This window comes from Monodelphis domestica, chromosome X, assembly GCF_027887165.1.
Source record: "Monodelphis domestica isolate mMonDom1 chromosome X, mMonDom1.pri, whole genome shotgun sequence".
Classification (NCBI taxonomy): Eukaryota; Metazoa; Chordata; class Mammalia; order Didelphimorphia; family Didelphidae; genus Monodelphis; species Monodelphis domestica.
In genome coordinates, this window is record NC_077235.1 from 74,106,264 (window position 1) to 74,357,314 (window position 251,051).

General features: G+C 45.7%; 2 protein-coding genes and 14 long non-coding RNA genes across 54 annotated transcripts; 2 read left to right on the forward strand and 14 right to left on the reverse strand.

The window, feature by feature from the left end:
• Nucleotides 1–627: 627 nt before the first annotated feature.
• LOC103106179 (uncharacterized) lies at nucleotides 628–2,987 on the reverse strand. The gene is made up of 3 exons (XR_474586.3): nucleotides 2,926–2,987; nucleotides 2,397–2,574; nucleotides 628–1,264 (listed from the first exon to the last, which is right to left on the reverse strand). It is a non-coding gene; the product is annotated as an uncharacterized LOC103106179 (long non-coding RNA).
• Nucleotides 2,988–8,342: 5,355 nt separating this feature from the next.
• LOC103106660 (uncharacterized) lies at nucleotides 8,343–29,284 on the reverse strand. The gene is made up of 8 exons (XM_007507064.2): nucleotides 29,266–29,284; nucleotides 28,213–28,327; nucleotides 24,811–24,987; nucleotides 21,407–21,586; nucleotides 18,026–18,205; nucleotides 14,660–14,839; nucleotides 10,217–10,374; nucleotides 8,343–8,562 (listed from the first exon to the last, which is right to left on the reverse strand). Exons 1-8 carry the CDS (start codon nucleotides 29,282–29,284, stop codon nucleotides 8,558–8,560), a joined length of 1,014 nt encoding a protein of 337 aa, XP_007507126.1. The 3' UTR covers nucleotides 8,343–8,557.
• A 21,519-nt stretch (nucleotides 29,285–50,803) lies between these two features.
• On the reverse strand, nucleotides 50,804–69,440 carry LOC103099513 (uncharacterized). The gene is made up of 8 exons (XM_056809857.1): nucleotides 69,424–69,440; nucleotides 69,108–69,209; nucleotides 65,686–65,865; nucleotides 62,266–62,445; nucleotides 58,823–59,002; nucleotides 55,412–55,589; nucleotides 52,006–52,183; nucleotides 50,804–50,889 (listed from the first exon to the last, which is right to left on the reverse strand). The coding sequence occupies exons 1-7, from the start codon at nucleotides 69,438–69,440 to the stop codon at nucleotides 52,175–52,177; spliced, it is 846 nt and encodes a 281-aa protein (XP_056665835.1). The 3' UTR covers nucleotides 50,804–50,889; nucleotides 52,006–52,174.
• Nucleotides 69,441–69,876: 436 nt separating this feature from the next.
• LOC103099388 (uncharacterized) lies at nucleotides 69,877–74,589 on the forward strand. The gene is made up of 2 exons (XR_474125.3): nucleotides 69,877–70,536; nucleotides 73,927–74,589. It is a non-coding gene; the product is annotated as an uncharacterized LOC103099388 (long non-coding RNA).
• Nucleotides 74,590–79,507: 4,918 nt separating this feature from the next.
• Nucleotides 79,508–90,358, reverse strand: LOC103098960 (uncharacterized). 6 transcript variants are annotated; one of them, XR_008914700.1, is made up of 7 exons: nucleotides 90,321–90,358; nucleotides 89,863–89,935; nucleotides 86,357–86,547; nucleotides 84,727–84,863; nucleotides 83,044–83,221; nucleotides 81,403–81,939; nucleotides 79,508–79,726 (listed from the first exon to the last, which is right to left on the reverse strand). It is a non-coding gene; the product is annotated as an uncharacterized LOC103098960 (long non-coding RNA). The 6 variants fall into 6 exon arrangements; XR_008914699.1 differs by lacking the exon at nucleotides 90,321–90,358 and adding an exon at nucleotides 90,109–90,314; XR_008914701.1 differs by lacking the exon at nucleotides 90,321–90,358 and adding an exon at nucleotides 90,028–90,042.
• A 1,638-nt stretch (nucleotides 90,359–91,996) lies between these two features.
• Nucleotides 91,997–123,862, reverse strand: LOC130453588 (uncharacterized). 9 transcript variants are annotated; one of them, XR_008914697.1, is made up of 11 exons: nucleotides 123,740–123,862; nucleotides 123,255–123,428; nucleotides 120,819–120,955; nucleotides 117,854–118,031; nucleotides 116,223–116,358; nucleotides 114,424–114,601; nucleotides 112,661–112,904; nucleotides 111,173–111,350; nucleotides 107,918–108,036; nucleotides 93,897–94,434; nucleotides 91,997–92,215 (listed from the first exon to the last, which is right to left on the reverse strand). It is a non-coding gene; the product is annotated as an uncharacterized LOC130453588 (long non-coding RNA). The 9 variants fall into 9 exon arrangements; XR_008914692.1 differs by having other exon boundaries at nucleotides 107,858–108,036; XR_008914695.1 differs by lacking the exons at nucleotides 91,997–92,215; nucleotides 93,897–94,434 and adding exons at nucleotides 104,333–104,547; nucleotides 106,226–106,621.
• On the reverse strand, nucleotides 94,526–102,983 carry LOC130456161 (uncharacterized). The gene is made up of 6 exons (XR_008914704.1): nucleotides 102,845–102,983; nucleotides 102,332–102,505; nucleotides 98,949–99,126; nucleotides 97,231–97,367; nucleotides 95,542–95,719; nucleotides 94,526–94,542 (listed from the first exon to the last, which is right to left on the reverse strand). It is a non-coding gene; the product is annotated as an uncharacterized LOC130456161 (long non-coding RNA).
• A 1,800-nt stretch (nucleotides 123,863–125,662) lies between the features above and the next one.
• Nucleotides 125,663–133,235, reverse strand: LOC103104402 (uncharacterized). Of its 4 annotated transcripts, XR_008914708.1 has the most exons (7): nucleotides 133,116–133,235; nucleotides 132,589–132,766; nucleotides 131,927–131,996; nucleotides 131,010–131,097; nucleotides 129,185–129,361; nucleotides 127,573–128,107; nucleotides 125,663–125,879 (listed from the first exon to the last, which is right to left on the reverse strand). It is a non-coding gene; the product is annotated as an uncharacterized LOC103104402 (long non-coding RNA). The 4 variants fall into 4 exon arrangements; XR_008914707.1 differs by lacking the exon at nucleotides 131,927–131,996 and having other exon boundaries at nucleotides 127,573–127,727; XR_008914705.1 differs by lacking the exon at nucleotides 131,927–131,996.
• Nucleotides 133,236–138,045: 4,810 nt separating this feature from the next.
• Nucleotides 138,046–140,651, reverse strand: LOC103097306 (uncharacterized). Its single transcript, XR_008914709.1, has 2 exons — nucleotides 139,937–140,651; nucleotides 138,046–138,264 (listed from the first exon to the last, which is right to left on the reverse strand). It is a non-coding gene; the product is annotated as an uncharacterized LOC103097306 (long non-coding RNA).
• Nucleotides 140,652–156,206: 15,555 nt separating this feature from the next.
• LOC103097186 (uncharacterized) lies at nucleotides 156,207–169,705 on the forward strand. The gene is made up of 4 exons (XR_474109.3): nucleotides 156,207–156,324; nucleotides 156,673–156,851; nucleotides 158,363–159,663; nucleotides 169,073–169,705. It is a non-coding gene; the product is annotated as an uncharacterized LOC103097186 (long non-coding RNA).
• Nucleotides 163,261–168,402, reverse strand: LOC103096670 (uncharacterized). Of its 3 annotated transcripts, none has more exons than XR_008914773.1 (5): nucleotides 167,782–168,402; nucleotides 167,243–167,491; nucleotides 166,604–166,740; nucleotides 164,977–165,212; nucleotides 163,261–163,898 (listed from the first exon to the last, which is right to left on the reverse strand). It is a non-coding gene; the product is annotated as an uncharacterized LOC103096670 (long non-coding RNA). The 3 variants fall into 3 exon arrangements; XR_008914771.1 differs by having other exon boundaries at nucleotides 164,977–165,152; nucleotides 167,782–168,395; XR_008914772.1 differs by lacking the exon at nucleotides 167,243–167,491 and having other exon boundaries at nucleotides 164,977–165,152; nucleotides 167,782–168,389.
• On the reverse strand, nucleotides 169,452–171,741 carry LOC130456181 (uncharacterized). The gene is made up of 3 exons (XR_008914774.1): nucleotides 171,637–171,741; nucleotides 171,120–171,297; nucleotides 169,452–169,621 (listed from the first exon to the last, which is right to left on the reverse strand). It is a non-coding gene; the product is annotated as an uncharacterized LOC130456181 (long non-coding RNA).
• A 1,408-nt stretch (nucleotides 171,742–173,149) lies between these two features.
• On the reverse strand, nucleotides 173,150–184,161 carry LOC107648966 (uncharacterized). 7 transcript variants are annotated; one of them, XR_008914533.1, is made up of 7 exons: nucleotides 184,018–184,161; nucleotides 183,505–183,678; nucleotides 180,137–180,309; nucleotides 178,371–178,507; nucleotides 176,685–176,861; nucleotides 175,047–175,204; nucleotides 173,150–173,369 (listed from the first exon to the last, which is right to left on the reverse strand). It is a non-coding gene; the product is annotated as an uncharacterized LOC107648966 (long non-coding RNA). The 7 variants fall into 7 exon arrangements; XR_008914532.1 differs by having other exon boundaries at nucleotides 175,047–175,584; XR_008914536.1 differs by having other exon boundaries at nucleotides 175,047–175,584; nucleotides 184,064–184,081.
• A 1,355-nt stretch (nucleotides 184,162–185,516) lies between these two features.
• On the reverse strand, nucleotides 185,517–208,443 carry LOC103106017 (uncharacterized). 14 transcript variants are annotated; one of them, XR_008914464.1, is made up of 15 exons: nucleotides 208,298–208,443; nucleotides 207,792–207,954; nucleotides 204,288–204,461; nucleotides 203,608–203,692; nucleotides 202,667–202,803; nucleotides 200,988–201,124; nucleotides 200,470–200,569; nucleotides 199,311–199,492; nucleotides 197,674–198,211; nucleotides 193,076–195,988; nucleotides 192,147–192,228; nucleotides 190,360–190,537; nucleotides 189,034–189,209; nucleotides 187,430–187,967; nucleotides 185,517–185,735 (listed from the first exon to the last, which is right to left on the reverse strand). It is a non-coding gene; the product is annotated as an uncharacterized LOC103106017 (long non-coding RNA). The 14 variants fall into 14 exon arrangements; XR_008914457.1 differs by lacking the exon at nucleotides 200,470–200,569 and adding an exon at nucleotides 189,391–189,482 and having other exon boundaries at nucleotides 208,298–208,442; XR_008914456.1 differs by lacking the exon at nucleotides 200,470–200,569 and adding an exon at nucleotides 189,315–189,482 and having other exon boundaries at nucleotides 208,298–208,442.
• Nucleotides 208,444–211,804: 3,361 nt separating this feature from the next.
• LOC103095434 (uncharacterized) lies at nucleotides 211,805–249,855 on the reverse strand. Of its 2 annotated transcripts, none has more exons than XR_474082.3 (7): nucleotides 249,740–249,855; nucleotides 249,226–249,399; nucleotides 245,812–245,989; nucleotides 244,054–244,190; nucleotides 242,363–242,539; nucleotides 213,718–214,255; nucleotides 211,805–212,023 (listed from the first exon to the last, which is right to left on the reverse strand). It is a non-coding gene; the product is annotated as an uncharacterized LOC103095434 (long non-coding RNA). The 2 variants fall into 2 exon arrangements; XR_008914465.1 differs by lacking the exons at nucleotides 211,805–212,023; nucleotides 213,718–214,255 and adding exons at nucleotides 239,120–239,339; nucleotides 240,720–240,877 and having other exon boundaries at nucleotides 249,740–249,853.
• Nucleotides 218,962–227,679, reverse strand: LOC130456110 (uncharacterized). Its single transcript, XR_008914546.1, has 5 exons — nucleotides 227,514–227,679; nucleotides 227,057–227,234; nucleotides 223,644–223,821; nucleotides 220,230–220,407; nucleotides 218,962–219,112 (listed from the first exon to the last, which is right to left on the reverse strand). It is a non-coding gene; the product is annotated as an uncharacterized LOC130456110 (long non-coding RNA).
• Nucleotides 249,856–251,051: the final 1,196 nt, after the last annotated feature.

Consider the following 251,051-nt stretch of genomic DNA (forward strand, 5'->3'; position numbering starts at 1 on the left):
CTGTGCAGTAGCCATTCTCAGCCAGAGGGGGAGCCGTAGCCTAGCGGAGCCGAGCCCTGGCTAGGCGCCCCTCCCCCGCTCAGAGCTGATGGCCAGTGACGTCAGCGCCTGGACATTCTGCAGGGCTCCTGTGTCAACTCCCCCCCCCCCCCTCCATCGGCCCCCAACCGGCATCACCCGCCCACCCGCCTGGCCTCAGCTCCTCTCGCGCCACCCCCACCCCCGTCCGGCTCCGCCGCGTGGGCTTCCAGGAGGCTCCCCACGCACCCACTGCGGCTCATCTCCTCGCTCCCACCTTTGCTGCTGCAAGTGGCCTGGTGCGGGGCTGTTACACACTGTGGCCATCCCGGGAGCCCGGCATGGACGGAGGGAGGCACAGGCACCGTTATTGCTGCCCGGGGCCCCTCTGCTGTGTGTCCACACGTCCCTGCGTCAGCCCTTCAAAAGCCCACCCCATTGGGCCGGCTGGGTTCTGGTGCACGAGGCCTCCAACATGGCCGCTGCCCAATCTAGGGGCTTCTGGGGGGCTGTAAGGGGGCCCGATAAGGAATCAGCAATCCCTAGAGAGCACGCGGGAGTGCTCAGATCTCAATAGCATGGGAATGCCGCAGAGAATTCAGAATACCATTCTTCAGGAGACCCTCCTCTCATATTCCAGTCTAGGGCTGGGCAGGGCCAATGGGGGAGCACTCATTCAGGCTCAATAAGCAAAGAAGGGAAGCTCACCGAGGAGGAGAGATGTCTGACTCTTCCACCATCGCATTCCATAGGAATGAATATTGCCAGCCTGTGTTGCCTTGGGTTGCCATGACTCTTCTGCCTCAGTCAGGCATGTGTATCTGAAAGTGCCTCTGTGGGCCGCCTTTGGGCTTCTGCCACCGTAACTGCCAATGGATGGGGATGACAACATTTTATGAAGTGATTTGGGGGAACAAGAATTTGCATGTGAGCATGGCAGTGTCTTCTCTGGGTGTGTGGCTGGCTGAGGGGCTGGGTGGGGTTTATGTGGGAGTATCCCATGCTGCACTGCAACATTTGTTGGATCCATGGTAGCAGGTTGGAAGATGTCAGGTTGGAGTGGAGACACCTTCTGCTTTGTGCTTTCTTTTAGATTCCTGTTAACTAGAGTATTCGTAGGAATAAGGGTGGGCCTATTAAGAAGGGCCTTTAGCCTTCCTGGGAGGATGCTCTCTCATATCCCTGGCCCCACGTTTACAAATAACTGCACTGGACTCCTGCTTCAGGCCTCATCTTTGTCTTCAGGCTGTTGGCAACAGAGAGACAATGTTAAAGAGAGACTGGCCATAAGGATGACCTCTGCAGGTTGTAGTAGAAGCTTTCTGCCCTGCTTGGAAGAACTTCCCTGATTAGACTGTGTGGGAAATGTAGGGGTGATGAGGTCTAGAGCAGGGATTGTGATTCAGCAGGCTTCCATCCCTACCCTGATTTCCCCTAGAACCCTTCTGCAGCCCAAGCAGGTTTCTTTAAACAGCTTGCAATTCCCACCTTTGTTCAGTCTGTGATCTCCACTTTCCCTGTGATTATTGAAAGCCCAGAATCCACTCAGCCCATGTCTAACAAGTCTTTGCACATCCCTGTCACTCCACGGTACCCCTCTTTGCCCATCTACCCCATTTTCTTAATGCATAAGAACTCCTTCAGCAGCTCATAATCTAGAAGAGGAATTCTCTGAGACCAGAAAAATGGGCCTTGCCTATGCTTCTACCTCTACATCCCAGGAAAATGTTCAAGGAGGGTCCAGAAAGTATGAGGGGGATGGATAATTTCCTGTTTTCCTAAATGAAAGATATTCAGGGAAGGTCACATCCACCCTAGGCTGATCCAAAGAGCGTCATTTGATCTCTTCTCTATGACTGAAGACCCCCAGAAGTCCTGGCTCTATTGGGGATTTCTCCACCTGATTCTGAGGGAACCTGAGTCCATGAAGCTTGGATTTCAGAAGAGGTAGCTGCCAAGATGTAAGACAGGTAGCTTGGCAGAAAAGAGAATCCTGGACCCAAGACCTGCTTGTCCCTTCTGGGTGTACTGTAACCCTGGCCAAACCCCTCCCCTCTTCTTGATTTCACTTTGTCTTTTCTGTCGAATGAGGAGGCTGGACCAGATGACCTCTGAGATCTCTTCCAGCCTCCAGGCCACCCAAACCTCCAAGCCCCTTCAGACTCCTCTCCTACATCCTTCCCCACCTCCAGCCACCCAGTCAAACAGTCTCCTCCCTCTATGACAAAAACACTACCAGTCTAATGCCTTTTGGTGGGCCATTCCACATCCAGCTAGTTTAGCCCATGTTCTATGCCTAAAGTCTCCCATAGCCCATGGTTCTCCCTGGACCTTCCCCTTGATTCACAGGTGCCCCCCATCCTACAGGAACTTCTTACCGCATAATGGAAAGTTATGGTTCTGGAGTCACCAGCCAAGGCTACTTCTTTCCCTTGAGAGGAGCTTCAGCAGTCTGTGTCCTGTGTTTCCTGATGACTTTTCTGCCAACTGATCCTCAGAATGGCCTTTGGGTAAATTTCTGGACCTCTCTCCCCTCTCAGACATCCATTAGCAGCCCTAGGGGGACAAACAGACAAGAGGATATGAGTCAAAGTTTAGGCAGACCATCCCCTTCTTAACATTTCCGAGCAGAGACCTGGTGGGCAGTGGAGTCAGTGTCCACCTTGGTGAGGCAGAAGCCCTTCTCCCAACAACCCTACCCCAATGTCCATGGTCTAGCAATGGGAATCCCAGTAAGTTCTCTGACAGAAGTCAGTGCCCCTCTCACTCCAACTCTCTCAGGCTCCATTTTTCACTCCATCATTCCCCCTTACCACCTCCTTTTCCCCTCCCTCACCATCAGTGCTACAAGGGGCCCCAAGGGGTTGAGCTAGTTCAGGTGGGTGAAGGGAGATGGAGACTCCTTACTTCTGATCTCTCCAGGGAGTCTGTCAACGAGGGCGATGACTACAGTGACTGTGATGGATGGCCAGAGCCCCAGGGCTGTCTCTATCCCTACACCTCTGCTGCCTCTTATGACCCTGCCCCCTCCAGTCAGCATATTATGATGTAATGGGGTCTTTGTGTCATCAGACTATTCTCATCAGGGGGATCTCTTCATCTTCCCCTTCCCTTCCTGCTTGGGAGACCTCAATGTGTGTGTATAACCCTATATACAGAAAGACCAGGCCCATTTCATTGATATATATCTACTCTCCACATTCCTATGACTCTGGAGTCTCTCACATATTGCATAAAGGAACATTTGTGTGTATGAAAATGCAGAGAATGTATGACAGCTCCTGTATATGAGAACAGAGAATATATTCACATTTCTAAGTCCTCAGGCTGCCCCCTCCTCAATCCTCTCCAGCTTTACTTATGCTGGTTCTATCAATTTATTTCCAGGACATACACATCCTGGGTCCTCAAAAACCTTAGCAATCATTCCTTCTCCTCCTACTTATCTAGGCACTCATAGATTTGCTCTATCTTTCTATATATTTACTTATATTCTCTGCTCATAGATAAATTGATAGATGGTTTTATCTTCCTCTCTGTGCTTTATATATGGGTTCTCCTCTCTCTGTATACCTGAAAGGATTCTGCTTCTCTCCCTGGGCTGGGCTTTGAAAGACTCCCATTGGTGTCCACAGACAGTGTCTCATCCCTCACATATGGTAGTAAAGAGGGAATATGTGGACCACAGGAAGAGGAATCTAGATGGAATCAGCTCTCACCAGTGCAGGACTCATATATAGATAGAAGTTACCCGAGGACTATGTCAACAAGTACTACTCAAAATGACATTTCCCAAGGGAGAATGCAGTGAATCTTTGCACCCCAAATACAGGAGTTTTCATACCAATTGGCTCCATAGATCACACATGCCTATAAATTACTGGTCAGGGCTGAATTCTGGACACCAAGGTGGTATAGGTATTGGGGAGAATTCCTAAATTGAATTGATAAAGAGAACACAGCAATACCTGAATATATGGGGGAAGAGAGAATGGCTGAGTGCTCTTCCACGTCTAAATAACCAGAAATGACAGGGATCCTGCTCTAGGAGATTATATATCAGTCTTCCACCACCTTCTTCCTTGGGATTTTCTGCAGGAATCAACATGCTCAACTCCTTTCTGCTTTGACTTTCTTGTCTCTCCTCCTTATTCAGGCAGATTATTGAAGGCCCTTTTGTCACTCCCCTTTAGTCTTCTAAGATTCCTGAAGGATATCAATGAAACTTTTTTGAGATGATTGAATTTAGGGGTTCAGCAGTATGTGTATGAATCTGGTGTGAAAACTGTATCTATGTGTCAGTGTGAATACTTGTGTGTGTGTCTGTGTCACCTGTGTTCTCCCATCCCTTGTTGGATGGATCCTTGGTCAGACAGTAATGGGGATTTATGTAGACCCTACAACCATTTTTTTGTGTTGGGTTTTCCCTTAAAATTTCTATTCACTACAGTAATTGCTGTCAAAATTTTGGTCTTGTGGATAAAATTCTTATAGGCCTCCTGGGGTATTTGCCCTCATACATTCCTGGTCCCATTTGTACTTATAAATTGGACTGGGCTACTGGTTTTGGCTTCGTCTTTCCCTCTTCAACCTTTCTGGAATCAGGGAGATAATGTTAGTGAGAGATGTCCTTGAGTTCATCTCTTCAAATGGGACAAATCCCCTCTTCCTGGTTGGGATAGCTCCACAGACCTGCTCAATGACGCAGTGGAAGTGGCATTTGTGCCTCGATCTAGTGGTTGTTAATTCAGCCTTCCTTTCCCACCATGTTTTTTCCTAGAACCCTTCTGCAGCCCAAGGAAGTCCCTTTAAACAACTCACAATTCCCACCTTTATTTAGTCCATGAACTTCACTTTCCATGTGATTATTGAAAGCCCAAATGGCACTCAGCCCATGTCTACCAAATCTTTGTTGATCCCTCTCACTCTATGGTATCCCTCTTTGCCCATCTCTTCCACAATCTTTTTTTTTTGGGGGGGTTAACATTATTTTTTTATTTTGTCAATTTCAAACATCACTCCTTGGTTACAAAAATTATTTTCTATTCCTCCCTCCCTTCCCCTCACTCCTCCCATAGCCGACACGCAATTCCACTAGGTATTATGTATGTTCTTGATCAGAAGTTTCCATGTTGTTGGTGTTTGCACTAGGATGTTCAGAGTCTACATCCCCAGACATATCCCCCTCGACCCATGTAGTCAAGCAGTTGTTTTTCTTCTGTTTCTACTCCCACAGTTTTCCCTCTGAAAGTGTATAGTGTTTTTTCTAATACTCAATACTGTGTATTGGCTCCAAGGCAGAAGAGTGGTAAGGGCTAGGCAATGGGGGTCAAGTGACTTGCCCAGGGTCACACAGCTGGGAAGTGTCTGAGGCCAGATTTGAACCTAGGATCTCCCATCTCTAGGCCTGACTCTCAATCCACTGAGCAAGCCAGCTGCCCCCTCTACCACATTCTTAATGTTCAAGAACTCCTTCAGCAGCTGAGACTCCAGAGGAGGAATTCTTTGAGATCAGAAAGATGGACCTTACCTAGGCTTCTACCTCTAAATCCCATGAAAATGTTCAAGGAGGGTTCAGAATGAATGAATAGGTTGGACAATTCACTGCTTTTATAAATGGTAGAATTTCAGGGAAAGGCACTTCCACTAAGTGTCCACCCCAAGCTGATCCAATGCCCCTCAGAGGCTCCACTGGCCCCTCACTTGATCTCTTCTCCATGACTGAAGACTTCCAGAATTCCTAGCTCTATGGGGAATTTCTCCACCTGTTTTTGTGGTTGCCTTTCCAGGGAACTTGAATCCATGAACCTTGGCTCTCAGAAGAGGTAGCTTGGCAGACAAGGGAGTTCTGGACTCAGAACCTGCTTTTGCCCCTTCCTGGCTGTACTGTAACCCTGGCCAAACCCCTCCTCTCTTCTTGACTTCATTTAGCCCTTTCTGTCAAATGAGGAGGTTGGACCAGGTGACCGCTGAGATTTCTTACGGCTTCCAGGCTACTCAAACCTACAAGCCCCTTCAGATTCCTCTTCTATATCCCTTCCCAGCTCCCTTCACCCAGTCAAACAGACTCCTCCCTCTATGACAAAAACACTGACAATTGGATTTAGCCTTTTGGTGGGGCAGCCCCCATCCAAGTAGTTCAGCCCATGTTCTATGCCTAAAGCCTCCCATAGCCCATTGGTCTCCCTGGACCTTCCTCTCCTGAGCCACAGGTGCCTCCCATTCTAGAGGGACTGTCTCACCTCAGAATGGAAAGGCATGGTTCTGGAGGGAACAGCAGGTATCATTTCTTTCCCTTGGGAGGGATTCAGCAATCTGTGGCTTGTGTTTCCTGATCACATTTCTGTCAACTGGTCATGATTTTATTAGGCAAGTCCTAGCTTCTCTGGCCTCTCTGACAGCCATTCCCATCCCTATGGGGACAAGCAGAGAAGTGGAGATGAGTTCAGGTTAGACAGACCTGTTCTCAGCTCTGAGACCACAGGTGGGCAGTGATGTTATCCCCCACCTTAGTTAAGGGAGTGGTCCTTTTCTGAACAACCCTTTCCCTGTGTCCATGATATCCCACTGGGCATCCTACTCACCCCTCTGCTAGGAGTCAGTGCTCCTCTCACACCCACAGTCCCATTTGCCATTTAACCTCTACACTTCACCCTCTCCAACTCTTTTTCCCCCTCTCAAACCATTGATGCTACAAGAGGTTCCTAGGTGCCTAGAGGAGGGGGTGACTTAGGAGGGAAAGAGGATATGGGGGTCCCTCACTTCTGCTCTCCAGGGAGCCTGGCAAGGAGGTAGATGACCACAGGACCACGATGGATTGCCAGAGCCACTGGGCTGTCTGACCCTAACTCTTCTGCCCCAGTATCCTACCTTTATAATCCTGCCCAGTCAGCATATTATGATGTAATGTCCTCATGTATGTGAACAGAGAATACTTGAATGGGGTCTTTGTGTCCTTACACTATTCATATCATGGGGTTCTCTGCATTTCCCCCTCCCCTTCCTGCTTAGTTGGCCTCAGTCATTGGCTGTATATCCCTATATACAGAAAGATTGGGAACATTTAATTTATATACCAACATATTCTCTTCATTCCTGTCTCTAGATTCTGATCAAGAGGACACTTTTGCAGACACAGAATATTTCACAGATAATAAACACACCACAAGATAACTCCTGCCCTCCTTTCCCTTCATTCCACTGCAGTTGTTCTCAGATATTCTATACCTTCATTTATTCTTTCCTCTTTCTGTTGCCCCATCAACTTCATCCATCATTCTCTCTGTTCCTATGGGTATGAATACTCCCACATTCTCCCTCTAGTCTTATGTATGTTTGTGAGGGCATCCATATTCCCTCTCCACCCCCCCCCCCACCTCTCTCATTTCTATTCTCAGCTTCCAAAATGCTTAAAACAATCGTCCTGCTCCTCTGCCTCAGATAGGCTATATGAAGGCTCCCATAGCTGTATGCTGAAAGTGTGGGTCATTCCTCCTCCATGGGAATACAGAGAGTCTGAATATACTCAGAGGAAGAGGAAGCTAGATTGAATGAGTCCCCATTAATATATTTCTTATAAAGAAGTGCTTGTGTCCTCATGTATGTGAACAGAGAATACTTGAATCATCATACATATGACACACAAGGGAGGATACTACATGTCGAGACACTGAACACGTCATTGTTCAGGGTATATGGACATATTGAAGGAATATCTGTCAAGTCAGATAGATTCATCCATTCATTGACAGGAAATCTGCATGCTCACATATGAAGAGCAAAGAAGTAGAGAAGAGAATTAAAAATAGGAATATGTGTAAGGGCAATGTATCAATATCAATGTATAGACGGGGACAGAAAATAGGGGAGGGAGGAGTCTTAGATTAAATAAGCAGAGAAGGCAGTGATCCTCATCTGTGAGATGTGTTTTAAACTTCCACCATATTTTTTCCATGAGATTTTACGTAAGAATGAATAAACTTAACGTGTTTTTCCTTTGGCTACCCTAAAAACTTTCCCTTTCTAAGTCAGACAACTGTTTCTCAAGGGTCTTCTGGAACCCCTACTATTGCCTACTCATTACAAATGGATATGTATGAAAAATTCTTTAGTAAATGATTGTATTTATGGGTACAGGAGTTGTGTGGGAGTGTCTTACTATGAGTGTCTGTGTATATGGCCCATTTTCCAACCCATCCCTTGGGCATCACTGCTTATTAACTAGAAGAGAACAGACCAGTTTGAGGGAGGGGACACTGTGCCGACTTCTTTTTGTGTGTGCATTCTCTTAGATATCTATTAACAGAATTGTTTGCTGGAATCACTTTGGGCAGGTGATGAAGTGTTTATTGCCTTCCTGGGAAAGCTGTTCCCTATACTCTGAGCCCCAATGCTACATTGAATTGGGCTCCTGCTTCTTAATTCTTGCTCTTCTTCAGTCTTTGTGGAAGCAGAGAGAGACAAGTTGAGTGAGAGGTATCCATGATCTTTGCATGTTGGGGGAGAAGCGCTCTCCCTCTGGTTGGTAGGACATCACAGACTAGTCTAAGGTGGGACAGGAAAGGGCACAATGAGCTGTGGTCAAGAGCTTGTTATTGGGAGGGCTTCCTCCTATCCCACCCTGCATCCCCCCCCACCATTCTGCCACCCAAGAAGTACCTTTTGTACAGCTGACAATCTCCCACCTCTATTCTCTGTCCCTCATCTCCAGCTTGCTTCCCACCAATGAAGTCCTGTCAATCTGCCCCCACCCTCCTCCCACTCCAAGGCTCTCTGATCCTTTGGCCAACTCTTGACCACCTCTGCCCCATTTGGACTGTGAAAGGCCCTCCTTCACACACATAGCAGTCCCCCTCCCAGAGAGAGAATTGTCTGAGGGCAGGAGAAAAGGACTTTGCCCAGCCTGCTACCTACAAGGTTCAGGAAACGTTGAAGGAGAGCCCAAATGGAGTCAGTTCTGAGTCATCCCAATTTCACAAGTGGAGAAGCCAAGGGATTGTGCTCAGGCTCATCTTGGGGCTGTCCATCCCCTTTTGACCCAAAGGCCAGGGGAGTGATTGGTCCCTCTCTTAGGCCAGGTTCCAGTCTGAAGCCTGCCAGCATCCCTAGCTCTGAGGGAAATTTCTTCAGCAGCTGTGCTGGAGTAGCTTGCAGGGAATTTGGGCCACTGGCAGGCTCCCAGGCCGTCTTTGGCCCTTTGCTGTCTGTGTGAGCCTTGGCCAAGCCCCTGCCGTACTTCTTGACTTCACAGTGTCCCTGAGGCCCCCCCAAACCCCCCGCCAGAGCCACATGTGCCCCACTCCCGCGGGGCTGTCACAGCCCCGGTGCAAGGCCAGGTCTGGAGGAACCAGTCTGGGACCTTTTCCCTGCCCTGGGAGCTGTCCCAGGTCCTCAGCTTGTGCTCCCTGCCCACAGATCTCCCAGCTCAGGCAGCTGAGGCTGGGCTGGGCTTAGGGCAGTTCCCTGCATCTGTCTCCTGTGCAGTAGCCATTCTCAGCCAGAGGGGGAGCCGTAGCCTAGCGGAGCCGAGCCCTGGCTAGGCGCCCCTCCCCCGCTCAGAGCTGATGGCCAGTGACGTCAGGGCTTGGACATTCTGCAGGGCTCCTGCGTCAACTCCCTCCCCCCTCCATCGGCCCCCAACGGGCATCACCCTCCCACCCGCGTGGCCTCAGCTCCTCTCGCGCCACCCCCACCCACGTCCGGCTCTGCCGCGTGCGCTTCCAGGCGGCTCCCCACGCACCCACTGCGGCTCATCTCCTCGCTCCCACCTTTGCTGCTGCAAGTGGCCTGGTGCGGGGCTGTTACACACTGTGGCCATCCCGGGAGCCCGGCATGGACGGAGGGAGGCACAGGCACCGTTATTGCTGCCCGGGGCCCCTCTGCTGTGTGTCCACACGTCCCTGCGTCAGCCCTTCAAAAGCCCACCCCATTGGGCCCGCTGGGTTCTGGTGCACGAGGCCTCCAACATGGCTGCTGCCCAATCTAGGGGCTTCTGGGGGGCTGTAAGGGGACCCGATAAGGAATCAGCAATCCCTAGAGAGCACGCGGGAGTGCTCAGATCTCAATAGCATGGGAATGCCGCAGAGAATTCAGAATACCATTCTTCAGGAGACCCTCCTCTCATATTCCAGTCTAGGGCTGGGCAGGGCCAATGGGGGAGCACTCATTCAGGCTCAATAAGCAAAGAAGGGAAGCTCACCGAGGAGGAGAGATGTCTGACTCTTCCACCATCGCATTCCATAGGAATGAATATTGCCAGCCTGTGTTGCCTTGGGTTGCCATGACTCTTCTGCCTCAGTCAGGCATGTGTATCTGAAAGTGCCTCTGTGGGCCGCCTTTGGGCTTCTGCCACCGTAACTGCCAATGGATGGGGATGACAACATTTTATGGAGTGATTTGGGGGAACAAGAATTTGCATGTGAGCATGGAAGGGTCTTCTCTGGGTGTGTGGCTGGCTGAGGGGCTGGGTGGGGTTTATGTGGGAGTATCCCATGCGGCACTGCAACATTTGTTGGATCCATGGTAGCAGGTTGGAAGATGTCAGGTTGGAGTGGAGACACCTTCTGCTTTGTGCTTTCTTTTAGATTCCTGTTAACTAGAGTATTTGTAGGAATAAGGGTGGGATAACTAAGAAGGGCCTTTAGCCTTCCTGGGAGGATGCTCTCTCATATCCCTGGCCCCACGTTTACAAATAACTGCACTGGACTCCTGCTTCAGGCCTCATCTTTGTCTTCAGGCTGTTGGCAACAGAGAGACAATGTTAAAGAGAGACTGGCCATGAGGATGACCTCTGCAGGTTGTAGTAGAAGCCTTCTGCCCTGCTTGGAAGAACTTCCCAGATTAGACTGTGTGGGAAATGTAGGGGTGATGAGGTCTAGAGCAGGGATTGTGATTCAACAGGCTTCCATCCCTACCCTGATTTCCCCTAGAACCCTTCTGCAGCCCAAGCAGGTTTCTTTAAACAGCTTGCAATTCCCACCTTTGTTCAGTCTGTGATCTCCACTTTCCCTGTGATTATTGAAAGCCCAGAAGCCACTCAGTCCATGTCTACCAAGTGTTTGTACGTCCCTGTCACTCTATGGTACCCCTCTTTGCCCATCTACCCCATTTTCTTAATGCCCAAGATAACTCCGTCAGCAGCTCATACTCTAGAAGAACAATTTTCTGAGACCAGAAAAATGGACCTTGTCTAGGATTCTACCTCTACATCCCAGGAAAATGTTCAGTGGGGTTCCAGAAAGTATGAGGGAGATGAGAAAATCCCTGATTTCCTAAATGAAAGAAATTCAGGGAAGGTCACATCTACCCCAGTCTGATCCAAAACCCCTTCATCAGTTGATCTCTTTTCTTCATCTGAAGACTCCCAGAAGTTCTGGCTCTATGGGGAATTTCTCCACAAAATTCTGAAGCAACCTGAGTATAAGAAGCTTGGCTTACGAGATCATTGACTAAGAACTGGGATTTTCCCCTTTCTGGTTGTACTGTAACCCAGAACAGAGCCCTGTCCTCGTCTTGGATTCACTTAGCCCTTTCTTTCAAATGAGGATTGAACCTGATTTACTCTGAGATCTCTTCCCGGCTCCAGGTCACCCAAACCTGTAAGCCCCTTCAGAGTCCTCCCATATATCACTTCCCAGTTTCTTTCAACCACGCAATCAGCCTCTACCCTTTATGACAACAACATTGCTAATAATGCTTTATGATGGTCCATCCAGGTAGTGCAGTTCATGATCTATGCCTAAAACCTCCCATAGCCCATGGGACTCCCTGGATCTTCCCTCCTGAGCCACAGGTGCCCCCCACCATGCTGCAAGGACTGTTTTACCTCATAACGGAAAGCCACAGTTTCTGGGGGGACCAGCATGGATCATTTATTTCCCATGGAGTGGATTCAGCAATCTGTCACTTGTGTTTCCAAATGACTTTTCTGACAAGTGATGCTCAGGGTAGCCTTTTGGCAAATTTCTGAACCTCTCTCCCCCTTTAGACATCCATTAGTAGCCCTGTGGACAATTAGACAAGAGGAAATGAGTCCAGATGAGTCTGACCCTTGTTTTTTAACCCTTCCTGGAAGAAATCTGTTGAGTAGTGATGCCATCGCCCACCTTGGTCAGGCAGTGGTTATACTTCCAACAACCCTACTGCAGTTTCCATGGTCTCTTAATTAGGTATCCAACTAACCTCTCTGACAGCAGTCATTACCCATCTAACTCCAATACTTCGCAGGATACATTTTCGATTCCTGCCTCCTTTCTACAAAGGGGCACTTAGGGGTTTTGCTTTTTTTAGGAGGGTGGGGGGAGATGGGGATTTCTTACTTCTGCTGCCTCAAGGAGCTTGGCAAAGAGGGAGACTGTGATGTATGGACAGATCCCCAGGGCTGTCTCTATCCCTATGCCTCTGCTGCCTCTTATAACCCGTCCTCTCTTCTGTACAGCATATTATGATATAATGGGGTCTCTGTGTCATCAGACTATTCTCATCAGGGGAATCTCTTCATCTCCACCTTCCCATTCCTGCTCTGGAGACCTCAGTGTTTGGCCGTATAATCATATATACAGAAAGATCAGGCCCATTTCATTAATATATTTATTCTCTACATTCCTGTGCCTCTGGAGTCTCTAACATATTTTATAAAGGACTATTGTGTGTATAAAAATGTAGAGAATGTATGACATTTCCTGTGTTATGAGGACAGAGAATATATTCAGATTTCCAAGTCCTCTGGCAACCCTGTCCTTAAATCAATTGATTTCCAGCACATACCTATCCTGGGTCCTTAAAAACCTCAGAAATCATCCCTTCTCCTCCTCCATATCTAGGCACTCATGAATTCTTTTTCTATGCCTATATTCTCTCTTCATTGATAGAGATTTGTCTTCCTCTGATTCTTATATGGGCTCTCTTCTCTCCTCTCTGTATACCTGAAAGGATTCTGCTTCCTCTCTCTGTGGGATGGGTTTTAGAAGACTCCTATTGGTGTCCACAGACAGTGTCTTATTCCTCATATATAGATAAAGGAGGGAATATGTGGACCACAGGAAGAGGAATCTGGATGGAATCAGCTCTCACCAAAGCGGAATTCATAGAGATAGAAGCTCCCCAAGGACTGATGTATGTGAACAAGGAGAAGAACACTTGAATAATCATATGACACTTCCCAAGGGAGAATACATTGAATTTGTGCACCACGAATACAGTAGTTTTCACAATAATTGACTCCATAGATCACACCGGGAGTCATTAATACCTAGAAAGAGCTGGTCAGTGCTGAATTCTGGACAACAAAGAATAGAGAATCCCCAATATGAATTCATAGAGAACACAGCAACACCAGAATATATGGGGGAAGAGAGAATGGCTGAGTGCTCTTTGATGTCTAAATATCCAGATAAACAGGGATCCTGCTAAGGGGATGATGTATCTTAGCCTTCTACTGACCTCTTCTTTGGGATTTTTCCAAAGGAATCAAGCTGCTCGATTCCTTTACATTTGGCCTCTTAATCTCTTCTCATAATTCAGGCAGATGTTTCTCAAAGTCCTTTTGACACTCCCCTTTAGCCTTCTCTACAAGATTCCTGAAGGATTTCAATGAAAATGCTTTTGAAATGTTAGAATTTAGGGGTACAGGAGTGAGTATATCTGGTGTGAAAACCTGCATCTATCTATGTGTCAGTGTGAATAGTTGTGTGTGTGACTCCTTCCTTTTCTCCTATCCCTTTTTGGATGGATCCTTGGTCAAACAGTAGCGGGATTTATGGAGACCCCACACACATTATTTGGGCTGGCTGAGTTTTCTGTTACGAATTTTATTCACTACAGTAATTGCTGGAGTGAGTTTTGGGCTTATTGATAAAATACTTAAAGCCCTCCTGGGGAAGTTGTCTTCATATATATTTGGTCCCATTTGTCCTTACAAATTGTTTCCCTTTCCAAACTTTTTGGAATCAGGGAGACAATGTTAGTGAAAGATGTTCTTGAGTGGATCTCTTCAAGATTGTTCAAATCCCCTCTTCCTGATTGGGATAGCCCCACAGATCTGCTCAGTGAGGATATGCAAATGGCACATTTGCCCTGATCTAGGGGCTGTTAATCCAGGCTTCATTCCACACCCGGCTTTTGTTGATCCCTATATTCCCTCTCTATAAGGTACTCATCAATGCGATCTCTAACCCATTCCTAATGTCCAAGTACTCCTTCAACAAGCTGAGAGAGCCTAGAGGAGGAATTTTCTGATATCAGCAAGATGGACCTTGCCTAAGCTTTAATTTCTAAATCCCAGGGATATGTACAAGGAGGTTCGAGAAAATAGGAGTGAGATGTGCAAATGCCTGTTTTCCTAACTGAAAGAAATTCATGAAAGGTAACTTCTCTGGAGGCTGACCCAAACCCCTTACTTGATATCTCTACTCCCCCATGACTGAAGACTCACAGAAGTCCTGGCTCTATGGGGAATTTCTCTACCTCATTCTGAGGCAACCTGTGTGCAAGACCCTTGGCTCTCAGAAGAGGTAGCTGCCAAAATGTAAGTCAGCTAGCTTGGCAGACAAAAGGATCCTGGACTGAGGACCTGCTTTTGCCCCTTTCCTTCCAGGCTGTGTAACAGCCACAGGTGTCCCCCATCCTACAGGGTCTGTCTCACCTCAGAATGGAAAAAGCTGTTGTTCCGGAGGGATGAGCAGGGATCCTTTCTTTCTTATGGGACTGGATGCAGCAGTCTGTGGCTTGTGTGTTGTGACCACTTTTCTGCCAACCAATCGTCAGAATGGCCTTTGGGCAAATTTCTGGACCCCTCTCCCCTCTCAGACATCCATTAGCAGCCCTAGGGGCACAAGCAGACAGGAGAAGATGAGTTCTGGCTTGCCGCACCCTCCCCTTTGTTAATCCCTCCAATCAGAGATGTGGTGGGCAGTGATGTCAGTGCCCACCTTAGTGAGGCAGAAGCCCTTCTCCCAACAACCCTACCCCAATCTCCATGGTCTAGCAATGGGAATCCCAGTAAGTTCTCTGACAGAAGTCAGTGCCCCTCTCACTGCAATACTCTCAGGCTCCATTTTCATTCCATCATCCCCCCTTCCTGCCTCCTTTTCCCCTCCCTCACCATCAGTGCCACAAGGGGCCCCAAAGGGACTTGTCTAGTTCAGGTGGGTGAGAGGAGATAGAAATTCCTTACTTCAGTTCTCTCCAGGGAGTCTGTCAAGGAGGGAGATGACTACAGTGAATGTGATGGATGGCCAGAGCCCCAGGGCTGTCTCTATCCCTACACCTCTGCTGCCTCTTATGACCCTGCCCCCGCCAGTCAGCATATTATGATGTAATGGGGTCTTTGTGTCATCAGACTATTCTCATCAGGGGGATCTCTGCATCTCCCCCTTCCCTGCCTGCTTGGGAGACCTCAGTGTGTGAGTGTATAACCCTATATACAGAAAGACCAGGCCCATTTCATTGATATATCTACTCTCCACATTCCTATGAGTCTGGAGTCTCTCACACAGTGTATAAAAGAACATTTGTGTGTATCGAAATGCAGAGAATGTATGACATTACCTGTGTTATGAGGACAGAGAATATATTCAGCTTTCTAAGACCTCAGGCTATCCTCTCCTTTTTCCTCTACAGCATTAATTATACTGGTTCTCTCTATTCATTTCCAGGACTTACACATCCTCTGTCCTCAGAATCCTCAGCAATCACCCTTTTCTTCCTCCTCCATGTCTCGGTACTCATAAATTCTCTCTCTCTTTCCACATATCTACATATATTCTCTCTTGATAGATAGATGGATAGACAGACAGACAGATAGATGGATGGATAGACAGACGGACAGATAGAAAGATAGAGAGATAGGCTAGTATAGCTTTATTTTCCCCTATCTGATTCATATATGGGCTCTCCTGTCTCCTCTCTGTATATCTCAACGGATTTTGCTTTTACTATCCTCCCTGGGCTGGGCTTTGGAAGACTCCTATTGGTGTCCACAGACAGTGTCTTATTCCTCATATATAGAGTAAGGAGGGAATATGTGGACCACAGGAAGAGGAATCTGGATGGAATCAGCTCTCACCAAAGCAGGATTCATATAGAGATAGAAGCTCCCCAAGGACTGATGTATGTGAACAAGGAGAAGCACACTGGAATAATCATGTGACACTTCCATACAGTGAATCTCTGCACCCCAAATACAAGAGATTTCAAAGCAATTGGCTCCATGTTTCCCACAGGGAGTCACATTAATGCCTAGAAAGGACTGGTCAGTGCTGAATTCTGCCCAACAGAGGGGTATAGAGGAGAATGACTAATATTAATCCATAAAGACAACACAGCAATTCTAGGATATATGGGGCAAGAGAGAAAGAATGAGTGCTCCTCCATGTCTCAATAACCAGATAATCAGGGATCCTGCTCAGGGGATGATGTATCTTAGCCTTCTACTGACCTCCTCTTTGGAATTTTTCCAAAGGAATCAACATGCTGAACTCCTTTGCCTTGGGCCTCTAAATCTCTCCTCCTATTCCTGAAGGATATCAATGAAAATTTTATTTAAATGATTGAATCTAGGACTATAGGAGTGTGTGTGAAGGTGATGTGAAAGCCTGTATGTACCTATCTCTCTGTCAGTGTGAATATTTGTGTGTATGTCTTCTGCCTTCTCCCCCCATCCCTTTTTGGAGGGATCCTTAGGCAGACAGTAGAGGGATATATATATATAGACCCCACAACCATTTTTTGGGTTGGGTTCTCCTTTAAAATTTTTATTTAATTGCGGGAGTTTGGGGATTTTTGATGAAATACTTAAAATTAAAAAGCTCTCCTGGGCACATATTCCTGGTCCCATTTGCCCTTACAGATTGGACTGGGTACTGCTTCTGCCCTCATCTTTCCCTCTTCAACCTTTTTGGTATCAGGGGGACAATGTTAGTGAGAGATGTGCTTGAGCTGATCTCTTCCAGATGGAGCAAATCCCCTCTTTCTGTTTGAGATAGTCCATAAGACCAGCTCAATGAGGCCTTAGAAGAGGCCCCATTTGCCCTGATCTAGGGGCTCTTAATTCAGACTTCCTTCCCCACCCTGTTTTCCCCAAGAATCCTTCTATAGCACAAGGAGGTCCTTCCCTTTAAACAACTCACAATTCCCACCTTTATTGAGTTCATGTTCTTAGCTATCCATGTGATTATTGAAAGCCCAAATGGCACTCAACCCATGTCTACACCAATCCTTTCTTAACTCCCATTTGCTCCATGGTACCCATTCTTACCCATCTCTATGCTATTCCTATTGCCCAAGTACTCCTTCAACAAGGTGAGACTCCAGAGGAGGAATTCTCTGAGATAAGCAAGGTGGACCTTGCCTAAGCTTTAACCTCTAAATCCCAGGGAAATGTTCAAGGAGGTTCCAGAAAAGAGGAGTGGGATGTGCAAATCCCTGTTTTCCTAACTGATAGAAATTCAGGGAAGTTCACTTCTCCAGAGGCTGATCCGAACCCTCTTCTTCTCCTCATTGACTGTAGACTCACAGGAGTCCTGGCTCTATGGCAAATTCCTCCACCTCATGCTGAGGCAACCTGAGTGCAAGACGCTTGGCTCTCAGAAGAGGTAGCTGCCAAAATGTAAGTCAGCTAGCTTGGCAGACAAAAGGATCCTGGACTAAGGACCTGCTTTTGCCCCTTCCCTTCCTGGCTGTGTAACCTAGACCAAAATCCTCCCCCCTCTTGTTCACTTCATTTAGCCCTTCCTGTCAAAAGACTAGGTTGGAGAAGATGACCTCTGAGATCTCTTTCATTCTCCATCATACAAGCCCCTTCAGACTCGTCTGCTACATCTTCCTGCAACTCACTTCACCAAGTCAAAGAGCCTCCTATGTCAGTGACAAAAGCACTACCACTCTAATGCTTTTTGATGGTCCAGCTGCCATTCAGCTAATTCTGACTAAAGCCTCCCATAGGCCAAGGTTCTCCCTGGACCTTCCTCCAGAGCCACAGGTGTCCCCCATTCTACAGGATCTGTCTCACCTCAGAATGGAAAAAGCTGTTGTTCTGTAGGGATGAGCCGGGATCCTTTCTTTCTTTTGGGACTGGATGCAGCAGTCTGTGGCTTGTGTGTTGTGACCACTTTTCTGCCAACCGATCCTCAGAATGGCCTTTGGGCAAATTTCTGGACCCCTCTTCCCTCTCAGACATCCATTAGCAGCCCTAGGGGCACAAGCAGACAGGAGAAGATGAGTTCTGGCTTGCCAGACCCTCCCCTTTGTTAATCCCTCCAATCAGAGATGTGGTGGGCAGTGATGTCAGTGCCCACATTGGTGAGGCAGAAGCCCTTCTCCCAACAACCCCACCCCAATCTCCATGGTCTAGCAATGGGAATCCCAGTAAGTTCTCTGACAGAAGTCAGTGCCCCTCTCACTCCAATACTCTCAGGCTCCATTTTTATTCCATCATCCCCACTTCCTGCCTCCTCCTTTTCCCCTCCCTCACCATCAGTGCCACAAGGGGCCCCAAAGGGACTGGTCTAGTTCAGGCGGGTGAGAGGAGATAGAAATTCCTTACTTCAGTTCTCTCCAGGGAGTCTGTCAAGGAGGGAGATGACTACAGTGACTGTGATGGATGGCCAGAGCCCCAGGGCTGTCTCTATCCCTACACCTCTGCTGCCTCTTATGACCCTGCCCCCTCCAGTCAGCATATTATGATGTAATGGGGTCTTTGTGTCATCAGACTATTCTCATCAGGGGGATCTATTCATCTTTCCCTTCCCTGCCTGCTTGGGAGACCTCAGTGTGTGAGTGTATAACCCTATATACAGAACGAGCAGGCCCATTTCATTGATATATCTACTCTCCACATTCCTATGAGTCTGGAGTCTCTCACACAGTGTATAAAAGAACATTTGTGTGTATCAAAATGCAGAGAATGTATGACATTACCTGTGTTATGAGGACAGAGAATATATTCAGCTTTCTAAGACCTCAGGCTATCCTCTCCTTTTTCCTCTACAGCATTAATTATACTGGTTCTCTCTATTCATTTCCAGGACTTACACATCCTCTGTCCTCAGAATCCTCAGCAATCACCCTTTTCTTCCTCCTCCATGTCTCGGTACTCATAAATTCTCTCTCTCTTCCCATATATCTACATATATTCTCTCTTGATAGATAGATGGATAGACAGACAGACAGACAGATAGATGGATGAATAGACAGACGGACAGATAGAAAGATAGAGAGATAGGCTAGTATAGCTTTATTTTCCCCTATCTGATTCATATATGGGCTCTCCTGTCTCCTCTCTGTATATCTCAACGGATTTTGCTTTTACTATCCTCCCTGGGCTGGGCTTTGGAAGACTCCTATTGGTGTCCACAGACAGTGTCTTATTCCTCATATATAGAGTAAGGAGGGAATATGTGGACCACAGGAAGAGGAATCTGGATGGAATCAGCTCTCACCAAAGCAGGATTCATATAGAGATAGAAGCTCCCCAAGGACTGATGTATGTGAACAAGGAGAAGCACACTGGAATAATCATGTGACTCTTCCATACAGTGAATCTCTGCACCCCAAATACAGGAGATTTCAAAGCAGTTGGCTCCATATTTCCCACAGGGAGTCACATTAATGCCTAGAAAGGACTGGTCAGTGCTGCATTCTGCCCAACAGAGGGGTATAGAGGAGAATGACTAATATTAATCCATAAAAACAACACAGCAATACTAGAATATATGGGGCAAGAGAGAAAGAATGAGTGCTCCTCCATGTCTAAATAACCAGATAATCAGGGATCCTGCTCAGGGGATGATGTATCTGTATCTTAGCCTTCTACTGACCTCCTCTTTGGAATTTTTCCAAAGGAATCAACATGCTCAACTCCTTTGCCTTGGGCCTCTAAATCTCTCCTCCTATTCCTGAAGGATATCAATGAATATTTTATTTAAATGATTGAATCTAGGACTATAGGAGTGTGTGGGAACGTGATGTAAAAGCCTGTATGTACCTATCTCTCTGTCAGTGTGAATATTTGTGTGTATGTCTTCTGCCTACTCTCCCATCCCTTTTTGGAGGGATCCTTAGGCAGACAGTAGAGGGATATATATATATATAGAACCCACAACCATTTTTTGGGTTGGGTTCTCCTTTAAAATTTTTATTTAATTGTGGGAGTTTGGGGATTTTTGATGAAATACTTAAAATTAAAAAGCTCTCCCGGGCACATATTCCTGGTCCCATTTGCCCTTACAGATTGGACTGGGTACTGCTTCTGCCCTCATCTTTCCCTCTTCAATCTTTTTGGTATCAGGGAGACAATGTTTGTGAGAGATGTGCTTGAGCTGATCTGTTCCAGATGGAGCAAATCCCCTCTTTCTGTTTGAGATAGTCCATAAGACCAGCTCAATGAGGCCTTAGAAGTGGCCCCATTTGTCCTGATCTAGGGGCTGTTAATTCAGAGTTCCTTCCCCACCCTGTTTTCCCCAAGAATCCTTCTATAGCACAAGGAGGTCCTTCCCTTTAAACAACTCACAATTCCCACCTTCACTGAGTTCATGTTCTTCGCTATCCATGTGATTATTGAAAGCCCAAGTGGCACTCAACCCATGTCTACACCAAGCCTTTCTTAACTCACATTTGCTCCATGGTGCCCATTCTTACCCATCTCTATGCTATTCCTATTGCCCAAGTACTCCCTTCAACAAGCTGAGACTCCAGAGGAGGAATTCTCTGAGATCAGCAAGGTGGACCTTGCCTAAGCTTTAACCTCTAAATCCCAGGGAAATGTTCAAGGAGGTTCCAGAAAATAGGAGTGGGATGTGCAAATCCCTGTTTTCCTAACTGAAAGAAATTCAGGGAAGGTCACTTCTCCAGAGGCTGATCCAAACCCTCTTCTTCTCCTCATTGACTGTAGATTCACAGGAGTCCTGGCTCTATGGGGAATGTCTCCACCTCATGCTGAGGCAACCTGAGTGCAAGACGCTTGGCTCTCAGAAGAGGTAGCTGCCAAAATGTAAGTCAGCTAGCTTGGCAGACAAAAGGATCCTGGACTCAGGACCTGCTTTTGCCCCTTCACTTCCTGGCTGTGTAACCTAGACCAAACTCCTCCCCCCTCTTGTTCACTTCACTTAGCCCTTCCTGTCAAAAGACTAGGTTGGAGAAGATGACCTCTGAGATCTCTTCCATTCTCCATCATAGATGCCCCTTCAGACTCCTCTCCTACATCCCCCTGCAACTCACTTTACCAAGTCAAACAGCCTCCTATCTTAGTGACAAAAGCACCACCACTCTAATGCTTTTTGATGGTCCAGCTGCCATTCAGCTAATTCTGACTAAAGCCTCCCATAGGCCAAGGGTCTCCCTGGACCTTCCTCCAGAGCCACAGGTGTCCCCCATCCTACAGGATCTGTCTCACCTCAGAATGGAAAAAGCTGTTGTTCCGGAGGGATGAGCAGGGATCCTTTCTTTCTTTTGGGACTGGATGCAGCAGTCTGTGGCTTGTGTGTTGTGACCACTTTTCTGCCAACCGATCCTCAGAATGGGCTTTGGGCAAATTTCTGGACCCCTCTTCCCTCTCAGACATCCATTAGCAGCCCTAGGGGCACAAGCAGACAGGAGAAGATGAGTTCTGGCTTGCCAGACCCTCCCCTTTGTTAATCCCTCCAATCAGAGATGTGGTGGGCAGTGATGTCAGTGCCCACCTTGGTGAGGCAGAAGCCCTTCTCCCAACAACCCTACCCCAATCTCCATGGTCTAGCAATGGGAATCCCAGTAAGTTCTCTGACAGAAGTCAGTGCCCCTCTCACTCCAATACTCTCAGGCTCCATTTTCATTCCATCATCCCCCCTTCCTGCCTCCTCCTTTTCCCCTCCCTCACCATCAGTGCCACAAGGGGCCCCAAAGGGACTGGTCTAGTTCAGGTGGGTGAGAGGAGATAGAAATTCCTTACTGCAGTTCTCTCTAGGGAGTATGTCAAGGAGGGAGATGACTACAGTGACTGTGATGGATGGCCAGAGCCCCAGGGCTGTCTCTATCCCTACACCTCTGCTGCCTCTTATGACCCTGCCCCCTCCAGTCAGCATATTATGATGTAATGGGGTCTTTGTGTCATCAGACTATTCTCATCAGGGGGATCTCTGCATCTCCCCCTTCCCTGCCTGCTTGGGAGACCTCAATGTGTGAGTGCATAACCGTATATACAGAAAGACCAGGCCCATTTCATTGATATATCTACTCTCCACATTCCTATGAGTCTGGAGTCTCTCACACAGTGTATAAAAGAACATTTGTGTGTATCAAAATGCAGAGAATGTATGACATTACCTGAGTTATGAGGACAGAGAATATATTCAGCTTTCTAAGACCTCAGGCTATCCCCTCCTTTTTCCTCTACAGCATTAATTATACTGGTTCTCTCTATTCATTTTCAGGACTTACACATCCTCTGTCCTCAGAATCCTCAGCAATCACCCTTTTCTTCCTCCTCCATGTCTCGGTACTCATAAATTCTCTCTCTCTTCCCATATATCTACATATATTCTCACTTAATAGATAGATGGATAGACAGACAGACAGATAGGTAGATGGATGGATAGACAGACAGACAGATAGAAAGATAAGATGGACAGACAGACAGACAGATAGAAAGATAGAGAGATAGGCTAGTATAGCTTTATTTTCCCCTATCTGATTCATATATGGGCTCTCCTGTCTCCTGTCTCCTCTCTGTACATCTCAACGGATTTTGCTTTTACTCTCCTCCCTGGGATGGACTTTGGAAGACTCCTATTGGTGTCCACAGACAGTGTCTGATTCCTCATATATAGAGTAAGGAGGGAATATGTGGACCACAGGAAGAGGAATCTGGATGGAATCAGCTCTCACCAAAGCAGGATTCATACAGAGATAGAAGCTCCCCAAGGACTGATGTATGTGAACAAGGAGAAGCACAGTGGAATAATCATGTGACTCTTCCATACAGTGAATCTCTGCTCCCCAAATACAAGAGATTTCAACGCAATTGGCTCCATGTTTCCCACAGGGAGTCACATTAATGCCTAGAAAGGACTGGTCAGTGCTGAATTCTGCCCAACAGAGGGGTATAGAGGAGAATGACTAATATTATTCCATATAGACAACACAGCAATACTAGAATATATGGGGCAAGAGAGAAAGAATGAGTGCTCCTCCATGTCTCAATAACCAGATAATCAGGGATCCTGCTCAGGGGATGATGTATCTTAGCCTTCTACTGACCTCCTCTTTGGAATTTTTCCAAAGGAATCAACATGCTCAACTTCCTTTGCCTTGGGCCTCTAAATCTCTCCTCCTATTGCTGAAGGATATCAATGAAAATTTTATGTAAATGATTGAATCTAGGACTATAGGAGTGTGTGTGAAGGTGATGTGAAAGCCTGTATGTACCTATCTCTCTGTCAGTGTGAATATTTGTGTGTATGTCTTCTGCCTTCTCTCCCATCCCTTTTTGGAGGGATCCTTAGGCAGACAGTAGAGGGATATATATAGACCCCACAACCATTTTTTGGGTTGGGTTCTCCTTTAAAATTTTTATTTAATTGCGGGAGTTTGGGGTGTTTATGAAATACTTAAAATTAAGAAGCTCTCCTGGGCACATATTCCTGGTCCCATTTGCCCTTACAGATTGGACTGGGTACTGCTTCTGCCCTCATCTTTCCCCCTTCAACCTTTTTGTTATCAGGGAGACAATGTTAGTGAGAGATGTGCTTGAGCTGATCTCTTTCAGATGGAGCAAATCCCCTCTTTCTGTTTGAGATAGTCCATAAGACCAGCTCAATGAGTCCTTAGAAGTGGCCCCATTTGCCCTGATCTAGGGGCTGTTAATTCAGACTTCCTTCCCCACCCTGTTTTCCCCAAGGATCCTTCTATAGCACAAGGAGGTCCATCCCTTTAAACAACTCACAATTCCCAACTTAATTGAGTTCATGTTTTTCCCTATCCATGTGATTATTGAAAGCCCAAATGGCACTCAACCCATGTCTACACCAAGCATTTCTTAACTCCCATTTGCTCCATGGTACCCATTCTTACCCATCTCTATGCTATTCCTATTGCCCAAGTACTCCTTCAACAAGCTGAGACTCCAGAGGAGGAATTCTCTGAGATCAGCAAGGTGGACCTTGCCTAAGCTTTAACCTCTAAATCCCAGGGAAATGTTCATGGAGGTTCCAGAAAAGAGGAGTGGGATGTGCAAATCCCTGTTTTCCTAACTGATAGAAATTCAGGGAAGGTCACTTCTCCAGAGGCTGATCACCCTCTTCTTCTCCTCATTGACTGTAGACTCACAAGAGTCCTGGCTCTGTGGGGATTGTCTCCATCTCATTCTGAGGCAACCTCTGTGCAAGACGCTTGGCTCTCAGAAGAGGTAGCTGCCAAAATGTAAGTCAGCTAGCTTGGCAGACAAAAGGATTCTGGACTCAGGATCTGCTTTTGCCCCTTCCCTTCCTGGCTGTGTAACCTAGACCAAACTCCTCCCCCCTCTTGTTCACTTGACTTAGCCCTTCCGGTCAAAAGATTAGGTTGGAGAAGATGACCTCGGAGATCTCTTCCATTCTCCATCATACAAGCCCCTTCAGACTCCTCTCCTACACCCCCCTGCAGCTCACTTTACCAAGTCAAACAGCCTCCTACCTCAGTGACAAAAGAACTACCACTCCAATGCTTTTTGATGGTCCAGCTGCCATCCAGCTAATTCTGACTAAAGCCTCCCATAGGCCAAGGGTCTCCCTGGACCTTCCTCCAGAGCCACAGTTGTCCCCCATCCGACAGGGTCTGTCTCACCTCAAATGGAAAGCTGTTGTTCTGTAGGGATGAGCAGGGATCCTTTCTTTCTTTTGGGACTGGATGCAGCAGTCTGTGGCTTGTGTGTTGTGACCACTTTTCTGCCAACCGATCCTCAGAATGGGCTTTGGGCAAATTTCTGGACCCCTCTCCCCTCTCAGACATCCATTAGCAGCCCTAAGGTGATAATCAGATGAGAGAAGATGAGTTCTGGCTTGCCACACCCTCCCCTTTGTTAATCCCTCCAATCAGAGATGTGGTGGGCAGTGATGTCAGTGCCCACCTTGGTGAGGCAGAAGCCCTTCTCCCAACAACCCTACCCAAATCTCCATGGTCTAGCAATGGGAATCCCAGTAAGTTCTCTGACAGAAGTCAGTGCGCCTCTCACTCCAATACTCTCAGGCTCCATTTTCATTCCATCATCCCCCCTTCCTGACTCCTCCTTTTCCCCTCCCTCACCATCAGTGCCACAAGGGGCCCCAAAGGGACTGGTCTAGTTCAGGTGGGTGAGAGGAGATAGAAATTCCTTACTTCAGTTCTCTCCAGGGAGTCTGTCAAGGAGGGAGATGACTACAGTGACTGTGATGGATGGCCAGAGCCCCAGGGCTGTCTCTATCCCTACACCTCTATTGCCTCTTATGACCCTGCCCCCTCCAGTCAGCATATTATGATGTAATGGGGTCTTTGTGTCATCAGACTATTCTCATCAGGGGGATCTCCTCATCTCCCCCTTCCCTGCCTGCTTGGGAGACCTCAATGTGTGAGTGCATAACCCTATATACAGAGAGACCAGGCCCATTTCATTGATATATCTACTCTCCACATTCCTCTGAGTCTGGAGTCTCTCACACAGTGTATAAAAGAACATTTGTGTGTATCGAAATGCAGAGAATGTATGACATAACCTGTGTTATGAGGACAGAGAATATATTCAGCTTTCTAAGACCTCAGGCTATCCCCTCCTTTTTCCTCTACAGCATTAATTATACTGGTTCTCTCTATTCATTTCCAGGACTTACACATCCTCTGTCCTCAGAATCCTCAGCAATCACCCTTTTCCTCCTCCTCCATGTCTCCGTACTCATCAATTCTCTCTCTCTTCCCATATATCTACATATATTCTCTCTTGATAGATAGATGGATAGACAGACAGATAGGTAGATGGATGGATAGACCGACAGACAGATAGAAAGATAAAATGGACAGACAGACTGACAGATAGAAAGATAGAGAGATAGGCTAGTATAGCTTTACTTTCCTCTATCTGATTTATATATGGGCTCTCCTCTCTCCTGTCTCCTCTCTGAATATATGAAAGTATTTTCCTTTTACTATCCTCCCTGGGATGGACTTTGGAAGACTCCTATTGGTGTCCACAGACAGTGTCTTATTCCTCATATATAGAGTAAGGAGGGAATAGGTGGACCACAGCAAGAGGAATCTGGATGGAATCAGCTCTCACCAAAGCAGGATTCATATAGAGATAGAAGCTCCCCAAGGACTGATGTATGTGACCAAGGAGAAGCACACTGGAATAATCATGTGACACTTCCCTACAGTGAATCTCTGCACCCCAAATACAAGAGATTTCAACGCAATTGGCTCCATGTTTCCCACAGGGAGTTACATTAATGCCTAGATAGGACTGGTCAGTGCTGAATTCTGCCTAGCAGAGGGGTATAGAGGAGAATGACTGATATTAATCCATAAAGACAACACAGTAATACTAGAATATATGGTGCAAGAGAGAAAGAATGAGTGCTCCTCCATGTCTAAATAACCAGATCAGGGATCCTGCTCAGGGGATGATGTATCTTAGCCTTCTACTGACCTCCTCTTTGGAATTTTTCCAAAGGAATCAACATGCTCAACTCCTTTGCCTTGGGCCTCTAAATCTCTCCTCCTATTGCTGAAGGATATCAATGAAAATTTTATGTAAATGATTGAATCTAGGACTATAGGAGTGTGTGTGAAGGTGATGTGAAAGCCTGTATGTACCTATCTCTCTGTCAGTGTGAATATTTGTGTGTATGTCTTCTGCCTTCTCTCCCAACCCTTTTTGGAGGGATCCTTAGGCAGACAGTAGAGGGATATATATATATAGACCCCACAACCATTTTTTGGGTTGGGTTCTCCTTTAAAATTTTTATTTAATTGCGGGAGTTTGGGGATTTTTGATGAAATACTTAAAATTAAGAAGCTCTCCTGGGCACATATTCCTGGTCCCATTTGCCCTTACAGATTGGACTGGGTACTGCTTCTGCCCTCATCTTTCCCCCTTCAACCTTTTTGTTATCAGGGAGACAATGTTAGTGAGAGATGTGCTTGAGCTGATCTCTTTCAGATGGAGCAAATCCCCCCTTTCTGTTTGAGATAGTCCATAAGACAAGCTCAATGAGGCCTTAGAAGTGGCCCCATTTGCCCTGATCTAGGGGCTGTTAATTCAGACTTCCTTCCCCACCCTGTTTTCCCCAAGGATCCTTCTATAGCACAAGGAGGTCCATCCCTTTAAACAACTCACAATTCCCAACTTCATTGAGTTTATGTTTTTCCCTATCCATCTGATTATTGAAAGCCCAAGTGGCACTCAACCCATGTCTACACCAAGCCTTTCTTAACTCCCATTTCCTCAGTGGTACCCATTCTTACCCATCTCTATGCTATTCCTATTGCCCAAGTACTCCTTCAACAAGCTGAGACTCCAGGGGAGGAATTCTCTGAGATCAGCAAGGTGGATGTTGCCTAAGCTTTAGCCTCTAAATCCCAGGGAAATGTTCATGGAGGTTCCAGAAAAGAGGAGTGGGATGTGCAAATCCCTGTTTTCCTAACTGATAGAAATTCAGGGAAGGTCACTTCTCCAGAGGCTGATCCAAACCCTCTTCTTCTCCTCATTGACTGTAGACTCACAGAAGTCCTGGCTCTATGGGGATTGTCTCCATCTCATTCTGAGGCAACCTGTGTGCAAGACGCTTGGCTCTCAGAAGAGGTAGCTGCCAAAATGTAAGTCAGCTAGCTTGGCAGACAAAAGGATCCTGGACTCAGGATCTGCTTTTGCCCCTTCCCTTCCTGGCTGTGTAACCTAGACCAAAGTCCTCCCCCCTCTTGTTCACTTGACTTAGCCCTTCCGGTCAAAAGATTAGGTTGGAGAAGATGACCTCGGAGATCTCTTCCATTCTCCATCATACAAGCCCCTTCAGACTCCTCTCCTACACCACCCTGCAGCTCACTTTACCAAGTCAAACAGCCTCCTACCTCAGTGACAAAAGAACTACCACTCCAATGCTTTTTGATGGTCCAGCTGCCATCCTGGTTATTCTGACTAAAGCCTCCCATAGGCCAAGGGTCTCCCTGGACCTTCCTCCAGAGCCACAGGTGTCCCCCATCCTACAGGGTCTGTCTCACCTCAGAAAGGAAAGCCGTTGTTCTGTAGGGATGAGCAGGGATCTTTTCTTTCTTTTGGGACTGGATGCAGCAGTCTGTGGCTTGTGTGTTGTGACCACTTTTCTGCCAACCGATCCTCAGAATGGCCTTTGGGCAAATTTCTGGACCCCTCTCCCCTCTCAGACATCCATTAGCAGCCCTAGGGGCACAAGCAGACAGGAGAAGATGAGTTCTGGCCTGCCAGACCCTCCCCTTTGTTAATCCCTCCAATCAGAGATGTGGTGGGCAGTGATATCAGTGCCCAACTTGGTGAGGCAGAAGCCCTTCTCCCTACAACCCTACCCCAATCTCCATGGTCTAGCAATGGGAATCCCAGTAAGTTCTCTGACAGAAGTCAGTGCGCCTCTCACTCCAATACTCTCAGGCTCCATTTTCATTCCATCATCCCCCCTTCCTGCCTCCTCCTTTTCCCCTCCCTCACCATCAGTGCCACAAGGGGCCCCAAAGGGACTGGTCTAGTTCAGGTGGGTGAGAGGAGATAGAAATTCCTTACTTCAGTTCTCTCCAGGGAGTCTGTCAAGGAGGGAGATGACTACAGTGACTGTGATGGATGGCCAGAGCCCCAGGGCTGTCTCTATCCCTACACCTCTGCTTCCTCTTATGACCCTGCCCCCTCCAGTCAGCATATTATGATGTAATGGGGTCTTTGTGTCATCAGACTATTCTCATCAGGGGGATCTCTGCATCTCCCCCTTCCCTGCCTGCTTGGGAGACATCAATGTGTGAGTGTATAACCCTATATACAGAGAGACCAGGCCCATTTCATTGATATATCTACTCTCCACATTCCTATGACTCTGGAGTCTCTCACACAGTGTATAAAAGAACATTTGTGTGTATCGAAATGCAGAGAATGTATGACATTACCTGTGTTATGAGGACAGAGAATATATTCAGCTTTCTAAGACCTCAGGCTATCCCCTCCTTTTTCCTCTACAGCATTAATCATACTGGTTCTCTCTATTCATTTCCAGGACTTACACATCCTCTGTCCTCAGAACCCTCAGCAATCACCCTTTTCCTCCTCCTCCATGTCTCGGTACTCATAAATTCTCTCTCTCTTCCCATATATCTACATATATTCTCTCTTGATAGATAGATGGATAGACAGACAGACAGATAGGTAGATGGATGGATAGACAGACAGACAGATAGAAAGATAAAATGGACAGACAGACTGACAGATAGAAAGATAGAGAGATAGGCTAGTATAGCTTTACTTTCCTCTATCTTATTTATATATGGGCTCTCCTGTGTCCTGTCTCCTCTCTGTATATCTGAAAGGATTTTGCTTTTACTCTCCTGCCTGGGATGGACTTTGGAAGACTCCTATTGGTGTCCACAGACAGTGTCTTATTCCTCATATATAGAGTAAGGAGGGAATAGGTGGACCACAGCAAGAGGAATCTGGATGGAATCAGCTCTCACCAAAGCAGGATTCATATAGAGATAGAAGCTCCCCAAGGACTGATGTATGTGAACAAGGAGAAGCACACTGGAATAATCATGTGACACTTCCCTACAGTGAATCTCTGCACCCCAAATACAAGAGATTTCAACGCAATTGGCTCCATATTTCCCACAGGGAGTTACATTAATGCCTAGAAAGGACTGGTCAGTGCTGAATTCTGCCCAACAGAGGGGTATAGAGGAGAATGACTAATATTAATCCATAAAGACAACACAGCAATACTAGAATATATGGGGCAAGAGAGAAAGAATGAGTGCTCCTCCATGTCTCAATAACCAGATAATCAGGGATCCTGCTCAGGGGATGATGTATCTTAGCCTTCTACTGACCTCCTCTTTGGAATTTTCCCAAAGGAATCAACATGCTCAACTCCCTTGCCTTGGGCCTCTAAATCTCTCCTCCTATTCCTGAAGGATATCAATGAAAATTTTATGTAAATGATTGAATCTAGGACTATAGGAGTGTGTGTGAACGTGATGTGAAAGCATGTATGTACCTATCTCTCTGTCAGTGTGATTATTTTTGTGTATGTCTTCTGCCTTGTCTCCCATCCCTTTTTGGAGGGATCCTTAGGCAGACAGTAGAGGGATATATATAGACCCCACAACCATTTTTTGGGTTGGGTTCTCCTTTAAAATTTTTATTTAATTGCGGGAGTTTGGGGATTTTTGATGAAATACTTAAAATTAAGAAGCTCTCCTGGGCACATATTCCTGGTCCCATTTGCCCTAACAGATTGGACTGGGTACTGCTTCTGCCCTCATGTTTCCCCCTTCAACCTTTTTGTTATCAGGGAGACAATGTTAGTGAGAGATGTGCTTGAGCTGATCTCTTCCAGATGGAGCAAATCCCCTCTTTCTGTTTGAGATAGTCCATAAGACCAGCTCAATGAGTCCTTAGAAGTGGCCCCATTTGCCCTGATCTAGGGGCTGTTAATTCAGACTTCCTTCCCCACCCTGTTTTCCCCAAGGATCCTTCTATAGCACAAGGAGGTCCTTCCCTTTAAACAACTCACGATTCCCACCTCCATTGAGTTCATGTTCTTTGCTATCCATGTGATTATTGAAAGCCCAACTGGCACTCAACCCATGTCTACACCAAGCCTTTCTTAACTCCCATTTGCTCCATTCTTACCCATCTTACCCATCTCTATGCTATTCCTATTGCCCAAGTACTCTTTCAACAAGCTGAGACTCCAGAGGAGGAATTCTCTGAGATCAGCAAGGTGGACCTTGCCTAAGCTTTAACCTCTAAATCCCAGGGAAATGTTCATGGAGGTTCCAGAAAAGAGGAGTGGGATGTGCAAATCCCTGTTTTCCTAAGTGAAAGAAATTCAGGGAAGTACACTTCTCCAGAGGCTGATCCAAACCCTCTTCTTCTCCTCATTGACTGTAGACTCACAGAAGTCCTGGCTCTATGGCAAATTCCTCCACCTCATGCTGAGGCAACCTGAGTGCAAGACGCTTGGCTCTCAGAAGAGGTAGCTGCCAAAATGTAAGTCAGCTAGCTTGGCAGACAAAAGGATCCTGGACTCAGGACCTGCTTTTGCCCCTTCCCTTCATGGCTGTGTAACCTAGACCAAACTCCTCCCCCCTCTTCTTCACTTCACTTAGCCCTTCCTGTCAAAAGATTAGGTTGGAGAAGATGACCTCTGAGATCTCTTCCATTCTCCATCATAGAAGCCCCTTCAGACTCCTCTCCTACACCCCCCTGCAACTCACTTCACCAAGTCAAACAGCCTCCTATCTTAGTGACAAAAGCACTACCACTCCAATGCTTTTTGATGGTCCAGCTGCCATCCAGCTAATTCTGACTAAAGCCTCCCATAGGCCAAGGGTCTCCCTGGACCTTCCTCCAGAGCCACCGGTGTCCCCCATCCAACAGGGTCTGTCTCACCTCAGAATGGAAAGCTGTTGTTCTGTAGGGATGAGCAGGGATCTTTTCTTTTTTTTGGGACTGGATGCAGCAGTCTGTGGCTTGTGTGTTGTGACCACTTTTCTGCCAACCGATCCTCAGAATGGCCTTTGGGCAAATTTCTGGACCCCTCTCCCCTCTCAGACATCCATTAGCAGCCCTAGGGGCACAAGCAGACAGGAGAAGATGAGTTCTGGCTTGCCACACCCTCCCCTTTGTTAATCCCTCCAATCAGAGATGTGGTGGGCAGTGATGTCAGTGCCCACCTTGGTGAAACAGAAGCCCTTCTCCCAACAACCCTACCCCAATCTCCATGGTCTAGCAATGGGAATCCCAGTAAGTTCTCTGACAGAAGTCAGTGCCCCTCTCACTCCAATACTCTCAGGCTCCATTTTCATTCCATCATCCCCCCTTCCTGCCTCCTTTTCCCCTCCCTCACCATCAGTGCCACAAGGGGCCCCAAAAGGACTGGTCTAGTTCAGGTGGGTGAGAGGAGATAGAAATTCCAGTTCTTTCCAGGGAGTCTGTCAAGGAGGGAGATGACTACAGTGACTGTGATGGATGGCAAGAGCCCCAGGGCTGTCTCTATCCCTACACCTCTGCTGGCTCTTATGACCCTGCCCTCTCCAGTCAGCATATTATGATGTAATGGGGTCTTTGTGTCATCAGACTATTCTCATCAGGGGGATCTCTGCATCTCCCCCTTCCCTTCCTGCTTGGGAGACCTCAGTGTGTGAGTGCATAACCCTATATACAGAACGAGCAGGCCCATTTCATTGATATATCTACTCTCCACATTCCGATGACTCTGGAGTCTCTCACACAGTGTATAAAAGAAAATTTGTGTGTATAGAAATGTAGAGAATGTATGACATTACCTGTGTTATGAGGAGAGAGAATATATTCAGCTTTCTAAGACCTCAGGCTATCCCCTCCTTTTTCCTCTACAGCATTAATCATACTGGTTCTCTCTATTCATTTCCAGGACTTACACATCCTCTGTCCTCAGAATCCTCAGCAATCACCCTTTTCTTCCTCCTCCATGTCTCGGTACTCATAAATTCTCTCTCTCTTCCCATATATCTACATATATTCTCTCTTGATAGATAGATGGATAGACAGACAGACAGACAGATAGATGGATGGATAGACAGACAGATAGAAAGATAGAGAGATATGCTAGTATAGCTTTATTTTCCTCTATCTGCTTGATATATGAGCTCTCCTCTCTCCTGTCTTCTCTCTGTATATCTGAATGGATTTTGCTTTTACTCTCCTGCCTGGGATGGACTTTGGAAGACTCCTATTGGTGTCCACAGACAGTGTCTTATTCCTCATATATAGAGTAAGGAGGGAATAGGTGGACCACAGCAAGAGGAATCTGGATGGAATCAGCTCTCACCAAAGCAGGATTCATATAGAGATAGAAGCTCCCCAAGGACTGATGTATGTGACCAAGGAGAAGCACACTGGAATAATCATGTGACACTTCCCTACAGTGAATCTCTGCACCCCAAATACAAGAGATTTCAACGCAATTGGCTCCATATTTCCCACAGGGAGTTACATTAATGCCTAGAAAGGACTGGTCAGTGCTGAATTCTGCCCAACAGAGGGGTATAGAGGAGAATGACTAATATTAATCCATAAAGACAACACAGCAATACTAGAATATATGGGGCAAGAGAGAAAGAATGAGTGCTCCTCCATGTCTCAATAACCAGATAATCAGGGATCCTGCTCAGGGGATGATGTATCTTAGCCTTCTACTGACCTCCTCTTTGGAATTTTCCCAAAGGAATCAACATGCTCAACTCCCTTGCCTTGGGCCTCTAAATCTCTCCTCCTATTCCTGAAGGATATCAATGAAAATTTTATGTAAATGATTGAATCTAGGACTATAGGAGTGTGTGTGAACGTGATGTGAAAGCATGTATGTACCTATCTCTCTGTCAGTGTGATTATTTTTGTGTATGTCTTCTGCCTTGTCTCCCATCCCTTTTTGGAGGGATCCTTAGGCAGACAGTAGAGGGATATATATAGACCCCACAACCATTTTTTGGGTTGGGTTCTCCTTTAAAATTTTTATTTAATTGCGGGAGTTTGGGGATTTTTGATGAAATACTTAAAATTAAGAAGCTCTCCTGGGCACATATTCCTGGTCCCATTTGCCCTAACAGATTGGACTGGGTACTGCTTCTGCCCTCATGTTTCCCCCTTCAACCTTTTTGTTATCAGGGAGACAATGTTAGTGAGAGATGTGCTTGAGCTGATCTCTTCCAGATGGAGCAAATCCCCTCTTTCTGTTTGAGATAGTCCATAAGACCAGCTCAATGAGTCCTTAGAAGTGGCCCCATTTGCCCTGATCTAGGGGCTGTTAATTCAGACTTCCTTCCCCACCCTGTTTTCCCCAAGGATCCTTCTATAGCACAAGGAGGTCCTTCCCTTTAAACAACTCACGATTCCCACCTCCATTGAGTTCATGTTCTTTGCTATCCATGTGATTATTGAAAGCCCAACTGGCACTCAACCCATGTCTACACCAAGCCTTTCTTAACTCCCATTTGCTCCATTCTTACCCATCTTACCCATCTCTATGCTATTCCTATTGCCCAAGTACTCTTTCAACAAGCTGAGACTCCAGAGGAGGAATTCTCTGAGATCAGCAAGGTGGACCTTGCCTAAGCTTTAACCTCTAAATCCCAGGGAAATGTTCATGGAGGTTCCAGAAAAGAGGAGTGGGATGTGCAAATCCCTGTTTTCCTAAGTGAAAGAAATTCAGGGAAGTACACTTCTCCAGAGGCTGATCCAAACCCTCTTCTTCTCCTCATTGACTGTAGACTCACAGAAGTCCTGGCTCTATGGCAAATTCCTCCACCTCATGCTGAGGCAACCTGAGTGCAAGACGCTTGGCTCTCAGAAGAGGTAGCTGCCAAAATGTAAGTCAGCTAGCTTGGCAGACAAAAGGATCCTGGACTCAGGACCTGCTTTTGCCCCTTCCCTTCATGGCTGTGTAACCTAGACCAAACTCCTCCCCCCTCTTCTTCACTTCACTTAGCCCTTCCTGTCAAAAGATTAGGTTGGAGAAGATGACCTCTGAGATCTCTTCCATTCTCCATCATAGAAGCCCCTTCAGACTCCTCTCCTACACCCCCCTGCAACTCACTTCACCAAGTCAAACAGCCTCCTATCTTAGTGACAAAAGCACTACCACTCCAATGCTTTTTGATGGTCCAGCTGCCATCCAGCTAATTCTGACTAAAGCCTCCCATAGGCCAAGGGTCTCCCTGGACCTTCCTCCAGAGCCACCGGTGTCCCCCATCCAACAGGGTCTGTCTCACCTCAGAATGGAAAGCTGTTGTTCTGTAGGGATGAGCAGGGATCTTTTCTTTTTTTTGGGACTGGATGCAGCAGTCTGTGGCTTGTGTGTTGTGACCACTTTTCTGCCAACCGATCCTCAGAATGGCCTTTGGGCAAATTTCTGGACCCCTCTCCCCTCTCAGACATCCATTAGCAGCCCTAGGGGCACAAGCAGACAGGAGAAGATGAGTTCTGGCTTGCCACACCCTCCCCTTTGTTAATCCCTCCAATCAGAGATGTGGTGGGCAGTGATGTCAGTGCCCACCTTGGTGAAACAGAAGCCCTTCTCCCAACAACCCTACCCCAATCTCCATGGTCTAGCAATGGGAATCCCAGTAAGTTCTCTGACAGAAGTCAGTGCCCCTCTCACTCCAATACTCTCAGGCTCCATTTTCATTCCATCATCCCCCCTTCCTGCCTCCTTTTCCCCTCCCTCACCATCAGTGCCACAAGGGGCCCCAAAAGGACTGGTCTAGTTCAGGTGGGTGAGAGGAGATAGAAATTCCAGTTCTTTCCAGGGAGTCTGTCAAGGAGGGAGATGACTACAGTGACTGTGATGGATGGCAAGAGCCCCAGGGCTGTCTCTATCCCTACACCTCTGCTGGCTCTTATGACCCTGCCCTCTCCAGTCAGCATATTATGATGTAATGGGGTCTTTGTGTCATCAGACTATTCTCATCAGGGGGATCTCTGCATCTCCCCCTTCCCTTCCTGCTTGGGAGACCTCAGTGTGTGAGTGCATAACCCTATATACAGAACGAGCAGGCCCATTTCATTGATATATCTACTCTCCACATTCCGATGACTCTGGAGTCTCTCACACAGTGTATAAAAGAAAATTTGTGTGTATAGAAATGTAGAGAATGTATGACATTACCTGTGTTATGAGGAGAGAGAATATATTCAGCTTTCTAAGACCTCAGGCTATCCCCTCCTTTTTCCTCTACAGCATTAATCATACTGGTTCTCTCTATTCATTTCCAGGACTTACACATCCTCTGTCCTCAGAATCCTCAGCAATCACCCTTTTCTTCCTCCTCCATGTCTCGGTACTCATAAATTCTCTCTCTCTTCCCATATATCTACATATATTCTCTCTTGATAGATAGATGGATAGACAGACAGACAGACAGATAGATGGATGGATAGACAGACAGATAGAAAGATAGAGAGATATGCTAGTATAGCTTTATTTTCCTCTATCTGCTTGATATATGAGCTCTCCTCTCTCCTGTCTTCTCTCTGTATATCTGAATGGATTTTGCTTTTACTCTCCTGCCTGGGATGGACTTTGGAAGACTCCTATTGGTGTCCACAGACAGTGTCTTATTCCTCATATATAGAGTAAGGAGGGAATATGTGGACCACAGGAAGAGGAATCTGGTTGGAATCAGCTCTCACCAAAGCAGGATTCATATAGAGATAGAAGCTCCCCAAGGACTGATGTATGTGAACAAGGAGAAGCACACTGGAATAATCATGTGACACTTCCCTACAGTGAATCTCTGCACCCCAAATACAAGAGAATTCAAAGCAATTGGCTCCATATTTCTCACAGGGAGTCACATTAATGCCTAGAAAGGACTTGTCAGTGCTGAATTCTGCCCAACAGAGGGGTATAGAGGAGAATGACTAATATTAATCCATAAATACAACACAGCAATACTAGAATATATGGGGCAAGAGAGAAAGAATGAGTGCTCCTCCATGTCCCAATAACCAGATAATCAGGGATCCTGCTCAGGGGATGATGTATCTTAGCCTTCTACTGACCTCCTCTTTGGAATTTTTCCAAAGGAATCAACATGCTCAACTCCTTTGCCTTGGGCCTCTAAATCTATAAATCTCACAAATATTCCTGTAGGATATCAAGGAAAATTTTATGTAAATGATTGAATCTAGGACTATAGGAGTGTGTGTGAACGTGATGTGAAAGCCTGTATGTACCTATCTCTCCGTCAGTGTGAATATTGGTGTGTATGTCTTCTGCCTTCTCTCCCATCCCTTTTTGGAGGGATCCTTAGGCAGACAGTAGAGGGATATATATATATAGACCCCACAACCATTTTTTGGGTTGGGTTCTCCTTTAAAATTTTTATTTAATTGCGGGAGTTTGGGGATTTTTGATGAAATACTTAAAATTAAAAAGCTCTCCTGGGCACATATTCCTGGTCCCATTTCCCCTTACAGATTGGACTGGGTACTGCTTCTGCCTTCATCTTTCCCTCTTCAACCTTTTTGGTATCAGGGAGACAATGTTAGTGAGAGATGTGCTTGAGCTGATCTCTTCCAGATGGAGCAAATCCCCTCTTTCTGTTTGAGATAGTCCATAAGACCAGCTCAATGAGGCCTTAGAAGTGGCCCCATTTGCCCTGATCTAGGGGCTGTTAATTCAGACTTCTTTCCCCACCCTGTTTTCCCCAAGGATACTTCTATAGCACAAGGAGGTTCTTCCCTTTAAACAACTCACAATTCCCACCTTCATTGAGTTCATGTTCTTTGCTATCCATGTGATTATTGAAAGCCCAAGTGGCACTCAACCCATGTCTACACCAACCCTTCTTAACTCCCATTTGCTCCATGGTGCCCATTCTTACCCATCTCTATGCTATTCCTATTGCCCAAGTACTCCTTCAACAAGCTGAGACTCCAGAGGAGGAATTCTCTGAGATCAGCAAGGTGGACCTTGCCTAAGCTTTATCCTCTAAATCCCAGGGAAATGTTGATGGAGGTTGCAGAAAATAGGAGTTGGATGTGAAAATCCCTGTTTTCCTAACAGATAGAAATTCAGGGAAGTTCACTTCTCCAGAGGCTGATCCAAACCCTCTTCTTCTCCTCATTGACTGTAGACTCACAGGAGTCCTGGCTCTGTGGGGAATGTCTCCACCTCATTCTGAGGCAACCTGTGTGCAAGACGTTTGGCTCTCAGAAGAGGTAGCTGCCAAAATGTAAGTCAGCTAGCTTGGCAGACAAAAGGATCCTGGACTCAGGACCTGCTTTTGCCCCTTCCCTTCCTGGCTGTGTAACCTAGACCAAACTCCTCCCCCCACTCTTGTTCACTTCACTTAGCCCTTCCTGTCAAAAGATTAGGTTGTAGAAGATGACCTCTGAGATCTCTTTCATTCTCCATCATAGAAGCCCCTTCAGAATCCTCTCCTACATCCCCGTGCAACTCACTTCACCAAGTCAAACAGCCTTCTACCTCAGTGACAAAAGCACCACCACTCTAATGCTTTTTGATGGTCCAGCTGCCATCCTGCTTATTCTGACTAAAGCCTCCCATAGGCCAAGGGTCTCCCTGGACCTTCCTCCAGAGCCACAGGTGTCCCCCATCCTACAGGGTCTGTCTCACCTCAGAAAGGAAAGCCGTTGTTCTGTAGGGATGAGCAGGGATCCTTTCTTTCTTTTGGGACTGGATGCAGCAGTCTGTGGCTTGTGTGTTGTGACCACTTTTCTGCCAACCGATCCTCAGAATGGCCTTTGGGCAAATTTCTGGACCCCTCTCCCCTCTCAGACATCCATTAGCAGCCCTAGGGGCACAAGCAGACAGGAGAAGATGAGTTCTGGCTTGCCACACCCTCCCCTTTGTTAATCCCTCCAATCAGAGATGTGGTGGGCAGTGATGTCAGTGCCCACCTTGGTGAGGCAGAAGCCCTTCTCCCAACAACCCTACCCCAATCTCCATGGTCTAGCAATGGGAATCCCTGTAAGTTCTCTGACAGAAGTCAGTGCCCCTCTCACTCCAATACTCTCAGGCTCCATTTTCATTCCATCATCCCCCCTTCCTGCCGCCTCCTTTTCCCCTCCCTCACCATCAGTGCCACAAGGGGCCCCAAAGGGACTGGTCTAGTTCAGGTGGGTGAGAGGAGATAGAAATTCCTTACTTCAGTTCTCTCCAGGGAGTCTGTCAAGGAGGGAGATGACTACAGTGACTGTGATGGATGGCCAGAGCCCCAGGGCTGTCTCTATCCCTACACCTCTGCTTCCTCTTATGACCCTGCCCCCTCCAGTCAGCATATTATGATGTAATGGGGTCTTTGTGTCATCAGACTATTCTCATCAGGGGGATCTCTTCATCTCCCCCTTCCCTTCCTGCTTGGGAGACCTCAATGTGTAAGTGCATAACCCTATATACAGAAAGACCAGGCCCATTTCATTGATATATCTACTCTCCACATTCCTATGAGTCTGGAGTCTCTCACAGAGTGTATAAAAGAACATTTGTGTGTATCGAAATGCAGAGAATGTATGACATTACCTGTGTTATGAGGACAGAGAATATATTCAGCTTTCTAAGACCTCAGGCTATCCCCTCCTTTTTCCTCTACAGCATTAATTATACTGGTTCTCTCTATTCATTTCCAGGACTTACACATCCTCTGTCCTCAGAACCCTCAGCAATCACCCTTTTCTTCCTCCTCCATGTCTTGGTACCCATAAATTCTCTCTGTCTTCCCATATATCTATATATATTCTCTCTTGATAGATAGATGGATAGACTGACAGACAGATAGGTAGATGGATGGATAGACAGACAGACAGATAGAAAGATAAGATAGTCAGACAGACAGACAGACAGATAGAAAGATAGAGAGATAGGCTAGTATAGCTTTATTTTCCTCTATCTGATTTATATATGGGCTCTCCTCTCTTCTGTCTCCTCTCTGTATATCTGAAAGGATTTTGTTTTTACCCTCCTGCCTGGGCTGGGCTTTGGAAGACTCCTATTGGTGTCCACAGACAGTGTCTTATTCCTCATATATAGAGTAAAGAGGGAATATGTGGACCACAGGAAGAGGAATCTGGATGGAATCAGCTCTCACCAAAGCAGGATTCATATAGAGATAGAAGCTCCCCAAGGACTGATGTATGTGAACAAGGAGAAGCACACTGGAATAGTCATGTGACACTTCCATACAGTGAATCTCTGCACCCCAAATACAAGAGATTTCAAAGCAAATGGCTCCATATTTCCCACAGGGAGTTACATTAATGCCTAGATAGGACTGGTCAGTGCTGAATTCTGCCCAACAGAGGGGAATAGAGGAGAATGACTAATATTAATCCATATAGACAACACAGCAATAGTAGAATATATGGGGCAAGAGAGAAAGAATGAGTGCTCCTCCATGTCTCAATAACCAGATAATCAGGGATCCTGCTCAGGGGATGATGTATCTTAGCCTGTTACTGACCTCCTTTTGGAATTTTTCCAAAGGAATCAACATGCTCAACTCCTTTCCCTTGGGCCTCTAAATCTCTCCTCCTATTCCTGAGGTATATCAATGAAATTTTTATGTAAATGATTGAATCTAGGACTATAGGAGTGTGTGTGAAGGTGATGTGAAAGCCTGTATGTACCTATCTCTCTGTCAGTGTGAATATTTGTGTGTATGTCTTCTGCCTTCCCTCCCATCCCTTTTTGGAGGGATCCTTAGGCAGACAGTAGAGGGATATATATATATATATATATATAGACCCCACAACCATTTTTTGGTTTGGGTTCTCCTTTAAAATTTTTATTTAATTGCGGGAGTTTGGGGATTTTTGATGAAATACTTAAAATTAAAAGCTCTCCCGGGCACATATTCCTGGTCCCATTTGCCCTTACAGATTGGACTGGGTACTGCTTCTGCCTTCATCTTTCCCTCTTCAACCTTTTTGGTATCAGGGAGACAATGTTAGTGAGAGATGTGCTTGAGCTGATCTCTTCCAGATGGACAAATCCCCTCTTTCTGTTTGAGATAGTCCATAAGACCAGCTCAATGAGGCCTTAGAAGTGGCCCCATTTGCCCTGATCTAGAGGCTGTTAATTCAGACTTCCTTCCCCACCCTGTTTTCCCCAAGGATCCTTCTATAGCAAAAGGAGGTCCATCCCTTTAAACAACTCACAATTCCCACCTTCATTGAGTTCATGGTCTTTGCTATCCATGTGATTATTGAAAGCCCAAGTGGCACTCAACCCATGTCTACACCAAGCCTTTCTTAACTCCCATTTCCTCAGTGGTACCCATTCTTACCCATCTCTATGCTATTCCTATTGCCCAAGTACTCCTTCAACAAGCTGAGACTCCAGGGGAGGAATTCTCTGAGATCAGGAAGGTGGACCTTGTCTAAGCTTTACCCTCTAAATCCCAGGGAAATGTTCATGGAGGTTCCAGAAAATAGGAGTGGGATGTGCAAATGCCTGTTTTCCTAACAGATAGAAATTCAGGGAAGGTCACTTCTCCAGAGGCTGATCCAAACCCTCTTCTTCTCCTCATTGACTGTAGACTCACAGGAGTCCTGGCTCTATGGGGATTGTCTCCATCTCATTCTGAGGCAACCTGAGTGCAAGAAGCTTGGCTCTCAGAAGAGGTAGGTGCCAAAATTTAAGTCAGCTAGCTTGGCAGACAAAAGGATCCTGGACTCAGGAACTGCTTTTGCCCCTTCCCTTCCTGGCTGTGTAACCTAGACCAAATTCCTCCCCCTGTCTTGTTCACTTCACTTAGCCCTTCCTGTCAAAAGATTAGGATGGAGAAGATGACCTCTGAGATCTCTTTCATTCTCCATCATAGAAGCCCCTTCAGAATCCTCTCCTACACCCCCCTGCAACTCACTTTACCAAGTCAAACAGCCTCCTATCTTAGTGACAAAAGCATTACCACTCCAATGCTTTTTGATGGTCCAGATGCCATCCAGCTAATTCTGACTAAAGCCTCCCATAGGCCAAGGGTCTCCCTGGACCTTCCTCCAGAGCCACAGGTGTCCCCCATCCTACAGGGTCTGTCTCACCTCAGAAAGGAAAGCCGTTGTTCTGTAGGGATGAGCAGGGATCCTTTCTTTCTTTTGGGACTGGATGCCACAGTCTGTGGCTTGTGTGTTGTGACCACTTTTCTGCCAACTGATCCTCAGAATGGCCTTTGGGCAAATTTCTGGACCCCTCTCCCCTCTCAGACATCCATTAGCAGCCCTAGGGGCACAAGCAGACAGGAGAAGATGAGTTCTGGCTTGCCGCACCCTCCCCTTTGTTAATCCCTCCAATCAGAGATGTGGTGGGCAGTGATGTCAGTGCCCACCTTGGTGAGGCAGAAGCCCTTCTCCCAACAACCCTACCCCAATCTCCATGGTCTAGCAATGGGAATCCCAGTAAGTTCTCTGACAGAAGTCAGTGCCCCTCTCACTCCAATACTCTCAGGCTCCATTTTCATTCCATCATCCCCCCTTTCTGCCTCCTCCTTTTCCCCTCCCTCACCATCAGTGCCACAAGGGGCCCCAAAGGGACTGGTCTAGTTCAGGTGGGTGAGAGGAGATAGAAATTCCTTACTGCAGTTCTCTCTAGGGAGTCTGTCAAGGAGGGAGATGACTACAGTGACTGTGATGGGTGGCCAGAACCCCAGGGCTGTCTCTATCCCTACACCTCTGCTGCCTCTTATGACCCTGCCCCCTCCAGTCAGCATATTATGATGTAATGAGGTCTTTGTGTCATCAGACTATTCTCATCAGGGGGATCTCTGCATCTCCCCCTTCCCTGCCTGCTTGGGAGACCTCAATGTGTGAGTATATAACCCTATATACAGAGAGACCAGGCCCATTTCATTGATATATCTACTCTCCACATTCCTATGACTCTGGAGTCTCTCACACAGTGTATAAAAGAACATTTGTGTGTATCGAAATGCAGAGAATGTATGACATTACCTGTGTTATGAGGACAGAGAATATATTCAGCTTTCTATGACCTCAGGCTATCCCCTCCTTTTTCCTCTACAGCATTAATCATACTGGTTCTCTCTATTCATTTGCAGGACTTACACATCCTCTGTCCACAGAACCCTCAGCAATCACCCTTTTCTTCCTCCTCCATGTCTCGGTACTCATAAATTCTCTCTCTCTTCCCATATATCTACATATATTCTCTCTTGATAGATAGATGGATAGACAGACAGACAGACAGATAGATGGATGGATAGACAGACGGACAGATAGAAAGATAAGATGGACAGACAGACAGACAGATCGAAAGATAGAGAGATAGGCTAGTATAGCTTTATTTTCCTCTATCTGATTTATATATGGGCTCTCCTGTCTCTTGTCTCCTCTCTGTATATCTGAAAGGATTTTGCTTTTACTCTCCTGCCTGGGCTGGGCTTTGGAAGACTCCTATTGGTGTCCACAGACAGTGTCTTATTCCTCATATATAGAGTAAGGAGGGAATATGTGGACCACAGGAAGAGGAATCTGGATGGAATCAGCTCTCACCAAAGCAGGATTCATATAGAGATAGAAGCTCCCCAAGGACTGATGTATGTGAACAAGGAGAAGCACACTGGAATAATCATGTGACACTTCCATACAGTGAATCTCTGCACCCCAAATACAAGAGATTTCAAAGCAATTGGCTCCATGTTTCCCACAGGGAGTCACATTAATGCCTAGAAAGGACTGGTCAGTGCTGCATTCTGCCCAACAGAGGGGTATAGAGGAGAATGACTAATATTAATCCATATAGACAACACAGCAATACTAGAATATATGGGGCAAGAGAGAAAGAATGAGTGCTCCTCCATGTCTCAATAACCAGATAATCAGGGATCCTGCTCAGGGGATGATGTATCTTAGCCTTCTACTGACCTCCTCTTTGGAATTTTTCCAAAGGAATCAACATGCTCAACTCCTTTGCCTTGGGCCTCTAAATCTCTCCTCCTATTCCTGAAGGATATCAATGAAAATTTTATGTAAATGATTGAATCTAGGACTATAGGAGTGTGTGTGAAGGTGATGTGAAAGCCTGTATGTACCTATCTCTCTGTCAGTGTGAATATTTGTGTGTATGTCTTCTGCCTTCTCTCCCATCCCTTTTTGGAGGGATCCTTAGGCAGACAGTAGAGGGATATATATATATATATAGACCCCACAGCCATTTTTTGGGTTGGGTTCTCCTTTAAAATTTTTATTTAATTGCGGTAGTTTGGGGATTTTTGATGAAATACTTAAAATTAAAAGCTCTCCCGGGCACATATTCCTGGTCCCATTTGCCCTTACAGATTGGACTGGGTACTGCTTCTGCCCTCATCTTTCCCTCTTCAACCTTTTTGGTATCAGGGAGACAATGTTAGTGAGAGATGTGCTTGAGCTGATCTCTTCCAGATGGACAAATCCCCTCTTTCTGTTTGAGATAGTCCATAAGACCAGCTCAATGAGGCCTTAGAAGTGGCCCCATTTGCCCTGATCTAGGGGCTGTTTATTCAGACTTCTTTCCCCACCCTGTTTTCCCCATGGATCCTTCTATAGCAAAAGGAGGTCCGTCCCTTTAAACAACTCACAATTCCCACCTTCATTGAGTTCATGTTCTTTGCTATCCATGTGATTATTGAAAGCCCAAATGGCACTCAACCCATGTCTACACCAACCCTTCTTAACTCCCATTTGCTCCATGGTGCCCATTCTTACCCATCTCTATGCTATTCCTATTGCCCAAGTACTCCTTCAACAAGCTGAGACTCCAGAGGAGGAATTCTCTGAGATCAGCATGGTGGAACTTGCCTAAGCTTTAACCTCTAAATCCCAGGGAAATGTTCATGGAGGTTCCAGAAAATAGGAGTGGGGTGTGCAAATGCCTGTTTTCCTAACTGAAAGAAATTCAGGGAAGGTCACTTCTCCAGAAGCTGATCCAAACCCTCTTCTTCTCCCCCATGACTGAAGACTCACAGAAGTCCTGGCTCTATGGCAAATTCCTCCACCTCATTCTGAGGCAACCTGTGTGCAAGACGCTTGGCTCTCAGAAGAGGTAGCTGCCAAAATGTAAGTCAGCTACCTTGGCAGACAAAAGGATTCTGGACTCAGGACATGCTTTTGCCCCTTCCCTTCCTGGCTGTGTAACCTAGACCAAACTCCACCCCCCTCTTGTTCACTTCACTTAGCCCTTCCTGTCAAAAAATTAGGATGGAGAAGATGACCTCTGAGATCTCTTCCATTCTCCATCATAGAAGCCCCTTCAGACTCCGCTCCTACACCCCTCTGCAGCTCACTTTACCAAGTCAAACAGCCTCCTATGTCAGTGACAAAAGCACTACCACTCTAATGCTTTTTGATGGTCCAGCTGCCATTCAGCTAATTCTGACTAAAGCCTCCCATAGGCCAAGGGTCTCCCTGGACCTTCCTCCAGAGCCACAGGTGTCCCCCATCCTACAGGGTCTGTCTCACCTCAGAAAGGAAAGCCGTTGTTCTGTAGGGATGAGCAGGGATCCTTTCTTTCTTTTGGGACTGGATGCAGCAGTCTGTGGCTTGTGTGTTGTGACCACTTTTCTGCCAACCGATTCTCAGAATGGGCTTTGGGCAAATTTCTGGACCCCTCTCCCCTCTCAGACATCCATTAGCAGCTCTAGGGGCACAAGCAGACAGGAGAAGATGAGTTCTGGCTTGCCACACCCTCCCCTTTGTTAATCCCTCCAATCAGAGATGTGGTGGGCAGTGATGTCAGTGCCCACCTTGGTGAGGCAGAAGCCCTTCTCCCAACAACCCTACCCCAATCTCCATGGTCTAGCAATGGGAATCCCAGTAAGTTCTCTGACAGAAGTCAGTGCCCCTCTCACTCCAATACTCTCAGGCTCCATTTTTATTCCATCATCCCCCCTTCCTGCCTCCTCCTTTTCCCCTCCCTCACCATCAGTGCCACAAGGGGCCCCAAAGGGACTGGTCTAGTTCAGGTGGGTGAGAGGAGATAGAAATTCCTTACTTCAGTTCTCTCCAGGGAGTCTGTCAAGGAGGGAGATGACTACAGTGACTGTGATGGATGGCCAGAGCCCCAGGGCTGTCTCTATCCCTACACCTCTGCTGCCTCTTATGACCCTGCCCCCTCCAGTCAGCATATTATGATGTAATGGGGTCTTTGTGGCATCAGACTATTCTCATCAGGGGGATCTCTTCATCTCCCCCTTCACTGCCTGCTTGGGAGACCTCAATGTGTGAGTCCATAACTGTATATACAGAAAGACCAGGCCCATTTCATTGATATATCTACTCTCCACATTCCTATGAGTCTGGAGTCTCTCACACAGTGTATAAAAGAACATTTGTGTGTATCAAAATGCAGAGAATGTATGACATTACCTGTGTTATGAGGACAGAGAATATATTCAGCTTTCTAAGACCTCAGGCTATCCCCTCCTTTTTCCTCTACAGCATTAATCATACTGGTTCTCTCTATTCATTTCCAGGACTTACACATCCTCTGTCCTCAGAATCCTCAGCAATCACCCTTTTCTTCCTCCTCCATGACTCGGTACTCATAAATTCTCTCTCTCTTCCCATATATCTACATATATTCTCACTTAATAGATAGATGGATAGACTGACAGACAGATAGGTAGATGGATGGATACACAGACAGACAGATAGAAAGATAAGATGGACAGACAGACAGACAGATCGAAAGATAGAGAGATAGGCTAGTATAGCTTTATTTTCCTCTATCTGATTTATATATGGGCTCTCCTGTCTCTTGTCTCCTCTCTGTATATTTGAAGGTATTTTGCTTTTACTCTCCTGCCTGGGATGGACTTTGGAAGACTCCTATTGGTGTCCACAGACAGTGTCTTATTCCTCATATATAGAGTAAGGAGGGAATATGTGGACCACAGGAAGAGGAATCTGGATGGAATCAGCTCTCACCAAAGCAGGATTCATATAGAGATAGAAGCTCCCCAAGGACTGATGTATGTGAACATGGAGAATCACACTGGAATAATCACGTGATACTTCCATACAGTGAATCTCTGCACCCCAAATACAAGAGATTTCAAAGCAAATGGCTCCATGTTTCCCACAGGGAGTCACATTAATGCCTAGAAAGGACTGGTCAGTGCTGAATTCTGCCCAACAGAGGGGTATAGAGGAGAATGACTAATATTAATCCATAAAGACAACACAGCAATACTAGAATATATGGGGCAAGAGAGAAAGAATGAGTGCTCCTCCATGTCTCAATAACCAGATAATCAGGGATCCTGCTCAGGGGATGATGTATCTTAGCCTGTTACTGACCTCCTTTTGGAATTTTTCCAAAGGAATCAACATGCTCAACTCCTTTGCCTTGGGCCTCTAAATCTCTCCTCCTATTGCTGAAGGATATCAATGAAAATTTTATGTAAATGATTGAATCTAGGACTATAGGAGTGTGTGTGAAGGTGATGTGAAAGCCTGTATGTACCTATCTCTCTGTCAGTGTGAATATTTGTGTGTATGTCTTCTGCCTTCTCTCCCATCCCTTTTTGGAGGGATCCTTAGGCAGACAGTAGAGGGATATATATATATATAGACCCCACAACTATTTTGGGTTGGGTTCTCCTTTAAAATTTTTATTTAATTGCGGGAGTTTGGGGATTTTTGATGAAATACTTAAAATTAAAAAGCTCTCCTGGGCACATATTCCTGGTCCCATTTGCCCTTACAGATTGGACTGGGTACTACTTCTGCCTTCATCTTTCCCTCTTCAACCTTTTTGGTATCAGGGAGACAATGTTAGTGAGAGATGTGCTTGAGCTGATCTCTTCCAGATGGAGCAAATCCCCTCTTTCTGTTTGAGATAGTCCATAAGACCAGCTCAATGAGGCCTTAGAAGTGGCCCCATTTGCCCTAATCTAGGGGCTGTTAATTCAGACTTCTTTCCCCACCCTGTTTTCCGCAAGGATACTTCTATAGCACAAGGAGGTTCTTCCCTTTAAACAACTCACAATTCCCACCTTCATTGAGTTCATGTTCTTTGTTATCCATGTGATTATTGACAGCCCAAATGGCACTCAACCCATGTCTACACCAACCCTTCTTAACTCCCATTTCCTCAGTGGTACCCATTCTTACCCATCTCTATGCTATTCCTATTGCCCAAGTACTCTTTCAACAAGCTGAGACTCCAGGGGAGGAATTCTCTGAGATCAGCAAGGTGGACCTTGCCTAAGCTTTAACCTCTAAATCCCAGGGAAATGTTCATGGAAGTTCCAGAAAATAGGAGTGGGATGTGCAAATGCCTGTTTTCCTAACTGAAAGAAATTCATGGAAGTTCACTTCTCCAGAGGCTGATCCAAACCCTCTTCTTCTCCTCATTGACTGAAGACTCACAAGAGTCCTGGCTCTGTGGGGAATGTCTCCACCTCATTCTGAGGCAACCTGTGTGCAAGACGCTTGGCTCTCAGAAGAGGTAGCTGCCAAAATGTAAGTCAGCTAGCTTGGCAGACAAAAGGATCCTGGACTCAGGACCTGCTTTTGCCCCTTCCCTTCCTGGCTGTGTAACCTAGACCAAACTCCTCCCACCTCTTCTTCACTTCACTTAGACCTTCCTGTCAAAAGACTAGGTTGGAGAAGATGACCTCTGAGATCTCTTCCATTTTCCATCATAGAAGCCCCTTCAGACTCCGCTCCTACACCCCCCTGCAACTCACTTTACCAAGTCAAACAGCCTTCTACCTCAGTGACAAAAGCACTACCACTCCAATGCTTTTTGATGGTCCAGCTGCCATCCAGCTAATTCTGACTAAAGCCTCCCATAGGCCAAGGGTCTCCCTGGACCTTCCTCCAGAGCCACAGGTGTCCCCCATCCTACAGGGTCTGTCTCACCTCAGAAAGGAAAGCCGTTGTTCTGTAGGGATGAGCCGGGATCCTTTCTTTCTTATGGGACTGGATGCAGCAGTCTGTGGCTTGTGTGTTGTGACCACTTTTCTGCCAACCGATCCTCAGAATGGCCTTTGGGCAAATTTCTGGACCCCTCTCCCCTCTCAGACATCCATTAGCAGCCCTAGGGGCACAAGCAGACAGGAGAAGATGAGTTCTGGCTTGCCAGACCCTCCCCTTTGTTAATCCCTCCAATCAGAGATGTGGTGGGCAGTGATGTCAGTGCCCACCTTGGTGAGGCAGAAGCCCTTCTCCCAACAACCCTACCCCAATCTCCATGGTCTAGCAATGGGAATCCCAGTAAGTTCTCTGACAGAAGTCAGTGCCCCTCTCACTCCAATACTCTCAGGCTCCATTTTCATTCCATCATCCCCCCTTCCTGCCTCCTCCTTTTCCCCTCCCTCACCATCAGTGCCACAAGGGGCCCCAAAGGGACTGGTCTAGTTCAGGTGGGTGAGAGGAGATAGAAATTCCTTACTTCAGTTCTCTCCAGGGAGTCTGTCAAGGAGGGAGATGACTACAGTGACTGTGATGGATGGCCAGAGCCCCAGGGCTGTCTCTATCCCTACACCTCTGCTGCCTCTTATGACCCTGCCCCCTCCAGTCAGCATATTATGATGTAATGGGGTCTTTGTGTCATCAGACTATTCTCATCAGGGGGATCTCTTCATCTCCCCCTTCCCTGCCTGCTTGGGAGACCTCAATGTGTGAGTCCATAACCGTATATACAGAAAGACCAGGCCCATTTCATTGATATATCTACTCTCCACATTCCTATGAGTCTGGAGTCTCTCACACAGTGTATAAAAGAACATTTGTGTGTATCGAAATGCAGAGAATGTATGACATTACCTGTGTTATGAGGACAGAGAATATATTCAGCTTTCTAAGACCTCAGGTTATCCCTTCCTTTTTCCTCTACAGCATTAATTATACTGGTTCTCTCTATTCATTTCCAGGACTTACACATCCTCTGTCCTCAGAACCCTCAGCAATCACCCTTTTCTTCCTCCTTCATGACTCGGTACTCATAAATTCTCTCTCTCTTCCCATATATCTACATATATTCTCTCTTGATTGATAGATGGATAGACTGACAGACAGATAGGTAGATGGATGGATAGACAGACAGATAGAAAGATAAAATAGTCAGACAGAGAGACAGACAGATAGAAAGATAGAGAGATAGGCTAGTATAGCTTTATTTTCCTCTATCTCATTTATATATGGGCTCTTCCGTCTCCTGTCTCCTCTCTGTATATCTGAAAGGATTTTGTTTTTACTCTCCTGCCTGGGATGGGCTTTGGAAGACTCCTATTGGTGTCCACAGACAGTGTCTTATTCCTCATATATAGAGTAAAGAGGGAATATGTGGACCACAGGAAGAGGAATCTGGATGGAATCAGCTCTCACCAAAGCAGGATTCATATAGAGATAGAAGCTCCCCAAGGACTGATGTATGTGAACAAGGAGAAGCACACTGGAATAATCATGTGACACTTCCATAAAGTGAATCTCTGCTCCCCAAATACAAGAGATTTCAACCCAATTGGCTCCATATTTTTCACAGAGAGTTATATTAATGCCTAGAAAGGACTGGTCAGTGCTGAATTCTGCCCAACAGAGGGGTACAGAGGAGAATGACTAATATTAATCCATAAAGACAACACAGCAATTCTAGGATATATGGGGCAAGAGAGAAAGAATGAGTGCTCCTCCATGTCTCAATAACCAGATAATCAGGGATCCTGCTCAGGGGATGATGTATCTTAGCCTTCTACTGACCTCCTCTTTGGAATTTTTCCAAAGGAATCAACATGCTCAACTCCTTTCCCTTGGGCCTCTAAATCTCTCCTCCTATTCCTGAAGGATATCAATGAAATTTTTAATTAAATGATTGAATTTAGGACTATAGGAGTGTGTGTGAACGTGATGTGAAAGCCTGTATGTACCCATCTCTCTGTCAGTGTGAATATTTGTGTGTATGTCTTCTGCCTTCTCTCCCATCCCTTTTTGGAGGGATCCTTAGGCAGACAGTAGAGGGATATATATATATATATATATAGACCCCACAACCATTTTTTGGGTTGGGTTCTCCTTTAAAATTTTTATTTAATTGTGGTAGTTTGGGGATTTTTGATGAAATACTTAAAATTAAAAGCTCTCCCGGGCACATATTCCTGGTCCCATTTGCCCTTACAGATTGGACTGGGTACTGCTTCTGCCTTCATCTTTCCCTCTTCAACCTTTTTGGTATCAGGGAGACAATGTTAGTGAGAGATGTGCTTGAGCTGATCTCTTCCAGATGGACAAATCCCCTCTTTCTGTTTGAGATAGTCCATAAGACCAGCTCAATGAGGCCTTAGAAGTGGCCCCATTTGCCCTGATCTAGGGGCTGTTTATTCAGACTTCTTTCCCCACCCTGTTTTCCCCAAGGATACTTCTATAGCACAAGGAGGTTCTTCCCTTTAAACAACTCACAATTCCCACCTTCATTGAGTTCATGTTCTTTGTTATCCATGTGATTATTGACAGCCCAAATGGCACTCAACCCATGCCTACACCAAGCCTTTCTTAACTCCCATTTGCTCCATGGTACCCATTCTTACCCATCTCTAAGCCATTACTCTTGCCCAAGTACTCTTTCAACAAGCTGAGACTCCAGGGGAGGAATTCTCTGAGATCAGCAAGGTGGACCTTGCCTAAGCTTTAACCTCTAAATCCCAGGGAAATGTTCAAGGAGGTTCCAGAAAATAGGAGTGGGATGTGCAAATGCCTGTTTTCCTAACTGAAAGAAATTCAGGGAAGGTCACTTCTCCAGAAGCTGATCCAAACCCTCTTCTTCTCCCCCATGACTGAAGACTCACAGAAGTCCTGGCTCTATGGCAAATTCCTCCACCTCATGCTGAGGCAACCTGTGTGCAAGACGCTTGGCTCTCAGAAGAGGTAGCTGCCAAAATGTAAGTCAGCTAGCTTGGCAGACAAAAGGATTCTGGACTCAGGACATGCTTTTGCCCCTTCCCTTCCTGGCTGTGTAACCTAGACCAAACTCCACCCCCCTCTTGTTCACTTCACTTAGCCCTTCCTGTCAAAAAATTAGGATGGAGAAGATGACCTCTGAGATCTCTTTCATTCTCCATCATAGAAGCCCCTTCAGAATCCTCTCCTACACCCCCCTGCAGCTCACTTTACCAAGTCAAACAGCCTCCTATCTTAGTGACAAAAGCACTACCACTCCAATGCTTTTTGATGGTCCAGCTGCCATCCAGCTAATTCTGACTAAAGCCTCCCATAGGCCAAGGGTCTCCCTGGACCTTCCTCCAGAGCCACAGGTGTCCCCCATCCTACAGGATCTGTCTCACCTCAGAAAGGAAAGCCGTTGTTCTGTAGGGATGAGCAGGGATCCTTTCTTTCTTATTGGACTGGATGCAGCAGTCTGTGGCTTGTGTGTTGTGACCACTTTTCTGCCAACCGATCCTCAGAATGGCCTTTGGGCAAATTTCTGGACCCCTCTCCCCTCTCAGACATCCATTAGCAGCCCTAAGATGATAATCAGATGAGAGAAGATGAGTTCTGGCTTGCCACACCCTCCCCTTTGTTAATTCCTCCAATCAGAGATGTGGTGGGCAGTGATGTCAGTGCCCACCTTGGTGAGGCAGAAGCCCTTCTCCCAACAACCCTACCCCAATCTCCATGGTCTAGCAATGGGAATCCCAGTAAGTTCTCTGACAGAAGTCAGTGCCCCTCTCACTCCAATACTCTCAGGCTCCATTTTCATTCCATCATCCCCCCTTCCTGCCTCCTTTTCCCCTCCCTCACCATCAGTGCCACAAGGGGCCCCAAAGGGACTGGTCTAGTTCAGGTGGGTGAGAGGAGATAGAAATTCCTTACTTCAGTTCTCTCCAGGGAGTCTGTCAAGGAGGGAGATGACTACAGTGACTGTGATGGATGGCCAGAGCCCCAGGGCTGTCTCTATCCCTACACCTCTGCTTCCTCTTATGACCCTGCCCCCTCCAGTCAGCATATTATGATGTAATGGGGTCTTTGTGTCATCAGACTATTCTCATCAGGGGGATCTCTTCATCTCCCCCTTCCCTGCCTGCTTGGGAGACCTCAATGTGTGAGTCCATAACCGTATATACAGAAAGACCAGGCCCATTTCATTGATATATCTACTCTCCACATTCCTATGAGTCTGGAGTCTCTCACACAGTGTATAAAAGAACATTTGTGTGTATCAAAATGCAGAGAATGTATGACATTACCTGTGTTATGAGGACAGAGAATATATTCAGCTTTCTAAGACCTCATGCTATCCCCTCTTTTTCCTCTACAGCATTAATCATACTGGTTCTCTCTATTCATTTCCAGGACTTACACATCCTCTGTCCTCAGAATCCTCAGCAATCACCCTTTTCTTCCTCCTCCATGACTCGGTACTCATAAATTCTCTCTCTCTTCCCATATATCTACATATATTCTCACTTAATAGATAGATGGATAGACTGACAGACAGATAGGTAGATGGATGGATACACAGACAGACAGATAGAAAGATAAGATGGACAGACAGACAGACAGATCGAAAGATAGAGAGATAGGGTAGTATAGCTTTATTTTCCTCTATCTGATTTATATATGGGCTCTCCTGTCTCTTGTCTCCTCTCTGTATATTTGAAGGTATTTTGCTTTTACTCTCCTGCCTGGGATGGACTTTGGAAGACTCCTATTGGTGTCCACAGACAGTGTCTTATTCCTCATATATAGAGTAAGGAGGGAATATGTGGACCACAGGAAGAGGAATCTGGATGGAATCAGCTCTCACCAAAGCAGGATTCATACAGAGATAGAAGCTCCCCAAGGACTGATGTATGTGAACAAGGAGAAGCACACTGGAATAATCAAGTGATACTTCCATACAGTGAATCTCTGCTCCCCAAATACAAGAGATTTCAAAGCAAATGGCTCCATGTTTCCCACAGGGAGTCACATTAATGCCTAGAAAGGACTGGTCAGTGCTGAATTCTGCCCAACAGAGGGGTATAGAGGAGAATGACTAATATTAATCCATAAAGACAACACAGCAATACTAGAATATATGGGGCAAGAGAGAAAGAATGAGTGCTCCTCCATGTCTCAATAACCAGATAATCAGGGATCCTGCTCAGGGGATGATGTATCTTAGCCTGTTACTGACCTCCTTTTGGAATTTTTCCAAAGGAATCAACATGCTCAACTCCTTTGCCTTGGGCCTCTAAATCTCTCCTCCTATTGCTGAAGGATATCAATGAAAATTTTATGTAAATGATTGAATCTAGGACTATAGGAGTGTGTGTGAAGGTGATGTGAAAGCCTGTATGTACCTATCTCTCTGTCAGTGTGAATATTTGTGTGTATGTCTTCTGCCTTCTCTCCCATCCCTTTTTGGAGGGATCCTTAGGCAGACAGTAGAGGGATATATATATATATATAGACCCCACAGCCATTTTTTGGGTTGGGTTCTCCTTTAAAATTTTTATTTAATTGCGGGAGTTTGGGGATTTTTGATGAAATACTTAAAATTAAAAGCTCTCCTGGGCACATATTCCTGGTCCCATTTGCCCTTACAGATTGGACTGGGTACTGCTTCTGCCCTCATCTTTCCCTCTTCAACCTTTTTGGTATCAGGGAGACAATGTTAGTGAGAGATGTGCTTGAGCTGATCTCTTCCAGATGGACAAATCCCCTCTTTCTGTTTGAGATAGTCCATAAGACCAGCTCAATGAGGCCTTAGAAGTGGCCCCATTTGCCCTGATCTAGGGGCTGTTTATTCAGACTTCTTTCCCCACCCTGTTTTCCCCATGGATCCTTCTATAGCAAAAGGAGGTCCGTCCCTTTAAACAACTCACAATTCCCACCTTCATTGAGTTCATGTTCTTTGCTATCCATGTGATTATTGAAAGCCCAAATGGCACTCAACCCATGTCTACACCAACCCTTCTTAACTCCCATTTGCTCCATGGTGCCCATTCTTACCCATCTCTATGCTATTCCTATTGCCCAAGTACTCCTTCAACAAGCTGAGACTCCAGAGGAGGAATTCTCTGAGATCAGCATGGTGGAACTTGCCTAAGCTTTAACCTCTAAATCCCAGGGAAATGTTCATGGAGGTTCCAGAAAATAGGAGTGGGATGTACAAATCCCTGTTTTCCTAACTGAAAGAAATTCAGGGAAGTTCACTTCTCCAGAGGCTGATCCAAACCCTCTTCTTCTCCTCATTGACTGAAGACTCACAGGAGTCCTGGCTCTGTGGGGAATGTCTCCATCTCATTCTGAGGCAACCTGAGTGCAAGACGCTTGGCTCTCAGAAGAGGTAGCTGCCAAAATGTAAGTCAGCTAGCTTGGCAGACAAAAGGATCCTGGACTCAGGACCTGCTTTTGCCCCTTCCCTTCCTGGCTGCGTAACCTAGACCAAACTCCTCCCACCTCTTCTTCACTTCACTTAGCCCTTCCTGTCAAAAGATTAGGTTGGAGAAGATGACCTCTGAGATCTCTTCCATTTTCCATCATAGAAGCCCCTTCAGACTCCTCTCCTACACCCCCCTGCAACTCACTTTACCAAGTCAAACAGCCTCCTATCTTAGTGACAAAAGCACTACCACTCCAATGCTTTTTGATGGTCCAGCTGCCATCCAGCTAATTCTGACTAAAGCCTCCCATAGGCCAAGGGTCTCCCTGGACCTTCCTCCAGAGCCACAGGTGTCCCCCATCCTACAGGATCTGTCTCACCTCAGAAAGGAAAGCCGTTGTTCTGTAGGGATGAGCAGGGATCCTTTCTTTCTTATTGGACTGGATGCAGCAGTCTGTGGCTTGTGTGTTGTGACCACTTTTCTGCCAACCGATCCTCAGAATGGGCTTTGGGCAAATTTCTGGACCCCTCTTCCCTCTCAGACATCCATTAGCAGCCCTAGGGGCACAAGCAGACAGGAGAAGATGAGTTCTGGCTTGCCACACCCTCCCCTTTGTTAATCCCTCCAATCAGAGATGTGGTGGGCAGTGATGTCAGTGCCCACCTTGGTGAGGCAGAAGCCCTTCTCCCAACAACCCTACCCCAATCTCCATGGTCTAGCAATGGGAATCCCAGTAAGTTCTCTGAGAGAAGTCAGTGCCCCTCTCACTCCAATACTCTCAGGCTCCATTTTCATTCCATCATCCCCCCTTCCTGCCTCCTCCTTTTCCCCTCCCTCACCATCAGTGCCACAAGGGGCCCCAAAGGGACTGGTCTAGTTCAGGTGGGTGAGAGGAGATAGAAATTCCTTACTTCAGTTCTCTCCAGGGAGTCTGTCAAGGAGGGAGATGACTACAGTGACTGTGATGGATGGCCAGAGCCCCAGGGCTGTCTCTATCCCTACACCTCTGCTGCCTCTTATGACCCTGCCCCCTCCAGTCAGCATATTATGATGTAATGGGGTCTTTGTGTTATCAGACTATTTTCATCAGGGGGATCTCTTCATCTCCCCCTTCCCTTCCTGCTTGGGAGACCTCAATGTGTAAGTGCATAACCCTATATACAGAAAGACCAGGCCCATTTCATTGATATATCTACTCTCCACATTCCTATGACTCTGGAGTCTCTCACACAGTGTATAAAAGAACATTTGTGTGTATCGAAATGCAGAGAATGTATGACATTACCTGTGTTATGAGGACAGAGAATATATTCAGCTTTCTAAGACCTCAGGCTATCCTCTCCTTTTTCCTCTACAGCATTAATCATACAGGTTCTCTCTATTCATTTCCGGGACTTACACATCCTCTGTCCTCAGAATCCTCAGCAATCACCCTTTTCTTCCTCCTCCATGTCTCGGTACCCATAAATTCTCTCTGTCTTCCCATATATCTATATATATTCTCTCTTGATAGATAGATGGATAGACTGACAGACAGATAGGTAGATGGATGGATAGACAGAAAGACAGATAGAAAGATAAGATAGTCAGACAGACAGACAGACAGATAGAAAGATAGAGAGATAGGCTAGTATAGCTTTATTTTCCTCTATCTGATTTATATATGGGCTCTCCTCTCTTCTGTGTCCTCTCTGAATATCTGAAAGGATTTTGTTTTTACTCTCCTGCCTGGGCTGGGCTTTGGAAGACTCCTATTGGTGTCCACAGACAGTGTCTTATTCCTCATATATAGAGTAAAGAGGGAATATGTGGACCACAAGAAGAGGAATCTGGATGGAATCAGCTCTCACCAAAGCAGGATTCATATAGAGATAGAAGCTCCCCAAGGACTGATGTATGTGAACAAGGAGAAGCACACTGGAATAATCACGTGATACTTCCCTACAGTGAATCTCTGCACCCCAAATACAAGAGATTTCAAAGCAAATGGCTCCATATTTCCCACAGGGAGTTACATTAATGCCTAGAAAGGACTGGTCAGTGCTGAATTCTGCCCAACAGAGGGGTATAGAGGAGAATGACTAATATTAATCCCTAAAGACAACACAGCAATACTAGAATATATGGGGCAAGAGAGAAAGAATGAGTGCTCCTCCATGTCTCAATAACCAGATAATCAGGGATCCTGCTCAGGGGATGATGTATCTTAGCCTTCTACTGACCTCCTCTTTGGAATTTTTCCAAAGGAATCAACATGCTCAACTCCCTTGCCTTGGGCCTCTAAATCTCTCCTCCTATTCCTGAAGGATATCAATGAAATTTTTATTTAAATGATTGAATCTAGGACTATAGGAGTGTGTGTGTACATGATGTGACAGCCTGTATGTACCTATGTCTCTGTCAGTGTGAATATTTGTGTGTATGTCTTCTGCCTTCTCTCCCATCCCTTTTTGAAGGGATCCTTAGGCAGACAGTAGAGGGATATATATAGACCCCACAACCATTTTTTGGTTTGGGTTCTCCTTTAAAATTTTTATTTAATTGCGGGAGTTTGGGGATTTTTGATGAAATACTTAAAATTAAAAAGCTCTCCTGGGCACATATTCCTGGTCCCATTTGCCCTTACAGATTGGACTGGGTACTGCTTCTGCCCTCATCTTTCCCTCTTCAACCTTTTTGTTATCAGGGAGACAATGTTAGTGAGAGATGTGCTTGAGCTGATCTCTTCCAGATGGACAAATCCCCTCTTTCTGTTTGAGATAGTCCATAAGAACAGCTCAATGAGGCCTTAGAAGTGGCCCCATTTGCCCTGATCCAGGGGCTGTTAATTCAGACTTCCTTCCCCACCCTGTTTTCCCCAAGGATCCTTCTATAGCACAAGGAGGTCCATCCCTTTAAACAACTCACAATTCCCACCTTCATTGAGTTCATGTTCTTTGCTATCCATGTGATTATTGAAAGCCCAAGTGGCACTCAACCCATGTCTACACCAAGCATTTCTTAACTCCCATTTCCTCAGTGGTACCCATTCTTACCCATCTCTATGCTATTCCTATTGCCCAAGTACTCCTTCAACAAGTTGAGACTCCAGAGGAGGAATTCTCTGAGATCAGCAAGGTGGACCTTGCTTAAGCTTTAACCTCTAAATCTCAGGGAAATGTTCATGGAGGTTGTAGGAAATAGGAGTTGGATGTGAAAATCCCTGTTTTCCTAACAGATAGAAATTCAGGGAAGGTCACTTCTCCAGAGGCTGATCCAAACCCTCTTCTTCTCTCCCATGACTGAAGACTCACAGAAGTCCTGGCTCTGTGGGGAATGTCTCCACCTCATTCTGAGGCAACCTGAGTGCAAGACGCTTGGCTCTCAGAAGAGGTAGCTGCCAAAATGTAAGTCAGCTAGCTTGGCAGACAAAAGGATCCTGGACTCAGGACCTGCTTTTGCCCCTTCCCTTCCTGGCTGTGTAACCTAGACTAAACTCCTCCCCCCCCTCTTGTTCACTTCACTTAGCCCTTCCTGTCAAAAGATTAGGTTGGAGAAGATGACCTCTGAGATCTCTTCCATTCTCCATCATAGAAGCCCCTTCAGACTCCTCTCCTACATCCCCCTGCAACTCCCTTCACAAAGTCAAAGAGCCTCCTACCTCAGTGAGAAAAGCACCAGCACTCTAATGCTTTTTGATGGTCCAGCTGCCATCCAGCTTATTCTGACTAAAGCCTCCCAAAGGCCAAGGGTCTCCCTGGACCTTCCTCCAGAGCCACAGGTGTCCCCCATCCTACAGGGTCTGTCTCACCTCAGAATGGAAAAAGCTGTTGTTCTGTAGGGATGAGCAGGGGTCCTTTCTTTCTTTTGGGACTGGATGCAGCAGTCTGTGGCTTGTGTGTTGTGACCACTTTTCTGCCAACCGATCCTCAGAGTGGCCTTTGGGCAAATTTCTGGACCCCTCTCCCCTCTCAGACATCCATTAGCAGCCCTAGGGGCACAAGCAGACAGGAGAAGATGAGTTCTGGCTTGCCAGACCCTCACCTTTGTTAATCCCTCCAATCAGAGATGTGGTGGGCAGTGATGTCAGTGCCCACCTTGGTGAGGCAGAAGCCCTTCTCCCAACAACCCTACCCCAATCTCCATGGTCTAGCAATGGGAATCCCAGTAAGTTCTCTGACAGAAGTCAGTGCCCCTCTCACTCCAATACTCTCAGGCTCCATTTTTATTCCATCATCCCCCCTTCCTGCCTCCTCCTTTTCCCCTCCCTCACCATCAGTGCCACAAGGGGCCCCAAAGGGACTGGTCTTGTTCAGGCGGGTGAGAGGAGATAGAAATTCCTTACTTCAGTTCTCTCCAGGGAGTCTGTCAAGGAGGGAGATGACTACAGTGACTGTGATGGATGGCCAGAGCCCCAGGGCTGTCTCTATCCCTACACCTCTGCTTCCTCTTATGACCCTGCCCCCTCCAGTCAGCATATTATGATGTAATGGGGTCTTTGTGTCATCAGACTATTCTCATCAGGGGGATTTCTTCATCTCCCTCTTCCCTGCCTGCTTGGGAGATCTCAATGTGTGAGTGTATAACCCTATATACAGAGAGACCAGGCCCATTTCATTGATATATCTACTCTCCACATTCCTATGAGTCTGGAGTCTCTCACACAGTGTATAAAAGAACATTTGTGTGTATCGAAATGCAGAGAATGTATGACATTACCTGTGTTATGAGGACAGAGAATATATTCAGCTTTCTAAGACCTCAGGTTATCTCTTCCTTTTTCCTCTACAGCATTAATCATACTGGTTCTCTCTATTCATTTCCAGGACTTACACATTCTCTGTCCTCAGAACCCTCAGCAATCACCCATTTCCTCCTCCTCCATGTCTCGGTACTCATCAATTCTCTCTCTCTTCCCGTATATCTACATATATTCTCTCTTGATAGATAGATGGATAGACAGACAGACAGACAGATAGATGGATAGACAGACAGACAGATAGGTAGATGGATGGATAGACAGACAGACAGATAGAAAGATAAGATGGACAGACAGACAGACAGACAGACAGATCGAAAGATAGAGAGATAGGCTAGTATAGCTTTATTTTCCTCTATCTGATTTATATATGGGCTCTCCTGTCTCTTGTCTCCTCTCTGTATATTTGATAGTATTTTGCTTTTACTCTCCTGCCTGGGATGGACTTTGGAAGACTCCTATTGGTGTCCACAGACAGTGTCTTATTCCTCATATAAAGAGTAAGGAGGGAATATGTGGACCACAGGAAGAGGAATCTGGATGGAATCAGCTCTCAGCAAAGCAGGATTCATACAGAGATAGAAGCTCCCCAAGGACTGATGTATGTGAACAAGGAGAAGCACACTGGAATAATCATGTGATACTTCCATACAGTGAATCTCTGCACCCCAAATACAAGAGATTTCAAAGCAATTGGCTCCATGTTTCCCACAGGGAGTTACATTAATGCCTAGAAAGGACTGGTCAGTGCTGAATTCTGCCCAACAGAGGGGTATAGAGGAGAATGACTAATATTAATCCCTAAAGACAACACAGCAATACTAGAATATATGGGGCAAGAGAGAAAGAATGAGTGCTCCTCCATGTCTCAATAACCAGATAATCAGGGATCCTGCTCAGGGGATGATGTATCTGTATCTTAGCCTTCTACTGACCTCCTCTTTGGAATTTTTCCAAAGGAATCAACATGCTCAACTCCTTTGCCTTGGGCCTCTAAATCTCTCCTCCTATTCCTGAAGGATATCAGTGAATATTTTATTTAAATGATTGAATCTAGGACTATAGGAGTGTGTGTGAACGTGATGTGAAAGCATGTATGTACCTATCTCTCTGTCAGTGTGAATATTTGTGTGTATGTCTTCTGCCTTCTCTCCCATCCCTTTTTGGAGGGATCCTTAGGCAGACAGTAGAGGGATATATATAGACCCCACAACTATTTTGGGTTGGGTTCTCCTTTAAAATTTTTATTTAATTGCGGGAGTTTGGGGTTTTTATGAAATACTTAAAATTAAAAAGCTCTCCCGGGCACATATTCCTGGTCCCATTTGCCCTTACAGATTGGACTGGGTACTGCTTCTGCCCTCATCTTTCCCTCTTCAACCTTTTTGGTATCAGGGGGACAATGTTAGTGAGAGATGTGTTTGATATGATCTCTTTCAGATTGAGCAAATCTCCTCTTTCTGTTTGAGATAGTCCATAAGACCAGCTCAATGAGGCCTTAGAAGTGGCCCCATTTGCCCTGAACTAGGGGCTGTTAATTCAGACTTCCTTCTCCACCCTGTTTTCCCCAAGGATCCTTCTATAGCACAAGGAGGTCCATCCCTTTAAACAACTCACAATTCCCACCTTCATTGAGTTCATGTTCTTCGCTATCCATGTGATTATTGAAAGCCCAAGTGGCACTCAACCCATGTCTACACCAAGTCTTTCTTAACTCCCATTTGCTCCATGGTACCCATTCTTACCCATCTCTATGCTATTCCTATTGCCCAAGTACTCCTTCAACAAGATGAGACTCCAGAGCAGGAATTCTCTGAGATCAGCAAGGTGGACCTTGCCTAAGCTTTAACCTCTAAATCCCAGGGAAATGTTCAAGGAGGTTCCAGAAAATAGGAGTGGGATGTGCAAATCCCTGTTTTCCTAACTGAAAGAAATTCAGGGAAGGTCACTTCTCCAGAAGCTGATCCAAACCCTCTTCTTCTCTCCCATGACTGAAGACTCACAGAAGTCCTGGCTCTATGGCAAATTCCTCCACCTCATGCTGAGGCAACCTGAGTGCAAGACGCTTGGCTCTCAGAAGAGGTAGCTGCCAAAATGTAAGTCAGCTAGCTTGGCAGACCGGATCCTGGACTGAGGACCTCCTTTTGCCCCTTCCCTTCCTGGCTGTGTAACCTAGACCAAACTCCTCCCACCTCTTCTTCACTTCACTTAGCCCTTTCTGTCAAAAGATTAGGTTGGAGAAGATGACCTCTGAGATCTCTTCCATTTTCCATCATAGAAGCCCCTTCAGACTCCTCTCCTACATCCCCCTGCAACTCACTTCACCAAGTCAAACAGCCTTCTACCTCAGTGACAAAAGCACTACCACTCCAATGCTTTTTGATGGTCCAGCTGCCATCCAGCTAATTCTGACTAAAGCCTCCCATAGGCCAAGGGTCTCCCTGGACCTTCCTCCAGAGCCACAGGTGTCCCCCATCCTACAGGGTCTGTCTCACCTCAGAATGGAAAAAGCTGTTGTTCCGTAGGGATGAGCAGGGATCCTTTCTTTCTTATGGGACAGGATGCAGCAGTCTGTGGCTTGTGTGTTTTGACCACTTTTCTGCCAACCGATCCTCAGAATGGCCTTTGGGCAAATTTCTGGACCCCTCTCCCCTCTCAGACATCCATTAGCAGCCCTAGGGGCACAAGCAGACAGGAGAAGATGAGTTCTGGCTTGCCAGACCCTCCCCTTTGTTAATCCCTCCAATCAGAGATGTGGTGGGCAGTGATGTCAGTGCCCACCTTGGTGAGGCAGAAGCCCTTCTCCCAACAACCCTACCCCAATCTCCATGGTCTAGCAATGGGAATCCCAGTAAGTTCTCTGACAGAAGTCAGTGCCCCTCTCACTCCAATACTCTCAGGCTCCATTTTCATTCCATCATCCCCCCTTCCTGCCTCCTCCTTTTCCCCTCCCTCACCATCAGTGCCACAAGGGGCCCCAAAGGGACTGGTCTAGTTCAGGTGGGTGAGAGGAGATAGAAATTCCTTACTTCAGTTCTCTCCAGGGAGTCTGTCAAGGAGGGAGATGACTACAGTGACTGTGATGGATGGCCAGAGCCCCAGGGCTGTCTCTATCCCTACACCTCTGCTGCCTCTTATGACCCTGCCCCCTCCAGTCAGCATATTATGATGTAATGGGGTCTTTGTGTCATCAGACTATTCTCATCAGGGGGATCTCTGCATCTCCCCCTTCCCTGCCTGCTTGGGAGACCTCAATGTGTGAGTGCATAACCCTATATACAGAGAGACCAGGCCCATTTCATTGATATATCTACTCTCCACATTCCTATGACTCTGGAGTCTGTCACACAGTGTATAAAAGAACATTTGTGTGTATCGAAATGCAGAGAATGTATGACATTACCTGTGTTATGAGGACAGAGAATATATTCAGCTTTCTATGACCTCAGGCTATCCCCTCCTTTTTCCTCTACAGCATTAATCATACTGGTTCTCTCTATTCATTTCCAGGACTTACACATCCTCTGTCCTCAGAACCCTCAGCAATCACCCTTTTCTTCCTCCTCCATGTCTCGCTACTCATAAATTCTCTCTCTCTTCCCATATATCTACATATATTCTCTCTTGATAGATAGATGGATAGACAGACAGACAGATAAGTAGATGGATGTATAGACAGATAGAAAGATAGAAATATAAGATGGACAGACAGACAGACAGATCGAAAGATAGAGAGATAGGCTAGTATAGCTTTATTTTCCTCTATATGATTTATATATGGGCTCTCCTGTCTCCTGTCTCCTCTCTGTATATCTGATAGTATTTTGCTTTTACTCTCCTGCCTGGGATGGACTTTGGAAGACTCCTATTGGTGTCCACAGACAGTGTCTTATTCCTCATATAAAGAGTAAGGAGGGAATATGTGGACCACAGGAAGAGGAATCTGGATGGAATCAGCTCTCACCAAAGCAGGATTCATATAGAGATAGAAGCTCCCCAAGGACTGATGTATGTGAACATGGAGAAGCACACTGGAATAATCATGTGACACTTCCATACAGTGAATCTCTGCACCCCAAATACAAGAGATTTCAAAGCAATTGGCTCCATGTTTCCCACAGGGAGTTACATTAATGCCTAGAAAGGACTGGTCAGTGCTGAATTCTGCCCAACAGAGGGGTATAGAGGAGAATGACTAATATTAATCCATAAAGACAACACAGCAATTCTAGGATATATGGGGCAAGAGAGAAAGAATGAGTGTTCCTCCATGTCTCAATAACCATATAATCAGGGATCCTGCTCAGGGGATGATGTATCTTAGCCTTCTACTGACCTCCTCTTTGGAATTTTTCCAAAGGAATCAACATGCTCAACTCCTTTGCCTTGGGCCTCTAAATCTATAAATCTCACAAATATTCCTGAAGGATATCAAGGAAAATTTTATGTAAATGATTGAATCTAGGACTATAGGAGTGTGTGTGAACGTGATGTGAAAGCCTGTATGTACCCATCTCTCTGTCAGTGTGAATATTTGTGTGTATGTCTTCTGCCTTCTCTCCCATCCCTTTTTGGAGGGATCCATAGGCAGACAGTAGAGGGATATATATATATATATATAGACCCCACAACCATTTTTTGGGTTGGGTTCTCCTTTAAAATTTTTATTTAATTGCGGGAGTTTGGGGATTTTTGATGAAATACTTAAAATTAAAAGCTCTCCCGGGCACATATTCCTGGTCCCATTTGCCCTTACAGATTGGACTGGGTACTGCTTCTGCCCTCATCTTTCCCTCTTCAACCTTTTTGGTATCAGGGAGACAATGTTAGTGAGAGATGTGCTTGAGCTGATCTCTTCCAGATGGACAAATCCCCTCTTTCTGTTTGAGATAGTCCATAAGACCAGCTCAATGAGGCCTTAGAAGTGGCCCCATTTGCCCTGATCCAGGGGCTGTTAATTCAGACTTCCTTCCCCACCCTGTTTTCCCCAAGGATCCTTCTATAGCAAAAGGAGGTCCGTCCCTTTAAACAACTCACAATTCCCACCTTCATTGAGTTCATGGTCTTTGCTATCCATGTGATTATTGAAAGCCCAAGTGGCACTCAACCCATGTCTACACCAAGCCTTTCTTAACTCCCATTTCCTCAGTGGTACCCATTCTTACCCATCTCTATGCTATTCCTATTGCCCAAGTACTCCTTCAACAAGCTGAGACTCCAGGGGAGGAATTCTCTGAGATCAGCAAGGTGGACCTTGCCTAAGCTTTAACCTCTAAATCCCAGGGAAATGTTGATGGAGGTTGCAGAAAATAGGAGTGGGATGTGCAAATCTCTGTTTTCCTAACAGATAGAAATTGAGGGAAGTTCACTTCTCCAGAGGCTGATCACCCTCTTCTTCTCCTCATTGACTGTAGACTCACAGGAGTCCTGGCTCTGTGGGGAATGTCTCCACCTCATTCTGAGGCAACCTGTGTGCAAGACGCTTGGCTCTCAGAAGATGTAGCTGCCAAAATGTAAGTCAGCTAGCTTGGCAGACAAAAGGATCCTGGACTCGGGACCTGCTTTTGCCCCTTCCCTTCCTGGCTGTGTAACCTAGACCAAATTCCTCCTCCCTCTTGTTCACTTCACTTAGACCTTCCTGTCAAAAGATTAGGTTGGAGAAGATGACCTCTGAGATCTCTTCCATTCTCCATCATAGAAGCCCCTTCAGACTCCTCTCCTACATCCCCGTGCAACTCACTTCACCAAGTCAAAGAGCCTCCTACCTCAGTGAGAAAAGCACCAGCACTCTAATGCTTTTTGATGGTCCAGCTGCCATCCAGCTTATTCTGACTAAAGCCTCCCATAGGCCAAGGGTCTCCCTGGACCTTCCTCCAGAGCCACAGGTGTCCCCCATCCTACAGGGTCTGTCTCACCTCAGAATGGAAAAAGCTGTTGTTCCGTAGGGATGAGCAGGGATCCTTTCTTTCTTATGGGACAGGATGCAGCAGTCTGTGGCTTGTGTGTTTTGACCACTTTTCTGCCAACCGATCCTCAGAATGGCCTTTGGGCAAATTTCTGGACCCCTCTCCCCTCTCAGACATCCATTAGCAGCCCTAGGGGCACAAGCAGACAGGAGAAGATGAGTTCTGGCTTGCCAGACCCTCCCCTTTGTTAATCCCTCCAATCAGAGATGTGGTGGGCAGTGATGTCAGTGCCCACCTTGGTGAGGCAGAAGCCCTTCTCCCAACAACCCTACCCCAATCTCCATGGTCTAGCAATGGGAATCCCAGTAAGTTCTCTGACAGAAGTCAGTGCCCCTCTCACTCCAATACTCTCAGGCTCCATTTTCATTCCATCATCCCCCCTTCCTGCCTCCTCCTTTTCCCCTCCCTCACCATCAGTGCCACAAGGGGCCCCAAAGGGACTGGTCTAGTTCAGGTGGGTGAGAGGAGATAGAAATTCCTTACTTCAGTTCTCTCCAGGGAGTCTGTCAAGGAGGGAGATGACTACAGTGACTGTGATGGATGGCCAGAGCCCCAGGGCTGTCTCTATCCCTACACCTCTGCTTCCTCTTATGACCCTGCCCCCTCCAGTCAGCATATTATGATGTAATGGGGTCTTTGTGTCATCAGACTATTCTCATCAGGGGGATCTCCTCATCTCCCCCTTCCCTGCCTGCTTGGGAGACCTCAATGTGTGAGTGTATAACCCTATATACAGAAAGACCAGGCCCATTTCATTGATATATCTACTCTCCACATTCCTATGAGTCTGGAGTCTCTCACAGAGTGTATAAAAGAACATTTGTGTGTATCGAAATGCAGAGAATGTATGACATTACCTGTGTTATGAGGACAGAGAATATATTCAGCTTTCTAAGACCTCATGCTATCCCCTCCTTTTTCCTCTACAGCATTAATCATACTGGTTCTCTCTATTCATTTCCAGGACTTACACACCCTCTGTCCTCAGAACCCTCAGCAATCACCCTTTTCTTCCTCCTCCATGTCTCGGTACTCATCAATTCTCTCTCTCTTCCCGTATATCTACATATATTCTCTCTTGATAGATAGATGGATAGACAGACAGACAGAAAGGTACATAGACGGATAGACAGACAGACAGATAGAAAGATAAGATGGTCGGACAGACACACAGACAGACAGATCGAAAGATAGAGAGATAGGCTAGTATAGCTTTATTTTCCTCTATCTGATTTATATATGGGCTCTCCTGTCTCTTGTCTCCTCTCTGTATATTTGATAGTATTTTGCTTTTACTCTCCTGCCTGGGATGGACTTTGGAAGACTCTGATTGGTGTCCACAGACAGTGTCTTATTCCTCATATATAGAGTAAGGAGGGAATATGTGGACCACAGGAAGAGGAATCTGGATGGAATCAGCTCTCACCAAAGCAGGATTCATACAGAGATAGAAGCTCCCCAAGGACTGATGTATGTGAACATGGAGAATCACACTGGAATAATCACGTGATACTTCCATACAGTGAATCTCTGCACCCCAAATACAAGAGATTTCAAAGCAATTGGCTCCATGTTTCCCACAGGGAGTTACATTAATGCCTAGAAAGGACTGGTCAGTGCTGAATTCTGCCCAACAGAGGGGTATAGAGGAGAATGACTAATATTAATCCATAAAGTCAACACAGCAATTCTAGGATATATGGGGCAAGAGAGAAAGAATGAGTGCTCCTCCATGTCTCAATAACCATATAATCAGGGATCCTGCTCAGGGGATGATGTATCTTAGCCTTCTACTGACCTCCTCTTTGGAATTTTTCCAAAGGAATCAACATGCTCAACTCCTTTGCCTTGGGCCTCTAAATCTATAAATCTCACAAATATTCCTGAAGGATATCAAGGAAAATTTTATGTAAATGATTGAATCTAGGACTATAGGAGTGTGTGTGAACGTGATGTGAAAGCCTGTATGTACCCATCTCTCTGTCAGTGTGAATATTTGTGTGTATGTCTTCTGCCTTCTCTCCCATCCCTTTTTGGAGGGATCCATAGGCAGACAGTAGAGGGATATATATATATAGACCCCACAACCATTTTTTGGGTTGGGTTCTCCTTTAAAATTTTTGTTTAATTGCGGGAGTTTGGGGATTTTTGATGAAATACTTAAAATTAAAAGCTCTCCCGGGCACATATTCCTGGTCCCATTTGCCCTTACAGATTGGACTGGGTACTGCTTCTGCCCTCATCTTTCCCTCTTCAACCTTTTTGTTATCAGGGAGACAATGTTAGTGAGAGATGTGCTTGAGCTGATCTCTTCCAGATGGACAAATCCCCTCTTTCTGTTTGAGATAGTCCATAAGACCAGCTCAATGAGGCCTTAGAAGTGGCCCCATTTGCCCTGATCTAGGGGCTGTTAATTCAGACTTCCTTCCCCACCCTGTTTTCCCCAAGGATCCTTCTATAGCAAAAGGAGGTCCGTCCCTTTAAACAACTCACAATTCCCACCTTCATTGAGTTCATGGTCTTTGCTATCCATGTGATTATTGAAAGCCCAAGTGGCACTCAACCCATGTCTACACCAAGCCTTTCTTAACTCCCATTTCCTCAGTGGTACCCATTCTTACCCATCTCTATGCTATTCCTATTGCCCAAGTACTCCTTCAACAAGCTGAGACTCCAGGGGAGGAATTCTCTGAGATCAGCAAGGTGGACCTTGCCTAAGCTTTATCCTCTAAATCCCAGGGAAATGTTGATGGAGGTTGCAGAAAATAGGAGTGGGATGTGCAAATCTCTGTTTTCCTAACAGATAGAAATTGAGGGAAGTTCACTTCTCCAGAGGCTGATCACCCTCTTCTTCTCCTCATTGACTGTAGACTCACAGGAGTCCTGGCTCTGTGGGGAATGTCTCCACCTCATTCTGAGGCAACCTGTGTGCAAGACGCTTGGCTCTCAGAAGATGTAGCTGCCAAAATGTAAGTCAGCTAGCTTGGCAGACAAAAGGATCCTGGACTCGGGACCTGCTTTTGCCCCTTCCCTTCCTGGCTGTGTAACCTAGACCAAATTCCTCCTCTCTCTTGTTCACTTCACTTAGACCTTCCTGTCAAAAGATTAGGTTGGAGAAGATGACCTCTGAGATCTCTTCCATTCTCCATCATAGAAGCCCCTTCAGACTCCTCTCCTACATCCCCGTGCAACTCACTTCACCAAGTCAAAGAGCCTCCTACCTCAGTGAGAAAAGCACCAGCACTCTAATGCTTTTTGATGGTCCAGCTGCCATCCAGCTTATTCTGACTAAAGCCTCCCATAGGCCAAGGGTCTCCCTGGACCTTCCTCCAGAGCCACAGGTGTCCCCCATCCTACAGGGTCTGTCTCACCTCAGAAAGGAAAGCCGTTGTTCTGTAGGGATGAGCAGGGATCCTTTCTTTCTTATGGGACTGGATGCAGCAGTCTGTGGCTTGTGTGTTGTGACCACTTTTCTGCCAACCGATCCTCAGAATGGGCTTTGGGCAAATTTCTGAACCCCTCTCCCCTCTCAGACATCCATTAGCAGCCCTAAGGGCACAAGCAGACAGGAGAAGATGAGTTCTGTCTTGCCACACCCTCCCCTTTGTTAATCCCTCCAATCAGAGATGTGGTGGGCAGTGATGTCAGTGCCCACCTTGGTGAGGCAGAAGCCCTTCTCCCAACAACCCTACCCCAATCTCCATGGTCTAGCAATGGGAATCCCAGTAAGTTCTCTGACAGAAGTCAGTGCCCCTCTCACTCCAATACTCTCAGGCTCCATTTTCATTCCATCATCCCCCCTTCCTGCCTCCTCCTTTTCCCCTCCCTCACCATCAGTGCCACAAGGGGCCCCAAAGGGACTGGTCTAGTTCAGGTGGGTGAGAGGAGATAGAAATTCCTTACTTCAGTTCTCTCCAGGGAGTCTGTCAAGGAGGGAGATGACTACAGTGACTGTGATGGATGGCCAGAGCCCCAGGGCTGTCTCTATCCCTACACCTCTGCTGCCTCTTATGACCCTGCCCCCTCCAGTCAGCATATTATGATGTAATGGGGTCTTTGTGGCATCAGACTATTCTCATCATGGGGATCTCTGCATCTCCCCCTTCCCTTCCTGCTTGGGAGACCTCAATGTGTGAGTGTATAACCCTATATACAGAAAGACCAGGCCCATTTCATTGATATATCTACTCTCCACATTCCTATGACTCTGGATTCCCTCACATATTGCGTAAAGGATTGTTTTTGTGTATGAAAATACAGATAATCTATGACATCTCTTGTGTTATGAGGAAAGAAATAATATTCATGTTTCTCCGTCCTCATTATTCCTCTCTACAATTACTTATATCCTTATGTGGTAAAAATCAACTAACCCTCACTCTGTAAGGGACAACAGAATATCCCTCAACAGTATGTTCTGGGCTTGGTCCCAGATATTACAAGACCCCTGAAGTATATTAGTAGTCATGTAGTCACTTGCCCTTTATGTCTCTGCCTGTCTGCCTGATATCATTCACCGTTATATTAATTTGATTATCTTTATTAACAGAATGCTCTTTCATGTAACTTAACCATGATCATACCCTATCAGACTCTGCTTCTGGGGGACTCACCTGGCTGAGTTACCCCTAGCTAGCTAGTAATACACTTCCCTTTCCCTGATTTTCATTTTCTTTGGGTGTTCCTTTGGATGATCTATTTTGAGACCCTAACATATAGGGGTTTGTCTGTTGAATGATACCCTGAGGACCTCTGGGACTCGGCAAGTTCTCTCCCAACTTTCGTGGTGACTTTCCTGAGGTGAGCCAAGTGTCTGTGCTGTGAAATTGGTTGTTTGATTGTGATTTATGGGAACAGATCATGGAATTAGAGCATATGGCTAAGTGGTCCAGCTAGCCTCTCCGCCTCGGGGTTTATATGAGGGGACCTAAGCTAAGCTTAATTCCGTTAAGTGGTTTTGTTCCACCTGTCTGTGAATGGGGACGGGAGGCTACTGCAGTTCCTGTTTCTAATGAGGGACCAGGTCGGGAAAACCAGGAAGTGAGTCTATTTAGCTGGGTGGAAAGGAAGTCCTGTGAAGGCTTGGAGACAAAACTGGAACTTCAGGAGGTTAGAGTCCTTCTGACCCCCAAATTATAAGAGGGTGATCAGGGTTAAAGTCCCTGACCTATCAAGGTTAGAGTCCTTGGTAATTGGCCAGTTTAGAAATTCAGGGTCAGAGTCCCTGAAGGAATCACGGGAAGTCCTGTAGTGGATGCACTACAGGCACAAATTAAGTACAAGGGCACTGTGAACTGCAGGCAGAGGACAAGTAAAAGGACACTGGGTCCTTTTAGGAGGACACAAGGGGAGGTGGGCTGGAGCCTTGAGCAAGCTCCAATCCCTGAAAGAGAATTTTTTCTTTGTCTTTTTGTCTGTCTGTCTCTTTGTCTGTCTTGTTCTCTTTGTTATCTGTGTTCCCGATCAAATGCCTTATATCCTGATCAGGCAAGACTTGGTCTTGCATCCTCCTCCCTGGGTCCGTCCCCTGGTGTTGGCCACCAACCCCTCTACCATCCTGGTAGCCAAGGCACCGACCCCAACCCCTCCCGTGTTGCCCCCTTTGGAGTCACCACCCCTGGACCCCCCATTAACCCCATTCATCTCTAGGTTTCCTCTCTTCCCAGTCTCCAGCTACTGGTGTAAAACTCTTGGTTGGCAGAAAAGGAGTTAAGCCAAAAACCCAGTGGAGCAATGAGCTGGCCCCCTGCCATGTCCTTTCTGCTCCACTGGCACTCAGAGGAGCCCTTCCCCAGCCCCAGGTGTAACCCACTCAGAGCCGGATGGGCTAGATTGTGGGAGCTGGTGTTGGGTGGGCTGAAATGGAAGGACAAGTCTGTGGCCTGTGTGGATTTTTAGGACAATCAATGAGGATTTGGGGTTTCTGCCTGGGAAAATCTTCCCTCTCCCTAAGGATTGGTGAGCCGGGAGAAGAAGGGTAACAAGTTTTTGTCCTGTGTGTGGCTGTAGATCCTTGGGTTTCCCCCTCCCCTTCCTCCCAATGTTGCCTCCGCCGCCTACCCCCCAGAACACCCCCCCATCTTCCACAATGGCCCTCCCCATTTCAAAGATTAATTCTAAGGGTTGATACATGCAACTTGGGAGGATTGCTAATGATTTTGATATGGTATAAATGTAATTTTATGTATTACTGTTTGTCAGTTAAATGCAGAAATGTTAGCCAGATTTTTATATGACACACAAAATGTTTTTAAAGTGGGTAATCTATGCATAGGATTTAATAATACCAGTACTGAGCTAAATGGTGTTTTCTTTGACTAAGATTATATGAATTGTTTTTAAAATATGCAAAATGCATAGAAAGGAATTTGTGATCTGGAGATGAACATGTATTCAGATACAAATGATGTGTGCATTTGTACTATATTTGTACCACCTAAAAAGGTTAAGGGCTTATGATATGCAAACTGTATGTCCTTAACAAAACAAATTTGACCAGCCCTGAAATCAAGAAGGGCTTGAATTCTAGTGTGAAATAGATACAACAAATTATAAATTGGAATAATGTTGATGTAATTTAATCAGGTATGTGGTAATGTTTTGAGCCAAAAAGAAGACTAAACTGGAAGTTCTGTTCTACTTTAGACAGAGGTTTGAGAGGAGTGCAGGTAAATACCTTGAACTTCAGTTTGGTTACACACTGAGAGACTACTAAAGGACTTAATCAACATTTTTTGGAAGTTGTGGAGTTCAAACTATAATCCACTGAGATTAAATTATCATGAAGAGGGTTTGATGCATTCAAAATTTTAAGCTAATCCCACTTGTTAAATAAGGATGGGACAAGGTTAAAACCTAAATCGAGCCAAGCAGTCTTAGGACAATTACTCACAAGCTATTAACCCCTTCCTTGCTCACAGGAAGGAGAAGTGCTTATAATTGTTCCATATTGATATTTAAGGATTGAAATAAGGATCTCACAGAGTTGACAACCTCTGTGTGATAGGACTTAAAGATGAGTAGGGAGGTGAAAGAGAACAGATAGATGTTCTACTCTTATAATTGGATCCCTGATCTAGGAATAATTTCTAAAATTAATATATGTGTTCTGGAAAAATCATATATGATTCTATAATTTCTCTAAACATTTACCCTGAAGTAATTCCTGTATGGCCTTGCTTTAGTCTTTCAGATGACCTAGGTCCAAGAGATGATACAGTTCTGATTTATATTACTAGGGAGCTACTCAATTCAGCACTCATGTTCTTTATTTCAGGTTTTGTGACTAAAGTGTGATATGTAAATTATTGCCAGAATATGTAAGGATAATTGCTATAAGGTAGACTCATAGGCTTTAAGGAATCCTTAGAGAGGGTAAATAATCAGAAAAGCTTGCTTGAGGTATATGGAAATTCTTATTGGCTGATAAGCAAAATTTCTCTCAGCTGAAATGAGTGAGACTTGTCTTTTAAGGAAGAAGAAGGCTTCTGGGATCTAATGGTGACAAAGTACACAAGGATAGAGAAAGTCCTGGGATGGTTACAGAGGCATATTCTGGACTCGCCTGGAAATGGACCTTTTCTGACCATCTAGGCTGTTAATCCTTGAGTGACACAATGATGGCATGAGCCAGTGATAGCTTTGGCCTGAACGTGAAGCCGTTACTATGTGTCCCCTGGGACATGAGGACATGTTTTCCCTTCCTTTGTGACATTCCCATAATCAGCACATAATGCAAATTGTAAAATTAAAGTTTCCATTTCCTCAAACAACCTATTAGATTAATAATTAAAGACTCTTAAATTGTTAGGGAACATACTTTGAGAAGTAGGTGAAGTTTATTCATAGATGGCTTGTATTTATAGCCTTAATTTACCCCAGTTGAAGTTTGGATCTTGAGCTTGGAAATACAGCTCAAGGCTTTTTTAAATTCCCCCCAAAATCTGAGGTAAAGAAATTCACCTGTAAAATATTGTTATAGATGTTTATAGTTAATGTGTTTTTTGTAAAAGGACATTCTTTGACAAAAACACCAAATACCAACTCTGCAAACAACTCAGGAATCCGATTTCCTAAAGGGATCTATTCCTGTCAGAAGATTTCTGAAGAAGTCTGTTGGCTAAGATACCCAAATGCAAAAATGTAATGCCAATTGCTATTATTTTTTTCTGTTTCTATCTGGTGTTCTAGTTTTTGCCCCAGTCTTGGCTTCTACACTTCTACCTTAGGGGCTGACTCTTCCCCTTGTGACCTGTCTGCCAATCAGGGGAAGCAGTTGCTGGACATCCTTCAGATCTCCAAGCAAGTCCCCACCTACCTAGGACTCAGGCATTCACTGAGAACACGCCCCTAAAGACCCTGTGTTTGCAGCCTTTCTCTCCCTGTTAACCTTGGTAACTATCCCAGCCTGAAGCCCTGGACATTGCCTATAGTCAATATCTCTCTCTCCTAACAATAGGGACAACTTTATAACCATTCTCAGCTCTGAAGAAGCTATAGAAAATTGAGACCATCGCCCCCTTTCCCCTAGATATTTGGAGAGAGGGGAGATGACATGGGCATTGTATCCCCAGAAACTCGGGCAGACTATTGTCAGGGAAATTCTTTTGCTCCCTTACATCCTCATGACTCCTAGCAACAGTAAATACCTTCTCCCACCTGAAGGCGCCCAATGGTTGTGTGCGTCCTCAGATTTGACCCTCTGTGTAGCTAAAGGCTCCTTAGACTCAAAGGTTCGGTTTGTGAAGGACTGTATCAACACTGTCCAGCTCATGGTACTAAAGCAATAGTACCAACCCCTCTAAGCTATGTAAAAACAATAAAGCCATGAGTATGATTCTTCATTATGAACAACCAGAAGTGAGGGATGTTATGTGGTAAAAATCAACTAACCCTCACTCTATAAGGGACAACAGAATGTCCCTCAACAGAATGTTCTGGGCAAGGTCCCAGACATTACAGGACCCCTGAAGAATACTAGTAGTCATGTAGTCACTTGCCCTTCATGTCTCTGCCTGTCTGCCTGATATCATTCACTGTTATGTTAACTTGATTAACTTTATTAACAGAATGCTTTTTCATGTAACTTAACCATGATCATACCCTATATAAACACTAGTCAGACTCTGCTTCAGGGGAACTCACCTGGCTGAGTTACCCCTAGCGAGCTAGTAATAAACTTCCCTTTGCCTGATTTACATTGTCTTCGCGTGCTCCTTTGGATGATCTATTCTCAGACCCTAACAATACTGGTTCCATCAATTCATTTCCACGACTTACACATCTGTCCTTAAAAAACTCAGGAATCATTCATTTTCCTCCTCCTACATTTCAAGGCAGTCCCAGGCTCTCTTCCTATATATCTACATATATTGTCTGCTGATAGAATGATAGATAGGTAGGTAGATAGACAGATAGATAGATTTGTCTTCCTCTTTCTGATTTATATATGGTTCTCCTCACTCCTCTCTGTATACCTGAAAGAATTCTGCTTCTTCTCTCTCTGGAATGGGCTTTGGAAGGCTCCTATTGGTGTCCATAGACAGTCTCTTATTCCTCATATATGACAGTAAAGAGGGAATGTACAGATCACAGGAAGAGGAATCTAGATGGAATCAGCTCTCACTAGGACAGGACTCATATAGAAAAAGAAATTACCTCGGGACTGATGTATGTGAACAATGAAAAGCACACTCGAATAATCATATGGCCCTTCCCCAGGGAGAATAGAGTGAATCTCTGCACCCCAAATACAAGAGTTTTCATACCAATTGGCTCCATAGATCACGCAGGGAGTCATTAATGCCTAGAATGGACTGGTCAGTGCTGAATTCTGGCCACCAAGGAGGTATAGAGGAGAATTCCTAATATGAATCCATAAAGAGACCTCAGGTATACTGGAATATATGGGGGAAGAGAGAATGGCTGAGTGCTCCTCCATGTCTAAATAACCAGGTAAACAGAGATCCTGCTCAGGGGATGATAGATCTGAGCCTTCCACTGACTTCTTCCATGGTATTTAACATAGGAATCAAAATGCTCAACTCCTTTCCCCCTTGGCTTCCTTAATTCTCCTCTTAACTCAAGCAGATGTTTCTCAAGGCCCCTTTGACACTCCCCTTTTGTCTACATAATTTCTGAAGGACATAAATGAAAATATTTTTGAAAGGATTCCATTTAGGGGTACAGGAGAGTGTGTGAGCATCTGGTGTGATAGTCTGTATCTATCTCTGTGTCAGTGTGAATATTTGTGTGTGTGTCTCCTGCCTTTTATTACATCCCTTGTTGCATGGATCCTTGCTCAAACATTAGTGGGGATTTTTGTAGATGTCTCACTCATTTTTGAGTTGGGTTTTCACTTAAGATTTTTATTTATTACAGTAATGGCTGGAGTCAGTTTTGGGCTTGTTGATGAAATGCTTATAGCCCTCCTTGGTCAGTTGCCCTCATATATTCCTGGTACCATTTGTCCTTAGAAATTGGCCTGGGCTAGTGCTTCTGGCCTCTCCTTTCCCTCTTCAACATTTTTGGAATCAGGGAGACAATGTTAGTGAAAGATGTCCTTGAGCTGATCTCTTCAAGATGGGGCAATTCCCCTCTTGCTGGTTGTGGTAGACCCACATCCCTGCTGAATGAGGCAATGGAAGTGGCACATTTGCCCTAATCTAGGGGCTGTTAATTCAGGGTTATATTCCCACCCTTATTTCCTCCAGCACCCTTCTGTAGCCCAAGAAGGATCATTTGAACAACTCACAATTCCTACCTTTATTCAATTTATTATCTACACATTACATGTGATTATTGAAAGCCCAAATGGCACTCAATGCATCTCTACCAAATCTTTCTTTATGCCTGTCACTCCATGGTACCACCTCTTTGCCCCTTGCTACCCCATTCTTAATGTCCAAGAACTCCATCTTCAGCTGAGAAGGAATTCTTGGAGATCACCAAGATGGATATTGCCTAAGCTTTTACCTACATATAAAAGGAAAATGTTCAAAGAGGGTTCTGAAGGGATGAGGGGGATGGACAATTCCCTACTTTTTTAAATGGAAGAAATTCAGGGAAAGGTACTTCCACTGCTAAGTGTCCACCAAGGCTGATCCAATGTCCTTCAGAGGCTTGGCTGGTCCCTCAATTGATCTCTTCTCCATGCCTGAAGACTCTCAGAAGTCCTGGTTCTATGGAGAATTTCTCCACCTTCTTCTCAGGGAGTATATGCAGGGAACCCGAGTCCATGAAACTTGACTCTCAGAAGAGGTAGCTGCCAAGATGTAATCCAGCTAGCTTGACAGATAAGAGGATCCTGGACTTAGAACCTGCTTTTGCCCTTTCCTGGCTGTAGGGTAACCATGGCCAAAATCCTCCTCTTTTGACTTCACTTAGCCTTTCTATCAAATGAGGTTGGTACAGATGAGCTCTGAGATGTCTTTCAGCCTCCAGGCAACCCATCCTCCAATGCCCTTCATACTCCTGTCCTATATCCTGCAGTCACCCAGTCATACAGCCTCCTGCCTCTATGACAAAAACACTACCAGTCTAAAGCCTTTTGGAGGGCCAGACCACATCCTTCTAATTCAGTCCACGTTCTATACTTTAAGCCTAGAGTATATCCCATGGGTCTCGCTGGGCCTTCCTTTCCTGAGCCACAGGTATCCTCCACGCCACAGGGATTGTCTCAACTCAAATTGGAAAGCCATGGTTCTGGTGGGATCAGCAGGGATCATTTCCCTTCTTTGGTTTCAGCAGTCTTTGGCTTGTGTTTCATGACCACTTTTCTGTTAACTAGTTCTCAGGATGTTCTTAGGCAAGTCCAGGCTACTTTGGCCTCTCAGACAAGCATTCCCTGTTTCTCCCAAGACCTGGTAGGTAGTGATGTCAGTGCCCAACTTGATCAGGAAGTTGTCCTTTACCCAGCCACCCTGCCCCCAGTCAAGTCTCCATTATTTCTCACTGGGCATCTTGCTTACATCTCTGCCAAGAGTTAGTGCTGAGCTTCTCAACCCCATACTTGGCATCCATTTCCCCTCTACCTTTCCCAGTTCCTTTTTTTCTCCCCTCCACAAGAGGCTCCTAGGTGGCTAGGCCTTGGCATGGTTGCAGAGGGAGAGGGAAGGTGGGGAGAATGTCAAAGAGAGATGACCACAGGACCATGATAGATTGCCAGAGCCCTTGGGCTGTCTGACTCAATATCTTTTTGCCCCATTCGCCCTTTATAACCCCTCCTAGTCAGTATATTAGGATGTAATGGGGTCTTTGTGTCTTCCCACTATTCCTGGCAAGGCCATCTCTGCACTTTCCCCTTCCCTTTGTGCTCAAGAGACCTCAGTGATTGGCTGTATAAGCCTATGTACCCAAAGAGCAGGCCCATTTCATTTATATAGCAACATATTCTCTTCATTACCATGTCTCTAGATTCTGATCCAGAGGGTACATATGTCAAAAGAAATTATTTCAAAGCGCCCATTGATGAGAACCTATAATAAATACCCCCCAAGTGAATTCCTGCCTTCCATTTCCTTCATTCCAATGCAGGAGTTCTCCGATATATTTTCTATCCCCTCCTTTATTGTCTTTACTCTTTCTATTGCCCCATCCACCTCATCCATCATTTTCTCTGTTGCTAATGATATGAATATTCCCACGTTCCCTCTCTAGTCTTACATATGTGTATGTGTGTGCATACATCCTTATTCCCTCTTCCTGAACATATGAGTAGGATTTCCTTTCCTCTCTGTCTGGCTGTCTCTGCCTCTCCCTCTCCCTCTCTCTCTCTCTCTCTCTCTCTCTCTCTCTCTCTCTCTCTCTCTCTCTCTCTCTCTCTCTCTCTCTCTCTCTCTCTCTCTCTCTCTCTCTCTCTCTCTCTCTCTCTCTCTCCTCTCCATACAAGAATTCTCTCAGTTCCCTAAATGCTTAAAACAATCTTCCTTTTACTCTGCCTCAGGTAGGACGTATGAAGGTATGAAGTTTCCCATAGCTGTGTGGGGAGTGTGTGTCATTCCAAGAGAGTGTGAATATACTCAAAGAGGAAACTAAATTGAATGAGCCCCCATTCATCCAGTTCTTATACAGGAGTCCATGTGTCCTCATGTATCATACACATGACTCACAAGGGAGAATAGCATATGTCGAGACACTGAACATGCCAATGCTCATGGTATATGGGTATATTGAAGGAGTATCTGTCAAGCCAGATACATTCATGCATGCGTAGACAGGAAATCTGCATTCTCACATAATACTAGCAAAGGAGTGGAGAGGAGAATTCATAATAGGAATATATAAGAGGAACATATCAATATCTGAATATATAGACTGACAGAAAATGGTAGCCTGCTTCCAGTTTAAGTAACCATGGAAGGCAGGGTTCCTCAAGTGGGAGATATGTTTGAATCTTCCACCATCTTTTTTTCCATGCGTTTTTCCATAAGAATAAATATATACACAACCTGTTTTTCCTTTGGCTACCCTAAAAATCTTCCCTTCCTAATAGTAATAGGAACCCATACTATTGCTTCCTCGACATTATTGTGTATGAATATGGATGTAAAATTCTTTAGGAAACGATTGTATTTATGGGTACAGGAGTGTGTGCAGGAGTGTCTTCTTCCTAGTCTCTGAGTCTCTGGCCCACTTCCATCCCATCCCTTGGGCATCACTGGTTATCAATGAGAAGAGATCAGACCAGGTTGAGGGGGGTACACTGTGCCCACTCTTTTTTGTGTGTGCATTGCCTTAGATATCTATGAACATAATTGCTTGCTGGAATCAATTTCGGTGGTGATGAAGTGTTTATTGCCCTCCAGGGAAAGCTGTTCCCTATACTCGGAGCCCCAATGCTACATTGAATTGGGCTCCTGCTTCTTAATTCTTGCTCTTCTTCAGTCTTTGTGGAAGCAGAGAGAGACAAGTTGAGTGAGAGATATCCATGATCTTTGCATGTTGGGGGAGAAGCACTCTCCCTCTGGTTCGTAGAACATCACAGACTGGTCTAAGGTGGGACAGAAAAGGGCACAATGAGCTGTGGTCAAGAGCTTGTTATTGGGAAGGATTCCTCCTATCCCACCCTGCATCCCCCACCATTCTGCCACCCAAGCAGGACCTTTTGTACAGCTGACAATCTCCCACCTCTATTCTCTGTCCATCATCTCCAGCTTGCTTCCCACCAATGAAGTCCTGTCAATCTGCCCCCACCCTCCTCCCACTCCAAGGCTCTCTGATCCTTTGGCCAACTCTTGACCACCTCTGCCCCATTTGGACTGTCAAAGGCCCTCCTTCACACACATAGCAGTCCCCCTCCCAGAGAGAGAATTGTCTGAGGGCAGGAGAAAAGGACTTTGCCCAGCCTGCCACCTACAAGGGTCAGGAAACGTTGAAGGAGAGCCCAAATGGAGTCAGTTCTGAGTCATCCCAATTTCACAAGTGGAGAAGCCAAGGGATTGTGCTCAGGCTCATCTTGGGGGCTGTCCATCCCCTTTTGACCCAAAGGCCAGGGGAGTGATTGGTCCCTCTCTTAGGCCAGGTTGAAGTCTGAAGCCTGCCAGCATCCCTAGCTCTGAGGGAAATTTCTTCAGCAGCTGTGCTGGAGTAGCTTGCAGGGAATTTGGGCCACTTTAGCTTGGCTCCCAGTGGAAGCAGAGCCCAGGAGATGAAAGGAAGCTACCCTGGCAGGCTCCCAGGCCGTCTTTGGCCCTTTGCTGTCTGTGTGAGCCTTGGCCAAGCCCCTGCCTTACTTCTTGACTTCACAGTGTCCCTGAGGCCCCCCCTCAGCCACACGTGCCCCCCTCCCGCGGGGCTGTGACAGGTCTGGAGGAACCAGTCCTGGACCTTTTCCCTGCCCTGGGAGCTGTCCCAGGTCCTCAGCTTGTGCTCCCTGCCCACAGGTCTCCCAGCTCAGGCAGCTGAGGCTGGGCTAGGCTTTGGGCGGGTCCCCGCATCTGTCTCCTGTGCAGTAGCCATTCTCAGCCAGAGGGGGAGCCGTAGCCTAGCGGAGCTGAGCCCTGGCTAGGCGCCCCTCCCCCGCTCAGAGCTGATGGCCGGTGACGTCAGCGCTTGGACATTCTGCAGGGCTCCTGCGTCAACTCCCTCCCCCCTCCATCGGCCCCCAACGGGCATCACACCACCCGCCCGCGTGGCCTCAGCTCCTCTCGCGCCACCCCCACCCCCGTCCGGCTCCGCCGCGTGGGCTTCCAGGCGGCTCCCCACGCACCCACTGCGGCTCATCTCCTCGCTCCCACCTTTGCTGCTGCAAGTGGCCTGGTGCGGGGCTGTTACACACTGTGGCCATCCCGGGAGCCCGGCATGGACGGAGGGAGGCACAGGCACCGTTATTGCTGCCCGGGCCCCTCTGCTGTGTGTCCACACGTCCCTGCGTCAGCCCTTCAAAAGCCCACCCCATTGGGCCCGCTGGGTTCTGGTGCACGAGGCCTCCAACATGGCCGCTGCCCAATCTAGGGGCTGCTGGGGGGCTGTAAAGGGACCCGATAAGGAATCAGCAATCCCTAGAGAGCACGCGGGAGTGCTCAGATCTCAATAGCATGGGAATGCCGCAGAGAATTCAGAATACCATTCTTCAGGAGACCCTCCTCTCATATTCCAGTCTAGGGCTGGGCAGGGCCAATGGGGGAGCACTCATTCAGGCTCAATAAGCAAAGAAGGGAAGCTCACCGAGGAGGAGAGATGTCTGACTCCTCCACCATCGCATTCCATAGGAATGAATATTGCCAGCCTGTGTTGCCTTGGGTTGCCATGACTCTTCTGCCTCAGTCAGGCATGTGTATCTGAAAGTGCCTCTGTGGGCCGCCTTTGGGCTTCTGCCACCGTAACTGCCAATGGATGGGGATGACAACATTTTATGAAGTGATTTGGGGGAACAAGAATTTGCATGTGAGCATGGCAGTGTCTTCTCTGGGTGTGTGGCTGGGTGGGGGCTGGGTGGGGTTCATGTGGGAGTATCCCATGCTGCACTGCAACATTTGTTGGATCCATGGTAGCAGGTTGGAAGATGTCAGGTTGGAGTGGAGACACCTTCTGCTTTGTGCTTTCTTTTAGATTCCTGTTAACTAGAGTATTTGTAGGAATAAGGGTGGGCCTATTAAGAAGGGCCTTTAGCCTTCCTGGGAGGATGCTCTCTCATATCCCTGGCCCCACGTTTACAAATAACTGCACTGGACTCCTGCTTCAGGCCTCATCTTTGTCTTCAGGCTGTTGGCAACAGAGAGACAATGTTAAAGAGAGACTGTCCATAACGTTGACCTCTGCAGGTTGTAGTAGAAGCCTTCTGCCCTGTTTGGAAGAACTTCCCAGATTAGCCTGGGTGGGAAATGCAGGGGCTGATGAGGTCTAGAGCAGGGATTGTGATTCAGCAGGCTTCCATCCCTACCCCGATTTCCCCTAGAACCCTTCTGCAGCCCAAGCAGGTTCCTTTAAACAGCTTGCAATTCCCACCTTTGTTCAGTCTGTGATCTCCACTTTCCCTGTGATTATTGAAAGCCCAGAAGCCACTCAGTCCACGTCTACCAAGTCTTTGTACGTCCCTGTCACTCCATGGTACCCCTCCTTGCCCATCTACTCCATTTTCTTAATGCACAAGAACTCCTTCAGCAGCTCATAATCTAGAAGAGGAATTCTCTGAGACCAGAAACATGGACCTTGCCTAGGCTTCTACCTCTACATCCAAGGATCTTGTTCATGGAGGGTCCAGAAATCACGAGGGGGTGAGAAAATCCCTGATTTCCTAAATGAAAGAAATTCTGGCAAGGTCTCACCTACACCAGCCTTTTCCAAAGCCCCTTATCACTTGATCTCTTCTCCATGACTGAAGACTCCCAGAAGTCCTGGCTCTATGGGGAATGTCTCCACCTGATTCTGAGGGAACCTGAGTCCATGAAGCTTGGATCTCAGAAGAGTTAGCTGCCAAGATGTAATCCATCTAGCTTGGCAGACAAGAGTTCGGCACTCTGAACCTGCATTTCCCCTCCTGGCTATACTGTAACCCTCATACAAACCCCTTCCCTTTTGACTTCACTTAGCCTTTTTAATTAAAGGAGAAGGTTGAACCAGATGACCTCTCAGGTCTCTCCCAGCCTCCAGGCCACCCAAATCTCCAACCCCTTCAGAGTCCTTTCCTACATCCTTCCCCAGCTCCAGTCACCCATTCAAAGCCTCCTTGCTCTATGACAACAACACTACCAGTCTAAAGTTATTCAACACAAGATCTATGATTTCAGCCTAGAATATTGCCCATGGGTTTCCTGGGCCTTCCTGTTCTGAGCCACAGGTGCCCCCAGGCTACAGGAACTGTCTCACCTCAGAATGGAAAGCCACAGTCCTGGGGTGACCAGTAGGAATAATTTCTTTCCCTTGGGACTGGATTCAGCAGTCTGTTGATTGTGTTTCCTGATAACTTTTCTGACAAGTGAATTTCAGGGTGAACTTTGGGTAAATTCCCAGAATTCTCTCCCCTCTTAGACATCCATTAGCAGCCCTAGGAGGACAAGCAGACAAGAAAAGGTGAGTCCAGTCCAGCCAGAGCCTTGTCTTTTTAACCACTCCTAGCTGATACCTGGTTAGCAGTGAAGTCAGTGCCCACCTTGATCAGGCAGTGGTACTTCTTCCAACAACCCTACCCCACTTTGAATGGTCTCCCACTGAGTTTCTTTCTAATCTCTCTGCCAGCAGTCATTGCTCCTCTAACTCCAATATTCTCAGGCTTCATTTTTCGGTCCCCGCCTCCTTTTCCCCTCCCTTATCAACAATGCTAGAAAGCAGCACTTAGGGTTTGGGATTTTCCAGGTGGGTGGGGGGAGATGGAGATTCCTTACTTCTGCTGCTTCCAGGGAGTCTGGCAGAGAGGGAGACTGTGATGTATGGACAGATCCCCTGGGCTGTCTCTATCCCTACACCTCTCCTGCCTCGTATAAGCCCACCCCTTCCAGAAATCATACTATGATATAATGGGGGTCTTTGTTTCATCAGACTTTTCTCATCAGGGGAATCTCTTCATCTCCACCTTCTCATTCCTGCTCTGGATGTCTCGTTGTTTGGTTCTCTCATTCCCATATACAGGAAGTTCAGGCCCATTTCATTGATGTATTTGTTCTCTACATTCCTATGGCTCTGGAGTCTCTAATTTATTTTATAACAGAACATTTGTGTGTATAAAAATGTAGAGAATGTATGACATCTCCTGTGTAATGAGGACAGAGAACATATTCAGGGTTCCAAGACCTGCGGCTACCCTGTCCTTATTCCTCTCTAGCATTAGTTATACTGGTTCTATTATTTCATGTGCATGACTGATATACCCTGGGTCCTCAAAAATATAAGCAAACATCTTTATTATCCTAAACCTCAATGTCTAGGTGAACTGAGATTCTCTCTGTATTTCTATATATCTACATATATTCTCTGTTATAGATAGATAGAAAGAGTTTTTGTCTTCCTCTGAATCATATATGGGCTCTTCTCCCTCTCTGTATACCTGAAAGGCTTCTCCCCCTGGGCTGGGCTCCTATTGGTGTCCACAGACAGTGTCTTATTGCTCACATATGGGAGTAAAGAGGGAATATGTGGACCACAGGAAGAGCAATCTAGGTGGAATCAGCTGTCACCAGTGCAGGACTCATATATGATATAAGCTACCCGAGAGCACATGTATGTGAACAAGGAGAAGCACACTTGAATAATCAAATGGCACTTCCCAAGGGAGAATACAGTGAATCTCTGCACCCCAAATACAAGAGTTTTCATACTAATTGGCTCTACATATCACACAGGGAGCCATTAATGCCTAGAAAGGACAGGTCAGTGCTGAGTTCTGCACACCAAGATGGTATAGAGGAGAATATCTAATATGAATCTATAAAGAGAATACAGCTATGCAGGAATATATGGGGGAAGAGGGAAAGGCTGAGTGCTGCTCCATGTTTAAATAACCAGATAAAAAGGGATCCTGATCAGGGGATGATATATCTAAGCCGTACTACTGACCTCTTCTTTGGGATTTTCCAAAGGAATCAACGTGCTCAACTGCTTTCTCCTTTGGCTTTCTCATCTCTTCTTGTATTTCAGGCAGCTGTTTCTGAAACCCCTTTTATTACTCCTGTTTAGTCTTCTCTCCAAGATTCCTGAAGGATATCAATGAATTTTTTGAAATGATTTAATTGACGGGTACAGGGGAGTGTGGATGTCTGGTGTGAAAATCTGTATCTATGTTTGTGTCAGTGTGAATATTTGTGTTTGTGTCTCCTGCCTTCTCTCCCATCCCTTGTGGATGGATCCTTGGTTAGACAGTAATGAGGATTTATGCAGATCCCAAGCCCATTCCGTGGGTTGGGTTTTCCCTTATGAATTTCATTTACTACACAATAATTGCTGGAGTGAGTTTTGGGTTTGTTGATATTATTCTTAAAATTAAAACCATCCTGGAGAAAAGTTGCCCACATATATATCTGGTACCATTTGTCCTTTCAACCTGGGACTGGGTTATTTGCTTCTGGCCTCATCTTTCCCTCTTCAAACTTTTTTGGAATCAAGGAGACAATATTATTGAGAGATGTCCTTGAGCTCATCACTTAAAGAGGGGGCTAATGTCCTGTTCCTGTTTGCAATAGCGCCACAGACTGGTGAGGCCATGGAAATGTCACATGTGCACTGATTTAGGGGCTGTTCATTAAGGCTTCCTGTCCTACCATGCTTTCCCCTAGGATCCTTCTGCAGCCTGAGAAGAACCCTTTAAACAACTCAACAGTTCCCAACTTTATTCAGTTAATGATCTTCACGTTCCATGTAATTATTGAAAGCCCAAATGGCACTGAAATGATGAGTACCACCAAGCCTTTATTGATCCCTGTTACCTTCATAATACCCATCTTTGCCCTCTCTCTACCCCATTCCTTCTGTCAAAGAACTCCTTCAACATGCTGAGACCCCAGAGGAGGAATTCTCTGAGATCAGCAAGATGGACCTTCACTGAACTTTTACCTCTAAATCCAAGGAATATGTTCAAAGAGGTTCCAGAAATGTATGAGTGGGATGGGCAAATCCCTGTATTCTTAAATGAAAGATATTCAGGGAAGGTCACTTCTCCACTAGGCTGATCCAAACCCCTTACTCTTCTTTTCTATGGTTGAAGACTTCCAAAAGACCTGGCTCTATGGGGAATTTATCTGATTCTGAGGCAATCTGAGTCCATAAAGCTTGGCTCTCAGAAGAGGTAGCTGCCAAGATGTAAGCCAGCTTGCTTGGCAGTCAAGAGGAACCTGGACTCAGGACCTGCCTTTGCCCGTTCCCTTCCTGGCTGTTTAACATAGATCAAACTCCTCCCCTATTCTTCACTTCATGTAACCCTTTCTGTCAAAAGATTAGGTTGGACAACATGACCTCTGAGATCCCCTCCAGCTTCCATCCTACTCAAATCTACAAGCCCCTTCAGACTCCTCTCCATGATTGCCACTCCATATGACAAAAATGCTGCCAGTCTAATGGTTTTTGGTGAGCCAGGCCTCATCCAACTAGTTCAGGCAATATTCTATGCCTAAAGTCTACCATAGCCCATGGTTCTCTATCGGCCTTCCTCATGAGCCACAGGTGTCACCCCTTCCTACTGGGACTGTCTCACCTCCGAATGGAAAGCTGTTGTTCTGGAGGGACTAGCAGGGATCTTATCTTTCTTTTGAGTCAGGATTCAGCAGTCTGTGGCTTCTATTTCCTCACCACTTCTCTGCCAATTGATCCTCAGAGTTGCCTTTGGGTAGATTTCTGGACCTCTCTCCCCTCTCAGACATCCATTAGCAGCCCTAGGGGGACAAGCTGACAAGAGAAGATGAGTTCTGGCTTGCCCGACCCTCCGCTTGTGAATCTCTCCAATCAGAGATGTGGTGAGCAGTGAAGTCAGTGTCCACCTTGGTGAGGCAGAGGTCCTTCTCCAAAAAACCCTATCCCAAACTCCATGGTCTAGCAATGGGAATCCCAGTAAGTTCTCTGCCCGAAATCAGTGCCCCTCTCACTCCAACCCTCTCAGGCTCCATTTCCATTCCATCATCCCCCCTTCCTGCCTCCTTGTCCCTTTCCTCACCACCAATGCCACAAGAGGCCCCAAGGGATTGGGCTTATTCAGGAGGGTGAGGGGAGATTGACACTCCTTACTTCTGATCTCTCCAGGGAGTCTGTCAAGGAGAGAGATGACTACAGTGACTGTGAAGGATGAGCAGAGCGCCAGGGCTATCTCTATCCCTACACCTCTGCTGCCTCTTATGACCCTGCCCCCTCCAGTCAGCATATTATGATGTAATGGGGTCTTTGTGTCATCAGACTATTCTCATCAGGGGGATCTCTGCATCTCCCTCTTCCCTTCCTACTTGGGAGATATCTCAGTATTTGGCTCTGTATCCCTATATACAGAGAGATCCAGCCCATTTCATTGATATATCTATTCTCTACATTCCTATGACTCTGGAGTCTCTCACATAATATGTAAAGGAACATTTGTTTACATGAGAATTCAGAGAATATATGACATCTCTTGTATATGAGGAAAGAGCATATATTCACATATGTAAGACCTCAGGCTTCCCCCTCCTTATTCCTCTCCAGATTTACTTATAAGGGTTTTAGCGATTCATCTCCAGGTCTTACACACCCTGGGTCATCAGAAACCTCAGCAGTCATCCCTTCTACTCTTCCTCCCTGTCTAATCACTCAGAGATTCTCTCTCTCTTCCTATATATTGACATATATTCTCTCCAGCTAGATAGACAGACAGACAGATAGATAGCCAGACAGATAGATAGCCAGACAGATAGATAGAGCTTTATCTTCCTTTCTCTGATTTATATGTAATTTCTTCTCTCTGTATACCTGTAAGGATTCAGCTTCCCCTCCCCTTGGGATAGACGTTGGGTGATGTCCATTGATGCCCACAGACTGTCTCATTCCTCACATATGAGGAATCTAGATAGAAACAGTTCTCACCAGTACAGGACTCATTATAGATAAATGCTACCTGGGAACTCACATATGTGAACAAGAACTACAATTGCATAATCATATGGCACTTCCCAAGGGAGAATACAGTGAATTTCTATTCCCCAAATATAGGTGTTTTCATACTTTTTGGCTCCATAGATCACAAAGGGAGTCATTAATGCCTAGAAAGGACTCGTCAGGCTGTATTCTGGACACGAAGGGAATGTAGAGGAGAATTCCTAATATGAATCTATAAAGAGAACAAAGCAATACCGGAATATATGGGGGAAAGGAGAATGCCTGAAGGAGAATGCCTGAGTGCTCCTCTATGACTAAATAACCCAAAAAGACAGGGATCCTGCCCAGGGCATGATAGTTCTGAGCCTTCCACTGACCTCTTCCATGGGATTTAACATAGGAATCAAAGTGCTCAACTCCTTTCCCCTTTCGCTTCCTCAATTTTCCTCCTAACTCAGGTAGGCCCTTTTGACACCCCCTTTTGTCTTCTCGTCATGATTTCTGAAGGATATCAATGAATATATTTTTGAGACAATTGCATTTAGGGGTAGAGCAATTCATGTGAATCTGGTATGAAAGTCTTTATTCATCTCTATGTCAGTGTGAATATTTGTGCCTGTGTTTCCAGCCTTCTCTCCCATCCCTTGTTGGATGGAGACAGTAGTGGGGCTTTATGTAGACTCCACACCCATTTTTTGTGTTGGGTTTTCCCTTAAGAATTTTATTTACTACAGTAATTTCTGGAGTGAGTTTGGGGTTGTTGATAACATGCTTGTAACCCTCCTCGGGAAATTGTCCTCATATATTCCTGGTCCTATTCTGGGCTGGTGCTTCTGGTCTCATCTTTCCCTCTTCAGCCTCTTTAGAATCATGGTTACAATGTTAGTGAGAGATATCTTTGAGCTGTTCTCTTCAAGATGGGGCAAATCCACTCTTCCTCTTTGGGATAGCCACACAGACTGGTTCAATGAGCCAATGGAAGTGTCACATTTGCCCTGATTGATGGGCTGTTAATTTAGGCTTCCATCCTGACCCTTCTTTCCCCAAGGACCCATCTCCTGCCCAAGCAAGTTCCTTTAAACAACTCAGAATTCCTACCTTTATACTGTTTGTAATCTCCATATTGCATTTGATTATTGATAGCCCAAATTCACTCAATTCATATCTACCAAATATTTCTTTATCCCTTTCAAGCCATGTTACCCCCTATTTCCCCATCTCTACCGCATTCTTAATGTCCAAGAACTCCTTCAGTAGCTTAGACTCCAGAGGAAGAATTCTTAGAGATCACCAAGGAGGACCTTTCCTAAGCTTTTACCTACATATCCCAGGAAAATGTTCAAAGAGGGTTCAGAAGGAATTAGGGGCATGGGCAATTCCCTACATTTCTAAATGGTAGAAATTCAGGGAAAGGCACTTCCACTACTAAGTGTCTACCGAAGGCTGATCCAATGCCCCTCAGGGGCTTGGATGGCCCCTCAATTTATCTCTTCTCCATGACTGAAGACTCTCAGAACTCCTGGTTCTATGGGGTATTTATCCATCTACTTCTCAGGGAGCCCATCCAGGGAACCTGAGTCTATGAGTCTTGGCTCTCAGAAGTGGTAGCTGCCAAGATATAAGCCAGCTAAGCTTGGCAGAAAAGAGAGTTCAATACTCTGAACCTGGATTTGCCCCTCCTGGCTGTACTGTAACCCTGATCCAAACCCCTCCCCTATTGACTTCACTTAGCCTTTCTATCAAATGAGGTCCGTACAGATGAGCTCTGAGATCTCTTGTACCCACCAGGCAAACCAAACTTACAATGCCCTTCATACTGCTGTCCTACATCCTTCCCCAGCTCCAGTCATTGAGTCATACAGCCTCCTCCCTCTATGACAAAACAGTACCAGTCTAAAGCCTTTTGGTGGGCCAGCCTCCATCCAGCTAGTTCAACACACATTCTATGCTTTAAGCCTAGAATATACCCCATGGGTTTCCCTGGGCCTTCCTGTCCTGAGCCACAGGTGCCCCCCTCAAAAGTCCTGTGGGACTGTCTCACCTCAGAATGGAAAGTTATGGTTCTGGTGGGAGCAGCAGGGATCTTTTCCCTTCTTTGCACTGGATTCAGCAGTCTGTGGCTTATGTTTTGTGACCACTTACCTGATAACTGCTTCTCAGGATGTTCTTAGGCAAGCCCTGGTTTCTCTGGCTTCTCAGACAAGCATTCCCAGCTCTGAGAGGAAAAGCAGACAAGTGGACATGAGCCCAGGCTAGACAGACCCTGTTTCCTGCTGACACCTGATTGGAAGTGATGTCAGAGCCCACCTTGATCAGGAAATGGTCATTCTCCCAACCACCCTGCTCCAAATCCAGTCTCTATTATTTCTCACTGGGCATCCCACTCACATCTCTGCCAGGAGTTAGTGCCCCTCTAAACCCCACACTCGAGGTCCATTTGCCCTCTAGCTTTTCCTCTCCCCAGTTCCTTTTTTTCTCCCCTCCACAAGAGGCTCCTAGGTGCCTAGACCAAGGTGTGGTTTGCAGAGGGAGAGGGAATGTGGGGTTCTCTTTCTTCTGCTGTCTAGTGAGACTATCAAGGAGAGAGATGACCACAGGACCTTGACAGATTACCAGAGACCCTGGACTGACTGTTTCAATATGTTTGCCCCACTCTCCCTTTATTACCCCTCCTAGTCAGCATACTATGATGTAATGGAGTCTATGTGTCCTCACACTATTCCTGGCAAGGCTTTCTCTGCATTTTCCCTTCACTTTGTGCTCAAGAGCCCTCAGTGATTGGCTGTATAAGCCTATATACACAAAGAGCAGGCCCATTTCATTTATATAGCAACATAATCTCTTCATTCCTGTCTCTAGATTCTGATCCAGAGGATACTTATGTTGAAATGAAATATTTCATATCTCCCATTGATGAGAACCGTTAATAAAGAAACCACAAGATACGTTCTGTCTTCCTTTCACTTCATTTCAGGCCAGGAATTTTCAGATATTCATTCTATCCCCTCCTTTATTATCTTTAGTTTTTGTATTGCCCCATCCACCTCATCCATCATTCTCTCTGTTGCTATGGATATGAATATTCCCACTTTACCCCTCTAGTCTTATGTATGTGTATGTGTGCCTACATCCTTATTCCCTCTCCCTGAACATATATGTAGGATTACCTTCTCTCCTCTCTCTCTCTCTCTCTCTCTCTCTCTCTCTCTCTCTCTCTCTCTCTCTCTCTCTCTGTCTGTCTCTCTGTCTATCCCTCTCTCTCTCTCTCACACACACACACACACTCACACACACACACATTGCTCTCCTCAATCTCTTCCTCTCTCTCTCTCTCTCTCTCTCTCTCTCTCTCTCTCTCTCTCTCTCTCTCTCTCTCTCTCTCCTCTCCATATAAGGTTTCTACTCTCAGCTCCCTAACTGCTTAAAACAATCTTCCTGAAACTCTGTTCAAGATAGGATATGTGAAGGTTCCGATGGCTGTGTGCAGAGTATGTGTCATGCAAAGAGATTTTGAATATACTCATAGTGAAAGGTAGATTGAATGACCTCCCATTAATCCAGTTCTTATACGGGAGTCCTTGTGTCCTCATGTATCATACACATGACTCACAAGGGAGAATAGCATAAGTCTAGACACTGAACTCATCAGTGCTCATGGTATATGGGCATATTGAAGGAGTCAAGTGATATGGATCCATCCATGTGTAGACAAGAAATCTGCATGTTCACATAACACTAGCAAAGAAATGGAGAGGAGAATTCATAATAAGAATGTAGAACTTTTCAATATCTGAATGTATGAACTGCCAGAAAATGGTGGTCTCCTTTCTATTTAAATAACCAGGAAAAGCAGGATTCCACAGATGGGAGGTGTGTTTGAATCTTCCACCATTTTTCCCATGTGATTTTATAGAAGAATGAATATACTCAGTCTGTTTTTCCTTTGACTACTCAAAAAGTCTTCTCTTCCTAAGACAGACAGGTGTTTCTCAAGGTCCTAATGGAACTCCTTCTATTGCCTCCTCCCCATTATTACAAATGGATAAGGATGTAAAATTCTTTAGGAAATTATTGTATTTATGAGTACAGGAGTGTGTGCAGGAGTGTCTTCTTCCTAGTCTCTGAGTCTCTGGCCCACTTCCATCCCATCCCTTGGGCATCACAGGTTATCAATGAGAAGAGATCAGACCAGGTTGAGGGGGGTACACTGTGCCCACTCCTTTTTGTGTGTGCATTGCCTTAGATATCTATGAACATAATTGCTTGCTGGAATCAATTTCGGTGGTGATGAAGTGTTTATTGCCCTCCAGGGAAAGCTGTTCCCTATACTCGGAGCCCCAATGCTACATTGAATTGGGCTCCTGCTTCTTAATTCTTGCTCTTCTTCAGTCTTTGTGGAAGCAGAGAGAGACAAGTTGAGTGAGAGATATCCATGATCTTTGCATGTTGGGGGAGAAGCGCTCTCCCTCTGGTTCGTAGAACATCACAGACTAGTCTAAGGTGGGACAGGAAAGGGCACAATGAGCTGTGGTCAAGAGCTTGTTATTGGGAAGGCTTCCTCCTATCCCACCCTGCATCCCCCCCACCATTCTGCCACCCAAGCAGGACCTTTTGTACAGCTGACAATCTCCCACCTCTATTCTCTGTCCCTCATCTCCAGCTTGCTTCCCACCAATGAAGTCCTGTCAATCTGCCCCCACCCTCCACCCACTCCCAGGCTCTCTGATCCTTTGGCCAACTCTTGACCACCTCTGCCCCATTTGGACTGTCAAAGGCCCTCCTTCACACACATAGCAGTCCCCCTCCCAGAGAGAGAATTGTCTGAGGGCAGGAGAAAAGGACTTTGCCCAGCCTGCTACCTACAAGGGTCAGGAAACGTTGAAGGAGAGCCCAAATGGAGTCAGTTCTGAGTCATCCCAATTTCACAAGTGGAGAAGCCAAGGGATTGTGCTCAGGCTCATCTTGGGGGCTGTCCATCCCCTTTTGACCCAAAGGCCAGGGGAGTGATTGGTCCCTCTCCTAGGCCAGGTTGAAGTCTGAAGCCTGCCAGCATCCCTAGCTCTGAGGGAAATTTCTTCAGCAGCTGTGCTGGAGTAGCTTGCAGGGAATTTGGGCCACTTTAGCTTGGCTCCCAGTGGAAGCAGAGCCCAGGAGATGAAAGGCAGCTACCCTGGCAGGCTCCCAGGCCGTCTTTGACCCTTTGCTGTCTGTGTGAGCCTTGGCCAAGCCCCTGCCTTACTTCTTGACTTCACAGTGTCCCTGAGCCCCCCCGCCCCCAGCCACACGTGCCCCCCTCCTGCGGGGCTGTGACAGGTCTGGAGGAACCAGTCCTGGACCTTTTCCCTGCCCTGGGAGCTGTCCCAGGTCCTCAGCTTGTGCTCCCTGCTCACAGGTCTCCCAGCTCAGGCAGCTGAGGCTGGGCTGGGCTTTGGGCGGGTCCCCGCATCTGTCTCCTGTGCAGTATCCATGCTCAGCCAGAGGGGGAGCCGTAGCCTAGCGGAGCTGAGCCCTGGGCTAGGCGCCCCTCCCCCGCTCAGAGCTGATGGCCAGTGATGCCAGCGCCTGGACATTCTGCAGGGCTCCTGCGTCAACTCCCTCCCTCCTCCATCGGCCCCCAACGGGCATCACCCGCCCACCCGCCTGGCCTCAGCTCCTCTCGCGCCACCCCCACCCCCGTCCGGCTCCGCCGCGTGGGCTTCCAGGCGGCTCCCCACGCACCCACTGCGGCTCATCTCCTCGCTCCCACCTTTGCTGCTGCAAGTGGCCTGGTGCGGGGCTGTTACACACTGTGGCCATCACGGGAGCCCGGCATGGACGGAGGGAGGCACAGGCACCGTTATTGCTGCCCGGGCCCCTCTGCTGTGTGTCCACACGTCCCTGCGTCAGCCCTTCAAAAGCCCACCCCATTGGGCCCGCTGGGTTCTGGTGCACGAGGCCTCCAACATGGCCGCTGCCCAATCTAGGGGCTTCTGGGGGGCTGTAAGGGGACCCGATAAGGAATCAGCAATCCCTAGAGAGCACGCGGGAGTGCTCAGATCTCAATAGCATGGGAATGCCGCAGAGAATTCAGAATACCATTCTTCAGGAGACCCTCCTCTCATATTCCAGTCTAGGGCTGGGCAGGGCCAATGGGGGAGCACTCATTCAGGCTCAATAAGCAAAGAAGGGAAGCTCACCGAGGAGGAGAGATGTCTGACTCTTCCACCATCGCATTCCATAGGAATGAATATTGCCAGCCTGTGTTGCCTTGGGTTGCCATGACTCTTCTGCCTCAGTCAGGCATGTGTATCTGAAAGTGCCTCTGTGGGCCGCCTTTGGGCTTCTGCCACCGTAACTGCCAATGGATGGGGATGACAACATTTTATGGAGTGATTTGGGGGAACAAGAATTTGCATGTGAGCATGGCAGTGTCTTCTCTGGGTGTGTGGCTGGCTGAGGGGCTGGGTGGGGTTCATGTGGGAGTATCCCATGCTGCACTGCAACATTTGTTGGATCCATGGTAGCAGGTTGGAAGATGTCAGGTTGGAGTGGAGACACCTTCTGCTTTGTGCTTTCTTTTAGATTTCTGTTAACTAGAGTATTTGTAGGAATAAGGGTGGGCCTATTAAGAAGGGCCTTTAGCCTTCCTGGGAGGATGCTCTCTCATATCCCTGGCCCCATGTTTACAAATAACTGCACTGGACTCCTGCTTCAGGCCTCATCTTTGTCTTCAGGCTGTTGGCAACAGAGAGACAATGTCAAAGAGAGACTGTCCATAACGTTGACCTCTGCAGGTTGTAGTAGAAGCCTTCTCCCCTGCTTGGAAGAACTTCCCAGATTAGCCTGGGTGGGAAATGTAGGGGCCGATGAGGTCTAGAGCAGGGATTGTGATTCAGCAGGCTTCCATCCCCACCCTGATTTCCCCTGGAACCCTTCTGCAGCCCAAGCAGGTTCCTTTAAACAGCTTGCAATTCCCACCTTTGTTCAGTCTGTGATCTCCACTTTCCCTGTGATTATTGAAAGCCCAGAAGCCACTCAGCCCATGTCTACCAAGTCTATGTACGTCCCTGTCACTCCATGGTACCCCTCCTTGCCCATGTACCCCATTTTCTTAATGCACAAGATAACTCCCTCAGCAGCTCATAATCTAGAGGAGGAATTCTCTGAGACCAGAAACATGGACCTTGCCTAGGCTTCTACCTCTACATCCAAGGATCTTGTTCATGGAGGGTCCAGAAATCACGAGGGGGTGAGAAGATCCCTGATTTCCTAAATGAAAGAAATTCTGGCAAGGTCTCACCTACACCAGCCTTTTCCAAAGCCCCTTATCACTTGATCTCTTCTCCATGACTGAAGACTCCCAGAAGTCCTGGCTCTATGGGTAATGTCTCCACCTGATTCTCATGGAACCTGAGTCCATGAAGCTTGGATCTCAGAAGAGTTAGCTGCCAAGATGTAATCCATCTAGCTTGGCAGACAAGAGTTCGGCACTCTGAACCTGCATTTCCCCTCCTGGCTGCACTGTAACCCTTGTTCAAACCCCTTCCCTTTTGACTTCACTTAGCCTTTTTAATTAAAGGAGAAGGTTGAACCAGATGACCTCTCAGGTCTCTCCCAGCCTCCAGGCCACCCAAATCTCCAAGCCCCTTCAGAGTCCTTTCCTACATCCTTCCCCAGCTCCAGTCACCCAGTCAAAGCCTCCTTGCTCTATGACAACAACACTACCAGTCTAAAGTTATTCAACACAAGATCTATGATTTCAGCCTAGAATATTGCCCATGGGTTTCCTGGGCCTTCCTGTTCTGAGCCACAGGTGCCCCCAGGCTACAGGGACTGTCTCACCTCAGAATGGAAAGCCACAGTCCTGGGGTGACCAGTAGGAATAATTTCTTTCCCTTGGGACTGGATTCAGCAGTCTGTTGATTGTGTTTCCTGATAACTTTTCTGACAAGTGAATTTCAGGGTGAACTTTGGGTAAATTCCCAGAATTCTCTCCCCTCTTAGACATCCATTAGCAGCCCTAGGAGGACAAGCAGACAAGAAAAGGTGAGTCCAGTCCAGCCAGAGCCTTGTCTTTTAAACCTCTCCTAGCTGATACCTGGTTAGCAGTGAAGTCAGTGCCCACCTTGATCAGGCAGTGGTACTTCTTCCAACAACCCTACCCCACTTTGAATGGTCTCCCACTGAGTTTCTTTCTAATCTCTCTGCCAGCAGTCATTGCTCCTCTAACTCCAATATTCTCAGGCTTCATTTTTCGGTCCCAGCCTCCTTTTCCCCTCCCTTATCAACAATGCTGGAAAGCAGCACTTAGGGTTTGGGATTTTTCAGGTGGGTGGGGGGAGATGGAGATTCCTTACTTCTGCTGCTTCCAGGGAGTCTGGCAGAGAGGGAGACTGTGATGTATGGACAGATCCCCTGGGCTTTCTCTATCCCTACACCTCTCCTGCCTCGTATAAGCCCACCCCTTCCAGACAGCATATTATGATATAATGGGGGTCTTTGTTTCATCAGACTTTTCTCAACAGGGGAATCTCTTCATCTCCACCTTCTCATTCCTGCTCTGGATGTCTCGTTGTTTGGTTCTCTCATTCCCATATACAGGAAGTTCAGGCCCATTTCATTGATGTATTTGTTCTCTACATTCCTATGACTCTGGAGTCTCTAATTTATTTTATAACAGAACATTTGTGTGTATAAAAATGTAGAGAATGTATGACATCTGTGTAATGAGGACAGAGAACATATTCAGGGTTCCAAGACCTGCGGCTACCCTGTCCTTATTCCTCTCTAGCATTAGTTATACTGGTTCTATTATTTCATGTGCATGACTGACATACCCTGGGTCCTCAAAAATATAAGCAAACATCTTTATTATCCTAAACCTCAATGTCTAGGCGAACTGAGATTCTCTCTGTATTTCTATATATCTACATATATTCTCTGTTATAGATAGATAGAAAGAGTTTTTGTCTTCCTCTGAATCATATATGGGCTCTTCTCCCTCTCTGTATACCTGAAAGGCTTCTCCTTCCTCTGCCCCTGGGCTGGGCTCCTATTGGTGTCCACAGACAGTGTCTTATTGTTCACATATGGGAGTAAAGAGGGAATATGTGGACCACAGGAAGAGCAATCTAGGTGGAATCAGCTGTCACCAGTGCAGGACTCATATATGATATAAGCTACCCGAGAGCACATGTATGTGAACAAGGAGAAGCACACTTGAATAATCAAATGGCACTTCCCAAGGGAGAATACAGTGAATCTCTGCACCCCAAATACAAGAGTTTTCATACTAATTGGCTCTACATATCACACAGGGAGTCATTAATGCCTAGAAAGGACAGGTCAGTGCTGAATTCTGCACACTAAGATGGTATAGAGGAGAATTCCTATTATGAATCTATAAAGAGAATACAGCAATAACAGAATAAATGGGTGAAGAGAGAAAGGCTGAATGCTGCTCCATGTTTAAATAAGCAGATAAACAGGGATCTTGATCAGGGGATGATATATGTAAGCCGTACTACTGACCTCTTCTTTGGGATTTTCCAAAGGAATCAACGTGCTCAACTGCTTTCTCCTTTGGCTTTCTCATCTCTTCTTGTATTTCAGGCAGCTGTTTCTGAAAGCCCTTTTATTACTCCTGTTTAGTCTTCTCTCCAAGATTCCTGAAGCATATCAATGAAATGTTTTTGAAATGATTAAATTGACGGGTACAGGAGAGTGTGTATATCTGGTGTGAAAATCTGTATCTATGTCTGTGTCAGTGTGAACATTTGTGTTTGGGTCTTCTGCCTTCTCTCCCATCCCTTGTGGATGGATCCTTGGTTAGACAGTAGTGAGGATTTATGTAGATCCCAAGCCCATTCCTTGGGTTGGGTTTTCCCTTAAGAATTTCATTTACTACACAGTAATTGCTGGAGTGAGTTTTGGGCTTGTTGATAATATGCTTAAAATTAAAACTGTCCTGCGGAAAAGTTGCCCTCAAATATATCTGGTCCCATTTGTCCTTTCAAATTGGGGCTGGGTTATTGCTTCTGGCCTCATCTTTCCCTCTTCAAACTTTTTGGAATCAAGGAGACAATATTAGTGAGAGATGTCCTTGAGCTCATCACTTAAAGAGGGGGCTAAAGTCCTCTTCCTGTTTGCAATAGCCCCACAGACTGGTTCAGTGAGGCCATAGAAATGTCACAAGTGCACTGATTTAGGGGCAAGGAGAACCCTTCAAACAACTCAACAGTTCCCAACTTTATTCAATTAATGATCTTCACGTTCCATGTAATTACTGAAATCCCAAATGGCACTGAAATGATGAGTACCACCAAGCCTTTCTTGATCCCTATTCCTTTCATGATACCCATCTATGACCAATCTCTCTACCCCATTCCTCCTGTCCAAGAACTCCTTCAACATGATGAGACCGCAGAGGAGGAATTCTCTGAGATCAGCAAGATGGACCTTCACTGAACTTTTACCTCTAAATCCAAGGAATATGTTCAAAGAGGTTCCAGAAATTTATGAGTGTGACGGACAAATCCCTGTATTCCTAAATGAAAGATATTCAGGGTAGGTCACTTCTCCACTAGGTTGATCCAAAACCCCTTACTTGACCACTTCTCTTCTATGGTTGAAGACTCCCAGAAGACCTGGCTCTATGGCGTATTTCTCTATCCGATTCTGAGGCAACCAGAGTCCATGAAGCTTGGCTCTCAGAAGAGGTAGCTGCCAAAATGTAAGCCAGCTTGCTTGGTAGACAAGAGGATCCTGGACTCGGGACCTGCGTTTGCCCGTTCCCTTCCTGGCTGTGTAACCTAGACCAAACCCATCCCCTATTCTTCACTTCATGTAACCCTTTCTGTCAAAAGATTTGGTTGGGGGTTGGGAACGAAAAGAAAATGATCTGTTTCCAATGAATAATGTATGAAAATGACAAAATAAAAATGTTTTAAAAACAAACAAAAAAAATTAGGTTGGACAACATGACTTCTGATATCCCTTCCAGCCTCCAGCCTCAAATCTACAAGCCCCTTCTGACTCCTCTCCATCATTGCCTCTCCATCTCCCTTCACCCAAACAGCCTCCTCCCTCTATGACAAAAACGCTGCCAGTCTAATGGTTTTTGGTGAGCCAGGCCTCATCCAACTAGTTTAGGCAATGTTCTATGCCTAAAGTCTACCATAGCCCATGGTTCTCCCTGGACCTTCCTCCTGAGCCACAGGTGTCACCCCTTCCTACTGGGACTGTCTCACCTCCGAATGGAAAGCTGTTGTTCTGGAGGGACTAGTAGGGATATTATCTTTCTTTTGAGTCAGGATTCAGCAGTCTGTGGCTTCTATTTCCTCACCACTTCTCTGCCAATTGATCCTCAGAGTTGCTTTTGGGTAGATTTCTGGACCTCTCTCCCCTCTCAGACATCCATTAGCGGCCCTAAGGGGACAAGCAAATAAGAGAAGATGAGTTCTGGCTTGCCAGACCCTCCCCTTTTTAATCCCTCTAATCAGAGATGTGGTGAGCAGTGATGTCAGTGTCCACCTTGGTGAGGCAGAGGTCCTTCTCCCCAAAACCCTGCCCCAATCTCCATGGTCTAGCAATGGGAATCCCACTAAATTCTCTGCCAGAAATCAGTGCCCCTCTCACTCCAACCCTCTCAGGCTCCATTTCCATTCCATCATTCTCCCTTCCTGCCTCCTTTTCCATTTCCTCACCATCAATGCTACAAGGGACCCCAAGGGGTTGGGCTTATACAGGAGGGTGCTGGGAGATGGAGGTTCCTTACTTCTGCTCTCTCCAGGGAGTCTGTCAAGGAGGGAGATGACTATAGTGACTGTGAAGGATGAGCAGAGCGCCAGGGCTGTATCTATCCCTACACCTCTGCTGCCTCTTATGACCCTGCCCCCTCCAGTCAGCATATTATGATGTAATGGGGTCTTTGTGTCATCAGACTATTCTCATCAGGGGGATCTCTGCATCTCCGTCTTCCCTTCCTACTTGGAAGATATCTCAGTATTTGTCTCTATATCCCTATATACAGAGAGATCCAGCCTATTTCATTGATATATCTATTCACTACATTCCTATGACTCTGGAGTCTCTCACATAATATGTAAAGGAACATTTGTGTGCATGAGAATTCAGAGAATATATGACATCTCCTGTATCTGAGGAGAGAGAATATATTCACATATGTAAGACCTCAGGCTGCCCCCTCCTTATTCCTCTCCAGAATTACTAATAAGTGTTCTAGCAATTCATTTCCAGGTCTTACACTTCCTCTGTCCTCACAACCCCCAGCAATCATCCCTTATCCTCCTCCTTCCTGTCTAGGCACTCACAGATTCTCTGTATTCATTCCTATATATTGACATATATTCTCTCCAGATAGATAGACAGACAGATAGACAGATAGATAGCCAGACAGATAGATAGAGCTTTATCTTCCTTTCTCTGATTTATATGTAATTTCTTCTCTCTGTATACCTGTAAGGATTCAGCTTCCCCTCCCCTTGGGATAGACTTTGGGTGATGTCCATTGATGCCCACAGACAGTGTCTCATTCCTCACATATGAGGAATCTAGATAGAATCAGTTCTCACCAGTACAGGACTCATTATAGATAAATGGTACCTGGGAACTCACATAAGTGAACAAGAACTACAATTGCATAATGATATGTCACTTCCCAAGGGAGAATACAGTGAATTTATATTCCCCAAATATAGGTGTTTTCATACTAATTGGCTCCATAGATCACAAAGGGAGTCATTAATGCCTAGAAAGGACTCGTCAGGGCTGTATTCTGGACACGAAGGGAATGTAGAGGAGAATTCCTAATATGAATCTATAAAGAGAACAAAGCAATACCGGAATATATGGGGGAAAGGAGAATGCCTGAGTGCTCCTCTATGACTAAATAACCCAAAAAGACAGGGATCCTGCCCAGGGCATGATAGTTCTGAGCCTTCCACTGACCTCTTCCATGGGATTTAACATAGGAATCAAAGTGCTCAACTCCTTTCCCCTTTCGCTTCCTCAATTTTCCTCCTAACTCAGGTAGGCCCTTTTGACACCCCCTTTTGTCTTCTCGTCATGATTTCTGAAGGATATCAATGAATATATTTTTGAGACAATTGCATTTAGGGGTAGAGCAATTCATGTGAATCTGGTATGAAAGTCTTTATTCATCTCTATGTCAGTGTGAATATTTGTGCCTGTGTTTCCAGCCTTCTCTCCCATCCCTTGTTGGATGGAGACAGTAGTGGGGCTTTATGTAGACTCCACACCCATTTTTTGTGTTGGGTTTTCCCTTAAGAATTTTATTTACTACAGTAATTTCTGGAGTGAGTTTGGGGTTGTTGATAACATGCTTGTAACCCTCCTCGGGAAATTGTCCTCATATATTCCTGGTCCTATTCTGGGCTGGTGCTTCTGGTCTCATCTTTCCCTCTTCAGCCTCTTTAGAATCATGGTTACAATGTTAGTGAGAGATATCTTTGAGCTGTTCTCTTCAAGATGGGGCAAATCCACTCTTCCTCTTTGGGATAGCCACACAGACTGGTTCAATGAGCCAATGGAAGTGTCACATTTGCCCTGATTGATGGGCTGTTAATTTAGGCTTCCATCCTGACCCTTCTTTCCCCAAGGACCCATCTCCTGCCCAAGCAAGTTCCTTTAAACAACTCAGAATTCCTACCTTTATACTATTTGTAATCTCCATATTGCATTTGATTATTGATAGCCCAAATTCACTCAATTCATATCTACCAAATATTTCTTTATCCCTTTCAAGCCATGTTACCCCCTATTTCCCCATCTCTACCCCATTCTTAATGTCCAAGAACTCCTTCAGTAGCTTAGACTCCAGAGGAAGAATTCTTAGAGATCACCAAGGAGGACCTTTCCTAAGCTTTTACCTACATATCCCAGGAAAATGTTCAAAGTGGGTTCCGAAGTAATTAGGGGCATGGGCAATTCCCTACATTTCTAAATGGTAGAAATTCAGGGAAAGGCACTTCCACTACTAAGTGTTTACCCAAGGCTGATCCAATGCCCCTCAGGGGCTTGAATGGCCCCTCAACTGATCTCTTCTACATGACTGAAGACTCTCAGAACTCCTGGTTCTATGGGGTATTTATCCATCTACTTCTCAGGGAGCCCATACAGGGAACCTGAGTCTATGAGTCTTGGCTCTGAGAAGTGGTAGCTGCCAAGATATAAGCCAGCTAGCTTGGCAGACAAGAGAGTTCAGTACTCTGAACCTGGATTTGCCCCTCCTGGCTGTACTGTAACCCTGATCCAAACCCCTCCCCCATTGACTTCACTTAGCCTTTCTATCAAATGAGGTCCGTACAGATGAGCTCTGAGATCTCTTGTACCCACCAGGCAAACAAACCTACAATGCCCTTCATACTCCTGTCCTACATCCTTCCCCAGCTCCAGTCACTGAGTCATACAGCCTCCTCCCACTATGACAAAACAGTACCAGTCTAAAGCCTTTTGGTGGGCCAGCCTCCATCCAGCTAGTTCAACACACATTCTATGCTTTAAGCCTAGAATATACCCCATGGGTTTCCCTGGGCCTTCCTGTCCTGAGCCACAGGTGCCCCCCTCAAAAGTCCCTGTGGGACTGTCTCACCTCAGAATGGAAAGCTATGGTTCTGGTGGGAGCAGCAGGGATCTTTTCCCTTCTTTGCACTGGATTCAGCAGTCTGTGGCTTGTGTTTCGTGACCACTTTCCTGATTACTGCTTCTCAGGATGTTCTTAGGCAAGTCCTGGTTTCTCTGGTTTCTCAGACAAGCATTCCCAGCTCTAAGAGGAAAAGCAGACAAGTGGAAATGAGTCTAGGCTAGACAGACCCTGTTTCCTGCTGACACCTGATTGGAAGTGATGTCAGAGCCCACCTTGATCAGGAAATGGTCATTCTCCCAACCACCCTGCTCCAAGTCTAGTCTCTATTATTTCTCACTGGGCATCCCACTCACATCTCTGCCAGGAGTTAGTGCCCCTCTAAACCCCACACTCGGGGTCCATTTGCCCTCTACCTTTTCCTCTCCCCAGTTCCTTTTTGTCTCCCCTCCACAAGAGGCTCCCAGGTGCCTAGGCCAAGGTGTGGTTTGCAGAGGGAGAGGGAATGTGGGGCTCTCTTACTTCTGCTGTCTAGTGAGACTATCAAGGAGAGAGATGACCACAGGACCTTGACAGACAGAGACCCTGGACTGACTGTTTCAATATGTTTGCCCCACTCTCCCTTTATTACCCCTCCTAGTCAGCGTACTATGATGTAATGGAGTCTATGTGTCCTCACACTATTCCTGGCAAGGCTTTCTCTGCATTTTTCCCTTCACTTTGTGCTCAAGAGCCCTCAGTGATTGGCTGTATAAGCCTATATACACAAAGAGCAGGCCCATTTCATTTATATAGCAACATAATCTCTTCATTCCTGTCTCTAGATTCTGATCCAGAGGATACTTATGTCAAAACGAAATATTTCATATCTCCCATTGATGAGAACCGTTAATAAAGAAACCACAAGATACGTTCTGTCTTCCTTTCACTTCATTCCAAGCCAGGAAATTTCAGATATTCATTCTATCCCCTCCTTTATTATCTTTAGTTTTTGTATTGCCCCATCCACCTCATCCATCATTCTCTCTGTTGCTATGGATATGAATATTCCCACTTTACCCCTCTAGTCTTATGTATGTGTATGTGTGCCTACATCCTTATTCCCTCTCCCTGAACATATATGTAGGATTACCTTCTCTCCTCTCTATACAAGATTTCTCCTCTCAGCTCCCTAAATGCTTAAAACAATCTTCCTGAAACTCTGTTCAAGATAGGATATGTGAAGGTTCCCATGGCTGTGTGCAGAGTATGTGTCATTCCAAGAGATTTTTAATATACTCATAGAGGAAGCTAGATTGAATGACCTCCCATTAATCCAGTTCTTATACGGGAGTCCTTGTGCCCTCATGTATCATACACATGACTCACAAGGGAGAATAGCATAAGTCTAGACACTGAACACATCAGTGCTCATGGTATATGGGCATATTGAAGGAGTCAAGTGATATGGATTCATCCATGTGTAGACAAGAAATCTGCATGCTCACATAGGCAAAGGAGTGGAGAGGAGAATTCATAATAGGAATGTATGAGGGGAACATATCAATATCTGAATGTATGGACTGACAGAAAATGGTGGCCTCCATCAAGGCCATGGTAGGCCGGGTGTCTCAACTGGGGGATGTGTTCTAATTTTGCACCATCTTTTTTTCGATGTGATTTTACATAATAATGAATACACTAAGCGTGTTTTTCCATTGGCTACCCTAAAAATCTTCCCATCCTAATAGTCATAGGAACCCCTACTATTGCCTCCTCCCCATTATTATGAATGAATATGGATGTAAAATTCTTTAGGAAATGATTGTATTTATGAGTACAGGAGTGTGTGCAGGAGTGTCTTCTTCCTAGTCTCTGAGTCTCTGGCCCACTTCCATCCCATCCCTTGGGCATCACTGGTTATCAACTAGAAGAGATCAGACCAGGTTGAGGGGGGGTACACTGTGCCCACTCCTTTTTGTGTATGCATTGCCTTAGATATCTATGAACAGAATTGCTTGCTGGAATCAATTTCGGTGGTGATGAAGTATTTATTGCCCTCCAGGGAAAGGTGTTCCCTATACGCTGAGCCCCAATGCTATATTGAATTGGGCTCCTGCTTCTTAATTCTTGCTCTTCTTCAGTCTTTGTGGAAGCATAGACAAGTTGAGTGAGAGATATCCATGATCATTGCATGTTGGGGGAGAAGCGCTCTCCCTCTGGCTGGTAGAACATCACAGACTAGTCTAAGGTGGGACAGGAAAGGGCACAATGAGCTGTGGTCAAGAGCTTGTTATTGGGAAGGCTTCCTCCTATCCCACCCTGCATCCCCCCCACATTCTGCCACCCAAGCAGTATCTTTCGTACAGCTGACAATCTCCCACCTCCATTTTTTGTCCATCATCTCCAACTTGCTTCCCACCAATGAAGTCCTTTCAATCTGCCCCCACCCTCCACCCACTCCCAGGCTCTCTCATCCTTTGGCCAACTCTTGACCACCTCTGCCCCATTTGGACTGTCAAAGGCCCTCCTTCACACACATAGCAGTCCCCCTCCCAGAGAGAGAATTGTCTGAGGGCAGGAGAAAAGGACTTTGCCCAGCCTGCTACCTACAAGGTTCAGGAAACGTTGAAGGAGAGCCCAAATGGAGTCAGTTCTGAGTCATCCCAATTTCACAAGTGGAGAAGCCAAGGGATTGTGCTCAGGCTCATCTTGGGGGCTGTCCATCCCCTTTTGACCCAAAGGCCAGGGGAGTGATTGGTCCCTCTCTTAGGCCAGGTTGAAGTCTGAAGCCTGCCAGCATCCCTAGCTCTGAGGGAAATTTCTTCAGCAGCTGTGCTGGAGTAGCTTGCAGGGAATTTGGGCCACTTTAGCTTGGCTCCCAGTGGAAGCAGAGCCCAGGAGATAAAAGGCAGCTACCCTGGCAGGCTCCCAGGCCGTCTTTGGCCCTTTGCTGTCTGTGTGAGCCCTGGCCAAGCCCCTGCCTTACTTCTTGACTTCACAGTGTCCCTGAGGCCCCCCCCCCAGCCACACGTGCCCCCCTCCCGCGGGGCTGTGACAGGTCTGGAGGAACCAGTCCTGGACCTTTTCCCTGCCCTGGGAGCTGTCCCAGGTCCTCAGCTTGTGCTCCCTGCCCACAGGTCTCCCAGCTCAGGCAGCTGAGGCTGGGCTGGGCTTAGGGCGGTTCCCTGCATCTGTCTCCTGTGCAGTAGCCATTCTCAGCCAGAGGGGGAGCCGTAGCCTAGCGGAGCCGAGCCCTGGCTAGGCGCCCCTCCCCCGCTCAGAGCTGATGGCCAGTGATGCCAGCGCCTGGACATTCTGCAGGGCTCCTGCGTCAACTTCCTCCCCCCTCCATCGGCCCCCAACGGGCATCACCCGCCCACCCGCGTGGCCTCAGCTCCTCTCGCGCCACCCCCCACCCACGTCCGGCTCCGCCGCGTGGGCTTCCAGGCGGCTCCCCACGCACCCACTGCGGCTCATCTCCTCGCTCCCACCTTTGCTGCTGCAAGTGGCCTGGTGCGGGGCTGTTACACACTGTGGCCATCCCGGGAGCCCGGCATGGACGGAGGGAGGCACAGGCACCGTTATTGCTGCCCGGGCCCCTCTGCTGTGTGTCCACACGTCCCTGCGTCAGCCCTTCAAAAGCCCACCCCATTGGGCCCGCTGGGTTCTGGTGCACGAGGCCTCCAACATGGCAGCTGCCCAATCTAGGGGTTTCTGGGGGGCTGTAAGGGGGCCCGATAAGGAATCAGCAATCCCTAGAGAGCACGCGGGAGTGCTCAGATCTCAATAGCATGGGAATGCCGCAGAGAATTCAGAATACCATTCTTCAGGAGACCCTCCTCTCATATTCCAGTCTAGGGCTGGGCAGGGCCAATGGGGGAGCACTCATTCAGGCTCAATAAGCAAAGAAGGGAAGCTCACCGAGGAGGAGAGATGTCTGACTCTTCCACCATCGCATTCCATAGGAATGAATATTGCCAGCCTGTGTTGCCTTGGGTTGCCATGACTCTTCTGCCTCAGTCAGGCATGTGTATCTGAAAGTGCCTCTGTGGGCCGCCTTTGGGCTTCTGCCACCGTAACTGCCAATGGATGGGGATGACAACATTTTATGGAGTGATTTGGGGGAACAAGAATTTGCATGTGAGCATGGCAGTGTCTTCTCTGGGTGTGTGGCTGGCTGAGGGGCTGGGTGGGGTTCATGTGGGAGTATCCCATGCTGCACTGCAACATTTGTTGGATCCATGGTAGCAGGTTGGAAGATGTCAGGTTGGAGTGGAGACACCTTCTGCTTTGTCCTTTCTTTTAGATTTCTGTTAACTAGAGTATTTGTAGGAATAAGGGTGGGCCTATTAAGAAGGGTCTTTAGCCTTCCTGGGAGGATGCTCTCTCATATCCCTGGCCCCATGTTTACAAATAACTGCACTGGACTCTTGCTTCAGGCCTCATCTTTGCCTTCAGGCTGCTGGCAACAGAGAGACAATGTTAAAGAGAGACTGGCCATAAGGATGACCTCTGCAGGTTGTAGTAGAAGCCTTCTGCCCTGCTTGGAAGAACTTCCCAGATTAGCCTGGGTGGGAAATGTAGGGGCCGATGAGGTCTAGAGAAGGGATTGTGATTCAGCCGGCTTCCATCCCTACCCCGATTTCCCCTAGAACACTTCTGCAGCCCAAGCAGGTTCCTTTAAACAGCTTGCAATTCCCACCTTTGTTCAGTCTGTGATCTCCACTTTCCCTGTGATTATTGAAAGCCCAGAAGCCACTCAGTCCATGTCTACCAAGTCTATGTATGTCCCTGTCACTCTAAGGTACCCCTCCTTGCCCATCTACTCCATTTTCTTAATGCACAAGATAACTCCTTCAGCAGCTCATACTCTAGGAGAGGAATTCTCTGAGATTAGAGAGATGGATCTTCTCTAGGATTCTACCTCTACATTCCAGGAAAATGTTCAAGGAGATACCAGAAAGTTTGAGGGAGATGAGAAAATCCCTGATTTCCCAAATGAATGAAGTTCAGGAAAGGTCACATCTACCCCAGTCTGATCCAAAATCCCTCATCATTTGGTCTCTTTTTTCTATCTGAAGATTCCCAGAAGTCCTGGCTCAATGCGGAATTTCTCCACCTGTTTCTGAGGCAACCTGAGTACATGAAGCTTGGCTCATGACCTCATGGACTTAGAACTGGATTTACCCCTTCCTGGTTATACTGTAACCTGGAACAAAACCCTGTCCTCCTCTTGGATTCACTTTGTCCTTTCTTTCAAATGAAGAGGTTGGACATGATTTTCTCTGAGATTTCTTCCAGCCTCCAGGCCCCCCAAACCTGTAAAAGTCCCTTCAGAGTCCTCTCCAATGTCACTTCCCAGTCCCTTTCCACCAGGCAATCAGCCTCTTCCTTCTATGACAACACTATTAATAATGCCTTTTGGTGTGAAATCTCTCATCCAGCTAATTCAGCCCATGTTCTATGGCAGAGGCCTCCCATAGCTCATGGGTCTCCCTGGATTTTCCTCCTGAGCCACAGATGCCCCCTCCCATGCTACAGAGACTGGCTTACTTCAGAATGGAAAGCAACGGTTCTAGGGGGACCAGCACGGATAATTTCTTTCCCTCGGACCTGGATTCAGCAGTCTGTCGCTTGTGTTTCCTGATGACTTTTTTGACAAGTGATCCTCAGGGTGCCCTTTGGGTAAATTTCTGGACCTCTTCCCCTCTTCAACATCTATTAGCAGTCCTCTGGGGACAAGCAGACAAGAGGAAAAGAGTTCAGTCGACCCAGACCCTCCCCTTTGTATCCTCTCCTAGCAGATACCTGGTGTGCAGTTATGTCAGTGCCCTCCTTGGTCAGGCAGTGGTTCTCCTTCGAACAACCTTACTCCAATTTGCATGGTCTCTCAAATGGTTTTCCCACTAACTAAGAGGAGTCATTACTCCTCTTACTCCAAATCTCTCAGGCTCCTTTTTCTGTCCCTGCCTTTTCCCCCCTCCCTCATCATCAATGCTATAAAGGGGCAATTAGAGGTTTGGAGTTTTCAAGAGGTTGAGGGCTGATGGAGATTCCTTATTTCTGCTCTCTCCAGGGAGCCTGGCAAAGAGGGAGACTTTGGTGGATTGCCAGAGCCCATGGGCTGTGTCTATCCCTATACCTAGGCTGCCTCTTATAATAAAGCTCCCTCCAGTCAGCATATTATGATGTATTGCAGTCTTTGTGTCATCAGACTATTCCCATCAGGGGAATCTCTTCATCTCCATCTTCCCATTCCTGCTCTGAAGGCTTCCATGTTAGGCCCTATAATCATATATACAGAAAGATCAGGCCCATTTCATTGATATATTTATTCTCTGCATTACTATGACTGGAGTCTCTAACATTTTAAAAAGGAACTTTTGTGTGTATGAAAATGCAGAGAATATATGGCATCTCCTGTGTTGTGATGACAGAGAATATATTCAGAATTCCAAGTCCTCTGGCAACCCTGCCCTTATTCCTCTCCAGTATTACTTATACTGATTCTATCAGTTCATTTTCATGATTTACACAATCCTGGGTCATCAGAAACCTCAGAATTATCTCTTCTCCTCCTCCTCTGCCATGTCTAGGCACTCACAGATTCTCTCTATTCCTACATATCTACATATATTCTCTTTTCATTGATAGATAAAGATTTGTCCTCCTCTGATTTATATATGGGCTCTCTTCTCTCCTCTCTGTATACCTGAAAGGATTCTGCTTCTCTCTGTGGGATGGGCTTTGGAAGACTCCTTTGGAGTCTACAGACAGTGTCTCATTCCTCACATATAGGAGTAAAGAGGGAATATGTGGACCACAGAAGAGGCATCTAGATGGAATCAGCTTTCACCAGTGCTGGATTCATATATAGAGAGTAGCAACCCGATGACTCATGTATGTAAAGAAGCACTACACTTGAATAATCATATGGTACACCCCAAGGGAGAATACAGTGAATCTCTGCACCCCAAATACAAGAGTTTTCTTACCAATTGGCTCCATAGATCACACAGGGATTCACTAATGCCTAGGAAGGACTGAATAGTAGTGAATTCTGGACACCCAAGGGGGTATACATGAGAATTCCTAAAATGAATCAATGAAGAGAACACAGCAATACCTGAATATATGGGGGAAGAGAGAATGGCTCAGTGCTCCTCCATGTCTAAATAATCTGAAAAGTCATGGATCCTGCTCAGGGGATGATAGATCCAAGCCTTCCACTGACCTATTCATTAGGATTTTACATATTAATCAAAATGCTCAAGTGTTTTCCCCTTTGGATTCCTCAGTTCTCCTCCTAACCAAGGCAGGTATTTCTCAATGCCTTTTTGGCACTCCATTTTAGTCTTCATGGTTCCTGAAGGATATCAATGAAAATTCTTTTTTAAACGATTGCATTTAGGGGTACAGCAGTGTGTAGGTAACTGGTGTCCAACCCTGTGTGTCAGTCTAAATATTTGTGTGTGTGTGTGTGTGTGTGTCCCCTGCCTTTTCTCCCATCCCTTGTTGGATGGATCCTTGGTCAGAAAGTAATAGGGATTTATGTTGATCCATCACTCATTTTTTAGGGTTTTCCCTGAAGATTTGTGTTCACTACAGTAATTGCTGGAGTGAGTTTTGGGCTTGTTGATAAAATGCTCATAGCACTCCTGGGGAAGTTGCCTTCAGATATTTCTGGTCCCATTTGTTCTTAAAAATTGGATTGACCTACTGCTTCTGACCTCAGCTTTCCCTCTTCAAACTTTTTGGAATGAGGGAGGCAATGTTAGTGAGAGATGTCCTTGAGCTGATCTCTTCAAGATGGGACAAATTCCCTCTTCATGTTTGAGGCAGCCCCACAGACTGGCTCAACAAAGCCATGGAAGTGGCACATTTGCCCTGTTCTAGAGGCTGTTAATTCAGGGCTTCCTTCCCCACCCTGATTTCCCCAAGGATACCTCTATAGCCCAAGGAGGTTCCTTTAAACAACTCACAATTCTCACCTTCATTCAGTTCATGTTCTTCACTATACATGTGATTATTGAAAGCCAAAATGGTACTGAACCCAAGTCTATGAAGTCTTTCTTGTTCCCCATTCCCTCCATGATATCCATCTATACCCATCTCTATGCCATTCCTAATGTCCAAGTACTCCTTCAACAAGTTGAGACTGCAGAGGAGGAATTCTCTGAGATCAGCAAGAGGAGCCTTGCCTAATATTTATCTCTAAATCCCAGGGAAATGTTCAAGGATCTTCCAGAAAGTATGAGTGGAATGTGCTAGTTTCAGTTCTACTAAATGAAAGAAAATCAGGGAAAGTCACTTCTCCAGAGACTGATCCAAACCCCTTACTTGATCTCTTCTCCCCCATGACTGAAGACTCACAGAAGTCCTGGCTCTATAGGGAATTTCTCCACCTCATTCTGAGGCAACCTGAGTGCAAGACGCTTGGCTCTCAGAAGAGGTAGCTGCCAAGATGTAAGCCAGCTAGCTTGGCAGACAAGAGGATCCTAGATGCAGGACCTGCTTTTCTCCCTTACGTTCATGGCTGTGTAAAATTGATCAAACTCCTCCCTTCTTATTCACTTCACTTAGCCCCTTCTGTCAAATGAGGACACAGAACAGGGTGACCTCTGAGATATAAGCTCCTTTAGACTCAAATCTACAAGCCCCTTTAGACTCCTCTCTGTCATTGCTTTTCCAGCTCCCTTCACCCAGTCAAACAGCCACCTCCTTTTATGACAGAAACACTGACACTCTAATGCTTTTTAAATGTCCAGCCATAGCTGGTTTTGATTAAAGCCTCCCATAGCCCATGCCTGTCCCTGAACCTTCCTCATGAAGCACAGGTTTCCCCCCATCCTATAGGGACTGCCTCACCTCAGAATGGAAAGCTGTTGTTCTGGAGGGATGAGCAGGGATCTTTTCTTTCTTTTGGAACTGGATTCAGCAGTCTGTGGCTTGTGTTTTGTGACCACTTTTCTGCCAACTGATCCTCAGAGTGGCTTTTGGGAAAATTTCTGGACCTCTCTCCCCTCTTACACACTCATTAGCAGCTCTATGGTGATAAGCAGACAAGGGAAGATGAGTTCTTCCTAGCCAGACCCTCCCCTTGTTAAACTCTCCAAGCAGAGACGTGGTAAGCAGTGATGTCAGTGCTCACCTTGGTGAGGTCCTTCTCCCAACAACCCTACCCCAATCTCCATGGTCTACCTATGGACATCCCACTAACCTCTGTGCCATCAGTCAGTGCCCCTCTCACTCCAATGCTCTCAGGCTCCATTTTCAATCCATCATTCCCCCTCTCTGCCTCCTTTTCCCCTCCGTCACATTCAATGCTACAAGGGGCCCCAAGGGGTTGGGTTTGTTTAGGAGGGTGAGGGGAGATGGAGGTTCCTTACTTCTGCTCTCTCCAGGGAGTCTTTCATGGAGGGAGATGACTACAGTGGCTTAGAAGGAAGGTCACAGCCCCAGGGCTGTCTCTATCCCTACACCTCTGCTGCCTCTTATAACTCTGCCCCCCATCAGCATTTTATGATTCAATCGGGTCTTTGTGTCATCAGACTATTCTCTGTAGTGGGATCTCTTCATCCCCCCCCCCTTCCCTTCCTGCTTGGGGACCTCAATGTGTGAGTGTATAACCCTATATACAGAAAGACCAGGCCCATTTCATTGATATATCTACTCTCCACATTCCTATGAGTCTGGAGTCTCTCACACAGTGTATAAAAGAACATTTGTGTGTATCGAAATGCAGAGAATGTATGAAACCTCCTGGTTATGAGGAAAGAGAATATATTCACATTTCTAAGTCCTCAGGCTGCCCCCTCATTATTCCTCTCCAGAATTACTTATTTCGGTTCTATCAGTTCATTTCCAGGTCTTACACATCCTGTGTCCTCACAGCCCTCAGCAATCATCCCTTCTCTCTCCTCTCTGTATACCTGAAAGGAATCAGCTTCCAGAACTCTCCCTGGGATGGGCTTTGGAAGACTCCTATTGGTGTCCACAGACAGTGTCTTATTCCTCATATATGACAGTAAAGAGGGAATGTACAGATCACAGGAAGAGGAATCTAGATGGAATCAGCTCTCACCAATGCAGGACTCATATAGAGATAGAAGCTACCTAAGGACTGATGTATATGAACAAGGAGAAGCATACTTGAATAATCATTTGTCACGTCCCAGGGGAGAATACAGTGAATCTCTGCATCCCAAATACAAGAGTTTTCATACTAATTGGCTCCATAGATCACACATGGAGTCTTTCATGCTTAGAAAGTACTGGTCAGTGCAGAATTCTGGACACCAAAAGGGTATAGATGAGAATTCCTAATATAAATTCATAATGGGAACACCGAAATACCTGAATATATGGGGGAAGAGAGAATGGCTGAGTGCTCGTCCACGTCTAAATAACCAAATAAATAGGGATCCTTCTCAGGGGATGATATATCTTAGCCTTCTACTGATCTTTTCCTTGGTATATTTCCAAAGGAATCAACCAGTACAACTCCTTTGCCTTTGGCCTCTTAATCTCTCCTTGTAATTCAGGCAGATTTTTCTCAAGGCCTTTTTGTCACTCCCGTTTAGTCTTCTCTCCAAGATTCCTGAAGAATATCAATGAAAAAAAATTTTAATGATTGAATTTAGGGGTACAGGAGTGTGTGTGAATCTGCTGTGAAATCATGCATCTATCTCTGTGTAGGTGTGAATATTTGTATGAGTGTGTCCTTCCTTCTTTCCATCCCCTTGGTCAGACAGTAGAGGATCCTTGGTCAGACAGTAGAGGGATTTATGTAGACCCAACACCCACATTTTGAGTTTTGTTTTCCCGTAAGTATTTTATTTACTACAGTAATTGCTGGAGTTTGGGGCTTGTTGATAAAATACTTAAAATTAAAGTTCCCCTTGGGAAGTTGCCTTTATATATTTCTGCTCCCATTTGTCCTTACAAATTGGCCTGAGTACTGCTTTTGCCCTCATCTTTTCCTCTTCAATCTTTTTGGAATCATGGAAACAATGTTAGTGAGAGATGCCCTTGAGCTGATCTCTTCAAGATGGGGCAAATCCCCTCTTCCTGGTCAGGATAGCCCCACAGACCGGCTCAATGAGGCCATGGAAATGGCACATTTGCCCTGATCTAGGGGTTGTTAATTCAGACTTGCTTCCCCACCCTGCTTTCCCCAAGGATCCTTCTATAGCAAAATGAGGTTCCTTTAAACAACTCAAAATTCCCACCTTCATTCAGTTCATGTTCTTCACTATCCATGTGATTATTGAAAGCCCAAATGGCACTGAACCCATGTCTACCAAGCCTTTCTTAACTCCCATTCCCTCCATGATACCTGTTCTTTGCCCTTCTCTATCCCATTCCTAATGTCCAAGTACTCCTTCAACAATTTGAGACTGCATGGGAAGAGACCTCTGATATCAGCAAGATGGACCTTGCCTAAGCTTTAACCTCTAAATCCCAGGGAAATGTTCAAGGAGCTTCCAGAAAGAAGGAGTGGGATGTGCAAATCCCTGGTTTTCAAAATGAAAGGAATTCAGAGAAGGTCACTTCTGCAGAGGCTGATCCAAACCCCTTACTTGATCTCTTCTCCTCCATGACTGAAGACTTAGAGAAGTCTTGGCTTTTTGGGGAATTTCTCCACATCATGCTGAGGCAACCTGAGTGCAGGATGCTTGGCTCTCAGAGGAGGTAGCTGCCAAGCTGTAAGCCAGCTAGCTTGGCAAACAAGAGGATCCTTAACTCGGGACCTGCTTTTGCCCCTTCCCTTCCTGGCTTTGTAAAATAGATCAAACTCCTCCCCTCTTCTTCACTTCACTTAGCCCTTTCTGTCATGTGAGGAGGTTGGACAAGATGAACTCTGAGATCTCTTCCAGGCTCCATTTGAGTCAAACCTACAAACCCGTTCCGACTCCTCTCTTACATTCCTCTGATGCTTCCTTCACCCAAACAACCTCCTCCCTCTATGACAAAAACACTGCCAGTCTAATGCTTTTTCATGGGCCAGCCCCCTTCCAGCTAGTTCAGCCCACGTTCTATGCCTAAAGCCTCCCAGGATCTCCCTAGATATTTGTCCTGAGCCACAGGTGTCCCCTGTCCTGCAGGGTCTGTCTCACCTCAGAAAGGAAAGCCGTTGTTCTGTAGGGATGAGCAGGGATCCTTTCTTTCTTTTGGGACTAGATGCAGCAGTCTGTGGCTTGTGTGTTGTGACCACTTTTCTGCCAACCGATCCTCAGAATGGCCTTTGGGCAAATTTCTGGACCCCTCTCCCCTCTCAGACATCCATTAGCAGCCCTAGGGGCACAAGCAGACAGGAGAAGATGAGTTCTGGCTTGCCAGACCCTCCCCTTTGTTAATCCCTCCAATCAGAGATGTGGTGGGCACTGACGTCACTGCCCACCTTGGTGAGGCAGAAGCCCTTCTCCCAACAACCCTACCCCAATCTCCATGGTCTAGCAATGGGAATCCCAGTAAGTTCTCTGACAGAAGTCAGTGCCCCTCTCACTGCAATACTCTCAGGCTCCATTTTCATTCCATCATCCCCTTTTCCTGCCTCCTCCTTTTCCCCTCCCTCACCATCAGTGCCACAAGGGGCCCCAAAGGGACTGGTCTAGTTCAGGTGGGTGAGAGGAGATAGAAATTCCTTACTTCAGTTCTCTCCAGGGAGTCTGTCAAGGAGGGAGATGACTACAGTGACTGTGATGGATGGCCAGAGCCCCAGGGCTGTCTCTATCCCTACACCTCTGCTGCCTCTTATGACCCTGCCCCCTCCAGTCAGCATATTATGATGTAATGGGGTCTTTGTGTCATCAGACTATTCTCATCAGGGGGATCTCTGCATCTCCCCCTTCCCTGCCTGCTTGGGAGACCTCAATGTGTGAGTGTATAACCCTATATACAGAAAGACCATGCCCATTTCATTGATATATCTACTCTCCACATTCCTATGAGTCTGGAGTCTCTCACACAGTGTATAAAAGAACATTTGTGTGTATCGAAATGCAGAGAATGTATGACATTACCTGTGTTATGAGGACAGAGAATATATTCAGCTTTCTAAGACCTCAGGCTATCCCCTTCTTTTCCCTCTACAGCATTAATTATACAGGTTCTCTCTATTCATTTCCAGGACTTACACATCCTCTGTCCTCAGAACCCTCAGCAATCACCCTTTTCTTCCTCCTCCATGTCTCGGTACTCATAAATTCTCTCTCTCTTCCCATATATCTACATATATTCTCTCTTGATAGATGGATAGACAGACATACAGACAGACAGACAGATAGATGGATAGATAGAAAGATAGACAGATAAATAGACTAGTACAGTTTTATTTTCCTCTATCTGCTTTATATAATGGGCTCTCCTCTCTCCTCTCTCCTCTCTGTATTCCTGAAAGTATTTTGCTTTTACTCTCCTGCCTGGGATGGACTTTGGAAGACTCCGATTGGTGTCCACAGACAGTGTCTTATTCCTCATATATAGAGTAAGGAGGGAATATGTGGACCACAGGAAGAGGAATCTGGATGGAATCAGCTCTCACCAAAGCAGGATTCATATAGAGATAGAAGCTCCCCAAGGACTGATGTATGTGAACAAGGAGAAGCACACTGGAATAATCATGTGACACTTCCATACAGTGAATCTCTGCGCCCCAAATACAAGAGATTTCAAAGCAATTGGCTCCATGTTTCCCACAGGGAGTCACATTAATGCCTAGAAAGGACTGGTCAGTGCTGAATTATGCACAACAAAGAGGTATAGAGAAGAATGACTAATATTAATCCATGAAGACAACACAGCAATGCTAGAATATATGGGGCAAGAGAGAAAGAATGAGTGCTCCTCCATGTCTAAATAACCAGATAAACAGGGATCCTGCTCAGGGGATGATGTATCTTAGCCTTCTACTGACCTCCTCTTTGGAATTTTCCCAAAGGAATCAACATGCTGAACTCCTTTGCCTTGGGCCTCTTAATCTCTCCTCCTAATTCAGGAAGAAGGAATTCAGGCCCTTTTGACACTCCCCTTTAGTCTTCTCTCCAAGATTCCTGAAGGATATCAATGAAAATTTTATTTAAATGATTGAATCTAGGACTATAGGAGTGTGTGTGAACGTGATGTGAAAGCCTGTATGTACCTATCTCTCTGTCAGTGTGAATATTTGTGTGTATGTCTTCTGCCTTCTCTCCCATCCATTTTTGGAGGGATCCTTAGGCAGACAGTAGAGGGATATATATAGACCCCACAACTATTTTGGGTTGGGTTTTCCTTTAAAAATTTTATTTAATTGCGGGAGTTTGGAGTTTTTTTATGAAATACTTAAAATTAAAAACGTCTCCTGGGCACATATTCCTGGTCCCATTTGCCCTTACAGATTGGACTGGGTACTGCTTCTGCCCTCATCTTTCCCTCTTCAACCTTTTTGGTATCAGGGAGACAATGTTAGTGAGAGATGTGCTTGAGCTGATCTCTTCCAGATGGAGCAAATCCCCTCTTTCTGTTTGAGATAGTCCATAAGACCAGCTTAATGAGGCCTTAGAAGTGGCCCCATTTGCCCTGATCTAGGGGCTCTTAATTCAGACTTCCTTCCCCACCCTGTTTTCCCCAAGGATCCTTCTATAGCACAAGGAGGTCCATCCCTTTAAACAACTCACAATTCCCACCTTCATTGAGTTCATGTTCTTTGCTATCCATGTGATTATTGAAAGCCCAAATGGCACTCAACCCATGTCTACACCAAGCCTTTCTTAACTCACATTTGCTCCATGGTACCCATTCTTACCCATCTCTATGCTATTCCTATTGCCCAAGTACTCCTTCAACAAGCAGAGACTCCAGGGGAGGAATTCTCTGAGATCAGCAAGATGGACCTTGCCTAAGCTTTAACCTCTAAATCCCAGGGAAATGTTCAAGGAGGTTCCAGAAAATAGGAGTGGGGTGTGCAAATCCCTGTTTTCCTAACTGAAAGAAATTCAGGGAAGGTCACTTCTCCAGAGGCTAATCCAACCCCTTTTCTTCTCCTCATTGACTGAAGACTCACAGAAGTCCTGGCTCTATGGGGAATTTCTCTACCTCATTCTGAGGCAACCTGAGTGCAAGATGCTTGGCTCTCAGAAGAGGTAGCTGCCAAAATGTAAGTCAGCTAGCTTGGCAGACAAAAGGATCCTGGACTCAGGACCTGCTTTTGCCCCTTCCCTTCCTGGCTGTGTAACCTAGAACAAGCTCCTCCCCCCTCTTGTTCACTTCACTTAGCCCTTCCTGTCAAAAGATTAGGTTGGAGAAGATGACCTCTGAGATCTCTTCCATTCTCCATCATAGAAGCCCCTTCAGACTCGTCTCCTACATCCCCCTGCAACTCACTTCACCAAGTCAAACAGCCTCCTACCTCAGTGACAAAAGCACTACCACTCCAATGCTTTTTGATGGTCCAGCTGCCATCCAGCTGGTTCTGACTAAAGCCTCCCATAGGCCAAGGGTCTCCCTGGACCTTCCTCCAGAGCCACAGGTGTCCCCCTGTCCCCCATCCTACAGGGTCTGTCTCACCTCAGAATGGAAAGCTGTTGTTCCGGAGGGATGGGCAGGGATCTTTTCTTTCTTATGGGACTGGATCCAGCAGTCTGTGGCTTGTGTGTTGTGACCACTTTTCTGCCAACCGATCCTCAGAATGGCCTTTGGGTAAATTTCTGGACCCCTCTCCCCTCTCAGACATCCATTAGCAGCCCTAAGGTGATAATCAGATGAGAGAAGATGAGTTCTGGCTTGCCAGACCCTCCCCTTGTTAATCCCTCAAAGAAGAGATATGGTGGGCATTGATGTCAGTGACCATCTTGGTGAGGCAGAAGCCCTTCTCCCAACAACCCTACCCCAATCTCCATGGTCTAGCACTGGGTATCCCACTAACTTCTTTGTCAGCAGTCAGCATCTCTCTTACTGCAACACTCTCAGGCCCCATTTTTACTTCAGTAATCTCCATCCCTGCCTCCTTTCCCACTTTTCTTCACCATCAATGCTATAAGGGTCCCCAAGGGGTTGGGCTTGTTCAGGAGGGTATGGGGAGATGGACATTCCTTACTTCTGCTCTCTCCAGGGAGTCTGTGAAGAAGGCAGATGACTCCAGTGACTGTGAAGGATGACCAGAGTGCCAGGGCTGTCTCTATCCCTACACCTCTGCTGCCTCTTATGACCCTGCCCCCTCCAGTCAGCATATTATGATGTAATGGGGTCTTTGTGTCATCAGACTATTCTCATCAGGGGGATCTATTCATTTCCTCCTTCCCTTCCTGCTTGAGAGATATCAGTATTTGACCATATAACTATATACAGAAAGATCCAGCCCATTTTGTTGATGTATCTATTCTCTACATTTTAAAACCAAGGAGGGGCTAGAAAACTCACAAAATGTAAAATAAATAATTTTGATCACATTAAATTAAAAAGGTTTCGTAAAAAAAAAAGAATGCAAACAAAATTTGAAGGGAAGCAACAAATTGGGAAACAATTTTCATAACCAAAACCTCTGACAAAGGTTTAATTACTGAAATTCAAAAAGAGCTAAATCAATTGAACAAAAAAATCAAGCTATTCTACAATTGATAAATGGGCAAGGGACATGATTAGGCAATTTTCAGTTAAAGAAATCAAAACTATTAATAAACACATGAAAAAGTGATCTAAATCCCTCATAATCAGAGAGATACAAATCAAAACAACTCTGAGGCATCATCTCACACCTAGTAGATTGGCTAACATGACAGCAAAGGAAAGCAATGAATGCTGGATTGGATGTGACAAAGTTGGGACATTAATGCATTGTTGGTGGAGTTGTGAATTGATCCAACAATTCTGGAGGCAATTTGGAACTATGCCCAAAGGGAACGACAACACTATATGCCCTTTGATCCAGCCATACCACTGCTGGGTTTGTACCCCAAAAGAGATACTAAGGAAAAAGACTTGTACAAGAATATTGATAGCTGCATTCTTTGTGGTGACAAAAAATTGGAAAATGAGGGGATGTCCTTCAATTGAGGAATGACTGAACAAATTCTGGTATCAGTTGGTGTAGGAATACTATTGTGCTCAAAGGAAAAATGAACTGGAGCTATTCCATGTGAACTGGAATGACCTCCAGTAATTGATGCAGAGTCAGAGGAGCAGAACCAGGAGAACATTGTATACAGAGACTGATACACTGTAGTACAATCAAATGTAATGGGTTTCTTCATTAGTGGCAATGTTGTGATCCTGAACAACTTGGAGGGATCTGCGAGAAAGAACCCTGTCCACATTCAGAGGAAAAACTGTGGGAGTAGAAACACAGAAGAAAAACAACTGCTTGATTACATGGGTCAAGGAGATATGATTGAGGATGCATACTCTAAATGAACATCCTAATGCAAACATCAACAACATGGAAATAGATTTTGATCAAGCAAACATGTAATACCCACTGGAATTGTGAGTCAGCTACTGGAAGAGAGGCGGGAGGGAAGGGAGGGAAAGAATATGCTTCTTGTAACCAAGGAATAATGTTCTAAATTCACTAAATAAATAACTTACAATGAAAAAATAAAGTATACAAAAAATAATAATTAGTTTGCAAAAAATAAAGGAACATTTATGTGTATAAAAAAGCAGAGAATTTATGAAATCTCCTGGGTATGAGGAAAGAGAATATATTCACATTTCTAAATCCTCAGGCTTCCCCCTGCTTATTCCTCTCCAGAATTACTTATACTGGTTCTATCAATTAATTTCCAGGTCTTACACATCCTAGGTCCTCAAAAACCTCAGCAATCAACCCTTGTCCTCCTCCTCCTCCTCCATCTCTAGGCACTCAGAGATTCTCTCTCTTCCTATATATCTACATATATTCTCTCCAGACTGATAGATAGATAAATAAATAGATAGATAGATAGATAGATAGATAACCAGAAAGATAACCAGGCAGATAGACAGAGCTTTATCTTCCACTCTCTGATTTATATGTGGGGTTCTCTCTCTTCTCTGTATGCCAAAAAGTATTCTGCTTCTTTTCTCCCTGGGATGGGCTTTGGAAGACTCTTATTGGTGTCCACAGACAGTGTCTTATTCCTCTCATGTGGGAGTAAAGAGGGAATATGTGGACCACAGGAAGAGGAATCTGGATGGAATCAGCTCTCACCAATGCAGGATTCATATAGAGATAGAAGCTACCCAAGAACTGATGTATGTGAACAAGGAGAAGCACACTGGAATAATCATATGACACTTCTCAAGGGAGAATACAGTGAATCTCTCCACCCCAAATACAAGAGTTTTTATACCAGTTGGCTCCATAGGTCACACAGGGAGTCATTAATGCCTAGAATGGACTGGTCAGTGCAGAATTCTGGACACCAAGGGGGTATAGATGAGAACTCCTAATATGAATCCATAAAGACAACATAGCAATTCCGGAATATGTGAGGAAAGAGAATGGCTGAGTGCTCTTCCACATCTAAATAACCAGATAAACAGGGATCCTGACCAGGGGATGATATATCTTAGCCTTCTTCTGATCTCTTCCTTGGGATTTTTCCAAAGGAATCGATGTGCTCAACTCCATTCCCCTTTGGCTTCCTCAGTTCTCCTCCACACTCCCCTTTATTCTTCTCTCCAAGATTCCTGAAGGAAATCAATGAAAATAATTTTAAATGATTGGATTTAGGGGCTCAGGAGTGTGTGAATCAGGTGTGAAAACCTGTATCTATCACCGTGTTGGTGTGAATATTAGTATGTGTGTCTCTTACCTTCTCTCTCAACCCTTTTTCGATGGATCTTTGGTCAGACAGTAGGGGGATTTATTTAACACCCATTTTTTCTGTTGGGTTTTCCCTTAAGAATTTTATTTACTAACCAGGAAAACATTGTACACAGAGACTGATATACTATGGTACAATCGAACGTAATGGACTTCTCCATTAGGGACAATGCAATGTCCCTGAACAATCTGCAGGGATCTAAAAAACACTATCCACAAGCAGAGGATAAACTGTGGGAGTAAAAACACCGATGAAAAGCAACTGCTTGACTACAGGGGTTGAGGGGATATGACTGAGAAGAGACTCTAAATGAACACTCTAATGCAAATACCAACAACATGGAAGTGGGTTCGAATCAAGGACACATGTGATACCCAGTGGAATCACACATCAGCTATGGGAGAGGTAGTGGGAGGAGGGGAGGAAAAGAAAATGATCTTTGTTTCCAATGAATAATGTTTGGAAATGATCAAATAAAATAATGTTTAAAAAAAAGAATTTTATTTACTACAGTAATTACTGGAGTTTGGGGCTTGGTGATGAAGTACTTAAAATTAAAGCTCTCCTCGGGAAGTTGCCTTCTCATATTCCTGCTCCCATTTGTCCTTGCAAATTGGCCTGAGTACTGCTTCTGCCCTCATCTTTCCCTCTTCAAACTTTTTGGAATCAGGGAGACAATGTTAGTGAGGGATGTCCCTGAGCTGAATTCTTCAAGATGGGGCAAATTCCCTCTTCCTGTTCGAGACAGCCCCACAGACCAGCTCAATGAAGCCATGGAAGTGCCACATTTGCCCTGAACTAGGGGCTGTTAACTCAGGCTTCCTTCCCCACCCTGCTTTCCCCAAGTATACTTCTATAGCCCAAGGAGGTTCCTTTAAACAACTCACAATTCCCACCTTCATTCAGTTCATGTTCTTCACTACACATGTGATTATTGAAAGCCCAAATGTCACTGAACCCAAGTATATGAAGTCTTCCTTGAACCCCATTCCCGCCATGTTACCCATCTTTGCCCATGTCTATCCCATTCATATTGTCCAAGTACTCATCCTTCAACAAGCTGAGAGACTGCAGAGGAGGAATTCTCTGAGATCAGCAAGATGGATCTTGTCTATTAGGCATTTACCTCAAAATCCCAGGGAAATGTTCAAGGAGCTTCCAGAAAGGAGTGGGATGTGCAAATCCCTGGTTTCCAAAATGAAAGGAATTCAGAGAAGGTCACTTCTCCAGAGGCTGATCCAAACCCCTTACTTGATCTCTTTTCCATGACTGAAGACTCAGAGAAGTCTTGGCTCTATGGGGAATTTCTCCACCTCATGCTGAGGCAACCTGAGTGCATGATGCTTGGCTCTTAGGAGAGGTAAGCCAAGATGTAAGCCAGCTAGCTTGGCAGATAAGAGGATCCTAGACTCGGGACCTGCTTTTGTCCCTTCTCTTCCTGGCTTTGTAAAGTAAACCAAACTCCTCCCCTCTTCTTCACTTCACTTAGCCCTTTCTGTCAATGAGGAGATTGGACAAGATGAACTCTGAGATCTCTTCCAGGCTCCTTGCCTCACACCTAAAATCCCCTTAAGACTCCTCTCCTACATCCCTTTGCAGCTCACTTCACCCACTCAAACAGCCTTCTCCCTCTATGACAAAAACACAGCCAATCTAATACTTTTTGATAGTCCAGCTCCCATCCAGGCAGTTCTGACTAAAGCCTCCCATAGCCCATGGGTCTCCCTGGACCTTCCTCCTGAGCCACAGGTGTCCCCCATCTGACAGGTTCTGTCTCACCTCAGAATGGAAAGCTTCCTGGCTGTACTGTAACCCTGGCCACACACCTCCCCTTTTGACTAAACTTAGCCCTTTCTATCAAAGGAGGAGATTGGACCACATGACCTCTGAGATCTCTTCCAGCCTCCAGGCCACCCAAACCTCAAAGCCCCTTCAGAGTCCTGTCCTACATCCTTCCCCAGCTTCAGTCACCCAGTCATACTGCCTCCTCCCTCTTTGTGAAAAACACGGCCAGTCTAATGCCTTTTGGTGGACCAGCCACGATCCATCTAGTTCAGGCCATGTTCTATGCTTAAAGCCAAGAGTATAGGCCATGGGTCTCTCTGCACCTTCCCTTCCTAAGCCGCAGGTGCCCCCCCAAAATGCTACAGGGACTGTCTCACCTCAGAATGGAAAGCTATAGTTCTGGTGGGTCCAGCAGGGATCATTTCCTTCTAAGGGAGTAGATTCAGCAGTCTTTGGCTTGTATTTTGTGACCACTTTTCTGTCAACTGGTTCTCAGGATGTTCTTAGGCAAGTCCTGGCTTCTCTGGCCTCTCAGAAAAGCATTCCCAGTCCTAAAGGGACAAGCAGACAAGTGGAGATGAGTACAGGCTAGACAGACTCTGTTTCCCACTGAGACCTGGTGGGCAGGGATGTCACTGTCCACTTTGAACAGGCAGTGATCCTTCTACCAAACACCCTGCCCACAGTAAGTCTCCATTGTTTCTCACTGGGCATCCTGCTCACATCTCCACACTCGGGGCACACTTCCTCTCTACCTTTTCCCCTCCCAAGTTCCTTTTTTTCTCCCCTCCACAAGAGGCTCCTAGGTGCCTAGGCTTTGGCGTTTTGTTCCAGAGTGAGTGGAATGGTGGGGTTCTCTTACTTCTACTCTCCAGGGAGACTGTCAAGAATAGAGATGACCACAGGACCATGATAGAGTGGCAGAGCCCCTGGGCTGTCTGTCTCAATATCTTTTTGCCCCACTTGCCCTTTATAACACCTCCTACTCAGCATATTATGATGTAATGGGGTCTTTGTGTCCTCACACTATTCATGGCAGGGCCTTCTCTGCATTTTCCCCTTTCCTTCGAGCTCAAGAGCCCTCAGTGATTGGCTGTATAGTCCTATATACACAAAGAGTGGGCCCGTTTTGTTTATATAGTAACATATTCTCTTTATTCCTGTCTCTAGATTCTGATCCAGAATATACTTATGTCCAAACAAAATATTTCACAGCTCCCATTGATGAGAACCATTAATAAACACACCCGAAGATAATTCCTGCCCTCTTTTCTCTTCATTCCCCTGCAGGAGTTCTCAGATATTCTTTCTATCCTCTCCTCTATTTTATTTACTCTTTCTCTTGACACATCCACCTCATCCATCATTCTCTCTGTTGCTATGGATATAAATATCCCCACATTCGCCCTCTAGCATCTCGTCTTATGTGTTTGTGTGAGCATACATCCGTATTCCCTCTCCTTGAACATTTGTGAAGGATTACCTTCTCTCTCTGTCGCTGTCTCTGTCTCTGTCTCTGTCTCTCCATCTGTCTGTATGTCTGTCTCTCAAGCCCCTCTTTCCATACATGATTTTTCCTCTCATTTCCCTAAATGCTTAATATAATCTGCATGTTCCACTGCCTAAGGTAGGATATTTAAAGGTTCCCATGGCTGTCTGCAGAGTGTGTGTCTTTGCAAAAGAATGTGAATCAACTCAAGGAGGAAGCTAGATGGAACGAGCCCCCGTTAATCCAGTTCTTATGCAGGAGTCCTTGTGTCCTCATGTATCATACCCATGGCTCACAAGGGAGAATACCATAAGTTGAGACACTGAACATGTCCTTGCTTATGGGAATATTTAAGGAGAATCTGTCAAGTCAAATGGATTCATCCATGTGCAGACAGGAAATCTGCATTCTCACATAACACTAGCAAAGGACTGTAGAGAAGAATTCATAATAGGAATGTATGAGTGGAATGTATCAATATCTGAATATGTGGACTGACAGAAAATGGTGGCCTGCTTCCAGTTTAAATAACTAGGGAAGGCAGTGTTTCTCAACTTGGAGATTTGTTTGAATTTTCCACCATCTTTTTTCCATGCGATTTTACATAAGAATGAATATACTCGATGTGTTTTTCCTTTGACTACCCTAAAAATCATTGTTTCTTAATAGTAGTAGGAATCTCTACTACTGTCTGCTCCCCATTATTACAAATGGATATAAATGAAAAATTCTTTAGGAAATGATTGTATTTGTGGGTACAGGAGTTTGTGTGGGAGGGTTTTACTATGAGTCTCTCTTTGTCCCATCCCTTGGGCATCACTGGTTGATGGGGCCCCGCACATTGTGTCCACTCCTTTCTGTGGACAGGTCAGACAGGTATTTCTCATGGTCCTAATGGAACTCCTTCTATTGCCTCCTCGGCATGATTATGAATGAATATGGATGAAAAAATTCTTTAGGAAATGATTGTATTTATGGGTACAGGAGTGTGTGCAGTGTGTCTTCTTCCTAGTCTTGAGTCTCTGGCCCATTTTCCATCCTATCCCTTGGGCATCACTGGTTATCAATGAGAAGAGATCAGACCTGGTTGAGGGGGGGGTACACTGTGCCCACTCCTTTTTGTGTGTGCATTGCCTTAGATATCTATTGGCCTACTTCCATCCCATCCCTTGGGCATCAATGGTTATCAATGAGAAGAGATCAGACCTGGTTGAGGGGGGGGGTACACTGTGTCCACTCCTTTTTGTGTGTGCATTGCCTTAGATATCTATGAACAGAATTGCTTGCTGGAATCAATTTGGGTGGTGATGAAGTATTTATTGCCCTCCAGGGAAAGCTGTTCCCTATACTCTGAGCCCCAATGCTACATTGAATTGGGCTCCTGCTTCTTAATTCTTGCTCTTCTTCAGTCTTTGTGGAAGCAGAGAGACAAGGTCAGTGAGAGATATCCATGATCTGTGCATGTTGGGGGATAAGCGCTCTCCCTCTGGCTGGTAGAACATCACAGACTTGTCTAAGGTGGAACAGGAAAGGGCACAATGAGCTGTGGTCAAGAGCTTGTTATTGGGAAGGCTTCCTCCTATCCCACCCTGCATCCCCCACCATTCTGCCACCCAAGCAGGACCTTTTGTACAGCTGACAATCTCCCACCTCTATTCTCTGTCCATCATCTCCAGCTTGCTTCCCACCAATGAAGTCCTGTCAATCTGCCCCCACCCTCCACCCACTCCAAGGCTCTCTGATCCTTTGGCCAACTCTTGACCACCTCTACCCCATTTGGACTGTCAAAGGCCCTCCTTCACACACATAGCAGTCCCCCTCCCAGAGAGAGAATTGTCTGAGGGCAGGAGAAAAGGACTTTGCCCAGCCTGCTACCTACAAGGTTCAGGAAATGTTGAAGGAGAGCCCAAATGGAGTCAGTTCTGAGTCATCCCAATTTCACAAGTGGAGAAGCCAAGGGATTGTGCTCAGGCTCATCTTGGGGGCTGTCCATCCCCTTTTGACCCAAAGGCCAGGGGAGTGATTGGTCCCTCCCTTAGGCCAGGTTCCAGTCTGAAGCCTGCCAGCATCCCTAGCTCTGAGGGAAATTTCTTCAGCAGCTGTGCTGGAGTAGCTTGCAGGGAATTTGGGCCACTTTAGCTTGGCTCTCAGTGGAAGCAGAGCCCAGGAGATGAAAGGCAGCTACCCTGGCAGGCTCCCAGGCCGTCTTTGGCCCTTTGCAGTCTGTGTGAGCCTTGGCCAAGCCCCTGCCTTACTTCTTGACTTCACAGTGTCCCTGCCCCCCCCCCAACCCCCCGCCAGAGCCACACGTGCCCTCCTTCCGGGGGGCTGTGACAGGTCTCCAGGAACCAGTCCTGGACCTTTTCCCTGCCCTGGGAGCTGTCCCAGGTCCTCAGCTTGTGCTCCCTTGCCCACAGGTCTCCCAGCTGAGGCAGCTGAGGCTGGGCTGGGCTTTGGGCGGTTCCCCGCATCTGTCTCCTGTGCAGTAGCCATTCTCAGCCAGAGGGGGAGCCGTAGCCTAGCGGAGCCGAGCCCTGGCTAGGCGCCCCTCCCCCGCTCAGAGTTGATGGGAGCTGATGGCCTGTGACGTCAGCGCCTGGACATTCTGTAGGGCTCCTGCGTCAACTCCCCCCCCTCCATTGGCCCCCAAAGGGCATCACCCCACCCGCGTGGCCTCAGCTCCTCTCGCGCCACCCCCACCCCCGTCCGGCTCCGCCGCGTGGGCTTCCAGGAGGCTCCCCACGCACCCACTGCGGCTCATCTCCTCGCTCCCACCTTTGCTGCTGCAAGTGGCCTGGTGCGGGGCTGTTACACACTGTGGCCATCCCGGGAGCCCGGCATGGACGGAGGGAGGCACAGGCACCGTTATTGCTGCCCGGGGCCCCTCTGCTGTGTGTCCACACGTCCCTGCGTCAGCCCTTCAAAAGCCCACCCCATTGGGCCCGCTGGGTTCTGGTGCACGAGGCCTCCAACATGGCCGCTGCCCAATCTAGGGGCTTCTGGGGGGCTGTAAGGGGACCCGATAAGGAATCAGCAATCCCTAGAGAGCACGCGGGAGTGCTCAGATCTCAATAGCATGGGAATGCCGCAGAGAATTCAGAATACCATTCTTCAGGAGACCCTCCTCTCATATTCCAGTCTAGGGCTGGGCAGGGCCAATGGGGGAGCACTCATTCAGGCTCAATAAGCAAAGAAGGGAAGCTCACCGAGGAGAGATGTCTGACTCTTCCACCATCGCATTCCATAGGAATGAATATTGCCAGCCTGTGTTGCCTTGGGTTGCCATGACTCTTCTGCCTCAGTCAGGCATGTGTATCTGAAAGTGCCTCTGTGGGCCGCCTTTGGGCTTCTGCCACCGTAACTGCCAATGGATGGGGATGACAACATTTTATGAAGTGATTTGGGGGAACAAGAATTTGCATGTGAGCATGGCAGTGTCTTCTCTGGGTGTGTGGCTGGCTGAGGGGCTGGGTGGGGTTTATGTGGGAGTATCCCATGCTGCACTGCAACATTTGTTGGATCCATGGTAGCAGGTTGGAAGATGTCAGGTTGGAGTGGAGACACCTTCTGCTTTGTGCTTTCTTTTAGATTTCTGTTAACTAGAGTATTTGTAGGAATAAGGGTGGGCCTATTAAGAAGGGCCTTTAGCCTTCCTGGGAGGATGCTCTCTCATATCCCTGGCCCCATGTTTACAAATAACTGCACTGGACTCCTGCTTCAGGCCTCATCTTTGTCTTCAGGCTGCTGGCAACAGAGAGACAATGTTAAAGAGAGACTGGCCATAAGGATGACCTCTGCAGGTTGTAGTAGAAGCCTTCTGCCCTGCTTGGAGGAACTTCCCAGATTAGCCTGGGTGGGAAATATAGGGGTGATGAGGTCTAGAGCAGGGATTGTGATTCAGCAGGCTTCCATCCCTACCCTGATTTCCCCTAGAACCCTTCTGCAGCCCAAGCAGGTTTCTTTAAACAGCTTGCAATTCCCACCTTTGTTCAGTCTGTGATCTCCACTTTCCCTGTGATTATTGAAAGCCCAGAATCCACTCAGCCCATGTCTACCAAGTCTTTGTAGATCCTTGTCACTCTATGGTACCCCTCTTTGCCCATCTACCCCATTTTCTTAATGCACAAGATAACTCCTTCAGCAGCTTATACTCTAGGAGAGGAATTCTCTGAGACCAGAAAGATGGACCTTGCCTAGGCTTCTACCTGTACAACCAAGGATCTTGTACAAGGAGGGTTTAGAAAGTACAAGGGAGATGAGAAAATCCCTTATTTCCTAAATGAAAGAAATTAGGGAAGGTCACATCTACCCCAGCCTGATCCAAAGCCCCTCATCAGTTGATCTCTTCTCCATGACTGAAGACTCCCTCAGAAACAGGTGGAGAAATTCCCCATAGAGCCAACCTGAGTACAAGAAGCTTGGCTCTTGAGTTCATGGACTAAGGACCTGAATTTCTCAATCTCTGGTTGTACTATAACCCAGAACAAAACCCTGTCCTCCTCTTGGATTCACTTAGCCCTTTCTTTCAAATGAGGAGATTGAAACTGATTTACTCTGAGATCTCTTCCTGCCTCCAGGTCACTCAAACCTGTAAACCCCTTCAGAGTTCTCCCATATATCACTTCCCAGTTTCTTTCAACCAAGCAATCAGCCTCTACCCTCTATGACAACACTGCCAGTCTAGGGCTTTTTGATGGTCTAGTCCTCATCCAGCTAGTTCAGCCCATGTTCTATTCCTAAGGCCTCCCAAAGCCCATGAATCTCCCTGGATCTTCCTCCTGAGCCACAGGTGCCCCCATAATACAGGGAATGTCTCACCTCCAAATGTAATGGCATGGTTCTGGAATGACCTGCACAGATAATTTCTTTCCCTTGGGAGTGGATTCCGCCATCTGTCCCTTTTGTTTCCTGATGTATTTTCTGAAAAGTGAGTCTCAGGGTAGCCTTTGGATAAATTTCTGACGTCTCTCCCCTCTAAGACATTCATTAGCAGGCCTACAGGGACAAGCAGACAAGAGGAAATGAGTCCAGTCAAGCCAGACCCTTGTCTTCCTTACCTCTCCTAGCAGAAACTTGGTGAGCAGAGATGTCAGTGCCCACCTTGGTCAGGCAGTGGTTCTTCTTCCAACAAACCTACACCAATTTGTATGGTCTCTCAATTGGGTATCCCACTAACCTCTCTGGCAAGAGTCATTACCCCTCTCACTCCAATACTCTCAGGCTCCATTTTCGGTTCCCACCCCCCTTTCCCCTCCCTCATCATCAATGCTACAAAAGGACTCTTAGAGGTTTGGATTTTTTAGGAGGGTGAGGGCATATAGAGATTCCTTACTTCTGCTTACTCCAGGGAGCCTGGTAAAGAGGGAGACTCTGATGGATGGCCAGAGCCCCTGGGCTGTCTCTATCCCTACAATTCTAGGGCCTCTTATAACACCACCACCCCCAGTCAGCATATTATGATGTATTGGGGTTATTGTGTCATCAGGGGTATCTTCTCATCATCACCTTCCCATTCCTGCTCAAGAGTCTTCAGTGTTTGGCCCTATATTCCCATATATGGAAAGATCAGGTTCTTTTCATTGAAATATTTGTTTTATATATTCCTATGATTCTGGAGTCTCTAATATATCTTATAAAGTAATTTTGCATGTATGAAAATACAGAGAATGTATGGTATCTCCTGTGTTATGAGGACAGAGAATATATTAAGGTTTTCAAGTCCCCTGGGTACTGGTTCCATAAATTCATTTCCAGGAAGTACATATCCTGGGTCCTCAGAAACTTCAGCAATCATCCCTTCACCTCCTCCTCCATGTCTAGGCACTCACAGATTCTCTCTCTCTTCCTATATATCTACATATATTCTATCTTGATAGATAGAGATTTGTCTTCCTCTGACTCATAGAGAGAGAGACTGACTTCTCTCTCTATGTATACCTGAAAGGATTCTGCTTCCTCTCTCTCTCTCTCTCTCTCTCTCTCTCTCTCTCTCTCTCTCTCTCTCTCTCTCTCTCTCTCTCTGTCTCTGTCTCTGTCTCTGTCTCTGTCTCTGTCTCTGTCTCTCTCTCTCTCTCTCTCTCTCTCTCTCTCTCTCTCTGGGATGGGCATTGGAAGACTTCCATTCGTGTCCAAAGACAGTGTCTCATTCCTCACATATAGGAGTAAAGAGGGAATATGTGGACCTCAGGAAGAGGCATCTAGATGGAATCAGCTCTCACCAGTGCAGGACTCATATAGAGATAGAAGCTACCAGGTGTATGTGAACAAGGAGAAGCACACGTGAATCATCATATGGCGCTTCCCAGGGGACAACCTAGTGAATCGCTGCACCCAAAATATAAGAGTTTTTTCATATCAGTTGGCTCCATAAATCTCACAGGGAGTCATTAATGCCTAGAAAGGACTGGTCAGTGCTGAATTCTGTACAACAAGGCGGTTATACAGGAGAATTCCTAATATGAATCCATAAAGAGAACACAGCAATGCCAGAATATATGGGGGAAGAGAGAATGTCTGAGTGCTCCTCCATTTCTAAATAACCAGATAAACAGGGATCCTGCTCAGGGGATGATGTATTCTTAGCCATCCAGTGACATCTTCCTTGGAACTCTTACAAAGGAATCAACCTGTTCAAGTCCTTTACCTTTGGCCTCTTCATCTCTCCTCGTAATACAGGAAGATGTTTCCCAAGGCCCTTTTGACACTCCTCTTTAGTCTTCTCTCCAAGATTCCTGAAGGATATCAATGAAAATTTTTTAAATGATTGAATTTAGCAGTACAGGAGTGTGTGTGAATCTGGTGTGAAAACCTGTATCAATCCCTGTGTCAGTGTGAATATTTGTGTGTGTTTGTCCTTTCTTCTCTCCCATCCCTATTTAGATGGATCCCTGTTCAGACAGTAGGGGGATATATGTAGACCCCACACCCATATTTTGGATTTTGTTTTCCCTTAAGAATTTTATTTACTATAGTAATTGAGGGAGTTTTGGGCTTCTTGATAAAATACTTAAAATTAAAGCTCTCTTAGGGAAGTTGCCTTCACATATTCCTGCTCCCATTTGTCCTTACAAATTGGACTGGGTACTGCTTCTGCCCTCATCTTTCCCTCTTCAACCTTTTTGTAATCATGGAGACAATGTTAGTGAGAGATGTCCTTGAGTTGATGTCATCAAGATGGGGCAAGTTCAGTCTTCTTGTTGGAGAAAGCCCCACAGACTGGCTCAATGAATCCATGGAAGTGCCACATTTACCCTGATATTAACTCAGGCTTCCATCCCCACCCTGCTTTCCCCAAGGATCCTTCTATAGCAAAAGGAGGTTCCTTTAAACAACTCACAATTCCCACATTCATTCAGTTCATGTTCTTTACTTTCCATGTGATTATTGAAAGGTACTTAACATATGTCAACCAAGTCTTTCTTGATCCCCATTCCCTCCTTGATACCCATGTTTGCCCATCTCTATGCCATTCCTATTGTCCAAGAACTCCTTCAAAAAACTGAGAGACTCCAGAGGACAAATTCTCTGAGATTAGCAAGATGAGCCTTTCTAAGGTTTTACCTCTCAATCCCAGGGAAATGTTCAAGGAGCTTCCAGAAAGTATGAGTGGGATGTGATAGTTTCAGTTTTACTAAATGAAAGAAATTGAGGGAAGGTCACTTCTCCAGAGGCTGATCCAAACCCCTTATTTGATCTCTTCTCCATGACTGAAGACTCACAGAAGTCCTGGCTCTATGGGGAATTTCTCCACCTCTTGCTGAGGCAACCTGAGTGCATGAAGCTTGGCCCTCAGAAGAGGTAGCTGCCGAGATGTAAGACAGGTAGCTTGGCAGACCGGATCCTGGACTCGGGACCTGCTTTTGCCCCTTCCTTTCATGGCTGTGTAAAATAGATCAAACTCCTCCATTCTTCTTCACTTCATGTAGCCTTTTTTGTTAATGAGGAGGTTGGACAAGCTGACCTCTGAGATCTCTTCCACCATCCATTACACTCAAAACTACAAATACAAGCCCTTTCAGACTCCTCTCTGTCATTGCCTCTCCAGCTCCCTTCACCCAGTCAAAGCCTCTTCCTTCTACGACAAAAACATTGCTAGTCTAATGCTTTTTGATGGTCCAGCTCCCATCCAGCTAATTCTGACTAAAGCCTCCCATAGCCCAACGGTCTCCCTGGACTTTCCTCCAGAGCCACAGGTGTCCCCCATCCTATAGAGACTGTCTCACCTCAGAATGGAAAGCTATGGTACTGGAGTGATGAGCAGGGATCTTTTCTTTCTTTGGGGACTAGATTTAGCAGTCTGTGGCTTGTGTTTCCTGACCAATTTTCTGCCAACTGATCCTCAGAGTGGCCTTTGGGTAAATTTCTGGACCTTTCTCACCTCTCAGACATCCATTATCAGCCCTAGGAGGACAAGCAGACAAGAGAAGATGAGTTCTGGCTTGCCAGACCCTCCCCTTGTTAATCCCTCCAATCAGAGATGTAGTGGGCAGTGATGTTAGTGTCCATCTTGGTGAGGCAGGGGTCCTTCTCCCAACTACCCTACCCCAATCTCCATGGTCTACCCCTGGGAATCCCACTAACTTCTTTGCCAGCAGTCCGTACCTCTCTCACTCCAACCTTCTCAGGCTCCATTTTCAATCTATCATTCCCCCTTACCACCTTCTTTTCCCTTTCCTCATAATCAATGCTACAAGGGGCCCCAACGGGTTGGGCTAGTTCAGGTGGGTGAGAGGAAATAGAAATTCCTTACTTCTGTTCTCTCCAGGGAGTCTGTCAAGAAGGGAGATGACTACAGTGAATGTGATGGATGGCCAGAGTCCCAGGGCTGTCTCCATCCCTACACCTCTGCTGCCTCTTATGACCCTGCCCCCTGCAGTCAGCATATTATGATGTAATGGGGTCTTTGTGTCATCAGACTATTCTCATCAAGGGGATCTCTGCATCTCCCCCTCCCCTTCTTGCTTGGGAGACCTCAGAGTTTAACCATATAACCCTATATACAGAGAGATCAGGCTCATTTCATTGATATATGTTCTCTCCACATCCCTATGACTCTGGAATCAAATATTGTATAAAGGCAAATTTGAATGTATTAAAATGCAGAGAATGTGTGACATCTCTTGTGTTTGAGGAAAGAGAATATATTCATGTTCCTACATCCTCAGGCTGCCCCCTCATTATGCCTCTCCAGAATTACTTATACTGTTTCTAGCAATTCATTTCCAGGACTTACACAACCTCGGTCCTCATGAACATCAGCAATCATCCCTTTTGCTCCTCCATATCTAGGTACTCACAGATTCTTTTCCTATATATCTATATATATTCTCTCCTGATAGATAGATAGATACATAGATAGATAGATAGATAGATAGATAGATAGATAGATAGATAGTCAGACAGATAGATAGAGCTTTATCTTCCCCTCTCTGATTTATATATGGGCTCTCTTCTCTCCTCTCTGTATACCTGAAAGGATTCTGCTTCTCTCTGTGGGATGGGCTTTGGAAGACTCCTTTGGAGTCTACAGACAGTGTCTCATTCCTCACATATAGGAGTAAAGAGGCAATATGTGGACCACAGGAAGCGGAATCTGGATGGAATCAGCTCTCACTGGTGCAGGACTCATATAGAGTTTGAAGCTACCTGAGGACTTATGTATATGAACAAGGACAGTCAAATAATCATATGGCGTTTCCTAAGGGAGCATACAGTGAATCTCTGCATCCCAAATACAAGAGTTTTCATACTAATTGGTTTCATAGATCTCACAGGGAATCATTAATGCCTAGAAAGGACTGGTCAGTGCTGAATTCTGGACAACAAGGGGGAATAGAGGAGAATTCCTAATATGAATCCATAAAGAAAACACAGCAATGCCGGAATATATGGGGGAGGAGAGAATGGCTGAGTGCTCCTCAGTGTCCAAATAACCAGATAAACAGGGATCCTGCTTAGGGGATGATGTGTTCTTAGCCTTCTAGTGACTTCTTCCTTGGAATTTTTCCAAAGGAATTAGCGCTCAATTCCTTTACCTTTGACATCTTAATCTCTCCTTGAAATTCAGGCAGATGTTTCTCAAGGCCCTTTTGACACTTCCCTGTAGTCTTCTCTCTAAGATTCCTGAGGGATATGTATGAAAAAATTTTAAATGATTGAATTTAGCGGTACAGGAGTGTGTATGAATCTGTTGTGAAAACCTGTATCTATCCCTGTGTCAGTGCGAATATTTGCGTATGTGTGTGTGTCCTTTCTTCTCTTCCATCCCTATTTAAATGGATCCTTGATCAGACAGTAGGGGGAAATATGCAGACCCAATGCCCATATTTTGGGTTTTTTCCCTTAATTATATTCACTACAACAATTGATGAAGTTTTGGGCTTGTTGATGAAATACTTAAAATTAAAGCTCTCCTGGGGAAGTTGCCTTCACATATTCCTGCTCCCATTTTTCCTTACAAATTGGACTGGGTACTGCTTCTGCCGTCATCTTTCCCTCTTCAACCTTTTTGGAATCATGAAGATAATGTTAGTGAGAGATGTCCTTGAGCTGATGTCATCAAGATGGGGCAAGTTCAGTCTTCTTGTTGGAGAAAGCCCCACAGACTGGCTCAATGAGGCCATGGAAGTGCCACATTTACTCTGATCTAGGGGGTATTAACTCAGGCTTTCATCCCCACCCTGCTTTCCCTAAGGATCCTTCCATAACATAAGGAGGTTCCTTTAAACAACTCACAATTCCCACCTTCATTCAGTTCATGTTCTTCACTTTCCATGTGATTATTGAAAGCCCAAATGGCACTCAACTCATGTCTACCAAGCCTTTCTTGATCCCTATTCGCTTAATGATACCCATCTATGCCCATCTCTCTACCCCATTTCTCATGTCCAAGAACTCCTTCAACAAGCTGAGACTCCAGAGAAGGAATTCTCTGAGATCAGCAAAATGGACCTTGACTGAGCTTTTACCTCTAAATCAAAGGAATATGTTCAAGGAGGTTCCAGGATTAAGAGTGGGATGTTCAAATCCCTGTTTTCCTAAATGAAAGAAATTCAGGGATGGTCGCTTCTTTAGAGCCTGATCCGAACCCCTTACTTGATCTCTTCTCCTCGATGACTGAAGTCTGGCAGAAGTCCTGGCTCTATGGGGAATTTCTCCACCTGATTCTGAGGCAACTTGAGTCCATGAAGCTTTGATCTCAGAAGAGGTAGCTGCCAAGATATAAGCCAGCTAGCTTGGCAGACAAGAGGATCCTCAGGGAAAGGACCTGCTTTCCCCCCTTCCTTTCCTGGCTCTGTAACCTAAACCAAACTTGTCCCCTCTTCTTCACTTCACTTAGCCCTTTCTGTCAATGAGGAGTTTGGATAAGATGATGTCTGAGATCTCTTCGAGCCTCCAGACCACCCAAACCTCCAAGCCCTGTCAGATTCCTGTCCTACATCCTTCCCCAGCTCAGGCACCTAGTCAAACAGCCTCCTCCCTCTATGACAAGAACACTGCCAGTCTAATGCATTTCGGCAAGCCAGCAACCGTCTGGTTAGTTTAGTCCAAGTTCCATACTTAAAATCTAGAGTAGAGACCATGGGTCTCTCTGCAATGTCTTTTTCTGAGGCACAGGTGGCCGCCATGCTACAGGGACTATCTCACCTCAGAATGGAAAGCCATGGTTCTGGTGGCTCCAGCAGCAATCATTTCCCTTCTTTGGGAGTAGATTCAGCAGTCTTTGGCTTGTTTTGTGACCACTTTCCTGTCAACTGGTTCTCAAGATGTTCTTAGACAAGTCCTGGCTTCTCTGGCCTCTCAGACAAACATTCCCAGCCTTAAAGGTACAAGCAGACAAGTGGAGATGAGTCCAGGCTAGTCAGACCATGTTCCCCATTGAGATATGGTGGGCAGTGATGTCAGAGCCCACCTTGATCAGGAAATGGTCCTTCTCCCAAACACCCTACCCCAAGTCTAGTCTATATTGTTTTGCACTGGGCATCCCCCTCACATCTTTTCCAGGAGTTACAGCCCCTCCCACCAACAAACTTGGCATCCATTTCCTCTCTATGATTTCCCCTCCCTAATTCCTTTTTCCTCCCCCTCCACAAGGGGCTCCTAGGTGCCTAGGCTTTGGCATGGTTCCAGAGAAGTTGGGGTTCCCTTACTTCTATTCTTCAGGGAGACTGTCAAGGAGAGATGACCACAGGACCATCATCAATTGCAAGAGCCCCTGGGCTGTCTGTCTCAATATCTTTTTGCCCCTCTTGCCCTTTATAACCCCTCCTACTCAGCATATTACGATGTAATGGGGTCTTTGTGGCCTCCTGGCAAGGCCTCTGCATTTTCCCCTTTCCTTCCTGCTCAGGAGCCCTCAGAGATTGGCGGTATAATGCTATATACATAAAGAGTGGGCCCATTTCATTGATAGAGTAATATATTCTCTTCATTCCTGTCTCTAGATTGTGATCCAGAATATACTTATGTCCAAACAAATATTTCACAGCTCCCATTGATGAGAGCCATTAATAAACACACCCAAAGATAACTCCTGCCCTCTTTTCTCTTCATTCTCCTTCAGGAGTTCTCATATATTCTTTCTATCCCCTCCTTTATTTTATTTACTCTTTCTCTTGACACATCAACCTCATCCATCATTCTCTGTTGCTATGGATAAAAATATTCCCACATCCCCCCTCTACCCTCTAGTCTTAAGTATGTGTCTGTGTGAGCATACATCCTTATTCCCTCTCCTTGAACATTTGTGTAGGATTACATTCTCTCTCTGTCTCTCTGTCTCTGTCCCCTCTCTCTCCATACAAGATTTTTCCTCTCAGTTCCCTAAATGCGAAAAATATTTTTCATGATCCACTGCCTAAGGTAGGATATTTGAAGGTTCCCATGGCTGTGTGCAGAGTATGTGTCTTTGCAAAAGAATGTAAATAAATTCAAGGAGGAAGCTAGGTGGAACGAGCCCCATTAATCCAGTTCTTATACTGAAGTCCTTGTATAATCATGTATCATACCCTTGACTCACAAGGGAGAATACCATAAGTTGAGACACTGAACATGACATTGTTTATGGCATATGGACATAGTGAAGGAGTATCTGTCAAGTCAAATGGATTCATCCATGTGTAGGCAGGAAATCTGCACTCTCAGATAACACTAGCAAAGGACTGGAGAGAAGAATTCATAAAAGGAATGTATAATGGGAACGTACCACTATCTGAATATACCGACTGACAGAAAATGGTGGCCTCTTTCCAGTTTAAATAACTAGGGAAGGCAGTGTTTCTCAACTTGGAGATTTGTTTTAATCTTCCACCATCTTTTTCCCATGCAATTTTACATAAGAATGAATATACTCAACCTGTTTTTCCTTTGGCTATCCTAAAATTTTTCCCTTCCTAATAGTAGTAGGAGCCCCTACTATTGCCCCCACCCCATTATTATGTATGAATATGGATGAAAAATTCATTAGGAAATGATTGTATTTATGGGACAGGAGGTTGTGTGGGAATGTCTTACTATGAGTGTCTCTGTGTATATGGTCCATTTTCCATCTCATCCCCTGCGCATCACTGTTATCAAAAAAAAGAGAACAGACCAGGTTGAAGGGAGGTACACTGTGCCCACTCCTTTTTGTGTGTGCATTGCCTTAGATATCTATTAACAGAATTGTTTCCTGGAATCAATTTGGGTGGTGATGAAGTATTTATTCTCCTTCGGAGAAAGCTGTTCCCTATACTCTGAGTCCCGATGCTACATTGAATTGGGCTCCTGCTTCTTAATTCTTGCTCTTCTTCAGTCTTTGTGGAAGCAGAGAGAGACAAGGTCAGTGAGAGATATCCATGATCTTTGCATGTTGGGGGAGAAGGGCTCTCCCTCTGGTTGGTAGAACATCACAGACTAGTCTAAGGAGGGACAGGAAAGGGCACAATGAGCTGTGGTCAAGAGCTTGTTATTGGGAAGGCTTCCTCCTATCCCACCCTGCATCCCCCCCCCCCCATTCTGCCACCCAAGCAGGACCTTTTATACAGCTGACAATCTCCCACCTCTATTCTCTGTCCCTCATCTCCAGCTTGCTTCCCACCAATGAAGTCCTGTCAATCTGCCCCCACCCTCCTCCCACTCCAAGGCTCTCTGATCCTTTGGCCAACTCTTGACCACCTCTGCCCCATTTGGACTGTCAAAGGCCCTCCTTCACACACATAGCAGTCCCCCTCCCAGAGAGAGAATTGTCTGAGGGCAGGAGAAAAGGACTTTGCCCAGCCTGCTACCTACAAGGTTCAGGAAACGTTGAAGGAGAGCCCAAATGGAGTCAGTTCTGAGTCATCCCAATTTCACAAGTGGAGAAGCCAAGGGATTGTGCTCAGGCTCATCTTGGGGGCTGTCCATCCCCTTTTGACCCAAAGGCCAGGGGAGTGATTGGTCCCTCCCTTAGGCCAGGTTGAAGTCTGAAGCCTGCCAGCATCCCTAGCTCTGAGGGAAATTTCTTCAGCAGCTGTGCTGGAGTAGCTTGCAGGGAATTTGGGCCACTTTAGCTTGGCTCCCAGTGGAAGCAGAGCCCAGGAGATGAAAGGAAGCTACCCTGGCAGGCTCCCAGGCCGTCTTTGGCCCTTTGCTGTCTGTGTGAGCCTTGGCCAAGCCCCTGCCTTACTTCTTGACTTCACAGTGTCCCTGAGGCCCCCCCCCCCCCCAGCCACACGTGCCCCCCTCCCGAGGGGCTGTGACAGGTCTGGAGGAACCAGTCCTGGACCTTTTCCCTGCCCTGGGAGCTGTCCCAGGTCCTCAGCTTGTGCTCCCTGCCCACAGATCTCCCAGCTCAGGCAGCTGAGGCTGGGCTGGGCTTTGGGCGTCTCCTGTGCAGTAGCCATTCTCAGCCAGAGGGGGAGCCGTAGCCTAACGGAGCAGAGCCCTGGCTAGGCGCCCCTCCCCCTCTCAGAGCTGATGGCCGGTGACGTCAGCGCTTGGACATTCTGCAGGGCTCCTGCGTCAACTCCCTCCCTCCTCCATCGGCCCCCAACGGGCATCACCCCACCCGCCCGCGTGGCCTCAGCTCCTCTCGCGCCACCCCCACCCCCGTCCGGCTCCGCCGCGTGCGCTTCCAGGCGGCTCCCCACGCACCCACTGCGGCTCATCTCCTCGCTCCCACCTTTGCTGCTGCAAGTGGCCTGGTGCGGGGCTGTTACACACTGTGGCCATCCCGGGAGCCCGGCATGGACGGAGGGAGGCACAGGCACCCTTATTGCTGCCCGGGGCCCCTCTGCTGTGTGTCCACACGTCCCTGCGTCAGCCCTTCAAAAGCCCACCCCATTGGGCCCGCTGGGTTCTGGTGCACGAGGCCTCCAAGATGGCCGCTACCCAATCTAGGGGCTTCTGGGGGGCTGTAAAGGGACCCGATAAGGAATCAGCAATCCCTAGAGAGCACGCGGGAGTGCTCAGATCTCAATAGCATGGGAATGCCGCAGAGAATTCAGAATACCATTCTTCAGGAGACCCTCCTCTCATATTCCAGTCTAGGGCTGGGCAGGGCCAATGGGGGAGCACTCATTCAGGCTCAATAAGCAAAGAAGGGAAGCTCACCGAGGAGGAGAGATGTCTGACTCTTCCACCATCGCATTCCATAGGAATGAATATTGCCAGCCTGTGTTGCCTTGGGTTGCCATGACTCTTCTGCCTCAGTCAGGCATGTGTATCTGAAAGTGCCTCTGTGGGCCGCCTTTGGGCTTCTGCCACCGTAACTGCCAATGGATGGGGATGACAACATTTTATGAAGTGATTTGGGGGAACAAGAATTTGCATGTGAGCATGGCAGTGTCTTCTCTGGGTGTGTGGCTGGGTGGGGGCTGGGTGGGGTTTATGTGGGAGTATCCCATGCTGCACTGCAACATTTGTTGGATCCATGGTAGCAGGTTGGAAGATGTCAGGTTGGAGTGGAGACACCTTCTGCTTTGTGCTTTCTTTTAGATTCCTGTTAACTAGAGTATTTGTAGGAATAAGGGTGGGCCTATTAAGAAGGGCCTTTAGCCTTCCTGGGAGGATGCTCTCTCATATCCCTGGCCCCATGTTTACAAATAACTGCACTGGACTCCTGCTTCAGGCCTCATCTTTGTCTTCAGGCTGTTGGCAACAGAGAGACAATGTTAAAGAGAGACTGTCCATAACGTTGACCTCTGCAGGTTGTAGTAGAAGCCTTCTGCCCTGCTTGGAGGAACTTCCCAGATTAGCCTGGGTGGGAAATGTAGGGGCTAATGAGGTCTAGAGCAGGGATTGTGATTCAGCCGGCTTCCATCCCTACCCCGATTTCCCCTAGAACCCTTTGGCAGCCCAAGCAGGTTTCTTTAAACAGCTTGCAATTCCCTTTGTTCAGTCTGTGATCTCCACTTTCCCTGTGATTATTGAAAGCCCAGAAGCCACTCAGCCCATGTCTATGAAATCTTTGTAGATCCCTGTCACTCTATGGTGTAATAGTTAAAATATATGAGGCCATAAACTGTAGTGATTAAAATAGTTGAAGATATAAATTGTAGTAGATATAAGAGTGGATGAGTAAAATGTGACCGCATAAAATATGGTTTCACTACAGTGCCTTGTTTTTAAATCAATATATAAGGTGGTCGCCAGGGAAAAATTCCCAATTATTCAATAGTCAAAAAATATTCAAAAGTCAGCTGGGTTTTATAGAGATTTTAATTAATACAAATGAGGAATTAAGAAAGAGAGAAAGAGAGAAAAGGAAATAATGAGAAAAGGGGTATACCAGTCTAGGCCAGTATGAGCCAGCCTAGGAAAAGAGGGATAAGTCAGTCTTTTATCACTCACCATAAGATCTGTCCAAGCAAGGATTCAGAGGGACAGAGTCTCCTCAGAGGGAGTTCCAGCCAGAGTCAGCCTCCCTCAGACTGGCCCGAGGCAGTGTTGACGCGATGTGATTTCTGCCCAGTGCTCTGAATGTCAAAGTGAAGAAATTCAATGAAGAGCAGGTAAACAGCAGGAGTAACTATGACTCTCTTAAGGTAGCCAAATGCCTAGTCATCTAATTAGTGACATGCATGAATGGATGAAAGAGATTCCCACTGTCCTGATCTAAGTAGAGTTCTCACATTCCTGATCTAAGTATCTTCACTGCCCAAATGGGGAATGGTCTTAACCCAACCTTATGAAGTAGGGTCTGGGAATTTTTTTAAGGTTTACAATCCTAACCTTATGAAGTAAGGTCTGAGAATTTTTAAGGTTCACAATAGTACCCCTTTTTGCCCATCTACTCCATTTTCTTAATGCCCAAGAACTCCTTCAGCAGCTCATACTCTAGAAGAGGAATGCTCTGAGATCTGAAAAGTGGACCTTGCCTAGGCTTCTACCTCTACATCCAAGGATCTTGAGGGGGATGAGAAAAGCTCTGCTTTTCTTTTCTTTTTTCTTTCTTTTTTAATTTTATAGTATTTTATTTGATCATTTCCATGCATTATTCATTAAAGACAAAGATAATTTTCTTTTTCTCCTTCCCACCCCCCATAGCTGAAGCGTGATTCCACTGGGTATCACATGTGTTCTTGATTCGAACCCATTGCCATGTTGTTAATATTTGCATTAGAGTGTTCATTTAGAGTCTCTCCTCTGTCATGTCCCCTCAGCCACTGTAGTCAGGCAGTTGCTTTTCCTCGGTGTTTCTACTCCCTCAGTTTGTCCTCTGCTTATGGATAGTGTTTTTTCTCCTAGATCCCTGCAGATTGTTCAGGGACATTACACCACCACTAATGGAGAAGTCCATTACATTCGATTATACCACAGTGTGTTTGTCTCTGTGTACAATGTTCTCCTGGTTCTGCTCCTCTCGCTCTGCATCACTTCCTGGAGGTCGTTCCAGTCTCCATGAAATTCCTCCACTTTATTATTCCTTTTTGCACAATAATATTCCATCACCAACATATACCACAATTTGTTCAGCCATTCCCCAATTGATGGGCATCCCCTCATTTTCCAATTTTTGGCCACCACAAAGAGCGCAGCTATGAATATTTTTGTACAAGTCTTTTTGTCCATTATCTCTTTGGGGTACAGACCCAGCAGTGCTATGGCTGGATCAAAGGGTAGACATTCTTTTGTTGCCCTTTGGGCATAGTTCCAAATTGCCCTCCAGAATGGCTGGATCAGTTCACAACTCCACCAGCAATGAATTAATGTCCCTACTTTGCCACATCCCCTCCACCATTTATTACTTTCCATAATTGTCATGTTAGCCAATCTGCTGGGTGTGAGGTGATACCTCAGAGTTGTTTTGATTTGCATCTCTCTGATTATAAGAGATTTAGAACACTTCTTCATGTGCTTATTAATAGTTTTGATTTCTTTATCTGAGAACTGCCTATCCATGTCCCTTGCCCATTTATCAATTGGAGAATGGCTTGATTTTTTGTACAATTGATTTAGCTCTTTATAAATTTGAGTAATTAAACCTTTGTCAGAGGTTTCTATGAAGATTTTTTCCCAATTTGTTGTTTTCCTTCTGATTTTAGTTACATTGGTTTTGTTTGTACAAAAGCCTTTTAATTTGATGTAGTCGAAATTATTTATTTTACATTTTGTGATTCTTTCTATGTCTTGCTTGGTTTTAAAGTCTTTCCCTTCCCAAAGGTCTGACATGTATACTATTCTGTGTTTACCCAATTTACTTATGGTTTCCTTCTTTATGTTTAAGTCTTTCACCCATTTTGAATTTATCTTGGTGTAGGGTGTCAGGTGTTGATCAATTCCTAATCTCTCCCACACTGTCTTCCAATTTTCCCAGCAGTTTTTATTGAATAGTGGATTTTTATCCCAAAACCTGGGATCTTTGGGTTTATCGTATACTGTCTGGCTGAGGTCACTTGCCCCCAGTCTATTCCACTGATCCTCCTTTCTGTCTCTTAGCCAGTACCAAATTGTTTTGATGACTGCTGCTTTGTAATATAGTTTGAGGTTTGGGACTGCAAGGCCCCCCTCATTTGTGTTTTTTTTTCATTATTTCCCTGGATATCCTTGATCTTTTGTTATTCCAAATGAACTTTGTTATGTTTTTTTCCAAATCAGTAAAGAAATATTTTGGGAGTTCAATGGGTATGGCACTAAATAGATAAATAGGTTTGGGTAGGATGGTCATTTTTATTATATTGGCTCGTCCTATACATGAGCAGTTAATGTTTTTCCAATTGCTCAAGTCTAGTTTTAGTTGTGTGGAGAGTGTTTTGTAGTTGTGTTCATATAGTTCCTGTGTTTGTCTCGGGAGATAGATTCCTAGGTATTTTATTTTTTCTAAGGTGATTTTGGATGGGATTTCTCTTTCTAGTTTTTGCTGCTGAGCTGTGTTGGAGATATATAGAAAAGCTGATGACTTATGTGGGTTTATTTTGTATCCTGCAACTTTGTTTAAGTTGTTGATTATTTCAATTAGCTTTTTGGTTGAATCTCTAGGATTCTTTAAGTAGACCATCATGTCATCTGCAAAGAGTGATAACTTGGTCTCCTCCTTGCTTATTTTGATGCCTTCAATTTCTTTTTCTTCTCTAATTGCTACTGCTAGTGTTTCTAGTACAATGTCAAATAGTAGAGGTGATAATGGGCATCCTTGTTTCACTCCTGATCTTATTGGGAATGCATCTAGTTTAATCCCCATTGCAGATGATATTAGCTGATGGTTTTAGATATATACTGTTTATTATTTTTAGGAACGACCCTTCTATTCCTATGCTTTCTAGTATTTTTAATAGGAATGGGTATTGTATTTTATCAAAGGCTTTTTCTGCATCTATTGAGATAATCATGTGATTCTTGCTGGTTTGTTTGTTGATGTGGTCAATTATGTGGATGGTTTTCCTAATATTGAACCAGCCCTGCATCCCTGGTATAAATCCTACTTGATCATGATGGATGACCCATCTGATCACTTGCTGGAGTCTTTTTGCTAGGATTCTATTTAAGATTTTTGCATCTATATTCATTAGGGAGATTGGTCTATAGTTTTCTTTCTCTGTTTTTGACCTGCCTGGCTTTGGGTTCAGTACCATGTTTGTGTCGTAAAAGGAGTTTGGTAGAACTCCCTCTTTGCTTATTATGCCTAATAATTTGTATAGTATTGGGATTAACTGTTCTCTGAATGTTTGATAGAATTCACTGGTGAATCCATCAGGCCCTGGGGATTTTTTCTTAGGAAGTTCTTTGATGGCTTGTTGGATTTCATTTTCTGATATGGGATTATTTAAGAATTCTATTTCTTGGGGGCAGCTGGGTAGCTCAGTGGATTGAGAGCCAGCCCTAGAGATGGGAGGTCGTAGGTTCAAATCTGGCCTCAGCCACTTTCCAGCTGTGTGACCCTGGGCAAGTCATTTGACTCCCATTGCCTAGCCCTTACCACTCTTCTGCCTTGGAGCCAATACCCAGTATTGACTCCAAGACAGAAGGTAAGGGTTTTATATTAAAAAAAAGAATTCTATTTCTTCTTCTGTTAGTCTAGACTGTTTGTATTTTTGTATATATTCGTCCATATCACTTAAATTGGTATATTTATTGCCATATAATTGGACAAAGTAATTTTTAATGATTGCCTTAATTTCCTCTTCATCAGAGGTGATGTCCCCCTTTTCATCTTTGATGCTGTTAATTTGCTTTTCTTCCTTCCTTTTTTAAATTAGATTGACCAGTACTTTGTCTATTTTGTTTGTTTTTTCAAAGTACCAGCTTTTTGTCTTATTTATTAAATCAATAGTTCTATCACTTTCGATTTTATTAATTTCTCCCTTAATTTTTAGAATTTCTAGTTTGGTTTTCTGCTGGGGGGTTTTAATTTGGTCACTTTCGAGTTTTTTTATTTGCATTTCCAATTGATTGATCTCTGCTCTCCCTAGTTTGTTAATATATGCACTCAGGGATATGAATTTACCTCTGATTACTGCTTTGGCTGCATCCCAAAAGGTTTGAAAGGATGTCTCGCCATTGTCATTTTCCTCGATGAAATTATTGTTTCTATGATTTCTTCTCTAACTAAACGATTTTGGAGTATCATATTGTTTAGTTTCCAATTAGTTTTTGATTTGGTTTTCCATGTACCATTACTGATCATTATTTTTATTGGCTTGTGGTCTGAAAAGGCTGCATTTATTATTTCTGCTTTTCTGCATTTGTGTGCCATGTTTCTGTGACCTAATGTATGGTCAATCTTTGTGAATGTGCCATGTAGTGCTGAGAAGAAGGTGTATTCCTTTTTATCCCTATTTATTTTTCTCCATATGTCTATTAATTCTAATTTTTCTAAGATTTCATTCACTTCTTTTACCTCTTTCTTATTTATTTTTTGATTTGATTTATCTAAATTTGATAATGGTTGGTTCAAGTCTCCCACTAATATGGTTTTACTGTCTATTTCTTCCTTTAATTCTCCTAGTTTCTCCATTAGAAATTTGGGTGCTATATTATTTGGTGCATACATGTTGATTAGTGATATTTCCTCATTATCTAAAGTCCCTTTTAACAAAATATAATTACCTTCCCAATCCCTTTTGATCAGGTCTATTTTTGCTTTGGCTTTATCAGATATCATGATTGCCACTCCTGCCTTCTTTCTGTCAGTTGAGGCCCAGAAGGTCTTACTCCATCCTTTAATTCTGACCTTGTGGGTGTCTACCCGCCTCATGTGTGTTTCTTGGAGACAACATATGGCAGGGTTTTGGATTCTAATTCATTCTTCATGTTCAATGTTATGACTGTCACTTGTGGACTCCCTGGCATTTTGATATCCTTCCCTAATTCTAACCTTTCTTCTTCAGCTCTACGTTTTAGTCCAGTGATTTACTTTAAATCAGTCCCCCTTGTATTTCCCTTTCTACCCCCCTCCCTTCTTATTCCCTCCCTTATTTTCTCCTGTAGTCTTTTTAAAATTTCGCCCCCACCCTCTCCCTCCCTTGTACTGCTTCCCTCCCCACCAGTCTGTTTTTTACCCTTCTACTCCCCTATAGGGCACAAATCTATTCTCTTCCCCAATGGATTGGATTGTTCTTCCCTCTTTGGGTCAGTTTCAAAGTACATAAGAGTTGAGTATTTCCTATCTCCAACCTCTTTAGTATCGATGTTCTCCCCCTCCCGCCATGAGCTTCTTTGTGACATATAAATTTACCCCCATTTGTTTCTTTTTAGTCATAACCTCTTTTCTTTTTTAGCTTTAGTCATGTATATATATATACACATACACATGTATATGTATTTATGAATGCATATATCTATATACTTATTTATGTCTTGTCCTTTCATCCTATACAGTTTGTCACTGTTCGCTCTGAGTGTAGTTCTTCTAGCTGCTTAGGTGATAGCAACAGTTTTTAAGAGTTGCCAATGACCTCTTTTCTTATAGAGATACATATCATTTTAACTTATTGAGTCTCTTTAAAAAAACCTTTTTTGTTGTTGTTGTTTTTCCCCTCTTTTTTAATTACCTTTTGATGATTCTCTTGAGTTCTGTGGTTGGACTTCAAATTTTCTGTTCAGGTCTGGTCTTTTATTTATGAATGCTTGGAACTCTTCTGTTGTGTTAAATGACCATACTTTCCCCTGTAAGAATATAGTCAGTTTTGATGGGTATTTTATTCTTGGCTGTAGGCCTATTTCCCTTGCTTTCCAGAATATCATATTCCATGCCTTTCGGTCCTTCAGTGTGGATGCAGACAGATCCTGTGTTATCCTCACCATGTTTCCATGGTATCTGAATGGTTTCTTCTTGGCAGCTTGTAATACCTGTTCTTTCATCTGATTGTTTTTGAATTTGGCTATAACATTTCTTGGTGTTGTCAGTTGGGGATTAAATACAGGGGGTGATCTGTGGATTCTTTCAATCTCCACTTTCCTTTCTTGTTCTAGGATTTTGGGACAGTTTTCCTGGATAATTTCCTCTAGTATTATGTCCAGGCTTTTTCTTTTGTCGTGGTCTTCTGGTAGTCCAATTATTCTTAAATTGTCTCTTCTTGAACAATTTTCTAAATCGTCTGTTTTGTGAATGAGATGCTTCACATTTTCCTCAATTTTTTCATTCTTTTTGTTTTGTTTTATAGTGTCCTGCTGCCTTGTGAGGTCACTTGATTCTAGTTGTTTTACTCTGGTTCTTAAAGATTGGATTTCATCTTTGGCTTTTTGGTCGTCTTTTTCCTTCTGGTCTGAGTTTCTTTGAAGATTGTCTTTCATCCTCTTTATCTCGTCTTTCATCTCCTTTGCCTCATCTTTCATCTCCTTTGCCTCATTTTCCAGCTGGATGATTTTGGCTTTCAGGTCACTATTTTCTTGTTTTAGTTCAAGTGCCTCTGTTTCCAGATGACTTATCTTAATTTTTAAGTTCTTTTCCCAATTGTCTTCAGCCTCTCTTAGTTGTGTTTTGAGTTCTTCCACAGCCTGTATCCAATTTGCTGGGATTCCTGGTTTATCGTTTGCTGATCTCTCCCCCTCTGTTCCATTTGGTGAGTAGTAGCTGTCTATTGTAGTTTCTTTCTTCTTTTTCTGTTGTTTGTTCAAATCCACCCCTTCTTTCCTCCCTGTATTTGTCTGTGCTCTTGTTCCTCTCATTTTTTTGTTTTTTAGGGACTTCTATCAGTCTCTCCTCTTGGAGCTTTAACAGAGGATCTCTTGGTGTAATCTCTGAGGGAGGGTTGTTGGGGGTTTGAGCTTTCCTGTCCTCTGGAGGCTTTTGATTGGCTTAACGTCCAGCAGTCAATGAGGATGGATGGGGAGCCTGGGCTTCCCTGTGTTCTGGAGACTTTTGATGGGATTGAGTTCAGCTTAGTTGGGCTGAGTTTACTCTGAGTTTTAAACTTCCTGGAAGGCTGGAGCAGATATGGAGGATCTCTAAAGCTCTGGCCAGGCTGCCAGGTCTATGCTCCTTCTAGGCTGCCATCTTGACTTTGCCTCTAGGTTTCTGTTTTTTTTCAGAAGACCCAGCTCTCTAAGAGGGGAGGGGTTGTGGCTTGCTTGGACTCTGAGGGCTCCTGATGGGATTAGGTTCAGGTGGTGTGAGCCGAATGATCCCGGAGCCAAAAAAAAGGAAGAAAAAGAAAAGCAGCAACCTCCTCTTCCACAGTCTGTGTTGAATGCCCAGAAACTGGCCAGGGTTACTTTCAAGGTAAGCTCTTTGGAGCAACCCCTTTGCCAGCCCTGAGTTTTCTGTCCTTTCAGTAGTTCTGAGGGCTCCTGATGGGATTGGGTTCAGCTGGTGCCCTAAAGCTGGGACCTCCCTTGAGACTCAGATGGAAGGACCCAGCCAGGGGGCTACAGGCTTCCCCCTTCTCTCTAAGTTTCCCTGCCATCTGTGTTGGGCGCCCCGGAGACTGGCTCAGGTTGCTTTCAAGGTGAGTCCTCAGAGCCCTGAGGTTCCCGCTGCTGCCGTGGGCTCAGCACTCTGGGTTGGGGGGGATGCGTCCTGGGACCTTCTTTCTGTCTACCCCTTAGATCCGAGTGATCTAGGGTTCTGGCTTTTGGGGTGTGGTACCTTTTGATCCGGGTCCAGTAGGAGGTTTCCCCAGGTCTATCCTGTTGTTCAGCTTGAATTTCAGTGGCCTAGGAGCACTCTGTTTGCGATCGGTAAGGAAGGGTTTCCGAGGTCTGAACTTTCGCTGCTTCTACACCGCCATCTTGACTGGAAGTCTCTGTTTTTCTAAATGATAGAAATTTTGGGAATGTCAGATCTACCCCAGCCTGATCCAAAGCCCCTCATCACTTGATCTCTTCTCCATGACTGAAGACTCCCAGAATTCCTGACTCTATGGCGAATTTCTCTACCTGATTTTGAGGTAACCTGAGTACATGAAGCTTGGATCTCAGAACAGGTAGCTGCCAAGATGTAATCCATCTATCTTGGCAGACAAGAGAATTCTGCACTCTGACCTGGATTTGCCCCTCCTGTCTGTACTTAAACCCTGGCCAAACCCCTCCCTTTTTGACTTTACTTAGCCCTTTCTATCAAAGGAGGAGATTGGACCAGATGACCTCTGAGGTCTCTTCCAGATTCCAGGCCACTCAAACCTCCAATCCTCTTCAGAATCCTGTCCTACATCCTTCCCTAGCTCCAGTCTCCCAGTCAAACAGCCGCCTCCCACTATGACAAAAACACTGCCAGTCTAATTCCTTTTGGTGAGCCAGGACCCATCTTGGCAGTTCAGCCCATGTCATATGCCTAAAGCCTCTCATAGGTCTCCCTGGACCTTCCTTTCCTGAGCCACAAGTGCTCCCATGCTATAGGGACTGTCTCACTTCATAATGGAAAGCTAGAGTTCTGGTGGGACCATCATGAGTAGTTACTTTCCCTTGAGAGTGGATTCAGAAGTGTGTTGCTTATGTTTCCCGATGACTTTTCAGAGAGGTGATCCTCAGGGTGTCCTTTGGGTAAATTTCCTGACCTCTGCCCTCTTAGACATCCATTAGCAGCTGTAGGGGGCAAACAGACAAGAGAAGATGAGTTCAGTGGAGCAGACCCATTTTTTAACCTCTTCTAGCAGAGACCTCTTGAGAATCAATGTCAGTGCCCACCTTGGTCAGGCAGTGGTTTTCCATTCAACAACCCTTCCCCAGTTTCCATGCTCTCCCATTTAGGTTTCCCACTAACCTCTCTGACAGCAGTCATTACTCCTCTAACTCCAATATTTTCAGGCTTCATTTTTCGGTCCCCGCCTCTTTTTCTCCTCCCTTATCAACAATGCTAAAAAGTGGCACTTAGGGGTTCAGCTTTTTCAGGAGGGTGAGGGGAGATGGAGATTCCTTACTTCTGCTCTCTCCAGGGAGCCTGACAAAGAGAGACTATGATAGATAGCCAGAGCACCAGGGCTGTCTCTATCCCTACACCTCTCCTGCTTCTTATAACCCTGCCACCTCTAGTCAACATATTATTATGAAATGGGGTATTTGTGTCTTCAGACTATTCTCATCAGGGGGATCTCTTCATCTCCACCTTCCCATTCCTGCTCTGGAGACCTTGGTGTTTGGCCATATACATTCCTTTGACAATGGAGTCTCTCACATATTGTATAAAGGAACATTTGTGTATATGAAAATGCAAAGAATATGTGACATCTCTTGTGTATGAGGACAGAGAATATATTCAGGTTTCCAAGTCCTCAGGCTGCCCCCTCCTTATTCCTCTCCAGAATTACTTATACTGGTTCTATCTATTCATTTCAATGACTTACACATCCTGGGTCCTCAGAAACCTCAGCAATCTAAAATGTGGGGATGTCCTTCAATTGGGGAATGGCTGAACAAATTGTGGTATATGTTGGTGATGGAATATTACTGTGCCCAAAGGAATAATAAAGTGGAGGAATTCCATGGGAACTGGAACGACCTCCAGGAATTGATGCAGAGTGAGAGGAGCAGAACCAGGAAAACATTATAATCGAATGTAATGGACTTCTCCTTTAGTGGCAATGCAGTGTTCCTGAACAACCCAGAGGAATCTATGAGAAAGAACACTATCCAAATTCAGAGAAAAAACTGTGGGAGTAGAAACACTGAAGAAAAACAACTGCTTGATTACATGTGTCGAGGGCAATATGATTGGGGATGTAGACTAAATGAACATCCTAGTGCAACCTCCAACAACATGGGAAAAGGTTCTGAACAAGGACAGATGTAATACCTAGTGGAATTGCACATCTGCTATTGGAGGGGTAGGGGGAAGGGAGGGGAGAATAGAAAATGATTTTTGTAACCAAGGAATAATGTTTGAAATTGATGAAATAAAAAAATAACGTAAAAATAAGAAACCTCAGCAATCATCCTTTCTCCTCTTCCATGTCTAGGCACTCACAGATTCTCTCTCTTCCTATATATCTATATATATTCTCTCTTCATATATAGATAGAGTTTTGTCTTTCTCTGATTTATATATTTTCTCTCATCTCTGTATTCTTGAAAGGATTCTGCTTCCACTCTCCTTGAAATGGGCTTTTCTCCTGCCTTCAGAGAATTCTCCCTCTGGGAGGGGGATTGCTGTGTGTGTGTGTGTGTGTGTGTGTGTGTGTGTGTGTGTGTGTGTGTGTGTGAAGGAGGGCCTTTGACATTACAAATGAGGCAGAGGTGGTCAAGAGTTGGCCAAAAGATCAGAGAGCCTTGGAGAAGATGGAGGGTTGGGGCTGATTGACAGGATTTCATTGGTGGGAAGCAAGCTGGAGATGATGGACAGAGAATAGAGGTGGGAGATTGTCAGCTGTACAAAAGATCCTGGTTGGGTGGCAGAATGGTGATGGGGGGGATTTAGGGTGGGATAGGAGGAAGCTTTCCCAATAACAAGCTCTTGACCACAGCTCATTATGCCTTTTCCTGTCCCACCTTAGATTAGTCTGTGATGTTCTACCAACCAGAGGGAGAGCGCTTCTCCCCCAACATGCAAAGATCAGCCTCTTGGATATCTCTCACTGACCTTGTCTCTCTGCTTCCACAAAGACTGAAGAAGAGAAAGAATTAAGAAGCAGGAGCCCAATTCAATGTAGCTTTGGGACTCATAGGGAACAGCTTTCCCAGGAAGACAATAAACATTTCATCACCCACCCAAATTGATTTCAGCAAACAATTCTGTTAATAGATATCTAAGGGAAGGCACAACACAAAAAGGAGTGGGCACAATTTACACCCCCCTGATCTCTTCTTGTTGATAACCAATGATGCCCTAGGGATGGGATGGAAAATGGGTCACATACACAGAGATACTAATAGTAAGACACTCCCAAACAAACTCCTGTACCCATAAATACAATCATTCCCTAATGAATTTTTCATCCATATCCATTTTAAACAAGGTGGAGTAGGCAATAGTAGGGGTTCCTACTAATATTAGGAATGGAAGATTTTTAGGGTAGCCAAAGAAAAAACAGGTTGAGTATATTCATTCTTATGGAAAAAAGATGGTGGAAGATTCAAACAAATCTCCCAGTTGAGAAATGCTGCCTTCTGTAGTTATTTAAATTGGAAGGAAGCCACCATTTTCTGTCAGTCCATACATTCAGATATTGATATGATCCCCTTATACATTCCTATTATGAATTCTCCTCTCTACTCCGTTGCTTGTCATATGTGAGAATGCAGATTTCCTGTCTACACAGGGATGAATCCATCTCACTTGACAGATACTCCTTCAATATGCCCATATACCATGAGCATTGGCATGTTCAGTGTCTCGACATATGCTATTCTCCCTTGTGAGTCATGTGTATGATACATGAGGACACATGGACTCCTGTATAAGAACTGGATGAATGGGGGCTCATTCAATTTAGTTTCCTCTTTGAGTATATTCACACTCTCTTGGAATGACACACACTCCCCACACAGCTATGGGAAACTTCATATATTCTATCTTAGGCTGAGTAACAGGAAGATTGTTTTAAACATTTAGGGAGCTGAGAGGAGAAATCTTGTATGGAGAGATGAGAGAGAGACAGACAGACAGAAAGAGAGAGAGAGAGAGTGGCAGAGAGAGACAGAGAGACAGAGAGAAAAGGTAATCCTACATATATGTTCAGGAAGAGGGAATAAGGATGTATGTACACACATACACATACGTAAGACTAGAGGGGTAAAGTGGGAATATTCATATCCTTAGCAACAGAGAGAATGATGGATGAGGTGGATGGGACAATAGAAAGAGTAAAGACAATAAAGGAAGATTTAAAATGTATATCTGAGAACTCCTGCAGTGGAATGAAGGGAAAGAAGGGCAGGAATTATCTTGGGGTGTATTTATTATTGGTTCTCATCAACAGGAGCTGTGAAATATTTTGTTTTGACATAAGTATCCTCTGGGTCAGAATCTAGAGACATGAGAATGAAGAGAATATGTTGGTATAGAAATGAAATGGGCCTATTTTTTGTGTATATAGGCTTATATAGCCCATCACTGAGGGCTCTTGAGCACAAAGGAAAGGAGAAAATGCAGAGAAGGCCCTGCCATGAATAGTGTGAGGACACAAAGACCCCATTACATCCTAATAGGCTTACTAGAAGGGGTTATAAAGGGCAAGTGGGGCAAAAAGGGATCGAGACAGACAGTCCGGGCTGTGGCAATCTATCATGGTCCTGTGGTCATCTCTCTCCTTGACAGTCTCCCTAGAGAGCAGAAGTAAGGGAACCCCACCTTCCCTCTCCCTCTGCCACCACGCCAAGGCCTAGACACCTAGGAGCTTTTGTGAAGGGGAGAAAATAGGAACTGGAAAGGTTAAAATGTAGAGGGGAAATGGACCCCGAGTGTGAGGTTGAGAGGGGCACTAACTCCTGGCAGAGATATGAGGGGGATGCCCAGTGAGAAACAGTAGAGACTAGACTTGGGGCAGGGTGGTTGGACAAAGGAACACTTCCTGATCAAGGTGGGCACACCAATCTGGTCTCAGCAGGAAACAGGGTCTGTCTAGCCTGGACAGGGGTACCTTACATCAAAGAAGGGGCAAAAGCAGGTTCTGATTCCAGGATCCTCTTGTCTGCCAAGCTAGCTGTCTTACATCTTGGCAGCTACCTCTTCTGAGAGCCAAGTTTCATGGACTCAGGTTTCCTGAATAGGCTCTCTTAGAAGCGGGTGGATAAATTCCCCATAGAACCAGGACTTCTGAGAGTCTTCAGTCATGGAGAAGAGATAAATTGAGGGGCCAGCCAAGCCCCTGAGGGTCGTTGGATCAGCCTCTGATAGACAATTGGCAGCAGAAATGAATTTCTTCCATTTAGACAATTAAGAAATTGCCCATTCCCCTCAATCTTTCAAAACCCTCTGAAGATTTTCTTGGGATATGGAGGTAAAAGCTTTGGAAAGGTTCATCTTGCTGATCTCAGAGAATTTCACCCCTGGATTCTCAGCTGCTGAAGGAGTTTTTGGACATTAAGAATGGGTTAGAGATGGGTAAAGAGGACTTCTATGTCACCATGGAGTGACAGGAATAAAGAAAGATTTGGTAGATATGGGTTGAGTGCCATTTGGGCTTCAATAATCATATGTAATGTGGATATTACAAACTGAATAAAGGTAGTAATTGTGAGTTGTTTAAAGGAACCTGCTTGGGCTGCAGAAGGATCCCTTGGGGAAAGCAAGTTGGGGATGGAAGCCTAAATTAACATCCCCTAGATCAGGGCAAATGTAACACTTCCATTGCCTTATTGAGCCAGTCTGTGGGGCTATCCCAAAGAGGAAGAGTGGATTTGCCCCATCTTGAAGAGATCAGCTCAAGCACATCTCTCACTAACATTGTCTCTCTGGTTCTAAAATGGTAGAAGAGGGAATGGAGAGGCCAGAAGCAGTAGCCCAGTCCAATTTGTAAGGACAAATGGGACCAGGAGGATATGACTGCAATGTCCCCAAGAGGGCTATAAGCATTTTATCAACAATCCCAAAATTCACTCCAGCAATTACAGTGGTAAATAATAATCTTAAGTGAAAACCCATCAGAAAAAATGGGTGTGGAGTCTACATAAATCCCCACTACTGTCTGATCAAGGATCCATCCAATAAGGGATGAGAGAGAAGGCAGGAAACAAACACACTAAAATATTGACACTGAGACAGAGATGGATACAGACTTTCACAGCAGATTCACACACTGCTGTATCACTAAATGCAATAATTTAAAAAATATTTTCATTTATATTCTTTGGAAATTATGAAGAGAAGACTAATGGCGAGTTTCAAAAGGGTCTTGAGAAACATCTTCCTGAATAAGGAGGAGAATTGAGGAGGTCAAAGGGGAAAGGAGTTGAGCATGTTGATTCTGATAGAAAATCCCATGGAAGAGGTCAGTGGAAGGCTCAGATATCTCATCCCCTGAGCAGGATCCCTGTTTATCTGGTTCTTTAGACATGGAGGAGCACTGAGCCATTTTCTCTTCCCCATATATTCAGGTATTTCTGTGTTCTCTTTATGGATTCATATTAGGAATTCTCCTCTATACCACCTTGGTGTCCAGAATTCAGCCCTGACCAGTCATTTCCAGGCAATAATGATTCCCTGTGTGATATGGAGCCCATTGATATGAAAACTCTTGTATTTAGGGTGTAGATTCACTGAATACTACCTTCAGAAACACCATATGATTATTAGAGTGTGCTTCTTGTTCACATATGTGAGTCCTTGAGTATATTGTATCTATATGAGTCCTGCATTGGTGAGAGCTGATTCCATCTAGATTCCTCTTCCTGTAATCCATACATTCCCTCTTAACTGTCATATATGAGGAATGAGACACTGTCTGTGGGCACCAATGGGAGTCTTCCAAAGCCCATTCCAGGGAGAGAAGAAGCAACATCCTTTCATGTATACAGAGAGGGGAAGGCATATGTGAATCAGAGAGAGGAAAATAAAGCTCTATCTGTTGGTCTATCTATCTATCTATCTATTTGGATGGAATATATGGAGGTATTTAGGAATAAAGAGAGAATCTGTGAGTGTCTAGATATGGAGGAGGAGGAGAAGTGATGATTGCTGAGGATTCTGAGGACAGAGGATATGTTAGACCAGGAAATGAATTGCTAGAACCAGTATAAGTAATTCTGGAGAGGAATAAGGAGGAGGCAGTCTGGGGACGTAGAAAAGTGAAATATATTCTCTGTCTTCATACATAAGAGATGTCACATATTCTCTGCATTTCGATACACACAAATGTTCTTTTATACACTGTGTGAGAGACGCCAGAGTCATAGGAATGTGGAGAGTAGATATATCAACAAAATGGGCCTGATCTTTCTGGATATGGGATTATATGGAAAAACACAGAGGCCTCCCAAGCAGGAAGGGAAGGGGGAGATGAAGAAATCCACCTGACGAGAATAGTCTGATGACACAAAGACCCCATTACGTCATAATATGCTGACTGGAGGGGGCAGGGTCATAAGAGGCAGCAGAGGTGTAGGGATAGAGACAGCTCTGTAGCTCTGGCCATCCATCACAGTCACTGTAGTAATTTCTCTCCCTACCAGGCTCCCTGGAGAGAGCATAAGTAAGAAATCTCCATCTCCCCTCACCCTCCTAAACTATCTGAACCATTTGGGGCCCCTTGTAGCACTGATGGTGAGGAAGGGGGAAAGGAGTTGGGTATGGTGAATGGTGGAGTGAAAATGGTGCCTTAGAGAGTTGTACTGAGAGGGGCACTGACTATTGACAGAGAGTTTAGTGGGATGCCCAGGGAGAGACCATGGGGATTGGGGTAGGGTTGTTGGGAGAAGGACCTCTGCCTCACCAAGTGTGCACTGACATCACTGCCCACCACATCTCTGATTAGAGGGATTAACAAGGGGAGAGTCTGGCAGGCCAGAACTCATCTTCTCCTGTCTGCTTGTGCCCCTAGGGCTGCTAATGAATGTCTGAGAGGGTGAGAGAGGTCCAGAAATTTTCCCAAAGCCCACTCTGAGGATCAGTTGGAAGAAAAGTGGTCAGGAAACACAAGCCACAGACTGCTAAATCCAATCCCAAAAGAAAGAAAAGATCCCTGCTCATCCCTCCAGAACAACAGCTTTCCATTCTGAGGTGAGACAGTCTCTATAGGATGGGGGACACCTGTGGCTCAGGAGGAAGGTCCTGGGAGTACCATGGACTATAGGAGCATTTAGGCAGAGAACATGGGCTGAACTAGCTGGATGGGGGCTGGATCACGAAAAAGCATTAGAGTGGCAGTGTTTTTGTCATAGAGGGAGAAGGCTGTTTGCCTGGGTGAATGGAGCTGGGAAGGGATATTGGAGAGGAATCTGAAGGGTAGTGCAGGTTTTGGGTGGCCTTGAAGCTGGAAGAGATGTCAGTTGATCAGGTCCAACCTCCTCATTTGAAAGAAAGGATTCAGTGAATCTAAGAAGAGGAGAGGGTTTTGGCCAGGGTTACAGTATAGCCAGGAAGGGGAAAAAGCAGGTTCTGAGTCCAGGAATCTCTTGTCTGCCAAGCTACCTGTCTTACATCTTGGCAGCTACCTCTTCTGAGAGCCAAGCTCAATGGACTCAGGTTGCCTCAGAATGAGGTGGAGAAATTCCCCATAGAGCCAGGACTTCTGTGAGTCTTCAGTCATGGAGGAGAAGAGATCAAATAAGGGGTTTGGATCAGCCTCTGGAGAAGTGACTTTCCCTGAATTTCTTTCATTTATGAAAACAAGAATTTGCCCATCAGAGTCGTAACTTTCTGGAACCTTGAACATTTTCCTGGGATTTAGAGAAAAAAACGTATGGATGGTCCATCTTGCTGATCTCAGAGATTTCCTCCTCTGGAGTCTCCGCTTCTTGAAGGAGTACTTGAACATTAGAAATGGCATAGAGATGGGCAAAGATGGGTACCATGGAGGGGATGGGGATCAAGAAAGGCTAGGTAGACATGGTTTGCATACTATTAGGGCTTTCAATAATCACATGGAAAGTGAAGATCATGAACTGAATAAAGGTGGGAATTGTAAGTTGTTTAACTTGACTTCCTTGGGCTGCAGAAGGATACTTGGGGAAAGCAGGGTGGGGAAGGAAGCCTGAGTTAACAGCCCCTACATCAGGGTAAATGTGGCACTTCCATGGATTCATTGAGCTGGTCTGTGGGGCTATCTCCAACAGGAAGATGGAATTTGCCCCATCTTGATGAGATCAACTCAAGGACATCTTTCACTAACATTGTCTCCCTGATTCCAAAAAGGTTGAAGAGGGAAAGATGAGGGCAGAAGCAGTACCCAGGCCAATTTGTTAGGACAAATGGGGCCAGGAATATATGAAGGCAACTTCCCTAAGAGAGCTCTAATTTTAAGTATTTCATCAACAAGCCCCAAACTCCAGAAATTACTGTAGTGAATAAAATTATTAAGGGAAAACAAAAACTAAAATATGGGCATTGGGTCTACATATATCCCCCTACTGTCTGAACAAGGATCCTTCTAAATAGGGATGGGAGAGAAGGAAGGAGACACACACACAAATATTCGCACTGACAGATAGATACAGGTTTTCACACCAGATTCACACACACTCCCATACACAAATTCAATCATTTAAAAATTTCTCATTGATATCCTTCAGGAATCTTGGAGAGAAGACTAAAGAGGATTGTCAAAAGGGTCTTGAGAAACATCTGCCTGAATTATGAGGAGAGATGAGGAGGCCAAAGGTAAAGGACTTGGGCACGTTGATTCCTTTGGAAAAATTCTAAGGAAGATGTCCCTAGAAGGCTAAGATACATCATCCCCTGAGCAGGATCCCTGTTTATCTGGTTATTTAGACATGGAGGAGTACTCGGACATTCTCTCTTCCCCCATATATTCTGGCATTGCTGAGTTCTCTTTATGGACTCATATTAGGAATTCTCCTCTATCCACCCTTGGTGTGCAGAATTCAGCATTGACCAGTCCTTTCTGGTATTAATGACTCCCTGTGTGATCTATGAAGCCAATTAGTATGAAAAACTCTTGTATTTGGGGTATAGAGATTCACTGTATTCTCCCTTGGGAAGTGACATTTGATTATTCCAGTGAGCTTCTCCTTGTTCACATACATCAGTCTTTGGGTAGCTTCTATCTCTATATGAATCCTGCATTGGTGAGAGCTGATTCCATCCAGATTCCTCTTCCTGTGGTCTACATATTCCCTCCTTACTCTATATATGAGGAATAAGACACTGTCTGTGGACACCAATAGGAGTCTTCCAAAGCCCATCCCCAGGAGAGAAGAAGCAGAATCCTTTCAGGTATACAGAGAGAAGAGCCCATATATGAATCAGAGAGAGGAAGATAAAGCTCTATCTATCTATAATATATGTAGGAAGACTTTCTGTGAGTGCCTAGACATGGAGAAGGAGGAAAAAGGATGATTTCTGATGTTCATGAGGACCGAGGTTGTGTAAGTCCTGGAAATGAATTGCTAGAAACAGTATAAGTAATTCTGGAGAGGAATAAGGAGGGGGCAGCCTGAGGATGTAGAAACATGAATATATTCTCTTTCCTCAAACACAAGAGATGTCACACATTCTCTGCATTTTAATACATGCAAATTTGCCTTTATACAATATTTGAGAGACTCCAGAGTCAGGAATGTGGAGAGTAGATATATCAACAAAATGGGCCTGATCTCTCTGTATATAGTGTTATGCAGTAAAACTCTGTGGTCTCCCAAGCAGGAAGGGAAGGGGGAGATGAAGAGATCCCCCTGATGAGAATAGTCTGATGACACAAAGACCCCATTACATCATAATATGCTGACTGGAGGGGGCAGGGTCATAAGAGGCAGCAGAGGTGTAGGGATAGAGACAGCCCTGGGGCTCTGGCCATCCATCACAGTCACTGTAGTCATCTCCCTCCTAGCCAGACTCCCTGGAGAGAGCAGAAGTAAGGAATTTCTATCTCCCCTCGCCCACCCATTGGTGGGCTATTGAACTAGCCCAAACCCTTGGGGCCCCTTATAGCACTGATGGTAAGGAAGTGGAAAAGGAGTTGGGTAGGGTGAATGATGGAGTGAAAATGGTGCCTTAGAGAGTTGTACTGAGAGGGGCACTGACTGTTGGCAGATAGTTTAGTGGGATGCCCAGGGGTAGACTATGGGGATTGGGGTAGGGTTGTTGGGAGAAGGGCTTCTGCCTCACCAAGGTGGGCACTGACATCACTGCCCACCACATCTCTGATTGGAGGGATTAACAAAGGGGAGGGTCTGGCAAGCCAGAACTCATCTTCTCCTGTCTGCTGGTGCCCCTAGGGCTGCTAAGGATGTCTGAGAGGGGAGAGAGGTCCAGAAATTTACCCAAAGGCCACTCTGAGGATCAGTTGGCAGAAAAGTGGTCAGGAAACACAAGCCACAGACTGCTGAATCCAATCCCAAAAGAAAGAAAAGATCCCTGCTCATCCCTCCGGAACAACAGCTTTCCATTCTGAGGAGAGACAAACTCTGTAGGATGGGGGAAACCTGTGGCTCAGGAGGAAGGTCCAGGGACACCCATGGGCTATGGGAGGCTTTAGTCAGAACTAACTGGATGGGGTCTGGCCCATCAAAAACATTAGACTGGCAGTGTTTTTGTTATAGAGGGAAGAGGCTGTTTGAGAGAAGGGAGCTGGAGTGGCAATGACAGAGAGGAGTCTGAAAGGGCTTGTATTTGTACATTTGAGTGTAATGGAGGGTGGAAGAGATCTCAGAGGTCATCTTTTCCAACCTCCTTATTGAAAGAAAGGGCTACATGAAGTGAAGAAGAGGAGAGGAGTTTGGTCTAGGTTACACAGCCAGGAAGGGAAGGGGGAAAAGCAGGTTCTGAGTCCAGGATCCTTTTGTCTGCCAAGCTAGCTGACTTACATTTTGGCAGCTACCTCTTCTGAGAGCCAAGCGTCTTGCACTCAGGTTGCCTCAGAATGAGGTGGAGAAATTCCCCATAGAGCCAGGACTTCTGTGAGTCTTATTCATGGCGGAGAAGAGATATCAAGTAAGGGGTTTGGGTCAGCCTCTGGAGAAGTGACCTTCCCTGAATTTCTTTCATTTAGTAAAACTGAAACTAGCATATTCCACTCATTGTTTCTGGAAGCTCCTTGAACATTTCCCTGGGACTTAGAGATTAAAGCTTAGGCAAAGTCCACCCTCTGAAGTCTCAACTTGTTCAAAGAGTAAACTTGGACATTAGGAATGGTGATCAGGAAAGGCTTGGTAGACCTGGGTTGTGCCATTTAGGCTTTCAGTAATCACATGGAAAATGAAGAACATGAACTGAATGAAGGTGGGAATTTTGAGTTGTTTAAAGGGACGGACCTCGTTTTTAGAAGGATCCTTGGGGAAAACTGGATGGGAAAGGATGTCTGAATCAACAGCCCTCAGCCCCAAGATCAGGGTAAGTGGGGAATTTGCCCCATCTTGAAGAGGACATTGCTTATGGTTGAAGAGGGACAAGATGAGGGCAGAAGCAGTACCCAGGCCAATTTGTAAGGACAAATGGGAGCAGCAATATGTGAAGGCAAACGCCCAAAACTCACTCTACTGTCTAACCAAGGATTCATCCAAAAAGGATGCAAGATAAGGCAGGATAGACACACAAATATTCACTGAAATCTTTTCAATGATCCTTCAGGAATCTTAGAAAAGAAGACTAAAGGGGGGCAGCTGGGTAGCTCAGTGGATTGAGAACCAGGCCTAGAGACGGGAGGTCCTAGGTTCAAATCCGGCCTCAGCCACTTCCTAGCTGTGTGACCCTGGGCAAGTCACTTGACCCCCATTGCCTAGCCCTTACCACTCTTCTGCCTTGGAGCCAATACACAGTATTGACTCTAAGACGGAAGGTAAGGGTTTAAAAAAAATTAAAAAAAAAAGAAAAGAAGACTAAAATGGAGTGTCAAAATGGCCTTGAGAAACATCTGCCTGAATTACGTGGAGATGAGTAAGCCAAAGGGGAAAGGAGTTGAGCATGTTGATTCCACGGAAGAGTTCACTTGAGCAGAATCCCTGTTTATCTGGTTATTTAGACATCGGGGAGCACAAAGTCCCCACATATTCTGGCATTGCTGTGTTCTCTTTATGGATTCATATTAGGAATTCTCCTCTATTCCCCCTTGGTGGCCAGAATTCAGCACTGACGAGTTCTTTCTAGGCTAATGACTCCCTTTATGATCTATGGAGCCAATTGGTATGAAAACTCTTGTATTTGCGCTTCTCCTTCTTCACATACATGATAAGTTCTAGGGCAGCTTCTATCTCTATATGATTCCATCTAGATTCCTCTTGGTTCACATATATGTGAGAAACCAGACACTTCTGTGGACATCCGCAGCTTGTGCTCCCTGGCCACTTGGCAGGTGAGGCTGGGCTGGGCGCCCCTCCCCCGCTCAGAGCTGATGGCCAGTGAGGTCAGCGCTCATTCTGCAGCACTCCTGCCTCCAAAGATGTCTACTTCCTCTCTTCCTGGGAGATGCTCTAGGAAGATGCCCACTGTCCACCCAGAGTATCTCATAGATGAGAATCCAGAGAGAGAATATGCATACACACAGGAAGAGGAATCTAGATGGAATGTTCTCACCAATGTAGGACTCATATACATGCCAACTATCTGAGGGCTCATATATGTGAACAGCTGTTATATTATACTATATAGAGAGGCTATCTCAGTGCTGAAATCTGAACATATAAGATAGAAGAGAGTTTGCGTGATGAATATGCAAAAGTGAATATACAATTACTGAAGGATTTGATCAATCTGTTACTGAAAAGTGATGGAGGTTTTCCCTGCCCTGGGAGCTGTCCCAGGTCCTCAGCTTGTGCTCCCTGCCCACAGATCTCCCAGCTCAGGCAGCTGAGGTTGGCCTGGGCTTAGGGCGGGTCGCCGCATCTGTCTCCTGTGCAGTATCCATGCTCAGCCAGAGGGGGAGCCGTAGCCTAGCGGAGCAGAGACCTGGCTAGGCGCCCCTCCCCCGCTTGGAGCTGATGGCCGGTGACGTCAGCGCTTGGACATTCTGCAGGGCTCCTGCGTCAACTCCCTCCCACCTCCATCGGCCCCCAACGGGCATCACCCCACCCGCCCGCCTCGCCTCAGCTCCTCTCGCGCCACCCCCACCCACGTCCGGCTCTGCCGCGTGCGCTTCCAGGCGGCTCCCCACGCACCCACTGCGGCTCATCTCCTCGCTCCCACCTTTGCTGCTGCAAGTGGCCTGGTGCGGGGCTGTTACACACTGTGGCCATCCCGGGAGCCCGGCATGGACGGAGGGAGGCACAGGCACCGTTATTGCTGCCCGGGCCCCTCTGCTGTGTGTCCACACGTCCCTGCGTCAGCCCTTCAAAAGCCCACCCCATTGGGCCCGCTGGGTTCTGGTGCACGAGGCCTCCAACATGGCCGCTGCCCAATCTAGGGGCTTCTGGGGGGCTGTAAGGAGACCCGATAAGGAATCAGCAATCCCTAGAGAGCACGCGGGAGTGCTCAGATCTCAATAGCATGGGAATGCCGCAGAGAATTCAGAATACCATTCTTCAGGAGACCCTCCTCTCATATTCCAGTCTAGGGCTGGGCAGGGCCAATGGGGGAGCACTCATTCAGGCTCAATAAGCAAAGAAGGGAAGCTCACCGAGGAGGAGAGATGTCTGACTCCTCCACCATCGCATTCCATAGGAATGAATATTGCCAGCCTGTGTTGCCTTGGGTTGCCATGACTCTTCTGCCTCAGTCAGGCATGTGTATCTGAAAGTGCCTCTGTGGGCCGCCTTTGGGCTTCTGCCACCGTAACTGCCAATGGATGGGGATGACAACATTTTATGAAGTGATTTGGGGGAACAAGAATTTGCATGTGAGCATGGCAGTGTCTTCTCTGGGTGTGTGGCTGGCTGAGGGGCTGGGTGGGGTTCATGTGGGAGTATCCCATGCTGCACTGCAACATTTGTTGGATCCATGGTAGCAGGTTGGAAGATGTCAGGTTGGAGTGGAGACACCTTCTGCTTTGTGCTTTCTTTTAGATTCCTGTTAACTAGAGTATTTGTAGGAATAAGGGTGGGCCTATTAAGAAGGGCCTTTAGCCTTCCTGGGGAGGATGCTCTCTCATATCCCTGGCCCCATGTTTACAAATAACTGCACTGGACTCCTGCTTCAGGCCTCATCTTTGTCTTCAGGCTGTTGGCAACAGAGAGACAATGTTAATGAGAGACTGTCCATAAGGATGACCTCTGCAGGTGTAGTAGAAGCCTTCTCCCCTGCTTGGAAGAACTTCCCAGATTAGCCTGGGTGGGAAATTCAGGGGGTGATGAGGTCTAGAGCAGGGATTGTGATTCAACAGGCTTCCATCCCTACCCTGATTTCCCCTAGGACCTTTCTGCTGCCCAAGCAGGTTCCTTTAAACAGCTTACAATTTCCACCTTTGTTCAGTCTGTGATCTCCACTTTCCCTGTGGTTATTGAAAGCCCAGAAGCCACTCAGCCCATGTCTACCAAGTCTTTGCACATCCCTGTCACTCCATGGTACCCCTCTTTGCCCATCTACTCCATTTTCTCAATGTCCTAGAAGTCCTTCAGCAGCTTATACTCTAGAAGAGGAATTCTCTGAGACTAGAAAAGTGGACCTTGTCTAGGATTCTACCTCTACATCCAAGGACAATGTTCAAGGAGGGTCCAGAAAGTACAAGGGGGATGAGAAAATTCCTGCTTTCCTAACTGAAAGAAATTAGGGAAGGTCACATCTACCCCAGCCTAATCCAAAGCTCCTCGTCAGTTGATCTCTTCTCCATGACTGAAGACTCCCAGAAGTCCTGGCTCTATGGGGAATTTTTCCACAAATTCTGAGGCAATCTGAGTACATGACGCTTGGCTCATGAGCTCATGGACTAAGAACCTGGATTTGCCCTCTTCCTGATTGTACTGTAACCCTGGCCAAAACCATCTCCTCCTCTTGCATTCACTTAGCCCTTTCTTTCAAATGAGGACATTGGACCTGATTTACTCTGAGATGTCTTCCAGCCTACAAGCCACCCAAACCTGTAAGCCCCTTCAGAGGCTTCTCAGTTCCTTTCAACCAGGCAATTAGCCTCTATCCTCTATGACAATAACACTGCCAGTCTAGTGCTTTTTGATGGTCCAGCCCTCATCCAGCTAGTTTAACCCATGTTCTATTCCTAAGGCCTCCCCAAACCCCATGAATCTCCCTGGACCTTCCTCCTTAGTCACAGGTGCCCCCCATGCCAAAGGGACTGTCTCACCTCAAAATGGAATGGCATGGTTTTGGGGGACCAGCACAGATGATTTCTTTCCCTTGGGAGTGGATTCTGCCATCTGATGTTTGTGTTTCCCGATGACTTTTCTGACAAGTGAGCCTCAGGGTAGCCTTTGGATAAATTTCTGATATCTCTCCCCTCTTAGACATCCATCAGCAGGCCTATGGGCACACAGACAACAGGAAATGAATCCAGTCAAGCCTTGTCTTCCTAGTAGAAACCTGGAGAACAATGATGTCAGTGGTTATCTTGGTCTGGCAGTGGTTCTTCTTCCAACAAACCTACCCCAATTTGCATGGTCTCTCAATTGGGTATCCCACTAACCTCCCTGGCAAGAGTCATTACCCCTCTCACTCCAATACTCTCAGGGTCCATTTTCAGTTCTTGCCTCCCTTTACCCTCTCTCATCATCAATGCTACAAAAGGGCATTTCTAGGTTTGGATTTTTAAGGAGGGTGAGGGGAGATGGAGATTCCTTACTTCTGCTCCCTCCAGTGAGCCTGGAAAGTAGGGAGATTGTAATGGATGGCCAGAGCCCCTGGGTATCTCTATCCCTACAATTCTAGGGCCTCTTATAACACCACCACCCCTAGTCAGCATATTATGATGTATTGGGGTTATTGTGTCATCCGGGGAATCTCCTCATTATCACCTTCCCATTCCTGCTCAGAGTCTTCAGTGCTTGGCCCTATAATCCCACATATGGAAAGAAAAGGTTCATTTCATCCCTGTATTTATTGTATACTTTCCTATGACTCTGGAGTCTCTAATATATTTTATAAAGGACTATTTGTCTGTATAAAAATGCAGAGAATGTACGACATCTCCGGTGTTATGAGGACAGAGAATATATTAAGGTTTTCAAGTCCCCCGGGTACCATGTCCTTATTCCTCTCTAGCATTACTTATACTGGTTCTATCGATTCATTTCCAGGATGTACATACATATCTTGGGTCCTCAGAAACCTCAGAAATCATCCCTTCACCTCCTTTCTCCATGTCTAGGCACTCACAGATTCTCTTTCTATTCCTATATATCTACATATATCCTCTTAATAGATAGATATTTGTCTTCCTCTTATTTATACATGGGCTCTCTTCCCCCCTTTTTGTATACCTGAAAGGAGTCTGCTTCCTCTCTCTATGGGATGGGATTTGGAAGATTTCCATTGGTGTCCACAGACAGTGTCTCATTCCTCACATATGGGAGTATAGAGGGAATGTGTAGACCACAGGAAGAGGAATCTAAACAGAATCAGCTCTCATCAGTTCAGGACTCATATGGAGATAGAAGCACACTTGAATAATCATATGGCACTTCACAGGGGAGAATACAGTTAATCTCTGCACCCCAAATACCAGAATTTTCATACCAATTGGCTCCATAGATCACAAAGGGTTTCATTAATGCCTAGAAATTACTGGTCAGGGCTGAATTCTGGACACCAAGGGAGTATAGAGAATTCCTAATATGAATCCAGAAAGAGAACACAGCAATACTGTAATATATGAAGGAAGAGAGAATGACTGAGTGCTCCTCCATGTCTAAATAACCAGATAAACAGATATCATTGGTCAGGGGGATGATGATGTATCTTAGCCTTCTACTGACCTCTTCCTTGGGATTTTTCCAAAGAATCAATGTGCTCAATCTCTTTGCCTTTGGCCTCTTAATATCTCCTCCGAAATACAGGCAGATGTTTCTCAAGGTTCTTTTGACACTCCCCTTTAGTCTTCTCTACAAGATACCTGAAGGATTTCAATGAAAATGTTTCATAAATGATCGAATTTAGGGATACAGGTGTGTGTGTGTGTATCTGGTGTGAAAACCTATATCTATCTGTGCATCAGTGTGAATATTTGTGTGTCTCTCCTGCCTTCTCTCTCATCCCTTTTTGGATGAATCTGGTCAGATAGTAGTGGAGATTTATGGAGACCCCACATATGGCCATGTGGAACTCAACCCAAGTATACCAAGCCTTTCTTGATCAACATTCCCTACATGGTACCCATTTTTGCCCATCTCTACGCCTTCCTAATGTCCAAGTACTCCTTCAAAAAGCTGAGACTCCAGAGGAAGAATACTCTGAGATCAGCAAGATGGACCTTGTCTCAGCTTTAACCTCTAAATCCCAGGAAAATGTTCAAGAAACTTCCAGAAAGTAAGAGTGGAATGTGCAAGTTTCAGTTTTACTAAATGAAAGAAATTCAGGGAAGGTCACTTCTCCAGAGGCTGATGCAAACCCCTTACTTGATCTCTTCTCCTCCATGACTGAAGACTCACAGAAGTCCTGGCTCTATGGGGAATTTCTCCTCCTGGTTCTGAGGCAACTTGAGTGCATTAAGCTTGGCTCTCAGAAGAGGTAGCTACCAAGATGTAAGACAGGTAGCTTGGCAGACAAGAGGATCCTGGACTCAGGACCTGCTTTTCTCCATTCCCTTCATGGCTGTGTAAAATAGACCAAACTTGTCCCCTCTTCTTCACTTCACTTAGCCCTTCCTGTCAAAGGAGGAGGTTGGCAAGATGAGGTCTGAGATCTCTTCCATTTTCCATTTGACTTAAACCTACAAGTCCCTTCAGACTCCTTCCCTAAATCCCTCTGCAGCTCACGTCACCAAGTCAAAGAGCTTCCTCCCTCTATGACAAAAACACTGCCAGTCTAATGCTTTTTGATGAGCCAGCCCCCATCCAGCTGCTTCTGACTAAGGCCTCCTATCATATAGCCCATGGGTCTCCCTGGACCTTCCTCCTGAGCAACAGGTGTCCCAATCCTACAGGGTCTATCTCACCTCAGAATGGAAAGCTGTTGTTCTGGAGGGACTAGCAGGGATCTTTTCTTCCTTGTGGGACTGGATTCAGCAGTCTGTGGCTTGTGTTTCCTGACCACCTTTCTGCCTTTTGGTAGATTTCTGGACCTCTCTCCCCTCATAGACATTCATTAGCAGCCCCAAGGGGACAAGCAGACAAGAGAAGATGAGTTCTGGCTAGCCAGACCCTCACCTTGTTAATCCCTCCAAGCAGTGAATTGGTTGACAGTGATGTCAGTGTCCACCTTGGTGAGGCAGAGGTCCTTCTCCCAACAACCCTACCTCTGAACATCCCACTAACCTCTATGCCAGCAGTCAGTGCCCCTCTCACTCCAACCCTCTCAGGCTCTATTTTCACTCCATCATTCCCCCTTCCTGCCTTCTTTTCCCCTCCCTCACCATCAATGGTAAAAGGGGTCCCAAGGGGTTGGGCTTGTTCAGGAGGGTGAGTGGAGATTGAGGTTCCTTAATTCTGCTCTCTCCAGAGAGTTTCTCAAGGAGGGAGATGACTATAGTGACTGTGATGGATTATAGCCAGAGCCCCAGGGATGTCTCTATCCCTACACCTCTGCTGCCTCTTATGACCCTGTCCCCTCCAGTCAGCATATTGTGATGTCATGGGGTCTTTGTGTCATCAGACTATTCTCCTCAGAGGGATCTCTTCATCTCCACCTTCCCTTCCAGCTTGGGAGACCTCAGTGTTTTTGGCTGTATAACCCTATATACAGCAAGATCATGGCCATTTGCTTGATATATCTACTCTCCACATTCCTATTACTCTGGAGTCTTTCACAAATTGTATAAAGGCGTATTTTTCCATATGAAAATGCAGAGAATGTATGACATCTCTTGTGTATAAGGAAAGAGAATGTATTCAATTTTCTAAGTCCTCAGGCTGGCCCCTACTTACTCCTCTTCAGAATTACTCATACTGGTTCAGCAATCCCTTTCCAGGACTTACACATCCTCTGTCCTCACAAACCTCAGCACTCATCCCTTTTCCTCATCCTATATCTCTAGGCAGTCACAGACTCTCTTCCTATATATCTACATATATTCTCTCCTGAGAGATAAATAGATAGATAGATATATAGACAGACAAGACAGATAGCCAGACATATAGACCTTTACTTTTCTCTCTCTCTGATTTATATATGGGTTCTTCTCTTTCCTCTCTGTATACCTGAAAGGATTCTGCTTCACCTCTATCTGGAATGGGCTTTGGAAGACATGTATTGGTGTCCTAAGATGGTGTCTCATTCCTCACATTTAGGAGTAAAGAGGGAATATGTGGAACACATGAAGAGGAATCTAGATGGAATCAGCTCTCACTAGTCCAGGACTCATATAAGCTAACCAAGAACTGATGTGAAGAAGTAGAAGCATACTGGAATAATCAAATGTCACTTCTCAAGGGAGAATAGAGTGAATCTCTGCACTCCAAATACAAGAGTTTTCATGCTAATTGGCTTCATAGATCACACACGTAGAAAGAATTGGACTGGGCTGAATTCTGGACACCAAGTGTGTATAGAGGATAATTCCTAATATGAATCCATAAAGAGAACACAGCAATACTGGAATGTATGTGGGAGGAGAGAATGGTTGGGTGCTCCTCCATGTCTAAATAACCACATAAACAGGGATCCTGCTCAAGGAATGATGTATCTTAGACTTCTACTGATGTCTTCCATTGGAATTTTTCCAAAGGAATCAACCTTCTCAACTCCTTTACTTTGGTCTGTTAATCTCTCCTCGTAATGTAGGCAGATGTTTCTCAAGGCCCTTTTGACACTCCCCTTTAATCTTCTCTCCAAGATTCCTAATGTATATCAATGAAAAAATTTTAAATGATTGAATTTAGGGGTACAGGAGTGAGTATATCTGGTGTGAAAACCTGTATCTATCTATGTGTCAGTGTGAATATTTGTGTGTGTGTGTCCTTCCTTCTTTCCCATCCCTATTTAGATGGATACTTATTCAGACAGTTGGGGGATATATGTAGATCCAACAACTATTTTTGGAAGATGGTTTCCCTTAATAATTATATTTACTACAGTAATTGCTGGAGTTTGGGGCTTTTTGATGAAATACCTAAAATTATCACTCTCTTGGGTAAGTTGCCTTCACATATTCCTGGTCCCATTTGTCCTTACAAATTGGACTGAATACTGCTTCTGACCTTATCTTTCCCACTTCAACCTTTTTAGAATCAGGGAGAGAATGTTAGTGAGAGATAAGCTTGAGCTGATCTCTTCAAGATTGTTCAAATCCCCTCTTCCTGTTTCAGACAGCTGCACAGACTGGCTCAATGAGGCCATGGAAGTGCCATTTTACCCTGATCTAGTTGCTGTTAATTCAGGCTTCCTTACCAACCCTGCCTTCCCCAAGGATCCTTCTATAGCTCAAGGAGGTCCCTTTAAACAACTCACAATTCCCACCTTCATTCAGTTCATGTTCTTCACTTTCCATGTGATTATTGAAGCCCATATGGCACTCAACCTATGTCAACCAAGCCTTTCTTGATCCCCATTCCCTCCATGATCATATCTTTGCCTGTGTCTACCCCATTCCTAATGTCTAAGTACTCCTTCAAGTAGCTGAGATTCTTCAGCGGAGGAAATCTCTGAGATCAAAAAGATGCACCTTGCCTAAACTTTACTAAATCCCAGGAAAATGTTCAAGGAACTTCTAGAAAGCATGAGTGGGATGTGCAAATCCCTGTTTTCTTAAACTGAAAGAAATTCAGGAAAGGTCACTTCTCTGGAGGTTGATCCAAACCCCTTACTTGATCTCTTCTCTATGACTAAGGATTCACAGAAGTCCTGGCTCTATGGGAAATTTCTCCATGTCATTCTTAGGCAATCTGATTGCATGAAGCTTGGCTCTCAGAAGAGGTAGCTGCCAAGATGTAAGCCAGCTAGCTTGGCAGACAAGAGGATCCTAGATTCAGGACCTGCTTTTGTCCCTTCCTTTCATGGCTGTGTAAAATAGACCAAACTCCTCCCCTCTTCTTCACTTCACTTAACTGTTTCTGTCAATGAGGAAGTTGGCAAGGTGAGGTCTGAGATCTCTTCCAGCCTCCATTGGACTCAAAACTACAAGCCCCTTCAGGTTCCTCTCCTTCATTACCTCTCCAGCTCCCTTCACCCAACCAAACAGCCTGCTCCCTTTATGATAAAAACACTGCCAGTCTAATGCTTTTTGATGGTCCAGCCCACATCCAGCTGGTTCTGACTAAAGCTTCCCATACCCCAAGTGTGTCCCTGAACTTTCTAAGTGAGACATAGGCATCCCCCCTCCTATAGGGTCTGTCTAACCTCAGAATGGAAAGCTACTGTTCTGGAGTGATGAGCAGGGATCCTTTCTTTCTTTTGGAACTGTATTCAGCCATCTGTAGCTTGTGTTTCCTGACCACATTTCTCCTAACTGATCCTCACAGTGGCCTTTGGGTAAATTTCCTGATCTCTCTCCCCTCTCAGACATCCATTAGTAGCCCTAGGGGGACAAGCAGATAAGAGAAGATGAGTTCTGGTTAGCCAGACCCTAACCTTGTTAATCCCTCCAAGCAGAGACATGGTGGGTAGTGATGTCCACCTTGGTGAGGCAGAAGTCCTTCCAACAACCCTATTCCAATTTCCATGGTCTACCACTGGGAATTCCACTAATCTCTGTGCCAGCAGTCAGCGTCCCTCTCACTCCAACAATCTAAGGCTCATTTTCACTCTATCATTCTCCCTCTCTGCCTCCTTTTCCCCTCCCTCACCATCAGTGCTACAAGGGTCCCCAAAGAGTCGGGCTATTTCAGGTGGGAGAGTGGAGATAGAAATTCCTTACTTCTCTCTCCAGGGAGTCTGTCAAGGAGGGAGATGACTACAGTTACTGTGATCCATGGCCAGAGCTACAGAGCTACAGGGCTGCCTCTATCCCTATACCTCTGCTGCTTCTTATGACCCTGCCCCTCCAGTCAGCATATTATGATATAAGGCTTTTTATGTCATCAGACTATTCTCATGAGGGGGAACCTCTTCATCTCCCCTTTTTTCTCCTCTCAACAAGAGGCTCCTAGATGCCTAGGCCTTGGTGTGGTGGCAGAGGGAGAGGGAAGATCAGGTTTCCTTACTTCTGCTTCCTAGAGAGCAAGAAGAGAGGTGACCTCAGGTCCATGATACATTACCAGAGCCCCTGGGTTGTGTGTCTCAATACCTTTTTGCCCGACTCATCCCTTATAACTCCTCCTAGTCAGCATATTGGGATGTAATGGGGTCTTTGTGTCCTCACAATATTCATGGCAGGGCCTTCTCTGATTTTCCCCTTTCCTTCATGCTCAAGAGCCCTCATTGATGGGCTGTATAAGCCTATATACACAAGGAATAGGCCCATTTCATTTATATAGCAATATATTTTCTTTATTCCTATATCTAGATTCTGATCTAGAGGATACTTATCACGAAAAATAATATTTCATTCATTTCCCATTGATGAGAACCGATAATAAATACACCACAAGATAAGTCCTGCCCTTGTTTCTCTTCACCCCATTGCAGCTATCAGACATTCTTTCTATCCCCTTCTTTGTTTTTACTCAACCTATTGCCCCATCGACCTCATCCATCATTCTCTCTGTTGCAATGGATATGAATATTCCCACATTCCCCCTCTAGTCATATGTGTGTGTCTGCCTACATCCTTATTCGCTGAAGTTTTGCATGGCTGTGTGCAGAGTGTGTGTCATTCCAAGAGAATGTGAATCTACTCAAAGAGCAAGCTAGGAGTCGATGTGTCCTCATGTATCATACACATGACGGAAAAGGGAGAAAACCAAAAGTCGAGAAACTGTCGAGAATTCATAATAAGAATGTAGAAGAATGTATCAATATGTGAATGTATGCACTGCCAGAAAATGGTGGTCTCCTTCTTCCCATTTAAATAACCAGGAAAAGCAGGGTTCCACAGATGGGAGGTGTGTTTGAATCTTCCACCATTGTTTTTCCCAGGTGATTTTATATAAGAATGAATACACTCAGCCTGTTTTCCCTTTGGCAACTGTAAAAGACTTTCCTTCCTAACTCAGGCAGGTGTTTCTCAAGGTCCTAATGGAACTCCTATTGCCTCCTCCCCATTATTACAAATGGATAAGGATGTAAAATTCTTTAGTAAATGATTGTATTTATGGGTACAGCAGTGTGTGCAGGAGTGTCTTCGCCCACTTCCATCCCATCCCTTGGGCATCACTGGTTATCAACGAGAAGAGATCAGACCAGGTTGAGGGGGGGGTACACTGTGCCCACTCCTTTTTGTGTGTGCATTGCCTTAGAAATCTATGAACAGAATTGTTTGCTGAAATCAATTTGGGTGGGTGATGAAGTGTTTATTGCCCTCCGGGGAAAGCTGTTTCCTATACTCGGAGCCCCAATGCTACATTGAATTGGGCTCCTGCTTCTTAATTCTTGCTCTTCTTCAGTCTTTGTGGAAGCAGAGAGAGACAAGTTGAATGAGAGATATCCATGATCTTTGCATGTTGGGGGAGAAGCGCTCTCCCTCTGGTTCGTAGAACATCACAGACTAGTCTAAGGTGGGACAGGAAAGGGCACAATGAGCTGTGGTCAAGAGCTTGTTTGGGAAGGCTTCCTCCTATCCCACCCTGCATCCCCCCCACCATTCTGCCACCCAAGCAGGACCTTTTGTACAGCTGACAATCTCCCACCTCTATTCTCTGTCCCTCATCTCCAGCTTGCTTCCCACCAATGAAGTCCTGTCAATCTGCCCCCACCCTCCACCCACTCCAAGGCTCTCTGATCCTTTGGCCAACTCTTGACCACCTCTGCCCCATTTGGACTGTCAAAGGCCCTCCTTCACACACATAGCAGTTCCCCTCCCAGAGAGAGAATTGTCTGAGGGCAGGAGAAAAGGACTTTGCCCAGCCTGCTACCTACAAGGTTCAGGAAACGTTGAAGGAGAGCCCAAATGGAGTCAGTTCTGAGTCATCCCAATTTCACAAGTGGAGAAGCCAAGGGATTGTGCTCAGGCTCATCTTGGGGGCTGTCCACCCCCTTTTGACCCAAAGGCCAGGGGAGTGATTGGTCCCTCTCTTAGGCCAGGTTGAAGTCTGAAGCCTGCCAGCATCCCTAGCTCTGAGGGAAATTTCTTCAGCAGCTGTGCTGGAGTAGCTTGCAGGGAATTTGGGCCACTTTAGCTTGGCTCTCAGTGGAAGCAGAGCCCAGGAGATGAAAGGCAGCTACCCTGGCAGGCTCCCAGGCCGTCTTTGGCCCTTTGCTGTCTGTGTGAGCCTTGGCCAAGCCCCTGCCTTACTTCTTTTCTTCACAGTGTCCCTGAGGCCCCCCCCCCCCAGCCACACGTGCCCCCCTCCCGCGGGGCTGTGACAGGTCTGGAGGAACCAGTCCTGGACCTTTTCCCTGCCCTGGGAGCTGTCCCAGGTCCTCAGCTTGTGCTCCCTGCCCACAGGTCTCCCAGGTTCAGGCAGCTGAGGCTAGGCTGGGCTTTGGGCGGTTCCCCGCATCTGTCTCCTGTGCAGTAGCCATTCTCAGCCAGAGGGGGAGCCGTAGCCTAGCGGAGCCAAGCCCTGGCTAGGCGCCCCTCCCCCTCTCAGAGCTGATGGCCGGTGACGTCAGCGCTTGGACATTCTGCAGGGCTCCTGCGTCAACTCCCTCCCCCCTCCATCGGCCCCCAACGGGCATCACCCGCCCACCCGCGTGGCCTCAGCTTCTCTCGCGCCACCCCCCACCCACGTCCGGCTCAGCCGCGTGCGCTTCCAGGCGGCTCCCCACGCACCCACTGCGGCTCATCTCCTCGCTCCCACCTTTGCTGCTGCAAGTGGCCTGCGGGGCTGTTACACACTGTGGCCATCCCGGGAGCCCGGCATGGACGGAGGGAGGCACAGGCACCGTTATTGCTGCCCGGGGCCCTCTGCTGTGTGTCCACACGTCCCTGCGTCAGCCCTTCAAAAGCCCACCCCATTGGGCCCGCTGGGTTCTGGTGCACGAGGCCTCCAACATGGCCGCTGCCCAATCTAGGGGCTGCTGGGGGGCTGTAAGGGGGCCCGATAAGGAATCAGCAATCCCTAGAGAGCACGCGGGAGTGCTCAGATCTCAATAGCATGGGAATGCCGCAGAGAATTCAGAATACCATTCTTCAGGAGACCCTCCTCTCATATTCCAGTCTAGGGCTGGGCAGGGCCAATGGGGGAGCACTCATTCAGGCTCAATAAGCAAAGAAGGGAAGCTCACCGAGGAGGAGAGATGTCTGACTCTTCCACCATCGCATTCCATAGGAATGAATATTGCCAGCCTGTGTTGCCTTGGGTTGCCATGACTCTTCTGCCTCAGTCAGGCATGTGTATCTGAAAGTGCCTCTGTGGGCCGCCTTTGGGCTTCTGCCACCGTAACTGCCAATGGATGGGGATGACAACATTTTATGAAGTGATTTGGGGGAACAAGAATTTGCATGTGAGCATGGCAGTGTCTTCTCTGGGTGTGTGGCTGGCTGAGGGGCTGGGTGGGGTTTATGTGGGAGTATCCCATGCTGCACTGCAACATTTGTTGGATCCATGGTAGCAGGTTGGAAGATGTCAGGTTGGAGTGGAGACACCTTCTGCTTTGTGCTTTCTTTTAGATTCCTGTTAACTAGAGTATTTGTAGGAATAAGGGTGGGCCTATTAAGAAGGGCCTTTAGCCTTCCTGGGAGGATGCTCTCTCATATCCCTGGCCCCATGTTTACAAATAACTGCACTGGACTCCTGCTTCAGGCCTCATCTTTGTCTTCAGGCTGTTGGCAACAGAGAGACAATGTTAAAGAGAGACTGGCCATAAGGATGACCTCTGCAGGTTGTAGTAGAAGCCTTCTGCCCTGCTTGGAAGAACTTCCCTGATTACACTGTGTGGGAAATGTAGGGGTGATGAGGTCTAGAGCAGGGATTGTGATTCAGCAGGCTTCCATCCCTACCCTGATTTCCCCTAGAACCCTTCTGCAGCCCAAGCAGGTTTCTTTAAACAGCTTGCAATTCCCACCTTTGTTCAGTCTGTGATCTCCACTTTCCCTGTGATTATTGAAAGCCCAGAAGCCACTCAATGTTTACCAAGTCTTTGTAAGTCCCTGTCACTCCATGGTACCCCTCTTTACCCATGTACCCCATTTTCTTAGTGCACAAGAACTCCTTCAGCAGCTCATAATCTAGAAGAGGAATTCTCTGAGATCAGAAAGATGGACCTTGCCTAGGCTTCTACCTCTACATCCAAGGATCTTGTTGAAGGAGGTTCCAGAAATCATGAGGGGGTAAGAAAAAACCTGATTTCCTAAATAAAAGAAATTCTGGCAAGGTCTCACCTACACCAGCCTTTTCCAAAGCCCCTTATCACTTGATCTCTTCTCCATGACTGAATACTCCCAGAAGTCCTGGCTCTATGGGGAATGCCTCCACTTGATTCTGAGGGAACCTGGGTCCATGAAGCTTGGATCTCAGAAGAGTTAGCTGCCAAGATGTAATCTATCTAGCTTGGCAGACAAGAGTTCGGCACTCTGAACCTGCATTTCCCCTCCTGGCTATACTGTAACCCTCATACAAACCCCTTCCCTTTTGACTTCACTTAGCCTTTTTAATTAAAGGAGAAGGTTGAACCAGATGACCTCTGAGGTCTCTCCCAGCCTCCAGGCCACCCAAATCTCCAAGCCCCTTCAGAGTCCGTTCCTACATCCTTCCCCAGCTCAAGTCACCCATTCAAAGCCTCCTTGCTCTATCACAACAATACTACCAGTGTAAAGGTATTCAACAAACGATCTATGATTTCAGCCTAGAATATTGCCCATGGGTTTCCTGGGCCTTCCTGTCCTGAGCCACAGGTGCCCCCAGGCTACAGGAACTGTCTCACCTCAGAATGGAAAGCCACAGTCCTGGGTGACCAGTAGGAATCATTTCTTTCCCTTGGGACTGGATTCAGCAGTCTGTTGATTGTGTTTCCCGATGACTTTTCTGACAAGTGAATTTCAGGGTGAACTTTGGGTAAATTCCCAGAATTCTCTCCCCTCTTAGACATCCATTAGCAGCCCTAGGAGGACAAGCAGACAAGAAAAGGTGAGTCCAGTCCAGCCAGAGCCTTGTCTTTTTAACCTCTCCTAGCTGATACCTGGTTAGCAGTGAAGTCAGTGCCCACCTTGATCAGGCAGTGGTACTTCTTCCAACAACCCTACCCCACTTTGAATGGTCTCCCACTGAGTTTCTTTCTAATCTCTCTGCCAGCAGTCATTGCTCCTCTAACTCCAATATTCTCAGGCTTCATTTTTCGGTCCCAGCCTCCTTTTCCCCTCCCTTATCAACAATGCTAGAAAGCAGCACTTAGGGTTTGGGATTTTTCAGGTGGGTGGGTGGAGATGGAGATTCCTTACTTCTGCTGCTTCCAGGGAGTCTGGCAGAGAGGGAGACTGTGATGTATGGACAGATCCCCTGGGCTGTCTCTATCCCTACACCTCTCCTGCCTCGTATAAGCCCACCCCTTCCAGACAGCATATTATGATATAATGGGGGTCTTTGTTTCATCAGACTTTTCTCATCAGGGGAATCTCTTCATCTCCACCTTCTCATTCCTGCTCTGGATGTCTTGTTGTTTGGTTCTCTCATTCCCATATACAGGAAGTTCAGGCCCATTTCATTGATGTATTTGTTCTCTACATTCCTATGACTCTGGAGTCTCTAATTTATTTTATAACAGAACATTTGTGTGTATAAAAATGTAGAGAATGTATGACATCTCCTGTGTAATGAGGACAGAGAACATATTCAGGGTTCCAAGACCTGCGGCTACCCTGTCCTTATTCCTCTCTAGCATTACTTATACTGGTTCTATTATTTCATGTGCATGACTGACATACCCTGGGTCCTCAAAAATATAAGCAAACATCTTTATTATCCTAAACCTCAATGTCTAGGCGAACGGAGATTCTCTCTGTATTTCTATATATCTACATATATTCTCCCTTATAGATAGAAAGAGTTTTTGTCTTCCTCTGAATCATATTTGGGCTCTTCTCCCTCTCTGTATACCTGAAAGGCTTCTCCTTCCTCTGCCCCTGGGCTGGGCTCCTATTGGTGTCCACAGACAGTGTCTTATTACTCACATATGGGAGTAAAAAGGGAATATGTGGACCACAGGAAGAGCAATCTAGGTGGAATCAGCTCTCACCAGTGCAGGACTCATATATGATATAAGCTACCCAAGAGCACATGTATGTGAACAAGGAGAAGCACACTTTAATAATCAAATGGCACTTCCCAAGGGAGAATACAGTGAATCTCTGCACCCCAAATACAAGAGTTTTCATACTAATTGGCTCTATATATCACACAGGGAGCCATTAATGCCTAGAAAGGACAGGTCAGTGCTGAATTCTGCACGCGAAGATGTTATAGAGGAGAATATCTAATATGAATCAATAAAGAGAATACAGCAATACCGGAATATATGGGGGAGAGAGAAAGGCTGAGTGCTGTTCCATGTTTAAATAACCAGATAAAAAGGGATCTTGATCAGGGGATGATATATCTAAGCCGAACTACTGACCACTTCTTTGGGATTTTCCAAAGGAATCAACGTGCTCAACTGCTTTCTCCTTTGGCTTTCTCATCTCTTCTTGTATATCAGGCAGCTGTTTCTGAAAGCCCTTTTATTACACCTGTTTAGTCTTCTCTCCAAGATTCCTGAAGGATATCAATGAATTTTTTTGAAATTATTTAATTGACGGGTACAGGGGAGTGTGGATGTCTGGTGTGAAAATCTGTATCTATGTCTGTGTCAGTATGAATATTTGTGTTTGTGTCTCCTGCCTTCTCTCCCATTCCTTGTTGGATGGATCCTTGGTTAGACAGTAGTGAGGATTTTTATAGATCCCAAGCCCATTCCGTGGGTTGGGTTTTCCCTTATGAATTTCATTTACTACACAATAATTGCTGGAGTGAGTTTTGGGTTTGTTGATATTATTCTTAAAATTAAAACCATACTGGAGAAAAGTTGCCCACATATATATCTGGTCCCATTTGTCCTTTCAAATTGGGACTGGGTTATTTGCTTCTGGCCTCATCTTTCCCCGTTCAACCTTTTTGGAATCAAGGAGACAATATTAGTGAGAGATGTCCTTGAGTTGATCACTTCAAGAGGGGGCTAATGTCCTCTTCCTGTTTGCAATAGCCCCACAGACTGGCTCATTGAGGTCATGGAAGTGTCACATGTGCCCTGATTTAGGTGCTGTTCCTTCAGACTTCCTATCCTACCCTGATTTCCCCTAGGATCCTTCTGCAGCCCAAGGAGAATCCATTAAACAACTCAACAGTTCCCACCTTTATTCAGTTCATGATCTTCATTTTCCATGTAATTATTGAAAGCCCAAATGGCACTGAACGATGAGTACCACCAAGTCTTTCTTGATCCCTATTCCCTTTATAATACCCATCTTTGCCCATCTCTCTACCCCATTCCTTCTGTCAAAGAACTCCTTCAACATGCTGAGACCCCAGAGGAGGAATTCTCTGAGATCAGCAACATGGACCTTGACTGAGCTTTACCTCTAAATCCAAGGAATATGTTCAAAGAGGTTCCAGAAATGTATGAGTGGGATGGGCAAATCCCTGTATTCCTAAGGTCACTTTAAGGGAAGGTCACTTCTCCACTAGGCTGATCCAAAACCCCTTACTTGACCTCTTCTCCTCTATAGTTGAAGACTCCCAAAGACCTGGCTCTATGGGGAATTTATCTTATTCTGAGGCAACCTGAGTTCATAAAGCTTGGCTCTCAGAAGAGGTAGCTGCCAAGATGTAAGCCAGCTTGCTTGGCAGACACAAGGATCCTGGACTCAGGGCCTGCTTTTGCCCATTCCCTTCCTGGCTGTGTAACCTAGACCAAACTCCTCCCCTATTCTTCACTTCATGGAACCCTTTCTGTCAAAAGATTAGGTTGGGGGGGGGGTAGGAAGGAAAAGAAAATGATCTGTTTCCAATGAATAATGTATGGAAATGACAAAATAAAATAATGTTTTAAAAACAAAAAAAATTAGGTTGGACAACATGACCTCTGATATCCCTTCCAGCCTCCATCCTTAAATCTACAAGCCCCTTCAGACTCCTCTCCATCATTGCCTCTCCATCTCCCTTCACCCAAACAGCCTCCTCCCTCTATGACAAAAAAACTGCCAGTCTAATGGTTTTTGGTGAGCCAGGACTCATCCAACTAGTTCAGGCAATGTTCTATGCCTAAAGTCTACCATAGCCCATGGTTCTCCCTGGCCCTTCCTCCTGAGCAACAGGTGTCACCCCTTCCTACTGGGACTGTCTCACCTTGGAATGGAAAGCTGTTGTTCTGGAGGGACTAGCAGGGATCTTATCTTTCTTTTGAGTCAGGATTCAGCAGTCTGTGGCTTCTATTTCCTCACCACTTCTCTGCCAATTGATCCTCAGAGTTGCCTTTGGGTAGATTTCTGGACCTCTCTCCCCTCTCAGACATCCATTAGCTGCCATAGGGGTACAAGCAGACAAGAGAAGATGAGTTCTGGCTTGCCAGACCCTCCCCTTGTTAATCCCTCCAATCAGAGATGTGGTGAGCAGTGAAGTCAGTGTCCACCTTGGTGAGGCAGAGGTCCTTCTCCCAAAAACCCTACCCCAAACTCCATGGTCTAGCAATGGGAATCCCACTAAATTCTCTGCCCGAAATCAGTGCCCGTCTCACTCCAACCCTCTCAGGCTCCATTTCCATTCCATCATTCTCCCTTCCTGCCTCCTTTTCCATTTTCTCACCATCAATGCTACAAGGGACCCCAAGGTGTTGGGCTTGTTCAGGAAGTTCAGGAAGATGGAGGTTCCTTACTTCTACTCTCTCCAGAGAGTCTGTCAAGGAGGGAGATGACTACAGTGACCATGAAGGATGTCCAGAGCCTCAGGGCTGTCTCTATCCCTACACCTCTGCTGCCTCTTATGACCCTGCCCCCACCAGTCAACATATTATGATGTAATGGGGTCTTTGTGTCATCAGACTATTCTCATCAGGGGGATCTCTGCATCTCCCTCTTCCCTTCCTACTTGGGAGATATCTCAGTATTTGGCTCTGTATCCGTATATACAGAGAGATCCAGCCCATTTCATTGATATATCTATTCACTACATTCCTATGACCCTGGAGTCTCTCACATAATATGTAAAGGAACATTTGTGTGCATGAGAATTCAGAGAATATATGACATCTCCTGTATCTGAGGATAGAGAATATATTCACATATGTAAGACCTCAGGCTGCCCCCTCCTTATTCCTCTCCAGAATTACTAATAAGTGTTCTAGCAAGTCATTTCCAGGTCTTACACTTCCTTTGTCCTCACAACCCCCAGCAATCATCCCTTATCCTCCTCCTTCCTGTCTAGGAACTCACAGATCCTCTCTATTCATTCCTATATATTGACATATATTCTCTCCAGATAGATAGACAGACAGACAGACAGATAGATAGCGAGACAGATAGATAGAGCTTTATCTTCCTTTCTCTGATTTATATGTAATTTCTTCTCTCTGTATACCTGTAAGGATTCAGCTTCCCCTCCCCTTGGGATAGGCTTTGGATGATGTCCATTGATGCCCACAGACAGTGTCTCATTCCTCACATATGAGGAATCTAGATAGAATCAGTTCTCACCAGTACAGGACTCATTATAAATAAATGCTACCTGGGAACTCACATAAGTGAACAAGAACTACAATTGTATTATCATATGGCACTTCCCAAGGGAGAATACAGTGAATTTCCATTCCCCAAATATAGGTGTTTTCATACTAATTGGCTCCATAGATCACAAAGGGAGTCATTAATGCCTAGAAAGGACTCGTCAGGGCTGTATTCTGGACACGAAGGGAATGTAGAGGATAATTCCTAATATGAATCTATAAAGAGAACAAAGCAATACCGGAATATATGGGGGAAAGGAGAATGCCTGAGTGCTCCTCTATGACTAAATAACCCAAAAAGACAAGGATCCTGCCCAGGGCATGATAGTTCTGAGCCTTCCACTGACCTCTTCCATGGGATTTAACATAGGAATCAAAGTGCTCAACTCCTTTCCCCTTTTGCTTCCTCAATTTTCCTCCTAACTCAGGTAGGCCCTTTTGACACCCCCTTTTGTCTTTTCGTCATGATTTCTGAAGGATATCAATGAAAATATTTTTGAGACAATTGCATTTAGGGGTAGAGCAATTCATGTGAATCTGGTATGAAAGTCTTTATTTATCTCTATGTCAGTGTGAATATTTGTGTGTGTGTTTCCTGCCTTCTCTCCCATCCCTTGTTGGATGGATCCTTGATCAGACAGTAGTGGGGATTTATGTAGACTCCATACCCATTTTTTGTGTTGGGTTTTCCCTTAAGAATTTTATTTACTACAGTAATTTCTGGAGTGAGTTTGGGGTTGTTGATAACATGCTTGTAACCCTCCTCGGGAAATCGTCCTCATATATTCCTGTTCCCATTTGTCCTGACAAATTGGACTGGGCTGGTGCTTCTGGCCTCATCTTTCCCTCTTCAGCCTTTTTAGAATCATGGTTACAATGTTAGTGAGAGATATCTTTGAGCTGATCTCTTCAAGATGGGACAAATCCACTCTTCCTCTTTGGGATAGCAACACAGACTGGCTCAATAAGCCAATGGAAGTGTCACATTTGCCCTGATCGATGGGCTGTTAATTTAGGCTTCCCTCCTGACCCTTCTTTCCCTAAAGGACCCATCTGCCGCCCAAGCAAGTTCCTTTAAACAACTCAGAATTCCTACCTTTATTCAGTTTGTAATATCCACATTATATTTGATTATTGATAGCCCAAATTCACTCAACTCATATCTACCAAATATCTCTACCTCATTCTTAATGTCCAAGAAATCCTTCAGCAGCTTAGACTCCAGAGGAGGAATTTTTGGACATCACCAAAATGGACCTTTCCTAAGCTTTTACCTCCATATCACAGGAAAATGTTCAAAGAGGGTTCGAAAGGAATTAGGGGCATGGGAAATTCCCTACATTTCTAAATGGTAGAAATTCAGGGAAAGACACTTCCACTGCTAAGTGTTTACCCAAGGCTGATCCAACGCCCCTCAGGGGCTTGGATGGCCCCTCAACTGATCTCTTCTACATTACTGAAGACTCTCAGAACTCCTGGTTCTATGGCGTAGTTATCCATCTACTTCTCAGGGAGCCCATCCAGGGAACCTGAGTCTATGAGTCTTGGCTCTCAGAAGTGGTAGCTGCCAAGATATAAGCCAGCTAACTTGGCAGACAAGAGAGTTCAGTACTCTGAACCTGGATTTGCCCCTCCTGGCTGTACTGTAACCCTGGTCCAAACCCCTCCCCTATTGACTTCACTTAGCCTTTCTATCAAATGAGGTCCGTACAGATGAGCTCTGAGATCTCTTGTACCCACCAGGCAAACAAACCTACAATGCCCTTCATACTCCTGTCCTACATCCTTCCCCAGCTCTAGTCACTGAGTCATACAGCCTCCTCCCACTATGACAAAACAGTACCAGTCTAAAGCCTTTTGGTGGGCCAGCCTCCATCCAGCTAGTTCAACACACATTCTATGCTTTAAGCCTAGAATATACCACATGGGTTTCCCTGGGCCTTCCTGTCCTGAGCCACAGGTGCCCCCCTCAAAAGTCCCTGTGGGACTGTCTCACCTCAGATTGGAAAGCTGTGGTTCTGGTGGGAGCAGCAGGGATCTTTTCCCTTCTTTGCACTGGATTCAGCAGTCTGTGGCTTGTGTTTCGTGACCACTTTCCTGATTACTGCTTCTCAGGATGTTCTTAGGCAAGTCCTGGTTTCTCTGGCTTCTCAGACAAGCATTCCCAGCTCTAAGAGGAAAAGCAGACAAGTGGAGATGAGTCCAGGGTAGACAGACCCTGTTTCCTGCTGACACCTGATTGGAAGTGATGTCAGAGCCCACCTTGATCAGGAAATGGTCATTCTCCCAACCACCCTGCTCCAGGTCTAGTCTCTATTATTTCTCACTGGGCATCCCACTCACATCTCTGCCAGGAGTTAGTGCCCCTCTAAGTCCCACACTCGGGGTCCATTTGCCCTCTACCTTTTCCTCTCCCCAGTTCCTTTTTGTCTCCCCTCCACAAGAGACTCCTAGGTGCCTAGGCCAAGGTGTGGTTTGCAGAGGGAGAGGGAATGTGGGGTTCTCTTACTGCTGCTGTCTGGTGAGACTATCAAGGAGAGAGATGACCACAGGACCTTGACAGATTACCAGAGACTCTGGACTGGCTGTTTCAATATGTTTGCCCCACTCTCCCTTTATTACCCCTCCTAGTCAGCATACTATGATGTAATGGAGTCTATGTGTCCTCACACTATTCCTGGCAAGGCTTTCTCTGCATTTTTCCCTTCACTTTGTGCTCAAGAGCCCTCAGTGATTGGCTGTATAAGCCTATATACACAAAGAGCAGGCCCATTTCATTTATATAGCAACATAATCTCTTCATTCCTGTCTCTAGATTCTGATCCAGAGGATACTTATGTCAAAACGAAATATTTCATATCTCCCATTGATGAGAACCGTTAATAAAGAAACCACAAGATACGTTCTGCCTTCCTTTCACTTCATTCCAGGCCAGGAAATTTCAGATATTCATTCTATCCCCTCTTTTATTATCTTTAGTTTTTCTATTGCCCCATCCACCTCATCCATCATTCTCTCTGTTGCTATGGATATGAATATTTCTGCATTCCCCCCTCTAGTTTTATGTATGTGTATGTGTGTGCCTACATCCTTATTCCCTCTCCCTGAACATATATGTAGGATTACCTTCTCTCCTCTCTATAAAAGATTTCTCCTCTCAGCTCCCTAAATGCTTAAAACAATCTTCCTGAAACTCTGTTCAAGATAGGATATGTGAAGGTTCCCATGGCTGTGTGCAGAGTATGTGTCATTCCAAGAGATTTTTAATATACTCATAGAGGAAGCTAGATTGAATGACCTCCCATTAATCCAGTTCTTATACGGGAGTCCTTGTGCCCTCATGTATCATACACATGACTCACAAGGGAGAATAGCATAAGTCTAGACACTGAACACATCAGTGCTCATGGTATATGGGCATATTGAAGGAGTCAAGTGATATGGATTCATCTATGTGTAGACAAAAAATCTGCATGCTCATATAGGCAAAGGAGTGGAGAGGAGAATTCATAATAGGAATGTATGGGGGGAACATAACATCTGAATGTATGGACTGACAGAAAATGGTGGCCTCCATCAAGTTTATATAACCATGGTAGGCAGGGTTCTCAACTGGGGGATGTGTCCTAATCTTCCACCATCTTTTTTTCCATGTGATTTTACATAATAATGAATACATGCAGCCTGTTTTTCCATTGGCTACCCTAAAAATCTTCCCTTCCTAATAGTCATAGGAACCCCTACTATTGCCTCCTCCCCATTATTATGAATGAATATGGATGTAAAATTCTTTAGGAAATGATTGTATTTATGAGTACAGGAGTGTGTGCAGGAGTGTCTTCTTCTTAGTCTCTGAGTCTCTGGCCCACTTCCATCCCATCCCTTGGGCATCACTGGTTATCAATGAGAAGAGATCAGACCAGGTTGAGGGGGGGTACACTGTGCCCACTCCTTTTTGTGTGTGCATTGCCTTAGATATCTATGAACAGAATTGCTTGCTCGAATCAATTTCGGTGGTGATGAAGTATTTATTGCCTTCCAGGGAAAGCTGTTCCGTATACTCTGAGCCCCAATGCTACATTGAATTGGGCTCCTGCATCTTAATTCTTGCTCTTCTTCAGTCTTTGTGGAAGCAGAGAGAGACAAGTTGAGTGAGAGATATCCATGATCTTTGCATGTTGGGGGAGAAGCACTCTCCCTCTGGCTGGTAGAACATCACAGACTAGTCTAAGGTGGGACAGGAAAGGGCACAATGAGCTGTGGTCAAGAGCTTGTTATTGGGAAGGCTTCCTCCTATCCCACCCTGCATCCCCCCCCCCCCATTCTGCCACCCAAGCAGGACCTTTTGTACAGCTGACAATCTCCCACCTCCATTTTTTGTCCATCATCTCCAGCTTGCTTCCCACCAATGAAGTCCTGTCAATCTGCCCCAACCCTCCTCCCACTCCAAGGCTCTCTGATCCTTTGGCCAACTCTTGACCACCTCTGCCCCATTTGGACTGTCAAAGGCCCTCCTTCACACACATAGCAGTCCCCCTCCCAGAGAGAGAATTGTCTGAGGGCAGGAGAAAAGGACTTTGCCCAGCCTGCTACCTACAAGGTTCAGGAAACGTTGAAGGAGAGCCCAAATGGAGTCAGTTCTGAGTCATCCCAATTTCACAAGTGGAGAAGCCAAGGGATTGTGCTCAGGCTCATCTTGGGGGCTGTCCATCCCCTTTTGACCCAAAGGCCCGGGGAGTGATTGGTCCCTCCCTTAGGCCAGGTTCCAGTCTGAAGCCTGCCAGCATCCCTAGCTCTGAGGGAAATTTCTTCAGCAGCTGTGCTGGAGTAGCTTGCAGGGAATTTGGGCCACTTTAGCTTGGCTCTCAGTGGAAGCAGAGCCCAGGAGATGAAAGGCAGCTACCCTGGCAGGCTCCCAGGTCGTCTTTGGCCCTTTGCTGTCTGTGTGAGCCTTGGCCAAGCCCCTGCCTTACTTCTTGACTTCACAGTGTCCCTGAGGCCCCCCCCCCTTCCCCCGCCAGAGCCACACGTGCCCCCCTCCCGCTGGGCTGTGACAGGTCTGGAGGAACCAGTCCTGGACCTTTTCCCTGCCCTGGGAGCTGTCCCAGGTCCTCAGTTTGTGCTCCCTGCCCACAGATCTCCCAGCTCAGGCAGCTGAGGCTGGCCTGGGCTTAGGGCAGGTCCCCGCATCTGTCTCCTGTGCAGTAGCCATTCTCAGCCAGAGGGGGAGCCGTAGCCTAGCGGAGCTGAGCCCTGGCTAGGCGCCCCTCCCCCGCTCAGAGCTGATGGCCGGTGACATCAGCGCTTGGACATTCTGCAGGGCTCCTGCGTCAACTCCCTCCCCCCTCCATCGGCCCCCAAGGGGCATCACCCGCCCACCCGCGTGGCCTCAGCTCCTCTCGCGCCACCCCCCACCCACGTCCGGCTCCGCCGCGTGCGCTTCCAGGCGGCTCCCCACGCACCCACTGCGGCTCATCTCCTCGCTCCCACCTTTGCTGCTGCAAGTGGCCTGGTGCGGGGCTGTTACACACTGTGGCCATCCCGGGAGCTCGGCATGGACGGAGGGAGGCACAGGCACCGTTATTGCTGCCCGGGGCCCCTCTGCTGTGTGTCCACACGTCCCTGCGTCAGCCCTTCAAAAGCCCACCCCATTGGGCCCGCTGGGTTCTGGTGCACGAGGCCTCCAAGATGGCCGCTGCCCAATCTAGGGGCTTCTGGGGGGCTGTAAGGGGACCCGATAAGGAATCAGCAATCCCTAGAGAGCACGCGGGAGTGCTCAGATCTCAATAGCATGGGAATGCCGCAGAGAATTCAGAATACCATTCTTCAGGAGACCCTCCTCTCATATTCCAGTCTAGGGCTGGGCAGGGCCAATGGGGGAGCACTCATTCAGGCTCAATAAGCAAAGAAGGGAAGCTCACCGAGGAGGAGAGATGTCTGACTCTTCCACCATCGCATTCCATAGGAATGAATATTGCCAGCCTGTGTTGCCTTGGGTTGCCATGACTCTTCTGCCTCAGTCAGGCATGTGTATCTGAAAGTGCCTCTGTGGGCCGCCTTCGGGCTTCTGCCACCGTAACTGCCAATGGATGGGGATGACAACATTTTATGGAGTGATTTGGGGGAACAAGAATTTGCATGTGAGCATGGCAGTGTCTTCTCTGGGTGTGTGGCTGGCTGAGGGGCTGGGTGGGGTTCATGTGGGAGTATCCCATGCTGCACTGCAACATTTGTTGGATCCATGGTAGCAGGTTGGAAGATGTCAGGTTGGAGTGGAGACACCTTCTGCTTTGTGCTTTCTTTTAGATTCCTGTTAACTAGAGTATTTGTAGGAATAAGGGTGGGCCTATTAAGAAGGGCCTTTAGCCTTCCTGGGAGGATGCTCTCTCATATCCCTGGCCCCATTTTCACGAATAACTGCACTGGACTCCTGCTTCAGGCCTCATCTTTGTCTTCAGGCTGCTGGCAACAGAGAGACAATGTTAAAGAGAGACTGGCCATAAGGATGACCTCTGCAGGTTGTAGTAGAAGCCTTCTGCCCTGCTTGGAAGAACTTCCCTGATTACACTGTGTGGGAAATGTAGGGCCTAATGAGGTCTATAGCAGTCTTCCAGGCTTCCATCCCTACCCTGATTTCCCCTAGAACCCTTCTGCAGCCCAAGCAGGTTGCAATTCCCACCTTTGTTCAGTCTGTGATCTCCACTTTCCCTGTGATTATTGAAAGCCCAGAATCCACTCAGCCCATGTCTACCAAGTCTTCGTACGTCCCTGTCACTCCATGGTACCCCTCTTTACCCATCTATCCCATTTTCTTAATGCCCAAGAACTCTTTCTGCAGCTTATACTCTAGTAGAGGAATTCTCTGAGATCAAAGAGATGGATTTTGTCTAGGTTTCTACCTCTACATCCAAAGATCTTGTTCTAGCAGGGTCCAGAAAGTATGACAGGGATGAGAAAATCCCAGATTTCCTAAATGAAAGAAATGCCGGGAAGGTCAAATCTACCTCAGCCTGATCACCTTATCACTTGATCTCTTCTCCAGGACTGAATACTCCCAGAAGTCCTGGCTCTATGGGGAATTTCTCCACAAAATTCTGAGGCAATCTGAGTACCTGACACTTGGCTCATGAGCTAATGGACTAAGAACCTTGATTTGCCCCTTCCTGGTTGTACTTTAACCCAGAACAAAACCCTGTCTTCCTCTTGGATTCACTTAGTCCTTTCTTTCAAATGAGGACATTGGATCTGATTTACTCTGAGATGTCTTCCAGCCTCCAGGCCACCCAAACCTGTAAGCCCCTTTCTTAGTCCTCTCCCGTATCACTTCCCAGGTCCTTTCAACCAGACAAACAGGCCCTTCCCTCTATGACAACAACACTGCCAGTCTAATACTTTTTGATAGTCCTGCCCCCATCCCGCTAATTCAGCCCATGTTCTATGTCTAAAACCTCCCATAGCCCATGAATCTCCCTTTACCTTCCCTCCTGAGCCATAGGTACCCCCCATGCTACAAGGACTGTCTCACCTCATAATGGAAAGCATGGTGTTGGGGGAACCAGCATAGATAATTTCTTTCTTTTGGGAGTGGTTTCAGCCTTCTGTCACTTGTGTTTCCTGATAACTTTTCAGCCAAGTGATCCTCAGGTTGCCCTTTGGTTAAATTTCTGGACCTCTCCCCCTTTTAGACTTCAATTAGCAGCCCTACGTGGACAAGCAGACAAGAGGAAATGGGTCCAGACTAGCCTTACCCTTGTCTTCTTAACCCTTCCTGGCAGAAACCTGTTGAGCAGTGGTGTCAGTGCCCACCTTGGTCAGGCAGTGGTTCTTCTTCCAACAACGCTGCCCCAGTTTCCAAGGCCTTCCAATTGGGTATCTCACTAACCTCTCTGCCAGCAGTCATTACCCTTCTTACTCCAATATTCTCAGGATCCATTTTCGATTCCTGCCTCCTTTTCCCCTCTTTCATCATCAGTGCTACAAAGGGACATTTAGAAATTTGGATTTTTTATGAGGGTGAGGGGAGATTGAGATTACTTACTTCAGCTGCCTCCAGGGAGCCTGGCAAAGAGGGAGACTGTGCTAGATGGCCAGAGCCCCTGGGATATCTCGATCACTACACCTCTAGAGCCTCCTCTAACCCCGAAACCTCCAGTTATTACATTATGATATATGGGGGTCATTGTGTCAATAGACTATTCTTATCAGGGGAATCTCTTCATCTCCACCTTCCCATTCCTGCTCTGGAGGTCTCAGTGTTTGGCCCTATAATCCCATATACAGAAAGATCAGTCACATTTCATAAATATATTTATTCTCTACATTCCTGTGACTCTGGAGTCTCTAATATATTTTATGAAGGACCATTTGTGTGTATAAAAATTGCAGAGAATGTATGACATCTCCTGCATTATTAGGACAGAGAATACATTCATTCAGGTTTCCAATTCCTCTGGCTAATCTGTCCTTATTCCTCTCCAGCATTACTTATACTGGTTCTATGAATTCATTTCCCAGACTTACTTATCCTGGTTCCCCAGAATCCTCAGCAATCATCCCTTCTCCTCCTCCATGTCTAGGCACTCACAGATTCTCTCTCTCTTCCTATATATCTACGTATAATCTCTCTTCATAGATAGAGATTTGCCTTCCTCTGATTTATATATGGGCTCTCTTCTTTCCTATCTGTATAACTGAAAGGATTCTGTTTCCTCTCTCCCTGAGATGGACTTTGGAAGAGTCCTATTGGTGTCCACAGACAGTGTCTCATTCCTCACATACCTCACTACACATAGAGTATGTGGACTTTCCTCCTGCGCCACAGGTGTCCCCCATTCTATAGGGACTGTCTCACCTCAGAATGGAAAGTTGTTGTTCCGGAAGGATGAGCAGAGATCTTTTCTTCCTTGTGGAACTAGATTCAGCAGTCTGTGGCTTGTGTTTCCTGACTACTTTTCTGCCAACTGATCCTCAGAGGGGCCTTTGGGTAAATTTTCTGATTTCTCTTCCCTCTCAGTCATCCATTAGCAGCCCTAGGGAGACAAGTAGACAAGAGAAGATGAGTTCTGGCTTGCCAGGCCCTCACCTTATTAATCCCTCCAAGCAGTGAAGTGGTTGGCAGTGATGTCAGTGTCCACCTTGGTGAGGCAGAGGTCCTTCTCCCAAAAATCCTACCCCAATCTCCATGGTCTACTTCTGGACATCCCACTAACCTCTGTGCCAGCAGTCAGTGACCTTCTCACTCCAACCCTCTCAGGCTCCATTTTCACTCCATCATTCCCCCTTCCTGCCTCCTTTTCCCTTTCCTCACCATCAATGCTACAAGGGGTGCCAAGGGGGTTGGGCTTGTTCAGGAGGGTGAGTGGAGATGGAGATTCCTTACTTCTGCTCTCTCCAGGGAGTCTGTCAAGGAGGGAGATGACTACAGTGACTGTGATGGATGGCCAGAGCCCCAGGGCTGTCTCTATCCCTACACCTCTGCTGTCTCTTATGACCCTGCCCCCTCCAGTCAGCATATTATGATGTAATGGGTTCTTTGTGTCATCAGACTATTCTCATCGGGGGGGTCTCTGCATCTCCCTCTTCCCTTCCTGCTTGGGAGACCTCAGTGTTTTGGTTGTATAACCCTATATACAGCAAGATCATGGCCATTTGCTTGATATATCTACTCTCCACATTCCTATTACTCTGGAGTCTTTCACAAATTGTATAAAGGCGTATTTTTCCATATGAAAATGCAGAGAATGTATGACATCTCTTGTGTATAAGGAAAGAGAATGTATTCAATTTTCTAAGTCCTCAGGCTGGTCCCTACTTACTCCTCTTCAGAATTACTCATACTGGTTCAGCAATCCCTTTCCAGGACTTACACATCCTCTGTCCTCATAAACCTTTTCCTCATCCTATATCTCTAGGCACTCACAGTCTCTCTTCCTATATATCTACATATATTCTCTCCTGAAAGATAGATAAATAGATAGATAGATAGATAGACAGACAGACAGATAGATAGATAGAGCTTTACCTTCCTCTCTCTGATTCATATATGGGCTCTTCTCTCTGTATACCTGAAAGGATTCTGCTTCTTCTCTCCCTGGGATGGGCTTTGGAAGACTCCTATGTTCACATACAGTGTCTTATTCCTCACATATAGGAGTAAAGAGGGAATATGTGGACCACAGGTAGAGGAATCTAGATGGAATCAGCTCTCACCTGTGCAGGACTCATACATAAAGGGAAGTTACAGGAGGACTGTTGTATGTGATAAAGGAGAAGCACACTCGAATATACTCAAATAATCATATGGTACTTCCCAAGGGAGAATACTTTTAATCTCTGCACCCCAAATACCAAATTTTTCATACCAGTTGCCTCCATAGGTCACACAGGCAGTCATTATTGCCTAGAAAGGACTGGTCAGTGCTGAATTCTGGAAAAAAGGGGGTATAGAGAATTCCTAATATGAATCCAAATGAGAACACAGCAATACTGGAATATTTGGGGGAAGAGAGAATGGTTGAATGTTCCTCCAAGTCTAAATAACTAGATAAACATCCTGCTCAAGGGATAATAGATCTGAGCCTTCCACTCACCTCTTCCATGGAATCTAAGATAGAAATCAAAATGCTCAACTCCTTTCACCTTTGGCTTCCTTAATTCTCGTCCAGGCAGATGTTTCTCAAGGCCCTTTTGACATTCCCCTTTAGTCTTCTCTTCATGATTCCTGAGGAATATGAATGAAAAAATTTTTAAATGAATGCATTTAGGGGTACTGGAGTGTGTTTGTATCTTGTGTGACAACTGTATCTGTTTCAGTGTGAATATTTGTGTGTGTGTGTGTGTGTGTGTGTCCTGTCTTCAATTGCATCTGTTCCTGCATGGTCAGACAGTAGTGAGGATTTATGTAGATGCCTCACTCATGTTTTGCATTGGGTTTTCCCTTAAGAATTTCATTTACTACAGTAAATGCTGGAGTGAATTTTGGGCTTGTTGATAAAATACTTATACCCCTCCCCATAGGGCAGTTACCCTCATATATTCTTGATCCCATTTGTCCTTAAAAACTGACCTGGGTACTGCTTCTGACCTCATATTTCCCTCTTCAACATTTTTGGAATCAGGGAGACAATATTAGTGAGAGATGTCCTTGAGCTGATGTCTTCAAGATGGGGCAAATTCCCTATTGCTGGTTTCAGTGGCCCAAGAGATTGGCCCAGTGAGGCAATGGAAGTGGTACATTTGCCCTGATCTAGGGGGCTGGTAATTCAGGCTTCCATCCCCACCCTGATTTCCCCCAGGACCCTTCTGCAGCCCAAGCAGCATCCTTTAAATAACTCACAATTCCCCTCTTTATTCAGTTTATTATCTGCACATTACATGTGATTATTGATATCCCAAATGGCACTCAACCCATATCTACCAAATGTTTATTTATGCCTGTCACTACATGGTACCCCCTCTTTGCCCATCTCTACACCCCATTGTTTATGTCCAAGAACTACTTCAACAACTGAGAATGTAGAGGAGGAATTCTTGGAGATCAGCAAGATGGACCTTGCCTAAGCTTTTACCTCCATATCCCAGGAAAATGTTCAAAGAGGGTTCTGGAGGGATGAGGGGGATGAGCAATTCCCTGCTTTTCTAAATGGAAGAATTTCAGGAAAAGGCACTTTCACTGCGATGTGTCCACCAGAGGCTGATCCAACGTCCCTCAGGGGCTTGGCTGGAGCCTCAATTGATCTCTTCTCCATGACTGAAGACTCTCAGAAGTCCTGGTTCTATGAGGAATTTCTCCACCTGTTTCTCAGTGACTGTTTTCAGGGAACCCGAGTCCATGAAGCTTGGCTCTCAGAAGAGGTAGCTTCCAAGATGTAGTACAGCTAGCTTGGTAGATAAGAGAGTCCTGGACTCAGAACCAGCTTATACTCTAACCCTGGCCAAATCCCTCCCTTTTTGACTTCACTTAGCCCTTTCTGTCAAATGAGGAGGTTGGACCAGATGTCCTCTGAGATCTCTTCCAGCCTCCAGGCTACCCAAACCTCCAAGCCCCTTCAGACTCCTGTCCTACATCTTTTCCTAGCTCCAGTCATCCAGTCATCCAGCTTCCTCCCTCTATGACAAAAACACTGCCAGTCTAATGCCTTTTAGTGGGCCAGTCCCCATTCAACTAGTTCAGTCTACGTTCTATGCTCAAAGCCTAGAGTGTTACCCATGGGTCTCTCTGGCCCTTCCTCTCTTGAGCCACCAGTGCCCCCTGGCTATAGGGACATTCTCACTTCAAGACTGGAAAGCCACAGTTCTGGTGGGAGCAGCAGGGATCATTTTCCTTCTTTACAAGGAGATTCAGTAGTCTGTGGCTTGTGTTTTGTGACCACTTTTCTGTCAACTGGTTCTCAGAATTCTCTTAGGCAAGGTCTGACTTCTCTGGCCTCTTAGACAAGCACTTCCAGCTCTAAGGGGACAAGCAGACAAGTGGAGATGAGTCCAGGCTAGACAGACCCTGCTCCACACTGAGACCTGATGGGCAGTGATGTCAGTGCTCACCTTGGTCAACCAGAGGTCCTTCTCCCAACCACCCTGCCCTAGATTTGTCTCCATTGTTTCTCATTGGGCATCCTGCTCACATCTCTACCAGGAGTTAGTGCCCATCTCATCCGCACACTCGGGGCCCATTTCCCCTCTACCTTTTCCTCTCCGCAGTTCCTTTTTTTCTCCCCTCCACAAGAGGCTCCTAGGTACCTAGGCCTTGGCATGGTTGCAATGGGAAAGGGAAGGTGGGTTCTCTTACTCCTGTTCTCTAGTGAGACTGTCAGGGAGAGAGATGACCACATGAGCTTGATAGATAACCAGAGCCCCTGGGTTGTCTGTCTCAATATCTTTTTGCCCGACTCATCCCTTATAACCCCTCATAGTCAGCATATTAGGATGTAATGGGGTCTGTGTGTCCTCACACTATTCATGGCAAGGCTTTCTCTGCATTTTCCCCTTTCCTTCCTGCTCAAGAGTCCTCAGTGATTGGCTGTATAAGCATACATACACAAAGAGAGGGCCCATTTCATTGATATAGCAACATATTATCTTCATTCCTATATCTCTAGATTCTGATCTAGAGGATACTTATCTTGAAAAAAAAATTTCATATCTTCCATTGAGGAGAACCAATAATATACCACAAGATAACTCCTGCCCTTCTTTCCCTTCATTCCACTGCAGCTATCAGATATTCTTTCTATCCCCTCCTTTATTGTTTTTACTCATCCGATTGCCCCATCAACCTCATCCATCATTCTTTCTGTTGCAATGGATATGAATATTCCCACATTCCCCCTCTAGTCTTATGTGTGTCTATGTGTCTGCCTACATCCTTATTCCCTCTCCCTGAACATAGTAGAATTACTTTCTCTCTGTGTGTGTCATTCTCTCTGTCTGTTTCTGTCTTTCTCCTCTCGGCTCCATAAATGTTTAAAACAATCTTCCTATGACTCAAGATAGAATATATGAAGTTTTGCATGGCTTTGTGCAGAGTGTATGTCATTCCAAGAGATTTTGAATATACTCAAAGAGAAAGGTAGACTGAATGAGCCCCCCATTAATCCAGTTCTTATATGGGAGTCCATGTGTCCTCAGTTATCATACATAGACTGAAAAGGGAGAAAACCAAATGTCGAGAAACTGAACATGTCATTGCTCATGGTATATCTTCATGCTCACATTTGAGTAGGAAAGAAGGGGAGAGAATTCATAATAAGAATGTAGAAGAACTTTCAATATATGAATGTATGGACTGCCAGAAAATGGTGGTCTCCTTCTTCCCATTTAAATAACTAGGAAAAGCAGGGTTCCACAGATGGGAGGTGTGTTTGAATCTTCCACCATTGTTTTTTCCATGTGATTTTATATAAGAATGAATACACTCAGCCTGTTTTTCCTTTGACTACCCTAAAAGTCTTCCCTTCCTAAGTCAGACAGGTGTTTCTCAAGGTCATAATGGAACTCCTTCTATTGCCTCCTCTCCACATTATTACAAATAGATATGGATATAAAATTCTTTAGGAAATGATTGTATTTATGAGTACAGGAGTGTGTGCAGGAGTGTCTTCTTCCTAGTCTCTGAGTCTCTGGCCCACTTCCATCCCATCCCTTGGGCATCACTGGTTATCAACGAGAAGAGATCAGACCAGGTTGAGGGGGGTACACTGTGCCCACTCCTTTTTGTGTGTGCATTGCCTTAGATATCTATGAACAGAATTGCTTGCTGGAATCAATTTTGGTGGTGATGAAGTGTTTATAGCCCTCCAGGGAAAGCTGTTCCCTATACGCTGAGCCCCAATGCTACATTGAATTGGGCTCCTGCTTCTTAATTCTTGTTCTTCTTCAGTCTTTGTGGAAGCAGAGAGAGACAAGTTGAGTGAGAGATATCCATGATCTTTGCATGTTGGGGGAGAAGCACTCTCCCTCTGGCTGGTAGAACATCACAGACTAGTCTAAGGTGGGACAGGAAAGGGCACAATGAGCTGTGGTCAAGAGCTTGTTATTGAGAAGGCTTCCTCCTATCCCAACCTGCATCCCCCCCCCCATTCTGCCACCCAAGCAGGACCTTTTGTACAGCTGACAATCTCCCACCTCTATTCTCTGTCCATCATCTCCAGCTTGCTTCCCACCAATGAAGTCCTGTCAATCTGCCCCCACCCTCCTCCCACTCCAAGGCTCTCTGATCCTTTGGCCAACTCTTGACCACCTCTGCCCCATTTGGACTGTCAAAGGCCCTCCTTCACACACATAGCAGTCCCCCTCCCAGAGAGAGAATTGTCTGAGGGCAGGAGAAAAGGACTTTGCCCAGCCTGCTACCTACAAGGTTCAGGAAACGTTGAAGGAGAGCCCAAATGGAGTCAGTTCTGAGTCATCCCAATTTCACAAGTGGAGAAGCCAAGGGATTGTGCTCAGGCTCATCTTGGGGGCTGTCCACCCCCTTTTGACCCAAAGGCCAGGGGAGTGATTGGTCCCTCTCTTAGGCCAGGTTCCAGTCTGAAGCCTGCCAGCATCCCTAGCTCTGAGGGAAATTTCTTCAGCAGCTGTGCTGGAGTAGCTTGCAGGGAATTTGGGCCACTTTAGCTTGGCTCCCAGTGGAAGCAGAGCCCAGGAGATGAAAGGCAGCTACCCTGGCAGGCTCCCAGGCCGTCTTTGGCCCTTTGCTGTCTGTGTGAGCCTTGGCCAAGCCCCTGCCTTACTTCTTGACTTCACAGTGTCCCTGAGGCCCCCCCCCCCCCAGCCACACGTGCCCCCCTCCCGCGGGGCTGTGACAGGTCTGGAGGAACCAGTCCTGGACCTTTTCCCTGCCCTGGGAGCTGTCCCAGGTCCTCAGCTTGTGCTCCTTGCCCACAGGTCTCCCAGGTTCAGGCAGCTGAGGTTGGCCTGGGCTTTGGGCAGGTCCCCGCATCTGTCTCCTGTGCAGTAGCCATTCTCAGCCAGAGGGGGAGCCGTAGCCTAGCGGAGCCGAGCCCTGGCTAGGCGCCCCTCCCCCGCTCAGAGCTGATGGCCAGTGACCTCAGCGCTTGGACATTCTGCAGGGCTCCTGCGTCAACTCCCCCCCCCCCTCCATAGGCCCCCAACGGGCATCACCCGCCCACCCGCCTGGCCTCAGCTCCTCTCGCGCCACCCCCCACCCCCGTCCAGCTCCGCTGCGTGGGCTTCCAGGCGGCTCCCCACGCACCCACTGCGGCTCATCTCCTCGCTCCCACCTTTGCTGCTGCAAGTGGCCTGGTGCGGGGCTGTTACACACTGTGGCCATCCCGGGAGCCCGGCATGGACGGAGGGAGGCACAGGCACCCTTATTGCTGCCCGGGGCCCCTCTGCTGTGTGTCCACACGTCCCTGCGTCAGCCCTTCAAAAGCCCACCCCATTGGGCCCGCTGGGTTCTGGTGCACGAGGCCTCCAACATGGCCGCTGCCCAATCTAGGGGCTTCTGGGGGGCTGTAAGGGGACCCGATAAGGAATCAGCAATCCCTAGAGAGCACGCGGGAGTGCTCAGATCTCAATAGCATGGGAATGCCGCAGAGAATTCAGAATACCATTCTTCAGGAGACCCTCCTCTCATATTCCAGTCTAGGGCTGGGCAGGGCCAATGGGGGAGCACTCATTCAGGCTCAATAAGCAAAGAAGGGAAGCTCACCGAGGAGGAGAGATGTCTGACTCTTCCACCATCGCATTCCATAGGAATGAATATTGCCAGCCTGTGTTGCCTTGGGTTGCCATGACTCTTCTGCCTCAGTCAGGCATGTGTATCTGAAAGTGCCTCTGTGGGCCGCCTTTGGGCTTCTGCCACCGTAACTGCCAATGGATGGGGATGACAACATTTTATGGAGTGATTTGGGGGAACAAGAATTTGCATGTGAGCATGGCAGTGTCTTCTCTGGGTGTGTGGCTGGCTGAGGGGCTGGGTGGGGTTCATGTGGGAGTATCCCATGCTGCACTGCAACATTTGTTGGATCCATGGTAGCAGGTTGGAAGATGTCAGGTTGGAGTGGAGACACCTTCTGCTTTGTGCTTTCTTTTAGATTTCTGTTAACTAGAGTATTTGTAGGAATAAGGGTGGGCCTATTAAGAAGGGCCTTTAGCCTTCCTGGGAGGATGCTCTCTCATATCCCTGGCCCCATGTTTACAAATAACTGCACTGGACTCCTGCTTCAGGCCTCATCTTTGTCTTCAGGCTGTTGGCAACAGAGAGACAATGTCAAAGAGAGACTGTCCATAACGTTGACCTCTGCAGGTTGTAGTAGAAGCCTTCTCCCCTGCTTGGAAGAACTTCCCAGATTAGCCTGGGTGGGAAATGCAGGGGCTGATGAGGTCTAGAGCAGCGATTGTGATTCAGCAGGCTTCCATCCCCACCCTGATTTCCCCTAGAACCCATCTGCAGCCCAAGCAGGTTTCTTTAAACAGCTTGCAATTCCCACCTTTGTTCAGTCTGTGATCTCCACTTTCCCTGTGATTATTGAAAGCCCAGAAGCCACTCAGCCCATGTCTACCAAGTCTTTGTCCGTCCCTGTCACTCCATGGTACCCCTCTTTGCCCATCTACCCGACTTTCTTAATGCCCCAGATAACTCCTTCAGCAGCTTATACTCTAGAATAGCAATTCTCTGAGACCAGAAACATGGACCTTGCCTAGGCTTCTACATCTACATCCCAGGAAAATATTCAGTGAGGTTCCAGAAAGTATGAGGAAGATGAGAAAATCCCTGTTTTACTAAATGAAAGAAATTCTAGGAAGGTCTCTCTCATCTACTTCAGCCTGATCCAAAACCCTTCATCATTTGATCTCTTTTCTATAACTGAAGCCAGAAATACTGGCTCTATGGGGAATTTCTCCACAAAATTCTGATGGAACCTGAGTACCTGACACTTGGCTCATGAGCTCATGGACTAAGAATCTTGATTTGCCCCTTCCTGGTTGTACTTTAACCCAAAACAAAACCCTGTCCTCCTCTTGGATTCACTTAGTCCTTTCTTTCAAATGAGGACGTTGGACCTGATTTACTCTGACATGTCTTCCAGCCTCCAGGCCACCCAAACCTATAAGCCCCATTTCCTAGTCCTCTCCTATATCTCTTCCCAGATACTTTCAACCAGACAAAAAGGCCCTTCCCTCTATGACAACAACACTGCCAGTCTAATACTTTTTGATGATCCAGCTTCCATCCAGCTAGTTCAGCCCATATTCTAGGCCTAAAACCTTCCATAGCCCATGAGTCTCCCTGGACCTTCCCTCCTGATCCACAGGTGATCCCCCATGCTACAAGGACTGTCTCACCTCATAATGGAAAGCCTTGGTTCTGGGGGGACCAGGATGAATTATTTATTTCTTTTCCTTGGGAGTGGATTCAGCAATCGGTTGCTTGTGCTTCCTGGTTACTTTTCTGACAAGTGATCCTCAAGGTGTCCTTTGGGAAAATTTCTGGACCTCTCCCCTCTCTTAGACATCCATTAGCAGCCCTATGGGGACAGGAAGACAAGAGGAAATGAGTCCAGACCAGCTTGACCCTTGTCTTCTTAACCCTCCTGGCAGAAACCTGGTGAGCAGAGATGTCAGTGCCCACATTTGTCAGGCAGTAGTTCTTCCAACAACTCTAACCCAGTTTCCATGGTCTCCCAATTGGGTATCCCACTAACCTCTCTGCCAGCAGTAATTACCCCTCTAACTCCAGTATTCTCAGGCTCTATTTTTGTCCCTGCCTCCTTTTCCTCTACCTCATCATCAGTGCTACAAAGGGGCACTTAAGGGCTTGGATTTTTCAAGAAGGTGAGGGGAGATGGAGATTCCTTACTTCTGCTGCCTCCAGAGAGCCTGGCAAAGAGGGAAACTCTGAAGCATGGCCAGAGCCCCTGGGCTGTCTCTATATCTCTACAACCTCTAGGTGCCTCTAATAACCCTGCCCCCTACAGTCAGCATATAATGATGTAATGGGGTCTTTGTGTTATCAGATTACTCTCATCAGGGGGATCTCTTCATCTCCACCTTCCCATTCCTGCTCTGAAGGGCCTCAGTGTTTGGCCCTATAATCCAATATACAGAAAGATCAGGCCCATATCGTTGATATATGTACTCTCCACATTCCTATGACTCTGAGGTCTCTAATATATTTCATGAAGGACCATTGTGTGTAAAAAATGCATGACATCCCCTGTGTTATGAGTACAAAAAATATATTCAGATTTCCTAGTCCTCCGTCAACCCTGTCCTTATTCCTCTCCAGCATTGGTTATACTGGTTCTATCAATTCATTTCCAGGACAGAGATATCGTGGGTCCTCAGAAACCTCAGCAATCATGCTTTTCCTACTCCTCCATGTCTAGGCACCCACAGATTCTCTCTCTCTTCCTATATTACATATATTCTCTTCTTCATAGATAGATAGAGATTTGTCTTCCTTTCTTTTATATATGGCCTCTCTTCTCTTCTCTCTGTATACCTGAAAGTATTCTGTTTCCTCTCTCCTTAGGGATGGGCTTTGGAAGACTCCTATGGATGTCCACAGACAGTGTCTCATTCCTCATATATTGGAGTAAAGACTGAATATGTGAAACACAGGAAAAGGAATCTAGATGGAATCAGCTCTCACCAGTGCTGGACTCATATATAGATAGAAGCAACCCAAGGACTTATGTATGTAAATAAGCACTATACTTGAATAATCATATGGCACACCCAAAGGGAGAATACAGTGAATCTCTGCAGCCAAATACAAGAGTTTTCACACCAATTGACTCCATATATCACATAGGGAGTCATTAAATGCCTATGAAGGACTGGTCAGTGCTGAATTCTGGATACCAAGGGGGTATATTCCTAATATAAATCCATGAAGACAACACGGCAATACGAGAGTATATGAAGGAAGAGAGAATGTTTGGGTGCTCCTCCCTGTCTAAATGACCAGATAAACAGGGATCCTGTTCAGGAGATGATGTATCTTAGCCTTCTACTGACCTCTTTCTTGGGATTTTTCCAAAGGAATCAACCTGTTCAACTCCTTTGCCTTTGACCTCTTAATCTCTCCACGTAATTCAGGCAGATGTTCCTCAAGGCCCTTTTGACACTCCCCTTTAGTTTTCTCTCCAAGATTCCTGAAGGATTTCAATGAAAATATTTTTGAAATAACTGAATTTAGGGGTACAGGAGTGTGTATGTATCTGGTGTGAAAACCTGCATTCTATCTCTGTCTCAGTGTGAATATGTGTGTCTCCTGACTTCTTTCCCATCCATTTTTGGTGCCATCAGTCAGTGCCCCTCTCACTCCAAGGTCTCAGGCTCCATCATCCCCCCTGTTTCTCTGTCTCCTTTTCTCCTCCCTCACCATCAATGCTACAAGGGGCCCCAGTGGTTGGACTGGTTCAGGTGGGTGACGGGAGATAGAAATTCCTTACTTCTGTTCTCTCCAGGGAGTCTGTGAAGGAGGGAGATGACTACAGTGACTGTGATGGATGGCCAGAGCCCCAGGGCTGTCTCTATCCCTACACCTCTGCTGCCTCTTATGACCCTGACACCCCCCTCTGTCATCATATTATGATGTAATGGGGTCTTTGTGGCATCAGATTATTCTCATCATGGGATTTCTTCATTTCCACCTTCCCTTTCTGCTTAGGAGACCTCAGTGTTTGGCTGTATAACTCGATATACAGAAAGATCAGGCCCATTTCATTGATATATCTACTCTCTACATTCCTATGACTCTGGGGTCTCTCACATATTGTATAAATGATCATTTGTGTGTATGAAAATGCAGAGAATATGTGACATCCCTTGTGTATGAAGGAAGAGAATATATTTACATTTCTATGACCTCAGGCTGCCCCCTCCTTAGTCCTCTCCAGCATTACTTATAGTGGTTCTAACAATCCATTTCCAGGACTTACACATCCTCTGTCATCACAAATGCAAACATTCATCCCTTTTCCACCTTCTACATCTCTAGGCACTCACAGACTCTCTTCCTATCCTATCTACAAATATTTTCTCCATATATAGAGATAGATAGATAGATAGATAGATTGATTGATTGATTGATTGATTGATTGATATAGAGCATTATCTTCTTCTCTTGGTTTATATATGGGCTATCTTCTCTCCTCTCTGTATACTTGAAAGAATTCTGCTTCCTCTCTCCCTGGGCTAGGCTTTGAAAGACTCTTATTGGTGTCTACAGACAGTGTCTAAGTCCTCATATAATGGAGTAAAGAGGGAATGTATGGATTACAGGAAGAGGAATCTAGATGGAATCAGCTCTCACCAATGCAGGACTCATATATAGATAGAAGCTACTAAAAGACTGATGCATGTGAACAAGGAGAAGCACACTTGAATAACCACATGACACTTCCCAAGGGAGAATACAGTGAGTCCCTGCACCCCAAATTCAAGAGTTTTCATAATAACTGGCTTCATAAATCACATAGGGAGTCATTAATGCCTAGAAAGGACTGGTAAGTGCTGAATTCTGGACAACAAGCGGGTATAGAGGATAATTCCTAATATAAATCAGTAGGGAACAGCAATTCCAGAATGAATGGAGAAGAGAAAATGGTTTGGGTGCTCCTCCATGTCTAAATAACCAGATAAACAGTGATCCTGCTCACTCAGGGGTTGATGTACCTTAGCCTTCTACTGACCTCTTCCTTGGGATTTTTCCAAAGGAATCAACGTACTCAACTTCTTCTCCTTTGGCCTCTTAAACTCTCCTTGTAATTCAGGCAGATGTTTCTAAAGGCCCTTTTGACACTAACCTTTAGTCTTCTTTCCAAGATTCCTGAAGGATATCAATGAACATTTGAAAAAAATGATTGAATTTAGGGGTTCAGGATTGTGTGAATCTGGTGAGAAAACCTGTATCTATCTCTGTGTCAGTGTGAATATTTGCATATGTACTTCCTTCTCTCCCATCCCTATTTAGATGGATCCTTGATGAGACAGTAGGGGAATATATATAGACCCCCAAATCACATTATTTACTACAGTAAGTGCTGGAGTTTATGGCTTGTTGATAAAATTCTTAAAATTAAAGCTCTCCTGGGGAAGTTGCCTTCATAAATTTCTGCTCCCATTTGTCCTTACAAATTGGACTGGGTATTTGCTTCTGGCCTCATCTTTCCCTCTTCAAATTTTTGGAATCAGGGAGACAATGTTATTAAGAGATGTCCTTGAGCTAGTCTCCTCAAGATGGGGCAAATTCCTTCTTCCTGTTTGAGACAGCACCACAGACCCCACTCAATGAGGCCATGGAAGTGCCACTTTTACCCTGATCTAGGGGTTGTTAATTCAGGCTTCCTTCCCCACCCTGCTTTCCTAAAGGATCCTTTTATAGTGCAAGAAGATCCCTATAAACAACTCACAATTTCCACCTTCATTCAGTTCATGTTCTTCACTTTCCATGTGATTACTGAAAGCCCATATGGCACTCAACCCATTTCTACCAAGCCTTTCTTGATCCCCATTCCCTCCATGATACCCAACACTGACCATCTCTACCCCATTCCTAATGTCCAAGTAATCCTTCAACAAATTGAGAGACTCCAGTAAAGGAATTCTCTGAGATCAGCAAGATAGACCTTACCTAATAGGCTTTAAGTTGTAAATCCCAGGGAAATGTTCACGGAAGTTCCAAAAAGTATGAGTGGAATGAGCAAATCTCTGTTTTCCTGAATGAAAGAAATTCAGGGAAGGTCACTTCTCCAGAGGCTGATCCAAACCCCTTACTTGATCTCTTCTCCTCCATGACTGAAGACTCACAGAAGTCCTGGCTCTATGGGGAATTTCTTCTCCCGATACTGAGGCAACTTGAGTGCATTAAGCTTGGCTCTCAGAAGAGGTAGCTACCAAGATGTAAGACAGGTAGCTTGGCAGACAAGAGGATCCTAAACTCGGGACCTGCTTTTGCCCGTTCCCTTCCTATCTGTGTAAAATAGACCAAACTCCTCCCCCTTCTTCACTTCACTTAGCCCTTTCTGGCAATGAGGAGGTTGGAAAGATGAGGTCTGAGATCTCTTCCAGCCTCCATTCGACTCAAACCTACAAGCACCTTCAGGCTCCTCTCCTTGATTGCCTCTCCAGTTCCCTTCACCAAGTCAAACAGCCTCCTCCCTCTATGACAAAAACACTGCCAGTCTAATGTTTTTGATTGTCCAGCCCCCCATCCAGCTGCTTCTGACTAAAGCCTCCTATCATAGCCCATGGGTCTCCTTCGACCTTCCTCCTGTGCCACAGGTGTCCTCCATCCTGCATGGTCTGTCTCACCTCAGAATGGAAAGCTGTTGTTCTGGAGGGATCAGCAGGAATCTTTTCTTTCTTTTGGGACTGGATTCAGCAGTCTGTGGCCTGTTCTGACCACTCTTCTGACAACTGATCCTCAGAGATGCCTTTGGGTAAATTCCCTGACATCTCTCCTCTCTCAAACATCCATTAGCAGCCCTAGGTGGACAAGCAGACAAGAGAAGATGAGTTCTGGCTAGCCAGACCTTCCCCTTGTTAAATCCTCCAAGCAGTGAAGTGGTTGGCAGTGATGTCAGTGCCCACCTGGGTGAGGCAGAGGTCCTTCTCCCAATAACCCTACCTTAATCTTCATGTTCTACCTCTGGGCATCCCACTAACTTCTCTGCCAGCAGTCAGTGCCCCTCTCACTCCAACCATCTCAGGCTCCATTTTCACTCCATCATTCACCCTCTCTGTCTTTTTCCCCTCCCTCACCATCAATGCTACAAGGGGCCCCAAGGGGTTGGGCTATTTCAGGAGGTGGAGGGGAGATAGAAATTCCTTACTGCTGCTCTTTCCATGAAATCTGGCAAGGAGGGAAATGATTCCAGTGACTGTGATAGATGTCCAAAGTGCCAGGGCTGTCTCTATCCCTACACCTCTGCTGCCTCTTATGACCCTGCCCCCTCCAGTCAGCATATTATGATGTAATGGGATCTTTGTGTCATCAGACCATTCTCATCAGGGGGATCTCTGCATCTCCCCCTTCCCTTCCTGCTTAGGAAATCTCAGTGTTTGTCCATATAATCGTACATGAAGATCAGGCTCATTTTGTTGATATACCTACTCTCCACATTCCTATGACTCTGGAGTCTCTCACATGTTGTATAAAGGATCATTTGTATGTATGAAAATGCAGAGGATGTGTGACATCTCTTGTGTTTGAGGAAAGAAAATATATTCACATTTCTAAGACCACAGGCTGCCCCCTCTTTATAGCTCTCCAGAATTACTTTTAATGGTTCTAGCAATCCATTTCCAGCTGTGTGACCCTGGGCAAATCACTTGACCCCCATTGCGTAGCCCTTACCACTCTTCTGCCTTGGAGCCAATACACAGTATTGACTCCAAGACGGAAGGTGAGGGTTTAAAAAAATCCATTTCCAGGACTTACACATCCTGTCCTCACAAACCTCAGAAATCATCCCTTTTCCTCCTCCTACATCTCTAGGCACTCACAAACGCTCTTCCTATAGATATACATATATTCTCTCCTGATAGACAGACAGACAGACAGATAAATAGATAGACAGACAGACAGAACTTTATCTTCCTCTCTGATTCATATATGGGCTCTCCTCTCTGTATACCTGAAAAGATTCTGCTTCTTCTCTCTGTGGGATGGGCTTTGGAAGACTCCTATTGGTGTCCACAGACAGTGTCTTATTCCTCATATATAGAGTAAGGAGGGAATATGTGGACCACAGGAAGAGGAATCTGGATGGAATCAGCTCTCACCAGTGCAGGACTCATATATAGATAGAAGCTCCCCAAGGACTGATGTATATGAACAAGGAGAAGCACACTGGAATAATCATATGGCACTTCCCAAGGGAGAATACGGTGAATCTCTGCACCCCAAATACAACAGTTTTAATACCAATTGGCTCCATAGATCATACAGGGATTTATTAACGCCTATAAATTACTGGTCAGTGATGAATTCTGGACACCAAGAGTGTATAGAGGAAAATTCCTAATATTAATCCATAAAGAGAACACAGCAATACCTGAATATAAGGGGGGATAGTGAATGGTTGGGTGCTCCTCCATTTCTAAATAACCAGATAATCAGGGATCTTGCTCAGGGGATGATGTATCTTAGCCTTCTACTGACCTCTTCCTTGAAATTTTTTCAAAAGAATCAACATGCTCAACTCCTTTGTCTTTGGCCTCTTAATCTCTCCACATAAATCAGGCCGATGTTCCTCAAGGCCCTTTTGACACTACCCTCTTTAGTCTTCTCGCCAAGATTCCGGAAGGATATCAATGAAATTTTTTGAAACAATTGAGTTTAGGGGTTCAGGAGTGTGTGAATCTTCTGTGTAAACCTGTATACATCTCTGTGTCAGTGTGAATATGTGTGTGTCTCCTGCCTTCTCTCCTATCCCTTTTTGGATGGATCCTTCGTCAGAGAGTAGGGGAATTTTTGTAGATTTACACGCATTTTTTTTGGGTTGTGTTTTCCGTTAATAATTTTATTTACTACAATAATTGAGGGAATTTGGGGCTTGTTGATGAAATACTTAAAATTAAAGTATTCCTGGAGAAGTTGCCTTCACATATTCCTGGTCCCGTTTGTTCTCACAAATTCGACTCAGTACTGCTTCTGCCCTCATCTTTCCCTCTTCAACCTTTTTGGAATCAGGGAGACAATGTTAGTGAGAGATGTGCTTGAGCTGATCTCTTCCAGATGGGGCAAATACCTCTTCCTGTTTGAGATAGCCCCATATGCTGGCTCAAGGAGGCCATGGAAGTGCCACATTTACCCTGATCTAGAGGCTGTTAACTCAGGCTTCTTTCCCCACCCTGCTTTCCTAAAGGATCCTTCTATAGTGCAAGGAGGTCCCTTTAAACAACTCACAGTTCCCACTCTCATTCAGTTCATGTCCTTCAGTTTCCATGTGATTATTGAGAGCCCAAATGTCAGTGAACCCAAGTGTACCAAGTTTTTCTTGTTCCCCTTCCCTCCATGATACCCGTCTTTGACAATCTCTATGCCATTCCTATTGTCCAAGTACTCCTTCAACAAGCTGAGACTCCAGAGGAGGAATTATCTGAGATCAGCAAGATGAACCTTTCCTGAGCTTTAACCTCTAAATCCCAGGGAAATGTTCATGGAGGTTCCAGAAAAGAGGAGTGGGATGTGCAAATCCCTGTTTTCCTAAATGAAAGAAATTCAGGGAAGGTCACTTCTCCAGAGGCTGATCCAAACCCCTTACTTGATATCTCTTCTCCCCCATGACTGAAGACTCACAGCAGTCCTGGCTGTATGGGGAATTTCTCCACCTCATTCTTAGGCAATCTGATTGCATGAAACTTGGCTCTCAGAAAAGGTAGCTGCCAAGATGTAAGCCAGCTAGCTTGGCAGACAAGAGGATTCTAGACTCAGGACCTGCTTTTCCCCCTTCCCTTTATGGCTGTGTAAAATAGACCAAACTCCTCCGCTCTTCTTCACTTCACTTAGCCCTTTCTGGCAATCAGTTAGTTGGACAACAAAGCTGACCTCTGATATCTCTTCCAGCCTCCCTTACCCTCAAACATACAACTACAAGCCCCTTCAGGCTCCTCTCTGTCATTGCCTCTCCATCTCCCTTCATCCAGTCAAATAGCCTCCTCCCTCTATGACAAAAATACTCCCAGTCTAATTATTTTGATGGTCCAGCCCTGATCCAGCTAATTCTGATTAAAGCCTCCCATAGCCCATGGGTCTCCCTGGACCTTCCTCCTGAGCCACAGGTGTCCCCCATCTTACAGGGTCTATCTCACCTTAGAATGGAAAGCTGGTGTTCTGGATCTTTTTTTTTTCCTTTTGGGACAGGATTCAGCAGTCTGTGGCTTGTCCTGAACACTTTTCTCCTAACTGATTCTCAGAGTGGCCTTTGGATAGATTTCTGGACCTCTCTCACCTCTCAGACATCCATTAGCAGCCCTAGGGGGATAAGCAGACAAGAGAAGATGAGTTCTGGCTTGCCAGAACCTCCCCTAGTTGATCCCTCCAAGCATAGACGTGGTAAGCAGTGATGTCAGTGCTCACCTTGGTGAAGTCCTTCTCCCAACAACCCTACCCCAATCTCCATGGTCTACCTCTGGACATCCCACTAACCTCTGTGCCAGCAGTCAGGACCCCACTCACTCTGACCCTCTCAAGCTCAATTTTTACTCCATCATTCCCCCTTCCTGCTTCTTTTTCCCCTCCCTCACCATCAATGCTACAAGGGACCCCAAGGGGTTGGGCTTGTTCAGAAGGGTGAGTGGAGATGGAGGTTCCTTACTTCTGCTCTCTCCAGGGAGTCTGTCAAGGAGGGAGATGACTACAGTGACTGTGATGGATGTCCAGAGCCTCAGGGCTGTCTCTATCCCTACACCTCTGCTGCCTCTTATGACCCTGCCCACTCCAGTCAGCATAGTATGATGTAATGGGGTCTTTGTGTCATCAGACTATTCTCATCAGGGGGATCTCTGCATCTCCACCTTCCCTTCCTGCTTGAGATACCTCAGAGTTTGGCTGAATGACCCTATATACAGCGAGATCAGGCCCATTTGCTTGATATATCTACTCTCTACATTCCTGTGACTCTGAAGTCTCTCACATATTGCATAAAGGATCCTTTTTGGGTATGAAATGCAGAAAATGCATGACATCTTTTGTGTTTGAGGAATGAGAATATATTCATGTTTCTAAGGCCTCAGGCTGCCACTTCCTTATTCCTCTACAGCATTATTTATACTGGTTACATCCATCCATTTCCAGGACTTACACATCCTCTGACCTCACAAACCTCAAGAATCATCCCTTTTCCTCCTCCTCCATGTCTAGGAACTCACAGACTCTCTTCCTATATATCTACATACATTCTCACCTGATAGATAGATAAATAAATAGATACATAGATAGATACATAGATAGATAGACAGACAGACAGATAGACAGACAGATAGATAGATAGATAGACAGATAGAGCTTTATATTGCTCTCTATGCTATCTATATGGGCTCTTCTCTCTCCTCTCTGTATTCTGGAAAGGATTCTGCTTCTTCTCTCCCTGAGATGTGCTTTGGAAGACTCCTATTGGTGTCTACAGACAGTGTCTCATCACTCACATATGGGAGTAAAGAGGGAATATGTGGACCACAGGTAGAGGCATCTAGATGGAATCAGCTCTCACCAGTGCAGGACTCATATATAGATAGAAGCTACCCAAGGACTGATGTATATGAACAAGGAGAAACACACTCGAATAATCATATGGCACTTCCCAAGGGAGAATACAGTGAATCTCTCCATTCCAAATACAACAGTTTTAATACCAATTGGCTCCATAGATCATACAGGGATTTATTAATGCCTATAAATTACTGATCAGTGATGAATTCTGGACACCAAGGGAGTATAGAGGAGAATTCCTAATATGAATCCATAAAGAGAACACAGCAATACCAGAATATATGGGGGAAGAGAGAATGGCTGAGTGCTCCTCCATGTCTAAATAACCAGATAATCAGGGATCCTGCTCAAAGGATGATAGATTTGAGCCTTCCATTGACCTCTTCCATGGGATTCAACAAAGGAATCAAAACGCTCTACTCCTTTACCCTTTGGCTTCCTCAATTCTCCTCCTAACTCCAGCAGATGTTTCTCAAGTCAATTTTGACAAACCCCTTTGGTCTTCTCTTCATGATTCCTGAAGGATATCAATGAGAATATTTTTGAAAGGATTCGATTAAGGGGTACAGGAGAGTGTGTGTGAATCTGGTGTGAAAAATGTATCTCTTTGTCAGTGTGAATATTTGTGTGTGTTTGTTTCCTGCCTTCAATCCCATCCGTTTTTGGATGGATCCTTGGTCAGACAGTAGCGGGAATTTATGTAGACACCTCACTCATTTTTCATGTTGGATTTTTCCATAAGAATTTTATTTACTATTATAATTTCTGGAGGTTGTTTTGGTCTTGTTGATAATATGCTTATATCCGTCCTGGGAAAGTTGTCCTCATATTCCTGGTCCCATTTGTCCATACAAATTGGCCTGGGCTAGTGCTTCTGGCCTCTCCTTTCCCTCTTCAACATTTTTGGAATCAGGGAGACAATGTTAGTGAAAGAACCCTAACCCTAAGTCTAACCCTAACACTAACCTTAACCCTAGCCCTAAATACGTTGCTGATTTCTAACCCTACCTCTTCAACATTGGGTAAATCCCTTATTGCTGGTTGCAGTATCCCAAGAGACCAGCTCAATGAGGCAATGGAAGTGGTGCATTTGCCCTGATCTAGGGGGCTGTTCATTCCGGGTCCCATTCCCACCCTGATTTCCCCCAGCACACTTCTGCAGCCCAAGCAGGATTCTTTAAACAACTCCCAATTCCTACCTTTATTCAGTTTATTATCTCCACATTACATGTGATTATTGAAAGCCCAAACGGCACCCAACCCATATCTACCAAATGTTTATTTATGCCTGTCACTCCATGGTACTCCCTCTTTACCCATCTCTACCCCCCATTGTTAATGTCCAAGAACTCCTTCAGCAACTGAGAATGTAGAGGAGGAATTCTTGGAGATCAGCAAGATGGACCCTGCCTAAGCTTTTACCTCCATATCCCAGGAAAATGTTCAAAGAGGGTTCTGGAGGGATGAGGGGGATGGGCAATTCCCTGCTTTTCTAAATGGAAGAATTTCAGGAAAAGGCACTTTCACAAGATAACTCCTGCCCTTCTTTCCCTTCATTCCACTGCAGCTATTAGATATTCTTTCTATCCCCTCCTTTGTTTTTACTCAACCTATTGCCCCATCGACCTCATCCATCATTCTCTCCGTTGCAATGGATATGAATAGTCCCACATTCCCCCTGTAGTCTTGTGTGTGTATGTGTCTGCCTACATCCTTATTCCCTCTCCCTGAACACAGAATTACTTTCTCTTTGTGTGTGTCATTCTCTCTGTCTCTGTCTTTCCCCTCTCGGCTCCATAAATGTTTAAAACAATCTTCCTGTTACTCCTCCTAAGATACAATATATGAAGTTTTGCATGGCTTTGTGCAGAGTGTATGTCATTCCAAGAGATTTTGAATATACTCAAAGAGAAAGGTAGACTGAATGAGCCCCCCATTAATCCAGTTCTTATATGGGAGTCCATGTGTCCTCAGTTATCATACATAGACTGAAAAGGGAGAAAACCAAATGTTGAGAAACTGAACATGTCATTGCTCATGGTATATCTTCATGCTCACATATGAGTAGGAAAGGAGTGGAGAGGAGAATTCATAATAAGAATGTAGAAGAATGTATCAATATGTGAATGTATGAACTGCCAGAAAATGGTGGTCTCCTTCTTCCCATTTAAATAACTAGGAAAACCAGGGTTCCACAGATGGGAGGTGTGTTTGAATCTTCCACCATTGTTTTTCTCATGTGATTTTATATAAGAATGAATATACTCAGCCTGTTTTTCCTTTGGCAACTGTAAAAGTCTTCCCTTCCTAAGTCAGACAGGTGTTTCTCAAGGTCCTAATGGAACTCCTTCTATTGCCTCCTCCCCATTATTACAAATGGATAAAAATGTAAAATTCTTTAGGAAATGATTGTATTTATGAGTACAGGAGTGTGTGCAGGAGTGTCTTCTTCCTAGTCTCTGAGTCTCTGGCCCACTTCCATCCCATCCCTTGGGCATCACTGGTTATCAACGAGAAGAGATCAGACCAGGTTGAGGGGGGTACACTGTGCCCACTCCTTTTTGTGTGTGCATTGCCTTAGATATCTATGAACAGAATTGCTTGCTGGAATCAATTTCGGTGGTGATGAAGTGTTTATTCTCCTTCGGAGAAAGCTGTTCCCTATACTCTGAGCCCCAATGCTACATTGAATTGGGCTCCTGCTTCTTAATTCTTGCTCTTCTTCAGTCTTTGTGGAAGCAGAGAGAGACAAGTTGAGTGAGAGATATCCATGATCTTTGCATGTTGGGGGAGAAGCACTCTCCCTCTGGCTGGTAGAACATCACAGACTAGTCTAAGGTGGGACAGGAAAGGGCACAATGAGCTGTGGTCAAGAGCTTGTTATTGGGAAGGCTTCCTCCTATCCCACCCTGCATCCCCCCCCCCACCATTCTGCCACCCAACCAGGACCTTTTGTACAGCTGACAATCTCCCACCTCCATTTTTTGTCCATCATCTCCAGCTTGCTTCCCACCAATGAAGTCCTGTCAATCTGCCCCCACCCTCCACCCACTCCAAGGCTCTCTGATCCTTTGGCCAACTCTTGACCACCTCTGCCCCATTTGGACTGTCAAAGGCCCTCCTTCACACACATAGGAGTCCCCCTCCCAGAGAGAGAATTGTCTGAGGGCAGGAGAAAAGGACTTTGCCCAGCCTGCTACCTACAAGGTTCAGGAAACGTTGAAGGAGAGCCCAAATGGAGTCAGTTCTGAGTCATCCCAATTTCACAAGTGGAGAAGCCAAGGGATTGTGCTCAGGCTCATCTTGGGGGCTGTCCATCCCCTTTTGACCCAAAGGCCAGGGGAGTGATTGGTCCCTCTCTTAGGCCAGGTTCCAGTCTGAAGCCTGCCAGCATCCCTAGCTCTGAGGGAAATTTCTTCAGCAGCTGTGCTGGAGTAGCTTGCAGGGAATTTGGGCCACTTTAGCTTGGCTCCCAGTGGAAGCAGAGCCCAGGAGATGAAAGGCAGCTACCCTGGCAGGCTCCCAGGCCGTCTTTGGCCCTTTGCTGTCTGTGTGAGCCTTGGCCAAGCCCCTGCCTTACTTCTTGACTTCACAGTGTCCCTGAGGCCCCTCCCCAACCCCCCCCCAGCCACACGTGCCCCCCTTCAGCAGGGCTGTGACAGGTCTGGAGGAACCAGTCCTGGACCTTTTCCCTGCCCTGGGAGCTGTCCCAGGTCCTCAGCTTGTGCTCCCTGCCCACAGGTCTCCCAGGTTCAGGCAGCTGAGGCTGGGCTGGGCTTTGGGCGGTTCCCCGCATCTGTCTCCTGTGCAGTAGCCATTCTCAGCCAGAGGGGGAGCCGTAGCCTAGGGGAGCCGAGCCCTGGCTAGGCGCCCCTCCCCCGCTCAGAGCTGATGGCCAGTGACGTCAGCGCTTGGACATTCTGCAGGGCTCCTGTGTCAACTCCCTCCCCCCTCCATCGGCCCCCAACCGGCATCACACGCCCACCCGCCTGGCCTCAGCTCCTCTCGCGCCACCCCCCACCCACGTCCGGCTCCGCCGCGTGCGCTTCCAGGCGGCTCCCCACGCACCCACTGCGGCTCATCTCCTCGCTCCCACCTTTGCTGCTGCAAGTGGCCTGGTGCGGGGCTGTTACACACTGTGGCCATCCCGGGAGCCCGGCATGGACGGAGGGAGGCACAGGCACCGTTATTGCTGCCCGGGGCCCCTCTGCTGTGTGTCCACACGTCCCTGCGTCACCCCTTCAAAAGCCCACCCCATTGGGCCCGCTGGGTTCTGGTGCACGAGGCCTCCAACATGGCCGCTGCCCAATCTAGGGGCTTCTGGGGGGCTGTAAGGGGACCCGATAAGGAATCAGCAATCCCTAGAGAGCACGCGGGAGTGCTCAGATCTCAATAGCATGGGAATGCCGCAGAGAATTCAGAATACCATTCTTCAGGAGACCCTCCTCTCATATTCCAGTCTAGGGCTGGGCAGGGCCAATGGGGGAGCACTCATTCAGGCTCAATAAGCAAAGAAGGGAAGCTCACCGAGGAGGAGAGATGTCTGACTCTTCCACCATCGCATTCCATAGGAATGAATATTGCCAGCCTGTGTTGCCTTGGGTTGCCATGACTCTTCTGCCTCAGTCAGGCATGTGTATCTGAAAGTGCCTCTGTGGGCCGCCTTTGGGCTTCTGCCACCGTAACTGCCAATGGATGGGGATGACAACATTTTATGAAGTGATTTGGGGGAACAAGAATTTGCATGTGAGCATGGCAGTGTCTTCTCTGGGTGTGTGGCTGGCTGAGGGGCTGGGTGGGGTTTATGTGGGAGTATCCCATGCTGCACTGCAACATTTGTTGGATCCATGGTAGCAGGTTGGAAGATGTCAGGTTGGAGTGGAGACACCTTCTGCTTTGTGCTTTCTTTTAGATTCCTGTTAACTAGAGTATTTGTAGGAATAAGGGTGGGATAACTAAGAAGGGCCTTTAGCCTTCCTGGGAGGATGCTCTCTCATATCCCTGGCCCCACGTTTACAAATAACTGCACTGGACTTCTGCTTCAGGCCTCATCTTTGTCTTCAGGCTGTTGGCAACAGAGAGACAATGTCAAAGAGAGACTGGCCATAAGGATGACCTCTGTAGGTTGTAGTAGAAGCCTTCTGCCCTGCTTGGAAGAACTTCCCTGATTAGACTGTGTGGGAAATGTAGGGGCTAATGAGGTCTAGAGCAGTGATTGTGATTCAGCAGGCTTCCATCCCCACCCTGATTTCCCCTAGAACCCTTCTGCAGCCCAAGCAGGTTCCTTTAAACAGCTTGCAATTCCTACCTTTGTTTAGTCTGTGATCTCCACTTTCCCTGTGATTATTGAAAGCCCAGAAGTCACTCAGTCCATGTCTACCAAATCTTTGTACATCCTTGTCACTCCATGGTACCCCTCTTTACCCATATAACCCATTTTCTTAATGCCCAAGATAACTCCTTCAGCAGCTCATAATCTAGAAGAGGAATTCTCTGAGACCAGAAAGATGGACCTTGCCTAGGTTTCTACCTCTACATCCAAGGATCTTGTTCATGGAGGGTCCAGAAAGTATGAGGGAGATGAGAAAATCCCTGTTTTACTAAATGAAAGAAATTCTGGGAAGGTCACATCTAAACATCTACATGATCCAAAGCTCCTCACTTGATCTCGTCTCCTCTATGACTGAAGAGTCCCAGAACTCCTGACTCCATTGGGAATTTCTCCACCTCTTTGTGAGGCTACAAGTGTCCATGAGGCTTGGCTCTCAGTAGAGGGAGCTTCCAAGATTTAAGCCAGCTCAGTTGACATGAAAGTGAGTTGTAAACTAAAGACCGGCTTTTTGCCCCTTCCCCTCCTCGCTGTACTGTAACCCTGGCCAAAACTCCTCCTCTTGGATTCACTTAGCCCTTTCTTTCAAATGAGAAGGTTAGACCTGATGAACTCTGAGATCTCTTCCAGCCTCCAGGCCATCCAAAAACTTGCAAACCCCTTCAGACTGCTCCCCAATATCCCTTCCCAAATCCCTTCACCCAGGCAAATAGCCTCTTTCCTCTATGACAGCAACACTGCCAATTTAATGCCTTTTGATGGTTCAGTCCCCATGTAGCTAGTTCAGGCCATGTTCTATGCCTAAGGCATCCCATAGCTAATGGGTTTCCTTGGACCTTCCTCATTAGGCACAGGTGACCCCATGCTACAGATTCTAACCTCATAATGTAAAGTATGGTTCTGGGGGGACCAGCATGGATCATTTCCTTCGCTTATAGTGGATTAAGCAGCCTGTCGCTTGTTTCCTGATGACTTTTCTGAAAAGTGATAATCAAGGTGTCCTTTGGGTAAGTTTCTGGACCTTCTCCCAGCCCCCTTACATATCCATTAGCAGCCCTATGGGGATAAGCAGAGATGTCAGTGCACAACTTGGTCAGTCAGTGGTTCTTCTTCCAACAACCCTACCCCAGTTTCCATGGTCTCCCAATTGGGTATCCCACTAACCTCTCTGGGAGCAGTCATTACCCCTCTAAAACCAATACTCTCAGGGCTCCATTTTCGGTCCCCACCTCCTTTTCCCCTCCCTCATCATCAATGATACAGGAGGCACTCAGGGGTTAGGATTTTTCAAGAGGGTGAGGGGAGATGGAGATTCCTTACTTCTGCTGCCTCCAGGTAGCCTTGCTATGCGGGAGAATGTGGTGGATCGAAAGAGCCCCTGGGCTATCTCTATCCCTACGCTTCTGCTGCTTCTAATAACCCAGCCCCCTCTATTCAGCATTTTATGATGTAATGCGGTCTTTGGGTCATCAGACTATTCTTATCAGGAGAATCTCTTCATTTCCACCTTCCCATTCCTGCTTTGGAGGCCTCCATGTTTGGTCCTATAATCCCATATGCAGAAAGATCAAGCCCTTTTCATTGATATATTTATTCTCTACATTCCTATGACTCTGGAGTCTCTAATATATTTTATAAAGGACGATTTATGTGTATAAAATACAGAAAATATATGACATCTCCTGTGTTATGAGGACAGAGAATATATTCTTGTATCCAAGTGCTCCAGCCATTCTGTCTTTATTTCTTCTCCATCATTACTCATACTGGTTCTATCCATTCATTTCCAGGACATACACATCCTGGGTCCTCAGAAACCACAGCAATCATCCCTTTTCCTCCTCCATATCTAGGTACTCCCAGATATTCTCTCGTTTCCTATATATCTACCTACATATAGGTTCTCTTCATAGATAGACAATAAACATTTATTTTCCTCTTATTTATAAATGGGCTCTCTTCTTTCCTCTCTCTATAGCTGAAAGTATTGTTTCCTCTCTCCTTAGGATGGGCTTTGGAAGACTCCTATGGATGTCCACAGACAGTATCTCATTCCTCACATATAGGAATAAAGAGGGAATATGTGGACCACAGGAAGAGGTATCTAGATGGAATCAGCTCTCACCAGTGAGGACTCATATAGAGATAGAAGCTACCAGAGAACTGATATATGTGAGCAAGGTGAAGAACAATTGAATAATCACATGGTGCTTCCCAAGGGAGAATAAAGTGAATATCTGCACCCCAAATATAAGAGTTTTCATTCCAGTTTGCTCCATAGATTACACAGGGAGTCATTAATGCCTAGAAAGGACTTGTCAGTGCTGAATTCTGAACACTAAGGAATATAGAGGAGAATTCCCAATATAAATCCACAAGGAGAACACAGCAATACTGGAATATATGGGGGAAGAGAGCATGGTTGGGTGCTCCTCCGTGTCTAAATAACCAGATAAACAGGGATTCTGCTCAGAGGATGATGTATCTTAGCCTTCTACTGACCTCTTTCTTGGTATTTTTCCAAAGAAATCAACGTGCTGAACTCTTTTACCTTTGGTCTCTTAATCTCTCCTCCCAATTCAGGCAGAAGTTGAGTCTCAATGCCCTTTTGACACTCCCCTTTATTCTTCTCTCTAAGATTCCTGAAGTATATCAATGAAAAAATTTTAAATGATTGAATTTAGGGGTACAGCAGTGTGTGTGAATCTGCTGTGAAAACCTGTATATATCCGGGTGTCAGTGTTAATATTTGCGGGTGTGTCCTTCCTTCTTTCCCATCCCTATTTAAATAGATCCTTGGTCAGACAGTAGGGAAATTTTTGTAGACACCACAACCATTTTGGGTTTTGTTTTCCCTTAAGAATTTTATTCACTACAGTAATTGCTAGAGTTTGGGGCTTGTTGATGAAATACTTAAAATTAAAGCTCTCCTGGGGAAGTTGCTTTCAAATATTCCTGGTCCCATTTGTCCTTACAAATTGGCCTGAATACTGCTTCTGGCCTCATCTTTCCCTCTTCAACTTTTTGGAATCAGGGAGACAATGTTAGTGAGGGATGTCCCTGAGCTAATATCTTCAAGATGGGCAAATTCTCTCTTCTTGTTCGAGATAGCCCTGTAGACTGGCTCAATGAGGCTATGAAAGTACTGCATTTACCTTGATCTAAAGACAATTCAGGCTTCCTTCCCCACTCTGCTTTCCCCAAGGATCCTTCTAGAGCACAAGGAGGTCCCTTAAATCAACTCACAATTCCCACCTTCATTCAGTTCAGGTTCTTCAATTTCCATTTGATTGTTGAATCCCAAATGGCACTCAACCCATGTCTACCAAGCCTTTCTTGATCCCCATTCCCTTCATGATACCCATCTTTGACCATATCTACCCCATTCCTATTGTCCAAGTACTCCTTCAAAAAACTGAGAGACTCCAGATGACGAATTCTCTTAGATCAGCAAGATGGACCTTGCCTAAGCTTTAACATGTAAATCCCAGGGAAATGTTCAAGGAGGTTCCAGAAAGGAGTAGGATGTGCAAATCCCTGTTTTCCTAAATGAAAGAAATTCAGGGAAGGTCACTTCTCCAGAGGCTGATCTAAACCCCTTACTTGATCTCTTCTCTTCATTGACTGAAGACTCACAGAAGTCCTGGCTCTATGGGGAATTACTCCACCTCATTCTGAGGCAACTTGAGTGCATGAAGCTTGGCTCTCAGAAGAGGTAGCTACCAAGATGTAAGCCAGCTAGCTTGGCAGACAAGAGGATCCTAGACTCATGACCTGTTTTTCTCCCTTCCCTTCATGGCTGTGTAAAATAGACCAAATTCCTCCCCTCTTTTTCACTTCACTTAGCCCTTCCTGTCAAATGAGGAGGTTGGCAAGATGAGGTCTGAGATCTCTTCCATTTTCCATTCGACTCTAATTTACAAGTCGCTTCAGACTCCTCCCCTAAATCCCTCTGCAGCTCATGTCACCAAGTCAAACAGCCTCTTCCCTCAGAGGAGAATGACTAATATTAATCCATAAAGACAACACAGCAATACTAGAATATATGGGGCAAGAGAGAAAGAATGAGTGCTCCTCCATGTCTCAATAACCAGATAATCAGGGATCCTGCTCAGGGGATGATGTATCTTAGCCTGTTACTGACCTCCTTTTGGAATTTTTCCAAAGGAATCAACATGCTCAACTCCTTTGCCTTGGGCCTCTAAATCTCTCCTCCTATTGCTGAAGGATATCAATGAAAATTTTATGTAAATGATTGAATCTAGGACTATAGGAGTGTGTGTGAAGGTGATGTGAAAGCCTGTATGTACCTATCTCTCTGTCAGTGTGAATATTTGTGTGTATGTCTTCTGCCTTCTCTCCCATCCCTTTTTGGAGGGATCCTTAGGCAGACAGTAGAGGGATATATATATAGACCCCACAACTATTTTGGGTTGGGTTCTCCTTTAAAATTTTTATTTAATTGCGGGAGTTTGGGGATTTTTGATGAAATACTTAAAATTAAAAAGCTCTCCTGGGCACATATTCCTGGTCCCATTTGCCCTTACAGATTGGACTGGGTACTGCTTCTGCCTTCATCTTTCCCTCTTCAACCTTTTTGGTATCAGGGAGACAATGTTAGTGAGAGATGTGCTTGAGCTGATCTCTTCCAGATGGAGCAAATCCCCTCTTTCTGTTTGAGATAGTCCATAAGACCAGCTCAATGAGGCCTTAGAAGTGGCCCCATTTGCCCTGAACTAGGGGCTGTTAATTCAGACTTCTTTCCCCACCCTGTTTTCCCCAAGGATACTTCTATAGCACAAGGAGGTTCTTCCCTTTAAACAACTCACAATTCCCACCTTCATTGAGTTCATGTTCTTTGTTATCCATGTGATTATTGACAGCCCAAATGGCACTCAACCCATGTCTACACCAAGCCTTTCTTAACTCCCATTTGCTCCATGGTACCCATTCTTACCCATCTCTAAGCCATTACTATTGCCCAAGTACTCTTTCAACAAGCTGAGACTCCAGGGGAGGAATTCTCTGAGATCAGCAAGGTGGACCTTGCCTAAGCTTTAACCTCTAAATCCCAGGGAAATGTTCATGGAGGTTCCAGAAATTAGGAGTGGGGTGTGCAAATGCCTGTTTTCCTAACTGAAAGAAATTCATGGAAGTTCACTTCTCCAGAGGCTGATCCAAACCCTCTTCTTCTCCTCATTGACTGAAGACTCATAGGAGTCCTGGCTCTGTGGGGAATGTCTCCACCTCATTCTGAGGCAACCTGTGTGCAAGACGCTTGGCTCTCAGAAGAGGTAGCTGCCAAAATGTAAGTCAGCTAGCTTGGCAGACAAAAGGATCCTGGACTCAGGACCTGCTTTTGCCCCTTCCCTTCCTGGCTGTGTAACCTAGACCAAACTCCTCCCACCTCTTCTTCACTTCACTTAGACCTTCCTGTCAAAAGACTAGATTGGAGAAGATGACCTCTGAGATCTCTTCCATTTTCCATCATAGAAGCCCCTTCAGACTCCTCTCCTACACCCCCCTGCAACTCACTTTACCAAGTCAAACAGCCTTCTACCTCAGTGGCAAAAGCACTACCACTCCAATGCTTTTTGATGGTCCAGCTGCCATCCAGCTAATTCTGACTAAAGCCTCCCATAGGCCAAGGGTCTCCCTGGACCTTCCTCCAGAGCCACAGGTGTCCCCCATCCTACAGGGTTTGTCTCACCTCAGAAAGGAAAGCCGTTGTTCTGTAGGGATGAGCAGGGATCCTTTCTTTCTTATGGGACTGGATGCAGCAGTCTGTGGCTTGTGTGTTGTGACCACTTTTCTGCCAACCGATCCTCAGAGTGGCCTTTGGGCAAATTTCTGGACCCCTCTCCCCTCTCAGACATCCATTAGCAGCCCTAGGGGCACAAGCAGACAGGAGAAGATGAGTTCTGGCTTGCCAGACCCTCCCCTTTGTTAATCCCTCCAATCAGAGATGTGGTGGGCAGTGATGTCAGTGCCCACCTTGGTGAGGCAGAAGCCCTTCTCCCAACAACCCTACCCCAAACTCCATGGTCTAGCAATGGGAATCCCAGTAAGTTCTCTGACAGAAGTCAGTGCCCCTCTCACTCCAATACTCTCAGGCTCCATTTTCATTCCATCATCCCCCCTTCCTGCCTCCTCCTTTTCCCCTCCCTCACCATCAGTGCCACAAGGGGCCCCAAAGGGACTGGTCTAGTTCAGGTGGGTGAGAGGAGATAGAAATTCCTTACTTCAGTTCTCTCCAGGGAGTCTGTCAAGGAGGGAGATGACTACAGTGACTGTGATGGATGGCCAGAGCCCCAGGGCTGTCTCTATCCCTACACCTCTGCTGCCTCTTATGACCCTGCCCCCTCCAGTCAGCATATTATGATGTAATGGGGTCTTTGTGTCATCAGACTATTCTCATCAGGAGGATCTCTGCATCTCCCCCTTCCCTTCCTGCTTGGGAGACCTCAATGTGTGAGTGTATAACCCTATATACAGAAAGACCAGGCCCATTTCATTGATATATCTACTCTCCACATTCCTATGAGTCTGGAGTCTCTCACACAGTGTATAAAAGAACATTTGTGTGTATCGAAATGCAGAGAATGTATGACATTACCTGTGTTATGAGGACAGAGAATATATTCAGCTTTCTAAGACCTCAGGCTATCCCCTCCTTTTTCCTCTACAGCATTAATTATACAGGTTCTCTCTATTCATTTCCAGGACTTACACACCCTCTGTCCTCAGAACCCTCAGCAATCACCCTTTTCTTCCTCCTCCATGTCTCGGTACTCATAAATTCTCTCTCTCTTCCCATATATCTACATATATTCTCACTTAATAGATAGATGGATAGACTGACAGACAGATAGGTAGATGGATGGATAGAAAGACAGATAGAAAGATAAAATAGTCAGACAGACAGACAGATCAAAAGATAGAGAGATAGGCTAGTATAGATTTATTTTCCTCTATCTCATTTATATATGGGCTCTTCCGTCTCCTGTCTCCTCTCTGTATATCTGAAAGGATTTTGCTTTTACTCTCCTGCCTGGGATGGACTTTGGAAGACACCTATTGGTGTCCACAGACAGTGTCTTATTCCTCATATATAGAGTAAGGAGGGAATATGTGGACCACAGGAAGAGGAATCTGGATGGAATCAGCTCTCACCAAAGCAGGATTCATATAGAGATAGAAGCTCCCCAAGGACTGATGTATGTGAACAAGGAGAAGCACACTGGAATAATCATGTGACACTTCCATAAAGTGAATCTCTGCTCCCCAAATACAAGAGATTTCAACCCAATTGGCTCCATATTTTTCACAGAGAGTTATATTAATGCCTAGAAAGGACTGGTCAGTGCTGAATTCTGCCCAACAGAGGGGTACAGAGGAGAATGACTAATATTAATCCATAAAGACAACACAGCAATACTAGAATATATGGGGCAAGAGAGAAAGAAGGAGTGCTCCTCCATGTCTAAATAACCAGATAATCAGGGATCCTGCTCAGGGGATGATGTATCTTAGCCTTCTACTGACCTCCTCTTTGGAATTTTTCCAAAGGAATCAACATGCTCAACTCCTTTGCCTTGGGCCTCTAAATCTCTCCTCCTATTCCTGAAGGATATCAATGAAATTTTTATTTAAATGATTGAATCTAGGACTATAGGAGTGTGTGGGAACGTGATGTGAAAGCCTGTATGTACCCATCTCTCTGTCAGTGTGAATATTTGTGTGTATGTCTTCTGCCTTCTCTCCCATCCCTTTTTGGAGGGATCCTTAGGCAGACAGTAGAGGGATATATATATATATATATATATAGACCCCACAGCCATTTTTTGGGTTGGGTTCTCCTTTAAAATTTTTATTTAATTGCGGTAGTTTGGGGATTTTTGATGAAATACTTAAAATTAAAAGCTCTCCCGGGCACATATTCCTGGTCCCATTTGCCCTTACAGATTGGACTGGGTACTGCTTCTGCCCTCATCTTTCCCTCTTCAACCTTTTTGGTATCAGGGAGACAATGTTAGTGAGAGATGTGCTTGAGCTGATCTCTTCCAGATGGACAAATCCCCTCTTTCTGTTTGAGATAGTCCATAAGACCAGCTCAATGAGGCCTTAGAAGTGGCCCCATTTGCCCTGATCTAGGGGCTGTTTATTCAGACTTCTTTCCCCACCCTGTTTTCCCCATGGATCCTTCTATAGCAAAAGGAGGTCCATCCCTTTAAACAACTCACAATTCCCACCTTCATTGAGTTCATGTTCTTTGCTATCCATGTGATTATTGACAGCCCAAATGGCACTCAACCCATGTCTACACCAAGCCTTTCTTAACTCCCATTTGCTCCATGGTACCCATTCTTACCCATCTCTATGCTATTCCTATTGCCCAAGTACTCCTTCAACAAGCTGAGACTCCAGAGGAGGAATTCTCTGAGATCAGCATGGTGGAACTTGCCTAAGCTTTAACCTCTAAATCCCAGGGAAATGTTCATGGAGGTTCCAGAAAATAGGAGTGGGATGTACAAATCCCTGTTTTCCTAACTGAAAGAAATTCATGGAAGTTCACTTCTCCAGAGGCTGATCCAAACCCTCTTCTTCTCCTCATTGACTGAAGACTCACAGGAGTCCTGGCTCTATGGGGAATGTCTCCACCTCATGCTGAGGCAACCTGAGTGCAAGACGCTTGGCTCTCAGAAGAGGTAGCTGCCAAAATGTAAGTCAGCTAGCTTGGCAGACAAAAGGATCCTGGACTCAGGACCTGCTTTTGCCCCTTCCCTTCCTGGCTGTGTAACCTAGACCAAACTCCTCCCACCTCTTCTTCACTTCACTTAGCCCTTCCTGTCAAAAGATTAGTTTGGAGAAGATGACCTCTGAGATCTCTTCCATTTTCCATCATAGAAGCCCCTTCAGACTCCTCTCCTACACCCCCCTGCAACTCACTTTACCAAGTCAAACAGCCTTCTACCTCAGTGACAAAAGCACTACCACTCCAATGCTTTTTGATGGTCCAGCTGCCATCCAGCTAATTCTGACTAAAGCCTCCCATAGGCCAAGGGTCTCCCTGGACCTTCCTCCAGAGCCACAGGTGTCCCCCATCCTACAGGGTCTGTCTCACCTCAGAAAGGAAAGCCGTTGTTCTGTAGGGATGAGCAGGGATCTTTTCTTTCTTATGGGACTGGATGCAGCAGTCTGTGGCTTGTGTGTTGTGACCACTTTTCTGCCAACCGATCCTCAGAATGGGCTTTGGGCAAATTTCTGGACCCCTCTTCCCTCTCAGACATCCATTAGCAGCCCTAGGGGCACAAGCAGACAGGAGAAGATGAGTTCTGGCTTGCCACACCCTCCCCTTTGTTAATCCCTCCAATCAGAGATGTGGTGGGCAGTGATGTCAGTGCCCACCTTGGTGAGGCAGAAGCCCTTCTCCCAACAACCCTACCCCAATCTCCATGGTCTAGCAATGGGAATCCCAGTAAGTTCTCTGACAGAAGTCAGTGCCCCTCTCACTCCAATACTCTCAGGCTCCATTTTCATTCCATCATCCCCCCTTCCTGCCTCCTTTTCCCCTCCCTCACCATCAGTGCCACAAGGGGCCCCAAAGGGACTGGTCTAGTTCAGGCCGTTCAGGTGGGTGAGAGGAGATAGAAATTCCTTACTTCAGTTCTCTCCAGGGAGTCTGTCAAGGAGGGAGATGACTACAGTGACTGTGATGGATGGCCAGAGCCCCAGGGCTGTCTCTATCCCTACACCTCTGCTGCCTCTTATGACCCTGCCCCCTCCAGTCAGCATATTATGATGTAATGGGGTCTTTGTGTCATCAGACTATTCTCATCAGGGGGATCTCTTCATCTCCCCCTTCCCTGCCTGCTTGGGAGACCTCAATGTGTGAGTCCATAACCGTATATACAGAAAGACCAGGCCCATTTCATTGATATATCTACTCTCCACATTCCTATGAGTCTGGAGTCTCTCACACAGTGTATAAAAGAACATTTGTGTGTATCGAAATGCAGAGAATGTATGACATTACCTGTGTTATGAGGACAGAGAATATATTCAGCTTTCTAAGACCTCAGGCTATCCCCTCCTTTTTCCTCTACAGCATTAATTATACTGGTTCTCTCTATTCATTTCCAGGACTTACACATCCTCTGTCCTCAGAACCCTCAGCAATCACCCTTTTCTTCCTCCTTCATGACTCGGTACTCATAAATTCTCTCTCTCTTCCCATATATCTACATATATTCTCTCTTGATAGATAGATGGATAGACTGACAGACAGATAGGTAGATGGATGGATAGACAGACAGATAGAAAGATAAAATAGTCAGACAGAGAGACAGACAGATAGAAAGATAGAGAGATAGGCTAGTATAGCTTTATTTTCCTCTATCTGATTTATATATGGGCTCTCCTGTCTCCTGTCTCCTCTCTGTATATCTGAAAGGATTTTGTTTTTACTCTCCTGCCTGGGATGGGCTTTGGAAGACTCCTATTGGTGTCCACAGACAGTGTCTTATTCCTCATATATAGAGTAAGGAGGGAATATGTGGACCACAGGAAGAGGAATCTGGATGGAATCAGCTCTCACCAAAGCAGGATTCATATAGAGATAGAAGCTCCCCAAGGACTGATGTATGTGAACAAGGAGAATCACACTGGAATAATCACGTGATACTTCCATACAGTGAATCTCTGCACCCCAAATACAAGAGATTTCAAAGCAATTGGCTCCATGTTTCCCACAGGGAGTCACATTAATGCCTAGAAAGGACTGGTCAGTGCTGAATTCTGCCCAACAGAGGGGTATAGAGGAGAATGACTAATATTAATCCATAAAGACAACACAGCAATACTAGAATATATGGGGCAAGAGAGAAAGAATGAGTGCTCCTCCATGTCCCAATAACCAGATAATCAGGGATCCTGCTCACGGGATGATGTATCTTAGCCTTCTACTGACCTCCTCTTTGGAATTTTTCCAAAGGAATCAACATGCTCAACTCCTTTGCCTTGGGCCTCTAAATCTATAAATCTCACAAATATTCCTGAAGGATATCAAGGAAAATTTTATGTAAATGATTGAATCTAGGACTATAGGAGTGTGTGTGAACGTGATGTGAAAGCCTGTATGTACCTATCTCTCTGTCAGTGTGAATATTTGTGTGTATGTCTTCTGCCTTCTCTCCCATCCCTTTTTGGAGGGATCCTTAGGCAGACAATAGAGGGATATATATATAGACCCCACAACTATTTTGGGTTGGGTTCTCCTTTAAAATTTTTATTTAATTGCGGGAGTATGGGGATTTTTATGAAATACTTAAAATTAAAAAGCTCTCCCGGGCACATATTCCTGGTCCTATTTGCCCTTACAGATTGGACTGGGTACTGCTTCTGCCCTCATCTTTCCCTCTTCAACCTTTTTGGTATCAGGGAGACAATGTTAGTGAGAGATGTGCTTGAGCTGATCTCTTCCAGATGGACAAATCCCCTCTTTCTGTTTGAGATAGTCCATAAGACCAGCTCAATGAGGCCTTAGAAGTGGCCCCATTTGCCCTGATCTAGGGGCTGTTAATTCAGACTTCCTTCCCCACCCTGTTTTCCCCAAGGATCCTTCTATAGCACAAGGAGGTCCTTCCCTTTAAACAACTCACAATTCCCACCTTCATTGAGTTCATGTTCTTCGCTATCCATGTGATTATTGAAAGCCCAAATGGCACTCAACCTATGTCTATACCAAGCCTTTTTAAACTCCCATTTGCTCCATGGTGCCCATTCTTACCCATCTCTATGCTATTCCTATTGTCCAAGTACTCCTTCAACAAGCTGAGACTCCAGGGGAGGAATTCTCTGAGATCAGCAAGGTGGACCTTGCCTAAGCTTTAACCTCTAAATCCCAGGGAAATGTTGATGGAGGTTGCAGAAAATAGGAGTGGGATGTGAAAATCCCTGTTTTCCTAACAGATAGAAATTCAGGGAAGTTCACTTCTCCAGAGGCTGATCACCCTCTTCTTCTCCTCATTGACTGTAGACTCACAGGAGTCCTGGCTCTGTGGGGAATGTCTCCACCTCATTCTGAGGCAACCTGTGTGCAAGACGCTTGGCTCTCAGAAGACTAGCTGCCAAAATGTAAGTCAGCTAGCTTGGCAGACAAAAGGATCCTGGACTCAGGACCTGCTTTTGCCCCTTCCCTTCCTGGCTGTGTAACCTAGACCAAATTCCTCCTCCCTCTTGTTCACTTCACTTAGACCTTCCTGTCAAAAGACTAGGTTGGAGAAGATGACCTCTGAGATCTCTTCCATTCTCCATCATAGAAGCCCCTTCAGACTCCTCTCCTACATCCCCGTGCAACTCACTTCACCAAGTCAAACAGCCTTCTACCTCAGTGACAAAAGCACCACCACTCTAATGCTTTTTGATGGTCCAGCTGCCATCCTGCTTATTCTGACTAAAGCCTCCCATAGGCCAAGGGTCTCCCTGGACCTTCCTCCAGAGCCACAGGTGTCCCCCATCCTACAGGGTCTGTCTCACCTCAGAATGGAAAGCTGTTGTTCCGTAGGGATGAGTAGGGATCCTTTCTTTCTTTTGGGACTGGATGCAGCAGTCTGTGGCTTGTGTGTTGTGACCACTTTTCTGCCAACCGATCCTCAGAATGGCCTTTGGGCAAATTTCTGGACTCCTCTCCCCTGTCAGACATCCATTAGCAGCCCTAGGGGCACGAGCAGACAGGAGAAGATGAGTTCTGGCTTGCCACACCCTCCCCTTGGTTAATCCCTCCAATCAGAGATGTGGTGGGCAGTGATGTCAGTGCCCACCTTGGTGAGGCAGAAGCCCTTCTCCCAACAACCCTACCCCAATCTCCATGGTCTAGCAATGGGAATCCCAGTAAGTTCTCTGACAGAAGTCAGTGCCCCTCTCACTCCAATACTCTCAGGCTCCATTTTCATTCCATCATCCCCCCTTCCTGCCTCCTTTTCCCCTCCCTCACCATCAGTGCCACAAGGAGCCCCAAAGGGACTGGTCTAGTTCAGGCGGGTGAGAGGAGATAGAAATTCCTTACTTCTGTTCTCTCCAGGGAGTCTGTCAAGGAGGGAGATGACTACAGTGACTGTGATGGATGGCCAGAGCGCCAGGGCTGTCTCTATCCCTACACCTCTGCTGCCTCTTATGACCCTGCCCCCTCCAGTCAGCATATTATGATGTAATGGGGTCTTTGTGTCATCAGACTATTCTCATCAGGGGGATCTCTTCATCTCCCCCTTCCCTTCCTGCTTGGGAGTCTGCAGTGTTTGGCTGTATAATCCCATATTGAGAAAGATCAGGCTCATTTCATTGATATGTTTATTCTTTACATTTCTGTGACTCTGGAATCTCTACGATATTTTATGAAGGAAAATTTGTGTGTATAAAAATGCACAGAATGTGTGACATCTCTTATGTATGAGGACAGAAAATATATTCAGGTTTCCAAGTCTTCCATATACCCTGTCCTTATTCCTTTTCAGCATTATTTATACTGGTTCTATCATTTTATTTAAAGGACATACATATCCTGGGTCCTCAGAAACCACAGCAAATATCCATTCTCCTCCTCCTCCATGTCTAGGCACTCACAGATTCTCTCTCTCTTCCTATATATATACATATATTCTCCCCAGATAGATATTTATCTTCCTCTGATTTATATATGGGCTCTCCTCTCTTCTCTCTCCTCTCTGTATACCTGAAAGGATTCTGCCTCTTCTCTCCCTGAGATGAGCTTTGGAAGACTCCTATTGGTGTCTACAGACAGTGTCTCATTCCTCACGTATGGGAGTAAAGAGGCAATATGTAGACCACAGGAAGAGGAATCTGGATGGAATCAGCTCTCATCAGTGCAGGACTCATATAGAGATAGAAGTTACCCGAGGACTCATGTATGTAATCAAGGAGAAAAACACTTGAATAATCATATGGCACATCCCAGGGGAGATACAGTGAATTCCTGCACCGCAAATACAAGAGTTTTCATGCCAATTGGCAGCATAGATCACAAAGGGAGTCATTAATGCCTAGAAAGGACTAATCAGGGCTGAATTCCAGACACCAAGGGGGTGTATAGGAGAATTCCTTATTTGAATCCATAATGAGAACATAGAAATACCAGAATATATGGAGAAAGAGAGAATGTTTGGGTGCTCCTCCATGTCTAAATGACCAGATAAACAGGGATCCTGCTCATGGGATGATGTATCTTAGCCTTCTACTGACCTCTTCCTTGGGATTTAACATAGGAATCAAAATGTTCACCTCCTTTTTTCCCCCTTTGGCTTCCTTAATTCTCCTCCCAACTCAGGCAGATGTTTCTCAAGGCCCTTTTTACACCTACCTTTTGTCTTCTCTTCATAATTTCTGAAGAATATCAATGAAAATATTTTTGAAAGGATTGGATTTAGGGGTACAGGAGAGTGTGTGTGAATCTGGTGTGAAAGTCTATTTCTGTGTCCATATGAATGTGTGTGTGTCTAGAGCCTTCTATCCCATACATTGTTTTTTTTTTAACTTTTAAACATTATTTTTATTTGGTCAATTTCAAACATTATTCATTGCATACAAAAATCATTTTATTTTCCTCCCTCCCCTCTTTCCACCCCTCCCATAGCTGATGCTTGATTCCACTGGGTATCACATGTGTCTTTGATCCAAACCCATTTCCATGTTGTTTGTATTTGAACTAGGATGTTCATTTAGAGTCTATATCCCCAATCATATCCCCTCGGTCCCTGTTGTCAAGCAGTTGCCTTTCCTCAATGTTTTTACTCCCACAGTTTGTCCTCTGCTTGTGGACAGTGTTTTTTCTCCTAGGTCCCTGCAGATTGTTCAACGACATTGCATTGATATATTTGATTGTACCACAGTGTATCAGTCTATGTGTACAATGTTCTCCTTGTTCTACTCCTTTCGCTCTGCATCACTTCGTGGAGGTTGTTCCAGTCCCCATGGAATTCCTCCACTTTATTATTCCTTTGAGCACAATAGTATTCCATCACCAACATATACCACAATTTGTTCAGCCATTCCCCAACTGAAGGGCAACCTCTCATTTTCCGGTTTTTTGCTACCACACAGAGCGCAGCTATGAATATTCTTGTACATATCTTTTTCCTTATTATCTCTTTGGGATACAAACCCAGCAGTGCTATGGCTGGATCAAAGGGCAGACAGTCTTTTATTGCCCTTTGAGAATAGTTCCAAATTACCCTCCAGAATGGTTGGATCAATTCACAACTCCACCAGCAATGAATTAATGTCTCCACTTTGCCACATCCCCTCCAACATTCACTGCTTTCCTCTGCTGTCATGTTAGCCAATCTGCTAAATGTGAGGTGATACCTCAGAGTTGTTTTGATTTGCATCTCTCTGATTATCAGAGATTTAGAACACTTTTTATGTGTTTATTAATAGTTTTGATTTCTTTAACTGAAAATTGCCTATTCATGTCCCTTCCTTATTTATCAATTGGAGAATGGCTTGATTTTTTGTACAATTGATTTGCTCTTTGTAAATTTGAGTAATTAGACCTTTGTCAGAGGTTTTTGTTATGAAGATTGTTTCCCAGTTTGATGTTTCCCATCTGATTTTAGTTACATTGGTTTTGTTTGTACAAAAACTTTTTAATTTGATGTTGTCAAAATAATTTATTTTACATTTTGTGACTCTAAGTCTTGCTTGGTTTTAAAATCTTTCCCTTCCCAAAGGTCTGACATGTATACTATTTTGTGTTCACATAATTTACTTATTGTATCCTTCCTTACATTCAAGTCGTTCACCCAATCTGAGTTTATCTTGGTGTAGGGTGTGAGGTGTTGATTCAAACCTAATCTCTCCCACACCGTCTTCCAATTTTCCCAGCAGTTTTTATCAAATAGTGAATTTTTGTCCCAAAAGCTGGAGTCTTTGGGTTTGTCATAGACTATCTTGCTGAGGTCACTTACCCCAAGTCTGTTCCACTGATCCTCCTTTCTGTCTCTTAGCCAGTACCAGATTGGTTTGATGACCACTGCTTTATAATACAGTTTGAGATCTGGGACTGCAAGGCCACCTTCCTGTGTATTTTTTTCATTATTTCCCTGGATATTCTTGATCTTTTGTTCTTCCAAATGAACTTTGTTATGGTTTTTTCTAATTCAGTAAAAAAGTTTTTTGGAAGTTCAATGGGTATGGCACTAAATCGATAAGTTTGGGTAGGATGGTCATTTTTATTATATTAGCTCGTCCTACCCATGAGCAGTTAATGTTTTTCCAATTGCTCAAATCTAGTTTTAGTTGTGGGGAAAGTGTTTTGTAGTTGTGTTCATATAGTTCCTGTATTTGTCTCGGGAGATAGATTCTTAAGTATTTTATATTGTCTAAGGTGATTTTGAATGGAATTTCTCTTTCTAATTCCTGCTGCTGAGATGTGTTGGAGATATATAGAAATGCTGATGACTTGTGTGGGTTTATTTTGTATCCTGCAACTTTGCTGAAGTTGTTGATTATTTCAACTAGCTTTTTGGTTGATTCTCTAGGATTCTTTAAGTAGACCATCATGTCATCTGCAAAGAGTGATAGCTTGGTCTCCTCATTGCCAATTTTAATATCCTCAATTTCTTTTGCTTCTCTAATTGTTACTGCTAGTGTTTCTAGTACAATGTTGAATAATAATGGTGATAATGGGCATCCTTGTTTCACTCCTGATCTTATTGGGAATGCATCTAGTTTATCCCCATTGCAGATGATGTTGGCTGATGGTTTTAGATATATACTGTTTATTATTTTTAGGAAAGACCCTTCTTTTCCTATATTTTCTAGTGTTTTCAATAGGAATGGGTGTTGTATTTTATCAAAGGCTTTTTCTGCATCTATTGAGATAATCATGTGATTTTTGTTGGTTTGTTTGTTGATATGGTCAATTATGTGGATGGTTTTCCTGATATTGAACTATCCTTGCATTCCTGGTATAAATCCCACCTGATTGTAGTGAATAACCCTTGTGATGACTTGCTGGAGTATTTTTGCTAATATCCTGTTTAAGATTTTTGCATCTATATTCATTAAGGAGATTGGTCTATAGTTTTCTTTCTCCGTTTTTGGTCTGCCTGACTTTGGGATCAGTAACATTTTTGTGTCGTAAAATGAATTTGGTAGAACTCCCTCTTTGCTTATTATGTCAAATAGTTTGTATAATATTGGGATTTTCTGTTCTTTGAATATTTGATAGAATTCATTTGTCAATCCATCAGGCTCTGGGGATTTTTTTCTTGGGGAGTACTTTGATGGCCTGTTCAATTTCTTTTTCTGATATGGGATTATTTAAGAATTCTATTTCTTCTTATGTTAATCTAGGCAATTTAAATTTTGTAAATATTCATCCATATCACCTAGATTTGCATATTTATTACCATATAATTGGGCAAAATAGTTTTTAATGATTGCCTTAATTTCCTCTTCATTGGAGGTGAGGTCTCCCTTTCCATCCCTGATACTGTTAATTTGATTTTCTTCTTTCCTCTTTTTTATAAGATTGAGCAATATTTTGTCTATTTTGTATGTTTTTTCAAAATACCATCTTCTAGTCTTATTTATTAGTTCAATAATTCTATCACTTTCGATTTTATTAATTTCTCCCTTAATTTTTAGGATCCCTAATTTGGTTTTCCTCTGGGGGTTTTTAATTTGTTCCCTTTCAATTTTTTTGATTTGCATGTCCAATTTATTGACCTCTGCCCTCCCCAATTTGTTAATATATGAACTCAAGGATATAAATTTTTCTGAGTACTGCTTTGACTGCATCCCATAGAGTTTGAAAGGATGTCCCATCATTGTCATTTTCTTCAATGAAATTATAAATTGTTTCTATGCTTTGCTCTCTGACTAGTCGATTTTGGAGAATCATATTATTTTATTTGTGATTTGTCTCTCCATGTACCACTACTGATCATTAATTTTATTGCCTTATAATCTGAAAAGGTTGCATTGATTATTTGTGCTTTTCTGCAGTTGTATGCCATGTTTTTTATGACCTAGTATATGGTCAGTCTTTGTGAATGTGCCATGTGCTGCTGAAAAGAAGGTGTATTCCTTTTTGTCCTCATTTATTTTTCTCCATATATCTACTAACTCTAATATTTCCAAGATTTCATTCACCTCTTTTGCCTCTTTCTAATTTATTTTTTATCGGATTTATCTAAATTTGATAGTGGTAGGTTCAGGTCTCCCACTAGTATAGTTTTACTATCTATTTCCTCCTTCAATTCCACTAGTTTCTCCTTTAGAAATTTGGCTGCTATACCATTTGGTGCATACATGTTGATTAGTGATATTTCCTCACTATCTATACTCCCTTTTATCAGGATGTATTTACCTTCCCTATCCCTTTTAATCAGGTCTATTTTTACTTTGGCTTTGTCAGATATCATGATTGCAACTCCTGCCTTCTTTCTGTCAGTTGAGGCCCAATAAGTCTTGATTCACCCTTTAATTCTGACCTTGTGAGTATCTACTCGCCTCATGTGTGTTTCTTGTAGACAACATATAGACAACATATTGTAGACAATAAATGGATTCTAATCCACTCTCCTATTTGTCTTCATTTTATGGGTGAGTTCATCCCATTCATGTTCAAAGTTATGATTGTCACTTTTGAATTTCCTAGCATTTTGATATCCTCTCACAGTTCTGACCTTTATTCTTTTGCTATATCCTTTTAAACCAGTTGTTTACTTTTAGTCAATCCCCCTATTCCCCTCCCTTGATATGCTTCCCTTTCTGGCCCCTCCCTTTTTGTTCCCTTCATGTTTTTAGGGTCTATTAAGTTCCCTACCCCCTCTCCTTCCCTCCCTTTTTTTTGAACTCCCTCCCTCCTATCCCCTTAGTTTTCCCTTCTTCCTTACCCTGTAGGATAAGATAGACTTCAAGATCCCAATGGATCTAGATGCTCTTCCCTCTCAGAATTGATTTCACTGAGAGTAATATTCAAGTATTACCTATTAGCACTCTCTTCCTCTCCCTCTTATAAGAGTATTCTTCCCCTCCCCTTCCCATGTGTATCTTTGTGTGACAAAGATTATTCTATTTATTTTATTTCTTCATGTATCTCTTAGTACCATCATTGATTCCCCAACCCCCTTTTTTACAGATTATTTTATAGCTTTTAATGCCCCTATCTTTTCCTATGAATGATTCTTCTATTTACTATAAGAATGAAAACATTTTTGAGAGTTACAAATAACATTTTCCCCACATATTAATACATATAATTCGATCTAATTGTAGCCCTTAAAGAAGAGAGTTTGAATTAAAGAGTCATTTTTCTCCTTTTCCCTCTATTTTATATTTACCTTTTCATGTTTCTCTTGATCTTTGTCTTTGGATATCAAATGTTCCACTTAGTTCTGGTCTTTTCCTTACAAATACTTGGAAATTTTCTATTTTGTTGAATGCCCATACTTTCCCCTGGAAGTATATAGTCAGTTTTGATGGATAGGTGATTCTTGGTTGAAGACCCAGTTCTCTTGCCTTTCTGAATATCGTGTTCCAAGCCTTGCGGTCCTTTAGGTAGAAGCTGCCAGGTCTTGTGTGATCCTGATTGGTGCTCCTTTGTATCTGAATTGTTTCTCTTTGGCTTTTTGTAGGATTCTCTCCTTAGCTTGAAAGATCTGGAATTTGGCAATTACATTTCTGGGAGTTGTTTTTTGACGGTTTAGTGTAGAAGGTGTTCTATGAACTCTTTCAATGTCTATTTTGCTCCCTTGTTCAAGAACTTCAGGGCAGTTTTCTTGGATGATCTCTTGTAGTATGGTGTCAAGGTTTTTGTTTATTTCTGGCTTTTCAGGTAAACCAGTGAATCTCAAATTGTCTTGTCGTGTTCTGTTTTCCTGACCTGCCACCTTGTCAGTGAGATATTTTATGTTTTCTTCTATTTTGTCAGTCTTTTGACTTTGCTTTATTAATTCTTGCTGTTTTGCAAGATCATTGGTTTCCAGTTGCTCAATTCTGGTCTTTAAGGCCTGGTTTTCTGTTATAATCTTTTGGGTTTTTTGCTTTAACCTTTTGGTATTCAGCTATGATTTCTTCTTCTTTTTTTAAACCATTTCCCACTTCTCTTTCCAGAAGGCTTCCATCTTTTTGATATGCTCCAATTGACATTCTTCCAGGGCTTGTGGACAATTTCCATTTTTTTAGGTTTTGCCTTTGTCTGAATTTCATCCAGTATTTCCTTTGTAGCCTGGGTTTTTCCTCTGTAAAAATTCTCAAGGGTCACAGCCCTCTTTGGGGTTTTTTTGGAAGGATTTTGAGGCTCCTGTGCACAATTACCCATTTTCCTGGATGTTTTCCCTTCCCTCTTTAGTCAGAAATCTGAGTCAGCTGGGCAGGTTCTCTATGTATAGAGTTAAGGAGCAAGGATTTTGCCTGAGGCAAGCTCTCGAATCTCTGCAGTCCTTTGCAGCTCTTCTCAGTGTTACCTTCTGAGGGGCGCTCAAGGTCTATGCTCTCCTGCCTGACTGGGTTTCCAATCTAGCTGCTTTCAGGGGTAGTTCTCCAATGGTCCTTGTCAGCTTCCAAAGACCTAGAAGTGCCTCTTGATCGCTCTAGAAGTACTCCTCACTCACTTCCTAGTTCTGGTGGGCTCGCTGGCTCTTGACACCTAAGGTCTGCGCTCTCTCACGTGCTGGGGTTTCCCGACTACCTGCTTTCAGGGGTAGGTCCCATGCAGTCCTAGTCAGCTCCCAAGGACCCAGAGGTGTCCCTTACTCACTTGACTTGGCATGCACTGGCTCTGGCTTTGGCTCTGTAGGTGTGGGTGGGGGAGGGTGGATTGGCTCCTGTTTGGGTGGAAGCCCTTCCACTCTCTTATATTTATTGGGGAAAAGGCCCAATCCCATGCACCTTTAATGCTGCACCCTACTGTACAGCTCCTCTGCTCCTCTAAAAATGATTCTTAAGGTCTTTTGAGGTAGACCTTGTTCGTATGTGCTGGGGAGAGGAAGTGACCCACATTTAGACTGCTGCCATGCTTACCCAGAAGTCTTAGCCCATACATTGTTGCATGGATCCTTGGTTACATATTATTGGGGATTCTTGTAGACACCTCACTCATTTTTTCTGTTGGGTTTTTCCTTAAGATTTTTATTTACTAGAGTAATTGCAGAAGTGAGTTTTGGGATTGTTGATAAAATGGTTATTGCACTTCTAGGGTAGTTGCTCTTATATACCTGGTCCCATTTGTCCATACAAATTGGACTGTGCTACTGCTTCTGGCCTCTTCTTTCTCTCTTCAACCATTTTGGAATCAGGGAGACAATGTTAGTGAAAGATGTCCTTGAGCTGATCTCATCAAGATGGTTGATCTCATCAATGAGATGATGATCTCATCAATCTCCTCTTGATGGTTGCAATGGCCCCACAGAAGGCTCAATGAGGCATTGAATGTGGCACATTTGCCCTGATCTAGGGGGCTTTTAATTCAGGCATTCATTCCCACCCTGATTTCCCCTAGGACCCTTATGCAGCCCAAGCAGCTTCCTTTAAACATCTCATAATTCCTACCTTCATTCTGTTTATTATCTCCACATTACATGTGATTATTGAAATCTCAAATGGCACTCAACCGAAATCTATCAAATTTCTCTTTATGCCTGTCACTCCATTTTACCCCTCTTTGCCCATCTCTACCTCATTCTTAATGTCCAATAACTCCTTCAACAACTGAGACTCCAGAGGATAAATTCTCTGAGATCAGCAAGATGGACCTTGCCTAAGCTTTTACCTCCATATCCATGGAAAATATTCAGAGAGGGTTCTGAAGGAATGAGGGGGATGGGCAATTCCCTACTTTTCTAAATGGGAGAAATTAAGGTAAAGGCCTTTCAGCTGCTAAGTGTCTATCAGAGGCTGATCCAATGCCCCTCAGGGGCTTGGCTGGCCAATTGATCTCTTCTCCACTACTGAAGATTCTCAGAAGGCCTAGTTCTATGGGGAATTTCTCCAACATCTACTCAGAAAGCCTATCCAGGGAACCTGAGTCCATGAAGCTTGGTTCTCAGAAGAGGTAGCTGCCAAGATGTAATCCAGCTAGCTTGGCAGAAAAGAGAATCCTGGACTCAGAAACTACTTTTACCACATTCTGGTTATACTGTAGCCATGGCCAAACCCCTCCCCCTTTTGATTTCACTTAGCCCTTTCTATCAAATGAGGAGGTTGGACCAGATGATCTCTGAGATCTCTTCCAGCCTCCAGGCAACCCAAACCTCCAAGCCCCTTCAGACTCCTCTCCTCCATCCTTCCACAGCTCCAGTCACCCAGTCAAACAACCTCCTCCCTCTATGACAAAAACACTGTCAGTCTAATGCTTTTTAGTGGGCCAGACACCATCCAGCTAATTCAGTCCATGTTCTATGCTCAAAGCCTAGAGTATAGCCCATGGGTCTCCCTGGCCCTTTGTCTCTTGAGCCACAGGTGTCTTCTATCCTGCAGAGCCTGTCTCACCTCAGAATGGAACGTTATGCTTCTGGAGGGATGAGCAGGGATCATTTCCCTTCTTTGCAAGTGGATTCAGCATTCTGTGGCTTGTGTTTCATGACCACTTTTCTGTCAACTGGTTCTCAGGATATTCTTCGGCAAATCCTGTTTTCTCTGGACCCTCAGAAAAGCATTCCCAGCACTAAAGGGACAAGCAGACAAGTGGAGATGAGTCCAGGCTAGACAGACCCTGTTTCCCTCTGAGACCTGGTGGGCAGTGAGATCAGTGCCCACCTTGATCAGGCAGTGGTCCTTCTCCCAACCACCCTGCCCTAGATTTGTCTCCATTGTTTCTCATTGGGCATCCTGCTCACATCTCTGCCAGGAGTTAGTGTCCCTCGCAATCCCATATTCGGGGTCCATTTCCCCTCTACCTTTTGCCCTCCCCAGTTCCTTTTTTCTCCCCTCCACAAGAGCCTCCTAGGTACCTAGGCTTGGTGTGGTTACAGAAGGAGGGAAGGTGGGATTTTCTTACTTCTGCTTCCCTGGTAGAATGTCCAGGAGAGAGATGACCACATGACCATGACAGATTGCCAAAACTCCTGGGTTGTCTGTCTCAATATCTTTTCGTTCCACTCACTCTATATAACCCCTCTTAGTCAGCATATTAGGATGTAATGGTGTCTTTGTGTCCTCACACACATGGCAAGGCCTTCTCGGCATTTTTCCCTTCCTTCTGTGCTCAAGAGCCCTCAGTGATTGGCTGTATAAGCCTATATACACGAATATGTTGATATTCTCTTCAGTCCTATGTCTCTAGACTCAGATCCAGAGGATTTTCATGTCAAAAAAAAAAATATTTCACAGCTCCCATTGATGAGAACCAATAATAAATACACCCGCAGATAATTCGTGCCTTCCTTTCCCTTCAGGAAGTCTCAGATATTCTTTCTATCTTCCTATTGCCCCATCCATCTGATCCATCATTCTCTCTGTTGCTATAGATATGAATATGCCCACATTACCCCTCTTGTCTTATTTATGTGAATGTGTGTGCCTATATCCTTATTCCTTTTCATGAAGATATGTGTAGGATAACCTTCTCTCTCTCTCTCTCTCTCTCTCTCTCTCTCTCTCTATCTCTATCTCTCTCTCTCTCTCTCTCTCTCTCTCTCTCTCTCTCTCTCTCCCTCACTCTCTCTCTCCCTCCCTCTCTCTCTGTCTATCTTTCTCTCTCCTTTTTCCATGCAAGATTTCTCCTCTCAGATCCCAAAATGCTTAAAAGAATCTTCCTTTTACTTTGCCTCAGGTAGGATATGTAAAGGTCCCCATAATTGTGTGCATAGTGTGTGTCATTCGAAGAGAGTGAATATATTCAAAGAGGAAGCTAGATTGAATGAGGCCCCATTGATACAGTTATTACGCAGGAGTCCACGTATCCTCATATATCATACACATGGATCATAAGGGAGAATAGCATATGTTGAGACAGTGAACACATCAGTGCTCATGGTATATGGACATACTAAAGGAGTATCTGTCAAGTGAGATGGATTCATCCATGTGTAGACAGGAAATCTGCATGCTCACATATGACTACTAAAGGAGTAGAGAGGATAATTCATTATAGGAATGGATGAAAGGAAAAGTATCAATATCTGCATATATAGAACAGAAAATGTGGCCTCTATCTAGTTTAAATAAAAAGGAAAGGTAGGAGTCCTCAACTGGGAGATGTGTTTGAATTTACAACATCTTTTTTTCCATGTGATTTTCTATAATAATGAATATAGTCAACCTGTTTTTTCCTTGGGCTACCCTAAAAATTTTCCCTTCCTAATATTAGCAGAAACCCCTACTATTGCCCCATTCAAATTACTATGTATGAATATTGATGGAAAATTCATTAGGAAATGATGGTATTCGTGGGTACAGGACTTAGTGTGGGAGTGACTTACTATTAGACTCTCTGTGTATGGAGACCATTTTCCATCCCATTGCTTGGGAATCATTGCTTATAAATGAGAAGAGATCAGACCTGGTTGGGACACGGAGAAATTGTGCCCAATCCTTTTGCCTTAGATATCTATTAACAGAATTGTTTACTGAAATCAATTTGGGTGGGTGATGAAGTGTTTATTGCCCTCCAGGGAAAGCTATGCCCTATACTCTGAGCCCCAATGCTACATTGAATTGGGCTCCTGCTTCTTAATTCTTGTTCTTCTTCAGTCTTTGTGGAAGCAGAGAGAGACAAGTTGAGTGAGAGATATCCATGATCTTTGCATGTTGGGGGAGAAGCGCTCTCCCTCTGGCTGGTAGAACATCACAGACTAGTCTAAGGTGGGACAGGAAAGGGCACAATGAGCTGTGGTCAAGAGCTTGTTATTGGGAAGGCTTCCTCCTATCCCACCCTGCATCCCCCCCACCATTCTGCCACCCAAGCAGGACCTTTTGTACAGCTGACAATCTCCCACCTCTATTCTCTGTCCCTCATCTCCAGCTTGCTTCCCACCAATGAAGTCCTGTCAATCTGCCCCCACCCTCCACCCACTCCCAGGCTCTCTGATCCTTTGGCCAACTCTTGACCACCTCTGCCCCATTTGGACTGTCAAAGGCCCTCCTTCACACACATAGCAGTCCCCCTCCCAGAGAGAGAATTGTCTGAGGGCAGGAGAAAAGGACTTTGCCCAGCCTGCTACCTACAAGGTTCAGGAAACGTTGAAGGAGAGCCCAAATGGAGTCAGTTCTGAGTCATCCCAATTTCACAAGTAGAGAAGCCCCCCCCCCCCTTGGCAGAGCGACACGTGCCCCCCTTCCTCAGGACTGTCACAGCCCCTGTGCAAGGCTGGGTCTGGAGGAACCAGTCCTGGACCTTTTCCCTGCCCTGGGAGCTGTCCCAGGTCCTCAGCTTGTGCTCCCTGCCCACAATGTCTCCCAGATTCAGGCAGCTGAGGCTGGGCTGGGCTTAGGGCGGTTCCCCACATCTGTCTCCTGTGCAGTAGCCATTCTCAGCCAGAGGGGGAGCCGTAGACTAGCGGAGCAGAGACCTGGCTAGGCGCCCCTCCCCCGCTTGGAGCTGATGGCCAGTGACATCAGCGCCTGGACATTCTGCAGGGCTACTGCGTCAACTCCCTCCCCCCTCCATCGGGCCCCCAACGGGCATCACCCCACCTGCCCGCCTGGCCTCAGCTCCTCTCGCGCCACCCCCACCCACGTCCGGCTCCGCCGCGTGCGCTTCCAGGCGGCTCCCCACGCACCCACTGCGGCTCATCTCCTCGCTCCCACCTTTGCTGCTGCAAGTGGCCTGGTGCGGGGCTGTTACACACTGTGGCCATCCCGGGAGCCCGGCATGGACGGAGGGAGGCACAGGCACCGTTATTGCTGCCCGGGCCCCTCTGCTGTGTGTCCACACGTCCCTGCGTCAGCCCTTCAAAAGCCCACCCCATTGGGCCCACTGGGTTCTGGTGCACGAGGCCTCCAAGATGGCCGCTGCCCAATCTAGGGGCTTCTGGGGGGCTGTAAGGGGACCCGATAAGGAATCAGCAATCCCTAGAGAGCACGCGGGAGTGCTCAGATCTCAATAGCATGGGAATGCCGCAGAGAATTCAGAATACCATTCTTCAGGAGACCCTCCTCTCATATTCCAGTCTAGGGCTGGGCAGGGCCAATGGGGGAGCACTCATTCAGGCTCAATAAGCAAAGAAGGGAAGCTCACCGAGGAGGAGAGATGTCTGACTCTTCCACCATCGCATTCCATAGGAATGAATATTGCCAGCCTGTGTTGCCTTGGGTTGCCATGACTCTTCTGCCTCAGTCAGGCATGTGTATCTGAAAGTGCCTCTGTGGGCCGCCTTTGGGCTTCTGCCACCGTAACTGCCAATGGATGGGGATGACAATATTTTATGAAGTGATTTGGGGGAACAAGAATTTGCATGTGAGCATGGAAGGGTCTTCTCTGGGTGTGTGGCTGGCTGAGGGGCTGGGTGGGGTTCATGTGGGAGTATCCCATGCTGCACTGCAACATTTGTTGGATCCATGGTAGCAGGTTGGAAGATGTCAGGTTGGAGTGGAGACACCTTCTGCTTTGTGCTTTCTTTTAGATTTCTGTTAACTAGAGTATTTGTAGGAACAAGGGTGGGCCTATTAAGAAGGGCCTTTAGCCTTCCTGGGAGGATGCTCTCTCATATCCCTGGCCCCATGTTTACAAATAACTGCACTGGACTCCTGCTTCAGGCCTCATCTTTGTCTTCAGGCTGCTGGCAACAGAGAGACAATGTTAAAGAGACTGGCCATAAGGATGACCTCTGCAGGTTGTAGTAGAAGCCTTCTCCCCTGCTTGGAAGAACTTCCCAGATTAGCCTGGGTGGGAAATGTTGGGGCTAATGAGGTCTAGAGCAGGGATTGTGATTCAGCAGGCTTCCATCCCTACCCCGATTTCCCCTGGAACCCTTCTGCAGCCCAAGCAGGTTCCTTTAAACAGCTTGCAATTCCCACCTTTGTTCAGTCTGTGATCTCCACTTTCCCTGTGATTATTGAAAGCCCAGAAGCCACTCAGTCCATGTCTACCAAGTCTATGTACGTCCCTGTCACTCCATGGTACCCCTATTTACCCATGTACCCCATTTTCTTAATGCACAAGATAACTCCCAAGGCAGCTCATACTCTAGAAGAGGAATTCTCTGAGACCAGAAACATGGACCTTGCCTAGGCTTCTACCTCTACATCCAAGGATCTTGTTCATGGAGGGTCCAGAAATCACGAGGGGGTGAGAAGATCCAAGATTTCCTAAATAAAAGAAATTCTGGGAAGGTCTCACCTACCCCAGCCTGATCCAAAGCCCCTTATCACTTGATCTCTTCTCCATGACTGAAGACTCCCAGAAGTCCTGGCTCTATGGGGAATGTCTCCACCTGATTCTGAAGGAACCTGAGTCCATGCAGCTTGGATCTCAGAAGACTTATCTGCCAAGATGTAATCCATCTAGCTTGGCAGACAAGAGTTCGGCACTCTGAACCTGGATTTCCCCTCCTGGCTGTACTATAACTCTCATCCAAACCCCTTCCCTTTTGACTGCACTTAGCCTTTTTAATTAAAGGAGAAGGTTGAACCAGATGACCTCTGAGGTCTCTCCTAGCCTCCAGGCCACCCAAATCTCCAAGCCCCTTCAGAGTCCTTTCCTACATCCTTCCCCAGCTCCAGTCACCCAGTCAAAGCCTCCTTGCTCTATGACAACAACACTACCAGTCTAAAGCTATTCAACAAACGATCTATGATTTCAGCCTAAAATATTGCCCTTGGGTTTCCTGGGCCTTCCTGTCCTGAGCCACAGGTGCCCCCAGGCTACAGGGACTGTCTCACCTCAGAATGGAAAGCCACAGTCCTGGGTGACCAGTAGGAATCATTTCTTTCCCTTGGGACTGGATTCAGCAGTCTGTTGATTGTGTTTCCCGATGACTTTTCTGACAAGTGAATTTCAGGGTGAACTTTGGGTAAATTCCCAGAATTCTCTCCCCTCTTAGACATCCATTAGCAGCCCTAGGAGGACAAGCAGACAAGAAAAGGTGAGTCCAGTCCAGCCAGAGCCTTGTCTTTTTAACCTCTCCTAGCTGATACCTGGTTAGCAGTGAAGTCAGTGCCCACCTTGATCAGGCAGTGGTACTTCTTCCAACAACCCTACCCCACTTTGAATGGTCTCCCACTGAGTTTCTTTCTAATCTCTCTGCCAGCAGTCATTACTCCTCTAACTCCAATATTCTCAGGCTTCATTTTTCGGTCCCCGCCTCCTTTTCCCCTCCCTTATCAACAATGCTAGAAAGCAGCACTTAGGGTTTGGGATTTTCCAGGTGGGTGGGGGGAGATGGAGATTCCTTACTTCTGCTGCTTCCAGGGAGTCTGGCAGAGAGGGAGACTGTGATGTATGGACAGATCCCCTGGGCTGTCTCTATCCCTACACCTCTCCTGCCTCGTATAAGCCCACCCCCTCCAGACAGCATATTATGATATAATGGGGGTCTTTGTTTCATCAGACTTTTCTCATCAGGGGAATCTCTTCATCTCCACCTTCTCATTCCTGCTCTGGATGTCTTGTTGTTTGGTTCTCTCATTCCCATATACAGGAAGTTCAGGCCCATTTCATTGATGTATTTGTTCTCTCCATTCCTATGACTCTGGAGTCTCTAATTTATTTTATAACAGAACATTTGTGTGTATAAAAATGTAGAGAATGTATGACATCTCCTGTATAATGAGGACAGAGAACATATTCAGGGTTCCAAGACCTGCGGCTACCCTGTCCTTATTCCTCTCTAGCATTACTTATACTGGTTCTATTATTTCATGTGCATGACTGACATACCCTGGGTCCTCAAAAATATAAGCAAACATCTTTATTATCCTAAACCTCAATGTCTAGGCGAACGGAGATTCTCTCTGTATTTCTATATATCTACATATATTCTCTCTTATAGATAGATAGAAAGAGTTTTTGTCTTCCTTTGAATCATATATGGGCTCTTCTCCCTCTCTGTATACCTGAAAGGCTTCTCCTTCCTCTGACCCTGGGCTGGGCTCCTATTGGTGTCCACAGACAGTGTCTTATTATTCACATATGGGAGTAAAGAGGGAATATGTGGACCACAGGAAGAGCAATCTAGGTGGAATCAGCTCTCACCAGTGCAGGACTCATATATGATATAAGCTACCCGAGAGCACATGTATGTGAACAAGGAGAAGCACACTTGAATAATCAAATGGCACTTCCCAAGGGAGAATACAGTGAATCTCTGCACCCCAAATACAAGAGTTTTCATACTAATTGGCTCTACATATCACACAGGGAGTCATTAATGCCTAGAAAGGACAGGTCAGTGCTGAGTTCTGCACACCAAGATGGTATAGAGGAGAATATCTAATATGAATCTATAAAGAGAATACAGCTATGCAGGAATATATGGGGGAAGAGAGAAAGGCTGAATGGTGCTCTGTGTTTAAATAACCAGATAAACAGGGATCCTGATCAGGGGATGATATATCTAAGCCGTACTACTGACCTCTTCTTTGGGATTTTCCAAAGGAATCAACGTGCTCAACTGCTTTCTCCTTTGGCTTTCTCATCTCTTCTTGTATTTCAGGCAGCTGTTTCTGAAAGCCCTTTTTTTACACCTGTTTAGTCTTCTCTCCAAGATTCCTGAAACATATCAATGAATTTTTTTGAAATGATTTAATTGATGGGTACAGGAGAGTGTGTATATCTGGAGTGAAAATCTATATCTATGTCTGTGTCAGTGTGAATATTTGTGTTTGTGTCTCCTGCCTTCTCTCCCATTCCTTGTTGGATGGATCCTTGGTTAGACAGTCGTGAGGATTTATGTAGATCCCAAGCCCATTCCTTGGGTTGGGTTTTCCCTTAAGAATTTCATTTACTACACAATAATTGCTGGAGAGAGTTTTCGGTTTGTTGATATTATACTTAAAATTAAAACCATACTGGAGAAAAGTTGCCCTCATATATATCTGGTCCCATTTGTCCTTTCAAATTGGGACTGGGTTATTTGCTTCTGGCCTCATCTTTACCCGTTCAACCTTTTTGGAATCAAGGAGACAATATTAGTGAGAGATGTCCTTGAGTTGATCACTTAAAGAGGGGGCTAATGTCCTCTTCCTGTTTGCAATAGCCCCACAGACTGGCTCATTGAGGTCATGGAAGTGTCACATGTGCCCTGATTTAGGTGCTGTTCCTTCAGACTTCCTATCCTACCCTGATTTCCCCTAGGATCCTTCTGCAGCCCAAGGAGAATCCATTAAACAACTCAACAGTTCCCACCTTTATTCAGTTCATGATCTTCATTTTCCATATAATAGCACTGAATCTATGACTACCACCAAGCCTTTCTTGATCCCTATTCCTTTCATGATACCCATCTATGACCAATCTCTCTACCCCATTCCTCCTGTCCAAGAACTCCTTCAACATGCTGAGACCCCAGAGGAGGAATTCTCTGAGATCAGCAACATGGACCTTGACTGAGCTTTACCTCTAAATCCAAGGAATATGTTCAAAGAGGTTCCAGAAATGTATGAGTGGGATGGGCAAATCCCTGTATTCCTAAGGTCACTTTAAGGGAAGGTCACTTCTCCACTAGGCTGATCCAAACCCCTTAACTTGACCTCTTCTCCTCTATGGTTGAAGACTCCCAAAAGACCTGGCTCTATGGGGAATTTATCTGATTCTGAGGCAACCTGAGTCCATAAAGCTTGGCTCTCAGAAGAGGTAGCTGCCAAGATGTAAGCCAGCTTGCTTGGCAGACAAGAGGATCCTGGACTCAGGGCCTGCTTTTGCCCATTCCCTTCCTGGCTGTGTAACCTAGACCAAACTCCTCCCCTATTCTTCACTTCATGTAACCCTTTCTGTCAAAAGATTAGGTTGGGGGGGTGGGAACGAAAAGAAAATGATCTGTTTCCAATGAATAATGTATGAAAATGACCAAATAAAATAATGTTTTAAAAACAAAAAAACAAAAAAAATTAGCTTGGACAACATGACCTCTGAGATCCCTTCCAGTCTCCATCCTCAAATCTACAAGCCCCTTCAGACTCCTCTCCATCATTGCCTCTCCATCTCCCTTCACCCAAACAGCCTCCTCCGTCTATGACAAAAACGCTGCCAGACTAATGGTTTTTGGTGAGCCAGGCCTCATCCAACTAGTTCAGGCAATGTTCTATGCCTAAAGTCTACCATAGCCCATGGTTCTCCCTGGACCTTCCTCCTGAGCAACAGGTGTCACCCCTTCCTACTGGGACTGTCTCACCTCAGAATGGAAAGCTGTTGCTCTGGAGAGACTAGCAGGGGTCTTATCTTTCTTTTGAGTCAGGATTCAGCAGTCTGTGGCTTCTATTTCCTCACCACTTCTCTGCCAATTGATCCTCAGAGTTGCCTTTGGGTAGATTTCTGGACCTCTCTCCCCTCTCAGACATCCATTAGCGGCCCTAGGGGAACAAGCAGACAAGAGAAGATGAGTTCTGGCTTGCCAGACCCTCCCCTTGTTAATCCTTCCAATCAGAGATGTGGTGAGCAGTGAAGTCAGTGTCCACCTTGGTGAGGCAGAGGTCCTTCTCCCAAAAACCCTGCCCCAATCTCCATGGTCTAGCAATGGGAATCCCACTAAATTCTCTGCCAGAAATCAGTGCCCCTCTCACTCCAACCCTGTCAGGCTCCATTTCCATTCCATCATTCTCCCTTCCTGCCTCCTTTTCCATTTTCTCACCATCAATGCTACAAGGGACCCCAAGGGGTTGGGCTTGTTCAGGAAAATGAGGGGAGATGAAGACTCCTTACTTCTGCTCTCTCCAGGGAGTCTGTCAAGGAGGGAGATGACTATAGTGACTGTGAAGGATGAGCAGAGCGCCAGGGCTGTCTCTATCCCTACACCTCTGCTGCCTCTTATGACCCTGCCCCCTCCAGTCAGCATATTATGATGTAATGGGGTCTTTGTGTTATCAGACTATTCTCATCAGGGGGATCTCTGTATCTCCCTCTTCCCTTCCTACTTGGAAGATATCTCAGTATTTGGCTCTGTATCCATATATACAGAGAGATCCAGCCCATTTCATTAATATAACTATTCACTATATGACTCTGAAGTCTCTCACATAATATGTAAAGGAACATTTGTTTGCATGAGAATTCAGAGAATATATGACATCTCCTGTATCTGAGGATAGAGAATATATTCACATATGTAAGACCTCAGGCTGCCCCCTCCTTATTCCTCTCCAGAATTACTAATAAGTGTTCTAGCAATTCATTTCCAGGTCTTACACTTCCTCTGACCTCACAACCCCCAGCAATCATCCCTTATCCTCCTCCTTTCTGTCTAGGCACTCACAGATTCTCTCTATTCATTCCTATATATTGACATATATTCTCTCCAGATAGACAGACAGACAGACAGACAGACATACAGATAGATAGCCAGACAGATAGATAGAGCTTTATCTTCCTTTCTCTGATTTATATATAATTTCTTCTCTCTGTATACCTGTAAGGATTCAGCTTTCCCTCCCATTGGGATAGGCTTTGGATGATGTCCATTGATGCCCACAGACAGTGTCTCATTCCTCACATATAAGGAATCTAGATAGAATCAGTTCTCACCTGTACAGGACTCATTATAGATAAATGGTACCTGGGAACTCACATATGTGAACAAGAACTACAATTGCATAATCATATGGCACTTCCCAAGGGAGAATACAGTGAATTTCTATTCCCCAAATATAGGTGTTTTCATACTTTTTGGCTCCATAGATCACAAAGGGAGTCAGTAATGCCTAGAAAGGACTCGTCAGGGCTGTATTCTGGACACGAAGGGAATGTAGAGGATAATTCCTAATATGAATCTATAAAGAGAACAAAGAATACGGAATATATGGGGGAAAGGAGAATGCCTGAGTGCTCCTCCATGTCTAAATAACCCAAAAAGACAAGGATCCTGCCTAGGGCATGATAGTTCTGAGCCTTCCACTGACCTCTTCCATGGGATTCAACATAGGAATCAAAATGCTCAAATCCTTTCCCCTTTTGCTTCCTCAATTTTCCTCCTAACTCAGGTAGGCCCTTTTGACACCCCCTTTTGTCTTCTCTTCATGATTTCTGAAGGATATCAATGAAAATATTTTTGAGACAATTGCATTTAGGGGTAGAGCAATTCATGTGAATCTGGTATGAAAGTCTTTATTTATCTCTTTGTCAGTGTGAATATTTGTGTGTGTGTGTTTCCTGCCTTCTCTCCCATCCCTTGTTGGATGGATCCTTAATCAGACAGTTGTGGGGATTTATGTAGACTCCATACCCATTTTTTGTGTTGGGTTTTCCCTTAAGATTTTGATTTCCTATAGTAATTTCTGGAGTGAGTTGGGAGTTGTTGATAACATGCTTATAACCCGCCTCGGGAAATTGTCCTCATATATTCCTGGTCCCATTTGTCCTGACAAATTGGACTAGGCTGGTGCTTCTGGCCTCATCTTTCCCTCTTCAGCCTCTTTAGAATCATGGTTACAATGTTAGTGAGAGATATCTTTCAGCTGATCTCTTCAAGATGTGACAAATCCACTCTTCCTCTTTGGGATAGCCACACAGACTGGCTCAATAAGCCAATGGAAGTGTTATATTTGCCCTGATCGATGGGCTGTTAATTTAGGCTTCCATGCTGACCCTTCTTTCCCCAAAGGACCCATCTGCTGCCCAAGAACATTCCTTTAAACAACTCAGAATTCCTACCTTTAATCAGTTTGTAATCTTCACATTGCATTTGATTATTGATAGCACAAATTCACTCATTTCACATCTACCAAATATTTCTTTATCCCTTTCAAGCCATGTTACCCCCTCTTTACCCATCTCTACCCCATTCTTAATGTCCAAGAACTCCTTCAGCAGCTTAGACCCCAGAGGAAGAATTCTTGGAGATCAACAAGGAGGACCTTTCCTAAGCTTTTTCCTCCATATCACAGGAAAATGTTCAAAGAGAGTTCCGAAGGAATTAGGGGCATGGAAAATTCCCTACATTTCTAAATGGTAGAAATTCAGGGAAAGACACTTCCACTACTAAGTGTTTACCCAAGGCTGATCCAACGCTCCTCAGGGGCTTGGATGGCCCCTCAACTGATCTCTTCTCCATGACTGAAGACTCTCAGAAGTCCTGGTTCTATGGCGTAGTTATCCATATACTTCTCAGGGAACCCATCCAGGGAACCCGAGTCTATGAGTCTTGGCTCTCAGAAGTGGTAGCTGCCAAGATATAAGCCAGCTAGCTAGGCAGACAAGAGAGTTCAGTACTCTGAACCTGGATTTGCCCCTCCTGGCTGTACTGTAACCCTGATCTAAACCCCTCCCCTATTGACTTCACTTAGCCTTTCTATCAAATGAGGTCGGTACAGATGAGCTCTGAGATCTCTTGTAGCCACCAGGCAAACCAAACCTACAATGCCCTTCATACTCCTGTCCTACATCCTTCCCCAGCTCCAGTCACTGAGTCATACAGCCTCCTCCCTCTATGACTAAACAGTACCAGTCTAAAGCCTTTTGGTGGGCCATCCTCCATCCAGCTAGTTCAACACACATTCTATGCTTTAAGCCTAGAATATACCCCATGGGTTTCCCCGAGCCTTCCTGTCCTGAGCCACAGGTGCCCCCCTCAAAAGTCCCTGTGGGACTGTCTCACCTCAGAATGGAAAGCTATGGTTCTGGTGGGAGCAGCAGGGATCTTTTCCCTTCTTTGCACTGGATTCAGCAGTCTGTGGCTTGTGTTTCGTGACCACTTTCCTGATTACTGCTTCTCAGGATGTTCTTAGGCAAGTCCTGGTTTCTCTGGCTTCTCAGACAAGCATTCCCAGCTCTAAGAGGAAAAGCAGACAAGTGGAGATGAGTCCAGGCTAGACAGACCCTGTTTCCTGCTGACACCTGATTGGAAGTGATGTCAGAGCCCACCTTGATCAGGAAATGGTCATTCTCCCAACCACCCTGCTCCAAGTCTAGTCTCTATTATTTCTCACTGGGCATCCCACTCACATCTCTGCCAGGAGTTAGTGCCCCTCTAAACCCCACACTCGGGGTCCATTTGCCCTCTACCTTTTCCTCTCCCCAGTTGCTTTTTTTTCTTCCCTTCACAAGAGGCTCCTAGGTGCCTAGGCCAAGGTGTGGTTTGCAGAGGGAAAGGGAATGTGGGGTTCTCTTACTGCTGCTGTCTGGTGAGACTATCAAGGAGAGAGATGACCACAGGACCTTGACAGATTACCAGAGACCCTGGACTGACTGTTTCAATATGTTTACCCAACTCTCCCTTTATTACCTTCCTAGTCAGCATACTATGATGTAATGGAGTCTATGTGTCCTCACACTATTCCTGGCAAGGCTTTCTCTGCATTTTCCCTTCACTTTGTGCTCAAGAGCCCTCAGTGATTGGCTGTATAAGCCTATATACACAAAGAGTAGGCCCATTTCATTTATATAGCAACATAATCTCTTCATTCCTGTCTCTAGATTCTGATCCAGAGGATACTTATGTCAAAACGAAATATTTCATATCTCCCATTGATGAGAACCGTTAATAAAGAAACCACAAGATATGTTCTGCCTTCCTTTCACTTCATTCCAGGCCAGGAAATTTCAGATATTCATTCTATCCCTTCCTTTATTATCTTTAGTTTTTCTATTGTCCTATCCACCTCATCCATCATTCTCTCTGTTGCTATGGATATGAATATTTCCTCATTCCCTCTCTAGTCTTACGTATGTGTATGTGTGTGCCTACATCCTTCTTCCTGAACATATATGTAGGATTACCTTCTCTCCTCTCTCTCTCTCTCTCTCTCTCTCTCTCCCTCTCTCTCTCTCTCTCTCTCTCTCTCTCTCTCTCTCTCTCTCTCTCTCTCTCTTCCTCTCTCTCTCTCTCTCCTCTCCTCTCTCTCTCTCTCTCTCTTCCTCTCTCTCCTCTCTCTCTCTCTCTCTCTCTCTCTCTCTCTCTCTCTCTCTCTAACTCTCTCTCCTCTCCATGTAAGATTTCTCCTCTCAGCTCTTTAAATGCTAAAAACAATCTTCTTGAAACTCTGTTCAAGATAGGATATGTGAAGGTTCCGATGGCTGTGTGCAGAGTATGTGTCATGCAAAGAGATTTTGAATATACTCATAGTGAAAGGTAGATTGAATGACCTCCCATTAATCCAGTTCTTATACGGGAGTCCTTGTGCCCTCATGTATCATACACATGACTCACAAGGGAGAATAGCATAAGTCTAGACACTGAACACATCAGTGCTCATGGTATATGGGCATATTGAAGGAGTCAAGTGATATGGATTCATCCATGTGTAGACAAGAAATCTGCATGTTCACATAACACTAGCAAAGAAATGGAGAGGAGAATTCATAAGAATGTAGAACTTTTCAATATCTGAGTGTATGAACTGCCAGAAAATGGTGGTCTCCTTCCTATTTAAATAACCAGGAAAAGTATGATTCCACAGATGGGAGGTGTGTTTGAATCTTCCA

What these genes read in the sequence shown, in the direction of transcription:
- LOC103106660 (XM_007507064.2), bottom strand. An exon ending in ACAGCTTTTTCCATTCTGAG is followed by an intron (nt 18,206 to 21,406) that starts GTGAGACAGATC and finishes TTGTGCCCCTAG; the next exon opens with GGCTGCTAATGGATGTCTGA. An exon ending in ACAGCTTTTTCCATTCTGAG is followed by an intron (nt 10,375 to 14,659) that starts GTGAGACAGACC and finishes ATCCATTGGCAG; the next exon opens with TTACGGTGGCAGAAGCCCAA.
- LOC103099513 (XM_056809857.1), bottom strand. An exon ending in ACAGCTTTTTCCATTCTGAG is followed by an intron (nt 59,003 to 62,265) that starts GTGAGACAGACC and finishes TTGTGCCCCTAG; the next exon opens with GGCTGCTAATGGATGTCTGA. An exon ending in ACAGCTTTTTCCATTCTGAG is followed by an intron (nt 55,590 to 58,822) that starts GTGAGACAGACC and finishes TTGTGCCCCTAG; the next exon opens with GGCTGCTAATGGATGTCTGA.